Here is a 230,693-nt window from a genome sequence, read left to right as displayed (position 1 = left end):
TGGGGGGATAAATAATTATTTTTGTGAAAAAAAAAACAATTTTTATTTTTACGGCTCTACATTATAAACTTCTGTGAAGCACTTGGGTCAAATTGCTCACCACACATCTAGATAAGTTCCTTAGGGGGTCTACTTTTCAAAATGGTGTCACTTGTGGGGTTTTTTAATGTTTAGGCACATCAGGGGCTCTCCAAACGCAACATGGCGTTCCATCTGAATTCCAGCCAATTTTGCATTGAAAAGTCAAATGGCGCTCCTTCCCTTCCGAGCTCTGCCATGCACCCAAACAGTGGTTTACCCCCACATATGGGGTATCTGTACTCAGAACAAATTGAACAACAACTTTTGGGGTACAATTTCTTCTGGTACCCTTGGGAAAATAAAAAATTGGGGGTGAAAATTCATTTTTGTGAAAAAATATTATTTTTTATTTTTACGGCTCTACATTATAAACTTCTGTGAAGCACTTGGTGGGTCAAAGTGCTCACCACACATCTAGATAAGTTCCTTAGGGGGTCTACTTTCCAAATTAATGTCACTTGTTGGGGGTTTCAATGTTTAGGCACATTAGTGGCTCTCCAAACGCAACATGGCGTCCCATCTCAATTCCAGCCAATTTTGCATTGAAAAGTCAAATGGCGCTCTTTCCTTTCCGAGCTCTGCCATGCGACCAAACAGTGGTTTACCCCCACATGTGGGGTATCCGGGTACTCAGGACAAATTGTACAACAACTTTTGTGGTCCATATTCTCCTGTTACCCTTGGTAAAATAAAACAAATTGGAGCTGAAGTAAATTTTTTGTGAAAAAAAATTAAATGTTCATTTTTTTTAAACATTTCAAAAATTCCTGTGAAACACTTGAAGGGTTAAACTTCATGATTATGGTTTTGAGCACTTTGAGGGGTGCAGTTTTTAGAATGGTGTCACACTTGGATATTTTCTATCATATAGACCCCGCAAAATGACTTCAAATGTGACGTGGTCCCTAAAAAAAAATGGTGTTGTAAAAATGAGAAATTGCTTGTCAACTTTTAACCCTTATAAGTCCCTAACAAACAAAAAAATTGTGCTGATGTAAAGTAGACATGTGGTAAATGTTACTTTTTAAGTATTTTGTGTGACATATCTCTGTGATTTAAGAGCATAAAAATTCAAAGTTGGAAAATTGCAAATTTTTTAAAATTTTTGCCAAATTTCTGTTTTTTTCACAAATAAACGCAGGTAATATCAAAGAAATTTGACGACTATCATGAAGTACAATATGTCTTGAGAAAACATTGTCAGAATCACTGGGATCCGTTGAAGCATTTCAGGGTTATACCTCATAAAGGGAAAGTGGTCAGAATTGTAAAAATTGGCCCGGTCATTAACGTGCAAACCACCCTCGGGGCTTAAGTGGTTAAAGAATGTGTTATATGTTCCAGGACTAGAAGGAGGATTGTTATCCGTAAAGCGTCTGACAGCCAAAGGGCTTACTCTAAAATTCAAAGATAATAATTGTACAATCCTAGCGGGAGATAAGGTAATAATTAATGTAAAAGCAGGTGAACAATTACCGTATATTCTCGAGTATAAGCCGAGATTTTCAGCCCACTTTTTTGGGCTGAAAGTCCCCCTCTCGGCTTATAGTCGAGTCATACCCAGAGGTCGGTAGGGGAGGGGGAGCTGTGTAATTATACTTACCTACTCCCGGCGCGGTCCCTGCACGCCCCTGCTTCTTCCAGCGCTGCAGTTTCTTCCTGTACTGAGCGGTCACATGGTACCTCTCATTACAGTAATGAATATGCGGCTCCACCTCCCATAGAGGTGGAGCCGCATATTCATTACTGTAATGAGCGGTAACGGGAACCGTTCACTACAGGAAAAAAATGTGGCGCCGGGGAACAGACCTGCAGCAACGGCGCCAAGAGCAGGTAAGTATGATGGGGGGCAGTGCGCGATACTCACCTGCTCCTTGTGCCACCGGCGGCGCCACTGTGTCTTCCACGTCCTCTGCAGTGACGCTCAGGTCAGAGGGCATGGTGACGCGATTAGTGCGCGCCGCCCACTTCCTGAACGTCGGTGCAGAGGATGGGAAGACACAGTGGCGGTCAGCGGTGGAACGGGAAAGGTATGTAATTTTTTTAATCGCAGCAACAGCTTTTGGGCCAAATATCTGTATGGAGCATGTTATGTGGCCATGTGCAGCATTATATGGGGGCAAATGTCTGTATGGGGCATCTTATCCGGCCATGTGCAGCATTATATGGGGGCAAATGTCTGTATGGGGCATCTTATCGGGCCATGTGCAGCATTATATGGGGCAAATATCTGTATGGGGCATCTTATCCGGCCATGTGCAGCATTATATGGGGGCAAATGTCTGTGTGGGGCATCTTATCCGGCCATGTGCAGCATTATATGGGGGCAAATGTCTGTATGGGGCATCTTATTTAGCCATGTGCAGCATTATATGGGTGCAAATGTCTGTATGGGGCATCTTATCTGGCCATGTGCAGCATTATATGGGGGCAAATGTCTGTGTGGGGCATCTTATCCGGCCATGTGCAGCATTATATGGGGGCAAATGTCTGTATGGGGCATCTTATTTAGCCATGTGCAGCATTATATGGGAGCAAATGTCTGTATGGGGCATCTTATCCGGCCATGTGCAGCATTATATGGGGGCAAATGTCTGTATGGGGCATCTTATCCGGCCATGTGCAGCATTATATGGGGCAAATATTTGTATGGGGCATCTTATCCGGCCATTTACAGCATTATATGGGGCAAATATCTATATGGGGCATCTTATCCGGCCATGTGCAGCATTATATGGGGCAAATATCTGTATGGGGCATCTTATCCGGCCATGTGCAGCATTATATGGGGGCAAATATCTGTATGGGGCATCTTATGTGGCCATGTGCAGCATTATATGGGGGCAGTCATCTGTATGGAGCATCTTATGGGGCCATAATCCACATTTGTGGAGCATTATACGGGGCAAATGTCTGTATGGAGCATCTTATGGGGTCATAATCAACATTTGTGCAGCATTATATGGGGCATATTTTAATATGGAGCATCTTATGGAGCCCATCATAAACTGTATGGAGCCTTATATGGGGCTCCTGATTCAATATGGATATTCAAAAACACTTAACCTACTGATGTCTCAATTAATTTTACTTTTATTGGTATCTATTTAGTATACATTTTTTGCAAAAAAACTTATCAACCAAATACCCTGTTTTTTACATCTTTTTACTAGCACTTGCGGATTACTGTGATTTTTTGAAACTGATTTTGGTTCTACTATGCTCTTTTGTGTCTTCAAGTTTCTTGGCGGTGTGTGAACATTTTCCTACAGACTTGTTCACTGTGCAAGTAGCCCATGTGTTCCTGTTTCTATACATGTGATAATTAGTTTTCCAGGTGATTCTAATTAAAGGAAAAGTACTTAAAAATGATGTTCCACATTATTAAGCAGGCCAAAGGTTTCAAGCAATATGAGAAATAAAAAGGATCTCTCTGCTGCTGAAAAGCGTTAAATAGTGCAATGCCTTGGACAAGGTATGAAAAAATTAGATACTTCACAAAAACTTTGTGATCATCATACTGAGAAGAGATTTGTGACTGAAACAGAGCACAGACAGAGTTAATGCAGATAAAGGCATAATGAGGAAGGTTTCTGCCAGACAAATTCATTGGATTAAGAGAGCAGCTGCCAAAATACCATTACAAAGCAGCAAACAGTTATTTGAAGCTGCTGGTGCCTCTGGAGTCCCTCGAACTTTAAGGTGTATGATCCTTCAAAGGCTTGCTGTGGTGCATAAACCTACTGTTCGGCCACCCCTAAACAGTGTTCATGAGCAGAAATGGTTGCAGTGGGCCTAGACATACATGAAGACTAATTTTCAAACAGTCTTGTTTACTGATGAGTGTTGTGCAACCCTGGATGGTCCTGTTGGATGGAGTAGTGGATGGTTGGTGGATGGCCACCATGTTGCAACAAGGCTGCGACGTCAGCAAGGAGGTGGAGAAATCAGGTTTTGGACCGGAATCATGGGGAAACAGCTGGTGGGGCCCTTTAAGGTTCCTGAAGATGTGAACATATAGGCGAACATGTTCCTGAAGTTCCTGGTTCCTGAAGATGTGAACATATAGGTGAACTTATAGGCTGAACTGGATGGACAAATGTCTTTTTTCGGCCTTACTAACTATGTTACTATGTTACTATGTAACATGACCTCTGTAAAGTAAATAGCGTTTCTGGCTGACAACTTTCTTCCATGGTCTAAAAGCAGAAACGTGCCTTCAGGAGCAAAATCATCTTAATGCATGACAATGCCCCATCTCATGCTGCAAATAATACCTCTGAGTCATTGGCTGCTATGGGCATAAAAGGAGATAAACTCATGGTGTGGCCACCATCTTCCCCTGACCTCAACACTATAGAAAACCTTTGTAGTATCATCCAGCACAAGATCTATGAGGGTGGGAGAGTAGTTCACATCAAATCAGCAGCTCTGGGAGGCTATTCTGACTTCATGCAAAGAAATACAAGCAGAAACTCTCCAAAAACTCAAGAATGCAAGAATTGTGAAGGTGATATCAAAGAAGGGGTCCTATGTTAACACGTAACTTGGCCTGTTAGGATGTTTTGGAGTTAAATAGCTTTTTTGTTCAGTGAATGTGACCTTCTAATGCTGCAAATTCCACAAATGAGCATTTTCAGTTCTTTAAAACATATCAAATGTTTAGCAATTCTACTGTGCCTAATAATTTGGAGCAGTGCATTTTGAGTTTTTATTCACTTTGGAGATTATACTGTTATCATTGGGAGGTTTCTTCAATAAAATTCGATGTATACTCTTAATGGGTGATGACTTTTATTAGACTTACTGTCATTTGCACCGACCATTTAGGAAAATCCGAGAAAAATGTCATCTGCATAATAATTTGGAACACAGTGTAGACACATTAAAGGAACAGTTATGTACACATGATCACAAGAATTGTATTCACATGTGGCATAGACGTCTAGGACACAGACATCCTGAGAGTATAATGGCGTTACAAAAGAAGAATTTGACAAAAGACCTATTGATATCTGATTGTTCAATTACCTTAAAATGTGAATGTTGTTTAAAATCTAAAGCTACAAGAGTATCTATACCTAAAGAGAGTGAGATAAAAAGCACAAGACCACTTGACTTGGTACACACTGATGTATGTGGACCCATGAAAGTGGCCACATCAGGAGATAATAGATACCATATTTTTTGGACTATAAGACGCACCGGACCATAAGACACACCCCAAATTTGGGGTGAAAATTGCAGAAAAAAAGATTTTTTATAAGATGGGGGTCAGTCTTATTGTCCGAATTTACAGTATCTTACCTGAGGGCTGGTGGTGGCAGAGCAGGGTCACAGGAGGCATGGTGTCAGGCTGTCAGCAGAGGTGGGGTGATGCGGTACAGCGTGCACCTGAGCAGGGTCCCTTACTGCTTAGGTGGGCGATGCCACGGCCTGGTGTCCATGGGGGGGATGCAGCAGTGGTGTGGCGACAGCAGAGGTGCAGAGATAATGATCGGTATGGCGTGAGCAGGCTCCCTTCCACAGGTGAGGTGATGCAGCAGCCTGGTAAGCAGCAGAGCCGGGTTAATTACCAGTTTCTCGGTGGCGGCGGCCATCTTCCTGAGGCCGCGCGTGCGCAGATGGAGTGCTCTGCTTCCCGGGGCTTCAGGAAAATGGCCACGAGAGGCCGCGCGTGCGCAGATGGAGATCGCGGCGGCCATTTTCCTGAAGCCGAGATCTAAATCTGGGCCTCGTTCACACACAGTGAACAGAAGCTCTTCTCCTGTATTCTGACCTGGCTGCTTTGTGCCAGCATTGCAGGAGGTAATCTTGTTGCTGAGTTGCTGTGTCTCTCAGCTGAAGGTGATTTTGTAATCTCCTCCTCTATATAGACCCAGCCTTGACTTCAGCTATTGTCAGTGATCAGTACAGCTGCCTGGCTTGGAGGTTGAAGGAGCGTGGTGTATTAGGAGGTTTATTTACAGAGATTGGTGTCTGCTGTTTTGGTTGATGTTAAACCGGTTTTCCTTCCTAGTTTTTTCCTTCTCTTTCCTCCTATGTGTTTCCTCTGTGGTTGTGTGAGCATTTGGTGAGTTTGAGACTTTTAGTTACCTTGTCTGTATACCCTAGTTATTGTTGTATTTATACACTGGTGCAGTCCACCTCCTTTGGGGGGCGAGGGGGCCATTGATAGGGCCTGCACAGGAGACAGGGATACGCTGGCGGCTCAGGCCTCCTAACCATCATAGGTACCACTGAGATAAGGGAAAGTCAGGGCCCTATTTAGTGGCAGGGACAGGTGCGGGTCCCAGTACGCAGTCCTGCCCCTTTATTGGATTGGTGGACAATCCAATAAACCACTACATTTTGTTTTGAGAAATATCATGACTTGACATGACATTTTCTTTAGAGTATCGCATCTGGTAAAGAGTCCTGATTAAATATACGAAATAAGCATATTTAACTTGAACTGAGTCTCAGTGGCTGGAGGTAACCTCTATGACGTCACCCCCGGTCACTGACGCTGCACTTGTCACCAGTAGTTCTCAGCATGGATGATCGCATCTTGGCACTGTCCAGGTTGAAAACTAATTATTCCCCAGACATGGATTACGGCATGGGACAGAACAATAGACAGGTATGGCATGTTGTTTTTTTTTTGTTTTATTACAGGAGAACGAGGGCTTCGGTGGAATTAGGTGTGGATGTAAGTATGGTTTAATTAAGATTATTACAGGAGTCTGTGTCATTTTTTTCAATTAAAGGACTTTATTCTTGGTGTGTGTGTTTTTATACAATGTGACTATGGGTTTAGTAATGGGGACGCCTTATTGACGCCTCTCCATTACTAACCTCGGGGCTTGATGCCACCTGACAGTACAAAGGTGACATCAACCCCACAAATATGAACCCCACTTGCCACCGCTACAGGGCAAGTGGAAAGAGCCGGGCAAAGCGCCAGAATTGGCGCATCTAATAGATGTGCCTTTTCTAGGCAGCTATGGGCTGCTATTTTTAGGCTGGGGGGTCAATATCCATGGTCCATTACCAGCCTGAGAATACCAGCCCACAGCTATGAGCTTTAGCCAGGCTGGTTCTGGTTGACAAAAATGAAGGAACCCCACACCGTTTTTTTTTCTTTTAAATAATTTGCAAAAACGGCATGGGGACCCCTCTATTCTTGATAACCAGCCTTGCTGAAGCTGACGCCTGAGGGTTTTTTCATTTATAGCGCAGGCGACGGCTGATGAATACCCCCATCATCCGCTTGTGCTGTCTCTGATATTAGCAGCAGCAGGGGTAGGCTGATGGGAGTAATAGTCCATAAGCCGCTGCCTATTCTCTCTTTTATCACTTAAATATAACTCTCCTCATTCTCCCCTGCTCGCGCAGATTGCTGGCAGAGCAGGGGAGAATGATGAGAGCCGTGCTCAGCATCCTGCCCCGGAGAACAGCGCTGCTTACTGTATCACTTCTACCCTGGCATCTGTCCGTGTGGTACTGATGTCGCACACGCATGCCACAAGTATTACAAACACAGACACTGACATCTGCTGTACCGGAAATATCAGGACGTGTGAAAGAGGCATTATATTGGGTTTTTATATTTGGCTGCTGTCACACACTAAAAGATGCTTTTTATTGAAAAAAATAGTTTTTGCATCACCACATTTTGAGACCTATAATTTTTCCATAGTTTGGCCCCCAGAGTCATGTAAGGTCTTGCTTTTTGTGGGACAAGTTGACGTTTTTACTGGTGTCATTTTCGGGCACATGACATTTTTTGATCACTATGTATTCCGATTTTTGGGAGGCAGAATGAACAAAAACCAGCAATTCATGAATTTCTTTAGGGGCGGCGGTCGTTTACACTGTTCCGTGTGCAGTAAAATTGATAATGCAATTTTATTCTTCGGGTTAGTACGATTACAGCAATACCTCATTTATATCATTTTTTTTTATTGTTTTGGTGCTTCTATACAATAAAAACTATTTTATATGAAAAATAATTATTTTTTCGTCATTTTATTGTGAGAGCTATAACTTTTTTATTTTTCCATAATGGAGCTGTATTGTGGCTTGATTTTTGTGGGACAAGATGATGTTTTCAGCGGTACCATGTCTATTTATATCTGTCTTTTTGATTGCGTGTTATTCCACTTTTTGTTTGGCGGTATGATGATAAAGCATTGTTTTTTTTTTTAAGGTGTTAACTAAAGGGGTTAATTAGTGGGACAGTTTTATAGGTCGGGTCGTTGCGGACGCGGCGATACTAAATATGTGTACTTTTATTGCTTTTTTTCTTTCTTTTATTTAAAGATATTATTTTCATTATTATTTTTTATTTTTTTATATTTTTACAGTTTTTTAAATTTTTATTTTAACTTTTTTCTAACTTCTTTACTTAGTCTCACTATGGGACAATCATTTTTTACAGGCTAATCACTTCTATGGCATGCAGATGAAGCATCATCTGCATTCTATGGCAGCTATCAGCGCTGCACTGACAGGGAGACTTGCTCATCATGCACTGCGCATGATCAACAAGTTTCCTAGCTCTGGTGACCCGGATGTCGTCATGACGACATCGGGTCACCATGGCAACGATCGTGACCTTGCATCACGCCGCGGCGTCTCCGATGCAAAGGCAGAGGGGCTGTTAGCCCCTGTGCCGGCTTCCAGAATGCTGCGATCGCGTTTTGGGGGTTAAATTGCCAGGAACAGTCTGTGACCGCTCCTGGCACCTAGGGCCGGGTGTCAGCTGTCAGAGTCAGCTGACACCCGGTGGCGATTGCCTGCGCACTCCCCGTGAGCACGGCCAATCGCTCAGATGTAATATTCCGTCCACGGTCAGATAGGACCAGGTCATATGGACGGAATATTACACCAAATGTCGGAAAGGGGTTAAACTGTATGGAGCAGTATATGGGGCTCATTATACTGAATGGAGAACTATGTGGTGCCCATACTACTGTATGGATGACCAGGGCCGCCATCAGGGCATTACTTCCCTGACTGGCATATGAGCCCGATGACTGGAGGGGGTCCGCATAGGGCCCTCTCTCTTCTGGTCATCAGGCCCCAGCGGCAGGATTCTGTCAGTGCAGCAACTGAACCTGTGCAGGTTCAGTTAAACTCTATTGCCGTTCTGGCTAGGGCCCGCACGGCAATAGTTAAAAGCTGCCAGCCAATCGGAGGCTGGCAGCTGACGTCAGCTCGCACGTCGCCGGCGTATGACATCATTTCCCATGCGATTGCGCGCCTGGACTGCGCAGAGGGAACTTTGCCGAAGGAGAGCGACCTGGTAAGAAGTTTTTTTTTTATTTTTAATGAAAGCGACAAGGTGGGGGCAGGATGGGAGACACGGGGCAAGATGAGAGACACGGGGCAGGATGGGAGACACGAGAAACAATGGAGATACAGGGGGAAGTATGGAGACACGGGGAAATATGGAGACACGGGGCTGAATGGGAGACATGGGGGGCAGAATGGGAGACACGGGGCAGGATGGGAGACACGGGGGGCAGGATGGGAGACACGGGGGGCAGGATGGGAGACACGGGGAACAGGATGGGAGACACGGGGAACAATGGAGATACAGGGGGAAGTATGAAGACACGGGGAAATATGGAGACACGGGGCAGAATGGGAGACACGGGGGCAGGATGGGAGACACGGGGAACAATGGAGATAAAGAGGGAAGACACTTGGAGACACGGGGAAATATGGAGACAGGGGCAGGATGGGAGACACAGGGGAAAGTATGGAGACACGGGGAAATATGGAGACACGGGGAAGAATGGGAGACACGGGGAGCAGGATGGGAGACGGGGGTAACAATGGAGATACAGAAGGAAGTATGGAGACACAGGGGGAACAATGGGAGACACGGGGGCAGGATGGGAGATAGGGGCAGGATGGAGACACAGGCGGAAATATGAAGACACGAGGAAATATGGAGACATGGCGAAATATGGAGACAAGGGCCAGAATGGAGATACAGGAGGCATTATGGAGACACAGGGGGAAATATGGAGAGACAGGGGGCAGAATAGTGATACAGGGGCAGAATGGAGACACGAGGAAATATGGTGACACAGGGGGCAGAATGGAGATACAGGGGCAGAATGGAGACACACGGGGAAATATGGTGACACAGGGGGCAGAATGGAGATACAGGGGGCAAAATGGAAGACATGGGGAACAATGAAGACAGGGGGAAGTATGGAGACACGGGGAAGTATGGAGGCACTGGGGGCAGAATGGGAGGCATGGAGGGAACAATGGAGACGGGGAAGTATGGAGACATGGGGAAATATGGAGACATGGGGCAGGATGGGAGACACGGGGGTAACAATGGAGATACACGGGGTAGTATGGAGACACGGGAAATATGGAGACAAGGACCAGAATGGAGATACAGGAGGCAGAATGGAGACACAGGGAGAAATATGGAGACACAGGGGGCAGAATGGAGACACGGGGAAATATGGTGATACAGGGGGCAAAATGGAAGACATGGGGAACAATGAAGACAGGGGGAAGTATGGAGACACGGGGGAAGTATGGAGACACGAGGAAATATGGAGACACGGGGAAATATGGAGACAGGGGGCAGAATGGGAAACATGGGGGGGGGGGGAACAATGGAGACAGGGGGAAGTATGGAGATATGGTGAAATATGGAGACACGGGGAAATATGGTGACACAGGGGGCAGAATGGAGATACAGGGGGCAAAATGGAAGACATGGGGAACAATGAAGACAGGGGGAAGTATGGAGACACGGGGAAATATAGAGACACGGGAAATACACAATGTCGATGACGCTGCTGCTCTATATAACACCACAATAGCTGTAGCTTTGGAATCTGCTGCCCCACTTACACATACCAAAGCTCGCAAAATCAACAGACAGCCCTGGCACACCAGCCTGACCAAAGAACTGAGGCGAGCTTCCAGGGCTGCTGAGCGCAGATGGAAAAGATCCCACTCTAACGAGCACTTCATCGCATTCAAACAGTCCCTCACTACTTTCAAGACCACACTCGCCACAGCTAAACAAACCTACTTCTCATCTCTCATATCCTCTCTCTCTCACAACCCTAAACAGTTATTCAACACCTTCAATTCTCTCCTCCGTCCCTCAGCACCTCCTCCCTCCCCACTTATCTCCGCTGAAGACTTTGCCTCATTTTTCAAGCAGAAGATTGATAGCATTAGAGACAGTTTTGGTCAACAACCCCCAGAGCCCTTCCTCCCAACTTCCCATCCCTCCACCTCCAAAACCAACTCCTCCATCATTACAGAAGATCAACTCTCCACTCTACTCTCAAGATCACATCTCACCACCTGTGCACTTGACCCACTCCCATCCCACCTCATCCCAAACCTCACCACAATCTTCATCCCAACCCTAACCCATCTCTTCAACCTATCACTAACAACTGGTGTTTTCCCCTCAAGCTTTAAACATGCCTCCATCACACCTATCCTCAAAAAGCCCTCTCTTGACCCATCCTCTGTATCTAGCTATCGCCCTATATCACTTCTCCCCTATGCCTCCAAACTACTGGAACACCACGTTTACCTTGAACTGTGCTCCCATCTCTCTTCTTGCTCCCTCTTTGACCGCCTACATTCTGGCTTCCGGTCACACCATTCCACCGAAACTGCCCTAACTAAAGTCACAAATGACCTCTTAACCGCCAAGAGCAAGCGACACTACTCTGTCCTCCTCCTCCTCGACCTGTCGGCTGCCTTTGACACAGTGGACCATTCCCTATTATTACAAACCCTCTCATCCCTTGGCATCGCAGACTTGGCCCTATCCTGGATCTCATCATACCTAACAGACCGGACATTCAGCGTCTCCCACTCACACACCACCTCCTCACCTCGCCCTCTATCTGTCGGAGTCCCACAAGGTTCAGTCCTTGGGCCCTTGCTCTTCTCCATTTACACCTTTGGCCTGGGACAGCTCATAGAATCTCATGGCTTTCAGTATCACCTCTATGCTGACGACACACAGATCTACATCTCTGGACCAGATATCACCTCCCTTCTAACCAGAATCCCTCAATGTCTGTCCACTATTTCATCCTTCTTCTCCGCTAGATTTCTGAAACTTAACATGGACAAAACAGAATTCATCATCTTTCCCCCATCTCACGCGACCCCCCCAACGAACCTATCCATTACAGTAAATGGCTGCCCACTCTCCCCAGTCCCACAAGCTCGCTGCCTCGGGGTAATCCTTGATGCTGATCTCTCCTTCAAACCACATATCCAAGCCCTTTCCACTTCCTGCCGACTTCAACTCAAAAATATTTCAGGAATCCGTTCATTCCTCAACCATGAATCTGCAAAAACCCTAGTCCATGCCCTCATCATCTCTCGCCTTGACTACTGCAACCTCCTGCTCTGTGGCCTCCCCTCTAACACTCTCGCACCCCTCCAATCTATTCTAAACTCTGCTGCCCGACTAATCCACCTGTCCCCCCGCTATTCCCCGGCCTCTCCCCTCTGTCAATCCCTTCACTGGCTCCCCATTGCCCAGAGACTCCACTACAAAACCCTAACCATGACGTACAAAGCCATCCACAACCTGTCTCCTCCATACATCTGTGACCTCGTCTCCCGGTACTTACCTACCCGCAACCTCCGATCCTCACAAGATCTCCTTCTCTACTCCCCTCTTATCTCCTCTTCCCACAATCGTATACAAGATTTCTCTCGCGTATCACCCCTACTCTGGAACCCTCTACCACAACACATCAGACTCTCGCCTACCATCGAAACCTTCAAAAAGAACCTGAAGACCCACCTCTTCAGACAAGCCTACAACCTGCAGCTACCACCGATCGACCAAACCGCTGCATGACCATCTCTACCCTAACCTACTGTTTTCTCACCCATCCCTTGTAGATTATGAGCCTTCGCGGGCAGGGTCCTCATTCCTCCTGTACCAGTTATGACTTGTATTGTTTAAGATTATTGTACTTGTTTTCATTATGTATACCCCTCCTCACATGTAAAGCGCCATGGAATAAATGGCGCTATAACAATAAATAATAATAATAATAATAATAATAATAATATGGAGACACAGGGGGCAGAATGGGAAACATGGGGGGGGGGACAATGGAGACAGGGGGAAGTATGGAGACATGGTGAAATATGGAGACACGAGGAAATATGGAGACAGGGGGCAGAATGGGAGACACGGGGGAACAATGGATATACAAGGGGAAGTATGGAAACACTGGGAAATATGGAGACATGGGGCAGAATGGGAGACACGGGGCAGGTAGGGAGACATGGGGTAACAATGGAGAAGGGGGAAGTATGGAAACACAGGGGGAAGTATAGAGACACGGGGAAATATGGAGACACGGGGAAATATGGAGACATGGGGCAGAACGGAGATACAGGGGGAAAAATTGAGACACTGGGAAATATGGAGACATGGGGAAATATAGAGACACAGGGAAATATGGAGACATGGGGCAGAATGGAGATACAGGGGGAAGTATGGAGACACAGGGGGAAGAATGGAGATGCAGGGAGAAGTATGGAGAGGCAGGGGGAAGTATGGAGAGGCAGGGGGAGGTATGAAGACGCAGGGGGAAGTATGGAGACGCAGGGGGAAGTATGGAGATGCAGGGGGAAGTATGAAGACGCAGGGGGGAGTATGGAGACGCAGGGGGGAGTATGGAGACGCAGGGGGGAGTATGGAGACGCAGGGGGAGTATGGAGACGCAGGGGGAAGTATGGAGACACAGGGGGAAGTATGGAGACACAAGGGGAAGTATGGAAACACAGGGGGGAGAATGGAGACAAAGGGGGGAGTATGGAGACACAGGGGGAAGTATGGAGACACAGGGGGAAGTATGGGGACACGGGGCAGGATGGGAGATATGGGGCAGAATGGGAGACACAGGGGGAAGGATGGAGACAGATGGTGCAGGATCATGGGCCAGGATGGAGATAGATGGGGCAGGATGAAAACAGATAAGGTAGGATGGATAAACATGATGCAGGATGGATACAATGGAGACAGATGGGGCACAATCACAGGACAGATGGGGCAAGATCACAGGAAAGATGGGGCAGGATCACAGGACAGATGTGGCAGGATCGGACATTACATAGGGGCAGAATGGATACTGATAAGGGCAGGATGGGAGAACAAATAGGGCCAGGAAGGGAGAACATTTGGCTGGAGCCAGGAATGAAACACACGGGGGCCAGGATGGAAGATATTATTACCATAAGGGCTAATCAGGGCCGGCATTAGGGGCAGGCAGACCAGGCAGCTGCCTGGGGCCCCCACTCCCCCAGGGGCCCCCAGCTAGCGGCAAGTCACGCAGCCGCTATGGGGCCCCTGTGAGGCAGGGGGGCCCGCCTGCTGCCAGCGCCGACTCCCCCACCGCATTGAACTATACCGGCGTCTGCCGGTACAGTTCAAAGCAATGATGGAGGAGAGTGTCACCTGACGCTCCCTCTCCCATCATTCCCCGCTCTACCTCTGACACAGCGGGCGCGCGTCATCGCGTACTCACTGTGACCCAGGCAGTGCCGCCGACACAGGAGCAGGAAGCAGCGCGGGCTCGGGGAGAGGTGAGGAGCTTGTGTTTTTTTTTTTTTTTTCTGGTCTGTGCAGCCATTCTCGGGAGGAGAGAGGCGGGGAGGGAAGGGGGGATGTGAGCTGTGCTGTATACTACTGGGGGCTCTGCTGTATACAACTGGGGGCTCTGCTATATACTACTGGGGGCTCCGCTATATACTACTGGGGGCTCTGCTGTATACTACTGGGGGCTCTGCTGTATACTACTGGGGGCTCTGCTGTATACTACTGGGGGCTCTGCTGTATACTACTGTGGGCAGTGCTGTATACTACTGTGGGCAGTGCTGTATACTACTGGTGGCTCTGCTGTATACTACTGGGGGCTCTGCTGTATACTACTGGGGGCTCTGCTGTATACTACTGTGAGCAGTGCTGTATACTACTGGGGGCTCTGCTGTATACTACTGGGGGCTCTGCTGTATACTACTGGGGGCTCTGCTGTATACCACTGGGGGCTCTGCTGTATACCACTGGGGGCTCTGCTGTATACCACTGGGGGCTCTGCTGTATACTACTGGGGGCTCTGCTGTATACGACTGTTGGCTGTGCTGTATACTATATGGAGGACTATGGGGCACATTATATTATATGGAGGACTATGGGGTGTATTATACTAAACAAGCAAAATGCAGCATATTCATTGGGTGATTGGATTGTTTATGCCGGAATAAAAATCCTTGTTCTCAGCAGCACATCGCCGGTGTAAACAGTAGATGTGCTGCTAACATGATACTGTATGGGGATCTGTTAGTGATCTATAAGTGATCGTTCTGTCCCCTTCATTCTTTCTCAGACGGTGGAAAGAGGCCGGGAAACAAGCGTCCAACGACTTCAGTATTGTCGATCACACTCGTTTAGCGGCCTGAGATCAGTGCATGTAGATACAACCGAAATGCTTCTGTATGATGTGCAATATGATAGCATTTGGGGCCCCATTTTAAACTTTGCCTAGGGCCCCACTTTGCCTAAAACCGGCCCTGGGGCTAATTAAGGGATATTATTACTGCAGTGATGCATTTATTTTATTTTTTGAGGGTACGGTTTTAAATGTGGGAGGCGGTGCTGTTACTGTGCAGAGCGACACTATGTCACTTTTTTTCTTCATCTGATGTAGTTTAGAAGTTGGGAAAAAATGAAGTAATGTGGATGAAGATGAAAAGCAAAAGATGAAGGACTTCAACTAGAGACGTCACTGGTGAGTATTGTTTTTTTTTTATTAACCCCTTACCGGCATCGGACGTACTATACCGTCCGATGCCGGCTCCCCTGCTTTGATGCAGGGCTCCGCGGTGAGCCCGCACCAAAGCCGGGACATGTCAGCTGTTTTGAACAGCTGACATGTGCCCGTAATAGGCGCGGGCAGAATCGCGATCTGCCCGCACCTATTAACTAGTTAAATGCCGCTGTCAAACGCAGACAGCGGCATTTAACTACCGCTTCCGGCCGGGCGGCCGGAAATGACGTCATCGCCGACCCCCGTCACATGTCCGGGGGTCGGCGATGCGTCTCCATTGTAGCCATAGAGGTCCTTGAGACCTCTATGGTTACTGATTGCCCGTCGCTGTGAGCGCCACCCTGTGGTCGGCGCTCACAGCACACGTGCAATTCTGCTACATAGCAGCGATCAGCAGATCGCTGCTATGTAGCAGAGCCGATCGGCTTGTGCCTGCTTCTAGCCTCTCATGGAGGCTATTGAAGCATGGCAAAAGTTAAAAAAAAAAGTTTAAAAAAATGTGAAAAAAATAAAAAAAACATAAAAGTTTAAATCACCCCCCTTTCGCCCCAATCAAAATAAATCAATAAAAAAAATATCAAATCTACGCATATTTGGTATCGCCGCGCTCAGAATTGCCCGATCTATCAAATAAAAAAAAGTATTAACCTGATCGCTAAACAGCGTAGCGGGAAAAAAACTCGAAACGCCAGAATTACGTTTTTTTGGTCGCCGCGACATTGCATTAAAATGCAATAACGGGCGATCAAAAGAACGTATCTGCACCGAAATGCTATCATTAAAAACGTCATCTCGGCACGCAAAAAATAAGCCCTCAACCGACCCCAGATCACGAAAAATGGAGACGCTACGAGTATCGGAAAATGGCGCAATTTTTTTTTTTTTTTTTTTAGCAAAGTTTGGAATTTTTTTTCACCACTTAGATATAAAATAACCTAGTCATGTTTGGTGTCTATGAACTCGTAATGACCTGGAGAATCATAATGGCAGGTCATTTTTAGCATTTAGTGAACCTAGCAAAAAAGCCAAACAAAAAACCAATGTGGGATTGCACTTTTTTTGCAATTTCACCGCACTTGGAATTTTTTTCCCGTTTTCTAGTACACGACATGTTAAAACCAATGATGTCGTTCAAAAGTACAACTCGTCCCGCAAAAAATAAGCCCTCACATGGCCAAATTGACGGAAAAATAAAAAAGTTATGGCTCTGGGAAGGAGGGGAGCGAAAAACGAACACGGAAAAACGAAAAATCCCCTGGTCATGAAGGGGTTAATGATCGGTACTGTAGTATTCAGTCACTATGTGGTGGTAATATGTGGTCTATACATAATGCGGTGGTATTTGTCCCTTGTATCTGGTATTATTCAGTCACTGTGGTGGTAATATGTGCTCTGGACATGATGTGGCGGTCTTTGTTCCTTGTATGTGGTATTATAGGTCTCTATGTGGTGGTAATATGGTGTCTGGTCATGGTGCGGTGGTATTTGTCCCTTGTATGTTTTATTATTGGTCATTTTCAAAAATGAAAAATAAATAAAAATATACCTAAACTGTATTGGATATTTTAATAAATGATTAATAGGATATAATAGTGCTCGGCCAAAAGAGTCTACCTTGCTGTGGTGGCGGCTTAAAAACTCTCTTGGCCAAACCAAAAGCTGCTGGCTATATGTGTGATCTGGTGATGGGAACTGTTATGTACACACGTTGCGGATTAGCGGCTGTTTTCCCTGAGTTTAGGCTAGTTTCATATTGCGTTAGCAGCAGCCCGCTCAGCACATACGCTAACGGGCTGCTGTAACGCAAGTGCCGACGTTTGCATCGCGCCAGTGCAGCTGCTAGCTCTATCTGCGCTAGCAGTGACGGACCCAGAAACGCTGCAGCCCGCGTCTCAGGGCCCGTCACTCAATGACGGCACATCCCTAGCGCACGCCCACTGTGGGCGTGCGCTAGAGATGCATCCGACATTGCTTTCAATGGCGGCGTTAACGGACTGTGTTACACCGCATTATGTCATGGTGTAACATAGTCCGTTTAACGCACCACCATAACGCAGTGTGAACCCGGCCTTACAGTACCATGTAAACCTATGGAAAACAAAATCCACAGTGCACATGCTGCGGAAAAAAAGGCACGGAAATGTAGCGGTGTTTATTCCGCAGCATGTCAATTCTTTGTGCGGATTCCGCAGCGGTTTACACCTGCTCCTCAATAGGAATGCGCAGGTGTCAAACCGCAGGTGAAATCCGCAAAAAAATTGCGGTAAATCCGAGGTAATTCCGCAGGAAATCTGCAGTGCAGTCTACCTGCGGATTTACCAAAATCAGTCTGGAAAAATCCGCAGAGTAATCCGCAGCGTGTGCACATAGCCTGAATGTGAGGGGTGGGGCAGTGGGCAGTTTGAGGGGTAGAGCCTCTGCAGAGAAAATATTGCCAGTATTAGCCCCGACATTCCCAGTGGCAGACCGTGGATGACTGCACTGCCCGGTCTCTCAGCTATTGAGGTCACTCATTTAATGTAAGAAGTGGAATCTTTGGCATTGTACTATTACCTAGAATTCTTATCTGTGCATTATGAATCCATGGCATGTGATTCTCCAGGAGCCGCCCTGCCTACCAGGAGCCTCACTAGCACGAACGTACGCTGCACGGAGCTCCTTGCCGTGCTACTCTCCGCTCTGCCGCGCGCGCCGCTCTGTCGCTCGCCCCGCCTCTTCCTCTGAGGTCAGCCATCACAGGAGCAACTCTTGGCCAGACGTCATCCTTCCGTCAGTGATTGGCTGCTGGGACGTAGGGGGCGTGGTTCCGGCAGGCTGCGCTCCTGCAGTGTGGACGTCAGTGCGGTGGATTTCGCCATGAGTCGGTATTTCAGTTCCCTTCAGCGCTTGAGGCGCATCCCGTCCCAGAGCGGAGATTGTCTGCTGCCTGCAGTGTCCAAGTGGCCGCCACTAGCGCCCCCAGTGAGGATGGTAAGGAGCAGTGCCGCCCCCTGACTGGCCGGGAAAGGTCACCTTCTGGGGACGTGTGTGCTGTCATACGCGCGGCTCCGGAGAGGGAGCACATGAGGGGCGGCTGCTGTCAGTCCTTGTGTCCGAGTATCCCGCTCCCCTGTATGTGGAGATAGTACCGGTGGCTGCGTGTGTGCACAGAGGTGTGAGGGGTCTGCGGACACACCGTCACCTGAGTGAGAGGCATTAGTGTCCCTCCTGTCTGCTAGCCCGCCCCCTCCTCCTGTCTGCTAGCCCGCCCCCTCCTCCTGTCTGCTAGCCCGCCCCCTCCTCCTGTCTGATAGCCCGCCCCCTCCTCCTGTCTGATAGCCCGCCCCCTCCTCCTGTCTGATAGCCCGCCCCCTCCTCCTGTCTGCTAGCCCGCCCCCTCCTCCTGTCTGCTAGCCCGCCCCCTCCTCCTGTCTGCTAGCCCGCCCCCTCCTCCTGTCTGCTAGCCCGCCCCCTCCTCCTGTCTGCTAGCCCGCCCCCTCCTCCTGTCAGAGCCCGCCTCCTCCTCCTGTCAGAGCCCGACTCCTCCTCCTGTCAGAGCCCGACTCCTCCTCCTGTCAGAGCCCGCCTCCTCCTCCTGTCTGAGAGCCCGCCTCCTCCTCCTGTCAGAGCCCGACTCCTCCTCCTGTCAGAGCCCGACTCCTCCTCCTGTCAGAGCCCGCCTCCTCCTCCTGTCTGAGAGCCCGCCTCCTCCTCCTGTCTGAGAGCCCGCCTCCTCCTCCTGTCTGAGAGCCCGCCTCCTCCTCCTGTCTGAGAGCCCGCCTCCTCCTCCTCCTGTCTGAGAGCCCGCCTCCTCCTCCTGTCTGAGAGCCCCCCACCCCTCTGCACAGTACATATGCCCCATGTGCGCGGAGCTGTGGGGTTGGTCCCATTTACGCTGATGTCAGGTTCCCTCCCTTTGATGTGGGCTACGGCGGTGACCCACATCTTTCCCAGTACATGTCAGCTGTTTTGAACAACCGACATGTGCTGTAAGCCACGGGTGGAGTCGCGATCCACCCACGGCTATTAACCAGTTAAATGCCGCTGTCAAACTGACAGCCGCATTTAAATTGCGCTTCCGACCATTGGGCCGGAAATCACACTCCACTGACCCCTGTCACGTGATCCCAGGTCACCGGTGTGTTGACATGACAACCAGAGGTCTCCTGGAGACCTCTATGGCTGTGAGCGCCACCCAGTGGTCGGCACTCATAGCAAGTCAGCAATTCTGTTACATAGAGGCTCTCTGATCATCGCCTGTATGTGGCAGAGCCAACCAAGTTGTGGTGGTTTCTAGCATGCCAAAAGTAAAAAAAAAGTTTTTAACCCCTTTCTGCCATCTGACGTACTATCCCGTCGAGGTGACCTGGGACTTAATTCCCAGGGACGGGATAGTACCTCATAGGCAAACAGCCACACTCACGGGTGGAGCGGGGCCGGGTGTCAGCTGGTTATTACAGCTGACACCTGACACTATGGGCCAGGAGCGGTCACGGATGGCTCCCGGCACATTAACCCCCGGAACACTGCGATCAAACATGATCGCAGCGTTCCGGCGGCATAGGGAAGCATTGCGCAGGGAGGGGGCTCCCTGCGCGCGTCCCTGAGCCCCTCGGAACAACGCGATGTGATAGCGTTGTTCCGAGTGTCTCCTCCGTCCTTCTCGCTGCAGGCCCCGGATCCAAGATGGCCACAGGGGTCCTTCCGTGTCCTGCAAGGAGGTGACTTGCAAAGTGTCAGATCAGCGATCTGACACTATACAGAGATGTCCTACCCTGGGACAATTTAAAAAAGTAAAAAAAACAAATTCCTTAACCCCTTCATGACCCAGCCTATTTTGACCTTAAAGACCTTGCCGTTTTTTGCAATTCTGACCAGTGTCCCTTCATGAGGTAATAACTCAGGAACGCTTCAATGGATCCTAGCGGTTCTGAGATTGTTTTTTCGTGACATATTGGGCTTCATGTTAGTGGTAAATTTAGGTCAATAAATTCTGTGTTTATTTGTGATAAAAACGGAAATTTGGCGAAAATTTTGAAAATTTCACAATTTTCACATTTTGAATTTTTATTCTGTTAAACCAGAGAGTTATGTGACACAAAATAGTTAATAAATAACATTTCCCACACGTCTACTTTACATCAGCACAATTTTGGAAACAAAATTTTTTTTTGCTAGGAAGTTGTAAGGGTTAAAATTTGACCAGCGATTTCTCATTTTTACAACGAAATTTACAAAACCATTTTTTTAGGGACCACCTCACATTTGAAGTCAGTTTGAGGGGTCTATATGGCTGAAAATACCCAAAAGTGACACCATTCTAAAAACTGCACCCCTCAAGGTGCACAAAACCACATTCAAGAAGTTTATTAACCCTTCAGGTGCTTCACAGCAGCAGAAGCAACATGGAAGGAAAAAATGAACATTTAACTTTTTAGTCACAAAAATGATTTTTCAGCACAATTTTTTTATTTTCCCAATGGTAAAAGGAGAAACTGAACCACGTACGTTGTTGTCCAATTTGTCCTGAGTACGCTGATACCTCATATGTGGGGGTAAACCACTGTTTGGGCGCACGGCAGGGCTTGGAAGGGAAGGAGCGCCATTTGACTTTTTGAATGAAAAATTGGCTGCACTCTTTAGCGGACACCATGTCACATTTGGAGAGCCCCCGTGTGCCTAAAAATTGGAGCTCCCCCACAAGTGACCCCATTTTGGAAACTAGACGCCCCAAGGAACTTATCTAGATGCATAGTGAGCCCTTTAAACCCCCAGGTGCTTCACAAATTGATCCGTAAAAATGAAAAAGTACTTTTTTTTCACAAAAAAATTCTTTTAGCCTCAATTTTTTCATTTTCACATGGACAACAGGATAAAATGGATCCTAAAATTTGTTTGGCAATTTCTCCTGAGTACACCGATACTTCACATGTGGGGGTAAACCACTGTTTGGGCACATGGTAAGGCTCGGAAGGGAAGGAGCGCCATTTGACTTTTTGAATGAAAAATTATCTCCATCGTTAGCGGACACCATGTCGCGTTTGGAGAGACCCTGTGTGCTTAAACATTGGAGCTCCCCCACAAGTGACCCCATTTTGGAAACTGGACCCCCCAAGGAACTTATCTAGATGCCTAGTGAGCACTTTAAACCCTCAGGTGCTTCACAAATTGATCCGTAAAAATGAAAAAGTACTTTTTTTTCACAAAAAATTTATTTTCGCCTCAATTTTTTCATTTTCACATGGGCAATAGGATAAAATGGATCCTAAAATTTGTTGAGCAATTTCTCCCGAGTACGCCGATACCTCATATGTGGGGGTAAACCACTGTTTGGGCACACGGCAGGGCTCGGAAGGGAAGGCGCGCCTTTTAACTTTTTGAATGGAAAATTAGTTCCAATTGTTAGCGGACACCATGTCGCATTTGGAGAGCCCCTGTGTGCCTATGCAATGGAGCTCCCCCACAAGTGACCCCATTTTGGAAACTAGACCCCCCAAGGAACTTATCTAGATGCATACTGAGCACTTTAAACCCCCAGGTGCTTCACAGAAGTTTATAATGCAGAGCCATGAAAATAAAAAATAATTTTTCTTTTCTCAAAAATGATTTTTTAGCCTGGAATTTCCTATTTTGCCAATGGTAATAGGAGAAATTGGACCACAAATGTTGTTGTCCAGTTTGTCCTGAGTATGCAGATACCCCATATGTGGGGGTAAACCACTGTTTGGGCGCACGGCAGGGCTCAGAAGGGAAGGCACGCCATTTGGCTTTTTAAATGGAAAATTATCTCCAATCATTAGCGGACACCATGTCGCGTTTGGAGAGCCCCTGTGTGCCTAAACATTGGAGATCCCCCACAAATTACCCCATTTTGGAAACTAGACCCCCAAAGGAACTTATCTAGATGTGAGGTGAGCACTTTGAACCCCCAAGTGCTTCACAGAAGTTCATAACACAGAGCAGTGAAAATAATAAATACGTTTTCTTTCCTCAAAAATAATTTTTTAGCCCAGAATTTTTTATTTTCCCAAGGGTTACAGGAGAAATTGGACCACAAAAGTTGTTGTCCAGTTTCTCCTGAGTACGCTGATACCCCATGTGTGGGGGTAAACCACTGTTTGGGCACACGTGGGGGCTCAGAAGGGAAGTAGTGACTTTTGAAATGCAGACTTTGATGGAATGGTCTGCGGGCGTCACATTGCGTTTGCAGAGCCCCTGGTGTGCCTAAACAGTAGAAACCCCCCACAAGTGACCCCATTTTGGAAACTAGACCCCCAAAGGAACTTATCTAGATGTGTGGTGAGCACTTTCAACCCCCAAGTGCTTTACAGAAGTTTATAACGCAGAGCCGTGAAAATAATAAATACGTTTTCTTTCCTCAAAAATAATTTTTTAGCCCAGAATTTTTTATTTTCCCAAGGGTTACAGGAGAAATTGGACCACAAAAGTTGTTGTCCAGTTTCTCCTGAGTACGCTGATGCCCCATGTGTGGGGGTAAACCACTGTTTGGGCACACGTGGGGGCTCAGAAGGGAAGTAGTGACTTTTGAAATGCAGACTTTGATGGAATGGTCTGCGGGCGTCACGTTGCGTTTGCAGAGCCCCTGGTGTGCCTAAACAGTAGAAACCCCCCACAAGTGACCCCATTTTGGAAACTAGACCCCCCAAGGAACTTATCTAGATATGTGCTGAGCACTTTGAACCCCCAAGTGCTTCACAGACGTTTACAACGCAGAGCCGTGAAAATAAAAAATCATTTTTCTTTCCTCAAAAATGATGTTTTAGCAAGCAATTTTTTATTTTCTCAAGGGTAACAGGAGAAATTGGACCCCAGTAATTGTTGCGCAGTTTGTCCTGAGTATGCTGGTACCCCATATGTGGGGGTAAACCACTGTTTGGGCACACGTCGGGGTTCGGAAGTGAGGGAGCACCATTTGAATTTTTGAATACAAGATTGGCTGGAATCAATGGTTGCGCCATGTTGCGTTTGGAGACCCCTGATGTGCCTAAACAGTGGAAACCCCTCAATTCTACCTCCAACACTAACCCCAACACACCCCTAACTCTAATCCCAACTGTAGCCATAACCCTAATCACAACCCTAACCGCAACACACCCCTAACCACAACCCTAACCCCAACACACCCCTAACCCTAACCACAACCCTAATTCCAACCCAACTCTAAGGCTATGTGCCAACGTTGCGGATTTGTATGAGATTTTTCAGCATCATTTTTGAAAAATCCGCGGGTAAAAGGCACTGCGTTTTACCTGTGGATTTACCGTGGATTTCCAGTGTTTTTTGTGCGGATTTCACCTGTGGATTCCTATTGAGGAACAGGTGTAAAACGCTGCGGAATCCGCACAAAGAATTGGCATGCTGCGGAAAATACAACGCAGCGTTCCCGCGCGGTATTTTCTGCACCATGGGCACAGCGGATTTGGTTTTCCATAGGTTTACTTGGTACTGTAAACCTGATGGAACACTGCTGCGGATCCGCAGCGGCCAATCCGCACCGTGTGCACATAGCCTAATTCTAAAGGTATGTGCACACGCTGCGGAAAACGCTGCGGATCCGCAGCAGTTTCCCATGAGTTTACAGTTCAATGGGAACCAAAAATCGCTGTACACATGCTGCAGAAAAACTGCACGGAAACGCAGCGGTTTACATTCCGCAGCATGTCACTTCTTTCTGCGGATTCCGCAGCGGTTTTACAACTGCTCCAATAGAAAATCGCAGTTGTAAAACCGCAGTGAAATGCGCAGAAAAACCGCGGTAAATCCACGATAAATCGGCAGCGGTTTAGCACTGTGGATTTTTCAAATCCGCTGCGGAAAAATCCGCATAGGACCAGAATACGTGTGCACATACCGAAACCCTAACCCTAGCCCTAACCCTACCCCTAACCCTACCCCTAACCCTACCCCTAACCCTAGTTCTTACCCCAACCTTAGTGAAAAAAAAAAAAATTCTTTATTTTTTTTATTGTCCCTATCTATGGGGGTGACAAAGGGGGGGGGGGTCATTTACTATTTTTTTTATTTTGATCACTGAGATAGGTTATATCTCAGTGATCAAAATTCACTCTGGAACGAATCTGCCAGCCGGCAGATTCGGCGGGCGCACTGCACATGCGCCCGCCATTTTGGAAGATGGCGGCGCCCAGGAAAGAAGACGGACGGACCTCGAGCGGCCAGGTAAGTATAAGGGGGGGGAGATCAGGGCACGGGGGGGGGGCGTCGGAGCACGGGGGGGTGGATCGGATCATGGGGGGGTGGATCGGAACACGGGAGGGAGGATTGGAGCACGGGGTGAGGGATCGGAGCACGGGGGGGTCGCTGTGTGCGGGGGGGGGATCGGAGTGCGGGGGGGTTTGATTGGAGCGCGGGGGGTGTGATTGGTGCACGGGGAAGCGGACAGGAGGACGGGGGAGCGGAGCACAGGACGGAGGGGAGCGGACCACAGATCGGGGGGCTGGGGGGGCGATCGGAGGAGTGGGGTGGGGGCACATTAGTATTTCCAGCCATGGCCGATGATATTGCAGCATCGGCCATGGCTGGATTGTAATATTTCACCAGTTTTTTAGGTGAAATATTACAAATCGCTCTGATTGGCTGTTGAAAGTGAAACTGCCAATCAGAGCGATCGTAGCCACGAGGGGGTGAAGCCACCCCCCCTGGGCTAAACTACCACTCCCCCTGTCCCTGCAGATCGGGTGAAATGGGAGTTAACCCTTTCACCCGGCCTGCAGGGACGCGATCTTTCCATGATGCATATGCTGCGTCATGGGTCGGAATGGCACCGACTTTCATGACGCAGCGTATGCGTCAAAGGTCGGGAAGGGGTTAATAAAGAAAAAAAAATATTGTTCCAATAAATACACTTCTTTATGTAAATAAAAAAACAAACAAAAGTACACATATTTAGTATCGCCGCGTCCGTAACAACCCAACCTATGAAACTGTCCCACTAGTTAACCCCTTCAGTGAACACCATAAAAAGAGGCAAAAAACAATGTTTTATCATCATACCGCCAAACAAAAAGTGTAGCAACACGCGATGAAAAAGACGGATATAAATAAACATGGTACCGCTGAAAACGTCATCTTGTGCCGCAAAAAATGAGCCACCATACAGCATCAGCAGCGTAAAAATAAAAACGTTACAGCCCTCAGAATAAAACGATGCAAAAATAATTTTTTCCATAAAATAGATTTTATTGTATAAAAGCGCCAAAACATAAAAAAATGATATAAATTAGGTATCGCTGTAATTGTTCCAACCCGAAGAATAAAACTGCTTTATCAATGTTACCAAACGTGGAACGGTATAAACGCCTCCCTCCCCTCCAAAAGAAATTCATGAATAGCTGGTTTTTGTTCACTCTGCCTAACAAAAATCGGAATAAAAAGCGATCAAAAAATGTAATGAGCCCAAAAATGATAGCAATAAAAACGTCAACTCGTCCTGCAAAAAACAAGACCTCACATGACTCTGTGGACCAAAATATGGAAAAATTATAGAAAATTATAGCTCTCAAAATGTGGTAACGCAAAGACTGTTTTTTGCAATAAAAAGTGTCTTTTAGTGTGTGACAGCAGCCAAACATAAAAATCCGCTAAAAAACCTGCTATATAGTAAATCAAACTCCCCTTTATCACCGCCTTAGTTAGGGAAAAATAATAAAATTTAAAAAATGTATTTATTACTATTTTCCCATTAGGGTTAGGGCTACAGTTAGGGTTGGGGCTAAAGTTAGGGTTAGGGTTTGGATCACATTTACTGTTGGTATTAGGGTTAGGGGTGTGTTGGGGTTAGGGTTGGAGTTAGAATTGGGGGTTTTCCACTGTTTAGGCACATCAGGGGCTCTCCAAATGCGACATAGCGTCCTATCTCAATTCCAGCCAATTCTGCATTGAAAAAGTAAAACGGTGCTCCTTCCCTTTCGAGCTCTCCCGTACGCCCAAACGTATCAGCGTACTCAGGACAAATTGGACAACAACTTTTGGGGTACAATTTCTCCTGTTAACCTTGGAAAAATACAAAACTGGGGGCTAAAGATTTTTTATTTTCACGGCTCTGCGTTTTAAACTAATGAAACACTTGGGGGTTCAAAGTTCTCACAAAGCATCTAGATAAGTTCCTTAGGGGTCTACTTTCCAAAATGGTGTCACTTGTGAGGGGTTTCTACTGTTTAGGCACATCATGGGCTCTCCAAATGCGACATGGCGTCCTATCTCAATTCCAGCCAATTTTGCATTGGAAAGTCAAACGGCGCTCCTTCCCTTCCGAGCTCTGCCATGTGCCCAAACAGTGGTTTACCCCCACATATGGGGTATCAGCGTACTCAGGACAAATTGTACAATAACTTTTGGGGTCCAATTTCTCCTGTTACCCTTGGTAAAATAAAACAAATTGGATCTGAAGTAAATTTTTTGTGAAAAAAAACTTAAATTTTCATTTTTTTTAACCCCTTTCTGCCATTGGACTTCCAATTTGTCCATGTGGGGTGGGCCCTACTTCCCAAGGACGGAATAGTAAGTCCAGCGCGATCGGCCGCGCTCACGGGGGGAGCGCGGCCGGGTGTCAGCTGCCTATCGCAGCTGACATCCGGCACATTAACCCCCAGCACACCGCGATCAAACATGATCGCGGTGTGCCGGCGGTGCAGGGAAGCGTCGCGCAGGGAGGGGGCTCCCTGCGGGCTTCCCTGAGACCCCCGCAGCAACGCGATGTGATCGCGTTGCTGCGAGTGTCTCCCTGCTCCAGGCCCGGATCCAAGATGGCCACGGCATCCGGGTCCTGCAGGGAGGGAGGTGGCTTCACAGAGCCTGCTCAGAGCAGGCACTGTGAAGCCTGCAGTGCTCTCAGACAGATCGGTGATCTGACAGAGTGCTGTGCAAACTGTCAGATCACCGATCTGTGATGTCCCCCCCTCCCCCCACGGGACAAAGTAAAAAAGTAAAAAAAATTCCAAATGTGTAAAAAAAAAAAAAAAATAAAATAATTCCTAAATAATGAAAAAAAAAAAATATTCCCAGAAATTCATTTCTTTATCTAAATAAAAAAAAACAATAAAAGTACACATTTAGTATCGCCGCGTCCGTAACGACCCGACCTATAAAACTGTCCCACTAGTTAACCCCTTCAGTAAACACCGTAAAAAAAAAAATAAAAAAAACGAGGCAAAAAACAACGCTTTATTATCATACCGCCGAACAAAAAGTGGAATAACATGCTGATCGCAAAAGACAGATATAAATAACCATGGTACCGCTGAAAGCGTCATCTTGTCCCGCAAAAAACGAGCCGCCACACACCATCATCAGCAAAAAAATAAAAAAGTTATAGTCCTCAGAATAAAGCGATGCAAAAATAATTATTTTTTCTATAAAATAGTTTTTATCGTATAAAAGCGCCAAAACATAAAAAAATGATATAAATGAGGTGTCGCTGTAATCGTACTGACCCGAAGAATAAAACTGCTTTATCCATTTTACCAAACGCGGAACGGTATAAACGCCTCCCCCAAAATAAATTCATGAATAGCTGGTTTTTGGTCATTCTGCCTCACAAAAATCAGAATAAAAAGCGATCAAAAAATGTCACGTGCCCGAAAATGTTACCAATAAAAACGTCAACTCGTCCCGCAAAAAACAAGACCTCACCAGACATGTATTTATTTCCATTTTCTCATTAGGGCTAGGGTTGGGGCTAGGGTTAGGGTTAAGGCTAGGGTTAGGGCTAGGGTTGGGGCTAGGGTTAGGGTTGGGGCTAAGGTTAAGGCTACAGTTAGGGTTGGGGCTAAAGTTAGAGTTTGGATTACATTTACGGTTGGGAATAGGGTTGGGATTAGGGTTAGGGGTGTGTCTGGTTTAGAGGTGTGGTTAGGATTACCATTGGGATTAGGGTTAGGGGTGTGTTTGGATTAGGGTTTCAGTTATAATTGGGGGGTTTCCACTGTTTAGGCACATCAGGGGCTCTCCAAACGCGACATGGCGTCCGATATCAATTCCAGCCAATTCTGCGTTGAAAAAGTAAAACAGTGCTCCTTCCCTTCCGAGCTCTCCCATGCACCCAAACAGGGGTTTACCCCAACATATGGGGTATCAGAGTACTCAGGACAAATTGGACAACAACTTTTGGGGTCCAATTTCTCCTGTTACCCTTGGGAAAATACAAAACTAGGGGCTAAAAAATAATTTTGGGGGAAATTTTTTTTTTTAAATTTTCATGGCTCTGCGTTATAAAATGTAGTGAAACACTTGGGGGTTCAAAGTTCTCACAACACATCTAGATGAGTTCCTTGGGGGGTCTAGTTTCCAATATGGGGTCACTTGTGGGGGGTTTCTACTGTTTAGGTACATTAGGGCCTCTGCAAACCCAATGTGATGCTTGCAGACCATTCCATCTAAGTCTGCATTCCAAATGGCGCTCCTTCCCTTCCGAGCCCTCCCATGTGCCCAAACGGTGGTTCCCCCCCACATATGGGGTATCGGCGCACTCAGGACAAATTGGACAACAACTTTTGGGGTCCAATTTCTCCTGTTAGCCTCGGGAAAATACAAAACTGGGGGCTAAAAAATATTTTTTGTGGGAAAAAAATTTTGTTTTATTTTTACGGCTCTGCATTATAAACTTCTGTGAAGCCCTTGGTGGGTCAAAGCGCTCACAATTTTGCATTGAAAAGTCAAATGGCGCTCCTTCGCTTCCGAGCTCTGTCATGCGCCCAAACAGTGGTTTACCCCCACATGTGGGGTATCGGCGTACTCAGGACAAATTGTACAACAACGTTTGGGGTCCATTTTCTCCTGTTACCCTTGGTAAAATAAAACAAATTGGAGCTGAAGTAAATTTTTTGTGAAAAAAAGTTAAATGTTCATTTTTATTTAAACATTCCAAAAATTCCTGTGAAACACCTGAAGGGTTAATAAACTTCTTGAATGTGGTTTTGAGCACCTTGAGGGGTGCAGTTTTTAGAATGGTGTCACACTTCGGTATTTTCTATCATATAGACCCCTCAAAATGACTTCAAATGAGATGTGGTCCCTAAAAAAAAAAATGGTGTTGTAAAAATGAGAAATTGCTGGTCAACTTTTAACCCTTATAACTCCCTAACAAACTCCCTGATGTAAAGTAGACATGTGGGAAATGTTACTTATTAAGTATTTTGTGTGACTTATCTCTGTGATTTAATTGCATAAAAATTCAAAGTTGGAAAATTGCGAAATTTTCAAAATTTTCACCAAATTTACATTTTTTTCACAAATAAACGCAGGTAATATCAAAGAAATGTTACCACTATCATGAATTACAATATGTCACGAGAAAACAATGTCAGAATCACCGGGATCCGTTGAAGCGTTCCAGAGTTATAACCTCATAAAGGGACAGTGGTCAGAATTGTAAAAATTGGCCCGGTCCATAACGTGCAAGCCATGCTTGGGGGTAAAGGGGTTAAACATTCCAAAAATTCCTGTGAAACACCTGAAGGGTTAATAAACTTTTTGAATGTGGTTTTGAGCACCTTGAAGGGTGCAGTTTTTAGAATGGTGTCACTTTTGGGTATTTTCTTCCATACAGATCCCTCAAAGTGACTTAAAATCTGACCTGAAGGTAAAGGAGGGCGCCGGAGAGCTGCAAGTTCCAAACCGGAAGTGGGGATTTAGATAAATCCCCTTCAGAAAAGAACTGGGGCGACCAAACAACCCTGGTTCATGATAGCCTGCATGAAAGAAAATACCCAAAAGTGACACTATTCTTAACGCTTCACGCCTCAAAGTCCTCAAAACCACATTCAAGATTTTAATTAACCCTTCATGTGCTTCATCGGATCGAAGCAATGTGGAAGGAAAAAATTAACTTTTCACAAAAATTTATTTTAGCCCCTAACTTTTTATTTTCACAAGGGTAACAGGAGAAAATGGACCTTAAAATTTGTTGTGCAATTTCTCCTGAGTACGCCGATACCCTATATGTGGGGGGAAAAGTACCGTTTGAACGCACGACAGGGCTTGAAAGAGGATTGATGTTTTGGAATGAAGACTTTGATGGAATGGTCTGCTGGCACTATGTTACATTTGGAGAGCTCCTGATATGCCTAAACGGAAAATCACAAGTTTCCACATTTTGGAAACTACACCTCTCAAGGATTTTATCCAGGGGTATAGTGAACATTTTGAACCCACAAGTATTACATAGAATTTGATAACATTAGGTCATCATATTGAAAATGTTCCTTTTTCTTCCTCGCAAAAATGTTGTTTTAGCCCCAAATTTGTAATGTTCACAGTGCATAATAGAAGTAAATGGACCTCATCATTTGTTACGCAAATTCTCCCGAATGTGATGATGCACTTTATGTTGCCAAAAACTTCTATTTGGGTACATGGCAAAGTTAGGAAAGGAAAGAGCGCTATTTGTCTGGAATAGATTGTGAATGCCATGTCACATTTGGAGAGCCTCTGACATGCGAAAACAGCATTAACCTCATTTTATAAAACTTTCTGCTTTAAGGCCTCATTAGATCCAGCAACCTTTAGCCATTTAATCCTTCTCAAACTTTGCTGCTAATGCTGTTTTTTTTTCCTTAGCAATATTACCAAATTGTGCAATCAGTGTACTCTCATTGTTTGCTAGAGCAAAGAACATCTGAAAAAATCATCTGGCTCTAATAAACAGCCCACGTGCACAAAGTTTTGCAGCAATAGAATACAGGCAAGGCCACAGTCAGATTTTTTTCCTATGTGGTTTTTGTACATATAACCAGAGCAGTAGTATGTGTCTAATACACTCTGTCCCTTTATGATCTACATCTGTTCTAAATTGCCTCAGAAAACCTAAGTCTGTAAGCTTTATGCTAGGTACATACAGTTTTTGGATACATAAAACGTCAACAACTTTTTTGAGAGCAATTAACATTATGAAACTTTTTTTTTAAGACTGTGAGCAGAGGAGCCGGCAAATGAGACTACGTCTCCTATCATCGGCACCTGCTGTCACTGTTATCAGTGACAGCAGACATAGCCCGATGGGAGGAGTAGTCTCATCGGCCCACGACTTCGGGTCGCAGTCACAGCTGCTGGGTCACGCTGACATCTGCCAGCATGATCCCGCAGCGCTGTGACCGACAGTATTGGCAGTAGTGTTACCGTGGGTGACAGTCACAGCTGTGGGGTGGTCACGCTGGCATCTTCTAGCATGATCCCGCAGTGTTGTGACCAACAGTAGCAGCGGTAGTGTTATCGCGGCTGACAGTCACAGCTGCGGGGTCATGCTGACATCTGCCAGCATGATCCGCCAGCATGATCCTGCAGCGCTGTGACCGACAGTATTGGCGGTAGTGTTACCGTGGGTGACAGTCACAGCTGTGGGGTGGTCACGCTGGCATCTTCTAGCATGATCCCGCAGTGTTGTGACCAACAGTAGCAGCGGTAGTGTTATCGCGGCTGACAGTCACAGCTGCGGGGTCATGCTGACATCTGCCAGCATGATCCGCCAGCATGATCCTGCAGCGCTGTGACCGACAGTAGCAGCGGTAGTGTTACCGCGGGTGACGGTCACAGCTGTGGGGTCATGCTGGCATCTGCCAGCATGATCCCGCAGCGCTGTGACCGACGGTCTTACCGGCTATAGCGTTACCGCCGATAAGAACCACCACGTCGGTGTTTCCCACACTGACACACAGATGACTGCGTGGGAAACACGATAGGAAGTCGGTAAAACGCTAAACAAAAACTCAGCAAATCTGCAAACATTTTTATACCTGCGTTTTTGCTGCGGATTTGACTGACTCAATTGAAGTTAATGTGTGCAGAAATGCAAAAAGAATTAACATGCTGCAAAAAACACTGCAAATACGCACGGAAATTTACTGATCATGAGCACAACACTTTAGGATTATTGAATAAGCTTGCATAAGGATGCCATTGCGTTTTTGGCCAAAAACTTGTGCACAGATCTTTTAAACTTTTCTTTTTCTTCCTGAAGCATTTTATGAGTTTTTGAATGACTACAACGAGGCATTCCCCCTTAAGGGTATGTGCACACGTTCAGGATTTCTTGCAGAAACTTCCTGACAAAAAATAGAATTATTCTTACCGTTAATTCGGTTCCTAGGAACCTTCCACGACGGCATATGGAGGTTGTCTCTTTGCCCTAATGGGGAACAGGAAACACAGAGAGGTTAAAAGCACCTCCCACCTCCCACTCGCCAGTGACTTACAACTGAAACCATAGCACCGGTTTACCTTCTGAATCCCAGAAACAATCCAGGAATATAGAGGGTGGGAAATTAGCGCCGTCGTGGAAGGTTCCTAGAAATCGAATTAACGGTAAGAATAATTCTATTTTCTCTAGTCACCTTCCACGACGGCATATGGAGGAATACCAACTAATTGGCACTAGGAATGGACAACGGCCTGAAGAACCTTGCGGCCGAAGACTAAATCTCTATTGGATAATACGTCCAATCTATAATGTTTGGAGAAGGTATGGAGTGAAGACCACGTAGCTGCCCTGCAGATCTGCTCCGGAGATGCACCTGCTCTTTCTGCCCAGGAGACCGACGTAGATCTAGTTGAATGGGCCTTGATCCCTACCGGAGGTAGTTTATTTTGAGCAAGGTAAGCTTCTGTTATGGTTTTTTTAATCCATGTAGCAATGGTACTCTTGGCTACCTTCCTTCCCTTATTTTGTCCTGAGGAGTGGACAAAAAGGTTATGATCAACTCTAAGAGCACGGGTTTGATCCAAGTAATGTAGCAGAATACGCCGAACAACGAGTGTATTAAATTTTCTTTCTTCAGAGTTTGCAGGATTATTGCAAAAGGTTGGTAGCACGATTTCTTGAGAACGATGAAATTCAGAGACCACTTTTGGAAGGAAAGAGGGGTCAAGTCGGAGTACTATTGAGTCTTCTCTATCCAGTAGATAAGGTTCTCTTATTGATAAGGCCTGTAATTCACCCACTCTTCTAGCTGAAGTTATAGCTACCAAGAAAACAGTTTTGTAAGCAAGATTTTGTGGGGAACAGGTAGACAGAGGTTCAAATGGTGGACCTGTAAGGCCTTGAAGCACAATATTGAGATCCCATGGAGGAACTATAACTTGCTTCCTAGGGTTTACTCTGTTTGCTGAGGTCATGAACCTTTTAATCCAACGATGTCCTGCTAGATCTTGATCAAAGATAGAACTGAGTGCAGAGACCTGGTACTGGGTTTCAGACCAATCTCCAGGCCTCTTTGTAAAAAATCTAATATCTTAGGTATATCTGGCCTAAGGGGGTCCGGAGGGTTAGGCAGACAAAAATATGAACATTTTTTCCAGATTTTATTATAAATAGCGTTTGTTACCGGTTTTCTGGATTTTTGTAGAGTAGCTATAACAGGGTTTGATAACCCTTTTGCTCTCAACACATTGGCTTCAGAAACCACGCCGCTAAATTCCATTTCTGAGGGTCTGAGTGAAGAACTGGCCCTTGAGAAAGGAGATTAACTTTCATCGGTAACATTACCGGTCCGTTCACCTGTAGTTGGATAATCAGGTTGAACCAACTTCTCTTGGGCCAAAATGGAGCAACCAAAATAGTTGGGGTCTTTTCTATCCGGATTTTCCGTAGCACCCTTGCAAGAATCGGGATGGGCGGAAATGCGTAAGCCAGATGAAAGTGCCAATCTTGAACTAAGGCGTCTACTGCTCTGGGATTTCCTCTTGGATCCAAGGAAAAAAGTGTTTCGACTTTCGCATTTTGGTGAGCGGCAAAGAGGTCGACCTCCGGGAGACCCCATCTGTTTACCAGTAGGTTGAATGTTTGCTGATCCAGACTCCATTCGCCTGGGTGAATATCCTGTCGGCTCAGATAATCTGCCTGAAAATTGGCAGTACCTTTTAGGTGAGTTGCCGTCAGGGACAGTAAGTGTTTTTCGGCCCAGGCAAAAATTCGGGCAGAGATCTTTTTTAGACTGGTGAATTTTGTACTGCCCTGATGTCTGATATGAGCCACCGTGGTCATGTTGTCCGAGTATATCTGGACATGTTGTCCAGAGAGCTGACGATTTGCTGCTAGGAGAGCTTCTTCCACAGCTTTGAGTTCTCGGAAGTTTGACGATCTCTCTCTGATTGACTGGTCCCAAAGACCCTGATAAGGAACATGATTTATCATGGCTCCCCAGCCCCTCTTGCTGGCATCTGATTTGATCGTGGTTAACGGGAATTGAATCCAACTCACACCCCTGCGAAGGTTTTCGGATTTCATCCACCATGTTAAGGATGCTTTCACCCGACCTGGAGTGTGAATCCTTTTGTTTAAAGAGCCGGGACGACCATCCCAATTGTCTAGCACATGGGTCTGGAGAATTCTTGAGTGGGCTTGAGCCCAAGCCACCGACTGAATGCAGGCTGTCATGGAGCCTAAGAGCGACATTCCTTCCCGGAGTGTAGGAGATCTCATCTCTTTGTATTTCTTGATCTTTACTACTAATGGTAGTCTGTGATCGTCTGGAAGGAAGGACATTTGTTTTTCCGAGTCCAGAATTACTCCCAAAAACTTTCTGGTTTTTGAGGGTTGAAGCTGAGATTTCTTTATGTTCGGTATCTAACCCAGAGACTTCAATATCTCTAATGTGGTTGACACATGAGATACCAGGGTCATTTTGGTGGTAGCCACTATCAGCAGATCGTCCAGATAGGGCACTATACAAACCCCTTGTCTCCGGATGAATGACACTGCTTCCGCCATTATTTTGGAGAATACCCTCGGAGCTGATGAGATGCCGAAGGGAAGGACTCCAAACTGATAGTGCTCCACCTGATGATTCCCCTGAATCGCAAACCTGAGATATTTTTTGTGTCTCGGGTGAATAGGGATATGAAAATATGCATCCTTTAGGTCGATTGTCGCCATAAAGGAGTGTTGATCTATTAAGGGAATGGCTGATTTTACAGACTCCATCTTGAATCTTCGATATTTCACATACTGATTCAGACCTTTTAGATTTATGATGATACGTACTTCCCCTGATGGTTTGGGTACCAGGAATAAACGGGAATAATGTCCCAGACCCCATTCTGATTGTGGAACTGGGGAGATCACGTTTGATCTTAGAAGATCTCTGAGACCCAATGTTAACAATTTGTGATCCCTCATTGAGGGGGTAGTAATCTTTAGAACCTGAGGGGGGGGAGAAGTTAACTTGATCAATAGGCCCTCTTTGATAACATTGAGGACCCAGTGGGAGCTGGAGATGTTTTCCCACTGATCCACATATTTTGAGAGTCTTCCCCCCCCACCGGGTCGGAGTCATTGTTTATCTTGTTGGAATGACTGCTGCTGTTGTTCTTGTTGTTGAGAGACGAAGATATTTTTCCCTCTGCCTTTAGCATAGCTCCACCTGCCGGTTTTGCCTTTACCCCTCGGCTGAGAGGGCTGAGACAGTGGGGCACGAAAAAAACGTTTCCTCGGTTGTTTTTGCTCCGGAAGTGCCTTTCTCTTGTCGGTAGCCTTATCCAGAATGTCGTCTAAAGCTGGACCAAACACATAGTCTCCCTTAAAGGGGATGGCGCATAACTTGGCCTTAGAAGTGATGTCACCACTCCATAGTTTAAGCCAGAGAGCTCTTCTGGCAGAGTTAGAGAGCACTAAAGATCTGGCGGCAATTCTAATGGATTCCAGAGAAGCGTCCGCCAGAAACCCAGTAGCCTTATGTAAGATAGGGAGTGAATGCAACATCTCACTTCTAGAGGTACCCTGAGAAATGTGAGATTTTAATTTCTCCAGCCAGCAGGAAAGGGTCCTAGCTACGCAGGTAGAAGCAATATTAGCCTTGAGAACAGAAGAAGTTTCCCAGGACTTCTTCAGGAGACTCTCAATCTTCCTGTCCATAGGATCTTTCAATTACGACGCATCCTCAAAGGGGAGTGCAGTTCTTTTGGCGACTCTGGCCACCTGCACATCCACCTTGGGAATGTCGAGTTTGACAAGGTCACCTTCTAGAGGAAATCTATGTTTCATCTCAGAAGACATACTAAGGCGCTTTTCAGGGAGTTCCCATTCTTGCTCACTCATACTAATAACATTAGCGTGAACAGGGAATCCTGCCTTTTTCTCCGATCTGAGCCCACCAAACATATGATCCTGTATGGACTGTGGTACAGGTTCCTCTTCAAGCCCCATAGTGTTACGAACAGCAGACACCAGGTCCTCAATATAATCCGAGGAGAAGAGGTATTTCCTGACCTCAGCCTTAGGGGATGCTGGATCTTCCCAGCCAGCAGATGAAGAAAAGGGAGTGGTCTGAATCCGAATCAGATTCTACGACCTGAATCTTCCTCTTCTTAGCTGGGGAATGTGGAGGCGGGGGTGGAGGTGTAAAAGCTGCTAAGGAAGATTGTACCTCCTGTTTAACAAGAGTGTATCTCATCTAGAAGGGATGGTTGCTCAGCTTTAACTATCCTGTCAGTACATGGCTGGCAGAGTTTTTTATCCCAGATAGGTGGGAGCTTTGTAGAACAGACCGGACACTTCTTCCTAATAGTAGCTCTAGGGGCAGACTTTTCTCCCTGAAACAGAAAGGGAGAGAATAATGAGGAGCTAACCCCTAAGGAAACTACCTCCCGGATCTAGTCCCTGCGTACTCACAGTAGCAGGGGCAGTGCTGGGCTCTGCAGACGCAGGGCATAAAGAACCGTCCATGCTGAAGAGATTTTAGTCTTACCTTCAGTGGTGATTCAGCAGGCTTTTATGGAGCACCGCTCCTAGCACCTGCCTCCAGGGATAGGATTCCCCCTCCCCCTCCAGGATCCACGTGTGGGACGCAATTGCTCCGACAATGCCGCCGGCGAAACCCGGAAGTACCGGCTTCAGGGAGATACGAAAACCGGAAGTGACGCACGCGCAACCACTGACGTCACTTCCGGAACGCCGAACCGAGCAGCATGGAGGGGAGGAACCCGGGAAGCTCAGAGAGGATCCCGGCTGGGGATCCCGGCCTGCTTTACCCTCGTGGGGGCGCAGGAAGGCCGGGAAGAGTCCCGAGGTACCTGACAAGCAGGACGACGGGAGCAGCTCACGGAGAGGCACGGGGCGACATCAGCTGCCCGGCTTAAAACAGGTAAGACCTGTAATAATGACTGTAGTCGCCGGCCACTACAGCATATGGAAACCTCTCCCTGTCCCATGGGGAACAGGAAAGACACTGGCGAGTGGGAGGTGCTTTTAACCTCTCTGTGTTTCCTGTTCCCCATTAGGGCAAAGAGACAACCTCCATATGCCGTCGTGGAAGGTGACTAGAGAAAACGGACATTTCTGCCAGAAATCTGCATGCATTTTTTTATGCGTTTTTTGCGCATTTTTTTTCACGTTTTTTCCCAATGCATTAAATAGCAGGGAAAATGCAAAAAATCCGCAAAATTAATGAACATGCTACTGTTTTTTTTGCGGAAAAAAAGGCATCGTGCACAAAAATTGCAGAATGCATTCTAAATGATAGGATGCATATGTATGCACTTTTTTATGCGTTTTTATTGCTTTATCGCAAAAAAATGCGAAAAATCCTGAACGTGTGCACATAGCCTAAAGAAGTCATGCACCACTTCATTTTTAGTACTGAGAGTAGTGTTAGTACTTTTCTAGTACCGCCTCATCACATTGTTCAGTTTAATGGAATCATTGATGGGAAGGGTTAACATTTACAGGATATGTTGTGTAAAATCTCCACTGCAAATTCTTAGAAGGCCATACTATTATGCAATACAAGCCAAACAACTATAAGGGTAAGTTCACACTGTTTTTTTTCCCTTCCCCATGACAGCACCTAACGTGAGAGATGGTCCCAGCCCCCAGGAACAGGAAACCTGCATAGGAGAAAAAAGATGGGGGCGACACCTCTCTCCTCAGTTTTGGTTTCCTGTTCCTGCGGGGAACCTGCGTCGACCCAGAGGGATCGCTCTCTAGAGGGGCCGGTCCGGAGACCGAGGTCCGCGGCGGGGGCAGTGGCGGCGTGTGCGGCCGCATTACCTACTGATGCTGCATCGGTGGCGTCCTCCCGCTGTGGGTTTCCCGGCGTCCACTCCTGGCCGGAGGCTGGGCCGGGGTAGAGGCATGCCCCATCACTAGGCTGGCGCTGACGTGAATGGGAGAACTTCCGGGTTCAACCGGAAGTGACATCACACGCCGAGGGGAGCGGTGTGCTGACACTCCCGGGAGGGACGAAGTTCAGGGGCGCTCACACTGCTCTCCCCCCTGTATTATTTAAAGAGGCAAGGCATGAGTAACAGTGCCAATAGCCTCTCTAACATGGCAGACCCGACTGCGGAATCGCCGGTGCCAGTGGACGTTCCACAGACCCCCGTGGTACTAAAGGTTTCGGTGGGTGAATGCCTTTGTAAGGCAAAATAACATGTCGGTAACACAGTGTCTCTACATTATATTGTTCAGGGGAAGAAGGCTACGGCCAAGCAGAAAAATAAAGTCTGCGCACTCTGTGATAAAGCTCTCCCTAAAACCTATGACAAATGGATCTGTCGGTTATGTATAGATAAGACTGTGGCCGAGGAGTCTTCATTACAGGTATCGTCACACTCAGCAACTTTCCAACGATCACGACCAGCGATACGACCTGGCCGTGATCGTTGGAAAGTCCTTGTGTGGTCGCTGGAGAGCTGTCACACAGACAGCTCTCCAGCGACCAACGATGCCGAAGTCCCCGGGTAACAAGGGTAGACATCGGGTTACTAAGCGCAGGGCCGCGCTTAGTAACCCGATGTTTACCCTGGTTACCATTGTAAATGTAAAAAAAAAAAAAAACACTACATACTTACATTTCGGTGTCTGTCACGTCCCTCGCCGTCAGCTTCCCGCACTGACTGTGAGCGCCGTCCGGCCGTAAAGCAGAGCACAGCGGTGACGTCACCGCTGTGCTTTACGGCCGGCGCTCACAGTCAGTGCGGGAAGCTGACGGCGAGGGACGTGACAGACACCGGAATGTAAGTATGTAGTGTTTTTTTTTTTTTTTACATTTACAATGGTAACCAGGGTAAACATCGGGTTACTAAGCGCAGGGCCGCGCTTAGTAACCCGATATTTACCCTGGTTATCAGTGAACACATCGCTGGATCGGCGTCACACACGCCGATCCAGCGATGTCAGCGGGTGATCCAGCGACGAAATAAAGTTCTGACCTTCTAGCTCCGACCAGCGGTGTCACAGCAGGATCCAGATCGCTGCTGCGTGTCAAACACAACGATATCGCTATCCAGGACACTGCAACGTCACGGATCGCTATCGTTATCGTTGTAATGTTGTTCAGTGTGAAGGTACCTTACTCCAAAATATAAAGGCTATCGTTAGGGATGAAGTCAAAATCACAGTAAAGGAGCAAATGAAACAGCTCTGAAAATCCACTTCCTAGACCTGCCCAAACCTCTGACATGGAATCAGAAGGCGAACCGGGGGAATGGCCACCTGATGACTCAGACTTAGACTCTTCAGATGAAGAGTGTGGTCGCCCGTATGTACTATCTGAGGATGTTGGGAAACTGCTTAAGCTAGTTAGATCAACATTGGGGGTTGAAACACCAAAAGAACATAAAACAACCCAAGATTCTATGTTTAGCAACCTAGAGGTGAAAAAACGGAGAGTTTTTCCTTTTTACGAAAATGTGTTAAATTTAATTAAAAAAGAGTGGAAAAAACAAATAAAGTCATTTCCTTAGGCCCTAAAGCGTAAATATCCATTTGAGGAAGAAATCTGCGACAAATGAGAAAAAGCGCCTAAATTGGACTCGGCAATTGCAAGCACTTCTAAGGGCATAGCGCTTCCCTTCGAAGACATGGGGGCTTTAAAAGATCCTCTTGATAAAAAGGCAGAAGCCTTCTTAAAATCAGCATGGGAAGCATCGACGTGGGCATTTAAGCCAGGAGTGGCCGCTACTTGTACAGCTCGAGCCATGATAAAGTGGATCTGGTGGCAAACGTGTCACATCTTATGTTCATTATGAGCAATTGTTGTTTCTACAGAAAACGTTGTCCCAGCGCTCGTAAGTAAAAAGCTTCGGTGTGAGAGACAAACAAGTATTTAATTAAAATCTCTTAAATTAATATTATTTTTTTGTATATAGAACGATTTGCAGTACCGCTGCGGCTCGAGAGGCAGAGGAACCGGAGCCATCTCTACAGGAGACAAGCCAGCAGACGGGCGCTGAAGATGTGTCTGGCCTGAGCGAACCACGATCAATGGAGAGTAGTACTGTGGCTCCTGTTGTCAGTGCCCGTTTGCAAGCACAGCGCGGACGCAAGCGATCATCTAAAAAAGATGAAGTCGAAGCCATAATTGTAGATGGACTCAAACGGTTAGAGGATCTGTGTCGCAGTGAACACGGAGATCTAAGGCGGGAAATTACGGAATTGCAATCCTGTGAATCTGTATATGCAGCCAATGAGTGGAAGCTCCTGCTTTTGTCATATGTGCCTGTAGCCCAAAAGATACCGCCGCACAGAAATATAATGTTTAGGCAAAGATTTAATGACCTAGTTGAATTTTTGGCCCCTCAGGAACCCATTTCCTCGAGACCAAGAACCATAGACATGCTGTCATACAAACCACAATACAGAGGCCAGGGTGAACCGAGTATGGAAATGCAAAGGCAATGTAGCAGTCCACCGTACAGTTGGGCAGACAATACGCCCGCGCAATTTCAGTCTATAATTACTGTTTGAACAATCACCAAACTTTGGCAATTACTGTGTTTAAAATGTTTATGTAAAAAAATTTTGTACCCAAGTTTATCGTGTATGTTTTTGTTCATCCCTATGGGATCTCATATGTAAAAATGTCTACCAACAATCAGGGTGGACCAAAGTCTTAAATATTTTTAGTAAAGTTTAACTGTTAGTATAACATTTCATATTCTTGTATGGATTGAACCTTTTTACAATAGGTTACGGTTATATAAACTCAAAAAAAAAAAAAAAGAAGAAGAGGGAATTGCCACACACATTGCACCAATATCAACAGGCTTCAACATTTTCACACGTGTATGTCTTGCCATGGAACAAGATTTTCATGTGTGAAGTAATTTGCAAACTGATCACAAGTCCTCAATATTTCATCTGTCGACTGAACAGTAGTCGAATCTATGCTCATGAGGTTCGACTCACAGTCATCTGGGTCATGTCTGGAAACAAAATTGTGCCGACAGATGCATGCCTTCATTACACGGTCCACATTTTCAGGTTGCAGTCGCATGCAAGTTAGTAAGATACGCCATTTTACGGTAAAAATACCAAAGGTACATTCCACATAGCGTCTTGCCCAGCTCAAGCGATAATTAAAAATGCATCTTGTGTAGTTTAGACTACGGCTTGAGTATGGCTTTAGGAGATTGCGTCAGAGTTGGAACGCCTCATCCCCAACTAATACATAGGGCAAACTTGGGCCTTCGGTCCCTGGAAGAGGGTATGTTGAAGCTGTTGCTGTACAAACATTTCCCCATGTTGGACTCTTTGAAGACTCTGGAATCGTCCGTCAGTCCATATGCACCTATATCCACAGCAACAAAACGGTATCTAGCATCCGCAATAGCCATCAATACAATGGAAAATATTTCCAAGGCACCAGTACAATTGGGGAAATTAGCCACATCCTCAAAATGTTTGGAAATGGATAGCCACATTTCTGTTGTCGGGGTTGGTAGCACAAGTGGTTGTAAGTTGTTCCAAATGGCATCACAAGTTTCACGAACTAGTTGGCAAATGGTTGATTTTCCCAGTCGAAATTGAAAATGCAGTGACGCAAAAGATTCTCCGGTAGCCAGATATCTGTTGGCAATCCAAAAAAAAAATATTAGCACTATGGACATAGTGTTAAGATTTTAAAGGACAACTAAAATAAAGGCAAGATAAAATGGAATCGGATAATTGCCAAAGTGTACATAATTATACTTGCTCCACGATAAATTAGATCCTGTCTTTGTCAATAGAACAATGTTAAAAAAAGGATAATTACCTCAGAGTCACCACTAAACGTTGCTCCGCACAAATACTATCACGGAAAGTGCTGCGCTGATGATGTATCTCATCCTTCACGTGAGAGCAGAATATCAAAGGTTTCAATGGACATCCGAAAATAACGTTGAAATTTAAGGGGATGATCCTGAAGCTGAACATACAGGGTGTGAAAGGTGCCATATGTATTCCGTAAAAAATTCACTTCATGGATCCAATATCTTCTTTGGGAAGTACGCCTTCTCTGCTAAAGTCGCAACTGCATTAAGCGAAATCTAACAAGCTCAGACACAAACATCTTGCTAGCAGAAAAACTTTATTCAGTGCCTGAAGGCAGACAAACGGATGCTTCACGAACGGACATCAAAATAACATAAACGCAGTCACGTGCGTTAACGCAAACGTTAACGTGAAGCCAAATTTTCACCCAAATTTGGCTAATTTCTGTACATGCGTTTAACGGATCTGTTAAACGGAATGTACAAAACGCAATGTGAACCTAGCCTTATCCTTGGTCTTGCATTATTTGCTGCAGTTTTTTCATGTCTCTTGTGCATGTTGATAACGTTTAGTGTTGGAAAAAAGAAAATCCTACTCTATAGAATCAGGTTTTGGCACAAAGAACACAGCAAATCCTGATTCCTGTATTTTTTTTCAGTGTTTTTTTTTAACCACCTATTCTTTTCAATAGGTGAGAAACGCTGAAAATTGACATGCTCCATTGTGCAAAAATCCATGCAAAGCATAAAATCCTGATGACAAAAAAACCAAGCTGTGTGAGAGAGACTTCTGAAATCTCATACTTTTCAGCTGAAAACGCAGCTGAAAATTTGCATAAAAAAACTGCAGAAATACCCAGTGTGAACTTAGCCTAATAGTGAATACAAATTAAGTGTATACTTGCATTCCCTGGCCCTTCTGTGGCAATCGCATGTGAAAATGGCAGAAGTCCACTGAAGCTCTGTGGCAGAAGTATATTAGGGCAGATATGTATTGTATAAAAAAAAAAAAATACCGAGCCCCACCATAACCCCTTACTGAAAATTGACGTCAGTATGACCGGTTTCAGCTCAGTCTTTGATGAAGGAACTGAGCCAACCTCTTTCCTGTCAGCTGATTGCTGTGTTATTCAGCCATCATCTGCCTTTAGCTCCTCCTGCCGTTAACCTTTTGGTGATTGATTGGCACTTAACAGTGGCATTTAAAGCGCGGGGTCCTGGGGGTGGTGTTTGTCTAATTGCCCTCCTATAATAGTGGGGTGCTGATGGATTTTCTTGATAGCCACAGATTTGCTGCCTGTCTTGACTGTACATCAGACTGGGATTTTGCTATATCTAGCCATAATATGATATTGCTGTATATAGTACAAGAGATGAGCCAATCGCAGGTTAAAGTTCCCTGTAGGGACCAACAAATACAGTAAAACAATTTTTTTTTTTTAAAGTTTAAAAATATGTAATGAAACAAATATAAAAGTCCAAATCAGCCTCTCTGCCCCCCTCCCCCTCCATTTAAAATAAAGACACAAGTACACACGTATCTCCGCAGGAAAATGCACCCACAAATGCCAGAAGTGTGATTCTTTGGCCGCTGAAAAATAATTTAGTAAGTGATCAAAACCTTGAAACCTCCTCAAATTGGTATCAATAAAGATGTCAGTTTACATTGCAAAAAACAAACGCTCATATAGTTCAATAAACCAAAAAAATGAAAACAATATGTGCCACAGTAACTGGTGACAAATTTACTCTTCCCATATAAATAATCCCCCTCTACCCCATAACGAGGCATGTTTGGCATCTCTGAGTAATCATATTGCCAGTAGTACGGTGGCTCAGTGGTTAACACTATTGCTTTGCAGCACTGGGGTCCTGGGTCTCACCAAAGGCAAGGAGTTTGTATGTTCTTCCATGTTAGTGTGGGTTTCCGCTCCAAGAGACGTGAACCGCGCATCCAAAATTCATACGTTGATCTCATGCTGCTGGACAAAAATGTGGGCTGAGCGGTGATTGAAGCCACACCCTTATGACTTAAAGCCGGAGAAATAAAGTTAATGTCCTCCCGATCGCCAGACTCTGTGCAGTGGCCGCGCTGCAGATTGACTTATCTGTGCGCATATTTTACATTTTATATTTTATCATTGCAGGCCAGTTCTGATGCATATAGAATTGAAGCTGACACTTTCGGTGAATTGAAAGTCCCCAACGACAAATATTATGGAGCTCAAACTGTTCGTTCAACAATGAACTTCAAAATCGGAGGTGTGACTGAGCGAATGCCAGTAAGTAGCAAAAGTAAAATTATGCACCTTTTATGTGGTTAACTGGGCAATTTTTGATTTTTTTAGTCTCCAGTTTTCCTTTTAGTTTCAAGAGACATAACTTTTTGTTTTTCTGCTGACCTCCCCATATGAGTGCTTGTTTTTGCAGGACGAGTAGTGGTTTTGAATGACATACTTTGTTGCTATAAGATACACTGGGAAATAATTTCAGTGAAATTGCGAGGGGGAAAAAAAATATTTTGGTTTGTGTCTCGCTACTTTCTGAGACCCTTAAAGGAGTTGTCCAGCCTTGGGGTTAACATCTGCAGTCATTCTATATGAATTCTCACTGCACATACAGGATTCTCCCAATGTGGAGCAGGTGGGTGCAAGAAGCATAATTCATACAGACTGTCAAGTGCCCACTAGACGTGATTTGAGCGAGGCTAGACACTTCTAGTAGTGATGTGTTCAGAAGTAAGCAAATCTCATAATTGCAGTCACATGACACTTCTAGTACACAATGTTCCAAATTATTATGCAAATTATATTTTTCTCGGATTTTCCTAAATGGTCGGTGCAAATGACAGTCAGTCTAATAAAAGTCATCACCCGTTAGATTATACATCAAATTTTATTGAAGAAACCTTCCAATGATAACAGTATTATCTCCAAAATGAATAAAAACTGAAAATGCACTGTTCCAAATTATTAGGCACAGTAGAATTTCTAAACATTTGATACTGTATGTTTTAAAGAACTGAAAATGCTCATTTGTGGAATTTGCAGCATTAGAAGGTCACAATCACTAAACAAAAAAAGCTATTTAACTCCAAAACATCCTAACAGGCCAAGTTACATGTTAACATAGGAACCCTTCTTTGATATCACCTTCATAATTCTTGCATTCATTGAACTTGTGAGTTTTTGGAGAGTTTCTGCTTTTGTATTTCTTTGCATGAAGTCAGAATAGCCTCCCAGAGCCGCCATTTTGATGTGAGCTGCCTCCCACCCTCATAGATCTTTTGCTTGATGATACTCAAAGGTTTTCTATAGGGTTGAGGTCAGGGGAAGATGGTGGCCACACCATGAGTTTATGTCCATAGCAGCCAATGACTCAGAGGTATTCTTGGCAGCATAAGATGGTGCATTGTCATGCATGAAGATGATTTTTGCTCCTGAAGGCACATTTCTGCTTTTTATACCATGGAAGAAAGTTGTCCCAGTTTGTCCATTTTTTTGTGGCAAAATTAGGGGGGGTCGGCTTATACTCCAGTATATATACGGTAGTTTCCCCCCCCACACACACACACACTATACGACATATGCAGCCTCTTGTGCGGTACCACCAGCGGAACACTGTCACGAACATGCCGCCGCCGGGATCAGCTGATTGATTCACTCATCGCCACCATCTTTGTACAGGAGGAGCGCATGCGCAGTTTTAATGTGACCCCCACTATCTGTCTGTACTAAGATGGCGGCGGTGTGATTTACTGCGCAAATTCCTCAAACAAGAAAACACATGAGGGAGCAAGACAGTGGTGGAGAGAGAGAGAGCAGACAAGGGGGAGATCACATGGGGTACACAGGTCAAAGAAGAGATGACATGAGAGACAGCGCACAGGGGAGAGAGAGACATCACAGGGGAGAGACAGCTCAAACGGGACAGCACATCAGGAGAGAACACAGCACAGGAAGGAGAGAGACCGCAGACAGGGTGATAGCACATGGCGTAGACAGGTCAAAGAAGAGAGCACAGACGGGAGAACTCAGCACATGGGGAAAGACAGAGTGGATAGGTGGGTGTGCACATGAGGGGAGAGATTCCCAATGCTGCAAAGCCTGCCCCCATCGTGACATTACCACCCTCCCGATGTGATAGCATCCATCTAGTTACAAAATAAAAAAACAAACATTAAAACATTAAAAGTACTATTTATTTGTGACTAATCTGGCTGTGCATCTGGTTCATATTTTAACTCAGTTAGTCTCTATTGGTGGCACATGCTAAGTAGTGGTCCGCGGCCACTTATGCTAAGCACCACTTGAATAAGCACCAGAAAGGCATGACACACAAAATAGGTAATAAATAACATTTCCCACATGTCAACTTTACATCAGCACAATTTTGGAAACCTGATTTTTTTTTTTTTTGTTAGGATGTTTTAAGGGTTAAAAGTTGGCCAACGATTTCTCATTTTTCCAACAAAATTTACAAAACCATTTTTTTGGGGGATCATCTCACATTTGAAGTGAGTTTGAGGGGTCAATATGACAGAAAATACCCAAAAAACACATTCAGGAAGTTTATTAACCCTTCAGGTGCTTAAAGAAAACTAAAGCAATATGTAAGGGAAAAAATGAACATTTTTACTTTATTCACTAAAAATTTACTTTATAGAATATAAGTGACTAGCACACTCCAAAGTGTTGTGATGCAAAAGATGGGGGTTTATTACATACAGTAATCACAAAGGTTTCGGTCGATACTGGACCTTCATCAGTGTGCTAGATACACTTGTATGCTTGTATGGCCCCAGAGAGATTGATTACTTTATTTTGCATCAATAAAATGATTCTGGTAAGAAAATTACCGAGTAAGATAGCAACCAATCTCTCTGGGGCCATACAAGCATACAAGTGTATCTAGCACACTGATGAAGGTCCAGTATAGACCGAAAACATTTGTGATTACTGTATGTAATAAACCCCCATCTTTTGCATCACAACACTTTGGAGTGTGCTAGTCACTTATATTCTATACATTAAGGTTTGGGCACCTATGACTGTGCACCTCCCCTTTTCAGGCTGTGCTTTGCATCTTCTATACCATAAAAATTTACTTTAGACCCAACCTTTTTTTATTTTCACACGGGTAAAAGGAGAAAATGTACAACAAAATTTGCTGTGCAATTTCTCCTGAATATGCCAATATCCCATATGTGGGGGAAAGCCTGTCTGGGCGCATGGCAGGGCTCAAAAGGGAGGGAGCACCGTTTGACTTTTTTGAATGCAAAATTTGCTGGAATCAAATGGCAGGCTCCATGTCACGTTTGGAGTCCTCCTGATGTACCTAAACAGTGGAAACCCCCCAATTCTAACTCCAGCCATAACACAACCCTACACCTAACTTAAACCCCCAACACCACAACCATAACCCCAGCACCACCACCGTAACCCCAACCCTAGCTGCCAAGAATGGAAAAAATACATTTTTATTTTATTTTATTTTTTACCTAACAAAGGGGGTGACAAAGGGGGGTTTGATTTACTATTTTTTTTATCACTGTAATAGACCCTATCATAGTGATCAAAATGAACTAATAAGAAAAATCTATTGTTGCTGGGTACCAGCCGGCAGATCTCAGCGGGCGCACTCCGCATGCACTGAGTGCCAGAGGACAGAGCCAGAGGGTCTAGGGACAGCGGAGGTACTGAGGGAGCTCGGGGGACCCCATTTCTCTCCTCTGGTATGCTGGAATATATCAGAGGAGAGAGAAATGAGAAATCTGACTTTTTTTTTTTTGCTATCGCCGGGATGCTGGGGATGGTAAAAACCGACCTGAATATTGTTCTCTGGGGACTCTGCTACCCCCGATAGCCGAGACATAGTTACATAGTTATTAAGGTTGAAGGAAGACTATAAGTCCATCTAGTTCAACCCATAGCCTAACCTAACATGCCCTAACATGTTGATCCAGAGGAAGGCAAAAAAAAAACCCATGTGGCAAAGAGTAAGCTCCACATTGGGGAAAAAAATTCCTTCCCAACTCCACATACGGCAATCAGACTAGTTCCCTGGATCAACGCCCTATCAAGGAATCTAGTGTATATACCCTGTAACATTATACTTTTCCAGAAAGGTATCCAGTCCCCTCTTAAATTTAAGTAATGAATCACTCATTACAACATCATACGGCAGAGAGTTCCATAGTCTCACTGCTCTTACAGTAAAGAATCCGCGTCTGTTATTATGCTTAAACCTTTTTTCCTCCAAACGCAGAGGATGCCCCCTTGTCCCTGTTTCAGGTCTATGATTAAAAAGATCATCAGAAAGGTCTTTGTACTGTCCCCTCATATATTTAAACATTAAAATAAGATCACCCCTTAGTCTTCGTTTTTCCAAACTAAATAGCCCCAAGTGTAATAACCTATCTTGGTGTTGCAGACCCCCCAGTCCTCTAATAACCTTGGTCGCTCTTCTCTGCACCCGCTCTAGTTCAGCTATGTCTTTCTTATACACCGGAGACCAGAACTGTGCACAATATTCTAAGTGTGGTCGAACTAGTGACTTGTATAGAGGTAAAATTATGTTCTCCTCATGAGCATCTATGCCTCTTTTAATGCATACCATTATTTTATTTGCCTTTGTAGCAGCTGCCTGACACTGGCCACTGAATGAGTTTGTCATCCACCCATACACCCAGGTCTTTTTCATTGACAGTTTTGCCCAGAGTTTTAGAATTAAGCACATAATTATACATCTTATTACTTCTACCCAAGTGCATGACCTTACATTTATCCCCATTGAAGCCCATTTGCCATTTATCAGCCCAAGCTTCTAGTTTACATAAATCATCCTGTAATATAAAATTGTCCTCCTCTGTATTAATTACCCTGTAGAGTTTAGTGTCATCTGCAAATATTGAAATTCTACTCTGAATGCCCCCTACAAGGTCATTAATAAATATGTTAGAAAGAAGAGGGCCCAATACTGACCCCTGTGGTACCCCACTGCTAACCGCTACCTAGTCCGAGTGTGCCCCATTAATAACCACCCTTTGTTTCCTATCCCTGAGCCAGCTCTCAACCCACTTACACATATTTTCCCCTATCCCCATTATTCTCATTTTATGTATCAACCTTTTGTGTGGCACCGTATCAAAAGCTTTTGAAAAGTCTATATACACTACATCTACTGGGTTCCCTTGGTCCAATCCGGAACTTACCTCTTCATAGAAACTGATCAAATTAGTCTGACATGAACGGTCCCTAGTAAACCCGTGCTGATACTGGGTCATGAGGTTATTCCTCTTCAGATACTCCAGTATAGCATCCCTTAGAATTCCCTCCAGGATTTTACCCACAGTAGAGGTTAAGCTTACTGGCCGATAATTTCTGAGTTCAGTTTTTGTCCCCTTTTTGAATATTGGCACCACATTTGCTATATGCCAGTCCTGTGGTACAGACCCTGTTATTATGGAGTCTCTAAAGATTAAAAATAATGGTCTATCAATGACTGTACTTAATTCCTGCAGTACTCGAGGGTGTATCCCATCCGGGCCCGGAGATTTGTCAATTTTAGTGATTTAATTGATTAATAGATAATGTGACCAGGGTGTGGGTCACATGGTTCAGAGTGTATGGATCTGTTTGGTCCATGTGCAAGGTCCTGGACGGTCGGTGTTGGAAGCTCCTGTGAGAGGAGTCTTCCTAGAAGTACCTGAGACCGTGGACCTAGTGGACGGGCCCGGAGATTTGTCAATTTTAGTGATTTTTAGACGTCGCCGCACTTCCTGCTGGGTTAAGCAGGTGACATTTAATTGGGAATTTTTATCACTAGTCATTTTGTCTGCCATGGAATTTTCTTGTGTAAATACTGATGAAAAAAAGTCATTTAGCATATTAGCTTTTTCCTCATCCTCATCCACCCAGACTATTTTTAAGGGGACCAACACTATCATTTTTTAGTTTCTTACTATTTATGTAGTTAAAGAATATTTTAGGATTATTTTTACTCTCTCTGGCAATGAGTCTCTCTGCCTCAATCTTTGCTGCCTTGATTTGCTTTTTACAGAATTTATTAAATTTTTTGTATTTATTTAATGCCTCCTCACTACCTACTTCCTTTAATTCTCTAAATGCTTTCTTTTTGTCACTTATTGCGCTCCTTACAGCTCTATTTAGCCATATTGGTTTCCTCCTAATTCTAGTATGTTTATTCCCATACTGTATATACTGTGCACAGGTCCTATCCAGGATGCTAATAAACATCTCCCATTTTCTTTGTGTATTTTTATGTCTCAGGATATCGTCCCAGTTAATTGCACCAAGATCCTCTCTCATCCGTTGGAAATTTGCCTTCCTGAAGTTTAGTGTCCTTGTAACCCCTCTGTTACACATCTTTTTAAAGGATACATGAAAACTTATTATTTTGTGATCGCTATTTCCCAAGTGACCCCCAACCCTTATATTTGATATGCGGTCTGGCCTGTTGGTTAATATTAGGTCTAGCAGTGCCCCCCCTTCTTGTTGGGTCCTGAACCAGTTGTGAAAGGCAATTGTCTCTCATAGTTGTCAAAAACCGATTACCTTTACTGGAACTGCAGGTTTCTGTTCCCCAATCTATTTCAGGGTAGTTGAAGTCCCCCATAATAATGACTTCTCCTTGAGTCGCAGCTTCATCTATTTGCTTTACGAGGATATTCTCCATTGCTTCCATTATTTTTGGAGATTTATAACAAACCCCTATCAGTAATTTATTATTTTTCCCCCCTCCCCTTATCTCCACCCACAGGGATTCTACATTTTCATTAAATTCACCTATATTATCACGCAGGATGGCTTTTAAGGACAATTTTACATACAGACACACCCCTCCCCCTCACTTATCTGTACGGTCATTTCTGAACAGGCTATAGCCCTGCAAGTTAAAGGGACACTGTCACCTGAATTTGGAGGGAACAATCTTCAGCCATGGAGGCGGGGTTTTGTGGTTTTTGATTCACCCTTTCCTTACCCGCTGGCTGCATGCTAGCTGCAATATTGGAATGAAGTTCCTTCTCTGTCCTCCATAGTACACGCCTGCGCTGTGCAAGATTGCCTTGTGCAGGCATGTACTACGGAGAACAGAGAATGAACTTCAATCCAATATTGCAGCCAGCATGCAGCCAGCGGGTAAGGAAAGGGTGAATCAAAAACCACAAAACCCCGCCTCCATGGCTGAAGATTGTTCCCTCCAAATTCAGGTGACAGTGTCCCTTTAACAGCCCAGTCATGGCTCTCATCCAGCCACATCTCAGATATCCCCACCATGTCATAATTATGCTCCAACAACATTAGTTCTAATTCGTCCATTTTGTTGGCGAGGCTTCTGGCATTAGTATACATGCACTTGATGTTCCTCTCTGTACCTCTATTCTTTCTTAAATTATTAACTGTTCTAACCCCACCCCCCATGCCACCGCCACCCCCAACTTCCTTATTTGTGCCCAGGTCATTGTCTGCACTATCTTCCCCTCCTATAAATTGAATACCCTCCCCCCCAATTCCTAGTTTAAACACTCCTCCAACCTTCTAGCCATTTTCTCCCCCAGCACAGCTGCACCCTCCACATTGAGGTGCAGTCCATACCTAGCGTAGAGCCTGTAGCCAACTGAGAAGTCGGCCCAGTTCTGCAGGAACCCAAACCCCTCCTTCCTACACCAATTCTTGAGCCACTTATTAACCTCCCTAATCTCCCGTTGCCTCTCTGGCGTGGTACAGGCAGAATTTCGGAAAATACCACGTTGGAGGTCCTTGCTTTCAGCTTGCGGCCTAAATCCCTGAAATCATCTTTAAGGACCTTCCACCTACCTCTAACTTTGTCATTTGTGCCAATGTGCACCATGACCGCTGGGTCCTCACCAGCCCCTCCCAGTAATCTGTCCACCCGATCAGCGATGTGTCGAACTCGAGCGCCAGGTAGGCAGCACACCATTCGACGATCCCTGTCTTTGTGACAGATTGCCCTATCTGTTCCCCTAATAATTGAGTCCCCCACTACCAGCACCTGTCTGGCCTGCCCTGCTCTCCTATTTCCCTCCTTACTGGAGCAGTCACTCCTCCGGTTTTCAGAGGACATGCCTGGCTGCAGCAGTGCTACCCCTGTACTGGCACCCCCCTCATCTGCCAACTTAGCAAACTTATTGGGGTGTTCCAGATCAGGACTAGCCTCCCTGGCACTCTTCCCTCTACCCCGCTTCCTAACTGTCACCCAGCTTGCTACTTCCCCATCCTGCAGCTCCATCCCACCATCCCCCCCCCTCATCTGTCCCATTGAGCGTCTGCTCCGTGAGCAGAAGACTCCTCTCCATATTGTCTATGGATCTCAGTTTTGCCAGCTGCACATTTAGATTCAGAATCTGGGTTTCCAAATGCACAACGTGCTCACATCTCGCACAGCAGTATGCACCCTCGACCGGCTGCTCAAGGACTGCATACATGTGGCAAGACGTGCACTGGATGGCATTAACAAGAGTGGAGCACATTTCCTAATGGGGATTGCACCAGACAGAAAAGTAAAATTAAATAAAAAAAAATAAATAAATAAATACAAAGTATTAATAAGAAACAGACAGCAATTCAGTAATTCCTCCCTTGGAAACTCCCTGACTCCAAAGTCACTGAATCACAAGTCACACTTACCGCCGTCCACACTTACACTCAGGCCACACTCAGCTCGCTATGCTGAAGATTTATAGATTTTTTTTTCTAGTTCCCTTAACAGCAATCCACCTTGCTGTCCAAATGCACTTCCAAAAAGGACTGGAGCCCCAAACAGCTGCCCCTTATAAACCCTTAATTATGAGCCCCCACCCTTAGTTAACCCCTTATGAATATAGCTACTCCCAATTCAGCAACTCACACCAATTCACACAGGTATCTGTTAAAGGCTTTCCAAAGACTCTGGGGATTTTCCAACGCAGGGGGGCGCTATACCCTTATTTCTCCGTGCTGTTAAAAAGCGGTGCTGAGGAATAAGGCTCCTTAACTACCTTAAAAGGCGTGTCAGCGGTTGTTAAGGGGTTAAAATGTACTCTGTGGGACAATCCCTTTAAGTTGCTGCCAAAGTTTGGTAAAGGGTTAATGAGACTCCGTAAGGTATATTCAATTCCTAGACTTACTGGGTTGTACCCAAATGAGTAAACCATTGCACAGTGAGAGGTGCAGTTAATAGCCGGTATAGAAATAATTTTGATTTCAATTTTCTTTCCTCTTAATTTTAGCTACCAGTCATTAGAGCATTTGGAATCTTAAAAAAAGCAGCAGCAGAAGTAAATAAGGATTACGGCCTTGACCCTAAAATTGCAGAATATATTATTAAAGCTGCTGATGAGGTAAGCATGTATTTGCATTGGTAACTTGACCTTTGTCTCCGTCTCTATGATGAGGAACATGGTTTAGCTTCGGGGTGGACTGTGGGTAGGTCTCTCTGGCTTAAGGTACCGTCACACATAGCGACGCTGCAGCGATACCGACAACGATCCGGATCGCTGCAGCGTCGCTGTTTGGTCGCTGGAGAGCTGTCACACAGACAGCTCTCCAGTGACCAACGATCCCGAGGTCCCCGGTAACCAGGGTAAACATCGGGTAACTAAGCGCAGGGCCGCGCTTAGTAACCCGATGTTTACCCTGGTTACCAGCGTAAAAAAAACAAACAGTACATACTTACATTCAGCTGTCTGTCCCTTGCCGTCTGGTTCCTGCACTGACTGCTGGCCGTAAAGTGAAAGTGAAAGCACAGCACAGCAGTGAGTCACACAGCGGTGACTCACCGCTGTGGCTGTGCTCTGCTTTCACTTTACGGCCAGCAGTCAGTGCAGGAACCAGATGGCACGGGACAGACAGCTGAATGTAAGTATGTACTGTTTGTTTTTTTACGCTGGTAACCAGGGTAAACATCGGGTTACTAAGCGCGGCCCTGCGCTTAGTTACCCGATGTTTACCCTGGTTACCAGTGAAGACATCGCTGAATCGGTGTCACACACGCCGATTCAGCGATGTCTGCGGGGAGTCCAGCGACCAAATAAAGTTCTGGACTTTCTTCCCCGACCAGCGACAGCACAGCAGGGGCCTGATCGCTGCTGCCTGTCACACTGGACGATATCGCTAGCGAGGACGCTGCAACGTCACGGATCGCTAGCGATATCGTCTAGTGTGACGGTACCTTTAGAGCAGGAAGATAAGACTCTGCCTACAGTTCCCCGCCCCCCCCCCCCCCCCAGAGCACGGACATCTCATTATCAGAAAACTTCTAGCTCTAATTACAAAAGAACCACAAGACGTATTTCTTCAGCCCAGGTATCACTTTAATCAGTATACCGGCGGCAACGTGACAATGTCTGTAGTTTGCTGAGCAAACTCCTGCTGACAGCTTTGCTTTAACCCCTATCTGACCTTGGACGGGATAGTACGTCCAAGGTCAGATCCCCTGCTTTGATGCAGGGCTCCGCGGTGAGGTGTTTTGAACAGCTGACATGTGCCCGTAATAGGCGCGGGCAGAATCGCGATCTGCCCGCACCTATTAACTAGTTAAATGCCGCTGTCAAACGCAGACAGCGGCATTTAACTACCGCTTCCGGCCGGGCGGCCGGAAATGACGTCATCACCGACCCCAGTCACATGATCGGGGGTCGGCGATGCGTCTGGATGGTAACCATAGAGGTCCTAGAGACCTCTATGGTTACTGATTGCCGGTGGCTGTGAGCGCCACCCTGTGGTCGGCGCTCACAGCACACCTGCATTTCTGCTACATAGCAGCGATCAGCAGATCGCTGCTATGTAGCAGAGCCGATCGCGTTGTACCTGCTTCTAGCCTCCCATGGAGGCTATTGAAGCATGGCAAAAGTAAAAAAAAAAAAGTTGAAAAAAATGTTAAAAAAATAAAAAAAAATATAAAAGTTTAAATTGATTGATTTATTTTGATTGGGGCGAAAGGGGGGTGCCCTTTCGCCTCAATCAAAATAAATCAATAAAAAAATATCAAATCTACACATATTTGGTATCGCCGCGCTCAGAATCGCCCGATCTATCAATTAAAAAAAAGCATTAACCTGATCGCTAAACAGCGTAGCGGGAAAAAAATTCGAAACACCAGAATTACGTTTTTTTGGTCGCCGCGACATTGCATTAAAATGCAATAACGGGCGATCAAAAGAACGTATCTGCACCAAAATGCTATCATTAAAAACGTCATCTCGGCACGCAAAAAATAAGCCCTCAAACGACCCAAGATCACGAAAAATGGAGACGCTACGAGTATCGGAAAATGGCGCAATTTTTTTTTTTTTTTTTTAGCAAAGTTTGGAATTTTTTTTCACCACTTAGTTAAAAAATAACCTAGTGATGTTAGGTGTCTATGAACTCGTAATGACCTGGAGAATCATAATGGCAGGTCAGTTTTAGCATTTAGTGAACCTAGCAAAAAAGCCAAACAAAAACAAGTGTGGGATTGCACTTTTTTTGCAATTTCACCGCACTTGGAATCTTTTTTCCCTTCACCATGACAGCGCCGCACGTGAGAGATGGCATCCGCCCCCAGGAACAGGAAACCTGTAGCAGAGATATAAGAATGGGGCGGCCCCTCTCTCCTCAGTTTGGTTTCCTGTTCCTGCAGGTGGACGCCTGTCGCAGAGCTCCTACCTCCGGAGGGATACCCCCTCTGATGAGTCCGGTCCGGAGGCCGAGGTCCGCGGGGAAGCCAGCCGTAGTCGGCGGCATCGCGTGCGGTGCTGTCCGGTGTCGGGCTGCTGGGTCCGCGCCATCCCTTTCCTCGCTGGACTCCCCGGCGACCGCTCTGTGCAAGAGGCCGGTCCCGGGTTGCGGGGGCGTGTCCCTCACTGACGCTGGCGCCGAAGTGAGGGATGACGACTTCCGGTCACAGGATGTGACGTCACACGCCGAGGGAGCCGGTGTGCTGGACACTTCCGGGCGGAAGCTGATCCAGTGGCGCGCACACCGCTCCTCTATAAAATACGGCAGCAAAGAGGAGTCGCTGGTCCTGCTCTTCAGACGGAGATGACCGAACCAGCGGTAGATCCGGAGCTGCTGATGCCTGCGCCTAAAATGTCGGAAGACACTCAAGCTGCAGGGGTACCCAGGGTCCTGGAGGGGTGAGTGCCTTTGTAAGGCAAGCTACGCACACACTGATACCTGTACACTGTGTTTTGTAGGAAGGGAAAGCCACCTCCAAGCAAAAGAATAGGGTCTGTCCACTATGTAAAGAAAAACTCCCTAGGCTATACAACAAAAAGATCTGCCAGCCCTGTATTGACAGAACAGTTGCGGAGGAATCTTCTTCCCTATTACAAAACATTAAAACAATCATACGGGAGGAAGTTAAATCTACAGTTAAAGAACAGTTGAGACATCACACAAAGGAGACCCCCCCCCCCCCCAACAAGTGAACAAGGGTCGGATGTAGATTCAGGGGATGAGCCGGGAGCCTTAACCCCCTCTGATGCCTCAGATTTAGACTCCTCAGATGAGGAGTATGGCCGCCCATGCTTTCAGTCGGAGGACATTGGAAAGCTGCTCAAACTTGTCAGAACGACTATGGGAGTAGAGACCCCTAGAGAACCACGGACAATCCAAGACACCATGTTTAGCAACTTGGAGGAGAAGAAGCGAAAGTTTTTCCCCTTCCATGATAACATAATTAAATTAATAAAACGTGAGTGGAAAAAGCCTAATAAAAAGATGTCTGTCCCTCAGGCATTAAAACGCAAATACCCCTTTGATGAGGAGGTCTGTGAGAAGTGGGATAAGGCGCCTAAGTTAGATGCAGCCATCGCTAGCACTTCTAAGGGGGTTGCGTTACCATTTGAAGACATGGGAGCCCTAAGGGACCCCCTCGACAAAAAAGCAGATGCTTTTCTAAAGTCGGCTTGGGAAGCAGCGACATGGTCATTTAAACCCGGGGTTGCTGCCACTTGCACGGCACGTGCTATGGTCAAGTGGTTAGAGGAGTTAAGTGACCAAATCAAAAACAAATGCCCAAGAGAGAGGCTTCTGGAAGCATTGCCCTCTCTGCAAGGCGCCGCAAGATTCCTAGCAGACGCCTCGATAGATTCAGTTAGAAGTGCCGCACGCGTGTGTGCCTTATCTAATTCAGGAAGGAGAACATTATGGCTGAAAAATTGGACGGCTGACTTCCAATCAAAGGTCAAACTCTGCGGAGTACCCTGTGAAGGGCAATACCTTTTTGGCAAATCTCTAGACGAGATCCTTGAGAAAGCGTCGGACAAAAAGAAGCGGTTTCCACCCCCTTCCTTTCCCAGGCGCCGATGGGATACCTCTCGTTCGTCCTTTCGTGGTGGATATAGAGGGACCCGCGGCCGATCAGATGACAGGTCTAGTCGAGGCAGACCCTGGAGAGAGCGAAAGGAAAGGGGATTCCTTTTCAACAAACCTCCCCCCAAGCCTGATCCCAAAAATCAGTGACGCCAGCATTCCGGTGGGGGGAAGACTCCGGCGGTTTGTCCATCACTGGGCAGCACTGCCGGCTTCTCATTGGATAACAAATTTGTTGTCAGAAGGTCTAAAGTTCAAATTCTCCAACCTCCCACCAAATCGTGTAAAAATGACCCAGGTGGGGGGAAAAAATCAGGCCATATTAGAAAGAGAAATTTATCTCCTCATGCAAAAAGAAGTGTTAGTAGAAGTACCCCATCAAGAGATAGGGAAAGGGTTCTACAGCACTTTATTTCTAACACCAAAACCAGACGGCTCGCTGAGGGTAATATTCAACCTAAAAGCCCTAAACCATTACATTCAAATAGACAAGTTCAAGATGGAGACTTTAAAGACCGCAGTAAAAGTACTCGACCCAAACTGTTACATGGTGGTGATCGATCTTACAGACGCTTACTACCATGTGCCAATCGCCGTCCAACACCAACAATACCTAAGATTGGTGGTAAATCTGGGAAAAACCCCCGTCCATCTACAATATCAATGTCTTCCTTTTGGGGTAGCCATTGCGCCCCGTATATTCACAAAAATTATTTCCGAAGTAGCATCTTTCGTCAGGAAAGAAGACATAATGTTGGTACCCTATTTGGACGATTTTTTGATAATAGCAAAAAACAAAGAAAGTTGCAAAAGTGCGGCCGCAAGGGTGCTGGAGGTACTGACCAATTTAGGATGGATGATAAACCTGAAAAAATCAAGGCTTGTCCCAACTCAAACCCAAGAATTCCTCGGAATTGTGTTAGATTCAGTCAAGCAGGAGTGTGTCCTCCCACAGAGGAAAGTTCAATCTATCCAACAGAGGGTAGAGTCATTCCAATTACAACAGACTATCTCTCTGAGAAACGCAATGTCACTCCTAGGGGTCCTAACGGCAACGATTCCAGCAACGCGATGGGCACAAAGCCACACACGGGAGTTACAATGGCAGATACTAGCCGAACAAGAAAAAAATCCATACAATCTGAATCGGAAGATTCTTCTGTCACCAGAACTTCAAAACTCACTAGAGTGGTGGCTGAAAACAGAAAATCTAACCAACGCAGTGCCATGGTCAGTACGAGATCCAGTAGTCATTACTACCGATGCGAGTCCGTGGGGTTGGGGGGCACATTTGGGAGATCAGGTCCTACAGGGTCAATGGGGAAGCCCAATGGCAACAGCGTCCTCCAATCTAAAAGAATTGTCTGCGGTGAGACTAGCACTTCTTCATATAGGGGAAAGAATTCTGGGAAGACATGTGGTAGTGTTATCCGACAACAACACAACAATAACTTATATAAACCGCCAAGGGGGCACAAGATCAACATCCCTTATGGCAGAGGCCAAAGAACTTTTTATATGGGCCAAAAACAACCTTCTTTCGCTAACCGGAACATACTTGAAAGGATCAGAGAATCAAGTAGCCGACTACTTAAGCCGTCACACGTTACATCAGGGGGAGTGGTCCCTGAACCAGCAAGTATTTGGGAAAATATGTGCCAGCTGGGGCGTTCCAGACGTAGACCTGTTCGCCACAAAACAAAATCGGAAGGTGAAGAGGTTCTATTCTCTGAACCCAAGAGAGCACCCGGAGGGGGTAGACGCGTTCCTGTATCGGTGGAACTTGCATCTAGCATACGCATTTCCCCCAATACCATTAATCCCGGCAGTCCTCAGGGAAATTTGGGAGGACAAAGCACGAGTGATCCTCATAGCTCCCTTTTGGCCGAAGAGAGCGTGGTTCACGTGGCTCAGGCGCATGTCTATCTCGGACCCGTGGATCTTTCCGGATGCTCCGGATCTCCTATACCAAGGGCCAGTTCAACATCCCCAAGTTCACAGATTGCATCTCACCGCCTGGAATTTGAAAGGGGACTTCTGTTAGCAAAAGGATTCTCAAGCCCTTTGGTGACCACATTGCTTGCTAGCAGGAAAAAGGTCACCTCAGACAAATACCAAAAAATCTGGCAAAAATTCCTAGATTTTTCGGGACGACAGTTGTCTGACTCTGGTCAACAGGTCCCAGTAAAAGAAATTCTTGAATTTCTCCAAAAAGGGTTGGAAAAAGGTCTGTCTACTAACACCTTAAAGGTGCAGGTCTCTGCCCTTGGTGCACTGTTCGATCAAAAACTTGCTGACCACCCTTGGATCTATAGGTTCATTCGAGCCTCCTTTACTTCCAGACCCTCAAAATTAATACCTAAGATAGCTCCCTGGGATTTGAATTTAGTTTTAAAGGCTCTTACCGTTTCCCCCTTTGAACCTCTGGATTCTATATCAATAAAATCCTTGACTCTAAAAACGGTTCTCCTAGTTGCCTTAACGTCTGCCCGCCGTACTTGTGAGTTACAAGCTATGTCGGTGAACCCTCCTTACACTACTTTCCATGATGACAAAGTAGTTATTAAAACCGACCCTGCCTTTCTTCCGAAGGTCAATTCTAAATTTCATAGAGACCAGGAAATTATTCTGCCCTCTTTTTGTTCCCAACCAAAATCCCAGGGAGAGAAGACCTTCCATTGTCTCGATGTCAGACGCTGCCTCCTTCAATACTTAGAGGCCACAAATTCCTGGCGTCAGTCATCGGCCCTTTTTGTCACCTATCAGGGGACAAACGGGAAAAAAGGCCTCAAAGGCAACTATTGCACGGTGGTTGCGTACCGCTATTTCACTTTCGTATTCTTTTTCTGGTCAAGTTCCCCCACAGGGTGTTACGGCTCACTCCACGCGTGCTATAGCCACTTCTTGGGCGGAAAGGGCTAACGCCTCGATAGAACAGATTTGTAAAGCGGCAGTATGGTCATCACCCTCTACCTTCTTCCGACACTATAGGTTAGACTTAGGTCAATCAGACTTGTCTTTTGGGAGAAAGGTGTTGTCTGCTGTCGTCCCACCCTAGGAATCTTCTATTTTTTCCTCTCACGTGCGGCGCTGTCATGGTGAAGGGAAAAATGATAATTACTTACGGGTAATTTGATTTTCCGGAACCATGACAGCGCCGCATTAATTCCCGCCCTATCTTGGTGATGGTTGTGTGATTCACAAAAAAAAAAAAAAAAAAAAAACTTATTGTATATGGATAAATGTATATGTACAAAGCATGTGTGTACACAAGAGCTAACGAAATGGCTATACAAATGTAAATATGATACATAACTGTGTACTAACAAAGCGGTCATCTTCCATACTCTGCAAACAAACTGAGGAGAGAGGGGCCGCCCCATTCTTATATCTCTGCTACAGGTTTCCTGTTCCTGGGGGCGGATGCCATCTCTCACGTGCGGCGCTGTCATGGTTCCGGAAAATCAAATTACCCGTAAGTAATTATCATTTTCCCGTTTTCTAGTACACGACATGCTAAAACCAATGATGTTGTTCAAAAGTACAACTCGTCCCGCAAAAAATAAGCCCTCACATGGCCAAATTGACGGAAAAATTAAAAAGTTATGGCTCTGGGAACGAGGGGAGTGAAAAACGAACACGGAAAAATGAAAAATCCCATGGTCATGAAGGGGTTAAAGCAAACCCGGCAGCAGGATTTTGCTCAGTAAGCTACAGACACTGTCATGTTGGCGCTGTTATACTGATTAAAATGATACCTGGGCCGAAGAAATACGTCTTGTGGGTGTTTAACCCCTTTACTTCCGAGGGTGGTTTGCACGTTAATGACCGGGCAATTTTTACAATTCTGACCACTGTCCCTTTGAGGTAATAACTCTGGAACACTTCAGTGGATCCCGGTGATTGAGATTGTTTTCTCATGACATATTGTACTTCATGATAGTGGTAAAATTTCTTTGATATGACTTGCGTTTATTTGTGAAAATCCAACTTTGAATTTTCATGCCATTAAATCATAGAGATATGTCACACAAAATACTTATATAGTTACGCAGGTTGAATAAAAACCTAGGTCCATCAAAGTTCAAACTTTCTCCACCAACTGTACACTTCGTCACTAATCTAGCTATAACCCGCAATGCTATGTGTATCAAGGATATCATCCAGCCTTTTTTTAAAAGCGGTTATAGTGTCTGCCATTACAACCTCCTGTGGTAGGGCATTCCACAGTCTGACTGCTCTAACTGTAAAGAACCCTCTCTTGTTTAGCGGTCGCAATCGCCTTTCTTCCACCCGTAATGAGTGCGCCCTAGTCCTCAGTATGGTCGTTGGAAGGAACAAGTAATGTGTCAGTGCTTTTTTCCTTTTTAAAATGTCGAGCCCAAAACTGGATCCCATATTCTAGATGTGGCCTCACCAGTGATTTATAAAGGGTTAATAATACTTTGAGATCGCGTGATTTTATCTCTGTTTTTATGCATTCTAAAATCTTGTTTGCTTTTGCAGTTGCTGCTTGACATCGAGTACTGCTGCTGAGCTTACTTGTAACGAGAATACCCAAGTCCTTCTCCTGTTCTGTAGTCTCGAGTATACTCCCATTTAATGTAGCATTTCCCGCATGTCTACTTTACATCAGCACAATTTTGGAACCAAAATTTTTTTTTGTTAGGAAGTTATAAGGGTTAAAAAGTTGGACAGCGATTTGTAAATTTCTCATTTTTACACCCATTTTTTTTGGGGGGGGCGGGGGGGACCACATCACATTGGCAGTCACTTTGAGGGGTCTATATAATAGAAGATACCCAAAAGTGACACTAAAACTGCACCACTCATGGTGCTCAAAACCACATTCAAGAAATTTATTAACCCTTCAGGTGCATTACAGGAATTTTTGCAATATTTAACAAAAAATGAACATTTAACTCTTTTTCACAAAAAATTAAATTCAGATCCAAATTTTTTTTTATTTTCTCAAGAATAACAGGAGAAATTGGACCCCAAAAGTTGTTGTGCAATTTGTCCGGAGTAAGCGCATACCCCATATGTGGGGGGTAAACCACTGTTTGGGTGCATGGCAAAGCTCAGAAGGGAGGAGCATCGTTTGATTTTTTTTTTTTTTAAACGCACAATTTGCTGGAATTGAGATCGGATGCCATGTCGCGTTTGGAGAGCCCCTGATGTGCCTACACAGTGGAAATCCCCATAAGTTACCCCATTTTGAAAACTAGACCCCCCCAAGGAACTTATGTAGATGTGTGGTGAGTAGTGATGAGCGAATATACTCGTTACTCGAGATTTTCCGAGATTTACATCTGTTAGTCAGCATAAGTACATATGGGGGTTGCCTGGTTGCTAGGGTATCCCCACATGTACTTATGCTGGCTAACAGATGAAAATCATTCAGCTGCGGCAATAAAAACTAAATTTCCGAGCACTAAAAAATACTCGGAGGACACCCGAGCATGCTCGGGAAATCTCGAGTAACGAGTCTATTCGATCCTCACTAGTGGTGAGCACTTACAACCCTCAAGTGCTTCACAAAAGTTTATAGTGTAGAGCCGTGAAAATAAAAAAAACAAAACATTTTTTTCCACAAAAATAATTTTTTCGCCCCCAATTTTTTTATTTTCCCAAGGGTAACAGGAGAAATTGTACTCCAAAAGTTGTGCAATTTCTCTTGAGTACGCCGATACCTCATATGTAGGGAATACTACTTTTGGGGCACAGTGCAAAGCTCAGAAGGCACCATATTAGAGTTCAGATTTTGCTGTAATGGTTTGAGGGTGCCATGTCACATTGGCAGAGCCCCTGAGGTGCTAGAACAACAGAAACACCCTATATGTGAACTCATTTTACAAACTACATTCCTCATTGAATTCATCTAGGGGTGCAGTGATCATATTGACACCACATGCGCCTCACAGAATTTTATACCACAAAAATGTTTTTTCGCCTCGAGTTTTTATTTTTCTAATGGCTAATAGGATTTTTTTTTTAACAACAATCTGATGTCAATACCCTACATGTAATTGGGAAATATTTTTCAAGCACTGTGCAAAGCTCAGAAGGCGAGGAGTGCCATATTTTGCCGTTATAATTTGTAGGTGCAATGACCCACTGGGAGAGACCATGAGGTGCCAGAACAGCAGAGCCCCCCCCCCATAAGTGACCCCGTTTTACACTACACATCTCAATGAATTCATCTAGGGGTGCAGTGATCATATTGACACCATTGGGCAGTGAAGACAAAATATACTGCTAAAAAAAATAAAGGGAACACTAAAATACCACATCCTATATATCTCTGAATGAAATATTCCAGTTGCACATTTGTATTCATTGCATAGTGGAATGTGTACAGAACAATAAAACATAACAATTATCAATATAAATTAAAATGAATATCCCAAGGAGGTCTGGATTTGGAATGATACTCAAAGTGGCAAATCAAATTACAGGCTGATCCAACTTCAGTGGAAATGCCTCATGACAAGGAAAAGATGCTCAGTATTGTGTGTGGCCTCCACGTGCCTGTATGACTCTCCCTACTGTACAACGCCTGGGCATGCTCCTGATGAGGCGGCGGATGGTCTCCTGAGCGATCTCCCCGACCTGGACTGAAGCATCCGCCAACTCCTGGACAGTCTGTGGTGCAACGTGATGTTGGTGGATGGAGCGAGACATGATATCCCAGATGTGCTCAATCGGATTCAGGTCTGGGGAATGGGCGGGTCAGTCCATAGCTTCAATGCCTTCATCTTGCAGGAACTGCTGACACACTCCAGCCACATGAGGTCTGGCATTGTCCTACATTAGGAGAAACTCAGGGCCAACCGCACCAGCATATGGTCTCACAAGGGGTCTGAGGATCTCAACTTGGTACCTAATGGCAGTCAGGCTACCACTGGCGAGCACATGGAGGGCTGTGCGGCCCTCCAAAGAAATGCCACCCCACACCATTACTGACCCACTGCCAAACTGGTCATGCTGAAGGATGCAGCAGATCACTCTCCACGGCGTCTCCAGACTCTGTCACGTCTATTGCATGTGCTCAGTGTGAACATGCTCTCATCTGTGAAGAGGCTGTGATCACAACCCCCATCTGTGGATGTCGGGCACTCAGACCATCCTCATGGAGTCTGTTTCTAACCGTTTGTTTAGACACATGCACATTTGTGGCCTTCTGGAGGTCATTTTGCAGGGCTCTGGCAGTGCTCCTCCTGTTCCTCCTCGCACAAAGGCGGAAGTAGCGGTCCTGCTGCTGGGTTGTTGCCCTCCTACGGCCCCCTCCACATTTCCTGGTGTACTGGCCTGTCTCCTGGTAGCGTTTCCAGCCTCTGGACGCTACACTGAAAACACAGCAAAGCTTCTTGCCACAGCTTGCATTGATGTGCAGCTCATCCAGGATTGCACTACCTGTGCCACTTGTGTGGGTTGTAGAGTCCGTCTCATGCTACCACGAGTGTGAAAGCACAACCAACATTCAAAACTGACCAAAACATCAGCCAGAAAGCATTGGTACTGAGATGTGGTCTCTGGTCCCCACCTGGAGAACCACTCCTTTATTGAGTGTGTCTTGATAATTGCCAATAATTTCCATCTGTTGTATATTCCATTTGTATAACAGCATGTGAAATTGATTTTTAAACAGTGTTGCTTCCTAAGTGGACAGTTTGATTTCACAGAAGTTTGATTTACTTGGAGTTATATTCTGTTGTTTAAGTGTTCCCTTTATTTTTTTGAGCAGTGTAACTACATTTTTACCACCAAAATTTAGATTTAGCCAAAGATTACATTTTCACACAAGAAGTGGGTAAAACTGGGACCAAAATGTGTCCCACTATTTCTATTGAACATGGCAATACCCCATATGTGGATGTACAGTACTACTTAGCCATACAGAGAGACTCGGGAGGAACGTAGTGCTATTTGCCTTCCCGAGCACCGATTTTCCTAGAACAGTTTGCAGACTCCATATACAGAGCCCCTAATTGCTAGAAGTGCAGAATCTCCCCTCAAGTGACCCTATTTGGGAAATTATACTCCTTGGGGAATTTATCTACAGGTGTAGTGACGATTTTGACTCCATGGGTATTTTCCAGGAACATACCGAGTGAAAATTGCAAACTGCCGTTGTAGTGACCAGTATGCTCTAGTACAGGGGTGTCAAACTGCATTCCTCGAGGGCTGCAAACAGGTCATGTTTTCAGGATTTCCTTGTACTGCACAGGTGATAATTTAATCACCAACTCATTAGTGTAGGTGATTAAATTATCACCTGTGCAGTACAAGGAAATCCTGAAAACATGACCTGTTTGCAGCCCTCGAGGAATGCAGTTTGACACCCCTGCTCTAGTGACCAGTACATTGCAGTCACCAGTATGTTATGCTGAACCCGTTCTAGATACATGCACCTGTAAGTTAAGTGGGCTCTCATCACTTTAGAAATGCCAAATGTGGATGCAGTATGTGCTTTAGGTACCCTGTGGGGCTCAGAAAGGAGGGGGACATTTGTATTTGCGAGTGGAGAATTTGCTGAATTTCTTTTGGCGGGTCAGGAGCCATTTCACTTTTCCAGAGCCTTTGTGCTACCAGTAACGTTGAAGCCCCCTATATTTCTGTTAACAGATGACAAACTTGAGTGAGGGTTTGCTTTTTGTGGGTTGAGTTGAATCTTTTATTGGGAATATTTAACAAAATGTTTGGAATCACATTTATCCGACGCTCTACGCTGAGCACTTACGCCGGATCACAAGTCAGTTGGCGTGCACAGTGCCTCAATCTGCCTCACTATAGGGAATCTTCTGCCGGGGGTTCTGTGTAAATAACTTATTTCAGAGATTTACACTGAAATCCCAGTGCAAGCGTTCAGCGTAGGCTAAATGTGCACTGAGCCTTACTGCGATCTTTTGGAGGCAGAATGAAAAATTCAACAGCATGTGAAGAATTGTTTTTATTTATTTTTTTTGCCATTCCTCGTTTGGTATAAGTGATTAGGTGACTTTATTCCTCGGGTTGATGCGAATACAGCAGTGCCAGATTTAGGCCTCTTTCACGCGTTTGCGTCTTCAGTACTTTTGGTGACAGTTTTCACACGTACCAGAGACACGTGCACACATAGGCCCAATCAAGTCAATGGTTCTGTGCATGTCAGTGTGTTTCCACGGACAGCGAGTCCCTGGGCAAAACATGCTGACATGTCCATTTTTTAATGTCAGCTCGGTCCGCAAAACGTCCCGCATACGAATACTGTTGATTTTTTTTTTTTCATTCTATCTTACAAACATCGCAGTAAGGCTTGGCTGACATTTATCCTGTGCTCTGCTCTGATCGCTTACACCAGGGTTTTTGTGTAAATCTTTGAAATACGTGATTCTGACGGAACCCCCAGCGGGAGATTCCCTATAATGAGGCAAATGGAGGCACTGTGTACGCCGTCTGACCTAAGATCTAGTGGTGTCCTGCTTTAGACGTGCATAAAAGCACAGTCGTCCACAGTTTTGTGCACTTGTGAAAAGGACACCGCTGAACAGAGGCCAGACGGAGTCCAGAGTAACTCTGCTGCCCCATTATAGTTAACCCTGCTGTTCTGTTCGGTCTGGGGAGACCTATTTTGAACTTTGGTATTTTTTGGGGTGTTCAAGATGCGGTTCTGAAACTTGTGGTTGATTGACTTAAATGAGGATGGGTCGGTCGGCCACGGGTTTCAGAGCCGCATCTTGAATATTTTAAAGAATATTGAAGTTCAAAGTCGGTCATTTTTGACCAACAGAACAGCAGGGTTAATAATAATAATCTTTATTTTTATATAGCGCTAACATATTCCGCAGCGCTTTACAGTTAGCACACATTATCATCACTGTGCTCACAATCTAGATTCCCTATCAGTATGTCTTTGGAATGTGGGAGGAAACAAGAGTACCCGGAGGAAACCCACACAAACAGTGAGAGAACATACAAACTCTTTGCAGATGTTGTCCTGGGTGGGATTAGAACCCAGGACTCCAGCGCTGCAAGGCTGCAGTGCTAACCACTGCGCCACCGTTCTGCCCGATAGTTAATGAATCCCTCAGGGGTTTCATCTTAATCCCATCACTCAGGGATTTAAATGCAAACCCTGATGTAAGTGTTCAGCCAGAGTGCATGATAAATGTTATTCAAAATGTTATCAACAAAAGCTTCATCTCAATCCACAAAAAATGCAAGTCTCCGCTCAGGTCCATCATATGTTAAAGGAAATATAGAGGGTAAGAGTAGTACAAAGGCTCTGAAAAGCTCTATAATTTCCCCTCCCCCCCAAAAAAAAAAAAAAAAAGAAATTCGTTGAAGTATGTGATCCACAGTCCAAATCCCCCCCTCCCTTCTGAGCCCCAAAGTTTGCCCAAGCCATATTTGGCATCCACATGTATGGCAGGGGTATAATCTCCAAAATGGGGTCACTTGAGGGGGGGTTCAGCTCTCCTAGCACTTAGGGGCTCTGTATATGGAGTCTGCAAGCGATTCTAGGAAAATCTGTGCTCCAGGAGACAAATAGTGCTCCGTCCCTTCCGAGTTTCGCTATTTGCACTGTGCCTCAAAAGTATTTCTCAATTACATGTAGGGTATTGGCGTACTCAGGAAAAATTGCACAACAAACAGTGAGGTCCATTTTATCCTATTAGCGCTTATAAAAATTTAAAATTTGGGGCTAAAACATTTTAGCTGTAAAAATGTTGTTTTTTCTTAACTGCCCAATGGTATAAATTTCTGTGAGGCACATGTGGTGTCCTCACGCTCACTGCAGCCCTAGATGAATTCATTGGGGGGTATAGTTTGTAAAATTATGGTGGTTTTGGCTATTCTGGCACCTTGGGCTCTGTCAATGTGACATGACACCCTCAAACCATTACAGCAAAATCTGAACTGCAATATGGTGTTTCTTCCCTTCTGAGCTTTGCACTGTGCCCCAAAAGTAGTTTTCGACCCCAAAAGTAGTAATCTGTGTTCAGGAGAAATTGCACAACAAACATTGAGGTTACTTTTCTCCTGCTATCCTAGTGAAAAAAAAATCTTTGTGTTAAATTACATTTTTTGAGGGAAAAAGAAAACCAAAAATAAGGTTGTGAAGTCGGTAAGTCAAACCTCCGACTCCAATGCCTCAATTTCGCTGACTCCCGACTCAGAATCCACGACTCCACAGCACTGCCTCACTACTGAGCATGTACTGTACATAAAGTGCTGCACAGATTCATCTCAGCTATGATCTCACAGCACGGCCTCACTACTGAGCATGTACATTCAGTGCTGCACAGATTCATCTCCGCTACGATCTCACAGCACTGCCTCACTACTGAGCATGTACATTAAGTGCTGCACAGATTCATCTCAGCTATGATCTCACAGCACGGCCACACTACTGAGCATGTACATTCAGTGCTGCACAGATTCATCTCCGCTATGATCTCACAGCACTGCCTCACTACTGAGCATGTACATTCAGTGCTACACAGATTCATCTCAGCTATGATCTCACAGCACTGCCTCACTACTGAGCATGTACATTCAGTGCTGCACAGATTCATCTCCGCTATGATCTCACAGCACGGCCTCACTACTGAGCATGTACATTCAGTGCTGCACAGATTCATCTTAGCTACGATCTCACAGCACTGCCTCACTACTGAGCATGTACATTCAGTGCTGCACAGATTCATCTCAGCTACGATCTCACAGCACTGCCTCACTACTGAGCATGTACATTCAGTGCTGCACAGATTCATCTCCGCTACGATCTCACAGCACTGCCTCACTACTGAGCATGTACATAAAGTGCTGCACAGATTCATCTCCGCTACGATCTCACAGCACTGCCTCACTACTGAGCATGTACATTCAGTGCTGCACAGATTCATCTCCGCTATGATCTCACAGCACGGCCTCACTACTGAGCATGTACATTCAGTGCTGCACAGATTCATCTCCACTATGATCTCATAGCACTGCCTCACTACTGAGCATGTACATTCAGTGCTCCACAGATTCATCTCAGCTACGATCTCACAGCACTGCCTCACTACTGAGCATGTACATTAAGTGCTGCACAGATTCATCTCCGCTACGATCTCACAGCACTGCCTCACTACTGAGCATGTGCATTCAATGCTGCACAGATTTATCTCCGCTACGATCTCACAGCACGGCCTCACTACTGAGCATGTGCATTCAGTGCTGCACAGATTCATCTCCGCTACGATCCCACAGCACTGCCTCACTACTGAGCATGTACATTCAGTGCCGCACAGATTCATCTCAGCTACGATCTCACAGCACTGCCTCACTACTGAGCATGTACATAAAGTGCTGCACAGATTCATCTCAGCTACGATCTCACAGCACTGCCTCACTACTGAGCATGTACATTCAGTGCTGCACAGATTCATCTCAGCTACGATCTCACAGCACTGCCTCACTACTGAGCATGTACATTCAGTGCTGCACAGATTCATCTCCGCTACGATCTCACAGCACTGCCTCACTACTGAGCATGTGCATTCAGTGCTGCACAGATTCATCTCCGCTACGATCCCACAGCACTGCCTCACTACTGAGCATGTACATTCAGTGCCGCACAGATTCATCTCAGCTATGATCTCACAGCACGGCCTCACTACTGAGCATGTACATTCAGTGCTGCACAGATTCATCTCATCTACAACTCCACAGCACTGCCTCACTACTGAGCATGTGCATTCAGTGCTGCACAGATTCATCTCCGCTACGATCTCACAGCACTGCCTCACTACTGAGCATGTACATTCAGTGCTGCACAGATTCATCTCATCTACGATCTCACAGCACTGCCTCACTACTGAGCATATACATTCAGTGCTGCACAGATTCATCTCCGCTACGATCTCACAGCACTGCCTCACTACTGAGCATGTACATTAAGTGCTGCACAGATTCATCTCAGCTACGATCTCACAGCACTGCCTCACTACTGAGCATGAACATAAAGTGCTGCACAGATTCATCTCCGCTACGATCCCACAGCACTGCCTCACTACTGAGCATGTACATTCAGTGCCGCACAGATTCATCTCAGCTATGATCTCACAGCACAGCCTCACTAGTGAGCATGTACATTCAGTGCTGCACAGATTCATCTCGGCTACGACCCCACAGCACAGCCTCACTACTGAGCATGTACATTCAGTGCTGCACAGATTCATCTCGGCTACGACCCCACAGCACTGCCTCACTACTGAGCATGTACATTCATTGCTGCAGATTCTCAAATAACAGCCTAGATCCTTAGATCAGGAACAGAACAGACATTTATAGGACCGTTCATATCTTTCCCAAATTCTTATGAAACAAGTTACAGCACATCCTCCATTGAACTACTGTACCAAATTATATATTTTAGGAGTTGGTCCATTTTATACTGACACTGACTCTCTAACTCCACAGCTCTAAGAAGACTCCCTTACCACCTTCAACTGTCTGAGCTTTGATTCTTTCCTATTCCAATCCTTTTCTACATCAGAATTTTTTCTTGTTGCTAGGAGCAGTGTCTTGAAGTATGGATGCTAGTCTAGGGCTTCTTCCTTAGTGTTTTCCCCCTACCCATTCTTCTAGTTCTTACCAAGGTACTGACCTCTGACTCCTGAACATGCCGTTTTCCTCCTACAATTTCTGAATACACGCATACTTTGTACCATTGTCTGTCGTGATATACCGGTAATTTAATATGGAGAAGTAGTAAAAACGTTAAATAAAAAAGCTTATTTTTCTTTCTCAGTTATAAACTTTTCTTATCCCACAATACAAACCATGCATAAAATTACAAAACCTTAATTTCCAGGATGTCCCTCATGACAACACTCTAGGAGGTAGTCCTTCTCATCCTCCAGGAACTGGAAACACTGCAGAGGTTAAAAGCCACCCCCCTTCCACTTCAACCTCAGTATTTTTCCTGTCCCTGGCAGGACAGATGCAGGAGAGCGAGCACATCAGTGGAAAGATTAGCCTGTTGCGCATTGGAGGAAATCCATCTCTTCCCTTCCCTCTGTGAACAGGCTCTGGGCTGGTTCCTCGCTGGGTAGGGGTCCCTCAGCCAGGTCAGTAGAGCGGCAAGTGGCTCCTGGCTTTCTCCACTTCCTTCTGTGGTGAGCTCTCAGCATCATGCTGAATCCAGATTATATACAAACGAAGTTGCACTCTATCGTGCTAGACATGTAGACCTGGAATATATGAAATATGAATAGCAATACTGCTCTGGATAATAAGAAAAAATTGAGAAGCTTGGCACATAATTTGGCCAATTCATGCATGCCCAGCAACCAACGACAAGGTGGTCTCACAATGCTGGGACTCTACGTGTCTAGTGTGAATACCTCTCTTAGGCTGAAGTCTGAACTCCTGGGTGAATGTGGACACCTCTCTCAGAAGCCTGTATTTATGGGTAGGTAGGATCCTGCTGTAATTAAAACCACCACATAGTGAACGGCAGAGTGCTCAGTCAGAGAGCTAACATACTGATAACAAAAGACTGACTGGCACTTCCAAGCTAATGTGAACAGGTGCAAATTAGGAGCAGCCACCTCCATATACAAAATGCCAAAAAAGTTGCACCCTGTCGTGCTAATACGAGGAGGTGGCTGCTCCTATTATGCACCTATTCACATTAGCTTGGAAGTGCCAGTCAGTCTTTAATTAGCTGAATCCATATTACACTCACTTCAGTAGTATCTCATAGAACCATCATGTCCAAATTGTGGGGATCTACTTACATTTACTGCAATAATGTCTTGTAGAACAATAATGTCCAAATTGCAGGGATATATTCACACTAACTAGAATAATATCTGATAGAACAATCCTATTCAGGTTGCAGGAATCCATTCACTGCAATAGTATCATAGAGCAATGATGTCCTAGTTGCAGAGATCTATTCACAGTCTCTTCAATAGTATTTATTAGAACAAAAGGTGGCAGGATTTCATGGCTCTATTCACACTCACTGGAATGGTATGTGATACAACAATAATGTCCAAATTAACCCCTTCCCAACCTTAGATGTACGGAGTACGTCCCAGCAATTTTGCGAGAACAGAGACTGTGTGCATGTGATCGCTGATGGATGTCAGCTCATTCTGACAGCTGACGCCCGGTACACAGTGCAGGAGTGGTGCCCCCAACGCTCCTGTCACTTTAGCCCTCTAAATACGTCAACCGGTAGTGATCGCAGCATTTGGCAGACATCCAGAGGGAGGGAGTCCCCTCTGCACTCTGATCGTTTCCCCTGCAACGTCATTGTTGGGGCCCAATCGTTTCCATGGTGACCCCATGTTGTCATGACAACATCCGGGTCAACAGGCTACATCAAGTCCCTCAGATCATGTCCACACTGTCATGTGTTTATATTAAAGAGACAATGGCTTATACCATACATAGATTGACAAAAAAACATTCAATAGTCTTCTGAGATTATACTGAGAATCTTGGCAATTAATATGGCAGATTAAGCAAGCCGCTTACTTTATATATTAGATAAACTCTGAAACCTATTTTATTAATCTTATCAGGTAATTAATAAGTTATATTTCAATTCACATTTTCCCCATTTCCCTCATTGTATATAATTTGAACAAGTGGTGTCCGCTTATGTGAATTTATGATTCTTTGCCAAGTTTGTTAATATATTTGATTTTTATTTATGAAGAGAAGTGTTGTTACCAGGTGTGGGTTGACGTAGAGCACAGTGATGTATGGACTGGATTTGTGTCTGGATGCGCCTACAGCACATGTGCAGACAAAGACTAGAAATAGTTAATATAAAGCCATCATCGCGCAGGCACGTCATGCAGTAAGCACCCAATCAGTGTACAGATGCCAACACGTCACGTCAACATTTTTATTTAATGATGTTGTTAAAGTTATAATTACATTTCCAACATATATATATATATTTTTTTTTTTTTTTGAGGGAAGAAATTTGATTTAAAGAACCTCATAACCTGTCAGATGATTACAATTTTTTTTTAACTCTTCTACCCCCCTCACTTAAGGTTTCTGCTGGTAAGCTGGACGATCACTTTCCACTAGCTGTTTGGCAAACCGGCTCTGGAACACAGACCAACATGAATATAAATGAAGTAATAAGTAACCGAGCCATTGAGATGATGGGTGGAAAACTTGGAAGCAAAAATCCTGTACACCCTAATGACCATGTTAACAAAAGCCAGGTAGGTACTTAGTATTTTTTTTTGCTATTTTTATAATGTTTGTTTAAAAACAAGTTTTTAAACGGAATACATTTTTTAGTGACTTTTACAATAGAAGCCTATGGCTCCTTAGGCTTTTATTGTAAAAGAGAATTCTGGCTCCCGCATAGGACAATAGAAGCTGTAATGTGCAGTGTGTGCATAGACAGAATAAGAGCCGATACTGAGAATAATACATGTTCAGGACGGGAGATGCGGTACTGTGCAGTGTGTGCATAGACAGAATAAGAGCCGATACGGAGAATATTACATGTTCAGGACGGGAGACGCGGTACTGTGCAGTGTGTGCATAGACAGAATAAGAGCCGATACTGAGAATAATACATGTTCAGGACGGGAGATGCGGTACTGTGCAGTGTGTGCATAGACAGAATAAGAGCCGATACGGAGAATATTACATGTTCACGATGGGAGATGCGGTACTGTGCAGTGTGTGCATAGACAGAATAAGAGCCGATACTGAGAATAATACATGTTCAGGATGGGAGACGCGGTGCTGTGCAGCGTGTGCATAGACAGAATAAGAGCCGATACTGAGAATAATACATGTTCAGGACGGGAGACGCGGTACTGTGCAGTGTGTGCATAGACAAAATAAGAGCCAATACTGAGAATAATACATGTTCAGGACGGGAGACGCGGTACTGTGCAGTGTGTGCATAGACAGAATAAGAGCCGATACTGAGAATATTACATGTTCAGGATGGGAGACGCGGTACTGTGCAGTGTGTGCATAGACAGAATAAGAGCCGATACTGAGAATAATACATGTTCACGATGGGAGATGCGGTACTGTGCAGTGTGTGCATAGACAGAATAAGAGCCGATACTGAGAATAATACATGTTCAGGACGGGAGGCGCGGTGCTGTGCAGTGTGTGCATAGACAGAATAAGAGCCGATACTGAGAATAATACATGTTCACGATGGGAGATGCGGTACTGTGCAGTGTGTGCATAGACAGAATAAGAGCCGATACTGAGAATAATACATGTTCACGATGGGAGATGCGGTACTGTGCAGTGTGTGCATAGACAGAATAAGAGCCGATACTGAGAATAATACATGTTCAGGACGGGAGGCGCGGTGCTGTGCAGTGTGTGCATAGACAGAATAAGAGCCGATACTGAGAATAATACATGTTCACGATGGGAGATGCGGTACTGTGCAGTGTGTGCATAGACAGAATAAGAGCCGATACTGAGAATAATACATGTTCACGATGGGAGATGCGGTACTGTGCAGTGTGTGCATAGACAGAATAAGAGCCGATACTGAGAATAATACATGTTCAGGACGGGAGACGCGGTACTGTGCAGTGTGTGCATAGACAGAATAAGAGCCGATACTGAGAATATTACATCTTCAGGACGGGAGACGCGGTACTGTGCAGCGTGTGCATAGACAGAATAAGAGCCGATACTGAGAATATTACATGTTCAGGACGGGAGATGCGGTACTGTGCAGTGTGTGCATAGACAGAATAAGAGCCGATACTGAGAATATTACATCTTCAGGACGGGAGACGCGGTACTGTGCAGCGTGTGCATAGACAGAATAAGAGCCGATACTGAGAATATTACATGTTCAGGACGGGAGATGCGGTACTGTGCAGTGTGTGCATAGACAGAATAAGAGCCGATACTGAGAATATTACATGTTCAGGACGGGAGACGCGGTACTGTGCAGTGTGTGCATAGACAGAATAAGAGCCGATACTGAGAATATTACATGTTCAGGATGGGAGACGCGGTGCTGTGCAGTGTGTGCATAGACAGAATAAGAGCCGATACTGAGAATATTACATGTTCAGGACGGGAGACGTGGTACTGTGCAGTGTGTGCATAGACAGAATAAGAGCCGATACTGAGAATATTACATGTTCAGGACTGGAGACGCGGTACTGTGCAGTGTGTGCATAGACAGAATAAGAGCCGATACTGAGAATATTACATGTTCAGGACAGGAGACGCGGTACTGTGCAGTGTGTGCATAGACAGAATAAGAGCCGATACTGAGAATATTACATGTTCAGGACGGGAGACGCGGTACTGTGCAGTGTGTGCATAGACAGAATAAGAGCCGATACTGAGAATATTACATGTTCAGGACTGGAGACGCGGTACTGTGCAGTGTGTGCATAGACAGAATAAGAGCCGATACTGAGAATATTACATGTTCAGGACAGGAGACGCGGTACAGTGCAGTGTGTGCATAGACAGAATAAGAGCCGATACTGAGAATATTACATGTTCAGGATGGGAGACGCGGTACTGTGCAGTGTGTGCATAGACAGAATAAGAGCCGATACTGAGAATAATACATGTTCACGATGGGAGATGCGGTACTGTGCAGTGTGTGCATAGACAGAATAAGAGCCGATACTGAGAAAAATACATGTTCAGGACGGGAGGCGCGGTGCTGTGCAGTGTGTGCATAGACAGAATAAGAGCCGATACGGAGAATATTACATGTTCAGGACGGGAGACGCGGTACTGTGCAGTGTGTGCATAGACAGAATAAGAGCCGATACTGAGAATATTACATGTTCAGGATGGGAGACGCGGTACTGTGCAGTGTGTGCATAGACAGAATAAGAGCCGATACTGAGAATATTACATGTTCAGGACTGGAGACGCGGTACTGTGCAGTGTGTGCATAGACAGAATAAGAGCCGATACTGAGAATATTACATGTTCAGGACGGGAGACGCGGTACAGTGCAGTGTGTGCATAGACAGAATAAGAGCCGATACTGAGAATATTACATGTTCAGGATGGGAGACGCGGTACTGTGCAGTGTGTGCATAGACAGAATAAGAGCCGATACTGAGAATAATACATGTTCACGATGGGAGATGCGGTACTGTGCAGTGTGTGCATAGACAGAATAAGAGCCGATACTGAGAATATTACATGTTCAGGACAGGAGACGCGGTACTGTGCAGTGTGTGCATAGACAGAATAAGAGCCGATACTGAGAATATTACATGTTCAGGACAGGAGACGCGGTACTGTGCAGTGTGTGCATAGACAGAATAAGAGCCGATACTGAGAATATTACATGTTCAGGATGGGAGATGCGGTACTGTGCAGTGTGTGCATAGACAGAATAAGAGCCGATACTGAGAATATTACATGTTCAGGACGGGAGACGCGGTACTGTGCAGCGTGTGCATAGACAGAATACGAGCCGATACTGAGAATATTACATGTTCAGGATGGGAGATGCGGTACTGTGCAGCGTGTGCATAGACAGAATAAGAGCCGATACTGAGAATATTACATGTTCAGGATGGGAGACGCGGTACTGTGCAGTGTGTGCATAGACAGAATAAGAGCCGATACTGAGAATATTACATGTTCAGGATGGGAGACGCGGTACTGTGCAGTGTGTGCATAGACAGAATAAGAGTCGATACTGAGAATAATACATGTTCAGGATGGGAGACGCGGTGCTGTGCAGCGTGTGCATAGACAGAATAAGAGCCGATACTGAGAATATTACATGTTCAGGACGGGAGACGCGGTACTGTGCAGCGTGTGCATAGACAGAATAAGAGCCGATACTGAGAATATTACATGTTCAGGACGGGAGATGCGGTACTGTGCAGTGTGTGCATAGACAGAATAAGAGCCGATACTGAGAATATTACATGTTCAGGACGGGAGACGCGGTACTGTGTAGTGTGTGCATAGACAGAATAAGAGCCGATACTGAGAATATTACATGTTCAGGATGGGAGACGTGGTACTGTGCAGTGTGTGCATAGACAGAATAAGAGCCGATACTGAGAATATTACATGTTCAGGACTGGAGACGCGGTACTGTGCAGTGTGTGCATAGACAGAATAAGAGCCGATACTGAGAATATTACATGTTCAGGACAGGAGACGCGGTACAGTGCAGTGTGTGCATAGACAGAATAAGAGCCGATACTGAGAATATTACATGTTCAGGATGGGAGACGCGGTACTGTGCAGTGTGTGCATAGACAGAATAAGAGCCGATACTGAGAATATTACATGTTCAGGATGGGAGATGCGGTACTGTGCAGTGTGTGCATAGACAGAATAAGAGCCGATACTGAGAATATTACATGTTCAGGATGGGAGATGCGGTACTGTGCAGTGTGTGCATAGACAGAATAAGAGCCGATACTGAGAATATTACATGTTCAGGACGGGAGACGCGGTACTGTGCAGTGTGTGCATAGACAGAATACGAGCCGATACTGAGAATATTACATGTTCAGGATGGGAGATGCGGTACTGTGCAGCGTGTGCATAGACAGAATAAGAGCCGATACTGAGAATAATACATGTTCAGGATGGGAGACGCGGTACTGTGCAGTGTGTGCATAGACAGAATAAGAGTCGATACTGAGAATAATACATGTTCAGGATGGGAGACGCGGTGCTGTGCAGCGTGTGCATAGACAGAATAAGAGCCGATACTGAGAATATTACATGTTCAGGACGGGAGACGCGGTACTTTGCAGCGTGTGCATAGACAGAATAAGAGCCGATACTGAGAATATTACATGTTCAGGACGGGAGATGCGGTACTGTGCAGTGTGTGCATAGACAGAATAAGAGCCGATACTGAGAATATTACATGTTCAGGACGGGAGACGCGGTACTGTGTAGTGTGTGCATAGACAGAATAAGAGCCGATACTGAGAATATTACATGTTCAGGATGGGAGACGTGGTACTGTGCAGTGTGTGCATAGACAGAATAAGAGCCGATACTGAGAATATTACATGTTCAGGACTGGAGACGCGGTACTGTGCAGTGTGTGCATAGACAGAATAAGAGCCGATACTGAGAATATTACATGTTCAGGACAGGAGACGCGGTACAGTGCAGTGTGTGCATAGACAGAATAAGAGCCGATACTGAGAATATTACATGTTCAGGACGGGAGACGCGGTACTGTGCAGTGTGTGCATAGACAGAATAAGAGCCGATACTGAGAATATTACATGTTCAGGACGGGAGGCGCGGTGCTGTGCAGTGTGTGCATAGACAGAATAAGAGCCGATACTGAGAATAATACATGTTCAGGATGGGAGATGCGGTACTGTGCAGTGTGTGCATAGACAGAATAAGAGCCGATACTGAGAATATTACATGTTCAGGACGGGAGACGCGGTACTGTGCAGTGTGTGCATAGACAGAATAAGAGCCGATACTGAGAATATTACATGTTCAGGATGGGAGACGCGGTACTGTGCAGTGTGTGCATAGACAGAATAAGAGCCAATACTGAGAATATTACATGTTCAGGACTGGAGACGTGGTACTGTGCAGTGTGTGCATAGACAGAATAAGAGCCGATACTGAGAATATTACATTTTCAGGACAGGAGACGCGGTACTGTGCAGTGTGTGCATAGACAGAATAAGAGCCGATACTGAGAATATTACATGTTCAGGATGGGAGACGCGGTACTGTGCAGTGTGTGCATAGACAGAATAAGAGCCGATACTGAGAATAATACATGTTCACGATGGGAGATGCGGTACTGTGCAGTGTGTGCATAGACAGAATAAGAGCCGATACTGAGAATATTACATGTTCAGGATGGGAGACGCGGTACTGTGCAGTGTGTGCATAGACAGAATAAGAGCCGATACTGAGAATATTACATGTTCAGGACTGGAGACGCGGTACTGTGCAGTGTGTGCATAGACAGAATAAGAGCCGATACTGAGAATATTACATGTTCAGGACAGGAGACGCGGTACTGTGCAGTGTGTGCATAGACAGAATAAGAGCCGATACTGAGAATATTACATGTTCAGGACAGGAGACGCGGTACTGTGCAGTGTGTGCATAGACAGAATAAGAGCCGATACTGAGAATATTACATGTTCAGGATGGGAGATGCGGTACTGTGCAGTGTGTGCATAGACAGAATAAGAGCCGATACTGAGAATATTACATGTTCAGGATGGGAGACGTGGTACTGTGCAGTGTGTGCATAGACAGAATAAGAGCCGATACTGAGAATATTACATGTTCAGGACTGGAGACGCGGTACTGTGCAGTGTGTGCATAGACAGAATAAGAGCCGATACTGAGAATATTACATGTTCAGGACAGGAGACGCGGTACAGTGCAGTGTGTGCATAGACAGAATAAGAGCCGATACTGAGAATATTACATGTTCAGGATGGGAGACGCGGTACTGTGCAGTGTGTGCATAGACAGAATAAGAGCCGATACTGAGAATATTACATGTTCAGGATGGGAGATGCGGTACTGTGCAGTGTGTGCATAGACAGAATAAGAGCCGATACTGAGAATATTACATGTTCAGGATGGGAGATGCGGTACTGTGCAGTGTGTGCATAGACAGAATAAGAGCCGATACTGAGAATATTACATGTTCAGGACGGGAGACGCGGTACTGTGCAGTGTGTGCATAGACAGAATACGAGCCGATACTGAGAATATTACATGTTCAGGATGGGAGATGCGGTACTGTGCAGCGTGTGCATAGACAGAATAAGAGCCGATACTGAGAATAATACATGTTCAGGATGGGAGACGCGGTACTGTGCAGTGTGTGCATAGACAGAATAAGAGTCGATACTGAGAATAATACATGTTCAGGATGGGAGACGCGGTGCTGTGCAGCGTGTGCATAGACAGAATAAGAGCCGATACTGAGAATATTACATGTTCAGGACGGGAGACGCGGTACTTTGCAGCGTGTGCATAGACAGAATAAGAGCCGATACTGAGAATATTACATGTTCAGGACGGGAGATGCGGTACTGTGCAGTGTGTGCATAGACAGAATAAGAGCCGATACTGAGAATATTACATGTTCAGGACGGGAGACGCGGTACTGTGTAGTGTGTGCATAGACAGAATAAGAGCCGATACTGAGAATATTACATGTTCAGGATGGGAGACGTGGTACTGTGCAGTGTGTGCATAGACAGAATAAGAGCCGATACTGAGAATATTACATGTTCAGGACTGGAGACGCGGTACTGTGCAGTGTGTGCATAGACAGAATAAGAGCCGATACTGAGAATATTACATGTTCAGGACAGGAGACGCGGTACAGTGCAGTGTGTGCATAGACAGAATAAGAGCCGATACTGAGAATATTACATGTTCAGGACGGGAGACGCGGTACTGTGCAGTGTGTGCATAGACAGAATAAGAGCCGATACTGAGAATATTACATGTTCAGGATGGGAGACGCGGTACTGTGCAGTGTGTGCATAGACAGAATAAGAGCCGATACTGAGAATATTACATGTTCAGGACTGGAGACGCGGTACTGTGCAGTGTGTGCATAGACAGAATAAGAGCCGATACTGAGAATATTACATGTTCAGGACAGGAGACGCGGTACTGTGCAGTGTGTGCATAGACAGAATAAGAGCCGATACTGAGAATATTACATGTTCAGGACAGGAGACGCGGTACTGTGCAGTGTGTGCATAGACAGAATAAGAGCCGATACTGAGAATATTACATGTTCAGGATGGGAGATGCGGTACTGTGCAGTGTGTGCATAGACAGAATAAGAGCCGATACTGAGAATATTACATGTTCAGGATGGGAGACGTGGTACTGTGCAGTGTGTGCATAGACAGAATAAGAGCCGATACTGAGAATATTACATGTTCAGGACTGGAGACGCGGTACTGTGCAGTGTGTGCATAGACAGAATAAGAGCCGATACTGAGAATATTACATGTTCAGGACAGGAGACGCGGTACAGTGCAGTGTGTGCATAGACAGAATAAGAGCCGATACTGAGAATATTACATGTTCAGGATGGGAGACGCGGTACTGTGCAGTGTGTGCATAGACAGAATAAGAGCCGATACTGAGAATATTACATGTTCAGGATGGGAGATGCGGTACTGTGCAGTGTGTGCATAGACAGAATAAGAGCCGATACTGAGAATATTACATGTTCAGGATGGGAGATGCGGTACTGTGCAGTGTGTGCATAGACAGAATAAGAGCCGATACTGAGAATATTACATGTTCAGGACGGGAGACGCGGTACTGTGCAGTGTGTGCATAGACTGAATACGAGCCGATACTGAGAATATTACATGTTCAGGATGGGAGATGCGGTACTGTGCAGCGTGTGCATAGACAGAATAAGAGCCGATACTGAGAATAATACATGTTCAGGATGGGAGACGCGGTACTGTGCAGTGTGTGCATAGACAGAATAAGAGTCGATACTGAGAATAATACATGTTCAGGATGGGAGACGCGGTGCTGTGCAGCGTGTGCATAGACAGAATAAGAGCCGATACTGAGAATATTACATGTTCAGGACGGGAGACGCGGTACTTTGCAGCGTGTGCATAGACAGAATAAGAGCCGATACTGAGAATATTACATGTTCAGGACGGGAGATGCGGTACTGTGCAGTGTGTGCATAGACAGAATAAGAGCCGATACTGAGAATATTACATGTTCAGGACGGGAGACGCGGTACTGTGTAGTGTGTGCATAGACAGAATAAGAGCCGATACTGAGAATATTACATGTTCAGGATGGGAGACGTGGTACTGTGCAGTGTGTGCATAGACAGAATAAGAGCCGATACTGAGAATATTACATGTTCAGGACTGGAGACGCGGTACTGTGCAGTGTGTGCATAGACAGAATAAGAGCCGATACTGAGAATATTACATGTTCAGGACAGGAGACGCGGTACAGTGCAGTGTGTGCATAGACAGAATAAGAGCCGATACTGAGAATATTACATGTTCAGGACGGGAGACGCGGTACTGTGCAGTGTGTGCATAGACAGAATAAGAGCCGATACTGAGAATATTACATGTTCAGGACGGGAGGCGCGGTGCTGTGCAGTGTGTGCATAGACAGAATAAGAGCCGATACTGAGAATAATACATGTTCAGGATGGGAGATGCGGTACTGTGCAGTGTGTGCATAGACAGAATAAGAGCCGATACTGAGAATATTACATGTTCAGGACGGGAGACGCGGTACTGTGCAGTGTGTGCATAGACAGAATAAGAGCCGATACTGAGAATATTACATGTTCAGGATGGGAGACGCGGTACTGTGCAGTGTGTGCATAGACAGAATAAGAGCCAATACTGAGAATATTACATGTTCAGGACTGGAGACGCGGTACTGTGCAGTGTGTGCATAGACAGAATAAGAGCCGATACTGAGAATATTACATTTTCAGGACAGGAGACGCGGTACTGTGCAGTGTGTGCATAGACAGAATAAGAGCCGATACTGAGAATATTACATGTTCAGGATGGGAGACGCGGTACTGTGCAGTGTGTGCATAGACAGAATAAGAGCCGATACTGAGAATATTACATGTTCAGGACTGGAGACGCGGTGCTGTGCAGTGTGTGCATAGACAGAATAAGAGCCGATACTGAGAATAATACATGTTCAGGATGGGAGACGCGGTACTGTGCAGTGTGTGCATAGACAGAATAAGAGCCGATACTGAGAATATTACATGTTCAGGACTGGAGACGCGGTACTGTGCAGTGTGTGCATAGACAGAATAAGAGCCGATACTGAGAATAATACATGTTCAGGATGGGAGACGCGGTACTGTGCAGTGTGTGCATAGACAGAATAAGAGCCGATACTGAGAATAATACATGTTCACGATGGGAGACGCGTTACTGTGCAGTGTGTGCATAGACAGAATAAGAGCCGATTCTGAGAATATTACATGTTTAGGATGGGAGACGCGGTACTGTGCAGTGTGTGCATAGACAGAATAAGAGCCGATACTGAGAATAATACATGTTCAGGACGGGAGACGCGGTACTGTGCAGTGTGTGCATAGACAGAATAAGAGCCGATACTGAGAATAATACATGTTCAGGATGGGAGACGCGGTGCTGTGCAGTGTGTGCATAGACAGAATAAGAGTCGATACTGAGAATAATACATGTTCAGGACGGGAGACGCGGTACTGTGCAGTGTGTGCATAGACAGAATAAGAGCCGATACTGAGAATATTACATGTTCAGGACGGGAGACGCGGTACTGTGCAGTGTGTGCATAGACAGAATAAGAGCCGATACTGAGAATATTACATGTTCAGGACGGGAGGCGCGGTGCTGTGCAGTGTGTGCATAGACAGAATAAGAGCCGATACTGAGAATAATACATGTTCAGGATGGGAGATGCGGTACTGTGCAGTGTGTGCATAGACAGAATAAGAGCCGATACTGAGAATATTACATGTTCAGGACGGGAGACGCGGTACTGTGCAGTGTGTGCATAGACAGAATAAGAGCCGATACTGAGAATATTACATGTTCAGGATGGGAGACGCGGTACTGTGCAGTGTGTGCATAGACAGAATAAGAGCCAATACTGAGAATATTACATGTTCAGGACTGGAGACGCGGTACTGTGCAGTGTGTGCATAGACAGAATAAGAGCCGATACTGAGAATATTACATTTTCAGGACAGGAGACGCGGTACTGTGCAGTGTGTGCATAGACAGAATAAGAGCCGATACTGAGAATATTACATGTTCAGGATGGGAGACGCGGTACTGTGCAGTGTGTGCATAGACAGAATAAGAGCCGATACTGAGAATATTACATGTTCAGGACTGGAGACGCGGTGCTGTGCAGTGTGTGCATAGACAGAATAAGAGCCGATACTGAGAATAATACATGTTCAGGATGGGAGACGCGGTACTGTGCAGTGTGTGCATAGACAGAATAAGAGCCGATACTGAGAATATTACATGTTCAGGACTGGAGACGCGGTACTGTGCAGTGTGTGCATAGACAGAATAAGAGCCGATACTGAGAATAATACATGTTCAGGATGGGAGACGCGGTACTGTGCAGTGTGTGCATAGACAGAATAAGAGCCGATACTGAGAATAATACATGTTCACGATGGGAGACGCGTTACTGTGCAGTGTGTGCATAGACAGAATAAGAGCCGATTCTGAGAATATTACATGTTTAGGATGGGAGACGCGGTACTGTGCAGTGTGTGCATAGACAGAATAAGAGCCGATACTGAGAATAATACATGTTCAGGACGGGAGACGCGGTACTGTGCAGTGTGTGCATAGACAGAATAAGAGCCGATACTGAGAATAATACATGTTCAGGATGGGAGACGCGGTGCTGTGCAGTGTGTGCATAGACAGAATAAGAGTCGATACTGAGAATAATACATGTTCAGGACGGGAGACGCGGTACTGTGCAGTGTGTGCATAGACAGAATAAGAGCCGATACTGAGAATAATACATGTTCAGGATGGGAGATGCGGTACTGTGCAGTGTGTGCATAGATAGAATAAGAGCCGATACTGAGAATATCACATGTTCAGGATGGGACATGCGGTACTGTGCAGTGTGTGCATAGACAGAATAAGAGCCGACACGGAGAATATTACATGTTCAGGACGGGAGACGCGGTACTGTGCAGTGTGTGCATAGACAGAATAAGAGCCGATACTGAGAATAATACATGTTCAGGACGGGAGACGCGGTGCTGTGCAGCGTGTGCATAGACAGAATAAGAGCCGATACGGAGAATATTACATGTTCAGGACGGGAGGCGCGGTGCTGTGCAGTGTGTGCATAGACAGAATAAGAGCCGATACTGAGAATAATACATGTTCAGGATGGGAGACGCGGTACTGTGCAGTGTGTGCATAGACAGAATAAAAGCCGATACTGAGAATATTACATGTTCAGGACGGGAGACGCGGTACTGTGCAGTGTGTGCATAGACAGAATAAGAGCCGATACGGAGAATATTACATGTTCAGGACGGGAGGCGCGGTGCTGTGCAGTGTGTGCATAGACAGAATAAGAGCCGATACTGAGAATAATACATGTTCAGGATGGGAGATGCGGTACTGTGCAGTGTGTGCATAGACAGAATAAGAGCCGATACTGAGAATATTACATGTTCACGATGGGAGACGTGGTGCTGTGCAGTGTGTGCATAGACAGAATTAGAGCCGATACTGAGAATATTACATGTTCAGGACGGGAGACGCGGTGCTGTGCAGCGTGTGCATAGACAGAATAAGAGCCGATACGGAGAATATTACATGTTCAGGACGGGAGGCGCGGTGCTGTGCAGTGTGTGCATAGACAGAATAAGAGCCGATACTGAGAATAATACATGTTCAGGATGGGAGACGCGGTACTGTGCAGTGTGTGCATAGACAGAATAAGAGCCGATACTGAGAATAATACATGTTCAGGATGGGAGACGCGGTGCTGTGCAGCGTGTGCATAGACAGAATAAGAGCCGATACTGAGAATATTACATGTTCAGGACGGGAGGCGCGGTGCTGTGCAGTGTGTGCATAGACAGAATAAGAGCCGATACTGAGAATAATACATGTTCAGGATGGGAGACGCGGTACTGTGCAGTGTGTGCATAGACAGAATAAGAGCCGATACTGAGAATATTACATGTTCACGATGGGAGACGTGTTGCTGTGCAGTGTGTGCATAGACAGAATTAGAGCCGATACTGAGAATATGACATGTTCAGGACGGGAGACGCGGTGCTGTGCAGCGTGTGCATAGACAGAATAAGAGCCGATACGGAGAATATTACATGTTCAGGACGGGAGGCGCGGTGCTGTGCAGTGTGTGCATAGACAGAATAAGAGCCGATACTGAGAATAATACATGTTCAGGATGGGAGACGCGGTACTGTGCAGTGTGTGCATAGACAGAATAAGAGCCGATACTGAGAATAATACATGTTCACGATGGGAGACGCGTTACTGTGCAATGTGTGCATAGACAGAATAAGAGCCGATTCTGAGAATATTACATGTTCAGCATGGGAGACGCGGTACTGTGCAGTGTGTGCATAGACAGAATAAGAGCCGATACTGAGAATAATACATGTTCAGGATGGGAGACGCGGTACTGTGCAGTGTGTGCATAGACAGAATAAGAGCCGATACTGAGAATATTACATGTTCACGATGGGAGACGTGGTGCTGTGCAGTGTGTGCATAGACAGAATTAGAGCCGATACTGAGAATATGACATGTTCAGGACGGGAGACGCGGTGCTGTGCAGCGTGTGCATAGACAGAATAAGAGCCGATACGGAGAATATTACATGTTCAGGACGGGAGGCGCGGTGCTGTGCAGTGTGTGCATAGACAGAATAAGAGCCGATACTGAGAATAATACATGTTCAGGATGGGAGACGCGGTACTGTGCAGTGTGTGCATAGACAGAATAAGAGCCGATACTGAGAATAATACATGTTCACGATGGGAGACGCGTTACTGTGCAATGTGTGCATAGACAGAATAAGAGCCGATTCTGAGAATATTACATGTTCAGCATGGGAGACGCGGTACTGTGCAGTGTGTGCATAGACAGAATAAGAGCCGATACTGAGAATAATACATGTTCAGGATGGGAGACGCGGTACTGTGCAGTGTGTGCATAGACAGAATAAGAGCCGATACGGAGAATATTACATGTTCAGGGTGGGAGACGCGGTACTGTGCAGTGTGTGCATAGACAGAATAAGAGCCGATACTGAGAATAATACATGTTCAGGATGGGAGACGCGGTACTGTGCAGTGTGTGCATAGACCGAATAAGAGCCGATACTCAGAATAATACATGTTCAGGATGGGAGACGCGGTACTGTGCAGTGTGTGCATAGACAGAATAAGAGCCGATACTGAGAATAATACATGTTCAGGATGGGAGATGCGATACTGTGCAGTGTGTGCATAGACAGAATAAGAGCCGATACTGAGAATATTACATGTTCAGGATGGGAGACGCTGTGCTGTGCAGTGTGTGCATAGACAGAATAAGAGCCGATACGGAGAATATTACATGTTCAGGATGGGAGATGCGGTACTGTGCAGTGTGTGCATAGACAGAATAAGAGCCGATACGGAGAATATTACATGTTCAGGACGGGAGACGCGGTACTGTGCAGTGTGTGCATAGACAGAATAAGAGCCGATACTGAGAATAATACATGTTCAGGACGGGAGACGCGGTACTGTGCAGTGTGTGCATAGACAGAATAAGAGCCGATACTGAGAATAATACATGTTCAGGATGGGAGACGCGGTGCTGTGCAGCGTGTGCATAGACAGAATAAGAGCCGATACTGAGAATATTACATGTTCAGGATGGGAGACGCGGTACTTTGCAGTGTGTGCATAGACAGAATAAGAGCCAATACTGAGAATAATACATGTTCAGGATGGGAGACGCGGTACTGTGCAGTGTGTGCATAGACAGAATAATAGCCGATACTGAGAATAATACATGTTCACGATGGGAGACGCGGTACTGTGCAGTGTGTGCATAGACAGAATAAGAGCCGATACTGAGAATATTACATGTTCAGGACAGAAGACGCGGTACTGTGCAGCGTGTGCATAGACAGAATAAGAGCCGATACTGAGAATATTACATGTTCAGGACAGGAGATGCGGTACTGTGCAGTGTGTGCATAGACAGAATAAGAGCCAATACTGAGAATATTACATGTTCAGGACGGGAGACGCGGTACTGTGCAGTGTGTGCATAGACAGAATAAGAGCCGATACTGAGCATATTACATGTTCAGGACAGGAGACGCGGTACTGTGCAGTGTGTGCATAGACAGAATAAGAGCCGATACTGAGAATAATACATGTTCAGGATGGGAGACGCGGTACTGTGCAGTGTGTGGCTAGACAGAATAAGAGCCGATATGGAGAATATTACATGTTCAGGATGGGAGACGCTGTGCTGTGCAGTGTGTGCATAGACAGAATAAGAGCCGATACGGAGAATATTACATGTTCAGGATGGGAGATGCGGTACTGTGCAGTGTGTGCATAGACCGAATAAGAGCCGATACTGAGAATACATGTTCAGGACAGGTACTGTGCAGTGTGTGCATAGACAGAATAAGAGCCGATACTGAGAATATTACATGTTCAGGACGGGAGACGCGGTACTGTGCAGTGTGTGCATAGACAGAATAAGAGCCGATACGGAGAATATTACATGTTCAGGACGGGAGACGCGGTACTGTGCAGTATGTGCATAGACAGAATAAGAGCCGATACTGAGAATAATACATGTTCAGGATGGGAGATGCGGTACTGTGCAGTGTGTGCATAGACAGAATAAGAGCCGATACTGAGAATATTACATGTTCAGGATGGGAGACGCGGTGCTGTGCAGTGTGTGCATAGACAGAATAAGAGCCGATACGGAGAATATTACATGTTCAGGATGGGAGATGCGGTACTGTGCAGTGTGTGCATAGACAGAATAAGAGCCGATACTGAGAATATTACATGTTCAGGACAGGTACTGTGCAGTGTGTGCATAGACAGAATAAGAGCCGATACTGAGAATAATACATGTTCAGGATGGGAGACGCGGTGCTGTGCAGCGTGTGCATAGACAGAATAAGAGCCGATACTGAGAATATTACATGTTCAGGATGGGAGACGCGGTACTTTGCAGTGTGTGCATAGACAGAATAAGAGCCAATACTGAGAATAATACATGTTCAGGATGGGAGACGCGGTACTGTGCAGTGTGTGCATAGACAGAATAAGAGCCGATACTGAGAATATTACATGTTCAGGACAGAAGACGCGGTACTGTGCAGCGTGTGCATAGACAGAACAAGAGCCGATACTGAGAATATTACATGTTCAGGACAGGAGATGCGGTACTGTGCAGTGTGTGCATAGACAGAATAAGAGCCAATACTGAGAATATTACATGTTCAGGACGGGAAACGCGGTACTGTGCAGTGTGTGCATAGACAGAATAAGAGCCGATACTGAGAATATTACATGTTCAGGACAGGTACTGTGCAGTGACGCTACTGCTGCTACAGTGCATGCCTTGACCATTACCACACAATGCTTTGCAACCCAGGTAAGGAAGATTGGGAACTGATTGGTCATCGAGGAAGACACACATGCCACCTTCTCCAAATAAGATATTTTCCAAAGTTTTATGTTTAGATTTATTGCTTTTTAGGGTATGTTCACACGTTCAGGATTTCCATCCTTTTTTTTTCCTGACTGTTTTTTAAAAAACTGCAGCTCTTGGCAGAAAACGCAGGTCCTTTTTTTGGTCCGTTTTTGATGCGTTTTTTGATGCGTTTTTTGATGCGTTTTTTGATGCGTTTTTTTGATGCAGTTTTCTAGCCAGAGTCTGTGTGTTTTCTAGGAATTTTTTTAGGGTTAAAATGGCTGAAAATACCCTAACCCTACCCCTAACCCTAACCCTAACCCTACCCCTAACCCTACCCCTAACCCTACCCCTACCTCTAACCCTACCCCTAACCCTACCCCTACCCCTATTCTAACCTTAGTGAAAAAAAAAAAAAAAAAAATTCTTTATTTTTTTTATTGTCCCTACCTATGGGGGTGACAAAGGGGGGGGGTGTCATTTACTATTTTTTTATTTTGATCACTGAGATAGGTTATATCTCAGTGATCAAAATGCACTTTGGAACGAATCTGCCGGCCGGCAGATTCGGCGGGCGCACTGCGCATGCGCCCGCCATTTTGCAAGATGGCGGCGCCCAGGGAGAAGACGGCCGGACGGACACCGGGACGCCGGGTGAGTATAAGGGGGGGAGATTAGGGCACGGGGGGGGCATCAGAGCACTGGGGGGGGGCATCGGAGCACTGGGGGGGGGCATCGGAGCACGGGGGGGCGGGATCGGAACACGGGGGGGGCAGCCATACTCCGCCCACGCACTTCCGCCCGCTCCCCCGCACTTCCTGCTGCAGCGGTTCTGCACATCAAACCGCAGTAAAACCCGCAGATATATTTTTGATCTGCGGGTTTTACTGCGGTTTGGACCTCACAATGGAGGTCTATGGGTGCAGAACCGCTGCGGCTCCGGAAAAAGAATTGACATGCTCCTTCTTTTTTCCGGGAGCTATTCAGCGCGTCTTTTTTTTTACAATTTCCGGACCATGTGCACAGTGTGTCCTGTTTTCCATAGGGTACAGTGTACTGTACCCTGCATGGAAAACAGCTGCGGAACCGCAGCGGCAAAACCGCCGCGGTTCCGCGGTAAAAAACGCACTGTGTGAACATGGCCTTAATGGAATAAATAACTTAAGGAGATATTCACAGAATATAAGGATATTTTGTTACTGGTGGTGGATAATATTTTTCCACCACCAGGAGCAAAACAGTAACAATGCAGTGACATGACAATACTCTTCATAACTAATCATATGCTAAATAGTTGTAAGTCAAATTTATGTATGAGATATCCAAGATGATTGTCTATTAAGTGATGGTAGTCTCAAGCTCAAAGCAGAAGTGGAAAGTGAGATATGGACCCTGAAAGTCAAAAGTTCAAAATATTATTACCCTTTTGCTCTTCATTGTATCGTCTATCCCATGGGGTTGCAGCCAGACATGTCTGACTTTTTAATTTTGCAGTGTTTTAGATAAAACATAGTTTCAAAAGCCGGCCTGGGACCATAGTCAGAGACCAAACTTATTTGATGAGATCCCTGGTCAGTTTCTTCCTGCTGTGCATCATTTGATTGACTGGTCTCTCCCATGTGTGTACATAGGGAGGGACAGAGACCTGTCATTCTAAGGCTTCTTTTACACTAACCGTGGTTTTGCGGCCCTAATAGATTTCTATGGGGCCACAAAAACGGGCTGCAATAATTCCACAGTGCGACGTATGGCTGTGAGGGGCGCATTTATGGCTGTGAAAAAAAAAAAAATCGAGCCTGCTCCCACGGCCCCCATTGAAAATCAGTGGGGCAGCAAAAACAACTGAAGCTTGTTTTTGCGGTGCACCGTGAATTCCGATTTAGCAGAATGCCGTTTTTTTTCCAATACTTTTTCCATAGTGTTGGAAACCCGAAAAACGGCGATCCGCAAGTTTTTTGCGGTCCATTATTGCGGCAGACTGTGACAATTGCGTCGATACGGCCCGCAAAATATGCCCACAAAATATGCCCGCAATAACGGGCCTGTAACTAGACTGTATGGTTTAAGCCTATATAGTCTTTATCAGAGTTGAAATGATGCTTTCTTGTTACGTAAATATAACAATAAAATACGGTAACTTGTTTTACTTCTTGAGCTTCCTAGAGAGTGCCGTCCTCACTTTGCTTATAATATTCTGCATCGATTCCCCGAGCACCTATGGACTGTCGCTTCTATTTTGTTCTAAGTGTGTTGCAAACAAGCTGTCGACCATTAATTGGAGACTTGACTTATCTCCACTCTGGAGAAATGACAATAGTTCGATGTCTCACTATAGTTCCAAGCCAGACTGTTTTTTTTTTTAACTGAAAAACGCCTTTACTTTACAAAGAAAGGCTAACCTGGATGTCCTCTCTCATCCAGGCTCTGTTTCCTCCCATCTGTAGTTCTGGCAACGTGCAGCTAATAATATCTTCCTTTTGAACAGTTTCAGTGAATTATTTTAATCCATGTCCTGTCTCTAATCGGCAAATTGTCAAGAAATGTTCTTCTTTTCTTGACTTTTAGAGTTCCAATGATACTTTTCCCACTGCGATGCATATTGCAGCTGCTAAAGAAGTCAATGAAATTCTGTTACCTGGACTGAAACGGCTGCATGATGCTTTAGAAAGAAAATCAAAAGAATTTGTAAATATTATCAAAATTGGCCGCACCCACACACAAGACGCCGTGCCGCTCACTTTGGGACAGGTATGGAGAAACTGTAGAGTTGTATTAGAATGGGTTCTTTTTTTGTCTATTTTTTAAGAATCATCACTCGAAGTATCATTATATAAATATTGCACTTGCCAACCAAGTGAAATGGGGTTTATGGGTTTTAACCTTATTATACACACAAATTGCCCTAGGGCAGAAAATATCCCCCATTAAGGACCCTTACGATGATGTCCTCTTCTTGTCTTTGGGCTCCGGCGCAGGTGTACTTTGTCTGCCCTGTTGAGGGCAGAACAAAGTGCTGCAGTGCGCAGGTGCCGGGAAAGGTCAGAGAGGCCCTGCGCTCTGCAGTACTTTGCTCTGCCCTCAACAGGGCAGACAAAGTACACCTACGCCTGAGCCGCGGCGTGAAGACAAGAAGAGGACGTCATCCTATGAAGATGGGAGGACCTGGACCGGACCGCGACGCCCATCAGATCGAACCGCCCACCCAGGTGAGTATAATCTAACCTCTTTTTCTCATCTTTCAGGACACATCGGGCGCTTATCTACAGCATTACAGAATGCTGTAGATAAGCCCCTGATGCCGGTGGGCTTAGCTCACCTTCGATTTTGGGGGTGACAGGTTCCTTTTAAGTCATTCCCCTATAATATGCTTATTAATAATCCAGACAAACTATGCCCTTGACTATCTGCTAGCTGGATATTTAAATAGGGAAAGAATAGATGAGAAATCTATCGCATGCATGTCATTAAATCCAGATAAACTCTGCCTCTACTTATTACTGTCTTGTATAAGATTTGTTATACCTTTCTGCCTATTCAAACACCACTGCAGTAGCTCATTTATAAATCACTGTGTACACTGACCAGTACATGCTATTAAAATAAAGCAGCCATTGGCCTGGAGTTTTGGATGGACCTGGCATATTTGGTGAGGTCGTTGTTTATCTTATCGATGTCAATTTTAAGCTGAATAAGCGTAATTTCTTCTTGTGAAATTATTAGATTTATAAGCTTAGGCGAACATTGGGAGAAAATGGAGTTCTGTAGTCTCCGTAATGACTGTTTGCATCACCAAACCCCAATCCCTTTCCACGCACAGCATGCTCTGCACAGATGTCAGAAACCTCTTAGATTTGGGGGTGGTCAAGCCGATACCTGTTGTAGAAATAAATCAGGGGCACTACTCCTCCCTGTTCTCCATAAAAAAGCCTTCAGGCAAATATCGCACCATAAATCAAAAAACCCTGAATCAGTAGTTAAGATACAAAATATACAAAAGATTCAAAATGGAGACAATGAAATCTGCCATCCAATTGATAGTGAGAGACAACACCATGTGCACCTTAGATCTGAGAGATGCGTATTACCATGTGCTGATTCACCCAGACCACCGCCAATATCTGAGGTTTGCTATATACCATCACGGTTCAAACCATCATTTCCAGTTCACATGCCTCCCATTTGGACTATACTCAGCCCCACGCATCTTTACAAAAATAATGACTGAGGTGGCAGCTTTTCTGAGGAGACAAGCAATTATCGTGGTGCCTTACATGGACGACGTCCTGCTGGTAGCAGACTCGACTATACACCTCAAACAGCTATCCCGCACTATAAAAGTTCTGGAGGACCTAGGGTGGCAAATAAACTGGTAAAAATTCCATTTACATCCAGGGACCCATAAGGTGTTTTTAGGGGTCCTTTTCGACTCCCATCGCAGGATGTCCTACCTACCCCACGTGAAGCAGGAGGAAATCAGAAGCAGGATCTGTGTGTTACAGGGGAAAAAGATAACCTCCATCAGATATGCCCTGAGTATCCTAGGACGGATGATATCCTGCATCCCAAGTCTACGTTGGAGTCAGGCCCATTCAAGACACCTTCAAAGTGCAGTCCTTACGTCCTGGAACAGGCATCACTCGGGCCTAGACAGGAAGATGGCGGTCCCCACTGGTCTAAAACGTTCCCTGTCATGGTGGACATCCAGGGACAATCACGGAAGAGGAGTTTCTTGGATCCTTTCCCCCTGCATCCAGATTACCACCGATGCAAGTTTGAGCGGGTGGTGTGCAGAGATAGAGGGTCGTTTTCTACAGGGCACATGGGGCCCGGAAGACCAGAGAACATCCTCCAACTATAGAAAGCTAAAAGCTGTATGGGAGACTCAGCAATACTGTCAGGACACGGTCAGAGATCGTCATGTAAAAGTCCTGTCTGACAATATCACAGCAGTTTCCTTCCTGCGACGCCTGGGAGGTCCAAGATGCCAACTCCTGCAGACTTTAGTAGAATATACACTGCTCAAAAAAATAAAGGGAACACTTAAACAACAGAATATAACTCCAAGTAAATCAAACTTCTGTGAAATCAAACTGTTCACTTAGAAAGCAACACTGTTTGACAATCAATTTCACATGCTGTTGTGCAAATGGAATAGACAACAGATGGAAATTATTGGCAATTATCAAAGCACACAGACCACATCTCAGTACCAATGCTTTCTGGCTGATGTTTTGGTCACCGTTGAATGTTGGTTGTGCTTTCACACTCATGGTAGTATGAGACGGACTCTATAATCCACACAAGTGGCTCAGGTAGTGCAGCTCATCCAGGTTGGCACATCAATGCGAGCTATGGCAAGAAGGTTTGCTGTGTCTGTCAGCGTAGTGTCCAGAGGGTGGAGGTGCTACCAGAAGACAGGCCAGTACACCAGGAGATGTGGAGGGGGCCGTAGGAGGGCAACAACTCAGCAGCAGGACCGCTACCTCAGCCTTTGTGCAAGGAGGAACAGGAGGAGCACTGCCAGAGCCCTGCAAAATAACCTCCAGCAGGCCACAAATGTGCATGTGTTTGCACAAACGGTTTGAAACTGACTCCATGAGGATGGTCTGAGTGCCTGACGTCCACAGATGGGGGTTGTGCTCACAGCCCAACATCGTGCAGGACAATTAGCATTTGCCACAGAACACCAGGATTGGCAAATTCGCCACTGGCGAATGTAGTGTCAGAGTCAAATTTGAGCCAAGAGATTTTTCTTCCATCTTTTTGTCATCTCCCAAAAAAAACGAGAAGGAAAGGCTTTGTCACACGCTAGACGTGAGAAGGGCAGTGATGCACTATGCAGAGGTCACAGCTTCTTGGAGGCAGGATTCGAATCTCTTCTTACAATATGCTGGGAAAAATAAGGGTAAAACAGTCTCTAAATTATTCTTTGTCTAGGTGGATCATGTCTACTATAGCACTAGCATATGAGTCAGAGAAAAAAGATCACCCGCTTAAAATTAAAGCCCACTCCACAAGAGCAAATTCTGTTTCCTGGGTCAAAAGAGCAGGGGCAACTATACAAACCAAAAGGCACCAAGCGCACTACCATAACATGAATGTAAATCAAAACGGGGTGCAAAACAATGGTGGATACTGAGTCCTATAATATAAAGAAAGCACCACTGTAATAATGCGCACCACGCAATATATACAGAAATGCAAAAAGAGGCTTTTATTGGTACAACACACACATGTTAAAACATAACTAAAATGCAACACAGCAAAGTACACGGTCCATTAGAGATGATATCCACATGACAATCCGTGCATAATATAATACCCAAACACAGCCTATACATCTACTGGCTCATGGGTACTTTGCTGTGTTGCATTCATTAATGAGGCAGCAGAGTTACTCTAGACTCTGGCGTCTGTTGAGTGGTGTCCGTCTTTTCAAAGGTGCTCAAAACTTTGGTTGACCGCGGTTTTGTGCATTGCCTAAAAAGATACATAAAAGGAATGGACAGGGGCCGACCTGCAGGCCAGGTGTGAGTTAAAAATTACTCCATCTGCCTCACTACAGTGAGTTTTGTCTGAATCTTGTTTTTTCAGAGATTTACACGGAAACCCCATAGTAAGCACTTGGCGCAGAGCGCAGGGTAAATGTGAATCGAGCCTTAGGCCCCTTTCAAACATCAGTTTTTTGCCATCAGTCACAATCCGTTGGCTCAATGGATCCATCGCAGATTGTGAAAAACTGATGCGACGGATCCGGTTTTTGGACGGATCCGATTAGTGGATCTTGCTAATTGGATCGGAGCATGCTCAGTTAAAAAAAAAACAAAAAACAGAATTCGTCGCTGGATTCCGTCATTTGACGGATCCGGCGCCACTGGCTTCCATTCTAATAAACGACTGTTAAATATTAATTAATTGAATTATTCTTATTGTCAATTCTGTACTGAGCACATTGTCTTTCGCTGACATTACAAAAGCTATTCCTGTATACATAGCTCAGAGTAAGTTAACACCATATAGAGAGAACACGTGTTCTGTGGGACCTATATATAATCACGTCTCTTAGAAGTTGTAGGGGCTGTCACGTGGGGCGGTCACCTCCTGCCTTCTCCATCATTCTCCGTGGACTTCAGACAGCTTACAGAAAGAATGAACAACTGGTAGCCATGATGACTTCAACTGAAGACAGACAGACGCTGTTTACCATCTCGGGAAAAATTAGGAACAAATGGACAATCTGTTCGTAACTATTTCACCTATTTTATGTTTTGCCACGATGTGGTTTTTCTGTGGACAATCCAATAAACCTCTAAATTTTTTATGAAAATATCATGACATTTTTTCTTTAAGAGTAACGCATCTGGTAAAGAGTCCTGATTAAATAAATGTGCAAAATAAGCATATTTAACAACGACGGATCCGTCTCTGTCCGTTTTTTCAACGTACACAAAAAACGTTACTTTGTCGGTTGTCTCCAGCCGCCAGACAAACAGTTTGACAGATGAAACGTGAGGCCATCCGTCGCAATCTGACGCTAATACAACTCTATGACAAAAAAACGGATCCAGCAGCATCAGTCGCCGGATCCTTTTTTTTTCAAAACTCTATGGATTGCGACTGATGGCAAAAAACTGATGTGTGAAAGGGGCCTTACTGCAATCTTTGGGAGGCAGAAAGAACAAACCAATAGCGGGTCAATAATTGTTTTTTGCAGCCATAGAAATATCGACAGGTGAATAGCGCCAAGATGATACTCAGTTTTCATGTCCGGATAAGATCATAATTAACTTGATGATTATAGGTAATCTGCAGCCGGTATATGGTGCTCAGCATGAAAAAACATATGTATGCTCAGAAAAACCGAAGATAATGATGCTGCACTCACCAGATTGCTGTGTGCCCAGAGTCCTTTATTATACCATCAAAGGTTTAGACAAGGTGTTGAGGTCGGGCAGCTGTGTATAGGCATGCGGGAAACACAGACGTTGAAGCGTTAAGCACGCAAAATGGCCGTCGTCCGTCTGTTCCCTGCATGCCTATACACCTGCCCGACCTCACGACCTCAACACCTTGTCTAAACCTTTGATGGTATAATAAGGCTACTTTCACACTAGCGTCGTACGACGCACGTCGCAATGCGTCGTTTGAGAAAAATCGCATCCTGCAAAGTTGTCTGCAGGATGCGTTTTTTTCCCATAGACTAACATTTGCGACGCATTGCCACACATCGCAACCGTCGTGTTGTGGCGGACCGTCGGAACAAAAAACGTTACATGTAACTTTTTTTGTGCGTTGTGTCCACCATTTCCGACCACACATGCGCGGCCGGAATTCCGCACCCTCCTCCCAACAACTCGCAATGGGGCAGCGGATGCGTTGTAAAACTGCATCCACTGCCCCCATTGTGATGCATTGTCACAGGATACGTCGGCCCGTCGCAGTGCGTCTGTGAAAGTAGCCATAAAGGACTGTGGTCACACAGGAATCCGGTGAGTCCTGCATCATTATCTATGGTTTTTCTGAGCAATAATTGGTTTTATTTTGGATGCCATTCATTATGGGGTATAAGTGATTTACATGAATTTATGCAAGTTTGAAAATTGCTAAATTTTAATCAAATCTCATTTTCATACAAAAAGCAAAACCTATTGACCTAAATTTTACCTCCAACAATAGTACAGTGTCATGAAAAAACATTTTCCGCATCACTGCGTCTTTGATGCGTTTGAGTTATTAACACTGGTCAGTTTTTAAATATTGGTCTTGATCCTTAAGGTAAAGATTGTCACTAAAGGGTTAAAGGTACAATGTGGTTTACCACGGTGTTGACCACGGTGAGTCATTGGACGTGGTATATCTCGATTTTTCCAAAGCGTTTGATACCGTGCCGCACAAGAGGTTGGTACACAAAATGAGAATGCTTGGTCTGGGGGAAAATGTGTGTAAATGGGTTAGTAACTGGCTTAGTGATAGAAAGCAGAGGGTGGTTATAAATGGTATAGTCTCTAACTGGGTCGCTGTGAGCAGTGGGGTACCGCAGGGGTCAGTATTGGGACCTGTTCTCTTCAACATATTCATTAATGATCTGGTAGAAGGTTTACACAGTAAAATATCGATATTTGCAGATGATACAAAACTATGTAAAGCAGTTAATACAAGAGAAGATAGTATTCTGCTACAGATGGATCTGGATAAGTTGGAAACTTGGGCTGAAAGGTGGCAGATGAGGTTTAACAATGATAAATGTAAGGTTATACACATGGGAAGAAGGAATCAATATCACCATTACACACTGAATGGGAAACCACTGGGTAAATCTGACAGGGAGAAGGACTTGGGGATCCTAGTTAATGATAAACTTACCTGGAGCAGCCAGTGCCAGGCAGCAGCTGCCAAGGCAAACAGGATCATGGGGTGCATTAAAAGAGGTCTGGATACACATGATGAGAGCATTATACTGCCTCTGTACAAATCCCTAGTTAGACCGCACATGGAGTACTGTGTCCAGTTTTGGGCACCGGTACTCATGAAGGATATAATTGAACTAGAGAGAGTACAAAGGAGGGCAACAAAATTAATAAAGGGGATGGGAGAACTACAATACCCAGATAGATTAGCGAAATTAGGATTATTTAGTCTAGAAAAAAGACGACTGAGGGGCGATCTAATAACCATGTATAAGTATATAAGGGGACAATACAAATATCTCGCTGAGGATCTGTTTATACCAAGGAAGGTGACGGGCACAAGGGGGCATTCTTTGCGTCTGGAGGAGAGAAGGTTTTTCCACCAACATAGAAGAGGATTCTTTACTGTTAGGGCAGTGAGAATCTGGAATTGCTTGCCTGAGGAGGTGGTGATGGCGAACTCAGTCGAGGGGTTCAAGAGAGGCCTGGATGTCTTCCTGGAGCAGAACAATATTGTATCATACAATTATTAGGTTCTGTAGAAGGACGTAGATCTGGGGATTTATTATGATGGAATATAGGCTGAACTGGATGGACAAATGTCTTTTTTCGGCCTTACTAACTATGTTACTATGTTACTAAAGCTCTGACCCCCCGGAATTATAAGGCCCCTTTCACACATCATTTTTTGCCGTCAGTCACAATCCGTTGGATCGACTGATCCATCGTAGATTGTGGAAAAACTGATGTGACGGATCTGGCTAATTGGATTGGAGCATGCTCAGTTAAAAAAAAAAAATCGAAATATGTTGCCGGATTCCATCATTTGACGGAACCGGCACAATAGGCTTCCATTCTAGCAAACGATGGATGGAGATGGATCCGTCGCTGTCCGTTTTTCGACGTACACAAAAAAATGTTACTTTGTCTGCTGTCTCCGGCCGCCGGACAAACCATTTTCAACTAATCCGGAGAACGATGGATGAAACGTGAGGCAATTCCTTGCTAATACAAGTTTATGAGAAAAAAACTGATTCGGCGGCATCAGTCGCCGGATCCGTTTTTTTCAAAATTCGACGGATTGCGACTGATAGTAAAAAACTGATGTGTGAAAGGGGCCTAAATGAAAAAATCTGTTTGTAAACATTGTTCAATAAATGTATTTCATATGCACAGGGGAACAAATATGACTCGCATAAGTGTATGATTAGTATATTGTTAATATTAATGTTACTGATGTGAAATATATAAACTTTTTAACGTTGCGATTTACTGCTTTTTATTACTGGCTTGTAAGAGCTTTGTGCAGTAGCAACTTTTCAATATTCTCCTCGTTGTGGCCACCATGCAGAATCAGCTCTTATGGTAAACTCATGACCACATTGTTTTCTACCTGCATAGAACTGCAGATTTCAAGTTTTTACCTTGCATTTTTAAAATTGCAGATTGTTGCTGTGCCAATAATTTTTCTAGCTTTATCGTGCCGCATACAGTACACAGTGGAGCAACCATTCAGATGTATAGAAAATTGTGCCAGCCATTTTGTAGTGCCAAAAGAATAGTTGCTTTTAAAGCTATTCCAATGTAAATGCTCTTTGGTTACGGTTTATTCTGGCAGGTACTGAATAAGGTGCACGCCTCTGACTGGGGAGCACACAGAGAGAGCAACATTAAAATGATGTCAGTGCCCAGTTTCCCCCCTAGCATCACTCCCCTTGGTGATGCACTATTTAGGAGGCCCCCAGCCGGCCAATGGTCACTAGAAGGGAAGGGCCCTACAGCCACTCCTACAGAGGTTAAATCCAGGTGTCCGGCCGAGAACTTCCTCTTTTCCTCCTGGCGGACACCTGGAGGCAGAACCCCAGTTAGCGTAACCGCGATGGCCCCCTGGCTAAATCTCTACACCAATAATAAAGCGGCACAGCAGCTGGACTGGTTTTTTATCCCCTTCAAGCTTACAAGAATGCCAACCCTATCGGATAACCTAAAATCTGCTTGTGAATTCTCTGAAATACTTAGACAAAAAATAGAAAAGGAGGTAGAATTAGGTAGAATAGCAGGCCCCTTTCAGTCGCTTCCCTTCAAAAACATCAAAATATCACCATTAGGCATTATACCAAAAAAGGAAGCCGGTAAATATCGTCTAATCCATCATTTGTCTCACCCAAAGGGCGATTCGGTTAACGACGCTATCTCCCCAGAAGAATCTTCGGTCACTTACGCGTCGTTCGATAAGGCGGTGGAACTAGTCCAGACAGCCGGACCCGGCGCCCTGTTAGCCAAATCTGATATAGAATCGACATTCCGTTTACTACCCGTGCACCCTGAATGTTTCCACCTGCTGAGCTGCAAAGTGGACCAGCACTATTATTTTGATATGTGCCTACCAATGGGATTTTCCATCTCATGTCACTATTTTGAGCTATTCAGTACCTTCCTAGATTGGGTAGTTTGGTACGAGACGGGCAGCAAATCCCTAATTCACTACCTTAACGATTTCCTGTTTGTCGGCCCCAAAAATTCTAAACTCTGCTCTGTTCTACTAGAAAAATTCAAAGCTATCTCATGCCAATTCGGTGTACCATTATCGCCCGAGATAACGGAGGGACCATGCAATGTATTGCCTTTCTTAGGCATCGAAATAGATACCAATTTGATGGTTTTCCGGTTACCGACGGAAAAAATACAAAAAAAACAACAGATGATGGAAGGCTTTCGCGAAGTTAACAAGGTAACCCTCCAGCAAATGCAGGCATTATTGGGTCTGCTGACGTTTGCCTGCCACGTATTGCCGGTCGGCAGAGCATTTTTGCACAGACTATCTTTGGCAACAAAAGGCGCCTCTCAGCCCAGCCGTAGAATTAGGCTCACTCGCGCGTTAAAAGCAGATCTGCTAGTATGACAGACGTTCCTGCAATCGTACAACGGTCACACGTGTCATGGCTAGAGAAACTGCAAGCAAGGAATTAGGGCTGACAATAAGGTGGAGCAAAAAAGAGGGTTTTGCAGCAGTTTTTAAGAACCAGTGGTGCAAATCCGATTGGCCGGAGCAACGGACGTCAGCAAACTGGGGGCAAGACCCGGCCCTATCTGAATTGTTTGCAGTGGTGGCAGCGATCGAGATATGGGCCGATCAGTTGAGAAACGTGAACATTCGTTTCCAAACAAAAAATGCGAAAACAGCAAGGAGTCTAAATCACATGTCTTTTTCATCCTTGCCCATACTTGCTCTCTTACATCAGCTAGCGTTGCTATGCCTAGAAAATAATATTTGGTGTAGCGCCACAGTGGCGGTGGAAGCAGACGATAATATCATTAACTCACTCTTATTTTCCAATTTGCAGGCTTTCAGAATCCAGCATCCCAACGCGGAACCCCGGGGTATTCAGTGTCCACTGTCCCTGTGGGACACAGTGGCCAATCATTGATGCCCTTAATCCGGGCCTCCATTTCGTCAGCTACCTGGCAGGTCTGTGGTATGGCTTTGGAGGAGTGGTGCTCATTAATTCAGAGTAGGCCAGTTGATAAATGCGACCGAGCACGAAGTGCGGTGACAGACAATTTTCTACTACGGATGAGGGAAGGCGGGGCGTCGGGGACCTCAGCACAACGGACATTATCGGGGTTAGCATTTTTCTTTGAACTATTGGGATGGGTAGACGTAACTAAGTTCTCTTCATAAAACAAGCCATTAAAGGATGGAAAAGGCTTCAACCATGCCAAGAATGTCGCCACCCCTTTCACTGAGACTATTGCATGGCCTGATTTCGATATCCCTATCAGTCTGCTCAACGCAATATGAGGCGGTCCTCATATCGGCAGCTTTTGCGATCGCCTTTTTCGGAGCACTGCGCATTAGTGAATTACTACCATGGTCAAAAAACGTGTCGGAAGGAGGCCTAATTAATGAGAACATACTGTAGTTATATGCAGCGACGCTCTTCACATCAGGGTTAGAAAATCCAAATGCGATCCCACCGGTAAGGGCACATGGGTCCTGGTTAACTCTACAGATGGCCCAGTTTTCCCGCTAAAAATTGTTAAAAGATACGCTATAATAAGACACGCAAGTAGATTTTTCTTCACACATACAGACGGGTCCCCTCCGACCAAGTACCAATTCCAGGCAATGTTCAAGCTATGCAAATCCAGAGCAGTATGGAACACATTCGTTCCGGATCGGGGCGGCCACAGAAGCAGCTAGGGCAGGAGTGTCAGAGGCTGAGGTGCAGAAAATGGGTCGTTGGAAGTCCGCATGTTTCGCCAGATACAGAAGACCTGATTTGCTGAATTAACATATGTTGTCTCTTACAGGGGTTGAAGTTTGGGTTGTAGGACACTCTTATGTATACTGGGCCGAAAAGAGGGCCAGACTGCGGCCGGGAGGAACAAGTCTCGGCCTCCCGGGCATAGAAGTTAACTGGAGGGGTATCAGAGGCCTCCAGTGGAAACAGGTGTTCAAAGAGATGATTGACATAGCAAGGAGGGCGGAACGCCCGGTGATAATGGTGTTACACGCGGGTGGCAATGACCGAGGCAAACAAAAGGTGGACGAGCTGTACAAATGGATGTCAACGGATATGGAACGGTTCAGCTGTCTTTTCAGGAGAATAATACTGGTGTGGTCGGATATAATACCACGGGCCATCTGGCGAGGCGCAAGAGACAAAAAAAAGCCATAGAGCGGACAAGGAGGAAATTCAATGCTCGGATTGGAAAATTTGTGAGAGGAAAAGGCGGTATCGTAATTCGTCACCACCAGCTGCAAGGGGATAACACAGCACTATTAGGACTGGACAGAGTTCACCTAACGGACATTGTTTTCGATATTTTTCTGTCTGGTTTACAGGATGGGGTTGAACAGGTCCTAAGGTTGATGGGTGGGGTCGGAGTCCCGCGTAGGTAATACACGGGATCCTCTGTGGCGTAAGAAGTTGATGAGGCCAAAGGTCATAACCGCTCGTTGGGCCAATTCACCTGTCGATCAGGGACAGGAGCTTGGCGCGAGCAACCCGTTACAAAATGTAATTGCCTTTCTCTGCTTATTTAATTAATAAACTGTGACCGACCTGTTCAACCCACCTAGGACTGCGTGTGTTTTATTACGGGATTGATGGGAGGGGGGGAACGGACTGGTTACGACACCCAGGTCTCCACAGTCTGTCAGGCTCTGTACTGAATAAGGTACGCGCCTCTGACTGGGGAGCACACAGAGAGAGCAACATTAAAATAATGTCAGTGCCCAGTTCCCCCGTAGCATCTCTCCCCTTGGTGATGCACTAATTAGGAGTCCCCCAGCTGGCCAATGATCACTAGAGGGGAAGGGCCCTACAGCCACTCCTACAGAGGTTAAATCCAGGTGTCCGGCCAGGAACTTCCTCTTTTCCTCCCGGCGGACACCTGGAAGCTTTTGTCCCACCCTCCCTCCCTTTTAGCGGCTAATGGCCATACTAACCGGCGTAATAATGTAAATTTGTAAATTTTATTGTAATATTAAAAAATAAATACATAAATTACAGTATATACATATGTAAATATAACTAACCATAGTTTACTTTATTAAGTCACAGCGGAAGAAGCGGAGGAGGACAAAAGTCGTAACCGCTCGTTGGGCCAATTCACCTGTCAATCAGGGACAGGAGCTCAGCGCGAGCCGCCTGTTACGAAATGTAATTGCCTTTCTCTGCTTATTTAGTTAATCAACTGTGACCGACCTCTTCAACCCACCTAGGACTGCGTGTGTTTCATTACGGGACTGATGGGAGGGGGGAAGGCACTGGTTACGACACCCAGGTCTCCACAGTTTTTACTTTTACTTATACTGGCTCACTAATTACAGTTGCTTCTCATGTTCTTCTCTAGAGCCCTTTTCTGTATTTTTTTTTTTATCTCCGTCAGCAAATATGTGACATTCATTGTTGTTGCCAATAAAGTCTCATTCAATCTCAATGAATGAAAATAATCCCCATGTTATATATTTAAAGATAAAATAAATTGAAAAGGTTTATCAAGAGCCCTAGAAAAAGCGTATGTCTTTATAATTGTATATGTATATAAAATATACAGATATTTTATTTGTATTTTTTTTTCTTCAGGAGTTCAGTGCCTATGTTCAACAGATAAAATATGGCATTGCTAGAATTGAAGCAGCTTTACCAAGAGTCTACGAGTTGGCAGCTGGTGGCACAGCAGTTGGAACTGGGCTAAATACTAGAATTGGATTTGCTGAAAAAGTTGCTTCCAAAGTATCTGAACTCACAGGTATGTATTGAATGGTGTTTTTTTTTCTTTCTGTTTATAAAAATGGAATAAAAACCTTAACTTTTATTTGGGTGTCATTAACACTTTCTCTATTATTTATTATTATTATTATACATTTTTATAGCGCCATTTATTCCATGGCGCTTTACATGTGAATACGGGGCAAATATAGACAAATACATTAAACATGAGCAGATAACAAGGCACACGAGTACATAAGGAGGGAGGACCCTGCCCGCGAGGGCTCACAGTCTGCAGGGGGTGGGTGAGGATACACTAGGAGAGGGTAGGGCAGGTTGCGCGGCTGTTCAGTAGGTTGAGGATCACTGCAGGCTGTAGGCTTGTCGGAAGAGGTGGGTCTTCAGGTTCTTTTTGAAGGTTTCTATGTTAGGCGAGAGTCTGATGTGTTGGGGTAGAGAGTTCCAGAGTATGGGGGAAGCACGGGAGAAGTCTTGGATGCGGTTATGGGAAGAAGAGATGAGAGGGGAGTAGAGAAGGAGGTCTTGGGAGGATCGGAGGTCGCGTGTAGGTAGGTACCGTGAGACCATGTCACAGATGTATGGAGGAGACAGGTTGTGGATGGCTTTGTATGTCAGTGTGAGGGTTTTGAACTGGAGTCTCTGGGCGATAGGAAGCCAGTGAAGGGCTTGACACAGGGGAGAGGCTGGGGAATAGCGGGGGGACAGGTGGATTAGTCGGGCAGCAGAGTGTAGGATGGATTGGAGTGGTGCCAGAGTGCTAGAGGGGAGTCCAGAGAGTAGGAGGTTGCAGTAGTCGAGGCGGGAGATGATAAGGGCATGCACTAGCGTTTTTGCAGTGTTGCGGTCAAGGAAAGCACGGATCCGGGAAATATTTTTGAGTTTGAGACGACAGGAGGAGGCAAGGGCTTGGATATGTGGCTTGAAAGAGAGGGCAGAGTCGAGGATCACCCCGAGGCACCGGGCGTGTGGGACTGGGGATAGTGAGCAGCCATTGACATTGATGGATAGGTCTGGTGGAGGGGTAGAGTGAGATGGGGGAAAGATGATGAATTCTGTTTTGTCCATGTTCAGTTGTAGAAAGCGAGCAGAAAAGAAGGCTGAAATGGCAGACAGACAGTGCGGGATTTTGGTAAGCAAGGAGGAGAGGTCAGGTCCGGAGAGGTAGATCTGCGTGTCGTCAGCGTAGAGATGGTACTGCATACCGTGGGATTCTATGAGCTGTCCCAGGCCGAAAGTGTAGATGGAGAAGAGTAGGGGTCCTAGAACAGAGCCTTGAGGAACACCGACTGACAAGGGGCGAAGTGAGGAAGTGGTGTGGGGGAGGGAGACACTGAATGTTCGGTCTGTCAGATATGACGAGATCCAGGAAAGGGCCAAGTCTGTGATGCCAAGGGATGAGAGGATTTGTAGCAAAAGGGAGTGGTCTACAGTGTCAAAGGCAGAAGACAAGTCCAGGAGAAGGAGGACAGAGTAGTGTCGCTTGCTCCTGGCAGTTAGTAGGTCATTGGTGACTTTAGTTAGGGCAGTTTCAGTTGAGTGATGGGAACGGAAGCCTGATTGTAACCGATCAAAGAGGGAGCAGGAGGAGAAGTGGGAGGACAGTTCAAGATGGACATGTTGCTCCAGCAATTTGGAGGCATAAGGGAGAAGAGATATTGGGCGATAGCTAGACACAGAGGATGGGTCGAGGGAGGGCTTTTTGAGGATGGGTGTGATCTTGGCATGCTTGAAGGATGAGGGAAAGACACCTGTTGTGAGTGAGAGGTTGAAGAGGTGTGTTAGGGTTGGGATGAAGACCGTGGAAAGGTTAGGGATGAGGTGGGATGGGAGCGGGTCAAGCGTGCAGGTGGTGAGGTGTGATCTTGACAGGAGGGTGGAGAGCTGATCTTCTGTCATGGTGGAGAAGCTGGTTTTGGAGGAGCAGGGTTGAGCAGCTAAGAGGGGCAGTGGGCGCTGTGGGCCAAAGCTTTCTCTGATCGTATCGATCTTCTGTTTAAAGAAAGAGGCGAAGTCATCAGCAGAAATGAGGGGGGAGGGAGGAGGTGCGGGGGGACGGAGTAGAGAATTGAAAGTGTTGAAAAGCTGTTTAGGGTTGTGGGACAGGGAGGATATGAGGGATGAGAAGTAAGTTTGTTTTGCGGCAGTGAGCGCAGACTTGAAGCTGGCGAGGGACTGCTTGTATGCAGTGAAGTGGTCGGCAGAGTGGGATCGCTTCCATCTCCGCTCAGCAATCCTGGAAGCCCGTCTCAATTCTTTGGTCAGGCTGGTCAGCCAGGGCTGCCTGTTAATTGTACGAGTTTTACTATGCATGAGTGGGGCGGCCGAATCGAGTGTTGCTGTTATTGTGGTGTTATAAAAAGTGGCAGCAGCATCTGTGTCATGAAGGGAGGCTATGTCTGTGAGAGGGAGAAGGGACTCAGAGAGTGATTGTAAGTTGAGATGTTTGAGATTTCTGCGAGGGTGAGTGAGTTTGTGGAGTGGGGGTTGCACACTAGGAGAGGAGAGGGACGAGAATGTCAGTAGGTTGTGGTCAGACAGGGGGAGGGGTGTGTTAGTGAGATTAGTAAGGGAGCAGAGGCGGGTGAAGATGAGGTCCAGCGTGTGGCCATCTTTGTGAGTGGCCTCAGAGGACCATTGAGTGAGGCCAAAGGAGGCAGTCAGTGATAAAAGTTTAGAGGTAGCTGAGGTGAAAGTGTCAATGGGGACATTGAAATCACCCATGATGATAGTGGGGATGTCAACAGAGAGGAAATGAAGTAGCCAGGTGGTGAAGTGGTCGAGAAAGGTGGAGATGGCTAGTTCTGGGGGGCGGTAGATGACAGCCAGCTCTACCATATAATATTTGCAAAAATACGTTATAAAAAAGGATGTGTTGCGCAAATGTTTATAAGTAATTTACAACTATTAAAAGTCTTGTTTTCCATCGAGCATGTTTCCATTCTGCGTACAAAATGCCACCTCATTTATAGCATTGCCCATATGGTTTCATTAGATTTGGAGAATGGTGGGTAGTGATCCTTTCTGCACTGCGAGTGAAATTAGATGTTCTATACTAAACTTCTAGCATCAAGCAATGTCTACACAACATTTTGGTTACAAGCCAACTACATGTGTTCCATTGATTCACACCAACCACTCTTAAAGGCCATCCTGGTGCAGAACAAGACTGCAATGGGAGTAGAGGTCTATTCTTTTCAGCAATGAGTCCTGCATTTGTCTTGGATGCGATGATAACTGGAACTTGTTCTGAAGAACATGTTGACAATGTCATAGAGGCCTTGTGGCCTTCACTGGGGAACGTAAAAGTGTACGAGAAGCCTTTTTTTTTTTTTTTTTTTATGTGACGACAGCAGGCTGTTGCATGTTGCTTTTTCTAGGCATGCTTGGCCTAAACACACAACTATGGCCTGCAGCATCTTCAGACTTCTCTCCCATCAAGCACATCTGAGATGTTGTTGGTCAGAGATTTGAAAGGGAGCTGCCAGTAGTGAACCTTAATGATTAGTGTGCCAGACAACCTTTAACCCCTTTACCCCCAAGGGTGGTTTGCACGTTAATGACCGGGCCAATTTTTACAATTCTGACCACTGTCCCTTTATGAGGTTATAACTCTGGAACGCTTCAATGGATCCTGGTGATTCTGACATTGTTTTCTCGTGACATATTGTACTTCATGACAATGGTAAAAATTCTTTTCATAGTACCTGCGTTTATTTGTGAAAAAAACGGAAATTTGGCGAAAATTATGAAAATTTCGCAATTTTCCAACTTTGAATTTTTATGCAATTAAATCACAGAGATATGTCACACAAAATACTTAATAAGTAACATTTCCCACATGTCTACTTTACATCAGCACAATTTTGGAACCAACATTTTTTTTTGTTAGGGAGTTATAAGGGTTAAAAGTTGACCAGCAATTTCTCATTTCTACAACACCATTTTATTTTAGGGACCACATCTCATTTGAAGTCATTTTGAGGGGTCTATATGATAGAAAATACCCAAGTGTGACACCATTCCAAAAACTACACCCCTCAAGGTGCTCAAAACCATATTCAAGAAGTTTATTAACCCTTCTGGTGCTTCACAGGAATTTTTTGAATGTTTAAATAAAAATGAACATTTAACTTTTTTTCACAAAAAATTTAATTCAGCTCCAATTTGTTTTATTTTACCAAGGGTAACAGGAGAAAATGGACCCCAAACATTGTTGTACAATTTGTCCTGAGTATGCCAATACCCCACATGTGGGGGTAAACCACTGTTTGGGCGCATGGCAGAGCTCGGAAGCGAAGGAGTGCCATTTGACTTTTCAATGCAAAATTGACTGGAATTGAGATGGGACGCCATGTTTCGTTTGGAGAGCCCCTGATGTGGCTAAACATTGAAACCCCCCACAAGTGACACCATTTTGGAAAGTAGACCCCCTAAGGAACTTATCTAGAGGTGTGGTGAGCACTTTGACCCACCAAGTGCTTCACAGAAGTTTATAATGTAGAACCGTAAAAATAAAAAATCATATTTTTTCACAAAAATTATCTTTTCGCCCCCAATTTTTTATTTTCCCAAGGGTAAGAGAAGAAATTGGACCCCAAAAGTTGTTGTACAATTTGTCCTGAGTACGCTGATAGCCCATATGTGGGGGTAAACCACTGTTTGGGCGGATGGGAGAGCTCGGAAGGGAAGGAGCGCCGTTTGACTTTTCAATGCAAAATTGACAGGAATTGAGATGGGACGCCATGTTGCGTTTGAAGAGCCACTGATGTGCCTAAACATTGAAACCCCCCACAAGTGACACCATTTTGGAAAGTAGACCCCCTAAGGAACTTATCTAGAGGTGTGGTGAGCACTTTGACCCACCAAGTGCTTCACAGAAGTTTATAATGCAGAGCCGTAAAAATAAAACAAAATTTTTTTCCCACAAAAATTATTTTTTTAGCCCCCAGTTTTGTATTTTCCTGAGGGTAACAGGAGAAATTGGACCCCAAAATTTGTTGCCCAATTTGTCCTGAGTGCGATGATACACCATATGTGGGGGGAACCACTGTTTGGGCACATGGGAGGGCTCAGAAGGGAAGGAGTGCCATTTGAATGCAGACTTAGATGGAATGGTCTGCAGGTGTCACATTGCGTTTGCAGAGCCCCTAATGTACCTAAACAGTAGAAACCCCCCACAAGTGACACCATTTTGGAAAGTAGACCCCCTTAGGAACTTATCTAGATGTGTGCTGAGTGCTTTGACCCACCAAGGGCTTCACAGAAGTTTATAATGCAGAGCCGTAAAAATAAAACAAAAATTTTTTCTCACAAATATTATTTTTTAGCCCCCAGTTTTATATTTTCCTGAGGGTAACAGGAGAAATTGGACCCCAAAATTTGTTGCCCAATTTGTCCTGAGTGCGATGATACACCATATGTGGGGGGAACCACTGTTTGGGCACATGGGAGGGCTCAGAAGGGAAGGAGTGCCATTTGAATGCAGACTTAGATGGAATGGTCTGCAGGTGTCACATTGCATTTGCAGAGCCCCTAATGTACCTAAACAGTAGAAACCTCCCACAAGTGACACCATTTTGGAAACTAGACCCCCTAAGGAACTCATCTAGATGTGTTGTGATAGCTTTGAACCCCCAAGTGTTTCACTACAGTTTGTAACGCAGAGCCGTGAAAATTTTAAAAAAAAAATCTTTCCCCCCAAAATTATTTTTTAGCCCCCAGTTTTGTATTTTCCCGAGGGTAAGAAGAGAAATTCGACCCCAAAAGTTGTTGTCCAATTTGTCCTGAGTACGCTGATACCCCGTATGTTGGGGGAAACCACCGTTTGAGCGCATGGCAGAGCTCGGAAGGGAAGGAGCGCCATTTGGACTGCAGACTTAGATGGAATGGTCTGCAGACGTCACATTGCGTTTGCAGAACCCCTAATGTACCTAAACAGTAGAAACCCCCCACAAGTGACCCCATATTGGAAACTAGACCCCCCCAGGGAACTAATCTAGATGTGTTGTGAGAACTTTGAACCCCCAAGTGTTTCACTACAGTTTATAACGCAGAGCCGTGAAAATAAAAAATCTTTTTTTTCCCCACAAAAAATATGTTTTAGCCCCAAGTTTTGTATTTTCCCAAGGGTAACAGGAGAAATTGGACCCCAAAAGTTGTTGTCCTATTTGTCCTGAGTACGCTGATACCCCATATGTTGGGGTAAACCCCTGTTTGGGCACACGGGAGAGCTCGGAAGGGAAGAAGCACTGTTTTACTTTTTCAACGCAGAATTGGCTGGAATTGAGATCGGACGCCATGTCGTGTTTGGAGAGCCCCTGATGTGCCTAAACAGTGGAAACCCCACAATTATAACTGAAACCCTAATCCAAACACACCCCTAACCCTAATCCCAACAGTAACCCTAACCACACCTCTAACCCAGACACACCCCTAACCCTAATCCCAACCCTATTCCCAACCATAAATGTAATCTAAACCCTAACTGTAACTTTAGCCCCAACCCAATCTGTAGCCCTAGCCCTAACCCTAGCCCTAACCCTAATCCTAACCCTAGCCCTAACCCTAACCCTAGCCCTAACCCTAACCCTAGCCCTAACCCTAGCCCTAACCCTAGCCCTAGCCCTAACTCTAACCCTAGCCCTAATGGGAAAATGGAAATAAATACATTTTTTTAATTTTTCCCTAACTAAGGGGGTGATGAAGGGGGGTTTGATTTACTTTTATAGCGGGGTTTTTAGCGGATTTTTATGATTGGCAGCCGTCACACACTGAAAGACGCTTTTTATTGCAAAAAATATTTTTTTGCGTTACCACATTTTGAGAGCTATAATTTTTCTATATTTTGGTCCACAGAGTCATGTGAGGTCTTGTTTTTTGCGGGACGAGTTGACGTTTTTATTGGTAACATTTTCGGGCACGTGACATTTTTTGATCGCTTTTTATTCCGATTTTTGTGAGGCAGAATGACCAAAAACCAGCTATTCATGAATTTCTTTTGGGGGAGGCGTTTATACCGTTCCGCGTTTGGTAAAATTGATAAAGCAGTTTTATTCTTCGGGTCAGTACGATTACAGCGACACCTCATTTATATCATTTTTTTATGTTTTGGCGCTTTTATACGATAAAAACTATTTTATAGAAAAAATAATTATTTTGGCATCGCTTTATTCTCAGGACTATAACTTTTTTATTTTTTTGCTGATGATGCTGTATGGTGGCTCGTTTTTTGCGGGACAAGATGACGTTTTCAGCGGTACCATGGTTATTTATATCTGTCTTTTTGATCGCGTGTTATTCCACTTTTTGTTCGGCGGTATGATAATAAAGCGTTGTTTTTTGCCTTGTTTTTTTTTTTTTTTTCTTACGGTGTTTACTGAAGGGGTTAACTAGTGGGCCAGTTTTATAGGTCGGGCCGTTACGGACGCGGCGATACTAAATATGTGTACTTTTATTGTTTGTTTTTTTTTTATTTAGATAAAGAAATGTATTTATGGGAATAATATATTTTTTTTTTTTTCATTATTTTGGAATATTTTTTTTTATTTTTTTTACACATTTGAAATTTTTTTTTTTTACTTTTTTACTTTGTCCCAGGGGGGGACATCACAGATCAGTGATCTGACAGTTTGCACAGCACTCTGTCAGATCACTGATCTGACTTGCAGCGCTGCAGCCTTCACAGTGCCTGCTCTGAGCAGGCTCTGTGAAGCCACCTCCCTCCCTGCAGGACCCGGATCCGCGGCCATCTTGGATCCGGGGCTCGAGCAGGGAGGGAGGGAGGTAAGACCATCGCGTTGCTGCGGGGGGCTCAGGGAAGCCCGCAGGGAGCCCCCTCCCTGCGCGGTGCTTCCCTGCACCGCCGGCACATCGCGATCATCTTTGATCGCGGTGTGCCAGGGGTTAATGTGCCGGGGGCGGTCCGTGACCGCTCCTGGCACATAGTGCCGGATGTCAGCTGCGATAGGCAGCTGACACCCGGCCGCGATCGGCGGCGCTCCCCCCGTGAGCGCCGCCGATCGCGCTGGACGTACTACCCTGTCCATGGTCATAGGGGCCCACCCCACATGGACGGGATAGTACGTCCGATGTCAGAAAGGGGTTAATAACCTCAATGATTGTATGTCAAGTCTATAACTGAAGTATGGCTAGAAGGTAGGGTGCACTACACAAAATTCTATGAGAAGTATAGAAAAGAGGGTGCTGCGACATGCATAGAAAAATATATCAATGTGTGTAAAGAAAAAGACCTATGCGTAAAAGGCGCACACCTCAATATAGGAAAAATATACAAAATATCTTTATTGACCACAAAAAGCACACAGTGAATAAAAACATTTAAAAGTCAAAAAATGACAATACAACAACCCTGGTACCAGTAAAGTCCGTATGACTATAGATATATATAAGATACAATCCAGAAGGAATATATGCAATGTATAAATAACAATGACTCAAGCCCCAGTATATGTATCAAATGAGAAGATTGTCCCCAATGCTGTGAATCACAATCAAATTGTGTAGGAATATACAGCTCAATAAATGAACACAATATGAAAATCTATGTCTGAAGTTGGGCATCCCCAAAATTGGTAGACAATAATATACAAAAAGACTCAACAAGGTATAAGCCCTATAATGGTGTTAAATAAGGCACCATTATAGGGCTTTTGGATTGTATCTTATATCTTATATCTATAGTCATATGGACTTTACTTGTACCATGGTTGTTGTATTGTAATTTTTTGACTTTTAAATGTTTTTGTTCACCGTGTGCTTTTTGTGGTCAATAATGGTATTTTGTATGTTTTTCCTATATTGAGGTGTGCACCTTTTATGCATAGCATAGGTCTTTTTCTTTATGAACAAGTCTATAACTGAAGGGATTTCTGTGTTTGGCACTCATACTTAATACTGCATGAATCGAGATGTTTTGAAAATTTTGTTTCCACTTTTTTCATAATTTGCACATTATTAACATTACTACCAGTACGTGTTTTTGTTTATATATATATATATATATATATATATGTCCACAATTGTTCTTTTCTCATGTTGGAATGGCAATGTTGATGTGTATATAAAGTTGTCCATATCTCGTATTGTTGTAAGCATTACAATCGGTACAATAAAGTTTTAAAAAGAGAGCAGCGGAATTGTTGTGCACTTCAGTCTTCACATTCTCTTTAACCCCTTCTCGACCTTTGACGCCACGTAGGCGTCATGAAAGTCGGTGCCAATCCGACCCATGACGCCTATGTGGCGTCATGGAAGGATCGCGTCCCTGCAGATCCGGTGAAAGGGTTAACTCCAATTTCACCCAATCTGCAGGGACAGGGGGAGTGGTAGTACAGCCGCCACCCCCCCCCCCTTCCCCCCCCCCCCCCCCCCCGTGGCTACGATCGCTCTGATTGGCTGTTGAAAGTGAAACTGCAAATCAGAGCGATTTGTAATATTTCACCTATTATAACTGGTGAAATATTACAATCCAGCCATGGCCGATGCTGCAATAACATCGGCCATGGCTGGAAACACTGGTCTGCCCCACCCCACCCCACCGATCGCCCCACCAAGCCACCGATCTGTCCGGTACACTGCTCCGTCTCCCCTCCGTCCTGTGCTCCGCTCCCTCCGTGCTCTTGTCCGCTCCCTCCGTGCTCTTGTCCGCTCCCCCCGTGCTCTTGTCCGCTCCCCCCGTGCTCCAATCCCACCCCCCGTGCTCCGATCCACCCCCCTGCACTCTGATCCACCCCCTAGTCGTGCTTCCTTACCTAGACGACTTACTGGTCAAAGGCCCATCTTTCTGAGCCTGTGAGTAGTGCGTCCGCATTTCCTTGGATACTCTTTCTCGGTTGGGCTGGTTGATCAACCTAAAAAAGTAATCTCCTGTTCCAGCTCAACGAATCTCCTTTCTGGGCATGACCCTGGACACCTCCCAAGGGTTGGTGCTTCTTCCTCGAGACAAGGTCCTGGCTCATCAACAGGGGGTCTGGAAGCTTCTTCAGCCGTCCCCATGTTCCATCCGTTTCGGCATGAGGATTCTCGGGAAGATGGTGGCCGCAATAGAGGCAATTCCATTTGCGCAACTGCACCTCTGCCCCTACAGCATGCTCTGCTGGACGCATTGGACGGGAGTCCCTTTTCCCTCGACCGACTATATCCTCTCTCTCCTCAGGTCAAGCAGTCACTCGAATGGTAGATGCTCCAATCCTCTCTCCTCCAAGGGAGGTCTTTCCTCCCAGTCCATTGGCTGGTAGTCACTACCGACACCAGCCTCCTAGGCTTGGGTACGGTTTTTCGTTATCACACTGCGCAGGGAACTTGGACTCATCACGAGTCTTGCCTTCCCATCAATATCCTGGAGATACGTGCGATTTGGCTATCCCTAAAGCGGTTCCATCATCTCCTAGCAGGCTGCCCCATCCGTATACAGTCGGACAATGCCACGGCTGTGGCTTATATAAACCATCAAGGGGGAACCCGCAGCAGAGCTGCAATGCGCGAGGTAGAGCACAACCTTCGCTGGGCCGAAAACAACCTCTCGGTCATTTTGGCAGTTCACATTCGAGGAGTGGAGAATAGGTCCTCCGATTTCCTCAGCCTGCAAGGTCTCGTCTCAGGAGAGTGGTCTCTCCATCAGGACATATTCCAACAGATTTGCCATCGTTGGGGTACTCCGGACGTAGACTTGATGGCTTCCGGGTTCAATGCCAAGGTACCTCAAATTGTAGCCCGGGCCCGGTACCCCAAAGCAAACGGGGCGGACGTGCTAGTCCTTCCTTGGAGTCAGTTTCGCCTCCCTTACCTGTTTCCCCCCCTGCCCCTGCTTCCCAGAGTAATCAGGAAGATCAAGGCAGAGGGTGTCCCAGTGATTATCATCGCCCCGGATTGGCCTCGCAGGGCGTGGTATGCAGAGCTTATCCAGCTCCTCGCAGACGTTCCTTGGCGCCTACCAGATCGTCCTTTCTCAGGGCCCGATTTACCACCAGAACTCAGGGGCCCTGTGTTTGACGGCATGGCTGTTGAATCCTGGGTTCTGACTCAAGTGGGTTTCTCCCGCGAGGTAGTCTCCATCTTGATCAATCCTCGAAAGCCGGTGTCATCGCGCATCTACCATCGGATCTGGAGGATCTTCTTCGATTGGTGCAGAAACAGAGGTCGCCCTCTGATGGTTTTTCAACATCCCTACCATTTTGGATTTCCTCCAATCCGGTCTGGATTTGTGGCTTTCACCGCGTTCCCTTAAAGGGCAGGTCTCGGCCTTGTCAGTCCTTTTTCAACGGAAAATCGCCTCCAAGCCACAGGTCAGAACTTTTTTTCAGGAAGTCTATCACGTGGTGCCTCCCTGTTATGACCTGGTGGTCAGGACAATAATGGACCTGGTGGTTTAGAGCACACGGAATGACCTGATAGTTACTGATAATAAGGACGAGCTCTGGGACGTGGGAACTCTGCTGACCGCAATCCCTAAACCTATCAAACACACTAGAAATAGCCGTGGATTGCGCCTAACGCTCCCTATGCAACTCGGCACAGCCTAAGAAACTAGCTAGCCCTGAAGATAGAAAAATAAAGCCTACCTTGCCTCAGAGAAATTCCCCAAAGGAAAAGGCAGCCCCCCACATATAATGACTGTGAGTAAAGATGAAAATACAAACACAGAGATGAAATAGATTTAGCAAAGTGAGGCCCGACTTACTGAACAGACCGAGGATAGGAAAGATTACTTTGCGGTCAGCACAAAAACCTACAAAAAGACCACGCAGAGGGCGCAAAAAGACCCTCGGCACCGACTCACGGTGCGGAGGCGCTCCCTCTGCGTCCCAGAGCTTCCAGCAAGCAAGACAACAAATTAAATAGCAAGCTGGACAGAAAAATAGAAAACCAAAGAAATGCAAGCTGGAACTTAGCTTCTGATGGGAAGACAGGTCACAAGAACGATCCAGGAGTGAACTAGACCAATACTGGAACATTGACAGGTGGCATAGAGCAAAGCTCTAAGTGGAGTTAAATAGAGCAGCAGCTAACGAATTAACCTAGTCACCTGTGAAACTCAGAAACACCCACCAGAGGAAGTCCATGGACAGAACCAGCCGAAGTACCATTCATGACCACAGGAGGGAGCCCGACAACAGAATTCACAACACCTCCCTACAGAGCGCCTCTAGAGGCTTGAGACCTTAATCTCGTCCTAGGTGTCCTGCAGGAATCTCCCTTCGAGCTGTTGCAGGACATCCCTCGATCTCTTCTTTCATGGAAAGTGACCTTCCTCGTCGCTTTTACCTCGATCAGACGAGTCTCGGAATTGGCTGCTCTTTCCTTTCGGACGCTGTTCCTTACCTTCCACCGAGGCAAGGTGGTCCTCAGACCGTCCCCTACTTTCCTCCCGAAGGTGGTGTCTTTCTTCAACCTCAATGAAGATATCGTACTTCCGTCAGTTTGCCCTACTCCAACACACCGCATGGAGAAGGCTCTTCACGCCTTGGATCTTGTCAGAGCTCTCAGGAAGTACGTGTCCAGGATGGCATCCTTTCGTCAGACGGATGCTCTGTTCGTGCTCCCGGCGGGACATCGGAAGGGTCTGGCCGCTTCTAAGTCGACAATTGCCAGATGGATTCGGTCGACCATTCAAAAGGCTTACCGCATCAGAGGCAAGCCTATCCCTGCGGGCCTCAGGGCACACTCCACTCGGTCGGTGGGTGCTTCCTGGGCCATTCGGAATCAAGCGTTTGCAGAGCAAGTTTGCAAAGCTGCAACCTGGTCTAGCCTGCATACCTTTTCAAAGCATTGCAATGTCCATACTCAGGCATTCTCAGATGCAAGCCTGGGCAGGCGTACTCTGCAGGCAGTGGTTGCGCACCTGTAGACAGCAGGTGCCTTAAGTTTACACTGTTGGGTTGTTATTCCCCACCCAGGGACTGCTTTTGGACGTCCCACGGTCCTGTATCCCCCAGTGTGGCGATGGAGAAATAGGGATTTTTGTGTACTCACTGTAAAATCCTTTTCTCAGAGCCACTCATTGGGGGACACAGCACCCACCCTTGTTTTTGGCTTGTTGCCTATGATGAGTGTTTTAGTCTTTTGACATGTTGTTACTACGGTTAAATCTTGTTAATCTCCTACTGCTTGGCTACGAACTGGTATTATCCGGAGCCAGTGGGCGGTGTATTCTGCAGAGGAGGAGCTAATCTTTTTTGTATTTACTTAGTGTCAGCCTCCTAGTGGCAGCAGCATACACCCACGGTTCTGTGTCCCCCAATGAGTGGCTCGGAGAAAAGGATTTTACGGTGAGTACACAACAATCCTAATTTCCTCCCAAAAATTTGGAGCGCATCTTATAGGCCGCAGATTACGGTAACTTTGCATATTGATCATAGCGTATTTGTGCACTTGTATATTAACAGAAAAAAAGTTATGACTTGGAATATAGGAATATTATTTAGTTTTGATAGTACTTAAGAGTGCATTTCTTGCCGTCTTAAGTCTCCTGCAAATATTATGCTAAAAAATGTTATGTTTTATCTGAATATTCCCACAGGACTACCATTTATCACTGCTCCAAACAAATTTGAAGCTCTTGCTGCCCATGACGCACTGGTTGAATTGAGTGGCGCTTTAAACACTGTGGCTTGTAGCCTAATGAAGATTGCCAATGACATTCGATTTCTTGGATCAGGCCCACGATCTGGTCTTGGAGAATTAATTTTGCCAGAAAATGAACCTGGAAGCAGCATTATGCCAGGTAATACTATCTTTTTTTCTTGTAGGTTCCTTTGATGCAATAAATGTACAAGATGGGAGCTTAGTCTGCACCACATACAGCAGGTGCCAGTTGTGTTTTTTAGCCAGGACCAGTCTCTTCTGTTTTAAACACTTAAATGCCACTGAATGCAGCATTTAGTTGTTGCAATCTAGCTAGTGGACAAATTCATTTCCCCACTTGCTGGCTGCTGTTGGGTTGCCGTGGCAGCTAGCGGTCTTCTGAAAGCCCCGTCTCTTAACTTTTTGTGCTCCTACGAAGAAAAATTGTTGTGTAAGTTTCATAGGTGATTGCTAACTTCATTATATGTTGTAATACTTAGAGGTTGTCCAACCCCAAAATCACCAAATCATTTCAAGCTAATCTGTGCTGTGTTGCAGTGGAACACACCTGTTTACAATTTTGTTTAGTTTCTACCTTTTGTTCTTCTGGAAATTCATATATTTGCTGTTTTCAGTTTGTTTACATGCTCTTTTCTTCATTGGGCAGCTGACTGTGCTTTTCCAGGATGTCCCTCCTGACATCAGGAGGTTGTCCTTCATATCCTTGATAGGGACAGGAGCACATAAGAGGTTAAAGGGTCAAACCTTCAGTGTTTTTTCCTGTCACTATCCGGGACAGACGCAGAGGTGTACTTACATTTTCCAGTCGAGAGGGAGCTCCTTATGCCAGGCGCAGGAGGATGAGGTCCTTGCATCTCTTCCCTGCCGTGAGTCTGGAAACAGACACCCAGCTTATCAAGGGGTCCCTCAGCCTGTCCAGTTGAGATGTTGCTGCTGGGGTGAACTGCTTCCCTGTCGGGAGACTCCCGGTTCACATTGCCCCTTTCCTGCACTCTGCTCCAGTGCTCCCTGAAGACTGAATGCAAGGGCGCTTTTGGGATACTTAGGTGATGACGCACAGGCCTTTAGTTCCCAGTGTGTGATCCAGCATAATAAGAGATGAGGTTCTGAATTCCGTCACAGAGTTAGTTTCCCCGCAATCCTCCTGGATGGCTCCGAGGAAAACAAAAGGCCACGTTGCAAAATGGAATCCAGTTCAGAGGAGGAAGAGTTGTCAGGTTACGCCGACCCTGAACAGGAGGAAAAGGGATGTATTTATCTCAATCCCCCCAGAGGAGAAAAAGAAATACCTTTTCCCTTGGGAAGACACTGACGCTCCTTATCAGCAGTGACAAATACGATGAAGGTTGAGGATCTTCTCCAGCCCTCCTTAATACAGGATGAAATGTTCAGAGGATGAACCGTATGAGCCGTATGAGCAGAGTATTTCCAGTTAACATATATGGGCTATGATCCTTTAGTGGGAAGACGTGGAAAAGAGACTAATTATTAAGAAGTTTTAAATCACGTCTAGCTTTTTGAGCCTGAAAATATAAAATTATAGGAAGAGATTCCTAAAATTGATATCCCCATAGTCAGGGTAGCTATCCCATTTGATCACTCATCATACTTGAAGGGCACTATGGACAGAAAGGCAGATGGTTTTCTAAAAAAAAAATGTGGGAAGCATCTGCAGCAATAATTAAAGGGAACCTGTCACCCCGTTTTTTGAGATTGAGATATAAATACTGTTAAATAGGGCCTGTGCTGTGCATTACTATGGTGTATGTAGTGTACCCTGATTCCCCATGTATGCCGAGAAATACATTACCAAAGTCGGCGTTTTCGCCTGTCAATCAGGCTGGTCTGGTCAGGTGGGCGTGTTCACAGCGTTCTTTTCTTCCCCAGGTTTCCGTTGGTGGCGTAGTGGTGTGCGCATGTCCAAGGTCCGGATTCCCTGTGCCCACGTGAAGACACAGCGCGCGATCTGCGCTGTCATTCCTTTCATCGGTGCGGGCGGCCATCTTCCTGGGGCCGCGCGTGCGCAGATGTAGTGCTCTGCTGCACGGGGCTTCAGGAAAATGGCCGCGGGATGCCGCGCGTGCGCAGAAGAGATCGCGGCGGCCATTTTCCCAAAGCCGAGATGCAAACTCGGCTTTGGGAAAATGGCCGCCGCGATCTCTTCTGCGCACACGCGGCATCCCGCGGCCATTTTCCTGAAGCCCCGTGCAGCAGAGCACTACATCTGCGTACGCGCGGCCCCAGGAAGATGGCCGCCCGCACCGATGAAAGGAATGACAGCGCAGATCGCGCGCTGTGTCTTCACGTGGGCACAGGGAATCCGGACCTTGGACATGCGCACACCACTACGCCACCAACGGAAACCTGGGGAAGAAAAGAACGCTGTGAACACGCCCACCTGACCAGACCAGCCTGATTGACAGGCGAAAACGCCGACTTTGGTAATGTATTTCTCGGCATACATGGGGAATCAGGGTACACTACATACACCATAGTAACGCACAGCACAGGCCCTATTTAACAGTATTTATATCTCAATCTCAAAAAACGGGGTGACAGGTTCCCTTTAAGCCACCACTCTGTAGCATGATCCATGAATATATGGATAGAGGAGTTCATCTAAGGCAAAAGACATCCAAGGATGAGATCCTTGAATATGTTCCATTACTAAAAATGGCAATAGGATTTATGGCTGATGCATCAATCGAGTCAATTAGGTTTGCCGCAAGGAACTCTCCAACACTGCTAGGTTAGCGATGTGGCTAAAAATCTGGTCTGGGTTAGTCAAATTGTGCCCTATTCCCGGTTCCAGCCTTCAATTATTTGGTCCAGTACTAGACAACTTTCTGGAAAGAGTCTCAGATGAGAAGAAAGGTTTTGAAGAAGAAATACCAAAAAAGTTTTGTCCTTTCGGAGTCCTCATTCCCATAAAATAACAGAATATACAGGTAAAGGGAAAACGGGTAGATGGAGCTACCCAAAGGGAGGCAAAGGTAGAAATACCTTTCCCAGTTCAGCATATAGCTTGGGTAGACAATGATGCAAAGAAAATGGGGGCAAGACTCCAATGCTTTCTCAGTGCCTGGACAGAAGTATCTAAAAACCCATGGATACTTCAAAAACAGGGGAAGGATACAAAATACAGTTTGTGCAGATTCCACTTAACAACTAATCAGTCCCCAAAGGTCTCAAGAAGACTACTGACGGACGCAAAGAGGTTGGTGGATTCAGGGGCAGTAATTCCAGTGCCAGAAACAGAATGGTTTTGGAGATACTATTCTAGCCTAGTATTTTCAAATAAAAAAATAAATAAACAACTATTGTACAATAATAAATCTAAAGTCTCTTAACAGATGGGTATCCTACAAAAGTTCAAAATGGAATCAATGAGATCTATAATTCCAATGATCAAGGAAAACCTGCTAATGTGTATGCTAGATCTCAAAGAAGTATACTATCATGTGCCTATTCATCCTCACAGTCTGCGTTAGTTAAGATTTGCATTGAAAGAGGGAGAAAACATTCAGCATTACCAAGTTGGTGGGAGAGGTTATGGCTTTCTTGAGGGAACAAGGAATATTGATTGTCCAGTATCTGGACCATTTCCTAATAATTGCAGTGTGACCCCAGCAGCTAAAAGCCAATTTAACATCAACTGTCTTGCTTTAAAGGGATGGATAGAACATAAACTTAAAAAAAACTGTTTTATTCGGTCTCCCATAACAGCACCACGAGAGAGAGGGGATCCGCCCTTCAGGGACAGGAAACCTTCAGACATAAAAAGGGCGGCACCTCTCTCCCACATTAGTTGGTTTCCTGTCCCTGACGGGGACCTCTTCAGACATATCTTTTTGAAGTAGGTAGAAGATTGAAGTTGTACCCAGGCCCAGCAGGTCGACTCAGGCAGCGGGGGTCCCTTGCCTCAGCTTGGCGGTGTGCTGGATGCTCCGCACTGCAGGGGGACTGCAGGTGTAGGCAACTGCAAAATAAGCAGCCTATGGGGAGGAGTGCGTGCTTGTTGTGGTCCAGCGTTGCTGGTGCAGGTGAGTATATGCAGCGGGGGTGTCCATCTCCTGGGGCTGTGCCTGGCCTGTGGTGGTGTTCTCCCTGGTGGCTGGGAGGCTGGTGGTTCCGGTGGCTGTACGGCGTGTTGGGGCATGTGTGCGGCATCTGGCGCGCCAGATAATGCGTCCACGGTGACGTGGCTGGGGGCGGAGCCTTCGTGACATGACAGCGGCGTGACCTGGTGTCGCCGCGGTCGGGCATGTGCATTGGATATCGGAGGCGGACCTTGCTGACGTGGCCAGTCGTGCACCGATGATGTGTCAGGCTCGCCGGTAAACATGACTGTTGCGTCTATGATTCAGGGGGAGGCGCGTTGCAGAGCGATGGGTGGTGCGCCGGACCCGATGGCCACTGCTTGGAGCCAATGGCCACTGCTTGGAGCCGAGGTCAGAGGCTGCATGTGGGGTTGCCGCCTTGGGGGATCCACCTTGGGGGAGGCGCCCAGCGGCCTGCATATTAGAACTGGGCAGTCCACTGGAAGAGCCTGCTGGCCCCAACCGAAAGGGGTGATACCAAAGGGGGAGTGGCCGGAGCTATTTAAGGAGTCCATTCTGGGTGCCAGGTGCTTCTAAGTCCATATTCCAATATGGAGTCACCATGAGCAGCAGATGCAGATGGAGAAGCCACATATGAAAGTCAGCCAGCAATAATCGCATAGTGTCACAACAGGTGGTCGGAAGAGCAGACTGGACATGTCTCCAGCCCATAAGGATATCTCTTTGGCTGAGAGGCCCCCCCGAAGATTACGGTACCATTCAGTTACACGTCACTGGTAAGTGATCTTCGTGAAAGTTCACTTGGTGATGTAGCTCTCAACTTGTCTTTCCATGTTTTATTAGGGGAAGGAGTGTACCTCCTTTTACCTGACCACTATGTGAAACAATTTTATGCCAGCCTTGCATCCAGCAGATGGGGACGGAGGAGTCTCTGAGCTTTACCTCCACATTGAAGGAAATGGTTAGAGCAGAGGTCAGGTGTTCAGTAAGATTTCCCAAGAATTGCTCCTTAACCCCTTAAGCCCCGAGGGTGGTTTGCATGTTAATGACCGGGCCAATTTTTACAATTCTGACCACTGTCCCTTTATGAGGTTATAACTCTGAAAAGCTTAGACAGATCTTGGCGATTCTGACATTGTTTTCTCGTGACGTATTGTACTTCATGTTAGTGGTAAAATTTATTCGATATAACTTGTGTTTATTTGTGAAAAAAATGGAAAATTGGCGAAAATTTTTAAAATTTCGCAATTTTCCAACTTTGAATTTTTATACCCTTAAATCACAGAGATATGTCATGCAAAATACTTAATAAGTAACATTTCCCACATGTCTACTTTACATCAGCACAATTTTGGAACCAAAATTTTTTTTTTGTTAGGGAGTTATAAGGGTTAAAAGTTGACCAGCAATTTCTCATTTTTGCATTTTTTTTTAGGGACCACATCCCATTTGAAGTCATTTGAGGGGTCTATATGATAGAAAATACCCAAGTGTGACACCATTCTAAAAACTGCACCCCTCAAGGTGCTCAAAACCACATTCAAGAAGTTTATTAACCCTTCAGGTGTTTTATAGGAATTTTTGGAATGTTTAAATAAAAATGAACATTTAACTTTTTTTCACACAAAATTTATTTCAGCTCCAATTTGTTTTATTTTACCAAGGGTAACAGGAGAAAATGGACCCCAAAAGTTTGACCCACCAAGTGCTTCATAGAAGTTTATAATGCAGAGCCGTAAAAATAAAAAATCATATTTTTTCACAAAAATGATCTTTTTGCCCCCAATTTTTTATTTTCCCAAGGGCAAGAGAAGAAATTAGACCACAAAAGTTGTTGTGCAATTTGTCCTGAGTACGCTGATACCCCATATGTGGGTGTAAACCATTGTTTGGGCGCATAGTAGAGCTCGGAAGGGAAGGAGCGCCATTTGACTTTTCAATGCAAAATTGACTGGAATTGAGATGGGACGCCATGTTGCATTTGGAGAGCCCCTGATGTGCCTAAACATTGAAACCACCCACAAGTGACACCATTTTGGAAAGTAGACCCCCTAAGGAACTTATCTAGATGTGTTTTGAGAGCTTTGAGCCCCCAAGTGTTTCACTACAGTTTATAACGCAGAGCCGTGAAAATAAAAATTCTTTTTTTTTTCACAAAAATGATTTTTTAGTCCCCAGTTTTTTATTTTCACAAGGGTAACAGGATAAATTGGAGCACTGTTTTACTTTTTCAACGCAGAATTGGCTGGAATTGAGATCGGACGCCATGTCGCGTTTGGAGAGCCCCTGATGTGCCTGAACAGTGGAAACTCCCCAATTCTACCTGAAACCCTAACCCTAACACACCCCTAACCCTAATCCCAACGGTAACCCTAACCACACCCCTAACCCTGACACACCCCTAATTCTAATCCCAACCCTAATCCCAACCGTAAATATAATCCAAACCCTAACTTTAGCCCCAACCCTAACCCTAACTTTAGCTCCAACCCTAACCCTAGCCCCAACCCTAACCCTAGCTCCAACCCTAACCCCAACCCTAGCCCCAACCCTAACCCTAGCCCCAGCCCCAACCTTAGCCCTAACCCTAGCCCCAACCCTAGCCCTAACCCTAGCTCTAACCCTAACCCTAACCCTAGCCCTGATGGGAAAGTGGAAATAAATAAATTTTTTTAATTTTATTATTTTTCCCTAACTAAAGGGGTGATGAAGGGGGGTTTGATTTACTTTTATAGCGTTTTTTATATCGGATTTTTATGATTGGCAGCCGTCACACACTAAAATACGCTTTTTTTTATAGCAAAAAAGTTTTTGCGTCTCCACATTTTGAGACCTATAATTTTTCCATATTTTGGTCCACAGAGTCTTGTGAGGTCTTGTTTTTTGCGGGACGAGTTGACGTTTTTATTGGTAACATTTTTGGACACGTGACAGTTTTTGATCACTTTTTATTCCGATTTTTGTGAGGCAGAATGACCAAAGACCAGCTATTCATGAATTTCTTTTGGGGGAGGCGTTTATACCGTTCCGCGTTTGGTAAAGTGGATGAAGCAGTTTTATTCTTCGGGTCCGTACGATTACAGCGATACCTCATTTATATCTTTTTTTATGTTTTGGCGCTTTTATACGATAAAAGCTATTTTATAGAAAAAATAATTATTTTGGCATCGCTTTATTCTCAGGACTATAACTTTCATTTTTTTGCTTATTATGCTTTGTGGCGGCTCGTTTTTTGCGGGACAAGATGACGTTTTCAGCGGTATCATGGTTATTTATATCCGTCTTTTTGATCGCGTGTTATTCCACTTTTTATTCGACGGTATGATAACAAAGCGTTTTTTGGCTCGTTTTTTTTTTTTCCCTTACGGTGTTCACTGAAGGGGTTAAATAGTGGGACTCTTTAATAGGTCGGGTCGTTACGGACGCGGCGATACTAAATATGTGTACTTTTATTGTTTGTTTTTTTGTTTTTTTTAGATAAAGAAATGTATTTATGGGAATAATATTTTTTTTTTAATTTATTTAGTAATTTTTTGTTGTTTTTTTACACATGTGGAAATTTTTTTTTTACTTTGTCCCAGTGGGGGACATCACAGATCGCCAATCTTACAGTTTGCACAGCACTCTGTAAGATTGGCCATCTCACTGACATCGCTGCAGGCTTACCAGCACCTGCAGGCGACCCGGAAGTACTCCCTGCAGGACCCGGATGCAGCCCCGTGGCCATTTTGGATCCGGGGTCTGCAGGGAGAAGACGCTCGGTACAAGGTGAGCACATCACCTTGTACCGATCGTCTCAGGGAAGCCCGCAGGGAGCCCCCTCCCTGCGCGATGCTTCCCTGTACCGCCGGCACACCGCGATCATGTTTGATCGCGGTGTGCCGGGGGTTAATGTGCCGGGAGCGGTCCGTGACCGCTCCTGGCACATAGTGCCGGATGTCAGCTGCGATAGTCAGCTGACACCCGGCCGCAATCGGCCGCGATCCCCCCATGAGCGCGGCCGATCGCATATGACCGCATCGCATATTCCCGTCACTGGGAATTAAGTCCCAGGTCACCTCATCGGGATAGTACATCATATGGGATTAAGGGGTTAAAGAAAGAAGACCCAGCTCTCCGGCGTCAAGGTCTGAGAGTGACTCTGGAGAGATCATTTCCGATTCATCCCCTTCATCCTCCTCATCGTCAGAGGCCCGGTCAGGCCGTTCCTGCCTTCCACTTGAGCAAGTGGACCGGCTAGTGAAAGCAGTTAATAACACAATGGGTAATGTAGAGCCCCGGCCGGAAAAGATGCATGACGTGATGTTCAGGGGTCTGGATCAGAAGGTTCGCAGGTCCTTCACACTTAATGATAAAATCCGGGCACTGACTGTCCATGAATGGAAGAAGCCTGAAAGAAAAAGGTATCTGCCTCCGGGCTTTAAAAGGATGTACCCATTTGAGGAATCAGCCTCGTACTCATGGGATAAGGTCCCAAAGCTGAACACAGCAATTGCTAAGGCTTCCGGGAAGGCTTCACTGCCATTTGAGGACATGGGAAGTTTGAAATACCCGTAGGACAGGAGGTTTTACTGAAGGGCGCCTAGGAAACATCAGCATGGTCCCTTAGACAAGCAGTGGTGGCTACTTGCACTGCTAGGTCGTTAATGATCTGGTTAGACCGGTTGGAGGAACAGCTTAAGGAGAAAGCTTTGAGAGATAGTATCCTGTCTTCCCTCCGGATGATTCAGGGGGCGGCAGCCTTTCTATCGGACACTTCAGCAGACTGTTAGGCTAGCAGCAAGAACTGCGTCCCTTTCCAATGCTGCACACAGAGCCCTATGGCTAAAGTGCTGGCCGGGGGATGTTCAGGCCAGGTCTAAATTATGCAGTATCCCTTGTGAAGGAGGACATCTGTTTGGTCCACTATTGGGTGAACTCTTGGAGAGGGCAGGGGACAGAAAAGAAAAGATTCCCTAGCCTAGTGGGTCCTTCATATAGGCATGACTTCAGTCAAAGGTTGTCCAGCCAAAGGAGAGCATCTAGGGACAAAGCTAGATGTGACAGCAAAAAGAAAGGTAGATGCTATACACTGTGTGCAGAATTATTAGGCACGTTGTATTTTAGAGGATTATTTTTATTAATGATCAACAACTATGTTCTCAATCAACCCAAAAGACTCATAAATATCAAAGCTAAATATTTTTGGAACCTGGAGTTGTTTTTTTAGATTTGGCTATCTTAGGAGGATATCTGTTTGTGCAGGTAACTATTACTGTGCAGAATTATTAGGCAACTTAGTAAAAAACAAATATATTCCCATCTCACTTGTTTATTTTCACCAGGTAAACCAATATATCTGCACAAAATTTAGAAATAAACATTTCTGACATGCGAAAACAAAACCCCAAAAATTTAGTGACCAATATAGCCACCATTTCTTTATGATGATACTCCATCCTTCCTTCCTTCCATCCATAGATTCTGTCAGTTGCTTGATCTGATTACGATCAACATTGTGTGCAGTAGCCACCACAGCCTCTCAGACACTGTTCCGAGAGGGGTACTGTTTTCCCTCCCTGTAGATCTCACATTTTATGAGGGACCACAGGTTCTCTATGGGGTTCAGATCAGGTGAACAAGTGGGCCATGTCATTATTTTTTCTTCTTTGAGACCTTTACTGGCCACGCTGTGGAGTAGTTGGAGGCATGTGATGGAGCATTGTCTTGCATGAAAATCATGTTTTTCTTGAACGATACCAACTTTTTCCTGTACCCCAGAGAGAATCCCCATGCTGTGGATGCCCTCCTAATTCCATAGGACTTCAGGCTTGAAGAAGTTGTCTTCCAGAAACTGGCAGTAGGTCTGGAAGTTGAGCTTCACTCCATCCTCAACCCGAAAAGGTCCCACAAGTTCATCTTTGATGATACCAGCCCATACCAGTACCCCACATCCACCTTGATGGCGTCTGAGTCGGAGTGGAGCTCTCTGCCCTTTAGTGATCCAGCCTCTGGCCCATCAAGAGTCACTCTCATTTCATCAGTCCATAAAACCTTTGAAAAGTCAGTCTTAAGATATTTCTTGGCCCAGTTTTGACGTTTTATCTTATGTTTCTTGTTCAAAGGTGGTCGTTTTTCAGCCTTCCTTACCTTGGCCATGTCCCTGAGTATCGCACACCTTGTGCTCTTTGTTACTCCAGTAACGTTGCAGCTCTGAAATATGGCAAAACTGGTGACAAATGGCATTCTGGCAGCTTCATGCTTGATTTTCCTGAATTCATGGGCAGTTATTTTGCGCTTTTTTTGCCCAACGCATTTCTTGCGTGCCTGTTGGCTATTTGCCATAAAACACTTGATTGTTCGATGATCACGCTTCAAAAGTTTGGCAATTTAAAGACTGCTGCATCCCTCTGCAAGACATCTCACAATTTTGAACTTTTCAGAGCCCGTGAAATCTCTTTTCTGACCCATTTTGCCAAAGGAAAGGAAGTTGCCTAATAATTAAGCACACCTTATATAGGGTTTTGATGTCATTAGACAACACCCCTCCTCATTACAGAGATGCACATCACCTGATTTACTTATTTGGTAGTTGGCTCTCAAGCCTGAACAGCTTGAAGTAGGACAACATGTATAAAAAGTATCATGTGATCAAAAGACAACTTGCCTAATAATTCTGCACACAGTGTATGTTCGGCTCCTCCCGAGATCGCAGGAAACCGGCCCAATGACTGCCGGCCCAGCTGAGGGGAGGCTCTCGGCTTTCTTCCTGGCCTGGTCAGAGATTTCGGACAGTGTGTGGATACAGGGTGTCATCTGCACAGGTCGTAAGTTTCAGATCCTGAAAGTGCCTCATGACAGCTCTAAATTGAGTCCCACTCGTTCTTCACTAGAAGAACAGGCATTGGAGTCGGAGGCCTTGGAATTTCGGCAGATAGACGTTCCTGCATCAGAAAGAGGTAAAGGGTTCTTTTCCCCCTCTTTTGATTAAGAAACCAGACGGTTCCTTTCGGACCATTATTAACCTGAGGGGTCTAAATTAATTCTTATTGGTCCGGTCCTTTAAAATGGAGTCAGTGAGGTCTGCAATAAAACTGCTCTTTAAGGATTGCTTCATGGTGGTATTAGATCTCAGACGCCTACTATCATATTCCTATACATGAGACAGTGTCCCTGGGAAGTGTGATAAATCATTTTTAGTTTAGAACCCTACCGTTCAGCCTCGCCACTGCTCCTCGGGTATTCACTAAAATAGTTGCAGAGGTGGTGGCGCATCTCCATGAGCAGGACATACTAATGGTCCCCTATCTGGACAACTTTCTAATGGTTGGCTGCTCACTGCGGCACTGCAGGACTCAATTGGAGGCGATAATAGCGGTTTTAGAAAAATTGAGGTGGCTTATTAATTTTAAAAAGTTACAGTTTCAGCCCCTGAGGGTGCAGGAGTTTCTTGGTCTCGTCCTGGACTCCGGGGTGCAGGAGAGTCGTCTACTACAGTCAAAGGTAGTCTGTGTTCGGCATCAGGTGCAGAGGGCTATAAGTAGTCCAACCATGTCCCTTAGGGGGCAATGTCACTCCGTCTCTCTCACATCCTGCTTTCCGGCGGTATGCTGGGCCCAATTTCATACTAGGGTCCTGCAGTGGTTGGTGTTATATAATCAGCATCGGTTGGAAGGAGGCCTAGAGAGGAAATTGTTTGTCCCCCTCTACCATAGATGCCCTACATTTGTGGTTACAAGTGTCAAATCTTTCTAAAGGGGTTCCCTGGGTAAACCATATCTCCCAAATTATTACTACAGATGCTAGCCTTAGGGGTTGTGGGGCGCAGGAGGTGTCATCTAATTTGAAGGAGCTGTTGGCCGTGGAGCGGGCACTAAGAGAGATCCTTATATCCCTACAGGGTTGGCATGTCAGAGTGTTCTCAGACAGTCAGGTAACTGTGGCCTATATCATCCACCAGGGGAAACTCGATCCAGGTCTTTGATGGAGGTGACGGATCGTATTTTTCAGATGGACGAGACTCCTCTCCTGTCTTTAACATCCCTGCACATAAAAGGAAAAGAGAAAGTCAGCCAACTTCTTAAGCCGCTACGAGTTCAGGCAGGGGGAATGGGCATGGAGCCAGACTATCTTCGACCAGATTGTACAGATGTGGGGGTCACCGGACATAGATCTGTTTGCCAACAGGGGGAACAGGAAGGTGCAACGGTTTTGTTTTTTAAACCCCAGAGAGAATCCCCATGCTGTGGATGCCCTCCTAATTCCATAGGACTTCAGGCTGGCATATGCCTCCCCCCCAACCTCCCCCGATAGCGCTGATTCTGTTAGTTCTAAGGAAGATATGGGAAGACAGGAAATCTATGACTCTGATAGCTCTATTCTGGCCCAGAAGGCCATGGTTTCCCTGGCTAAGAAAAATGTCTGTCACAGACCCATGAGTTCTCCCGGAGCTCCCAGGTCTCCTCTCACAGGGTCCGATCTTCCATCCACAAGTGTCCAGCCTACATCTGATGGCGTGGAGTTTGAGAGGGCACTGCTGAGGGAGAAAGGGTTTTCTCAGGGTTTGGTAGATACTTTACTTAAAAGTAGGAAAGCATCCACGACTAGGATTTACGCCAGAACCTGGAGAAAGTTCCCGCCAGTCTCAGGGACGGAGATTGGGGGAAAAGTCAAGATAAGCCAGGTATTGGAGTTCCTACTGTGGGGCTTGGAAATGGGTCTGGCCACGAGCACTCTTAGGGTCCAAGTGACGGCATTAGCAGCCTTGTATAATTTGGATCTAACAAGCAATTACTGGGTATCCAGGTTTATTAGAGCAGTGGCTAGATCTAGGCCCATCCTTAAGCAGAGCTTGGTACCATGGGACTTGAACCTAGTGCTAACAGCATTGACAGAGGCCCCCTTTGAACCTGTTGAGGTAGCCCCGATAAAGATCATCTCTAAACACTGCCCTTTTAGTTGTGCCAACGTCGGCTCTGAGTGTTAAGGTACTGTCACATTTAGCAACTTACCAACGAGAACGACAGCAATCCGTGACGTTGCAGCGTCCTGGATAGCGATCTCGTTGTGTTTGACATGCAGCAGCGATCAGGATCCTGCTGTGACATCGCTGGTCGTTGCTGAAAGTCCGGAACTTTATTTGGTCATCAGGTCGGCGTGATTCGTCATGTTTGACAGCAAAGCAACGATGCCTGCAATGTTTCTTCATGGAGCGAACAACCAGCGAGAACGATAAGTACGTCACTGGATCGCTCCTGCATAGTTCTGCGTTGCCAGTGTTTGACGTCTCCTAGCGACCTAAACAGCGACGCTGCAGCGACCCCTGTATCTGCCAAAAGTCTCTTCCAAAGGCTACAGGAAATAGTCCTCCTTTTGTGCCAACCCTACCAATCAGAAAGAAAAAAGGTTCCACTCATTAGATGTTAGGAGATGCCTTCTTACTTATATCAGTAACCAGCCCGTGGAAGAAGCATAACTTCTTATTTGTGTCCTTTCAGGGGGTTAGGAAAGGGCTTAATCTCAAAAAGTACCTTAGCCAGGTGGATTAGGGAGGCAATTTCTTTGGCATACACAGCAAGTGGCACTGCAGTTCCAAAGGGCTTAAAGGCGCACTCCACCAGAGCCGTGGCAACATCCTGGGCGGAGAGGTCGAATGTGTCGATAGAGGACATATGTAAGGCGACTACGTGGTCCTCTCCATCCACTTTCTTCAAACTTAGACTCGATTTGGGTGGCTCTTCTGATCTCACATTTGGGAGAAAGGTGCTTGAAGCAGTAGTCCCTCCCTAGATTCCTTACATCTCTGTAATTCTCTCGTGGTGCTGTTATGGGAGACCGAATAAATGCTTAGCTACTTACCGGTAGTGGTGTTTTTCGGATACCATGATAGCACCCTTATATTCCCTCCCTTCACGTGTGGGTGAGCACTCTTTGGGGCTTGAAGCTTCTACACATGTGAAAATTATATTTAGTTAAAAAATGTATATTTTGCTGCTAACCTGAGAGGTGCTCTCATGCTCTTTAATCCAACTGATGCGGGAGAGAGATTCCGCCCTTTTTATGTCTGTAGGTTTCCTGTCCGTGAAAGGCAGATCCCCTTTCTCTCGTGGTGCTGTCATAGTATCCGAAAAACACCGCTACCAGTAAGTAGTTAAGCATTTTGTGTCAGGAAGGCAAAAGATCTCCCTAGGAACCCTCTTGGACTCCGAACAGCAGATGTCCTTCTTATCAGAGAAAAAGACAGGGGAACTCTGAGTTCTAGCTTTCAGAAGAAAATCACAAGTTTCCATCAGAAAAACTGAGAATTCTTGGACTAATGACTGCTTCTATACCAGGGGTTCGGTGGAGTCCGTTCCACTCAACAATTACAACATCAGATTCTGACAACCTGGAACAGAAGAATAAATGTAATAGACAAGAAAATAACATTGTCGGTAATAACAAAGGAGTCATTAGCCTGGTAGACTTCTAGGACCTACCTGAAAAGAGGGATTATGTGAAAGCTGTCCCCTTTCGTAGCAGTCACCACAGACGCGAGCAGCAGTGGCTGGGGGGCCCATGTATAAGATCAGTACCTATAGGGTACCTAGCAGAAATCAGATCTTCTGAGGTCATCCAACCTCAGGGAGCTTCAAGGCGTGTGGGAGACCCTAAAAAGGTGTTGTCAAGTTTAAAGAGCCGACACATCAGAATCCTGATATTAAGACACTAGCCTTCATCAGACATCAATTGGAACCAAGACACCGCCATCTGCAGGCTTTAGCACAGAAGATCTTCCTATGAGCAGAGGAGATTGTGCGATCAGTGACAGCTCCCCCTGAGGAAGCGGCTGCTTGTTGCCGCGAAACGCGCTTCGGGGTCCACCGCCCGGCTGTCTCCCCACCTCGCCCTCACTGTTGGTAAGCCCGGTCCTCATTACTAATTTTCTATTTCAGCAGCGGTCGTTTTTTCCTACTGAGGGACGCTGCTTTTGGGCTATGGGCACTGGCTATTGAGCTTGGCTCACTGCGGCATGTTCATTTATGGGTGCCTGCTCTTATGTTACTTTTTTCCTTTGATCCCATTTGGGACATTGATTTTGGGATATGTGCAATTGTTATTGAGCTGCGCCGTTTGTGACGTGTCCATCACAGTGCGCCTGCTCCTACGTTACCTTTCCCTTCTCTCTTTGCTACGTTGGAGGGGGGGAGGTTGTGCCATTTTCCACTGTGGGGGTATTACCTGTGGGTATTTTGGGGAGGAGGGTTTCAGCATCTCCAGGCATTTCATCTTTGTATGTTACTGCATGATATAAGTGATGTTTAATTCCACGCTGTATTGATACTATTTATTAAATAAACATTTGTGATATTTTTTCATCAATGCTCTGTATTGTTCTCCTATTCAAATTATAGGGTACCTAGCAGAAATCAGATCTTCTGAGGTCATCCAACCTCAGGGAGATTCAAGGCGTGTGGGAGACCCTAATAAGGTGTCATCAAGTTTAAAGAGCCGACACATTAGAATCCTGATATTACGACACTAGCCTTCATCAGACATCAATTGGAACCAAGACACCGCCATCTGCAGGCTTTAGCACAGAAGATCTTCCTATGAGCAGAGGAGATTGTGCGATCAGTGACAGCGATATATCTGAGGTGTCTCAAAATTCAGTGACAGACTTTCTCAGCTGGAAAACGGTTCAATATCCGGAATACGAGCTGAACTGGGAAGAATTTAATCTCGTAATATTTTGATGGGGGTACTCCCCAGTTGGACCTGTTTGAGGGGGAAAAGAATTTTGCTGTTTGCATTTTTCTTTGTGGCAATCAAAGAACAGGCCAACAGGGGTAGGCGCCTTATCCTAGAAATAGGGTATTGACCTAGCGTACCCTTTTCCTCCCTTGCCCCCAATTACAGCAGTGCCAAGGAAGATAATGGAGGATCAAGCCTTGTTGACGCTGGTTTCCCTTGCTGAGAATGATGTCTACAGAAGATTCCATCATCCTTCCAGAATGGCACATTCTTCTGTTCCAAAAGTCAGTGCACGATCCCAACGTGAAACTCCTACAGTTGTTTGCCTAAATCCTAAAAGGCAGGTCTTGAGATCTAAAGGTCTCTCCAACTCCATCATATCAGCTATACAAAAAATAAAAAGGAAGTACTATCGGCAATATACACACACCTCTGGAGAAAATTTTGTGCACTGTAGCCTGAGGCGACCGTAGAATTCTATAATCCTAATATTACCAACATTTTAGAGTGTCTACAGACAGGATTTGATAAAGGTCTGAGACTTAGCACTTTGAAGGTGCAAATACTAGCTCTGAGTGCTTTCATAGACTATCCGCTAGCAAGGCTTCCATGGATTGAGCGATTCGTTAAAGCCGCAATTAGAATGAGAACCACTGATAGAGCCTATGTCCCACCTTGTGATTTAAATATAGTCTTAAATGGTTTATGCAAACCACCATGTGAGCTACTCAAGAATACCAATATAAAATTTTTCTCCCTAAAAACTGCCTTTCTCGTTACCATAACGACAGGATAGAGAAAATAGTCATTTTCCATCACAAATCCATACCTAAGGATCCTAGATGACTGCATTATCCTCAGGATAGATCCAGCGTTGCTACCAAAAGAGTGACAACTTTCCATATGAGCCAAGAGGTAGTCTTGCCCCCCATCCTGCCAGGACCATAAAAATAGTCAAGAACAGGCACTTCAGTCCCTAGACGTCAGAAGATTAGTCCTCCAGTACCTGGAGACCACAAAAGACTGGCAAATAGATTCCAATCTGTCCAAGCAGTTTGCGTGAATAAACAGTGGGAAAAAATACGTGGAAGGCAACGCTGGCAAGATGGGTTAGAACGAAAGTCTCCTCTGGACAACATAAGAGCCCATTCTACTAGAGCAGTAGCCGCATCATGAGCAGAGCCACGCAGGGGCCTCACTGGACCAGATCTGCAGTGCTGCAACATTGACAAATCTTAGCACCTTTTGCAGACACTGTAAACTGGATGTTTTATCTGGCCAAGAAATGGCCTTCAGAGGAAAGATCCCCCAAACTGTAGTCACGCCATGAATGTATCCTCTGGTATTCTCCTGATGACTGTGTCAGGCGGAGCGTCCTGGAAAGCAGGCATTAGTCCTACTGGTAATAGGTTTTCCAGGAATCCCTTATGACTGCACCCATTACATTCCCTTCCTTTAAATTCCTATCTGCTATGTGAAGGTAACGTATGTAGAAGGAAACCAAATTAAAATAGTTGCATTCATCCTGGTGTAATACTTGAAAAAAATTACTGAGGGTTGGTGGAAGGAGGGGCTTTCTAACCTCTTGGGTGTTTCTGTCCCTATGAAGGGTATGAGGGACAACCTCGTAATGGTGCTATCATGAGGGACTCCTGGAAAACCTATTACTGGTAGGACGAATGCCTACTTTTTCCAACGAAAACTAATTCCTACTTTTTCCAACCAAACCAATGATACATTTCACTGTCCTCACCGTTAGAGGTAGAGAGCCCCCTGCCTCAGTGTCCAGTAATGCCCTCTGCTCGCCCACTGCTCACTTATTGGTTGTTCGTATCTGCCCCAGCACAGACCTCTGTCACGCCAGTATTTTCCTCTACTCCACCCACTACTTACCCATAACTCTTAAGTTTCCTTGTGCTGATTGTGAGTCATAGGGGGTAGTTTCCAAACTGTGCAAGAATTAGTATCCACCCTGCCCTGTAGAGATTTGCTTCCCCATCCTATCACCTGGTGATGTATCAGGTGACTCCACCCTCCATTCCCACTCGAACGTTGGTCCCTAGCCCGCTAGCACCTGTTTATGAATTCCTCCTTATTCTGTCTTCTATTGAAGATCCGACTTGTTTACCCTCCTATCTAACTTCTCTGCTCCTGATCTCGGCTATCTTTATCGAACCTGTGCTGACCTTGGATTGTCTGACCACATCTTTATCTTCGCCCTCCTTTACTTCGTACCCGTGCCTTTGACCCTCCGGTCAGCTGCTGCCGTCCAAGGGACTACTCTGGGGTAGTACATAGTGTCTACCGGCAACCCACCTTATTGTCACCATCAGAGGCTCTAGTAAAGACCCGATAGGCACTTGGTTACGCCCCTCCAAGGTAAGCCCAGCCCTTGGTATACTGGGTTTACCCATCAGCATAACAACCTCTGTCATTCATTCCAGTATTGGAGGTGACCTTGGACCACCGATCTCCTCCATCTGATCACATCTGTAATTCTAATAAAGCTGATACATGTCCAACACATTACCCCTATGTAATTAAATTACATATATGCCTACAGCATATGTTATCTTTCAGGTTATATACAGTATCATTATGTTTGCTGATATACATATGTAGATAATCACACACATGTTTGGTGGCATATATATATCTTATGGTGTGTGTGTGTGTGTGTGTACACAGTATATGTTCACTGCTCAAAAAAATAAAGTGAACACTTAAACAACACATTGTAACTCCAAGTCAGTCTCGCTTCTATTACATCAACCTGTCCCGTTATGGAGCAACACCGATTGTGAATCAATTTCTTCTGCTGTTGTGCAAATGGAACAGACAACAACAGGTAGAAATGATAGGCAATTAGCAAGACAACCCCTATAAAGGAGTGGTTCTGTAAGGGTTCACAACAAACCATTTATGTGTTCTCATACATTTTTGCTGTTGGTTTGGCGACTTATGCATTTTGTCATTGCTCTCACCCCTAGAGGCAGGGTGTACAACCCACAGAATTTGCTCAGGTAGTTCAGCTTATCCAGGATGGCACCTCAACGTGAGCTGTGGCAAGAAGGGTAGCTGTGTCTGCCAGCACAGTGTCCAAAGCATGGAGAAGATCCCAGGAGAAAGGCGAGTAGACCAGGAGTCGTGGAGGGGGCCAGAAGAGGGCAACAACCCAGCAGCAGGACCGCTACCTCCTCCATTGTGCAAGGAGGAGCAGTGCCAGATCCCTTCAAAATAACCTCCAGCAGGCCACTATCATCCATATGTCATCTAAAACTGTCAGAAACTGACTCCATGAGGGTGGTATGAGGACTCGACGTTCACAAGTGGGTGTTGAGCTTACAGCCCAGCAGTGTGCAAGGCGATTGGCATTTGCCAGAGAACACAAAGATTGGCAGATTCAACATTGTCGTCCTGTGTTCTTCACAAATGAGAGAAGGGTCACACAGAGCACATACAACAGACTTGATAGTCTGGAGACGCAGTGGAGAACATTCTTCTGCCTTCAACATCCTGTAGCATGACCGGTTACCGGTTTGTCAGTAATGGTGTGGGAAAGCATTTCTTTGGAAGGCTACACAGCCCTTCATGTGCTAGCTAGAGGTACCCTGACTACAACTAGGTACTGGGATGAGATCCTCAGACCCATTGGGAGACCATATGCAGGTGTAGTGGGCCCGGGATTCCTTCTGATGCATGACAATGCTAGGCTTCATGTGGCTAAAGTGTGTCAGCAGTTCCAGCACGATGAAGGCGTTAATGCTGTAGACTGGTTTGCCCATTCCCAAAACCTGAATCCAATCCAGCACATCTGGGACATCATGTCTTGTTTCATCCACCGTTGTACCACAGACTGTCCAGGAGTTGACTGATTCCTTAATCCAGGTCTGGAAGGAGATCCCTCAGGAGAACATCCGCCACCTCATCAGGAGCATGCCCTTGCTTTGTAGTGATAGTGAGATCATACGGGCACATGGAGGCCACACACACACTACTGAGCATAATTTCCTGGTCTTGAGGCATTTCCACTGAAGTTGGATCAGCCTCTAATTTGATTTTTCCATTTTGATTTTGAGGATCATTCCAAATCCAGACCTCCATGGGATATTAGCTTTGATTTACATTGATAACTTTTGTTTTATTGTTCTCAAAGCGTTCCAGTGTGTAATGAATAAAGATTTGCAGCTGGAATATTTCTTTCAGTGATATCTAAGATGTGGTATATTAGTGTTCCTTTTTTGGGGGCATTGTATATCAACATTTGTTATAATATACAAGGTAAAAGATCACAATTGTCTGTATATTTGTATGCAAATTGCCTCTTCAGAGAAAAAGAGGACTTAAACTCTATAGCGCCACCTGTTGGAAATAGCGATCCTACAAGTCACTATCAACACTTTAACAAGTCGTGTAACATGACTTAGGATAAAGGATAAATCAGTATCTTAATTCGCAGACACGGTGTTTCGGGCAGTTGGCCCTCATTAGTGCGAAGCATGAGAACTAATTTGGCTATTTGTATACATTTATGCACGTGCGCTGTATTGGGGCCACACATTTTGGACACAACATGGTTCTCATCACTGCTGCAATGTAGTGTGATGCAGGTGAGTAGGATCATAATGTGAACCCTGAGGTACCGTGACACAGAAATTTTTGGAAAAAAAGTTGGGGATTTTTTATAACCCGGCTTGGCGTGTTACCCTATGAGTCGAATTGTGACCCTACCCACTTACCTTCTGCTGCTTTGTAATGTAGCAGCAGCATACAGTGATTTTGTGTCACACAACCTGTACTATGGCCAAAATCTCTGTGTAAACCCAGCATTAGCAATAATGTAGTCAAGTATAGAATTGAATAAAATGATTCACATGACCGGTTCGGCATCCATGTCAGTACTTTTAGTAATTCGGCCAGGGTCATGCTAGCATTCAAATGTCAGCTGAAGAACTTATTTATTTAATCGACTACAATAGATCCTGCTTATCTTTTTGTTTAGCTTTCTATATTCTACGCCTCATATAAATGGAGACACATGGAGGCATTTGTTTTACGTATATGAAAATTTAGCCACTTACAAGCAGCACATAAATTTCAAACATGTACAGTATATGTCCTCATCGATCCTGTTACTGTATTTCCAAATTTGAGATGTTAGAAAACCGTTTTTCCCCTTATATTCTATGTATAATGTACATAAGTCATCAGAGCAGCTAAATTCTCCAAACATGAGCTAAGAGGAAAAACAAACTAACACATCAAGCATACAGAGACAACATATACTGGACTATTGATTTATGCACAGCTTATTGAAAGTTTAGATATGCTTTAAGAAGTACTTACCTTAATCCTGCTTTCCTGTTCACTCCAGAAGTTCTCAGATGAATGCAGGCATTCCTTCCCTGCTTGTTTGTTATTTTTTCCCCTCATCTGTAGAGGAGTAGCTTCATTACTTATCATGAACATAAACTGCATCACAGATTCATCTCGGCTAAGTCTAGACCTTAGATCAGGAATAGGACAGACATTTATAGGACATTTCATAACTTTCCCTAACTCTTATGAAAAAAGATTCCCCACAAACTGCATTGAACTACTGTACTCAATTTATTATATATTTTAGGAGTCTCAGTGGGTTAATTTTATACCAACTCCGACTCCACAGCCATTCGGAGCGGCCTGTGGGCAAGTCTTTCCTTGGTTTCTCTGGCTTAGTGCAGGAAGATAATACTCTGCCTACAGTGCCCCCTCGGAGCACGAGCATCTCATTAACTGAAAACTTCTAAGGCCTCTTTCACACTTCAGTCTTCTGGCCTCAGTCAAAATCCGTCGTCGGCATGGATCCATCAAAAATAGTGAAAAACGGAAACAACGGATCAGTCGCATCCGTCTTTACATCTGTTTTTTTCGATGGATCCGTTTTTTTTCATATCTCCAAATGGGAGGCTCCCAAGCGTGATTGGCTACTGGAAAATAATGGAAACCTATATATTGAGTGTTTTAACACCCCATCTTTGAGAAGTTGTAGAGCAAGTGGCAGAAATTGAAGGATTTCTAGCAAATAATGTGACCATCTATGCATCTATCCATCAGGCAGGTTGTTGGCAGGCTTCTTGCTTGTATGCTTTTTGCTGGCACATTGAGGAATGAAGCCACATGGCAAGTTTATATAGATTTGGGGCTGGCCAGTTGGCTACTAAATACAGATTTGGATTTGACAGACAGCGACTGATCCTGTGCCATAGGCTTCCATTCTAGCCAACGACTGACGGCGCTGGATTCGTCGCTGTCCGACTTTTTGACGCAGACAAAAACGTTATTTTGTCCGTCCTCTCCAGACGACGGATAAACAAATTCCGAAGGATCCAGTGCACGATGAACGAAACGTGAGGCCATCCGTCGTAATCCGTTGCTAATACAAGTCTATGAAGAAAAAAACAGATCCAGCGGACAAATTTGCTGGATCCTTTTTTTTTCACAAAACGACGGATTTTGACTGAAACAAAAAGACTGAAGTGTGAAAGAGGCCTTAAGGTACTGTCACATTTAGCGACTTTAGAGCGATAGCGATCCGTGACGTTGCAGCGTCCTGGATAGCGATATCGTTGTGTTTGACACGCAGCAGTGATCAGGATCCTGCTGTGACATCGCTGGTCGTTGCTGAAAGTGCAGAACTTTATTTCGTCGCTGGATCACCCGCTGACATCGCTGAATTGGCGTGTGTGACGCCGATCCAGCAATGTCTTCACTGGTAACCAGGGTAAACATTGGGTTACTAAGCGCAGGGCCGCGCTTAGTAACCCGATGTTTACCCTGGTTACCATTGTAAAAGTAAAAAAAAAACACTACATACTTACATTCCGGTGTCTGTCACGTCCCTCGCCGTCAGCTTCCGGCACTGACTGTGAGCGCCGGCCGGCCGTAAAGCAGAGCACAGCGGTGACGTCACCGCTCTGCTTTACGGCCGGCGCTCACAGTCAGTGCGGGAAGCTGATGGCGAGGGACGCGACAGACACCGGAATGTAAGTATGTAGTGTTTTTTTTTTTACATTTACAATGGTAACCAGGGTAAACATCGGGTTACTAAGCGCGGCCCTGCGCTTAGTAACCCGATGTTTACCCTGGTTACCCGGGGACTTCAGCATCGTTGGTCGCTGGAGAGCTGTCTGTGTGACAGCTCTCCAGCGACCAAACCGCAACGCTGCAGCGATCGGCATCGTTGTCTATATCGCTGCAGCTTCTCTTAATGTGACGGGATCTTAACACTGATTACACAAGAACCACAAGATGGATTTCTTCAACCCAGCTATCATTTTTATCAGTGTAACACTGCCAACCTGTCTGTAGTTTGATTAGCAAAATCCTGCTAACAGGTTCTCTTTTTAAATTATGGCCTTATTTGGTAATGTAGAAAAATTTTGACTCCATTTGAGAACAATTTATTTTTTTCCTTACAGGCAAAGTGAATCCTACGCAATGTGAAGCAGTTACTATGGTAGCTGCTCAAGTAATGGGGAACCACGTTGCTGTAACAATAGGCGCTAGTAATGGACATTTTGAATTGAATGTTTTCAAGCCTCTAATTGTAAGTATTGTTTAGTTACTCATCCTACTAATGTTGTAACTTCTTTGCTGCACCAAGCATTATAGTTTTGCACTTTCATTTTCATTTTCTTCCTTGAGCTATAATTTATTTATTTTTCTTTTAATATATAGCTGTACTTGTGGGTTTTTTCAGGTCAATTTGCAGTTTTGAATAACACTGATTTTGTTTATTTTTTCATGCAATATACATTGGCAGAGGCATTCCAAGTGAGGTCGAATGGTAATGGGGGATAAAAAGTTTGTTCTGTGGTTAAAAAATGACCTGGCGATGTGATTTTCCAAGTCTATACACTTAAAAGTAATGTCAGACAGTTTTTACTATTTAATCTGAGAGCAGCATAATACAGGGCAAGAGAATGTGTCACTTGATCAGCAGCTTGCTCTAGTTTCAATACAATCAGCAAGAGATTTTCAATGCTTGACTAGGTCTCATGTGCAGGCCAGTCAGGCTAATCTGTGTAACCCCACCCTAGCACTGATTGACAGCTTGCTGACAGTGCACAGTGTACATAGTAAGCTGCCAAACCGGTATGTGGGTGGGGTGACACTGGGCTCAAAATTTTGATCACTGCTACATCTAGAACAGAGAAAACAGAAATTTGACCAAAACCGCTCCAAGCAGTCCAGTAAGTAGTACATCACTGGAATGAAGCAAGTTGGTGTTTTTGTCAGGACTTGTTTTTTTTAGGGAAGTGCAGAATGCAACTTAAATTGTCAGATTTTATCTTTAGGGCGTTTATTATTATTATTATTTATTATTATAGCGCCATTTATTCCATGGCGCTTTACATGTGAGGAGGGGTATACATAATAAAACAGGTACAATAATCTTGAACAATACAAGTCATAACTGGTACAGGAGGAGAGAGGACCCTGCCCGCGAGGGCTCACAATCTACAAGGGATGGGTGAGGATACAGTAGGTTTACTGTACCAGTTTATATGTTGATGCAGTGGACTTTTAAGGAAATGTCTATTACAAATGTGTCTTTCTGGGGAAAAAGGGGATGTTTTATTTTATGTAATAGCACATTATTACAGTATATAGAGAAAATGATTTTCCCTTTCACAAGAGTACTAAGATGGCAGCCATTGTAGCCTTCAGGAGGAGAGCCCTGTATGTGATGACAACCCATTGGCACACCTCTATTGCTCCATTTAAATGTCAGTTATTGATTGCAGGCCTTTGTGTAACATAGCAAGCATCTGCCCGATACGGTCCAGGCTCCGGTACTAATTCTGCTCTGTACCTGTGGTACCTGGCTATAGACGTTGCCAAGAAGGGATTAAAATTTGCCATGATTTTTCAAATTTCAGTAATTTATATGTATATTGCTAGTAAATCATTTTTATAATATATTTGTTTATGGTAATTGTCTAAATTTTGCAGTAATCAAATCTTATAACAGGTACTTGCAGATTTAACCCCTTAACGACCACCGATACGCCTTTTAACGGCGGCCGTTAAGGGTACTTAAACCACAGCGCCGTTAATTAATGGCGCTGTGAAAAAAGTGAATGGCGCCCCCCAGAGTCAGATTTTCTCTGGGGTCTCAGTTGCCGGGGGTAGCCGAGACCCCAGAGAACATGATTCGGGTTTTTTTTACCAACCCCGGGTTGCGATCGCCGGTAATTAACCATTTACCAAAAGTCGCAAAAAAAAAAAAGCGATTTCCCATTTAATTTCTCTGTCTTCCGATGTGATCGCACATCAGAGAGAAATGGGGTCCCCCCGATACTCACCTGTCTCCTCCGGTGCTCCTCGTGGCTCCCAATGGGCGCCGCTATCTTGTTCCGGCCAAAAAATGACGTGCGCCCGCCAGCCGGCATCTGGAAGATCTTTGGGGTCTCGGCTGCTGGGGGTAGCCGAGACCCCAAAGAACATGATCGGGGTCGGTTTTTACCGACCCCCTTTTTGCGATCGCCAGTAATTAACTGTTTACCGGCGGCCTCAAAAAAAAAAAAAGCTATGTGCACATCAGAGGACAGAGAAATAGGGGGATTCGGGGACCCTATCATACTTACCGGTGTCCCTGGGTCCTCCTGCGTCCCCTCCTGCCTGCCGGCTTCTTCATCCGTTAAGAAAATGGCGGACGCATGCACAGTGCGCCCACCATGATCGGCTGGCAGCTAGAGGAGTTGGGGCTAAATTTAGGGTTAGGGTTGGGGCTAAATTTAGGATTGGGGCTAAATTTAGGGTTGGGGCTAAATTTAGGGTTAGGGTTGGGGCTAAAGTTAGGGTTGGGGCTAAATTTATTGCTAGGGTTAGGCTTCTTTCACACTTGCGTCGGTATGGGGCCGTCGCAATGCGTCAACCCGACTCACGTGGAAATTGTGCACAACGTGGGCAGCAGATGCAGTTTTTCAACGCATCCGCTGCCCAGTCTATGTCCTGGGGAGGTGAGGGCGGAATTACGGCCACGCATGCGCGGTTGGAAATGGCAGACGCGACGTACATAAAAAACAATACATTGAACTTTTTTTGTGACGACGGTCCACCAAAACAATGGATCCAGTGCACGACGAACACGACGTGTGGCCATCCGTCGCGTCCGTCGGCAATACAAGTCTATGGGCAAAAAACGCATCCTGCAGGCACATTTGCAGGATCCGTTTTTTGGCCAAAATGACGGATGCCACACGACGCAAGTGTGAAAGTTGCCTTAGTGTTAAGGTTGGGGCTAAAGTTAGGGTTAGGGTTGGGGCTAAAGTTAGGGTTTGGGCTAGGGTTGGGGCTAAAGTTAGGGCTACGGTTGCGGCTAAAGTTAGGGTTAGAGTTGGGATTAGGGTTAGGGTTTGGATTAGGGTTGGTATTAGGGTTAGGGTTGGCATTATGGTTACGTTTGGGATTAGGGTTAACTTTGGGATTAGGGTTAAGGTTAGAGTTGAGATTAGGGTTAGGGGTGTATTGGGATTAGGGTTAGGTTTGAGTTTGGTTGAGATTAGGATTAAGGGTGTGTTGGATTTAGGGTTTTGATTAGGGTTATGGTTAGGGTTGAGATTAGGGTTGTTTTGGGGTTAGGGTTGTGATTATCGTTAGGGTTGTGATTAGGATTATGGATCGGGTGGGGATTAGCGTTAGGGGGTGTTTAGGTACATCAGGGGGTCTCCAAATACGACAGCCAATTTTGCGCTCAAAAAGTCCTATGGTGCTCCCTCCCTTCTGAGCTCTGCCGTGCGCCCAAACAGTGGTTTACCCCCACATATGGGGCATCAGCGTACTCGGGACAACTTTTGGTGTCCAATTTCTCCTGTTACCCTTGTGAAAGTAAAAATTTTGGGGTGAAAAGATCATTTCTGTGGAAAAAATATGATTTTGTTTATTTTCATGGCTCTTCATTATAAACTTCTGTGAAGCAGTTGGGGGTTCATAGTGCTCCCCACACAACTAGATAAGCTCTTTGGGGGTTTAGTTTCCAAAATGGGGTCACTTGTGGGGGGTTTCTACTGTTTAGGTACATCAGGAGCTCTGCAAATGCAACATGACGCCCGCAGACCATCCCATCAAAATCTGCATTCCAAGCGGCGCTCTTTCCCTTCCCCAAACAGTGCCTCCCCTCCCCCCCCCCCCCCCTCATATGGAGTATCGGCATACTCAGGACAAACTGGTCAACAGATTTTGGGGTCCAATGTCTCCTGTTACCCTTGAGAAAATAAAAAATTACAGGCTAAAAAATAATTTTTGAGAGAAAAAAAAGGATTTTTTATTTTCACGGCTCTACTTTATAAATTTCTGTGAAGCACTTGGGGGTTTAAAGTGCTCACCACACATCTAGATGAGTTCCTTAAGGGGTCTAGTTTCCACTTGTGGGGCGTTTCTACTGTTTAGGCACATCAGGGGCTCTCCAAACGCAACATGGCATCCGATCTCAATTCCAGCCAATTCAACATTGAAAAAGTCAAACGGCGCTCCTTCTCTTCCAAGCTCTGCGGTGTGCCCAAACAGTGGTTTACCCCCACATATGAGGTATCGGTGTACTCAGAACAAATTACACAACAACTTTTGGGGTCCAATTTCTCCTGTTACTCTTGGGATATCAAAAAATTAGTTGCGAAAAGATCATTTTTGTGGAAAAAATAAGATTTTTTATTTTTACGGCTCTACGTTATAAACTTCTGTGAAGCACTTGGGAGTTCAAATCCAAACTCTCAACTCCCGTCTCCAAGACTTCTCGCATATTCAGGAGAAATTGCACAACAAAATTTATGGATAAATTTCTGTTTTTACACTTGTGAAAATAAAAAAAAATGGTTCTGAAGTAAAATGTTTGCAAAAAAAAGTTAAATGTTCATTTTTTCCTTCCACATTGTTTCAGTTCCTGTGAAGCACGTAAAGGGTTAATAAACTTCTTGAATGTGGTTTTGAGCACCTTGAGGGGTGCAGTTTTTAGAATGGTGTCACAATAGGTTATTATCATATAGACCCCTCAAAATGACTTCAAATGTGATGTGATGTCCCTAAAAAAATGGTGTTGTAAAAATGAGACGTTGCTGGTCAACTTTTAACCCTTATAACTCCCTAACAAAAAAAAAATTGTTTCCAAAATTGTTCTGATGTAAAGTAGACTTGTGGGAAATGTTATTTATTAACTATTTTGTGTGACATATCTCTCTGATTTAAGGGCATAAAAATACAAAATTTGAAAATTGCAAAATTTTAAAAATTTTAGCCATATTTCCATTTTTTTCATAAATTATAGCAAGTAATATCGAAGAAATGTTACCAGTAACATTAAGTACAATATGTCACGAAAAAACAATCTCTGAATCAGCGGGATCTGTTAAAGCGTTCCAGAGTTATAACCTCATAAAGTGACAGTGGTCAGAATTGTAAAAATTGGCTTGGTCATTAAGTACAAAATTGACTCTGTCACTAAAGGGTTAAAGGGAACCTGTCACCCCGTTTTTTGAGATTGAGCTATAAATACTGTTAAATAGGGCCTGCGCTGTGTGTTACTATAGTGTATGTAGTGTACCCCGATTCCCCACCTATGCTGAGAAATAACTTACCAAAGTCGCCGTTTTCGCCTGTCAATCAGGCTGGTCAGGTCGGGAGGGCGTGTTCACAGCGCTGGTTCTTCCTCAGCTTTACGTTGGTGGCGTAGTGGTGAACAAGCAGCGCGCGATCTGCGCTGTCATCCCTTTCGTCGGTGGGGGCGGCCATCTTCCTGGGGCCGCGCGTGCGCAGATCGAGTGCTCTGCTGCACGGGGCTTCAGGAAAATGGCCGCGGGATGCCGCGCGTGCGCATTAGAGATCGCGGCGGCCATTTTCCCAAAGCCGAGTTTGCATATGCAGGTGCTGCAGGAATTTTTGGAATGTTTTTAAAAAAAAATGAACATTTAACTTTTTTTCACAAACAGATCCAAATTTTTTTTATTATCCCAAGGGTAACAGTAGAAATTGGACACCAAAAGTTGTGGTGCAGTTTGTCCTGAGTACGCGGATACCTCATATGTGGGGGTAAACCACTGGGCATATGGCAGGGCTCAGAAGGGAAGGAGCGCCGTTTGACTTTTTCAGCACAAAATTGGCTGGAATTGAGATCACATGCCTTGTCGCATTTGGAGAGCCCCTGATGTGCCTAAACAGTGAAAAAAAACAGAAGTGACACCATTTTGGAAACTAGACCCCTCAAGGAATGTATTTATATACACGGTGAGCACATTGAACCCCCAGGTGCTTCACAGAAGTTTATAACTTTAAACCGTGAAAATAATAAAATCTTATTTTCCTCCCAAAAATGTAATTTTAGCCCCAAATTTTGCATTTTCATAAGGGTAACAAGAGAAATTGCACCATACATTTTGTTGTGCAATTTCTCTTGAGTACGTCGGTACCCCATATGTGGGGGAATACTACTTTTGAGGCACAGTTCAAAGCTCAGAAGGAAAGAGGCACAATATTGGAGCTCAGATTTTGCTGGAATGGTTTGAGAGTGCCATGTCACATTGGCAGAGCCCCTGAGGAGCCAGAACAACAGAAACCCCCTATATGTGAACTCATTTAACAAACTTAGGTCCCCAATGAATTCATCTAAGGGTGCAGTGATCATAGTGAGACCACATGTGCCTCACAGAGTTTCATACCAGTGTGCGGTGAAGAAAGAATAAATTACATTTTTACCACGAAAATTGTTTTCGCCCCAAGTTTTTAATTTTTCTAAGGGCTAATAGGAATTTTTTTTTTTTACAACAAACTGGGGTCCGTTTTTTCCTGGGTGCGGCAATACTCTACATGTAATCGGGAAATATTTTTCAGGCATAGTCCAAAGCTCAGAAGGCAAGGAGCGCCATACTATAGTGCAGATTTTACTGTTATGGTTTGCAGGTGCCATGACCCATTGGGAGAGCCCATGAAGCGCCACAACAGCAGAACCCCCCCCCCCCCCCATTAGCGACCCCATTTTACGAACTACACCTCTCAATGATTTCATCTAGGGGTGCAGTGATCATGTTGACACTATGGGTGTGTCACAGAATTTTATGCTGTTGGGCAGTGTAGACATAACTACATTTTTACCACCAAATTTTTGTTTTAGCCAAAGATTTTACATTTTCACACGAAGTGGGTAAAAATGGCACCAAAATTTTCCCCCCAATTTCTACTGAACGTGGCAGTACCCCACATGTGGCTCTACTGTACTACTTAGCCATACGGAGAGACTCGGGAGGAATGTAGCGCTTTTTGCCTCCTGAAGCGCAGATTTTCCTAGATCTGTTTGCGGATATATACAGAGCCCCTAATCGCTATGAGAGCAGAATCCCCCCTCAAGTCACCACATTTGGGAAATTATACCCCCTTTGAGAATTTAGGTGTAGTGAAGAAGTTCACTCCATAGGTATTGTCCAGAATCAAGCAGCAATGTATGTTGCCGAGTGAAAATTGCAAACTGCTGTTGTAGTGACCAGTACGCTGTAGTGACCAGTACGTTATGCCCAGCCCGTGCTTCTGGATACATACACCCATAAGTAAGGGGGCTCTCATCACTTCAGAAATGCCAAACGTGGACGCAGTATGTGCTTTAGGTACACTGTGGGGCTCAGAAGGGAGGGGGACGTTTGTATTTGGGAGCAGAGAATTTGCTGACTTTCTTTTGACAGGTGAAGAGCCATTTCGCTTTTCCAGTGCTACCAATAACGTGCAAGCCCCCTATATTTCCGTTAACAGAGTGAGAGCTTGCTTTTTTGTGGATTAAGTTGAAGCTTTTATTGGGAACATTTTACATAATCTTTGGGATCACATTTATCCGGCGCTCTACGCTCACCACTTACTTTGGGGTTTCCCTCTAATCTCCCAGTGACATGATTCAGATGAAATCCACTAGGGATCCATTCACTATAATGAGGCAGCAGAGTTAATCTGGACTCCGTCTGACCTCTGTTCTGCAGTGTCCTTCTTTTCAGAAGTGCACAAAACTGTGGCCGACGGCACTTTTATGCAATCCTAAAAAGACTGACACCGTCGGATCACAGGTCAGTTGGCGTCCACAGTGCCTCAATCTGCTTCACTATAGGGAATCTTCTGCCGTGGGTTCTGTCTTAATCACGTATTTCAGAGATTTACACGGAAACTTTGATGCAAGCACTCAGCACAGGATAAATGTGTGCCGAGCCTTACTGAAATCTTTGGGAGGCAGAATGAAAAAAAAATCATCAGAATGTGAAGAATTGTTTTTATTTTTTTACGCCGTTCCACGTGCAGTATAAGTGATTAGGTGACTTTATTCTTTGGGTTGGAGCGATACCAGATTTAGGCCTCTTTCACACGTCCGGGTTTCCGGTACGCGTGGTGACAGTTTTCACAAGTACTGGAAGCAAGTACACACGTAGACCCATTCAAGTGAATGGGTCTGTGCACCAGGAAAGAGAAAAAGCGCTGCTATAGAAATGCACACCACCCAATATGTAAGCAAAATACAAAAACACTTTATTGACAAAAACAATAAAAACAATTAAAAACACTACACCACCACCGACCACCTGGATACAGAATACACATATCTATATATAGGCAATAAGTACAGCCCGTCCGTATGCCCATAGGAAATACAGAGTGCATATAATAATACTATCCTGCCTAACGGCTCATGGGGAATCTAAGGGTAACCATATACAATGGTAACTAACAACCCTAAAAAAACAATATATATATATATATAATAAGGCTAAGTAGCCACAGACCTCCCACATATAATGGAGGAAAATGAAGATCCCATACATGAGTCAAAAGGACATAGTACCTATGGCAAAGCACAGACAGACCTATGAACTGGTGAGCCGAAGTGTCCAGGGGGCCGGGTGGACCATAGCCCCACGCGTATCGCCTCCAAAATGAGGCTTCGTCAGGGGAAGTATACCACCAGCCAATGAACAAGTGTTTATATATGTCCCTAATCATGCTTAAAAGCTCTTACCGGTGTGTATGTAATCATGGAAAGCGGGGCTGTAGCGCCAACCCCCGAACCGGAAGCGGAAATGACGTGCCTGGAGGCTAAAGAACAGGCAGATAGAGCGCCTGCATCTACATACCAAATAATCTGGGGAAAGAAGAAAAACGAGCCATTTCAAATTTGAAATCGAACCCTGCCATCTTAATTAAGGAGGCTGACAAAGGGGGTAATGTGGTCTTGTGGCCACATACCCTCTATTTGGAGGAGGCCCACCGTCAACTGGATAACACCCGGTTCTACCGGAAATTACCATCTGACCCTACAGGGGTGTTTTCTGTTAAATTGAGAGGTCTTTTGGAAAGGGCCCGGGACCTGGGGATCATTAATGGCCATGAATTTAATTTCATGTGGGTTGAATACCCTATTACAGCTACCTTTTATATGCTCCCCAAGGTGCATAAAGATCTTTGTAAGCCACCGGGTCGCCCAATTGTGGCCAGTATTGGGAGTTTATGCGAGAAAATCTGCGTTTACGTCGATCACTTCCTGCAGCCCCTGGTTAAGGGGTTACCCTCCTTTACACTTGATTCCTCCCATTTTATCAAGAGGTGCCAGGGTATTGTGTTGCCAAGGGAGACGTTATTGGTCACCTGTGATGTAGAGGCTCTCTACTCTAATATCAATCATGATGATGCAGTCAGGGCAGTTCTTTACTTCTTGGACCAGTTAGGGCATTCTGACAGAATGACATTAATTGTGGACCTCATGGAATTTGTCCTCAAGCACAATTACTTCACATTTGATAGGACATATTATCTCCAGACCTCGGGTGTGGCCATGGGGGCCAGATGTGCCCCGGCCCTTGCCAACCTATTTTTAGGATGGTGGGAGGCCACCGTGGAGTATGTGCTTGATACGTTCAAAGATAGAGTGCACCATTGGATGCGCTTTATCGACGACGTGTTTTTCGTTTGGTCTGGGACAGAGGCTGAGTGTAGGACATTCATGGACAGGCTGAATGAGAATTCCCAAAACATCTTTTTGACATATTCAATATCTTCCTCCTCAGTCACTTTTCTGGATTTGGAGGTGGTGAAGGAAAACGGTACTATTATTACCAAACTGTACCGTAAACCAACAGCAACAAATAGCCTCCTGGATTTCAGAAGTTTCCATCCCCAGCATACAAAACGCGGAGTTCCTATCGGACAGTTCTTAAGAACATGGAGGAATTGTACACGTGATGATGATTTCAAGTCAGAGGCCCAAACATTGACTTCTCGGTTTAAGGAGAGGAATTACCCTCAGAGATGTATATCATCGGCATTTCAGAGAGCGAGGACCCAGACACAGGAGTCTCTATTGAACACGGCGCGTAAGGTACGGGATAATGTTCCTAGGTTTATAACAAACTATAATACACACTGATCACAATTGGGAGGCATCCTACGTAGACATTGGGGTATTCTTACTACTGATTTGAATACCTCCAATGTTGTCGGTGAACGACCTGTTCTTGTGGCTAGGAGGGCACCCAATTTGAGGGACCTCCTGGTTGAAAGCCATTATAGACGACAGACTACCCGGCTGAATCGTGGTGTTAGACTTAGGGGATCCTTTCCCTGTGGGGACTGTAACATCTGTCCCCACATGGGTCCAACCAGGGAATTTTTTCAAAATCCCGTCGACGGTGTGGCATATAAACTTGGGGGGTATATCAACTGCAGGACTAGATGTGTCATTTATGCTCTCATCTGTCCTTGTAAGATGGTTTATGTGGGCCAGACCTCTCAAGAATTGCGACGGAGGGTCCAAAAACACTTTTCCACAATTAACCTGGCAAGAAGTGATAGTGATAAAGGGAGGACTCTGACCCTGGTGGCGGCCCACTTTCTAACACACCATTCTGGGAGTACCACCAACACACTGGTAGTTGGTTTGGAAAAGATTCTTATGTCGGAGAGGGGGGGTTCCCCTAAGAAACGCTTACTTCAAGTAGAGTCACGGTGGATTTTTAATTTGGGATCTGTTGCTCCTACAGGTTTGAATGAGGAGCTGCTATTCACCGGATTCCTTGGCTAATCTGTGGACTATTGGACTGTGCCCCCTCCCCCCCTATGTGGAGTCGGAGTAATGATGCACATATGGGACCGAGGATGAACATGAAGTGGACATCATGGACGATTCTTCATTGGGATCCCGTTCTCATCTTGGACTCAAGACTATTATGAGACTTTACATATTGGCTTTATGCCCAATATTGATTTTGATCTTTTTCTTTTTTGGCCATTATGCTTTCTACTATGCTATATGTTTGTCTGGCTCATGGGGGCAATATTAGGTGCTAGGGCTGGCTCATGGGGGTAGGCTTGGAGGGTATACATATGTGTGGGGGGGTTAGTTTATTGGTATATGTTTTTTGATATGTGGTTTAGTACTTCAGGTAGGCCCCCTTTTGTGGTTGTGTTTGAGCCTGGGTGCCTCAACAAGGGATGGGCTGGTTCCATATCATGTACTATCCTTTGGGGCTTATGATGGACCTATTTCGATCTTTATATTGGGACTCCTTGTGATGGATAGGACAATTCTTCCTCCTAATGATATTATCATTAACCTTGGTCTCATCATCATCTATTTTGATGGGTATTTTTCGTCTTATATATTCCTACCTGTTGGGATATGAGATTGCACCATCTGGGGATGTATATTAGATTTACGGTATTTTTACTTATTCAAAACATATTATATTACATATTATATACAATAAATTTTCTACAATTAGTTGGTTCTTATCTGAATGGTTTATTATCACCATTGGTCTACTGTGTTGGTTGACGTGTCTGTGTGATCTTCCTTCCCCCCCCCCCCCCTTCCTCTTTTCCTATTCTTTTACTTTTTCTCTCCCCCCCCCCCCTTTTTTTTTTTTCTTTTTTTTTGGGGGGGGGGGGGGGTACGAGTCTGTATATGTGGTTATGTACGTGTGGTGCGGGCATATTTATGCCCCCTGACTTGCCTGTTCTGTTTCCCCTGATATCTATGTATTGTATATCTGTATGGACCCTGGGGGACATTCTTCTCCTTACAGGGCTTTTTCATTTGGCCGCCTATCTGCGCTTGTTCGGGAGTTCTCCCGGGCAGGCGCAGGGGGGGACCTTTTTTGAGAGACCCATCAATATGGGTTAAATACATAGGTTTTTGGCAATAGCTGCGGACGCGCGCTAGCCTACTTTATGGTCTTTTTCCTGGTTTTTGTACCATATTGTTTGGACTCATGTTGGCATGTGCGCCTTTAAACCGCCACTCATGTTGACATGTGCGGTTTTAATCTTTATCGGATCGGTCCATGCATACGTATCATATAGTATGGCCATTTGTGGTCACCGGGCCATGGGCTCATGGTTTCTCCACTTAGGCACCGGTGATTGTGTATGTGCTGTTGTATTATGGATGCGCTTCTGTGAGTGCTGCTGCGCACGCGCGCTCTATGCGCGCTTTTTTGTTTAGAGGCAGGCGTTCTATATGCCTGGATTTGTAGTCCTGCAGGCGCTGTTGTTATTGGGGCTGCGCTCCTGTAGGTGCTACTGCGCACGCGCGCTTTTTGGTTTAGAAACAGGCGCTCTATATTCTTGGCTCTGTAGTCCTTCAGGTGCGTCATTTCCGTTCCCTCGGGGGGGGCTGCAGCTGCTGTCATTATTGCGCTCCCTTGAGCATTACCGCGCATGCGCACCTGATGTGCATCCTTCTATGTAGATGCAGGCGCTCTATCTGCCTGTTCTTTAGCCTCCAGGCACGCCATTTCCGCTTCCGGTTCGGGGGTTGGCGCTACAGCCCCGCTTTCCATGATTACATACACACCGGTAAGAGCTTTTAAGCATGATTAGGGACATATATAAACACTTGTTCATTGGCTGGTGGTATACTTCCCCTGACGAAGCCTCATTTTGGAGGCGATACGCGTGGGGCTATGGTCCACCCGGCCCCCTGGACACTTCGGCTCACCAGTTCATAGGTCTGTCTGTGCTTTGCCATAGGTACTATGTCCTTTTGACTCATGTATGGGATCTTCATTTTCCTCCATTATATGTGGGAGGTCTGTGGCTACTTAGCCTTATTATATATATATATATTGTTTTTTTAGGGTTGTTAGTTACCATTGTATATGGTTACCCTTAGATTCCCCATGAGCCGTTAGGCAGGATAGTATTATTATATGCACTCTGTATTTCCTATGGGCATACGGACGGGCTGTACTTATTGCCTATATATAGATATGTGTATTCTGTATCCAGGTGGTCGGTGGTGGTGTAGTGTTTTTAATTGTTTTTATTGTTTTTGTCAATAAAGTGTTTTTGTATTTTGCTTACATATTGGGTGGTGTGCATTTCTATAGCAGCGCTTTTTCTCTTTCCTGGTTCATATTATTTTGCTGCTAATTGCACCCCCTGCGTATGACTGTTACGGCTGTGCGCCGATGTCTTTGATATTCATGGGTCTGTGCACATGACAATGTGTTTCCACGAACCGTGTCCATGGGCAAAACACGCTGACATGTATGCTTTTTAATGTCCCGCACACTGATAACACACATGGATGTTGTCTGTGTGACAGGCATCAGGGAAGAAGCGTTACAGTGAGCGCTGTTCCCCGGTGCCAGGTGCGGAACACTGCTGTCATCAGTCTCCCCTGCTCTGCCGATGATCGGTGCGAGCAGGGGAGAATGAGTTATATTTAAGTGATAAAAAACAGCAGGCGGCGGTTGATGGAACTATTACTTCCATCAGCCTACCCCTGCTGCCATTAATAACAGTGACAACAAGAGCGGCTGATGGAGGTATTCAACAGTCACCTGTGCAATAAATAAATAAATTTAAAAAAACGGCATGGATTCCCCTGTATTTTCTATAACCAGCCAGGCAAACCACACAGCTGGGGGCTGCAGCCCTCAGCTGTCAGCTTCAGCAAGGTTGGTTGTCAAGGATAGATGTTTTTATTTTTTTTTAATTATTTAAATAAATAATTAAAAAAAAAAAACAGCATGGGGTTCCCCCATTTTTTACAGCCAGCCTTGCTAAAGCTCACAGCTGGTGGCTGGTATTCTCAGGAGGAATGCGGGCTATCTAAAGACAAAAAAAAAAATTAAAGAGGGTGGTTACTACCCAGATTTGTTTCTAAATTTGACAGGCTTTCCTCAGGTTTATAGATGTCAATAATTGTAATATAGCACAGATCCTGGATTTCTTTTAAAAAATGATTGTGTAGTGGTTTAAAGCTGGCTACCCTTGAGGTCCAGGTATCAAGTCTAAGCACTTTCTATGACACTGAGCTGGTCTTTTCTGGGTTGAGAGATTTATTTGGGTGGCGGACAGGATCCAGTCCCTTTAGAATATCCAGAATGCCCTCATGAAGGACTTATTTGATAGAACCTCCTTTAAAGAATTTTACCTTTAAAATTTTACCTTAAAAAGACTTCCTGGAGGCCCTCATGTCTGCTAGAAGTAGAAGAGGTATCTCCCTTTTACTCGGACTCCCATGACAGCACGACGAGAGAGGGGATCCGCCCATTAGGAACAGGAAACCTACAGATACAAAAGGGCGGTACCTCTCCCTTGCCTCAGTTGGTTTCCTGTTCCTGAGGGGACGGGTGCCTACAGAAGGAGCCCAGGCCAGCCGGCCGATTACGGTAGCGGGGGGGTTTCCTACCTCGGCCGGTGCGGAGATCCCTGGAGACGCCACGGTGGTCCTTGCTGGATTGCACGTCGGTGGCGTTCGCAGCAGGGAGCAGAGTCCGGAGGATTTTCCTGCATCCATCAGCGTCGGCGCAGGTAAGTATTTCCCATTGGTGGCGCAGCGGTGCGGCATGGCTGCGGGTGCCGGGCTCAGATGTGTGGAGTGAGCTCCGGAGCGCTGCCGATCCGTCCCCGGCGTCCCGCGCCGCTCTCAGCGTGTGCTGGAGCGTTTCCGGGTGCGGTGACGTGGAGGGCGGAGTTTGGTAGCCACTTCAGGGTCGCCGGACGTCTGCGCATGCGCAGTCGATTCAAGATGGCGGCGCCCATCGCATCTGGACGCCGGTTCGTCCAACAGCCCTCCTGCCCTCCCTGCTGTGTCCGGAGCCAATAGGGATAGCGCTGGCCCATCTGCTGACCGGATCCAAGGGGGATTTAAGCAGGTGGCAATGTCAGAACCCTGCTTTTGGTCGCAATTCGTCATGGAGAGTGGTGGTGAGCAGCAGCAGCAGCAGCTGTCAGACGAGGTGTGTCAGAAGCCCAAGAAGGATAGAGGCGACCAGCCCAGTCGCAAAAGCTCATCCGAACAGGGATCTAGAGCTTCGACTAGCAAAGAACCCCCTCGGATTCCGGTACTTTACTTTGGCGCACGGGTAAGTGATCTACGTGAAAGTTCACTCTGTGACGCAGCCCCTTATACTTTATTTTTCCAGGGGAAGAAGAGTACGGGGAAATCAAAACATAAGGAGTGTGCCCTCTGTGGAGTCCCCTTACCTGACTCTTGTCCTAAAAAGTTATGTGCCCCCTATATACAACAGACGGTGAGGTCTACAGGAGTGGTTGGGTGGAAGTGACTTTAGGTCAGATAGTAGTTATCACCTATATTGTCCTTCCTTAGGTAGCAGAAGAGTCCGTGAATCCGGCAGGCCTAAGGGAAATGATCCGGATGGAAGTGAGAGAATCACTAAGGTCCCTATTCCAGGCAGAAAGCTCGAAGCATAAGTCCTCTCTGGACTTTAATTCTTCAGAAGAGGAAAGAGAAGAAAGTACCTATCTCTCTAGTCCTCTCTCCTCTTCATCAGATGAGGAGTCTGGAAGATTTTGTCTACCCCTGGATAAAATTGACAAGGTGGTCAAATCAGTTAGAGGCACGATGGGTATAGAGGAACCCAAATCACAGCCCTCAAAACAGGAGTTGATGTTTAGTGGATTAGATCGTAAAAATAATAGATCTTTTCCGGTAAATGAGAAGATCCAAGAATTGATCTTCCGAGAATGGAAAAAAGGGGGCCTTACCGCCAGCTTTAAAACGCAGGTATCCCTTTGATGATCCGGTTGTGGGATAAAGCCCCGAAGTTGGACGCGGCAGTAGCAAAAGTGTCAAAGAAAGCCTCATTACCCTTTGAGGATATGGGGTCCCTCAAAGATCCTCTAGACAGGAAGGCAGATATCTTCCTAAAAGGTACCTGGGAGATGGCGGCAGGATCCCTCAGACCAGCCGTGGCTGCAACATGCACAGCCAGGTCATTAATGGTCTGGCTAGATCAATTAGAATCTCAGCTTAAGGACGGTGCATCCAGAGATTCTATTCTGAAAGCGCTAGCAACAATCCAGAATGCTGCGGCCTTTCTATCGGACGCATCTGTGGACTCTGTCAGAATGGCGGCTAGAGCGGCAAGACTATCTAACGCGGCTCGCAGAGCCCTATGGTTAAAGTGCTGGTCAGGTGACATTCAGTCCAGAACGAAGCTATGCGCCATTCCGTGCGAGGGACAATATCTCTTTGGTCCAACGCTGGATGAGTTACTGGAGAAGGCAGGCGATGACAAAAAGAAGTTTCCCAGTCTGTACTCGGCATCCTACCGCCGACCCTTTAATCGAAGAAGGTTTGGTCGCGGGAAGAAACGCGGGTCCTCTCCCACTAGAGAAAGTTTCAGATGGGAAGACAGACGCGGTAGAGGTACGGGCTACATGTTTCGCCGTTCCTCTAAGGATCAGAAAAAACCGGACCAATGACTAGCGATCCCTGTGGGGGGTAGACTGTCAGCATTCTCCTCAGCGTGGCTTGACATTACGAACAGTAAATGGGTCAGAGGCATTGTTACTAAAGGTCTAAAGCTGGACTTTAATCATTGGCCTCGAGAAAAATTTAAATTAACCCCTTTACGTTCCTCCCCCCTGGAGCAAGCAGCTCTAGAAGCAGAGGTCATGAACTTATGCTCTAAAAATGTATTGGTGGAAATCCCAGATTCAGAAAGAGGAAGGGGATTTTATTCTCCTCTTTTTCTGATAAAAAAGCCAGATGGATCTTTCAGAACGATCATAAATCTAAGATGTCTTAATGAATTCCTGGTTAATGAATCCTTCAAAATGGAAACAATTAATTCAGCAATAAAAATGTTGTTTATTCACTGTTTCATGGTAGTTGTAGATCTTAAAGACGCATACTATCATGTTCCGATACACAAAGATTTCCAGAGGTTCCTGAGAGTAGCTGTGTCAGTGGGGGGTCGCATTCGCCATTTCCAGTTCAGAGCACTCCCCTTTGGCTTATCTGCGGCTCCTAGGGTATTTAGAAAACTGGTGGCTGAGGTCATGGCGCACTTACGAGAGTCCGACATCTTGATCATGCCCTACTTGGATGATTTCCTTATAGTAGGGAGCTCAGCAGACCATTGCCTGTCCCAGCTAGAAACAGCCACCTCCAAGCTTGAGCGGCTGGGGTGGATCATAAATTATGAGAAATCTCGTTTACAGCCTCAAAAAATACAAAAATTCTTAGGTCTGTTACTAAACTCAGAATCCCAACAGTGTTGTCTTCCACCTGACAAATTATTACATATCCAGCAACAGGTGTCTAAGGCAATTGACAAACCATCCATGACCCTTAGACAGGCTATGTCACTATTGGGTTCCTTAACCTCTTGCATTCCCGCTGTCCGTTGGGCCCAATTCCATACCAGACCGTTACAATCCGAGGTGCTGGCTAATGATAGAATCTTACAGGGGTCCCTGCAGAGTCAGATTACCTTAGGTCCAAGAGCACTCACATCTCTTAGGTGGTGGCTAGTCAGTAAAAACCTATCGGCTGGAGTTCCCTGGGTGTCTCAGGTAACACGTGTTATAACAACAGATGCTAGCCCTTCGGGTTGGGGAGCACACATGGATGACATGATGGTTCAGGGTCTATGGCCCCCTCCCCTAACATCAGCCTCCTCCAATCATAAAGAGTTAATGGCAGTAGAGCTTTCAGTGAATAAATTCCTCATATGTCTGCAGGGTCATCATGTCAAGATCCTATCGGACAACCAGGTGGCGGTCGCATACATAAATCATCAGGGTGGAACTCATTCCGAGTCACTGATGAGAGTGGCGGATCGTCTATTCCAGACAGCGGAAAATCACTTCTTATCCCTAACCGCTCTACACATAAGAGGAAAAGAAAACGTCAAAGCGGACTTTCTAAGCCGCAACACCTTGAGGCAAGGGGAGTGGTCCCTAAACAATTACGTGTTCGATCAGATTGTCCACAAATGGGGACATCCAGAAGTGGATTTATTTGCTACCAGGGACAACCGGAAGACAACAAAATTCTGTTCCCTGAATCCCAGGGAGAATCCTCTAGCGGTAGACGCTTTTCTGATCAATTGGGATTTTCAGCTGGCGTATGCATTTCCTCCACTAGGCCTGTTACCCTTAGTAGTCAGGAAGATAAGAGAAGATCGAGCCAGAGTTATATTGATTGCCCCATTCTGGCCCAGAAGGGCCTGGTTCACTTGGCTCAGGATCATGTCAGTGGAGGATCCCTGGGTACTTCCGGAGATTCCGGATTTGCTCTTCCAGGGTCCGATCAGTCATCCGCAAGTAAAGAACCTTCATTTAACGGCATGGATTTTGAAAGGGCGTTACTAAAAAACAAAGGGTTCTCCCCGAGTTTAATTGAAACCCTTATGAAAAGTAGGAAGCAAATAACCACAACAATCTACGCCAGGACCTGGCGAAAGTTTCTGGCCTCTTCTGATTTCAAATTAGAAGAAGGAATACCTATAAAACAAATATTAGAATTCCTGCAAAAAGGCTTAGAGTTAGGTCTATCCACTAGTACTCTAAAGGTACAGGTCTCGGCCCTAGGGGCTCTATTCTCCTGTAACATCGCCAATAATTACTGGATCTCAAGGTTCATTAAAGCATCTAGTAGGTCTAGACCCATACATAAAGATAGATCTATTTCCTGGGATCTCAACTTAGTCCTATCAGCATTGACTAAAGAGCCGTTTGAACCTTTACAATCAGCTTCAATTAAGGCCTTATCCCTTAAGACAGCATTTCTAGTAGCAATTACATCTGCCCGTAGAGTAGGAGACATACAAGCTCTCTCCAGGGTTTCCCCTTATACAGAGTTTCTACCATACAGAGTAATACTCAGACCGGACCCAGCCTATTTACCAAAAGTATCATCACGGTTTCACAGGTCACAAGAGATAATTTTACCATCCTTCCTCCCCAATCCTGCTAACCCTAAGGAAGAACTACTCCATACATTAGACGTTAGGAGATGCCTGCTAGAATACATCTCTGTTACTGACACATGGAAGAAAGATGATGCATTATTTTTATCTTTCCAAAATCCTAGAAAGGGACTCAGGGTATCAAAATACACGTTAGCAAAGTGGATTAGGGAGGCTATCTCTTTGGCTTATACTGCAGGTGGGGGTCCGGCTCCGCAGAATCTGAGGGCGCATTCCACCAGGGCCATGGCTACATCCTGGGCGGAAAAGTCTGGAGTATCAATCGACCAGATATGTAAGGCGGCCACATGGTCATCCCCGTCCACCTTCTTTAAACACTATAGGTTGGATTTGGGGGCTTCCTCTGATCTCACATTCGGGTTAAGGGTGCTACAAGCCATAATCCCTCCCTAAGGTACCTTACATCTCTGTAATTCTCTCGTCGTGCTGTCATGGCAGTCCGAGTAAAGCATTAAGCTACTTACTGGTAGCGGCATTTCTCGGAGGCCCATGACAGCACCCTTAGTTCCCTCCCTATTCACGTGGGGGTTGCACTTCCTATAGTTGTATATATCTCACATATGATACCCAGTTCCAAATATATGGCTGAAATTTTGTATATAATCTGTATATAGTGTATATTTTTTGTGCCACTAACCGCGGTAGTCCTCTCAAGACTCTGAAATACAACTGAGGCAAGGGAGAGGTACCGCCCTTTTGTATCTGTAGGTTTCCTGTTCCTAATGGGCGGATCCCCTCTCTCGTCGTGCTGTCATGGGCCTCCGAGAAATGCCGCTACCAGTAAGTAGCTTAATGCTATCCTATATTCAGATGATTTCGATAATCATTAGACCAGACCCTGCCTTCCTTACAACAATGGTTGTTTCTCAGTTTGACTGGACGCAGGAAATGGCTCTCCGTTCTGCAATAACTTTTAAAATCAGAAAGAAAGGGATTATCATTCTTTTAGATCTAAGAAGTGTCATACAATACTTGGAGTGCACAATACCATGGAATATATCTTCAAATCTATTTTTTCAGTTTTTCAGGCCTAATAGAGGTTCTAGAGATGGCAAGGATACCATACCAAAATTGATTAGGTAGTCCATCTCCATCAGTTCTCTTGTATTCCAAATCCACAGGGTGTTAAAGCTCACTTGGCAAAGGCATTGTCTAATCTGGGGCAGAAGCTTCTGCTTGGCTTACTACATAACACTTTTTTTGTCATTATCATCTGGAGGTGGGTAGGTCTCTTGATCTTTCCTTTGTTTGTAAAGTCACACGACGTCACAAAGGTTCTTCACGGCGCGCAATGCATCCTTGGGAACAGAAGCCGCCGCATATATCGTGGAGAGCCGGGAGAACTTCGGGGGCCGTCGGAAGGTAAGTACTGTATATCCATATTTTTTCTTCTTTTTTTTTTTTTTTTAACACTAATATGGATCCCAGGGCCTGAAGGAGAGTCTCCTCTCCTCCAGACCCTGGGCCATCCGGGACCGCTCCCTGCACCATATGCGGCGACTTCAGAGCTCCATACCCGGCGTATAAGACGACCCCTGACTTTTGAGAAGATTTTCAGGGGTTAGAAAGTTGTCTTATACGCCAGAAAATACAGGTAAATCAAACTTCTGTGAAGTCAAACTGTCCACTTATGAAGTAACACTGATTGACAATCAATTTCACATGCTGTTGTGCAAATGGAATAGACAACAGATGGAAATTATTGGCAATTATCAAGACACACTCAATAAAGGAGTAGTTCTGCAGGTGGGGACCACCTCCAGACCTCCATGGAATATTAGTTGTGATTTACATTGATCATTTTTAGGATTTACTGTTCTCAACACATTCCACTATATAATGAATAAAGATTTACAACTGGAATATTTCAGTCAGTGATATCTAGGATGTGAGATTTTATTGTTCCCTTTATTTTTTTGAGCAGTGTATTTATGACTTCACAATGCATGCCAGATCATCAGTGTTAGTCCTGGACAATATTTTTAAATAATTCTGCATGTAATTAAAAAAAAAATTGATTAATCAAATAACTATTCAATTTTCTTACTTTTCAAAATGTTTCACTCAATTCCTAGTATTAGAAGTTAAAAATGTTTTCAAAATCAGGAGGGGTATGTATGTGTTATGACTAGTAATGAGCGAGTATACTCGTTGCTCGGGTTTTCCTTATCATGCTCGAGTGGTCTACGAGTACTTGTTTAGTGCTCAGAGATTTAGTTTTCGTCGCCTCGGCTGCATGATTTGCGACTGTTAGCTTGATTACATGTGGGGATTCCCTAGCAACCAGGCAACCCCCACATGTACTCAGGCTGGCTAGCAGCTGTAAATCATGCAGCTGCGTCAACAAAAACTAAATCTCCGTGCGCTAACAAATACTCGGAGATCACCCGAGCAACGAATATACTCCCCTCTGTATCTGCTGTTATGCAGTTCTCTATGAACTAGTACATAAAGACTAGCTGCTGCTATGCATTCTCCTATACCGTACCCAGACACGAGGTATTCTTGCTCTTAGTTCCCTATGTAGCATCCAGACAGTAGCAGCAGCTGCATGGAAGCGATTAATACAGCCGTACTGAGCAGTGTAGCTGTGAATGTAATTATTGTAGGTGGTAAATCATTTAGTAGAAAGCTGTTTGCTTGATTTGTGTGTTACTCTGCTCCTGACTACTCTGCACCCTCCCCACTCCATAAAGTTTAAAGGGAACTGGTCACATCATTTACAGTTCAAGCCTTGTACATCACTAACATGTTGTTCTCAAGCTAAACGTCCCAGTATAATAGTAAGATAAGTTTTAATCTTTGCTCAATTGCCTCCCCGATCCTGGTTTTCAGTCCTATGGGTGGTGCTTGCATATCAATTTAGTCACAATAGTCACTCCCATTGCAGTGTTATTGATGACCTGGATTGCCAGAACATCACTGCAATCGCCAAGGAAATCTTGCACCTACCCGCTGCCAACCAGCTCCCCAGGCATGCACATTGAAACTGGGTGAATGTGGGCAAATGCACAAAGCCTTTGACTCCCAGCATCTTCCAGAGCATGCACAAATAATAAATGAAGCTGGGGATGTGCACCCATGCTCAATGACGTAATTGTCAGCATGCAGGATTTCCTCAGTGATTGATGCGACGTCTGGGCAGGCCATCAGTCACACTGTTGGGCATGGCTACTGTCCAGCGGACCATGACTGAAACGATATACAGCGCCACCCATAGGACTGAAATCTGGGGTCTGGTATGCAATAGAGTAAAGATTAAAAGTGTAAAGAAAATGTTAGTTATGCACATTACCTGACATTGGGGCAGATTTGTAGGGATGAATTACGTGACGGGCTCCTTTTTAATATGCTGTAGAAAATGACACCTCATTGTCCCCGCAATCTCTGCTTTGATCAAGAAAGATTTGAAGTTGTATTTTTCAGAATGATGAGTTCCGCAGGGGTGAGGGGAAGTGACTCCTAATTCAAGGAGGATTTCTCAGCTAAAATATACCGTATTCAGTTTCTTATTCACTTGTACTCTTGACCATTTAAAGTCCTTTTCTCCCTATGTTTTGTTTTTTAGATAAAAAATATCCTAAACTCTGTCAGGCTGCTTGGTGATGCTTCCGTTTCATTTACGGACAATTGTATTGTTGGAATTCAAGCAAATACAGACAGAATCAACAAGCTGATGAATGAATCTTTAATGCTTGTAACAGCTCTGAATCCACACATAGGTAAGGAATGGAGTTTCTGGAATTCCCAAGTTCTCTTTATACAGTTGTGGCCAAAAGTATTGACACCCCTGCAATTCTGTCAGATAATACTCAGTTTCTTCCTGAAAATGATTGCAAGCACAAATTCTTTGATATTATTATTTTCATTTAATTTGTCTTAAATGAAAAAAACACAAAAAGAATTGTCCTAAAGCCAAATTGGATATAATTCCACATCAAACATAAAAAAGGGGGTGGACAAAAGTATTGGCACTGTTTGAAAAATCATGTGATGCTTCTCTAATTTGTGTAATAAACAGCACCTGTAACTTACCTGTGGCACCTAACAGGTGTTGGCAATAACTAAATCACACTTGCAGCCAGTTGACATGGATTAAAGTTGACTCAACCTCTGTCCTGTGTCCTTGTGGGTACCGCATTGAGAAAAGAAAGTAGACCAAAGAACTGTCTGAGGACTTGAGAAACCAAATTGTGAGGAAGCATGAGCAAACTCAAGGCTACAAGTCCATCTCCAAAGACCTGAATGTTCCTGTGTTTCAACCGTGCGCAGTGTCATCAAGAAGTTTACAGCCCATGGCACTGTGGCTAACCTCCCTAGATGGGGACGGAAAAGAAAAATTGACAAGAGATTTCAACGCAAGATTGTGCAGATGTTGGATAAAGAACCTCGACTAACATCCAAACAAGTTCAAGCTGCCCTGCAGTCCGAGGGTACAACAGTGTCAACCCGTACTATTCGTCGGCGTCTGAATGAAAAGGGACTGTATGGTAGGAGACCCAGGAAGACCCCACTTCTTACCCCGAGACATGAAAAAGCCAGGCTGGAGTTTGCCAAACTTTCCTGAAAAAGCCTAAAACGTTTTGGAAGAATGTTTTCTGGTCAGATGAGACAAAAGTAGAGCTTTTTGGGCAAAGGCATCAACATAGAGTTTACAGGAGAAAAAAAGAGGCATCCAAACAAAGGAACACGGTCCTAAAGTCAAACATGGCGGAGGTTCCCTGATGTTTTGGGGTTGCTTTGCGGCCTCTGGCACTGGACTGCTTGACCGTGTGCATGACATTATGAAGTCTGAAGACTACCAACAAATTTTGCAGCATAATGTAGGGCCCAGTGTGAGAAAGCTGGGTCTCCCTCAGAGGTCATGGGTCTTCCAGCAGGACAATGATCCAAAACACACTTCAAAAAGCACTAGAAAATGGTTTGAGAGAAAGCACTGGAGACTTCTAAGATGGCCAGCAATGAATCCAGACCTGAATCCCATAGAACACCTGTGGAGAGATCTAAAAATGGCAGTTTGGAGAAGGCACCCTTCAAATATCAGGGACCTGGAGCAGTTTGCCAAAGAAGAATGGTCTAAAATTCCAGTAGAGCATTGTAAGAAACTCATTGATGGTTACCGGAAGCGGGTTGGTCGCAGTTATTTTGGCTAAAGGTTGTGCAACCAAGTATTAGGCTGAGGGTGCCAATACTTTTGTCTGGCCCATTTTTGGAGTTTTGTGTGAAATGATCAATGTTTTGCTTTTTGCTTCATTCTCTTTTTTGTTTTCTCATAAGGCAAATTAAATGAAGATAATAATACCAAAGAATTTGTGTTTGCAATCATTTTCAGGAAGAAACTGAGTATTATCTGACAGAATTGCAGGGGTGTCAATACTTCTGGCCACAACTGTATCTCTAGATGGTTGTGTTTAATTCAGAGAGTGGATTACAAACCACCGGCACTTTTGCTGAATTATATGGCTCCACTCATTTTGGCAACACTGCTTCAAACTTTTGTGAAAACGGCAAAAGTTGTAATTTTTTTGGCGCAACTTCCACGATGCGCAAAAATGTTGTGACTTTTCAAAAAAGTGGCAAAAACACCAATGAGTCCTCCAAGTATGATTATCACATATGCAATCTTGCTTTCCTTCCAAGAGCTGCTATCAGGACTTTGGGTGGCATTTGCCCTGCGTTCCTGACTGTGTCACTGCTACAATCGGCAGGTTTGTCCAATGTTTATGGCACACTTTGGAAATAACAGAAAAACGTGGGGTCATTGTTTCTATTGATTAGTTTATTGTAATTTTGCTATTTCATTCTCTTTCCTATTATGACTTATGGGATTTTTCAGCTTCACCTTTTTACACACCATCCTTGTGTGATGCTAGATTCCCACGATGAATATTTGGTAAACTTTTGATGTTGCAGATTTTTTTGCAGTATTTCTGCACCTATTAATTAAATTAGTTTATGCCCGTTTTGTTCTTTTTATTCCTTTTTTTTTTACATGCTTTTTTATTGCGTTTCTGACACTACAGTTTCTCTTTTTGGAATATCATGTTTTAAATAAAGCTGCTTTGTTTTTGATGCTTCCTGGTATTTGGCTTTGATAAAACTTTATTGACACAGTCATCTGCAGATCACATACATTTTTAATGTATTTCTACAGCGGAAACCGCACATTCGGTTTGTACCTGTAGATTTTTCACATCCAATACAATTCTATTGTATTCGCACATGGAGCTCAGCATACCCGCAAGAGAAGTTGACATGTTGTGGATTTAAAAAATGCACCGCAAAAAATAGTTTAGACTGCATAAAAAAAATAATCTTAATGGGCATGAGACTTTTATAGATCCCATCCGTCTTGCTGTAACTATGAGTTGCTGCATTTTGTGCACAGCTAAAGTACAGTGCCAAAAACTGATTATGGGAACTTAACCTTAAAGGGAACCTGTCACCAAGTTGACTGATATGAGATAACACCACCACCTTGCAGGGTTGATATACAGCATTCTAAACCCTGGAAGACCAGGAAAAGACCTTTTATTATACTTGCATGGTGATCCGATCTGTCACTGGTCCTGGTCCTCTTTCTTGCTTCATTTGGATGATGCATCCCTACATCATCCACACAGTCTCCCTGGCTTCGCACTCATGCACAGGCGTACTGCTCTATCCTGACGAGGGCAGAGCAAAGTACTGCAAAGCACAGGCATCAGGAAAGGTGAGAGGCCCCAGCGCATACTCATTGCAGTACTTTACTGTGTCCTAGTCAGGGCAGAGAAGTACACCTGCACATAAGCACGATGACGTAGAGACACGTCATCCACACGGAGCAAGAAGGAGGGAGGCGACGGACCAAGACAAGCGACACCGCTCAGACTGGACGCAAAGTGAGGATAATAAAAAGGTTTTTTTTCTCTTGTAGGTCGGATTGAGGGCATATATACAGTATTATAGAATGTTGAATATCAGCCCTGAAAGGTGGTGGTGTTCTCTTATATCCGTCAGACCTGGTGCCAGGTTCGCTTTAAAGAAGCACTCGTCCAATCAAAATGTTTATCCTCTTTAATATACTTCAGTAATCATATTGCATAGCACTGTGTACTTACAATTGATCATGTTGCCTTTCTACTCAATTAATTTTTCTCGTTTCCATTAGATCTATGGCATCACGTGATTAAAAACTGACTAGCTGAATCTTTTTAAGCTCTACATAGAAACAGGAAGTCTTTTTTTCCTAAATGATGACTATCACTGAAAAATCCCTGGTAGGGGAAAGGAGCAGAGCAGCTGAGTCAGGAGTTGCAGAAGGGATGACTCATGCAGGGAAAAGTGGCCTTTCCTCAAACTTATTAGGCATTTTAAATACAAATATTGGATCTGTCCATTGTGACTATGTACAAGTGTTAACAAAAATGAAGTATCAGTCCAAACAAAATCCCTTGTGGCCAGACATAAACTTGCAAGATTTCTATTTATTTTAACCCATTTCTGACATCAGATGTACTATTCCGTCCATGAAACCTGTTTCCAATTTGACCATGGAGCAGCCACGATCACGGGGGTGCACGGCCAATCACCCCCGGGTGTCAGCTGATTCTGGCAGCTGGCACCCGGCACTAGGTGCCAGGAGCATACACAGGCACTTTAACCCCCGAAATACTGCGACCGAACACGATCGCAGCACTCCGGAAGCCGGCACAGGCTGACAGCCCCTCTGCCTTTGGATCGGAGACCCCGCGGTGTGACGCGGGCTCCCGATCATTGCCATGGTGATCCGATATCGTCATGATGACATCCGGGTCACCAGAGCTAGGAAACTTGGTGATCATGCGCAGTGCATGATCATCAAGTCTCCCCATCAGTGCAGCGCTGACAGCTTCTATGGCATGCAAATGGTGCTTCATGTGCAAACTATAGAAGCAATCAGCCTGCAAAAAAATAATTGTCCTATAGCGGGACAAAGTAAAAAAGTTAGAAGAAAGTAAAAAAAAAAAAAAAAAAATCAATGAATAAAATCATTTTTTATTCTATCTCTAAATATTCTAATGTAAAAAAATCTAAACAATAAAAGTACACATATTTGGTATCGCTGCATCTGCAACGACCCGACCTATAAAACTGTCCCACCAATTAACCCCTTTAGTGAACACCATAAAAAAAGGCAAACAATTTGTCATCTTAGAGCCGAACAAAAAGTGGAATAACACACAATCAAAAAGACAGATTTACGGTAAATGTCCCGCAAAAGACAAGCCCTCATACAGCTTCATCAGCGGAAAAATAAAGTTATATCTCTTAGAATAAAGGGATACCAAAAATTTTTATTTGATATAAAATCGTTTTTATTGTATAAAAGCACCAAAACATAAAAAAATATAAATGAGGTATTGCCGTAATCGTACTGACTCGAAGAGTAAAACTGCCTTATCAATTTTACGACACATGGAACGATATAAATGCCCCCCCCCCCCCTCAAAAAAAGAAAAGAAATTCATGAACTCCTGGTTTTTGTTCATTCTGCCTCCCAAAAATTGGAATAAAAAGCAAACAAAAAATGTCATGTGCCTGAAAATGGTACCAATAAAAACGTCAACTCATCCCACAAAAAAACAGACCTCACATGACACTGTGGGCCAAAATATGGAAATATTATAGCTCTCAAAATATGGTCATGCAAAAACTGTTTTTTGTTGTAAAGGAAGATTTGTGGATTATGTCCGCGCTGCCAACCAATAAGAAACCAGACATGGTGAAGGAATTATGGTGGTTTATTCAACGCGTTTCATAGTCTATATGACTCCTTCAGGAAATACCACATCAACATCTTCCTGAAGAAGGAGTCATATATACTCTGACACGCGTTGAATAAACCACCATAATTCCTTCACCACATCTGGCTTCGAATTGGTTAGTAGCGCGAACATAATCCAGAAATCTTCCTACATAGGATTAGTAATGATAGGTGTCTTATAGATGCTTCTCCATTACTAAGCCGTGGGCTTAATGTCACCTGACAATTTAAAGGAGACCTCAACCCCACAACTCTTACCCCACTTGCCACCACTACAGGGCAAGTGGAAAGAGCCGTGCAAAGCGCCAGAATTGATGCATCTAATAGATGTGCCTTTTCTGGGCAGCTACGGGCTGCTATTTTTAGGCTGAGGGGGTGAATATCCATGGCCCCTTGCCAGCCTGAGACTACCTGCCCCCAGCTGTGAGCTTCAGCAAGGCTGGTTGTCAAAAATGGGGGGACCCCACACCATTTAATTATTTAAATAATTAAAAAATATGGCGTGGGGACCCCTCTATTCTTGATATCCAACCTTGCTGAAGCTGACAGCTGAGGTTTGCATCCCCCAGCTGTGAGTTTTGTCTGGCTGGCTATCAAAAAATAGGGGGGAACACACGTCGTTTTTTTTTTTTTTTTTTTTTTTTAAATTACCGTATTTTACTGCGCAGAAGCTGCAGATGAATACTCCCATCCGCCTCTCCTGCTGTCCGTGTTATTAACAGCAGCAAGGGTAGGCTGATGGGAATAATAGTCCCATCATCCTCCGCCTGTTCTTTTATTGCTTAAATGTAACTCTCATCATTCTCCCCTGCTTGCGCCAATCGCAAGCAGAGCAGGGAAGAATGAGGAGAGCCGTGTTCACCACCTAGCGATGGGGAACAGCGCTTACTGTAAGGCTTCTTCCCCGATGCTGATGCGTGTCACATGGATGACACCCATGTGTGTTATGTGTATGCACGTGTGCGGGATGTTTTATGGCCTGTGTTGACATTAAAAGTGGACATGTTAGCGTGTTTTGCCCACGGACATATGGTCCGTGGAAACACACTGACATGTGCACAGACCCATTCACTTGAATAGGGAAATAACAGTTTGTTCCTGCAGAGGCTCTCCACATGGCTAAGTAGCACTGTCCAGCCACATGTTGGGTATTGCCACATTCAGTAGAAATTGTGGGACAGATCTTGTTGCCATTTTTACCCACGTCTTGTGTGAAATGTAAACTCTTGGCTAAAGCAAAATTTGGGTGGTAAAAAATGTAGTTATTTTGTCCTCACTGCCCAATGGTATAAAATTCTGTGACACATCCATGGTGTCAATATGATTACTGCAGCCCTAGATGAATTCATTGGGGTCACTTATGGGGGTTTTTCCGTTTTGGCACCTCATGGGCTCTCCCCGTGGGTCATGGCACCTGCAAACCATAACAGTAAAATCTGGAGCTCCTTCCCTTCTGAGCTCTGCCATGTGCCCAAACACATTATCACAGCTGACACCCGGCACTATGATCGCAGCGTACCGGTGGCATAGAGAAGCATCGCGCAGGGAGGGGACTCCCTGCGTGCTTCCCCGAGACCCTCAGAACAATGCAATGTGATCACGTTGTTACAAGGGTCTCCTCCCTGCAGGCCCCTGGATCCAAAATGGCCGTGGGGTCCTTCCGGGTCCCGCAGGGAGGTGGCTTCTCAGTGCCTGCTGAGAGCAGGTGCCGAGAAGCCTCCTTCATTGCATGTCAGATCGCTGATCTGACACAGTGCTGTGCAAAGTGTCAGATCAGCGATCTGACTTTATACAGTGATGTCCCACCCTGTGACACTGTAAACAAGTTTTTAAAAAGTCTTTAAAAAATTTTTTAAAATTCCTAAATAAAGGAAAAAAAATATCGTTCCAATAAATACATTTATGTTAATAAAAAAACAATAAAAGTACACGTATTAAGTATCGCCGTGTCCGTACAACCCAACCTATAAAACTGTCCCACTAGTTAAACCCTTCAGTGAACACCGTAAAAAAATATATAAAAAACGATGCAAAACACAGTGCTTTATCATACTGCCGAACAAAAAGTGGAATAACATGCGATAAAAAAAGACAGATATAAATAAACGTGGTACCGCTGAAAACGTCATCTTGTCCCGCAAAAAAACGGGCCACCATACAGCGTCATCAGTGAAAAAATAAAAAAAGTTTTTAACTTCTTAATAAAGCGATGCAAAAGTAATAATTTTTTATATAAAATAGTTTTTATTGTATAAAAGCACTAAAACATAATAAAATATAAATGATGTATCGCTGTAATTGTACTATTCCGAAGAATAAAACTGCTTTAACAATTTTACCAAACGCGGAACGGTATAAGGGTATGTGCACACGTTGCGGATTCTCTGCGGATCCACAGCGTTTTTTGAGGTGCAGAAACGCTGCAGATCCACAATTGATTTACAGTACAATGTAAATCAATGAGAAAAGAAAAATGCTGTGCACACTTTTCGGAAAATCCGCTGCGGAAACGCTGCGGTTTAAAAGTAGCATGTCAGTTCTTTGTTGTGAATCCGCAGCATTTTTGTACCTATTCCAATTATAGAAAACCGCAGGGGTAAAAAACGCAGCAAATCCGCAAGAAAACCGCAGCAAAAATGCACAAAAACGCTGTGGAACCGCACAAAAAACGTGACAAATCCGCAGGTGCGTTTTCTGCCAGGAGAGGCAGAATCCGCACCAGAAGTTCCTAAGCCTAATCCGCAACGTGTGCACATAGCCTAAACACCCGCCCCCCCCCCCCCAAAGAAATTCATGAATTGCTGTTTTTTGTTCATTCTGCCTCCCAAAAATTGTAATATAAAGCAATCAAAAAATGTCATGTGCCCGAATATGTTACCAATAAAAATGTAAACTCGTCCTACAAAAAACAAGACCTCGCATGATTCTGTGGGCCAAAATATGGAAAAATTATATATCTCAAAATTTGACGATTTAAAAACGATTTTTTGCAATAAAAAGCGTCTTAATGTGTGACAGCTGCCAAACAAAAACCCGCTATAAATAGTAAATCAAACCCCTGTATATCACCCCCTTAGTTAGGTAAAAATAATAATAAAAAAAATGTATTTACATTTTCCCATTATGGTTGGGGCTAAATTTAGGGTTGGGGCTAGAGATGGGGTTAGGGTTTAGATTACGTGTACAGTTGGGATTAGGGTTAGGTGTGTGTCCGGGTTAGGGGTGTGGTTAGGGTTAATAGTATGGCAAGGGTTGGGATTAGGGTTAGGGGTGTGTTCGGGTTAGGGGTGTGTTCGGGTTAGGGTTGGAGTTAAGGTACCGTCACATTAAGCGACGCTGCAGCGATATAGACAACGAGCCGATCGCTGCAGCGTCGCTGTTTAGGTCGCTAGGAGACGTCAAACACAGCAACAGCAGAACGATGCAGGAGCGATCCAGTGACGTACTTATCGTTCTCGCCGGTTGTTAGCTCCATGAAAAAACATTGCAGGCATCGTTGCTTTTGCTGTCAAACATGACGAATCACGCCGACCTGACGACCAAATAAAGTTCCGGACTTCTAGCTATAACCAGCGATGTCACAGCGGGATCCTGATCGCTGCTGCGTGTCAAACACAACGAGATCGCTATCCAGGACGCTGCAACGTCACGGATCGTTGTCGTTCTCGTTGTAAAGTTGCTCAGTGTGAAGGTACCTTTAGAATTGGGGAGTTTTCACTGTTTAGGCACATTAGCGGCTCTCCAAACACGACATGCCATCCGATCTCAATTCCAGCCAATTCTGCGTTGAAAAAGTAAAGCAGTGCTCCTTCCCTTCAAAGCTATGCCGTGCGCCGAAACAGTGGTTTACACCCACATATAGGGTATCAGCCTACTCAAGACAAATTGGACAACAACCTTTGCCATCCAATTTCTCCTGTTGCCCTTGGGAAAATAAAAATTTGGGGGCTAAAAAATTCTAAAATTGGGTCACTTTTGGGGGGTTTCTACGGTTTGGGCACATCAGTGGCTCTGAAAAAAACATGACGGCCGCAGACCATTCCATCTACGTCTGCATTCAAAACGGCGCTTTTTCCCTTCCGAGCTCGGCCATGCGCCCAAACGGTGGTCCCCCCATATATGGGGTATTAGCGTACTCAGGAAAAATTGCACAACAACTTTTGGGGTCCAATTTCTCCTGTTACCCTTGGGGGAAAAATGGGGGCGAAAAGATTATTTTTGTGAAAAGAAATGTTTATTTTTACGGCTCTAGATTATAAATGTTTGTGAAGCACTTGGGGGTTCAAAGTGCTCACCATACATCTAGATAATTTCCTTAGGGGGTCTACTTTCCAAAATAGGTGTCACTTGTGTGGGGTTTCCACTGTTTAGGCACATATGGGGCTCTCCAAACGTGACAATTCCAGCCAATTTTGCATTGAAAAGTCAAACAGCGCTCCTTCCCTTCCAAGCTCTGCCATGCGCCCAAACAGTGGTTTATCCCCCACATATGGGGTATCGGCGTACTCAGGAAAAAAAATGTACAACAACATTTTGGGGCCCAATTTCTTCTGTTACCCTTGGTAAAATAAAACAAATTGGATCTGAAGTACATTTTTTGTGAAAAAGTTAAATGTCCTTTTTTTTTTTTTTTTTTAGAACATTCCCAAAATTCCTGTGACGCACTTGAAGGGCTAATAAAGTTCTTGAATGTGGTTTTGAGCATCTGGAGGGGTGCAGTTTTTAGAATGGTGTCACTTTTGGGTGTTTTCTATTATAGACCCCTCAAAGTGACTTCAAATGTGATGTGGTCCCTAAAAAAAAATGTTTTTGTAAAAATGAGAAATTGCTGGTCAACTTTCAACCCTTAACTTTATAACAAAAAAAATGTTTTGGTTCCAAAATTGTGCTGATGAAAAGTATACATGTTAGAAATTAAGTATTAAGTATTTTGTGTGATATATCTTTGTGATTTAAGGGCATGAAAATTCAAAGTTGGAAAATTGCGAAATTTGCGAAATTTCCTTTTTTTTCCACAAATCGACGCAAGTCATATCAAAGAAATTTTACCACTCTCGTGAAGTACAATATGTCACGAGAAACCAATTTCAGAATCACTGGGATCCATGGAAGCGTTCCAGAGTTATTACCTCATAAAGGGACAGTGGTCAGAATTTTAAAAATTGGCCCGGTCCTTAACATGCTTGGGGGTTAGATAGGGGGGCACAACATGTATCGAAAAATAAATTAAAGTGAACACAAAAACATGATTTAATAATTAGTTTATTTTTGGATTCTCGCTTCCCTCTTAAGAATAAAAGCAGCTATTACTCGCTCTCCACAAATCCAATTAACGTCCACAAGAGCAGTAGTGAAGTGCAGTGCCAGATCTGGGGAGGGCGAGTATTAGGTGGTTCAATTATTTTAATACGAGCACACTGACAGTGTAACATATGAAGCCGGAAAACCTCTTTTAGGATTCGGGCTATATTGTGATCTTTTGGTAGCCTCCCCCAATTGTGGGAAAGGTCCAATTACTGCTTGACTCACCCTGCAGTTTCTGCATAAACATTCTAGTAGATGCTGAATTCTTTCACTTAAGGTACCGTTACACTAAACGACTTACCAACGATCACGACCAGCGATACGACCTGGCCGTGATCGTTGGTAAGTCGTTGTGTGGTCGCTGGGGAGCTGTCACACAGACAGCTCTCTCCAGCGACCAACGATCTGGGGAACAACTTCGGCATCGTTGAAACTGTCTTCAACGATGCCGAAGTCTCCGGATAACCAGGGTAAACATCGGGTTACTAAGCGCAGGGCCGCGCTTAGTAACCTGATATTTACCCTGGTTACCATTGTAAAAGTAAAAAAAAAAAACAGTACATACTCACATTCCGATGTCTGTCACGACCCCCGGCGTCCACAGGGTTAAAACTACTTTCGGCAGGAGCGCTGCTAATGCACGCGCTGCTGCCGAGAGCTTTCTCTGCACTGTGTAAGCGCCGTAAAGCAGCGGTGATGTCACCGCTGTGCTTTGCTTTACGGCCTTCCGACGCTGACACAGTGCAGGAAAAGCTCTCGGCAGTAGCGCGTGCATTAGCAGCGCTCCTGCCGAAAGCAGTTTTAACCCTGTGGACGCCGGGGGACGTGACAGACATCGGAATGTGAGTATGTACTGTTTTTTTTTTTTTTAACTTTTACAATGGTAACCAGGGTAAATATCGGGTTACTAAGCGCGGCCCTGCGCTTAGTAACCCGATATTTACCCTGGTTACCAGTGAACACTTCGCTGGATCGGCGTCACACGCCGATTCAGCGATGACAGCGGGTGATCAACGACCAAAAAGGTCCTGATCATTCCCAGCGACCAACGATCTCCCAGCAGGGGCCTGATCGTTGGTCGCTGTCACGCTTAACGATTTCGTTAACGATATCGTTGCTACGTCACAAAAAGCAACGATATCGTTAACGAAATCGTTGTGTGAAGGTACCTTTAGGCTTATGTATGATAAAATATACAATTAGCACTTTTTCCTATTTGCTGCTCTCATTATTTTGTAGAAATAAAGGGATTTTAAACCCCTTCATGAACCAGCCTATTTTGACCTTAAAGACCTTGCCGTTTTTTGCAATTCTGACCAGTGTCCCTTTATGAGGTAATAACTCAGGAACGCTTCAATGGATCCTAGCGGTTCTGAGATTGTTTTTTCGTGACATATTGGGCTTCGTGTTAGTGGTAAATTTAGGTCAATAAATTCTGTGTTTATTTGTGATAAAAACGGAAATTTGGCGAAAATTTTGAAAATTTCGCAATTTTCACATTTTGAATTTTTATTCTGTTAAACCAGAGAGTTTTGTGACACAAAATAGTAAATAAATAACATTTCCCACATGTCTACTTTACATCAGCACAATTTTGGAAACAAAATTTTTTTTTGCTAGGAAGTTATAAGGGTTAAAATTTGACCAGCGATTTCTCATTTTTACAACGAAATTTACAAAACCATTTTTTTGAGGGACCACCTCACATTTGAAGTCAGTTTGAGGGGTCTATATGGCTGAAAATACCCAAAAGTGACACCATTCTAAAAACTGCACCCCTCAAGGTGCACAAAACCACATTCAAGAAGTTTATTAACCCTTCAGGTGCTTCACAGCAGCAGAAGCAACATGGAAGGAAAAAATGAACATTTAACTTTTTAGTCACAAAAATGATTTTTCAGCAACAATTTTTTTATTTTCCCAATGGTAAAAGGAGAAACTGAACAGCGAAGGTTGTTGTCCAATTTGTCCTGAGTACGCTGATACCGCATATGTGGGGGTAAACCACTGTTTGGGCGCACGGCAGGGCTCAGAAGGGAAGGAGCGCCATTTGACTTTTTGAATGAAAAATTGGCTGCACTCTTTAGCGGACACCATGTCACGTTTGGAAAGACCCTGTGTGCCTAAACATTGGAGCTCCCCCACAAGTGACCCCATTTTGGAAACTAGACGCCCCAAGGAACTTATCTAGATGCATAATGAGCCCTTTAAACCCCCAGGTGCTTCACAAATTGATCCGTAAAACTGAAAAAGTACTTTTTTTCACAAAAAAATTATTTTAGCCTCAATTTTTTCATTTCCACATGGACAACAGGATAAAATGGATTCTAAAATTTGTTGGGCAATTTCTCCTGAGTACACCGATACCTCACATGTGGGGGTAAACCACTGTTTGGGCACATGGTAAGGCTCGGAAGGGAAGGAGCGCCATTTGACTTTTTGAATGAAAAATTATCTCCATCGTTAGCGGACACCATGTCGCGTTTGGAGAGCCCCTGTGTGCCTAAACATTGGAGCTCCCCCACAAGTGACCCCATTTTGGAAACTAGACCCCCCAAGGAACTTATCTAGATGCATACTGAGCACTTTAAACCCCCAGGTGCTTCACAGAAGTTTATAATGCAGAGCCATGAAAATCAAAAATAATTTTTCTTTTCTCAAAAATGATTTTTTAGCCTGGAATTTCCTATTTTGCCAATGGTAATAGGAGAAATTGGACCACAAATGTTGTTGTCCAGTTTGTCCTGAGTACGCAGATACCCCATATGTGGGGGTAAACCACTGTTTGGGCGCACGGCAGGGCTCAGAAGGGAAGGCACGCCATTTGGCTTTTTAAATGGAAAATTAGCTCCAATCATTAGCGGACACCATGTCGCGTTTGGAGAGCCCCTGTGTGCCTAAACATTGGAGATGCCCCACAAATGACCCCATTTTGGAAACTAGACCCCCAAAAGAACTAATCTAGATGTGTGGTGAGCACTTTAAACCCTCAAGTGCTTCACAGAAGTTTATAACGCAGAGCCATGAAAATAAAAAAAAAAAAATTCTTTTCTCAAAAATGATTTTTTAGCCCGCAATTTTTTATTTTCCCAAGGGTAACAGAACAAATTTGACCCCAAAAGTTGTTGTCCAGTTTCTCCTGAGTACGCTGATACCCCATGTGTGGGGGTAAACCACTGTTTGGGCACACGTCGGGGCTCAGAAGGGAAGTAGTGACTTTTGAAATGCAGACTTTGATGGAATGGTCTGCGGGCGTCACGTTGCGTTTGCAGAGCCCCTGGTGTGCCTAAACAGTAGAAACCCCCCACAAGTGACCCCATTTTGGAAACTAGACCCCCAAAGGAACTTATCTAGATATGTGGTGAGCACTTTCAACCCCCAAGTGCTTTACAGAAGTTTATAACGCAGAGCCGTGAAAATAATAAATACGTTTTCTTTCCTCAAAAATAATTTTTTAGCCCAGAATTTTTTATTTTCCCAAGGGTTACAAAAGAAATTGGACCCCAAATGTTGTTGTCCAGTTTCTCCTGAGTACGCTGATACCCCATGTGTGGGGGTAAACCACTGTTTGGGCGCACGTCGGGGCTCGGAAGTGAGAGAGCACCATTTGACCTTTTGAATACAAGATTGGCTGGAATCAATGGTGGCGCCATGTTGCGTTTGGAGACCCCCTGATGTGCCTAAACAGTGGAAACCCCTCAATTATAACTCCAACACACCCCTAACCCTTATCCCAACTGTAGCCGTAACCCTAATCACAACCCTAACCCCAACACACCCCTAACCACAACCCTAACCCCAACACACCCCTAACCCTAACCACAACCCTAATTCCAACCCAACCCTAACCCTAAGGCTATGTGCCAACGTTGTGGATTCGTATGAGATTTTTCAGCACCATTTTTGAAAAATCCGCGGGTAAAAGGCACTGCGTTTTACCTGCGGATTTACCGCGGATTGCCAGTGTTTTTTGTGCGGATTTCACCTGCGGATTCCTATTGAGGAACAGGTGTAAAACGCTGCGGAATCCGCACAAAGAATTGACATGCTGCGGAAAATACAACGCAGCGTTTCCGCGTGGTATTTTCCGCACCATGGGCACAGCGGATTTGGTTTTCCATATGTTTACATGGTACTGTAAACCTGATGGAACACTGCTGCGAATCCGCAGCCAAATCCGCACCGTGTGCACGTAGCCTAATTCTAAAGGTATGTGCACACGCTGCGGAAAACGCTGCGGATCCGCAGCAGTTTCCTATGAGTTTACAGTTCAATGTAAACCTATGGGAAACAAAAATCGCTGTACACATGCTGCAGAAAAACTGCACGGAAACGCAGCGGTTTACATTCCACAGCATGTCACTTCTTTCTGCGGATTCCGCAGCGGTTTTACAACTGCTCCAATAGAAAATCGCAGTTGTAAAACCGCAGTGAAATGCGCAGAAAAACCGCGGTAAATCTGCGATAAATCCGCAGCGGTTTAGCACTGCGGATTTATCAAATCCTCTGCGGAAAAATCCGCAGAGGACCAGAATACGTGTGCACATTCCTAACCCTACCCCTAACCCTAACCCTACCCCAACATTAGTGGAACCAAAAAAAAAAATTCTTTATTTTTTTTTATTGTCCCTACCTATGGGGGTGACAAAGGGGGGGTGGGGTCATTTACTATTTTTTTTATTTTGATCACTGAGATAGGTTATATCTCAGTGATCAAAACTCACTTTGGAACGAATCTGCCGGCCGGCAGATTCGGCGGGCGCACTGCACATGCGCCCGCCATTTTGGAAGATGGCGGCGCCCAGCAAAGAAGACGGACGGACCCCGGGAGGCTAGGTAAGTATAAGGGGGGGAGATCAGGGCACGGGGGGGGCGTCGGAGCCCGGGGGGTGGATCGGAACACGGGGGGGTGGATTGGAGCACGGGGGGTGGATCGGAACACGGGGGGGTGGATTGGAGCACGGGATGGGGGATCGCTGTGCGGGGGGGTGGATCGGAGCACGGGGGGATCGCTGTGCGGGGGGGGATAGGAACACGGGGGGGTGTGATTGGAGCACGCGGGGAGCGGACAGGAGGACGGGGGGAGCGGACAGGAGGACGGGGGAGTGGAGCACAGGACGGAGTGGAGCGGACCACAGATCGGGGGGCTGGGGGGGGCGATCGGTGGGGTGGGTGCACATAAGTGTTTCCAGCCATGGCCGATGATATTGCAGCATCGGCCATGGCTGGATTGTAATATTTCACCAGTTGTTTAGGTGAAATATTACAAATCGCTCTGATTGGCAGTTTCACTTTCAACAGCCAATCAGAGCGATCGTAGCCACGGGGGGGTGAAGCCTGGTGAAATGGGAGTTAACCCTTTCACCCGATCTGCAGGGACGCGATCTTTCTGTGACACAGCATATGCGTCACAGGTCGGATTGGCACCGACTTTCATGACGCATACGCTGTGTCACAGGTCGGGAAGGGGTTAAAGTCCTGACTGTTGCTTTGTAAATCTTTCAGAAGATTGCTTGAAGTATTGTGTGGCAGTATATTGTATAATGTAGTCCATAATTAATTAATAATATTGACCATAAAAAGGGAAAACAAAACCAATTACTGTTGTGTTTTGGTATATAAACGTTGCAAATTATTTTTGTTTTCTTTTTAACAGGTTATGATAAAGCTGCTAAAATTGCCAAAACCGCCCACAAGGAAGGTGGCACCTTAAAAGAAACTGCTGTAAAACTTGGAATTCTTACAGCAGAGCAGTTTGATCAGTTGGTTAGACCAGAAGACATGCTTGGTCCAAAATAACACTATTGTAGTTGAGTTTCCTTATGTTTTGCCCTGATTTAATAAAATTAATGAATAAATATGAAATAACGCTTTAGTTTCTTGTTATGTGTCACTTGATTGAAGCTCTGATTATAGTGGTTATTTACTTATCTTTGCATAACTCACTGATTGTGGGGTGCCAGTTGTCAGAATTTTCACTGCACACGCTAGAATATGCAAGTATAGGTTTTAGGCATGGGGTCCCTCCCTAATTTTAGCAACCGGCCAAACTAAAACTGATATCTGGGGGTTGATATTCTCAGGCTTCTAAGGGGGCCATGGATATTGACCCCCCACAGCCTAAAAATAGCAGCCCGGAGCTGCTCAGGAAAGGCACATCTATTAGATCAGGGGTCCCCAACTCCAGTCCTCAAGGCCCACCAACATGTCATGTTTTCAGGATTTCCTTAGTCTTGCCCAGGTAATAATTGCATCACCTGTGCAATGCAAAGGAAATCCTGAAAACATGACCTGTTGGTGGGCCTTGAGGACTGGAGTTGGGGACCCCTGTATTAGATGATCCAATTCTGGTGCTTTGCCTGGCTCTTCCCACTTGTCCTGTAATGAAAAACAACGATATACTAGCCCAAAAATAGTGAATACATTGGACTTGCTAAAAGCATAACAACTGGTGTGGGGAGAGGTGAAACATATTTGTTTGGTATACAATTATTTATCATTTTTAACAAAAAAGTGTGAAACAACTGAAATTATGTCTTATATTCTAGGTTCTTCAAAGTAGCCACCTTTTGCTTTGATGACTGCTTTGCACACTCTTGGCATTCTCTTGATGAGCTTCAAGAGGTAGTCACCGGGAATGGTCTTCCAACAATCTTGAAGGAGTTCCAAGAGATGCTTAGCACTTGTTGGCCCTTTTGCCTTCATTCTGCGGTCCAGCTCACCCCAAACCATCTCGATTGGGCTCAGGTCTGGTAACTGTGGAGGCCAGGTCATCTGACGTAGCACCCCATCACTCTCCTTCTTGGTCAAATAGCCCTTACACAGCCAGGAGGTGTCATCAAAGCAAAAGGTGGCTACTTTGAAGAACCTAGAATATAAGACATAACAAAAAAGTGTGAAACAACTGAAATTAAGTATATAATTCCACATGTGTTAATTCATAGTTTTGATGCCTTCAGTGTGAATGTACAATTTTCATAGTCATGAAAAATCTTTAAATGAGGTGTGTCCAAACTTTTGGTCTGTACTGTATATTATATATACATTTTTATTTTATTTACCACTATAGGCTATATAACTAGCCATTATGGCAACCTAGATGGTGAACATTACCTATGCAGACTATGCAAGTTCTAGCCAGAATCCAGAGGGGTATGCTTCCGCCCCAATGCGCATTTCGGTCCTGCCTTCAGTCCTATGGAGTCAATTATTTGGGAGTTGGTGTATATTGGTTTGCTGAACCCAGTTATCCTCCTCCTGCACCACATATGCTGTGGTACTGGTGGCTATATTGAGGAGTGGAGTGAAGTGCAATTCCTTTTTAAGTGACCTTGTTTGCCAGTGTGAAACCAAAGTCCCTTTCTGTTTGCTTCCCCTACAGTTACCTTTCTCTTCAGTTCTCCCTTTTTCTGTTTTAAAATTCCATTCTGTTGTTCTTGCTGTACCAAATTGATCATTATTGCCTTCCTTCTCACCTGTCTTGATGAATGAGAAGTGTTCTGTGTCATTTCTGGGTTAGTTGGCAGGCTATTAACATGAGGGGGAAAAAAGGTCCTGTCATTCAGTCCCCACTGTCGTTTACTTCCTGGTATTTTCTCTAAGTGTTTGACACTGTTCAATTACTTGGTCAGGAGCTTGTCCTTGCTTACAAACCTATGTATTCTCTTGTACATCTCAGTACATCCCTTTCCTCCTAGTCAAAAAATGTGGAATTCAAGTCCTATAGGTTTTGATAAACAGGAGATGAGCCTGGCGGCCAAGGTGGGACATTAGAAAAAAGGTGCCTCATTACCAAGGTGCCACACAAGAAAGATCTCATGATTCATAAAAAAAAAGTGAGCTCTCTCAAGACCTTTGCAAACCTTATTGTTGTAAAACATATTGATGGCATTAGTTATAGAAGAATTTCTAATCTGACTTTCAGTAAGCCTGGGGTAGGGAATCTCAGGCCTATGGGCAGATTCCCGTGGACTGCAATGCTTGGGGCAGCAGCTGTGTTTTGCCGACAGCCAGCCCTTTAGTTTCCTCTTTGAGCATGTGCACGCAGTGTTCGCTACTGAACCCAGAGACACGGTCAATAAAAGATAATCTATATAGCACCAACATATTCTGCAGCGCTTTACAGTTTGCACACATTATCACCATTGTCCGCTATGGGGCTCACAATCTAAATTCCTTATCAGTATGTCTTTGGATTATGTCCTGACACCGGTGCCAGTGTGAGGATGGACTTTGTGTTTGGAATTAGTTCACAATTGGTAAGGCCACTGAAGTATAGTATAAATAGCCATATTCTGGAAGTGGAAAGAGCATTTCACCAGAAATTGCCCACAACCAGGTGCTCACCACACGATTTCAGACAGAGGAGTGCAAAGAATCAGAAGAGTTGCCAAGAGCCAAAGGCCACCTGTAAAGAGCTACTGAAAGACCTGGTAGCAGCAGGTACAATTGTTTCAAAGAAAACAAGAAGGCATTCAACCTCCATGGTTATTAGCAGCAGCAGGTATCGGATGATGATTGTCTAAATGTTGTTGAGCAAACTTTAAACTTTTTATTTCAAATAAAGGACTTTATTCTGGCAGGTTTTTTTTATTTACAATATGACTATAAGGTTAGTAATGGATAGACGTCTTATAGGCTTGATGTCACCAAACAATACAAAGGTGACCTCAACCCTATTACCCTACTTGCCACTACCACAGGGCAAGTGAGAAGAGCTTGGAAAAGTGCCACATTTGGTGCATCTTATTGATGCGCCATTTCTGGGGTGGTTGAGGGTTGATCTTCTTAGCCTGGGAGGAGGGCCAATTTCCCTGGCCCCTTTCCTGGCTATTAATATCAGTCCACAACTGTCTGTTTAGCCTTTGCTAATTTGAAATTATGTGTGTACCCTAAGTCATTTTTTTGGGAGGTCCCCCCCCCCATAAAATAACCAGTAATGGCTAACCAGACAGCTGTGAGCTGATGATAACCTGGAAATCGTTAGAGATATTGCCCTCAGCCTTTGGCTTCCTCTCTGCCGCATTCAATTTTTTAAAAATGTATTAGCATGCAAGTACAATAAAATTACATCAAAGCAACAGTTTATCTTGCTTTGCAAGTGCCTGTGCCAGACTGGAGCTATCTGAGACCTGGTCGCTGTGAACACTGGTAACCTAAGGTTACTTGAGTTCAAGCTCCGACCCTACCCTTGCGGCCCATTATTCTGTAGGCTCCAAGGGTAGGGTCGTCTGTACCTGTCTGTCACTATGGGTATGTGCACACGCTGCGGGTTTTGCTGCGGATCTGCAGCGGATCCGCAGCTGCAGGTCCACAGCAGTTTCCCATGCGTTTACAGTACAATGTAAACCTATGGGAAACGAAATCCGCAGTGCACATGCTGCGGAAAAAACCACGCGGAAACGCAGCGGTTTACATTCCGCATGTCAATTCTTTGCGGATTCCGCAGCGGTTTTACACCTGCTCCAATAGAAAACTGCAGGTGTAAACCCGCAGCGGAACCCACAATAGAAACCGCGATAAATCCGCAGTAAAAACCGCAGCGGTTTTGCACTGCGGATTTATGAAATCCGCTGCAGAAAAATCCGCAGCCCTCACAGATACGTGTGCACATACCCTATTAGTTTGTTCATTGTAATTTGAGTTTTGTATTTAACCCCTCCTCATTTACAGCACCATGGAATCAATGGTGCTCTAAAAATAAATAATTCCCTGCATGATCTTCCACTCATTCCTTACCCTTGCCTTTCTGCACACAGCAGAATGCCACAGTAGTTAGCACCTGTTTATCATCATCATCAATGTGCTGCGGTGTTCTGCTGACTTATAAAGGAAGGATAGAGAGCACCACTGTAGGTAGATTCGAGTTCATTTATAGCATGGATCCATATCCAACGAGTCATCTAAAAGCAGAAATGACTGCTGCATGACTTTGGGCTCAGACTACTTGGCTGATTTGCAAGGGGGTGAGGTGAAAGACAGATCTCCATGAGTCACAGGTGAAAACTGTGCTTTCAGTAGGGGACCAGGTGGAAGACAGGAAAGGAACTGCAGACACCCAGTAAATCCTGCTTGAGCAGGGGGTTTGACACGATGCCCTTAAAGGTCCCTTTCAACTCTAACAGTCTATGATTCATATTAGCCATCCTATTCCTTTTTAGTAGTGATGAGCGAATATACTATTTACTCGAGATTTCTTGAGCACGCTTTATTTTTTTAGTGCTCGGAGATTTAGTTTTCCTCACCTCAGCTGAATGACTTACATCTCTTAGCCAGCTTAACTACATGTGGGGATTCCCTAGCATCCACGCAACCCCCACATGTACTTATGCTGGCTAACAGATGTAAATCATTCAGCTGCGGCGATGAAAACTAAATCTCCGAGCACTAAAAAATACTAGGAGGACACCCGAGCATGCTCAAGAAATCTCGAGTAACAAGTATATTTGCTCATCACTACTTTTTAGCTCTTCCATCGTCTTCAACACCAACTCGACGTATGGCTACTCAGAGAATTGCCTTTGCTAATACTTACCATCCTTTCATGCCTTGTTTCCTCCAGATTATGTGCAAACATTGGTCTCTACTCAGCAATGCATATCCTCGGATACCGGAATTCCAGGCCTCAGCTTTTATGTCACAAAAAAAAACAAAAATCTGAGAAACCTTCTGATTATGGCCAATATAAGCCCCCAAACCATGGATAATTTGCAAACCTTCCTTACCCCACAACGAAAGGGTACTTTCCCTTGTTTACACTGTCTTTTGGCTATGTGCACACGTAGTCTGGGTCCACTGCGGATTTCAGCAGATTTGATAAATCCGCAGTGGGAAACCGCTCTGGATTTATCGCGGATTAACCGCGGTTTTCCTGCGGTTTCCACTGCGGATTTACAATTGCGGTTTTCCATAAGGGCAGTTGTAAATCCGCACAAAAGAAGTGACATGCTGCGGATTGTAAACCGCTGCGTTCCCCCGCTGTTTTTTCCAGCAGCATGTGCACAGCATTTTTTTTCCATACGTTTACATTGAACTGTAAACGCAGGGGAAACTGCTGTTGATCCACAGCAAAATCCGCATCGTGTGCACATAGCCTTAGTGTTTCAACATTACTAAGGGTGACTCATTTACACATCCCAGGTCAGGCAAAAGATTCTCTACCAGATGCTCATCTACTTAATAAAGTGTCCTTGCGGTCTTGAATATGTTTGAGAGACCTACCAACTAGTGATGGGCGAATATACTCGTTGCGGGTTTTCCCGAGCACGCTCGGGTGGTCTCCGAGTATTTGTGACTGCTCGGAGACTTCGTTTTCTTCGCCTCAGCTGCATGATTTACGGCTGCTAGCCAGCTTGATTACATGTGGGGATACCCTAGCAACCAGGCAACCCCCACATGTACTCAGGCTGGCTAGCAGCTGTAAATCATGCAGCTGCATCAACAAAAACAAAGGGTATGTGCACACGTTGCGGATTCTCTGCGGATCAGCAGTGTTTTTTGAGGTGCAGAAATGCTGCAGATCCGCAATTAATTTACAGTACAATGTAAATCAATGAGGAAAAAAATGCTGTCCACACTTTGCGGAAAATCCGCTGCGGAAACGCTGCGGTTTGAAAGAAGTAGCATGTCACTTTTTTGTGAATCTGCAGCGTTTTTATACCCATTCCATTATAGAAAACCGCAGGGGTAAAAAAACGCAGCAAATTTGCAAGAAAACCGCAGCAAAAACGCACAAAAACGCTGCGGAACCGCTCAAATACGCGACAAATCTGCAGGTGCGTTTTCTACCAGGAGAGGCAGAATCCGCACCAGAAATTCCTAAGCCTAATCCGCAACGTGTGCACATAGCCTAAATCTCCAAGCAGTCACAAATACTCGGAGACCACCCAAGCAATGAGTATACTCGCTCATCACTACTCCCAACCTATCCAAGACCGCACTTCACAGCGCAAATCAACCATGCGATGCAAAATGACTATGCTGCCTATTCCAGCCCATTTTATTGCCCTCAACCACAATGTCACGCAATTGCAGTATCAGGTTATTGACCATGTTCCCTTAGCCAGAAGAGGTGGTAATAGGACACAAACTTAGTGACTTTTTGGATTTATAAATTTACAAACCTTGGAACCCCATGGGTTGAATAGGGAATATAAGGTCCTCTATTGATCTGCTTTGTTTATCATGTTGCCTACTTGGATTACATTTAATTGTCTGTTATTTTCTTTTTATATTCATCCATAGGTCTGATTGCGTCACATCAGGCATCTTATTTTTATTTCTCTTTGAATCTGTTTTCCTTTCTACCTTCTTTACGGACCTCTTTTTATTGAGGTCTATTCTTACTTTGCCCTATTTTATAATTCACACTATTGGAGCTTTGTTCTCCCAAATTTTCTCCTTCGTCTCCCTTATGCAATAACATAGCAGACTTTCAACCCGTCTCTTTATTTTCACATACATCCATACTCATTACCTTCTTCTGTACCTCAGTGAGCACTCTGTTCTTGCAGGTCCTTATAGTACATAGGGCCTGTGAAGAAACCAGATTGTATCTTAATTTCCCAGACAACCATATTTTTTTGAAAACCAAAAGAACTGGCGTGTTATCTGTATATTGGCTTGTGAATTTAAGTGTTTATGTCTGGTGGGTCAAGAAGACAAACTTGTCAACTGATATACTATCTAACATACTGTGTAAAGGTACTGTCACACTCAGCAACTTTGCAACGAGAACGACAACAATCTGTGACGTTGCAGCGTCCTGGATAGCGATCTTGTTGTGTTTGACAAGCAGCAGCGATCTGGATCCCGCTGTTATATCACTGGTCGGAGCTAGAAGTCCAGAACTTTATTTGTTCGTTAGATCGGCGTGTATCGTCATGTTTGACATCAAAAGCAACGACGCCAGCAACGTTTTACATGGAGCGAGAACGATAAGTGAGTCGCCGTTACGTCACTGGATCGCTCCTGCATCGTTCTGGAGTTGCTGTGTTTGACGTCTCTACAGCGACCTAAACAGCGACGCTCCAGTGATCTAGTTTAGGTCAGATCATTGTCTATATCGCTGCAGGGTCGCTGAGTGTGACGGTACCTTAAGTCTATAATAGTGACTGTACATAGGGTGTGTTAAGCTTTGTTTATTGATGTGTGCTTATATGCTAATAGTGCTACTTAATCCCATCACCATTGTTTACCTTAGGGCTTGTTTCCACTTGCGAGATATACGTCCGAGTCTCGCATGTGGAAACAAAGCTCTGGTGCCGGCTCTCCGGAGCGGAGCGTGCGGCTGCATGTGTTCCTATGCGGCCGCACGCTCCGCTCTGGAGTGCCGGCGCCAGAGCTTCGTTTCCACATGCGAGACTCGGACGTATATCTCGCAAGTGGAAACAAGCCCTTATCTTGATGTTGGACTGAAGGACCCTGGGTAATTCTAAAAATAGCTTACATGCCTTGGGTATAAAAAGACTCAGAGATCACATCCTGGTAGATGGAAGTAACACAGAGCTACCAGCCGGACATTTTGCAAACCACCCAAAAGACAAGAGCAAGGACTGCAGCCAATTCATCATGGCTCCATCACGAGGGACACTGATCTTTGATTCTATAGGAAACAACATAGGGATTTTCGACTCCGGTTGGAAGGACACAGATCTGATCCAGTGACCATCTCTGAACCATAGATATGTTTGGAGAAAGCCAGGTTTGGGACCTGCTGGTTGCCTGGTTCAATAGAGATGGTCAGATAAGCCAGGTGGTGACTCTCCTGTCAACTGGCTTTGGACCTTGTATGGACTCTATGGACAGTTCTTGGTCATCTCCCCATGCTTGTTGTTACCTCTTCTCTGTGTGTGTATCACAGGTGGAATAGTGACCCTGGGAGCACTGACATCAGGTCATACTGGAAATACGTGGAGACGCAGTGATCTTTTATATGCACCCATGTAACTGTCAACTGACTTTGGACCTTTTATGGACTCTATGGACAGTTCTTGGTCATCTCCCTATGCTTGTCATTACCGTGTGTGTGTGTGTATCACAGGTGGAATAGCGACCCTGGGAGCTCTGACATCAGGTCATACTGGAAATACGTGGAGACGCAGTGATCTTTTATATGCGCCCATGTAACCAAACAATCCCAGCTATGGTGGGATTGTTCTGTTTGCTATTGTGTGTTGTGGTTCAATAAAGTATTGCCACACTGTTTTACCTTAACCCTGTGTTGTCTGTGTAGTGTATTGCCCACTGGGAGATAGAGCGGGCATTCAGTGGTATGAGCCGTGGTCCATGCAGTCTTGCTAAAGACAGCCGGGCCAGCGGACGAGAGTACCCACTGACCCCGTTTCTCCACAGGGCCATTGTCCCATAACGTTCGCATGCACACATCTAGTCTCCCCAGTCAGCTATGGCAGGGGTCTCCAACTCCAGTCCTCAAGGCCCACCAACAGGTCATGTTTTCAGGATTTCCTTTGCATTGCACAGGTGATGCAATTATTACCTGGGCAAGACTAAGGAAATCCTGAAAACATGACATGTTGGTGGGCCTTGAGGACTGGAGTTGGGGACCCCTGAGCTATGGGGCAGCTGCGGATTTGGATCTCTTGTCCATGCGGCCGCATCACAATTAGATACTTCCGCCCACTCTGCTAGCTCACTTGTACGGCACACCTTAATAATAATAATTAATAATAATAATTTTTATTTATATAGCGCCAACAAATTCCGCAGCACTTTACAATTAAGCGGGGACATGTACAGACAATAAATTCAGTACAAGTTAAGACAATTTAAACAGTGACATTAGGGGTGAGGTCCCTGCTCGCAAGCTTACAATCTACAAGGAAATGGGGGGACACAATAGGTGAAAAGTGCTTGTTATTTCAGGTCTGGCAATTATAATAGGGATTTTCATATAAAGCTGCATGATCTGGTCATCATCCCGTGTGTTTAAGTGCAATAGTCAAGTATCAAGTGCAGTTATCATGTGCATGGAGGGTGTGGAGACAGATGAATAGTAGGGTGCAGATTCACATGCAGATAATATTTGGAAGGAGGGAACAGGACAAAGTTAGTTTACAGAGTAGTTTATTTGGTAGGCTTGTTTGAAGAGATGGGTTTTTAAAGCGCGCTTGAATAGTTCGGGGATAGGTATCACTCTGATCGTCTGGGGAAGTGCATTCCAGAGAGCTGGCGCAGCACGAGAGAAGTCTTGAAGACGGAGGTGCGAGGTTCGGATAACAGGGGATGCTAGTCTTAGGTCATTTGTAGAACAGAGGGCACGTGTAGAGCGATAGACGGAGATGAGAGAGGAGAAATAAGGCGGTGCAGAACTGTGGAGAGCTTTGTGGGTTAGAGAGATGAGTTTATACTGGACCCTGTAGCGAATGGGTAGCCAGTGTAATAACTGGCACAAGATGGAGGCATCAGTGAAGCGGCTGGACAGAAATATGACCCTGGCTGCCGCATTTAAGATGGATTGGAGAGGAGAAAGTTTGGAAAGAGGGAGACTGATCAGAAGAGAGTTGCAGTAGTCCAGACGGGAATGAATGAGAGCAACAGTAAGAATCTTAGCAGTTTCAAAGGTGAGAAAAGGTCGGATTCTGGAGATGTTTTTAAGATGCAGGTGACAGGAGCGAGTGAGTGATCGGATATAGGGAGTAAAGGAAAGTTCGGTGTCGAATATCACCCCAAGACAGCGGGCATGCTGCTTGGGAGTTATGGTTGAACCCTCCAGGGTAATTTCGATGTTGGGTAGAGTGAGGTTAGTAGAAGGGAGAAACACAAGTAGTTCAGTTTTGGAGAGATTTGCACCTTATGCATCTTATGTGCCTATGCTGGACCCAGATCTTTCACGCATGTGCCTTTGCCACATCGAGACGCTTCCGCCCACTTAACTAGTGTATTTTTACGATCAGCTAGTTTACACAATGCACCTGTGCCGCCCCCTTGCAGCTGTTCCTGCACACCCGCACTGGCACATTTACCAGCTGTCTGGCATTTCTCACTAATGCTGCACTATTTAAATCGCTAAATCGCCCTGTATCCCACACAACACACTTGCCACCACCAGAGTCTCCTTCCTAGTTCCCATCTACCACTTGCATGAAGGTAATTATTTTTTGTACTCTGGCAGCTTCTGACACTGTATGTTCTTTATGTCTCACTAATTTTATTTGCCTATTTATTCAGATTGCACTTCTACCTTATTGCACATAATCGGTATTGCCATCTGACCGGTCTCTGTTTTCTTAAACCCCTTGTTTCCTTTGGCTTTCTTAATTGTCAAGGCTGCTCCTTGCACAATTTTTTGATACCTAATGGTCACAGGTCCTTACTTTTTGCTCACCACTTTGTGGTTACAGCACTCTTAGGGTACCGTCACACAGTGGCATTTTGATCGCTACGACGGCACGATCCGTGACGCTCCAGCATCGTAACAATATCGCTCCAGTGTCGTAGACTGCTGTCACACTTTGCAATGTACAACACTGGAGCGATAATTTCATGACGTATGTGCGATGTAGAAGCCGTTGGTTACTATGCGCACATCGTATACAATATTGTGCACACCTTTGTTACACCATGCGATCATGCCGCCACAGCGGGACATTAGACGACGAAAGAAAGTTTCAAACGATCTGCTACGACGTACGATTCTCAGCGGGGTACCTGATCGCAGGAGCGTGTCAGACACTGCGAGATCGTAACTATATCGCTGGAACGTCACGAATCGTGCCATCGTAGCGATCAAAATGCCACTGTGTGACGGTACCCTTACATTCCTCTGTAATATTACTGTACATATTTGGCATGTTAGAATTTCCTTTGAGATAATATTTTCATTTATTGTCTTTACAGCTGTGTGGTTCACTCAACAATAAGAAACCCTTTTTCTCCACAAATCGATTTTTTGCATGATAGTGTCAATCTGTTTTTTTTATATATTATTTGTTACATTATTGTTACATTATCTGATTACTTTTGTGCTTTGTTTAGATAACCTTGATAAAGGCCGAATTGTTGGGATCTGATTGGCATTGAATAAATAAACACACGTTTTGCATACGGTTTTGTGCCACAGGTTTTTCTATTAGCTGAAGTTATGCTTTTTTTTCTTGGCGGCACTGTTACCAAGAAAGCAATTCATTTTATCTTTTATATATCACCCTGTATCCCCCAGTCTACAATGTAAAATCGCCCTAACCACCCTGTCTACAGCTATAGTCACCCTCACCTCCAGTCTGTAGTAATCGACCACTTGAATCTTCAGTGTCTCCAATGTAATGTATATACACCACAGTGTCTGCTATGTAGTGTATATACAGCTGTGCTCAAAAGTTTACATACCCCAGCAGAATTTTTGCTTTCTTGGCCTTCTTTTTCATAGAAGATGAATGACAACACCAAAACTTTTTCTCCACTCATGCTTTGTGGTTGGGTGAGGCCATTTATTGTCAAAAAAAATGAGGAAACACAGTAGTTTATCATGATGACAACCCAAAACATCCAAATGACCCTGATCAAAAGTTTACATGCCCTGGCAATTTAGGCCTGATAACATGCACAGAAGTTGAGATGTTGACACAAATGAGTTTGACTGGCTACTAAAGGTAACATCCTCACCTGTGAGGAAGGTATTCACCGAAACACGCGTTGGGGTGGACAGGAATTGTGCGGGCGTGTGTGGTTTGCAAATCTACTTCGGTATGTATACTTTGTACACTGGTACTTATTTATATGGTACATAATGTCCATGCTATTGATCTAATTTGACCTTAGTATTATAGGTTCTATTTGCGCTCACAATTTTACTACCATAACATGGATGTGATATAGAAGCAGAACTACACATGTCCCTGCCTGTCTTCTTGTGTGTGCTGTGTTCTGGCACGGGGAAGGCCACACTTACTGTTTTTCTTACCTGTTGGTACTAATAAAGTATTCTTGTACATTTCTATATTTGAACTTTTTGACTGCTTTTTGTTATATGCTTTATTTCTAGTGAATATGCAGTTGGTCGTATATGGTCCTATCCAGTTACATATTTTTGGTACTTACATAATAAAAGGGGAATGTAAATGATGTTACTATAGACTGGCCATGTATTCCAATTGTCTGTGTCCAATAGATACTGCAGACTTAAGAGATGCTGAATCGAATCAGAAGTTGCCTACCATAGCACTCACATCGTAAGTGGATTTGAGTTGATTATAGACTGAGGGCACACAGTACAGGTTTCAAAACAGGTTTTTTTTACTACACAGAACATTTTAACATTACAGGTACATACACAAACAACGGAATATTTTATTAAACCATTCCATCTTGCCATGCCACATGTCCGATATCAGAAACCAAGTAGGCAGCAAATTGGTCCCTCATTTGGGCAACTTCTACTGTCGACCGCAGAGGGTGATGATGGTAATCTGGCCATGGGTTTGAAACTGGTTCATCAAGTTCAATGTTGGGTCGCTCTTTAGCCATTATGTAGTTATACAGAACCACACAGGCTTTGACAACCTCATCGATTGTCTCCATTTTTAGATTAATGGCTGTTCCAAGAATGCGCCATTTTGAGACAAGAATCCCAAAAGGTACACTCAACAGTTCTTCGTGCCCTGCTCAGTCTGTAGTTAATTTTTTTTTTTTTATGTGGTTCAAGTCCCGATTGTAGTATGGTTTCAGTAGGTTTTCACAAATCTGAAAGGCCTCATCCCCAACCATAACAAATGGCATTGGTGGGCCTTCAGTGTTGGGAAGACGTCGTGGCAGGGGGAAATTAAAATGTTTTGCGTACAAGCATTGGCCCATTTCAGAGTTTTTAAAAGTCTGGGAGTCATTGCCATGGCCAAAAGCTCCAATGTCCACGGCGACAAAGCGACAGTCAGCATCTGCAATCATCATGAGCACTACAGAAAAATATTTTTGTAGTTGAAGTACTCCGATCCAGTTCTGGCGGGTTTGGTAATCCAAATGTGTTTTCCATCCACTGCTCCCAAACAGTTGGGGAAATTACACACTTGGCAGAATTTTTCGGAAATTTCCAGCCACATTTCCACGCTGGGTAGGGGTGATAAATTCTTCCCGGAGAACGTTCCACAAAGCACTGCAGGTGTCCGCAACTTTTCCAGACGAGGAGGAAATTCCTAGCCAGTACTGAAAATGGAGCGATGATAAGCTCTCCTCCGGTAGCCAGGAATCTGCCAAAAAAAGAAATAAAAAATTACAAACAATAATATTTATGATGGGGTTTTGCAAAACACAAAAGGAAAAAAAATACATGGCAGAACAATAATAATTATGACAGGCGTTTGTTCAGAATTATTACGTACCTTAATGTGACCAGGAATCGCTCTACGGAGCTGGGTGTCCTATCTCCTGATGGCTCTTTGGACACGACCAAGCAAATCCAGGAAGGTCTCTTGAGACATCCTGGTATTTTCCTCAAATTTTTCCGGGTTGGCATGGAGCTCGCAGTATAGGGTGTGGTAGGCTCCACGGCTCTCCCGGACTTCGATAATGGGATGTCTCTAAAAACACCAACGCCGTGTTCTTTGTCTTTCTCTGTTTCTTTGTTGCTCACAAGCAAACGCAAAGGCAAGAAACAGTTTTAGATCCAAATCCAGGTTGAAATAAAAGCTCTCCATGCGAAGATACATTGTGAAGCAGGAGACCGGAGCAAAATCTGAATATTCCAGCTGTACAAAGTGTCTATATAAAGAAATCCCATGAGACACGCCCATTGGTGTCCCATTGGTGGTGTCTGTTTATCTACATTTTTCTCCTGGTAATTTTTTCACCATAACAACTCATGTGCATAAAAAGTGTAAACGCATGCTAACGTTGATTTTTTTGACCGCATGCATAAGCTCATGCGGATAAAAAATGCTGCGTTTGCATGCAGTTTTGCATGCGTTTGTTTGCGGATAAAACGCTGTGGACACAACCGCAAATGTGAAATCAACCTAATGTCAGTCAGCAGCCTTTAAACGGTGATTAACAAATGGTAATCAGGTGCTTTGTAAAAACAAAACCAAGGCCCTGGCTATACAGGAATGAGAGGAGTGCCCTGGCAGATTTCACCCCCTCAGAGAAGTAAAAACTGATAAGAAAGCCAAGGATCAAAAGCACAGAGCAGTGAGAAACAGATTAACCAGCTCATAGAATGCTACCTCCTCTCAGTGTGCCTTCCAGCTATCAGCAGATGACCTAAAGGTACCTTCACACATAACGATATTGTTAACGATATCGTTGCTTTTTGTGACGTAGCAACGATATCGTTAATGAAATCGTTATGTGTGACAGTGACCAACGATCAGGCCCCTGCTGGGAGATCGTTGGTCGCTGAATAAAAGGCCCCTTCACATTAAGCGACGCTGCAGCGATACCGACAACGATCCGGATCGCTGCAGCGTCGCTGTTTGGTCGCTGGAGAGCTGTCACACAGACCGCTCTCCAGCGACCAACGATGCCGGTAACCAGGGTAAACATCGGGTAACTAAGCGCAGGGCCGCGCTAGTAACCCGATGTTTACCCTGGTTACCATCCTAAAAGTAAAAAAAACAAACAGTACATACTTACCTAACGCTGTCTGTCCTCCAGCGCTGTGCTCTGCACTCCTCCTGTACTGTCTGTGTGAGCACAGCGGCCGGAAAGCAGAGCGGTGACGTCACCGCTCTGCTTTCCGGCTGACCGACGCTCACAGCCAGTACAGGAGGAGTGCAGAGCACAGCGCCGGGGGACAGACAGCGGTAGGTAAGTATGTACTGTTTGTTTTTTTTACTTTTAGGATGGTAACCAGGGTAAACATCGGGTTACTAAGCACGGCCCTGCGCTTAGTTACCCGATGTTTACCCTGGTTACCAGTGAAGACATCGCTGGATCGGTGTCACACACGCCGATCCAGCGATGTCCACGGGAGATCCAGCGACGAAATAAAGTTCTGGACTTTCTTCAGCGACCAACGATCTCCCAGCAGGGGCCTGATCGTTGGTCGCTGTCACACATAACGATTTTATTAACGATATCGTTGCTACATCACAAAAAGCAACGATATCGTTAACAATATCGTTATGTGTGAAGGTACCTAAAGTCCAGAACTTTATTTCGTCGCTGGACTCCTCCTGACATCGCTGGATCGGCGTCTGTGACACCGATCCAGCGAGGTCTTCACTAGTAACCAGGGTAAACATCGGGTAACTAAGCGCAGGGCCGCGCTTAGTAACCCGATGTTTACCCTGGTTACCATCCTAAAAGTAAAAAAAAAACAAACGCTACATACTTACCTACCGCTGTCTGTCCTCCAGCGCTGTGCTCTGCACTCCTCCTGTACTGGCTGTGAGCGTCGGTCAGCCGGAAAGCAGAGCGGTGACGTCACCGCACTGCTTTCCGGCCGCTGTGCTCACAGTCAGTGCAGGAGGAGAGCAGAGCACAGCGCTGGAGGACAGACGGCTGTAGGTAAGTATGTAGTGGTTGTTTTTTTTTTACTTTTAGGATGGTAACCAGGGTAAACATCGGGTTACTAAGCGCGGCCCTGCGCTTAGTTACCCGATGTTTACCCTGGTTACCGGCATCGTTGGTCGCTGGAGAGCTGTCTGTGTGACAGCTCTCCAGCGACCAAACAGCAACGCTGCAGCGATCCGGATCGTTGTCGGTATCGCTGCAGCGTCGCTTAATGTGAAGGGGCCTTAAGGGAGGAGGAAATCTCTGCAAACATCCAACGGGAGAAGGGGGTGAGAGATGAGGAAAGAGCATGGAGAGAAGGCCAGCTGATGGAAGAGACACAGGCAGGCTCCAGCAGTATAAACTACAAAGAACTGACTGAAAGTATGATCAGATACCTCACACCAGAGATAAGGGTCTCCCTAGAAAATGCAATGAATCAGGCACTGATGGGCCTTAAAGAAGAGGAAGCAGAGTGTAGAATAGGAAGGCTGGAGGATATAAATGAGCAGGCTGATAAAAGACATCAGTTTACTACAGAAACAAGTCAATATTCTGATAGACCTACAGCGCCCCAGGGACCTGGTTGTTGCAGCATGGCACTCTGCCGCTAAGGAGAGTGGCGGTACGTCTGATGGCACTAAGGAGTTCTCCTGACCAGGTATCACCAGAACACATTACACTCCACACTCCGGCCGCTATGGGGAGAAAAAGGCTTTATTTATTGGGCCACTCCTCACACTGGTAAAACTAGGGGCTGGGGAGGAAGTTACTCAAAAGCTGATTGGTTTGGAACCAGGCAACATCCCGTGGCAGTGGGTGTTGCAGGGAGAAGGCACAGGGGGGTCCCTGTCAGGCGTGGGAACCTGACAGGTGCCTAGCGAACAGAATGTAACGGAACCGCGCCTGCACACCCTGCGGCGGTATCCAGGAGAGAGACACGAAGGGAAGGATATTGTGGAACAGTGTAAACGAGATCAAGCACAAAGGAGAGCCAGTAAGAGCCGTGCCGAGAGAGAGAGGCAACATCTTACTGAGGCGCGTAGTCGGTGGCCGGAACACCGCAGGAGTAACTGACTTCAGGCCTTACTTCAAACTCCGCCGGACAGTCAATTATAGGTTGGCTGTCTACCTTAAATTTCCTAAGACGACATAGGGGGCAACATTGGGAGAGGGGCGTCTCTAGGGTCCCGGAAGACCTCCAAGCCTTCCCGTCATACAGGTGTGTCCTAGCCAAAACATACTGGGGGACGAGAAACTAGCAACATCTGGAACTAAAGAGAGAGAGCTGTAGAGAACGACGAACGAGAACAGCAGTTGTGAGGACTATTCCGAATGCTCAGCAGGGTAGGACTACAACACACAGGCGCTAGTGGTAGGAAACGATTTCCATCTGCGAGGGAAAATCTGGAAGTGCCCATCGGACTGGCCAGTCTCTGATAGCCCTGTTAAACGTGCTCTGGACTGAGGATCCTGAAGTCTTCAGTAAAGAGGTAAAGAGACTGCAACCTTGTGTCCTCGTTATTGCCTGCACCTCACACCATCACCACCTATACGACTGGGAAGCCCTGGGGACATACTTCACCTGTGGGAAGGTATACCATCCAGCTGCCATCCCATCACCCCAGCGGACCCCACAGCAGCGTCGGTCACCCTGACCGAACACCACAGGTGGCGTCACGAACCCCTGACAGACTTGTTCCACCATTTTCATTGGACGCCTCTTAGCAGGGTCGCGGACCGGGTCTAGCCACCGTGACAGCCTCAGAACCGAACCAGAGAGGCCCGGTACCGAGAACCCATGACCCTGTGTCTGGGGGCGATCCAGACTATATTTATGACCTTGAAAACAGTTTGCGCAAGAGCAACTTAAGGGGAGTTGGACTCCCAGAAACTATGGCCCTCAAAGACCGAGCAATATGCCAGAGACATACCAGAGACCAAGGCAAGCAATAGGCAAGTACTTGGACTTTAACGATAAGGAGAAAATACTGCGAGCGTTCATGCGCCGCAGAAAACCATTAACTTTTCAAGAGCACAAAATTATCATTTTCAATAAATGTTCCGTGGAGGTTAATAAACTTCACAGAATTTTCAGTGAACGTTGTTCCAGACTATTTAAAAACCATATACAGCTCCAATTACTATATCCGGCCATATTGAAAGTATGACAGACTGATGGTTCAACAAAAAAAAACAAAAAAAACTTTCAAAATCCAAAAGGCGCAGAAGAAAATGTACTGAAACTGCTGGGGAAAGCGGACAAGATGAAACAGGGGCCAGAAATCACCGCAACAGGAGAGAAGAGCAGAACAAAGTACAAGGAGAGAAGAGGAATTTGAAAACTGGAGGATGAGCCCACAGACCCAAAGGCAAAGATTACTCTGATATCACAAGAAACTCCAGGAAGTTCACATTGAAGCAGATAAGTAATGCACTCTGGAGGGAGTAAATAAGGGAGGCGGACACTAATAAAACTGGCGGCCCAATGGCTCTCCTATTTGTATTCACTTGAGGGGGTGATCACTTAAAGAACTTAAGGTACCGTCACAATCAGCGACGCTGCAGCGATATAGACAACGATCTGACCTAAACTATATCGCTGGAGCGTCGCTGTTTAGGTCGCTGTAGAGACGTCAAACACAGCAACTCCAGAACGATGCAGGAGCGATCCAGTGACGTAACGGCAACTCACTTATCGTTCTCGCTCCATGTAAAAACGTTGCTGGCGACCAAATAAAGTTCTGGACTTCTAGCTCCGACCAGCGATATAACAGCGGGATCCAGATCGCTGCTGCATGTCAAACACAACGAGATCGCTATCCAGGACGCTGCAACGTCACAGATTGTTGTCGTTCTCGTTGCAAAGTTGCTGAGTGTGACGGTACCTTTAGATGTTGTTTAATGAAACAAATATTGCCGAGGGAGGAGTTTGTGGGGAGAATAAGCCAGAAAAAAGGAAGTCACAGAAGAGAGGATACTATTGATTGATTGTTTGAACAAAAAACTAATTAACAACCAACAACAAAGGGGAGACATGCAGGAACATAATGTAAGACAGTACGAAATTGTGAGCATTAGGTGTGAACCCCAAACATACCATCCAAAAATGAAAAAAAATATAATATGCACATTGTATCCTCGATTGTAAAGGGGCTTAGAGCTAAAAGAATGATGGTTCTGCGGCACTTAAAGAAACTAAAAGCAGATATTGCATTATTGCAGGAAACACCTGAGAAATGAAGATATGTTTAGGATGGAAAACAATGTGGGTAGGAGAGGTGCATGGATCAGAGAGGGAGGGAAGAAATGCAGGTGTTCTAATGTTGCTACACAAAAATGGGAATGGGATACAGATGGAAGGTACTTATTGCTTAAACTAGAAAAAAATGAGGAGGAAATCTGCAAAATCAATATATATGCACCCTACACGGACCAAAAACTTTTTTGAGGAATTAGGTTCTAACATACTGCAAAACACAACAAAGAAAATGATAGTAGGAGGAGATTACAACAATGTCATGCCGCTGCTGCTCCCCGCGCCCTGTCATATTCACCTATCCTCGGTGTCCCGGCACGTGTCTTCTCCTGCAGAGTCTTCCTCTCAGCGCTCGCTGCCGCCCTCTGCTGTTCGCCGGGCGCGCGCACATGCCAGGTTCAGCACTGCGCGTGCACACTTCTAACCTTCCAGCCGGCGCATTCTCTCTTCCTCTTTATAGTCTTGGATGACTGCCACCCGGATGTGCTGCGTTGCGCCGGTATGTAACCTGATTCCGCTCGCTCCGCCTTGCCTGGTGATCATTTGTGCTAGCAAGTGCTCTTGGCTGTACGCTTGTCTCTGTGTACTCCTTTCCCCTGATCCTGGTTCTCTTCTGGTTTCTTCCAGCACGAGTCCCAGTGTCTCTTCAGCCCTGTGTCTCCGCGATTCCGTGTCTCTGCAGTTTCTGTATCTCTGCAGCTCTGTGTCTCAGCTATCCTGTGTCTCTGCAGTCCCAGTATCTCTGCAGCCCTGTGTCTTAGTTGTTGTGTGTCTCAGCATATCCGTGTCTCAGCAGTCCCGTGTCTCCATCGCTCTCGCCTGTCGGGTACCCCTTCCGTCTCCCTCGGTCCAGAGTCTCCATTTTGTCTCTTATTCTGTCCTGGTCCTCCAGCTTCCGAGGTGATCGTTCTTCACGGGCCTGCCCCTAACTAGCGTGAAGGATTGTCGTCACAATTCCAGAGGGTCCACTTCCTGATTTTCTTTATTCTATTGAATCGACACAGTATCACCAGGCCATGGACCCCGCTGGTGTCTCGGCCACTCAAAAGGAGTTACTTTTTTTGTGAGAGAACCAGACTAGAATCATGTCCTTTCTTAAGAACATGGAGTCTCGTCTTGCGGCGTTACAGTCTACTGACCCAGGTAACGCCTCTCAGTTGGTGGCTCTTTAGCAAGAGTTAGACCAACAATGGGACACTCAGTCCCATATTTTGAATTATATGGCCTCTGTCGATAATCTGCTTCTCTCCCTTCAGACTGCCGCTTCTGCTCCTGTTCAGGCCTCTGCTCCGCAGCCCTTGCCCCGTCTAGCCAGGCCTCCTCGGTGTGGTTGGAATCCTAAATTATGTAGCGGTTTTCTCAGTGTCAACTACACTTTGAATTATCCCCGCTACTGTACCCTACCGACCGAGCAAAGGTAGGTTTTGTGGTTTCCCATTTGGAGGGCAAAGCTTTGGCCTGGGTGAACCCCCTCTGGGAGAGAGATGATCCAGTGGTTTCTCAACTTGCTCTCTTTTTAGATACTTTTCTCGAGGTGTTTGATGAACCTGGTCGTCTGGTGTCGACTACTGAGTCCCTTTTCAACCTTCATCAGGGTACCCTTTCTGTAGCTCAATATGCCATCCGTTTCCGGACGCTGTCCTCTGATTTAGGTTGGAATAATGAGGCTTTGGTTGGAGCATTTTGGCGAGGTCTGTCTTCCCGGATAAAGGATGAGCTGGTGGGGCGTGACACACCCATTTCTTTGGATGACCTTATTTTCCTGGCGACTTGCATTGATTTGTGCTTTCAGGAGCGTTCTCGTGAAGTTGTGAGAGAGAGGAGACCTCTTTGTCTGTCCTCAGCTACATGAGGTGCTTCTTTCTCCCAAACCACTTCGGTTCCTTCCTCTTCTTCTCCTGAGCCTATGCTGGTAGATCGCCTCAAGTCTGCCAAACAGCGCTGTAAGGAAAGACTCGCACAAGGACTTTGTTTCTCTTGTGGCAGTGCCTCTCATCTTCTGGGTTCCTGGCCCCAGAAGCCAGGAAATGCCTCTGCCTAGGACAGGTAAGAGAGACCTCACTAGGTAGCTATGATTCCTCTCCACCTTTGATTCTGTCTGACTTATTGCACTTGGGTTCCCGTCGCTTTTCTCTGGAGGCTTATGTAGATTCTAGTGCTGCTGGGAATTTTTTCAACTTGAGCTTGTTAAGAGACTTGGGATTCCTGTCAGATCTTTGGAAGTTCCTAGGAAAATAGCTTCTGTTTATGATCAGCCTTTGCGGTAGACCGTTACTTTGGTCACTGAGGAGGTTGAAATTCAAATTGGAGGTTTACATCATGAGAAGTTAGCTTTTTATGTTGTGCCTTCCTTTTCTCATACCTTTCTATTGGGACGCCCCTGGCTAAGAAATTATGAACCAACTTTGAACTGGCGAACTGGGGACGTTCTATGCTGGTGACAGTCCTGTCAGAATAGATGCCTGCTTCCGGTCAAGCCTGCTACTCTTTCTCCATCTGCTTCGGAACTAGTGAATCTACCCTCGGCTTATTGGTTTTTTTTTTGGACGTCTAACAAGAAGGAGGCAGAGGTCCTTCCACCGCATCGCCCATATGATTGTCCGATAGATCTTGTTTCTACTCCTCTCAGAGGTCGAATTTATCCTCTCTCTCATTCCCAGACTCAGGCCATGTCTGAATATCTCCAAGAGAATCTGGCTAGAGGCTTTATTCGGAGGTCTTCCTCACCTGCTGGAGCTGGTTTCTTCTTCGTTAAGAAGAAAGATGGTTCGCTTCATCCATGCATTGATTACCGCGGCCTCAAAAATATCACGATTAAGAACAAGTATCCACTTCCTCTCATCCCGGAACTCTTCGATCGTCTACGAGGGTCATGAATCTTCACTAAACAGGATCTCAGAGGGGCCTATAACTTGGTTCGAATTCGCTCGGGAGACAAATGGAAGACTGCCTTTAACACCAGAGACGGTCATTATGAGTATTTAGTGATGCCCTTTGGCTTATGCAATGCTCCTGCAGTCTTTCAAGAGTTGGTGAATGATGTTTTTTGGGATCTACATTACACCTGTGTTGTGGTGTATTTGGACGATATCCTTGTGTTTTCACCGGATCTGCTTTCCCATAGGAGAGATGTTCGGCAAGTTCTTCAGCGACTGAGGGAGAATCATCTGCATGCAAAACTTGAAAAGTGTGCCTTTGAACAGTCCTCCCTGCCGTTCTTTGGTTTCTTAATCTCCGATTCTGGTCTGCATATGGATCCGGGTAAAGTTTCTGCCGTAGTCAACTGGCCACGGCCGCTTGGGGTGAAGGCAATTCAACGTTTTCTTGGATTCGCGAATTGCTATTGGCAGTTTAATCCTCACTTTTCATCCTTGTCTGTTCCCATCTCCTCTCTGAGAGACATTAAAGCCTCTTTGGCCTCTGTTGACCACTGATGAGGGTTGGCACCCTTTCTTATCTAAGAAGCTTTCGCCTCCGCTCCTATACTCCAATGCCCTGAGGCTAATAAACCCTTCATCCTTGAGATTGATGCCTCTGCAATCGAGCCGGAGCTGTGCCTTCTCAGAGGTCTTCTTCTGATTGCATTGTGCCTTGTGGTTTCTTCTCCAAGATCTTTTTGTCCTCTGAAAGGAATTATTCCATTGGCGACAGAGAACTTTTAGCCATCATGTTGGCTCTGGAGGAGTGGAGATATTTGTTGGAGGGAGCATTACATCCCTTTGTGATCTATAAGGATCATAAAAATTTGGTATACATTCGTTCTGCGCACCGAATGAATCCTCGGCAGGCCAGGTGGGCCTTGTTTTTCACCCGATTTGATTTTCAGCTTCGCTTACTCCCTGGAAACAAGAACTTCAAGGCCGACGCTCTTTCCTGATCCTTCTAGTCGATGGATACTGAGGACGAGTCAACGCACATCATTTATCCAACAAGAGTCATCACGGTTGCTCCGGTCTCACTAACATCTTTACCTCCGGGTAAGACTTTTGTTTCAGAAAGGAACAAGAGACGCGTTTTACTCTGGGGACATGCCTCCAAGTCGGCAGTTCATGTAGGTTTCAAGACGACCCTCAATCTCATATCTCGCTTCTATTGGTGGCCTATTCTTTTGAAAGATGTTCGAGGTTTTGTTGCCTCCTGTACTTCCTGTGCTAAGAACAAGGTTCCTAGGCAGTTACCTTCTAGGCTTCTACATCCTCTTCCGTTGCCTACTACTCCGTGGCAACATATTGCGATGGATTTTATGTGGAAGGTCCTTAAAGATGATTTCAGGGAATTAGACTGCAAGCTGAAAGCAAGGACCTCCAACGTGGTATTTTCTGAAATACCGCCTGTACCACGTGCCACGCCAGAAAGGCAATGGGAGATTAGGGAGGTCAATAAGCGGCTCAAGAATTGGGGTAGGAAGGAGGGGTTTGGGTTCCTGCAGAACTGGGCGATTTCTCAGTTGGCTACAGGCTCTACGCTAGGGACGGGCTGCACCTCAATGGGGAGGGTGCAGCTGTGTTGGGGGAGATAATGGCTAGAATGTTGGAGGAGTGTTTAAACTAGGGATTGGGGGGGGAGGGTATTCATTTTATAGGAGGGGAAGATAGTGCAGATAGAGACCTGGGCATAAATAAGGAAGATGGGGTGGCGGTGGCATGGGGGGTGGGGTTAGAACAGTTAATAATTTAAGAAAGAATAGAGGTACAGAGAGGAACATCAAGTGCATGTATACTAATGCCAGAAGCCTCACCAACAAAATGGACGAATTAGAATTATTGTTGTTGGAGCATAATTATGACATGGTGGAGATAACTGAAACGTGGCTGGATGAGAGCCATGACTGGGCTGTTAACTTGTAGGGTTATAGTCTGTTCAGAAATGACCGAATGGATAGGCGAGGGGGAGGGGTGTGTCTATATGTAAAATCATCCTTAAAACCCATCCGGCGTGATAATATAGGTGAATCTAATGAAAATGTAGAGTCCCTGTGGGTGGAGATAAGGGGAGAGAGAAAAAATAATAAATTACTGATAGGGGTTCTGTTGTGAATTCTGTTGTCGGGCTCCCTCCTGTGGTCATGAATGGTACTTCGGCTGGTTCTGTCCATGGACTTCCTCTGGTGGGTGTTTCTGAGTTTCACATGTGACGAGGTTAATTCGTTAGCTGCTGCTCTATTTATCTCCACTTAGATCTTTGCTCCATGCCACCTGTCAATGTTCCAGTATTGGTCTGTTCACTCCTGGATCGTTCTTGTGACCTGTCTTCCCATCAGAAGCTAAGTTCCAGCTTGTATTTCTTTGGTTTGCTATTTTTCTGTCCAGCTTGCTATTTAATTTGTTGTCTTGCTTGCTGGAAGCTCTGGGACGCAGAGGGAGCGCCTCCGCACCGTGAGTCGGTGCGGAGGGTCTTTTTGCGCCCTCTGCGTGGTCTTTTTGTAGGTTTTTGTGCTGACCGCAAAGTAACCTTTCCTATCCTCGGTCTGTTCAGTAAGTCGGGCCTCACTTTGCTAAATCTATTTCACCTCTGTGTTTGTATTTTCATCTTCACTCACAGTCATTATATGTGGGGGGCTGCCTTTTCCTTTGGGGAATTTCTCTGAGGCAAGGTAGGCTTTATTTTTCTATCTTCAGGGCTAGCTAGTTTCTTAGGCTGTGCCGAGTTGCATAGGGAGCGTTAGGCGCAATCCACGGCTATTTCTAGTGTGTTTGATAGGTTTAGGGATTGCGGTCAGCAGAGTTCCCACGTCCCAGAGCTCGTCCTTATTATCAGTAACTATCAGGTCATTCCGTGTGCTCTTAACCACCAGGTGCATTATTGTCCTGACCACCAGGTCATAACAGGATTCGTTATAAATCTCCAAAAATAATGGAAGCAACGGAGAATATCCTCGTAAAGCAAATAGATGAAGCTGCGACTCAAGGTTAAGTCATTATTATGGGGGACTTCAACTACCCTGAAATAGATTGGGGAACAGAAACCTGCAGTTCCAGCAAAGGTAATCGGTTTTTGACAACTATGAGAGATAATTACCTTTCACAACTGGTTCAGGACCCAACAAGAAGAGAGGCACTGCTAGACCTAATATTAACCAACCGGCCAGACCGCATATCAAATATAAGGGTTGGGGGTCACTTGGGGAATAGTGATCACAAAATAATCAGTTTTCATGTATTCTTTAATAAGATGTATAGTAGAGGGGTTACAAGGACACTAAACTTCAGGAGGGCAAATTTCCAAGGGATGCACAGTATATACCATATGGGAATAAACATACTAGAAATAGGAGGAAACCAATATGGCTAAATAGAGCTGTAAGGGGCGCAATAAGTGACAAAAAGAAAGCATTTAGAGAATTAAAGGAAGTAGGTAGTGAGGAGGCATTAAATAAATACAAAAAAATAAATAAATTCTGTAAAAAGCAAATCAAGGCAGCAAAGATTGAGACAGAGACTCATTGCCAGGGAGAGTAAAAATAATCCCAAAATATTTTTTAACTACGTAAATAGTAAGAAATTAAAAAATGATAGTGTTGGCCCCCTTGGGTGAAATGGTGGATGAGGATGTGGAAAAAGCCAATATGTTAAATTACTTTTTTTCATCAGTATTTACACAAGAAAATCCCATGGCGGACAAAATGACTAGTGATAAAAATTCCCCATTAAATGTCACAGTCATTGATAGACCATTATTTTTATTCTTTAAAGACTCCATAACAGCAGGGTCTGTACCACAGGACTGGCGTATAGCAAATGTGGTGCCAATATTCAAAAAGGGGACAAAAACTGAACTCGGAAATTATAGGCCAGTAAGCTTAACTTCTACTGTGGGTAAAATCCGGGAGGGCATTCTGAGGGATTCTATACTGGAGTATCTGAAGAGAAATAACCTCATGACCCAGTATCAGCACGGGTTTACTAGGGACCTTTCATGTCAGACTAATCTGATCAGCTTCTATGAAGACTGGACCAAGGGAACCCAGTGGATGTAGTGTATATGGACTTTTCAAAAGCTTTTGATACGGTGCAACACAAAAGGTTGATACATAAAATGAGAATAATGGGGATAGGGGAAAATATGTGTAAGTGGGTTAAGAGCTGGCTCAGGGATAGGAAACAAAGGGTGGTTATTAATGGAGCACACTCGGACTGGGTCGCGGTTAGCAGTGGGGTACCACAGGGGTCAGTATTGGGCCCTCTTCTTTTTATCATATTTATTAATGACCTTGTAGGGGGCATTCAGAGCAGAATTTCAATATTTGCAGATGACACTAAACTCTGCAGGGTAATCAATACAGAGGAGGACAATTTTATATTACAGGATGACTTATGTAAACTAGAAGCTTGGGCTGATAAATGGCAAATGAGCTTTAATGGGGATAAATGTAAGGTCATGCACTTGGGTAGAAGTAATAAGATGTATAACTATGTGCTTAATTCTAAATCTCTGGGCAAAACCGTAAATGAAAAAGACCTGGGAGTATGGGTGGATGACAAACTCATATTCAGTGGCCAGTGTCAGGTAGCTGCTGCAAAGGCAAATAAAATAATGGGATGCATTAAAAGAGGCGTAGATGCACATGAGGAGAACATAATTTTACCTCTATACAAGTCACTAGTTCGACCACACTTAGAATACTGTGCACAGTTCTGGTCTCCGATGTATAAGAAAGACATAGCTGAACTAGAGAGGGTGCAGAGAAGAGCGACCAAGGTTATTAGAGGACTTGGGGGGTCTGCAATACCAAGATAGGTTATTACACTTGGGGCTATTTAGTTTGGAAAAACGAAGACTAAAGGTACCGTTACACTAAACGATTTACCAACGAGCACGACCAGCGATATGACCTGGCCGTGATCGTTGGTAAGTCGTTGTGTGGTCGCTGGGGAGCTGTCACACAGACAGCTCTCTCCAGCGACCAACGATCAGGGGAAAGACTTCGGCATCGTTGAAACTGTCTTCAACGATGCCGAAGTCCCCCGGCAGCACCCGGGTAACCAGGGTAAGCATCGGGTTACTAAGTGCAGGGCCGTGCTTAGTAACCCGATATTTACCCTGGTTACCATTGTAAAAGTAAAAAAAAAAAAACAGTACATACTCACATTCTGATGTCTGTCACGTCCCCCGGCATTCACAGGGTTAAAACTGCTTTCGGCAAGAGCGCTGCTAATGTCTAGAGAATTCTCCAGGGTCTGGCAGGAGACCAAGTCTGCTCTCGAGCTAGCTGAGCTTCAGATGAAGAGGCAAGCGGATAAAAGGTTCCTCGATTCTCCTATATTCCCACGTGGGGACAAGGTCTGGCTTTCTTCCAGATTTATTCGCCGTAAAATCCCCTCACATAAGCTGGGCCCCGCTACATTGGTCCTTTTGAGGTTTCAGCTCGTATTAATAATGTTTCTTACAAGCTTAAGTTACCTGCCTCCCTGCGTATTCCCAATTCTTTTCATGTCTCTCTCCTTAAAGGGAACCTGTCACCTGAATTTGGCGGGCCCTTTTTTCGGTCCGATGGGCGGTGTTTTTGGGTCTTTTATTCACCCCTTCCTTTCCCGCTGGCCGCAATATTGTCTTGAAGTTGATTCGCCTTCCTCCGTAGAACACGCGTGCGCAAGGCAATCTTTAAATTCAGGATTTAATTCTCAGAGAGTGGAAGAAACCTGAAAAGAAAGGCTCGTTACCACCAGCATTGAAGCGCAGATACCCCTTTGATGATACAGCTGTTGATACCTGGGACAAGGCCCCTAAATTAGATGCTGCAGTGGCGAAAGCAACAAAGAAAGCCTCACTACCATTTGAGGACATGGGGACCCTGAAGGATCCTCTTGATAGGAAGGCAGACACCTTCCTTAAAAGGTACCTGGGAAATGGCAGCCGGATCTTTGAGACCGGCAGTGGCCGCAACGTGTACAGCCAGATCCTTAATGGTCTGGCTAGATCAGTTGGAGTCCCAACTTAAAGAAGGCGCTTCCAGGAATATAATGCTGAATGTGCTACCAGTAATCCAAGATGCTACTGCCTTCCTGTCAGACGCTTCAGTGGACTCAGAATGGCGGCCAGTGCAGCAGGACTCTCCAACGCGGCTCGTAGAGCCTTATGGTTGAAATGTTGGTCAGGAGACATTCAATCAAGATCCAAACTCTGCGCTATCCCATGCAAAGGGGAATATCTCTTTGGGCCAACCTTGAGGAGTTGCTAGAGAAAGCAGGGGATGACAAGAAAAAGTTCTCTAATCTGTCATCTGCATCTTCCCGTCCTTTCAACAGAAGATTTGGTCGCGGAAGAAGACGCGTTGTTAGGGTTGGCGAAACGCACCAAATATATAATTTATTAAATGGAATTGGTGCGTTCGCAACCCGGGATCCACCGTGCAGGAAAGCACCTGCTGCTAAATAATGGCGGCTCTATATGGCGGTATATACCAACTCTGTTAGCTTCACAGAGTAACCGCGAGAGGAAAGCTCTGTGCCCTGTAAGGGTACGTTCACACTAGCGTTGCGCCGCCCTGCGTCGGCGACGCAACGCGCGACGCATCGAAAAACGCGCGCAAACGCGCGCAAAAACGCGCGCGTTTTGCGACGCGTGCGTCGTTTTTGACCAAAATCGGACGCACAGAAAATGCAACTTGTAGCGTTTTCGTGCGTCCGACGCCAGCGTCGGAAACGACGCACGTGGCGAAAAACGCAACCAAAAAGACGCACGCGTCCCCTATGTTAAACATAGGGGCGCGTCGCCGCTGCGTCGCCGACGCAACAGCGGCGCAACGCTAATGTGAACTTAGACTTAGACTTTCACAGAGGCACAGGCCAACTACCCAGATGTGAGCAGTGAGTGCATACAAAACTCCCCGCCGGAGATGCCAGCATTCTAGGGGCTTATTTCAGCCGGGTCCCTGAACACATTCAAACACATGACCACATTGGCGCAAAGCATATAGCATAAGACGATACTAGCGCATGGCCGTGCGGTCATGCGCAGTTTATATAGTTGCAGCACAGGAAGCTGCTACTGAAGTTTTTGCCCTTTCAGGACCTTCCAGAAGGACCAATGGAAAGTGCTGCAGTACCTGAGCATGTTTTGCCCTTTCAGGACCTTCCAGAAGGACCAATGGAATGTACTGCAGCACCTGAGCATGTGACCGAACATGTGGCCCTCGACCTCCAATGGGAGACCCTGCCCTGGGCATGCTCAGTGTGAGTAAACAAGGACTTAGTCCCAGAGAGGCTCGCTCGCCGCAGATCAGTGCAGGGTACCATAGGAAAGCCAGAAAAGGCAGTAGTGACCCTATGCACCGAATCAGCCCCAGCGAGACGCTGGGAGCGACGTCTCCGCTGAGCAGAGCCCACTGCGGCCGATACCGAATGGGAGACCGCAGCAGACATGGATCGAGATTCCCCCTGTGCAGCAGAGGAAACTCGACTCCTAACACACGTATCCTCAATTTCTAGAGATAATTTTAGATGGGAGGATAGACGCAGGAGAGGTACGGGCTACATGTTTCGCCGTCCCTCAAAAGAACGTAAGAAAAATGACTAGCAATCCCTGTGGGGGGGGGGAGATTGGCAGCCTTCTCTTCAGCATGGTCTGACATCACAAATAGTGACTGGGTCCGAGGCATAATATCAGATGGTCTGAGACTTGAGTTTAATTACTGGCCTCGAGATAAGTTCAAATTAACCCCTTTACGTTCTTCCACCCTTGAACAGACAGCTTTGGAAGCGGAGGTCATAAATTTATTCCTCCAAAAAAGTTCTGATTGAAATCCCAGAATCAGAGAGAGGAAGAGGGTTCTACTCTCCTCTATTTTTGATTCGAAAACCAGATAAATCGTTTAGATCTATCATAAATCTTAAATCCCTTAATGAGTTTCTGGTTAATAAGACCTTTAAAATGGAATCAATCAGTTCAACAATAAAGATGTTGTTCAAACACTGCTTCATGGTAGTTGTAGATTTAAAGGATGCATGCTATCATGTACCTATCCATGAGGATTTCCAAAGGTTCCTAAGAGTAGCGATCTCTATGGGAGGGATAGTTCGCCATTTTCAGTTCAGAGCTCTTCCCTTCGGCCTATCAGCAGCACCTAGGGTGTTTACAAAAATAGTCGCTGAGGTCATGGCGCACTTATGGGAGTCCAATATCATCGTTATTCCTTATCTGGATGATTTCCTTATAGTAGGGAATTCAGCAGACCATTGCCTTTCACAAGTAAAGACGGCTACGACCAAACTAGAACGCCTGGACTGGATTATAAATTATGAAAAATCCCGATTACAGCCCCTAAAAATTCAGAGATTCCTCGGGCTGTTATTAAATTCCGAGACCCAACAATGCTGTCTTCCACCTGATAAGTTACTCCATATTCAGCAGCAGGTGTTAAAAGCAATTAATAAACCATCAATGACCCTTAGGCAGGCTATGTCACTGTTAGGTTCCCTAACTTCTTGTATTCCTACCGTCCGTTGGGCCCAGCTCCATTCCAGGCCTTTACAGTTTGAGGTATTGGATAATGATAGAACCTTACAGGGTTCCTTGCAGGGTCAGATGACATTAAGTCCAGTGGTTCTTGCATCTCTTAGATGGTGGCTAGAAGAAGACAAACTGTCAGCAGGAGTTCCGTGGGTGACACATGGGACTCGTGTAACAACAACAGACGCTAGCGCCACAGGGTGGGGAGCACACATGGGTGACATTGTAGTTCAGGGTCTATGGGACCCCCAAATATCAGCCTCTTCTAATCAGAGAGCGTTAATGGCGATTGAATTTTCAGTTAAGAGACTCCTCGCATATCTACAGGGTCAACATGTCAAGATCCTCTCGGACAACCAGGTAGCGGTGGCCTACGTAAATCACCAGGGTGGAACACACATTCCGAATCTCTGATGGAAGTAGCGCACCATCTGCTCCAGACAGCAGGAAACCATTTACGATCTTTAACTGCACTGCATATAAGAGGGAAAGAAAATGTAGAAGCAGACGTTCTAAGCCGCAACACCTTAAGACAAGGGGAATGGTCTCTGAACAGAGACATCTTCGATCACATTGTCCATAAGTGGGGTCATCCAGAGGTAGACTTATTTGCCACCAAGGACAACAGAAAAACAAGAAAATTCTGTTCCCTAAATGCCAGGGAGAATCCTCTGGCAGTGGATGCCTTCCTGATCAGATGGGATTTTCGATTGGCTTATGCGTTCCTACCCCCCTCCCCTGCTGGGCCTATTGCGCCTAGTGGTCAGGAAGACATGGGAGGATCGGGCAAGAGTCATACCGATTGCCCCATTCTGGCCCAGAAGGGCCTGGTTTGCCTGGCTCAGGACCATGTCGGTGGAAGACCCCTGGATACTTCCAGACATTCCGGATTTACTACACTAGGGTCCAATCAGCCATCCACAAGTGAAGGTACTCCATTTGACGGCATGGAGTTTGAGAGGTCATTGTTAAAAAACAGGTTTTTCCCTAAATTTAATTGATATCCTTATGAAGAGTAGAAAACAAATAACAACAAGAATCTACTCTAGAACCTGGAGGAAGTTCCTGGCCTCTTCAGATTTCAATATTGAAGGAGGAATACCAATAAACCAGATTTTAGAATTCCTGTAGAAGGGTTTGGAGCTAAATCTGTGTACGAGTACGCTAAAAGTACAAGTCTCAGCCCTAGGGGCCTTGTTTTCTTTTAACATTGCTAATAATTATTGGGTATCAAGGTTTATTAAAGCATCTAGTAGAGCTAGACCTATACACAAGAATAGGTCGGTGCCTTGGGATCTCAACCTAGTCCTTTCGGCCTTGACTAAGGAACCGTTTGAGCCTCTACATTTAGCCTCAGTTATTATCCCTTAAAACAGCATTTTTGGTAGCGATAACATCTGCTCGTAGAGTAGGGGACATACAGGCACTCTCCAGACTTTCCCCTTATACAGAGTTTCTACAGGATAGAGTAGTCCTCAAACCGGACCCGGCCTATTTGCCAAAAGTGGCTTCACATTTTCACAGATCACAGGAGATAGTTTTACCATCATTCTCCCGAATCCTTCTAATACTAAGGAAGAACTGCTCCATTCATTGTAAGTTAGGAGGTGTCTGTTAGAATATATCTGTCACTAATGCATGGAAGAGAGATAATGCGTTATTTTTGTCCTTCCAAGGTCCTAGAAAAGGGGTTAGAGTATCAAAGTACACACTAGCGAAGTCGATTAGGGAGGCCATCTCTCTGGCTTATACTGCAGGTGGAGGTCCGGCTCCGCAGAATCTGAGGGCACATTCCACCCGGGCCATGGCTACATCCTGGGCGGAAAGATCTGGAGTGTCAATCGACCAGATATGTAAGGCAGCCACGTGGTCGTCCCCTTCCACCTTTTTTAAGCACTATCGGTTGTATTTAGGGTTCTCCTCTGATCTCACCTTCGGGATAAGGGTGCTACAAGCTATAGTCCCTCCCTAAGGTGGCTTACATCTCTGTAAATCTCTCGTAGTGCTGTCATGGGAGTCCGAATAAAGCATTAAGCTACTTACTGGTAGCGGCATTTTTCGGAGGCCCATGACAGCACCCTTAGTTCCCTCCCTATTCACGTGGGGGTTGCACTTCCTATAATGTATATAATGAGATATATAGATCTCACGTGTGGTTTCTAGTTACAATGCAATAGAATATTTTTGTATATAATGTATATTTGTGTGCCACTAACCGCGGTAGTCCTCTTAGGATCTGAAATACAACTGATGCATGGGAGAGGTGCCGCCCTTTTGTATCTGTAGGTTTCCTGTTCCTGAAGGGCAGATCCCCTCTCGTAGTGCTGTCATGGGCCACCGAAAAATGCCACTGCTAGTAAGTAGCTTAATGCTTTTTGTGAATCCCTTCCGATGCCACCAATAAGGCCATCTCCCGACGGTCCATTGCCCTCCACAATAGGCCCTGTAACCAACGCTGCCTGCTGCATCAGTGTAAATCTCTCAATGTTATTCACTATCTGCTGTTGTATTAAAGATTGATCATTGTACTGTACCAAAAAACATTGCCACACCATCAAATCTTCCTTATGCTCCTTAGTCAAGCAAATAAAATGGTGCGCCAACCGCACCCCCGCCTCGAACGACCTGCGACAAAAAATGCGACCCATGGGCATGATCCTACAGTCAAGGCCAAAAGTACTGACACCCCTGCAATTCTGTCAGATACTCATTTTCTTCCTGAAAATGATTGCAAACACATTTTTTGGTATTATCTTCATTTAATTTATCTTAAATAAAAAAATTAAAAAAAATTAAAAAAAAAAACACAAAAAGAATTGTCCTAAAGCCAAATTGGATATAATTCCACACCAAACATAAAAAAGGGGTGGAAAAAGTATTGGCACTGTTTGAAAAATCATGTGATGCTTCTCTAATTTGTGTAATTAACAGCACCTGTATCTTACCTGTGGCACCTAACAGGTGTTGACAATAACTAAATCACACTTGCAGCCAGTTGACATGGATTAAAGTTGACTCAACCTCTGTCCGGTGTCCTTGTTTGTACCACATTGAGCATGGAGAAAAGAAAGAAGACCAAAGAACTGTCTGGGGACCTGAGAAACCAAATTGTGAGGAATCATGAGCAATCTGAAGTCCATCTCCAAAGACCTGAATGTTCCCATGTCTACCGTGCGCAGTGTCATCAAGAAGTTTAAAGCCCATGGCACTGTGGCTAACCTCGCTAGATATGGACGGAAAAGAAAAATTGACCAGATATTTCAACGCAAGATTGTGCGGATGTTGGATAAAAAACCTCGACTAAGATCCAAACAAGTTCAAGCTGCCCTGCAGTCCGAGGGTACAACAGTGTCAACCCATACTATCCGTCCGCATCTGAATGAAAAGGGACTGTATGGTAGGAGACCCAGGAAGAGCCCACTTCTTACCCCAAGACATAAAAAAGCCAGGCTGGAGTTTGCCAAAATTTACCTGAAAAAGCCTAAAACGTTTTGGAAGTATGTTCTCTGGTTAGATGAGACAAAAGTAGAGCTTTTTGGGCAAAGGCATCAACAGAGTTTACAGGGAAAAAAAAGGAGGTATTCAAAGAAAAGAACATGGTCCCTAGACTTCTAAGGTGGCCAGCAATGAGTCCAGACCTGAATCCCATAGAACACCTGTGGAGAGATCTAAAAATGGCAGTTTGGAGAAGACACCCTTCAAATATCAGGGACCTGGAGCAGTTTGCCAAAGAAGAATTGTGTAAAATTCCAGCAGAGCATTGTAAGAAACTCATTGATGTTTACCGGAAGCGGTTGGTTGCAGTTATTTTGGCTAAAGGTTGTGCAACCAAGTATTAGGCTGAGGGTGCCAATACTTTTGTCTGGCCTATTTTTGGAGTTTTGTGTGAAATGATCTTTGGCTTTTTGCTTCATTATCTTTTGTGTTTTTTCATTTAAGACAAATTAAATGAAGATAATACCAAATAATTTGTGTTTGCAATCATTTTCAGGAAGAAACGGAGTATTATCTGACAGAATTGGGGGGGGGGGGTCAATACTTTTGGCCATGACTGTACATATATACACACACACACACACACATACATACAGGGTGGTCCAAAAGAAGGTGGACAGAAAACAACTATTTTGATTTATATATAAAATTATATATTTACTAACAAAAGCATAACATTGACAAATAAATTTTATTCTGAACAATACAAAAGCCCTTACATTTTTATCAACGAAGGTGCTCAAACTGTTTTCCATCACAATTTGCATGGCTTTGAAGTCTGCATCTTACACTTCGACAAACATTTTTGCACAAGTCTCTTTGGGTATTAATTTCTTGAAATGCATTCCTTATGTAATTTTTCATATCACTGACACTTTTTGGTTTTCTACTATAAACTTTGTCTTTGAGTACTCCCCAAAAGAAAAAATCCATTGGGGTCAAGTCTGGTGAACGTGGCGGCCAATCAAGTGGGCCTCTTCGGCCAATCCATTTATTAGGAAATGTTTCACCAAGATACTCGTGGACTAATCTTGAATAATGTGGAGGGGCCCCATCTTAATGGAAATAAAGGTCATTTGAATTAGGCTGTTGCTGTAACTGGGGAACAACTTGATTCATTAGAATTTCGAGATACTTATCTCCTGTGACTGTTCCATCAAAAAAACAAAAATGTCCAAAAACTTGAAATACCACCCCAAACATTGACACCAGGCTCATTTAGTTGTTGCTCTAATGTTAAATGCAGGTTCTCATTATACCAGTAAATACAATTATGTCTGTTAATATGGACAGATAATTTGAAAGAAGCTTCATCACTCCAAATAATGTTATCTAAAATTACTGGAATCTCACTAAATTGCAGCGGCCTGTCTGGATCATCCTCCAATAAACCATGAATTAGATGTGGACGATAAGTCTGTGAAGAATGAAAAGTGGAATCTGATTGGTTGCTAAGGGCAACTGAGTCCGTTTCACTTTACACCATGTTTGATAAATCTCCTCCTTCATAACATACTGTCCACCTACTTTTGGACCACCCTGTATATAAAAATAAATGGAACAGCGCATATTATAACTTCGGATGCACAGGCCTCCCCAGCAATTCAAATACTTGTCCAAAAAGTCCATAAACGGAAAAAAGAAGGCAGCACTCCATATGGCTTTAGATGAAAAAGGTGAATTTAATTCAGACCCACATGGCGTGGTAACGTTTCGGCTTCTTTTCATCTAAAGCCATATTGAGTGCCTTCTTCCTTTTCCCTCTTTATAAGTTTTTTTATTTAAGTGGTGAAAAAAAAAATTCAAAACTTAAAAAAAAAATTTCAGCATTTTTCGATACCAGTAGCGTTTCCATTTTTCAGGATCTCGGGATTGGTGAGGGCTTATTTTTTGGGCGCAGAGCTGTCGTTTTTAATGATACCACTTTGGTGCAGATATGATCCTTTGATCGACTGTTACTGCATTTTAATGCAATGTCGCAGCGCCCCCCAAAAAATACTGGCGTTTTGACTCTCGCCACTTCGTTTAGCGATCCTTTTTAATCCTTTTTTATTTTTTTTATCTTTTTTTTATTATTATTGATAGATCGGGCGATTCTGAACACAGTGATACCAAATGTGTATGTATGGTTTTTTTAATTCTTTTATTTTGAATGGGGTGAAAGGGGGGTGATTTGAACCTTTATATTTTGAAAAACATTTTTTCCCCACTTTTGGCATGATTCAATAGTCTGATCAGATCGCCTGCATGTAGCAGAATACCTCACTTGCTATGAGTGCCTACCACTGTGTGGCGCTAATAGCAATCCGGCAGTGACAACCATAGAGGTCTACAGGAGACCTCTGGATGTCATAACAACTCATCAGTGACACGCGATCACGTGACAGGGGTTACAAATGGGTGGATTTCCAGGACGATTGCATGTTCAATGCAGTTGTCACACACACGAAGACGGGGTCCAAGATAGACAAATATATATTTTCATTCATATTCCCCAAGGGTCACTTCCGTCTGTCTGTAACGGAAATCAGCGACGGACACTGTCCGGCCATGAATTCGCCCCTTCCTATTCTCCATCAGTGCCCCCTCCATACTCCCCTCCAGTCAGCACTTACACAGGGTTAATGGCTGCATTACACCGCGGTGTAACGCAGTCCCGTTAATGCTGCTATTAACCCTGTGTGACCAACTTTTTACTATTGATGCTGCCTATGCAGCATCAATAGTAAAAAGATCTAATGTTAAAAATAATTTTAAAAAAATCATTATATACTCACCTTCTGGCACCTTTTCCACTCCTCGCGATGCTCCGCGCCATGCATTGTGATCTCGCAAGATGATGACGTAGCCATGTCATCATCTCGCGAGACTGCAATGCATTCTTGGGACCGGAGCGTCGCGAGGAGCATCGCTAAATGCCTCGCCTGGATCTGGGGGCCGCCGGAATGTGAGTATATAACTTTTTATTTTTATTTATTTATTTTTTAACAGGGATATGGTGCCCACATTGCTATAAAGGCACAGATGATTGGCCTCGGGGGAGACCAAAACATCCAACACCACGGAGACACCATCACGTGTCACATTGCTATATACTACGTGGACTGTGCTATATATTACTTGGGCTGTGTTATATACTGCGTGGGCTGTGCAATATACTACGTGGCTGTGTTATATACTGCGTGCCTGTGTTATATACTATGTGGGCTGTGCTATATACTACGTAGCTGTGCAATATACTACGTGGGCTGTGCTATATAATATGTGCCTAAGTTATATACTACGTGGGCTGTGCTATATAATACGTGCCTGTGTTATATATTGCATGGGCCATGTAATATACTACTTGGCTGTGCAATATACTACTTGGCTGTGCTATAATAATAATCTTTATTTTTTTATAGCGCTAACATATTCCGCAGCGCTTTACAGTTTGCACACATTATCATATATACTACGTGGGCTGTGCTATATACTATGTGCCTGTGTTATATATTGCGTGGGATGTGTAATATACTACGTGGCTGTGCTATATACTACGTGGGCTGTGTTATATACTATTTGGCTGCGCTATATCCTACGGGGCTGTGTTCTATACTATGTGGCTGTGTTATATACTAAGTGGGCTGTGTTATACACTGCGTGGGTAGTGCATTCTAGAATACCCGATGCGTTAGAATCGGGTATGTATGTATGTATGTATGTATGTATGTATGTATGTATGTATGTACGCAGGGCCGCGGGTTACTCGGTACCGGTCCTCTCTGTCTCAGTTCTAGGGTTGTCAAAGTGGCTGGACCTGGTCCGTGACCCTGCTAAGGGGCGTTCAATGAAAGATGGTGATAAAAGTTGGCTAAGGTTTCGTGACGCCAATTGTGGTATTCGGTCATGATGACCAATGCTGCTTGGGGCCCACTGGGGTGGTGTTATGGCAGCTAGATGGTATCTCTTCCCACAGGTGAAGTATGTCCCCAGGGCTTCCCAGCAGTGTAGGTGGCGATGGTGTGAGGCGCAGTCAATAACGAGGACACAGGATTGCAGTCTCTTTACCCTTTACTGAAGGCTTCGGGATCCTCAATCCGGAGCACTGTCAACTGGGCTGTCTGAGTCCGGCCGGTCCGAAGGCATATCCAGAGTTCCCTTTGCAGGTGGAAATCAGTGCCTACCACTAGCGCCTGTGCGTTGTAGTCCTTCCCTGCTGAGCATTCGGGATAGTCCTCACAACTTCTGTTCTCGTTCTCTCTCTCTCTGTCCCCCAAGTTTATCTGGATAGGACGCACCCGTTTGACGGGAAGGCTCGGAGCTATTCTGGGACCCTAGAGATGCCCCTCTCCATGCTTGCCCCCTATGTCTGCTTAGGTGATGTATGGTAGATAGCCGACCTATAATCAACTGTCCTGCAGTATTTGAAGTAAGGCATAAAGTCAGTTACTTCCTCGGTGTTCCGGTCACCGGCTATGCGCCTCAGTAGGATGTGCCGTTCTTGGGGCACGACTCCTACTGGCTCTCCTTTGTGCTCTAATCTCGTTTCTCACTTTCCACAATATCCTTCTTCTTCGTGTCCTTTCTTAGGATACCGCCGCAAGGTAGTGCAGGCGCGGTTCTGTTGCTTTCTAATCGTTCTGCTAGGCCCCTGTCAGGAACCCACTCCTGACAGGTCCTCCCTGGACTCTCCCAGGCGGCGTTCTGTTCTGTGGCCTCCCTGCTAACTCTCTTGCACCACTCCAGTCTGTCCTCAACTCTGCTGCCCGGCTAATCCACCTCTCTCCTCGCTACTCGCTATTGGAACAAAACAAAATCCTCTAAACTGCATGCTCGCAAACGCCAGAAGCCTGACAAACAAGATGGAAGAACTAGAAGCAGAAATATCTACAGGTAACTTTGACATAGTGGGAATAACCGAGACATGGTTAGATGAAAGCTATGACTGGGCAGTTAACTTACAGGGTTACAGTCTGTTTAGAAAGGATCGTAAAAATCGGAGAGGAGGAGGGGTTTGTCTCTATGTAAAGTCTTGTCTAAAGTCCACTTTAAGGGAGGATATTAGCGAAGGAAATGAGGATGTCGAGTCCATATGGGTCGAAATTCATGGAGGGAAAAATGGTAACAAAATTCTCATTGGGGTCTGTTACAAACCCCCAAATATAACAGAAACCATGGAAAGTCTACTTCTAAAGCAGATAGATGAAGCTGCAACCCATAATGAGGTCCTGGTTATGGGGGACCTTAACTACCCGGATATTAACTGGGAAAGTGAAACCTGTGAAACCCATAAAGGCAACAGGTTTCTGCTAATAACCAAGAAAAATTATCTTTCACAATTGGTGCAGAATCCAACCAGAGGAGCAGCACTTTTAGACCTAATACTATCTAATAGACCTGACAGAATAACAAATCTGCAGGTGGTTGGGCATTTAGGAAATAGCGACCACAATATTGTGCAGTTTCACCTGTCTTTCACTAGGGGGACTTGTCAGGGAGTCACAAAAACACTGAACTTTAGGAAGGCAAAGTTTGAACAGCTTAGAGATGCCCTTAATCTGGTAGACTGGGACAATATCCTCAGAAATAAGAATACAGATAATAAATGGGAAATGTTTAAGAACATCCTAAATAGGCAGTGTAAGCGGTTTATACCTTGTGGGAATAAAAGGACTAGAAATAGGAAAAACCCAATGTGGCTAAACAAAGAAGTAAGACAGGCAATTAACAGTAAAAAGAAAGCATTTGCACTACTAAAGCAGGATGGCACCATTGAAGCTCTAAAAAACTATAGGGAGAAAAATACTTTATCTAAAAAACTAATTAAACCTGCCAAAAAGGAAACAGAGAAGCACATTGCTAAGGAGAGTAAAACTAATCCCAAACTGTTCTTCAACTACATCAATAGTAAAAGAATAAAAACTGAAAATGTAGGCCCCTTAAAAAATAGTGAGGAAAGAATGGTTGAGGACGAGGAAAAAGCTAACATATTAAACACCTTCTTCTCCACGGTATTCACGGTGGAAAATGAAATGCTAGGTGAAATCCCAAGAAACAATGAAAACCCTATATTAAGGGTCACCAATCTAACCCGAGAAGAGGTGCGAAATCGGCTAAATAAGATTAAAATAGATAAATCTCCGGGTCCGGATGGCATACACCCACGAGTACTAAGGGAACTAAGTAATGTAATAGATAAACCATTATTTCTTATTTTTAGGGACTCTATAGCAACAGGATCTGTTCCGCAGGACTGGCGCATAGCAAATGTGGTGCCAATATTCAAAAAGGGCTCTAAAAGTGAACCTGGAAATTATAGGCCAGTAAGTCTAACCTCTATTGTTGGTAAAATATTTGAAGGGTTTCTGAGGGATGTTATTCTGGATTATCTCAATGAGAATAACTGTTTAACTCCATATCAGCATGGGTTTATGAGAAATCGCTCCTGTCAAACCAATCTAATCAGTTTTTATGAAGAGGTAAGCTATAGGCTGGACCACGGTGAGTCATTGGACGTGGCATATCTCGATTTTTCCAAAGCGTTTGATACCGTGCCGCACAAGAGGTTGGTACACAAAATGAGAATGCTTGGTCTGGGGGAAAATGTGTGTAAATGGGTTAGTAACTGGCTTAGTGATAGAAAGCAGAGGGTGGTTATAAATGGTATAGTCTCTAACTGGGTCGCTGTGACCAGTGGGGTACCGCAGGGGTCAGTATTGGGACCTGTTCTCTTCAACATATTCATTAATGATCTGGTAGAAGGTTTACACAGTAAAATATCGATATTTGCAGATGATACAAAACTATGTAAAGCAGTTAATACAAGAGAAGATAGTATTCTGCTACAGATGGATCTGGATAAGTTGGAAACTTGGGCTGAAAGGTGGCAGATGAGGTTTAACAATGATAAATGTAAGGTTATACACATGGGAAGAAGGAATCAATATCACCATTACACACTGAATGGGAAACCACTGGGTAAATCTGACAGGGAGAAGGACTTGGGGATCCTAGTTAATGATAAACTTACCTGGAGCAGCCAGTGCCAGGCAGCAGCTGCCAAGGCAAACAGGATCATGGGGTGCATTAAAAGAGGACTGGATACACATGATGAGAGCATTATACTGCCTCTGTACAAATCCCTAGTTAGACCGCACATGGAGTACTGTGTCCAGTTTTGGGCACCGGTGCTCATGAAGGATATAATGGAACTAGAGAGAGTACAAAGGAGGGCAACAAAATTAATAAAGGGGATGGGAGAACTACAATACCCAGATAGATTAGCGAAATTAGGATTATTTAGTCTAGAAAAAAAGACGACTGAGGGGCGATCTAATAACCATGTATAAGTATATAAGGGGACAATACAAATATTTCGCTGAGGATCTGTTTATACCAAGGAAGGTGACGGGCACAAGGGGGCATTCTTTGCGTCTGGAGGAGAGAAGGTTTTTCCACCAACATAGAAGAGGATTCTTTACTGTTAGGGCAGTGAGAATCTGGAATTGCTTGCCTGAGGAGGTGGTGATGGCGAACTCAGTCGAGGGGTTCAAGAGAGGCCTGGATGTCTTCCTGGAGCAGAACAATATTGTATCATACAATTATTAGGTTCTGTAGAAGGACGTAGATCTGGGGATTTATTATGATGGAATATAGGCTGAACTGGATGGACAAATGTCTTTTTTCGGCCTTACTAACCATGTTACTACCCTGCTTCTCCCCTCTGCAAATCCCTCCACTGGCTCCCCATTCCCCAACGAATCCAGTTCAAACTACTAACACTGATCTACAAAGCCATCCACAACCTGTCCCCTCCCTATATCTCTGAACTAATCTCCCACTATCTTCCCTCACGTAATCACCGATCCTCCCAAGACCTCCTACTCTCCTCCACACTTATTTGTTCCTCACACAACCGCCTCCAAGATTTCTCCCGAATATCCCCCATCCTCTGGAATTCCATGCCTCAACACGTCCGACTATCCACCACCCTCGGCTCCTTCAGACGGAACCTGAAAACCCACCTCTTCAAGAAGTGTAATGTGTGCTTGTAATACCTGGTCAGGTGAATTCCTTTAGTGCAATCAGACATAACACCACTCCCCTTAGCGGCAGAGCGACGTTACTGCAACGACCAGGACGTACGTGTGTGTGTGTGTGTGTGTGTGTGTGTGTGTGTGTGTGTGTGTGTGTGTGTGTGTGTGTATATATATATGTATGTTTTATTTATATAGCACCATTAATTCCATGGTGCTGTACATGAGAAAGGGGTTACATGCAGAGATATAGATAACATTTACAGTAAACAAGTTTAGTGAGACTGGTACAGAGGGGAGAGGACACTGTCCTTGCGGACTTACACTATATATACAGTGGGGCAAAAAAGTATTTAGTCAGTCAGCAATAGTGCAAGTTCCACCACTTAAAAAGATGAGAGGCGTCTGTAATTTACATCATAGGTAGACCTCAACTATGGGAGACAAACTGAGAAAAAAAAATCCAGAAAATCACATTGTCTGTTTTTTTATCATTTTTTTTGCATATTATGGTGGAAAATAAGTATTTGGTCAGAAACAAACAATCAAGATTTCTGGCTCTCACAGACTTGTAACTTCTTCTTTAAGAGTCTCCTCTTTCCTCCACTCATTACCTGTAGTAATGGCACCTGTTTAAACTTGTTATCAGTATAAAAAGACACCTGTGCACACCCTCAAACAGTCTAACTCCAAACTCCACTATGGTGAAGACCAAAGAGCTGTCAAAGGACACCAGAAACAAAATTGTAGCCCTGCACCAGGCTGGGAAGACTGAATCTGCAATAGCCAACCAGCTTGGAGTGAAGAAATCAACAGTGGGAGCAATAATTAGAAAATGGAAGACATACCAGACCACTGATAATCTCCCTCGATCTGGGGCTCCACGCAAAATCCCACCCCGTGGGGTCAGAATGATCACAAGAACGGTGAGCAAAAATCCCAGAACCACGCGGGGGGACCTAGTGAATGAACTGCAGAGAGCTGGGACCAATGTAACAAGGCCTACCATAAGTAACACACTACGCCACCATGGACTCAGATCCTGCAGTGCCAGACGTGTCCCACTGCTTAAGCCAGTACATGTCCGGGCCCGTCTGAAGTTTGCTAGAGAGCATTTGGATGATCCAGAGGAGTTTGGGGAGAATGTCCTATGGTCTGATGAAACCAAACTGGAACTGTTTGGTAGAAACACAACTTGTCGTGTTTAGAGGAAAAAGAATACTGAGTTGCATCCACCATACCTACAGTAAAGCATGGTGGTGGAAACATCATGCTTTGGGGCTGTTTCTCTGCAAAGGGGCCAGTACGACTGATCCGGGTACATGAAAGAATGAATGGGGCCATGTATCGTGAGATTTTGAGTGCAAACCTCCTTCCATCAGCAAGGGCATTGAAGATGAAACGTGGCTGGGTCTTTCAACATGACAATGATCCAAAGCACACCGCCAGGGCAACGAAGGAGTGGCTTTGTAAGAAGCATTTCAAGGTCCTGGAGTGGCCTAGCCAGTCTCCAGATCTCAACCCTATAGAAAACCTTTGGAGGGAGTTGAAAGTCCGTGTTGCCAAGCGAAAAGGCAAAAACATCACTGCTCTAGAGGAGATCTGCATGGAGGAATGGGCCAACATACCAACAACAGTGTGTGGCAACCTTGTGAAGACTTACAGAAAACGTTTGACCTCTGTCATTGCCAACAAAGGATATATTACAAAGTATTGAGATGAAATTTTGTTTCTGACCAAATACTTATTTTCCACCATAATATGCAAATAAAACGATAAAAAAACAGACAATGTGATTTTCTGGATTTTTTTTTCTCAGTTTGTCTCCCATAGTTGAGGTCTACCTATGATGTAAATTACAGACGCCTCTCATCTTTTTAAGTGGTGGAACTTGCACTATTGCTGACTGACTAAATACTTTTTTGCCCCACTGTATATATATATATATATATATATATATATATATATATATATATATATATATATATATATATATATATATATATATATATATATATATATATATATACACACACACACACACATGCATATATATATATATACACACACACACACTGTACATATATACATACATACACACACCAAAAGTTTGGACACACCTCTTAAAGATTTTTCTCTATTTTCATGACTATGAAAATTGTACATTCACACTGAAGGCATAAAAACTATGAATTAACACATGTGGAATTATATACTTGACAAAAAAGTGTGAAACAACTGAAAATATGTCTTATATTCTAGGTTCTTCAAAGTAGCCACCTTTTGCTTTGATGACTGCTTTGCATACTCTTGGCATTCTCTTGATGAGCTTCAAGAAGTAGTCACCGGGAATGGTTTTCAATTCACAGGTGTGCCCTGTCAGGTTTAATAAGTGGGATTTCTTGCCTTATAAATGGGGTTGGGACCATCAGTTGTGTTGTGCAGAAGTCTGGTGGCTACACAGCTGATAGTCCTACTGAATAGACTGTTAGAATATGTATTATGGCAAGAAAAAAGCAGCTAAGTAAAGAAAAACGAGTGGCCATTATTACTTTAAGAAATGAAGGTCAGTCAGTCCGAAAAATTGAGCAAACTTTGAAAATGTCCCCAAGTGCAGTGGCAAAAACCATCAAGCGCTCCAAAGAAACTGGCTCCAAAGGACCGCCCCAGGAAAGGAAAACCAAGAGTCACCTCTGCTTCAGAGGATAAGTTAATCCGAGTCACCAGCCTCAGAAATCGCAGGTTAACAGCAGCTCAGATTAGAGACCAGGTCAATGCCACACAGAGTTCTAGCAGCAGACACATCTCTACAACAACTGTTAAGAGGAGACTTTGTGCAGCAGGCCTTCATGGTAAAATAGCTGCTAGGAAACCACTGCCAAGAACAGGTGACAAGCAGAAGAGACTTGTTTGGGCTAAAGAATACAAGGAATGGTCATTAGACCAGTGAAATTTGTGCTTTGGTCTGATAAATCCAAATTTGAGATCTTTGGTTCCAACCACCATGTATTTGTACGACGCAGAAAAGGTGAACGGATGGACTCTACATGCCTGGTTCCCACTGTGAAGCATGGAGGACGTGGTGTGATGGTGTGGGGGTGCTTTGCTGGTGACATTGTTGGGGGTAGCCGAGACCCCAGAGAACATGATTCGGGGGGGGTTTTTACCCACTCCGCATTTGCGATCGCCGGTAATTAACCGTTTACCGGCGATCGCAAAAAAAAAAAAAAAAAAAACGCGATCTCTTTTTAATTTCTCTGTCCTCCGATATGATCGCATATCGGAGGACAGAGAAAAGGGGTCCCAGGTAGCCCCCCAATACTCACCTATCTTCCCCGGTGCTCCTCGTGGCTCCCGGTGGGCGCCGCCATCTTCAAAATGGCGGGCGCATGCACAGTGCGCCCGCCGGCCGGCCCCGCGAAAGTCTTTGGGGTCTCGGCTGCCGGGGGTAGCCGAGACCCCAAAGAGCATGATCGGGGTCGGTATTACCGACCCCTGTTTTGCGATCGCCGGTAATTAACTGTTTACCAGGGGGTCTCCAAACACGACAGCCAATTTTGCGCTCAAAGTCAAATGGTGCTCCCTCCCTTCTGAGCTCTGCCGTGCGCCCAAACAGTGGGTTACCCCCACAGATGGGGCATCAGCGTACTCCGGATAAATTGGACAACAACTTCTGGGGTCCAATTTCTCTTGTTACCCTTGTGAAAATAAAAACTTGGGGGCTACAAAATCTTTTTTGTGGAAAAATATATATATATATATATATATATATATATATATATATATTTTTTATGACTCTGCATTCTAAACTTCTGTGAAGCACTTGGGCATTCAAAGTTCTCACCACACATCTAGACCAGTTCCATGGGGGGTCTAGTTTCCAAAATGGTGTCACTTGTGGGGAGTTTCCACTGTTTAGGGACATCAGGGGCTCTAAACGTGACATGGCGTCCGATCTCAATTCCAGCCAATTCTGCATTGAAAAAGTCAAACGGCGCTCCTTCACTTCTAAGTTCTGCGGTGCGCCCAAAAAGTGGTTTACCCCCACATATGGGGTATTGGCGTATTCAGGAGAAATTGCATAACAAAATTTATGGTTACATTTCTGTTTTTACACTTGTGAAAGTAAAAAAAAATGGTTTGGAATTAAGATGTTTGCAAAAAAAAGTTAAATGTTCATTTTTTCCTTCCACATTGTTTCAGTTCCTGTGAAGCACGTAAAGGGTTAATAAACTTCTTGAATGTGGTTTTGAGCACCTTGAGGGGTGTAGTTTTTAGAATGGTGTCACACTTCATTATTTTCTATCATATAGACCCCTCAAAATGACTTCAAATGTGATGTGGTCCCTAAAAAAAAAAAAAAAAAAAAAAAAAGAAGAAGTGTTGTAAAAATGAGAAATTGCTGGTCAACTTTTAACCCTTATAACTCCCTAACAAAAAAAAATTTTGTTTCCAAAATTGTGCTGATGTAAAGTATACATGTGGGAAATGTTATTTATTAACTATTTTTCGTGACATATATCTCTGATTTAAGGGCATAAAAATACCAAGTTTGAAAATTGCAAAATTTTCGCCATATTTCCGTTTTTTTCATAAATAATCGCAAGTAATATCGAAGAAATGTTACCACTAACATGAAGTACAATATGTCACGAAAAAACAATCTCAGAATCAGCGGGATCCGTTGAAGCGTTCCAGACTTATAACCTCATAAAGTGACAGTGGTCAGAATTGCAAAAATTGGCTCGGTCATTAAGTACCAAATTGGCTCTGTCACTAAGGGGTTAAAAAGAAGCCAAGCTGTGATTGTTGCTCATAGCAACCAGTTTTATCATTCCACAACACCTCAGCAGACACTGACTGGGTGGGAGAAATCTAGCATCCCTGTTAACATAAGCTCCCAGCCATTGTCTGCCCCCCAGAAAGGAGAGAGAGCACATGACAGAAATGAATCACCCCTCCTCTATTACTGCAGCACTCTATTGTTACCGGCGTAGAAAATCGCATCATCAGCGGCCGCACACAGAGCTGCACTGCCAGGTTACATAACAGCACATCTCCAGGAACTCCCTGCTCAGCACCACCCAGCTCTGGACTATGGGATGGAGGATGTTTATGATGGGTATAAGGGCACGGGACTATGGGATGGAGGATGTGTGATGGGTATATGGGCACTGGACTATGGGATGGGAGGATAATCATTATAATTTGTTATAACTAACCACAGTTAGTTGCTATGCTAAGGCAATGCCGGGCTTTTCAGCTAGTCTATTATTAATTGGATAAATCCAATTGATAAAAGGTATATTTAAGTAACTGCATCTCTCTCCTCTTAAATCTGCCCATGGTAGCTGGTCCACTGGCTTACTTCCGGGAATTTGCTCAGTAGGGCAGATTGCTTGTCCTAGCCCAATCTCCATCTTTGTCCTATATGAAAGGACAAAGTTGAATAGTTCAAATTCTAATGTTAAACCTTTTATTACAGTTATTTAATTGAAAATTAAATAAATCCATAAAAATCATTATATGCAGTTAAAACAAGGACTATTTTGAAATTAATAAAATCACAGTTTTGAATTAGAAATTTACTGTGAAGCAGTTCTGAAATGGTATTGTAAATCGCACTCATCCGAACATCTCTTGGGATGCATAAGTCATGTATAAAAAGCCATCTTCATCCTTAAGGTCCCTGTGCAGTTCTGTCATCGTGAAGGACATACTGCAAAGGTTCCTTTCATTCACCAGGATATAAAATGCGTGTGATGCTGACAAGTTCATTCGGTCTCTGAAAAAGAAAGCTGAAGATTAGCGTAATGAATAGTGATGAGCATGCACTGAAATGGAATGGGAACAGCATGGGGAAGACTCTGAAAGCATCTCTGAATTCCAGATCACTGCTGGGATCAATGTAGTCAGAATATTACGCCACTGACAATAAAATACGAAACCGAAGTTAAAATGGATTTTACTGAAAAAAAAAAAAAAAAAAAGTGTTAAGCATTCTTTCCAGGATAATAACTCTTATAAGGCAAAGTAAATGAGAAAATTTATATTATATACATATATACCATACGTACACACACACACACACACACACACACACACACTACAGGCCAAAAGTTTGGACACCTTCCCATTTAAATAAATTTCTGTATTTTCATGACTATGAAAATTGTACATTCACACTGAAGGCATCAAAACTGAATTAACACATGTGGAATTATATACTTAACAAAAAAGTGTGAAACAACTGAAAATAGGTCTTATATTCTAAGTTCTTCTAAGTTACCATCTTTTGCTTTGATGACTGCTTTGCACACTCTAGGCATTCTCTTGATGAGCTTCAAGAGGTAGTCATCGGAAATAGTCTTCCAACAATCTTGAAGTAGTTCCCAGAGATGCCTAGCACTTGTTGGCTCTTTTGCCTTCACTCTGCGGTCCAGCTCACCCCAAACCATCTCGATTGGGTTCAGGTCTGGTGACTGGAGGCCAGGTCATCTGGCATAGCACCCCATCACTCTCCTTGGTCAAATAGCCCTTACACAGCCTGGAGGTGTGTTTGGGGTCATTGTCCTGTCCAAAAATAAATGATGGTCCAACTAAAATGCAAACCGGATGGAATAGCATGCCGCTGCAAGATGCTGTGGTAGCCATGCTGGTTCAGTATGCCTTCAATTTTGAACAAATCCCCAACAGTGTCACCAGCAAAGCACCACCACACCTCCTCCTCCTTGCTTCACGGTGGGAACCAAGCATGTAGAGTCCATCCATTCACCTTTTCTGCGTTGCACAATGACACGGTGGTTGGAACCAAAGGTCTCAAATTTGGACTCATCAGACCAAAGCACAGATATCCACTTGTCTAATGTCCATTCCTTGTGTTCTTTAGCCCAAACAAGTCTCTTCTGCTTGTTGCCTGTCCTTAGCAGTGGTTTCTTAGCAGCTATTTTACCATGAAGGCCTGCTGCACAAAGTCTTCTCTTAACAGTTGTTGTAGAGATGTGTCTGCTGCTAGAACTCTGTGTGGCATTGACCTGGTCTCTTATCTGAGCTGCTGTTAACCTGCGATTTCTGAGGCTGGTGACTCGGATAAACTTATCCTCAGAAGCAGAGGTGACTCTCGGTCTTCCTTTCCTGGGGCGGTCCTCATGTGAGCCAGTTTCTTTGTAGCGGTTGATGGTTTTTGCAACTGCACTTGGGGACACTTT

At 45.0% G+C, this 230,693-nt stretch overlaps 2 protein-coding genes across 6 annotated transcripts in view; one reads left to right on the top strand and one right to left on the bottom strand.

Annotated features, from left to right (window-relative positions):
* The first annotated feature begins 18,713 nt into the window (after positions 1–18,713).
* On the top strand, positions 18,714–181,699 carry FH (fumarate hydratase). Of its 5 annotated transcripts, none has more exons than XM_069769433.1 (10): positions 18,716–18,899; positions 45,056–45,190; positions 54,160–54,270; positions 74,278–74,454; positions 93,028–93,210; positions 105,965–106,130; positions 119,649–119,852; positions 142,947–143,074; positions 165,304–165,457; positions 181,481–181,699. In XM_069769433.1, exons 1-10 carry the CDS (start codon positions 18,786–18,788, stop codon positions 181,621–181,623), a joined length of 1,515 nt encoding a protein of 504 aa, XP_069625534.1. In that variant the 5' UTR covers positions 18,716–18,785; the 3' UTR covers positions 181,624–181,699. The 5 variants fall into 5 exon arrangements, with proteins under 5 accessions (XP_069625538.1, XP_069625535.1, XP_069625536.1 ...); XM_069769436.1 differs by lacking the exon at positions 18,716–18,899 and adding an exon at positions 33,268–33,533; XM_069769434.1 differs by lacking the exon at positions 54,160–54,270 and having other exon boundaries at positions 18,715–18,899.
* Positions 181,700–229,110: 47,411 nt separating this feature from the next.
* The window catches only part of MAP1LC3C (microtubule associated protein 1 light chain 3 gamma), a 47,199-nt gene continuing 45,616 nt past the window's right edge, over positions 229,111–230,693 (bottom strand). Inside the window, exon 4 of the mRNA XM_069769432.1 lies at positions 229,111–229,270. Coding sequence (XP_069625533.1) covers positions 229,111–229,270 — 160 coding nt within the window. The remainder of the gene's footprint in view (positions 229,271–230,693) is intronic.

Source organism: Ranitomeya imitator, chromosome 5, assembly GCF_032444005.1.
Source record: "Ranitomeya imitator isolate aRanImi1 chromosome 5, aRanImi1.pri, whole genome shotgun sequence".
Classification (NCBI taxonomy): Eukaryota; Metazoa; Chordata; class Amphibia; order Anura; family Dendrobatidae; genus Ranitomeya; species Ranitomeya imitator.
This window is presented reverse-complemented; position numbering and strand designations above follow the sequence as displayed.

Excerpts from the sequence above, each read along its gene's own strand:
- FH (XM_069769433.1), top strand. The coding sequence starts at position 18,786 with ATGAGTCGGTATTTCAGTTCCCTTCAGCGCTTGAGGCGCATCCCGTCC. Across the intron at positions 54,271-74,277 it reads TTATTAAAGCTGCTGATGAG|GTTTCTGCTGGTAAGCTGGA; the intron begins GTAAGCATGTAT and ends CCCTCACTTAAG. Across the intron at positions 74,455-93,027 it reads ACCATGTTAACAAAAGCCAG|AGTTCCAATGATACTTTTCC; the intron begins GTAGGTACTTAG and ends CTTGACTTTTAG.